This window comes from Sphaerodactylus townsendi, linkage group LG11 (genome assembly GCF_021028975.2).
Source record: "Sphaerodactylus townsendi isolate TG3544 linkage group LG11, MPM_Stown_v2.3, whole genome shotgun sequence".
Lineage (NCBI taxonomy): Eukaryota > Metazoa > Chordata > Lepidosauria > Squamata > Sphaerodactylidae > Sphaerodactylus > Sphaerodactylus townsendi.
In genome coordinates, this window is record NC_059435.1 from 50,042,461 (window position 1) to 50,320,337 (window position 277,877).

At 43.1% G+C, this 277,877-nt stretch overlaps 4 protein-coding genes and 1 pseudogene across 16 annotated transcripts; 3 read left to right on the forward strand and 2 right to left on the reverse strand.

The window, feature by feature from the left end:
- Positions 1–1,378: 1,378 nt before the first annotated feature.
- ASB4 (ankyrin repeat and SOCS box containing 4) lies at positions 1,379–12,713 on the reverse strand. Its single transcript, XM_048511464.1, has 5 exons — positions 12,514–12,713; positions 8,555–8,854; positions 4,660–5,150; positions 3,647–3,760; positions 1,379–3,032 (listed from the first exon to the last, which is right to left on the reverse strand). Exons 1-5 carry the CDS (start codon positions 12,710–12,712, stop codon positions 2,844–2,846), a joined length of 1,293 nt encoding a protein of 430 aa, XP_048367421.1. The 5' UTR covers position 12,713; the 3' UTR covers positions 1,379–2,843.
- An 11,838-nt stretch (positions 12,714–24,551) lies between these two features.
- LOC125441118 (serum paraoxonase/arylesterase 2-like) lies at positions 24,552–43,540 on the forward strand. The gene is made up of 9 exons (XM_048511458.1): positions 24,552–24,718; positions 30,755–30,825; positions 32,549–32,604; positions 35,014–35,179; positions 36,722–36,848; positions 37,139–37,339; positions 39,314–39,395; positions 42,341–42,469; positions 42,923–43,540. Exons 1-9 carry the CDS (start codon positions 24,645–24,647, stop codon positions 43,079–43,081), a joined length of 1,065 nt encoding a protein of 354 aa, XP_048367415.1. The 5' UTR covers positions 24,552–24,644; the 3' UTR covers positions 43,082–43,540.
- A 7,256-nt stretch (positions 43,541–50,796) lies between these two features.
- On the reverse strand, positions 50,797–200,822 carry PPP1R9A (protein phosphatase 1 regulatory subunit 9A). 7 transcript variants are annotated; one of them, XM_048510561.1, is made up of 21 exons: positions 200,388–200,822; positions 196,579–198,224; positions 126,533–126,665; positions 123,488–123,608; positions 110,151–110,255; positions 101,367–101,502; positions 99,845–99,913; positions 97,393–97,548; positions 91,993–92,046; positions 83,410–83,639; positions 81,461–81,557; positions 79,600–79,771; positions 78,598–78,755; positions 77,847–78,138; positions 74,653–74,734; positions 74,480–74,560; positions 70,264–70,465; positions 64,619–64,738; positions 61,357–61,380; positions 59,630–59,812; positions 50,797–57,382 (listed from the first exon to the last, which is right to left on the reverse strand). In XM_048510561.1, the coding sequence occupies exons 2-21, from the start codon at positions 198,013–198,015 to the stop codon at positions 57,170–57,172; spliced, it is 4,065 nt and encodes a 1,354-aa protein (XP_048366518.1). In that variant the 5' UTR covers positions 198,016–198,224; positions 200,388–200,822; the 3' UTR covers positions 50,797–57,169. The 7 variants fall into 7 exon arrangements, with proteins under 7 accessions (XP_048366518.1, XP_048366519.1, XP_048366521.1 ...); XM_048510562.1 differs by having other exon boundaries at positions 200,203–200,822; XM_048510564.1 differs by lacking the exon at positions 99,845–99,913.
- On the forward strand, positions 133,182–152,233 carry LOC125441014 (annotated as a pseudogene).
- Positions 200,823–235,988: 35,166 nt separating the features above from the next.
- SGCE (sarcoglycan epsilon) lies at positions 235,989–276,610 on the forward strand. Of its 7 annotated transcripts, none has more exons than XM_048511383.1 (12): positions 235,989–236,113; positions 250,104–250,226; positions 251,277–251,434; positions 254,056–254,128; positions 263,106–263,304; positions 264,596–264,758; positions 266,610–266,821; positions 267,681–267,707; positions 269,183–269,371; positions 275,187–275,230; positions 276,089–276,123; positions 276,323–276,610. In XM_048511383.1, the coding sequence occupies exons 1-12, from the start codon at positions 236,038–236,040 to the stop codon at positions 276,371–276,373; spliced, it is 1,350 nt and encodes a 449-aa protein (XP_048367340.1). In that variant the 5' UTR covers positions 235,989–236,037; the 3' UTR covers positions 276,374–276,610. The 7 variants fall into 7 exon arrangements, with proteins under 7 accessions (XP_048367340.1, XP_048367344.1, XP_048367343.1 ...); XM_048511389.1 differs by lacking the exon at positions 235,989–236,113 and adding an exon at positions 243,305–243,325; XM_048511387.1 differs by lacking the exon at positions 276,089–276,123 and having other exon boundaries at positions 275,180–275,230.
- The last annotated feature ends 1,267 nt before the right edge of the window (positions 276,611–277,877 follow it).

A 277,877-nucleotide genomic window follows, 5' to 3' on the forward strand; every position in this document is an offset into this window, starting at 1 on the left:
TGCCCGATTGGCTATGCATGATTGGCTACAGTTACAAGGCTTTCACGAAATCACGTATAAACTGGTTGGAACCTTTCCATGCAAGAAAGAGGTAACAACTGTAGGCTGTATACTTGCAATTGCCTTACTGCTCCGTACATCCAAGCTCTTGCTCAATTTCGCCAAACATGTGACCTAGGAAACTGTGAGCCCCAAATGAAATTAATCTGTGGCAAAGTCACAAGGTTTATTTCTCCTCTTGGCCTTTCAGCCAAACGGGGGGGGGGGGGGGCAGCAATTTAAAGGGCACGCAAGTCAGCGCTTCTCCACTATTGATGTTCACCCGCATTTTGAGCAGCTTGCAAAATCTTACCACTATAATCAGTGTGATCCTGCTGGGCACCCTGTCAGACGGCACAATGAGTATAATCTAGCACCTGCTTAGAACAAAACTTTGAAGTGAGGCTCGATGCCCATGGAATAAAAAAAAAGGAGGGTGGCTACAAGAGAGGGGAGGGCATCTGGGAACAGCAGTGACAAGCCTTTTTGTTCTCTCACAGCATGGGAGCCTCCGCTACATTGACAGATCCAAATGGCCTCATTGTTCTCCCCTTGACCTCCCTTTTCCAGAAGCACACTCTGGCAGTATCAATGAATAGAATTATACATTCAGTTTTTAAATATGACTCCTCCCTATCTTTTCCTGCTCTCCATAGGAGGCCCATCTCAGTTGCAGATGCCTTTCCTGGAGTCTCTTCTTTCAGGGGTGCATGGGTTTGTTGAAGCAAATGCACATTTACCATATTTTCATAGTGAACCTTATCAAATGATAGAGGAAAGCTGGCCCGTTTTAATGGTATGGACAGTAGGGAAAATGCAGTGGTGCTTGGATTCTCCCAGCAAACAGTGTAAACATGTGCCTTTTTAAAAAGCATGTTTTCGTTTCACATTGAAGGGTCCATAGCAAATAGACTTGGGCCCTTTCCGCACAGGCCAATAAACCCGGGCTAATCATGGAATAAAACCCATGTTGGGGGGGAAGGCATCAAACGAATCCTGCTCCTAATGCAAGTCCGTTCCGCATTTCCCCCCAACCCAGTTTTTTTAAGAATCGTGATTATTTATTTGTAATGCAGATTGCAGGTCCTACCTGCGGAGCTACGCAGCATGGGAGGTGAGATTTTTTTTAAAAAGACACACCTCTGTGCGAAGGCACAACAGCAGCCCACATTGCTTCTACAGGCTCCAGTTGCTGCCTGCACCAAGGCAGGCGAACAGGACAGGAGGGAGAGTGGGTTCCTTTATCCCACCCACAACCTGCTCTCCCGGTGCTGTGTGGGAAGGGCCATAATGACTTTGTTAAACCACAAGATTCAAGATGCACATGACCAATTTCTTATTAAAATGCTCACTCAATTTATATCTTCCAGAACTTCCTTACATATTTAGAAAGAAGCAGTTGACAATGCATCAGACTGTAAAATCTCCCACAAAGTAGTTTTATACCATCATTCAACATCCCGTTAATTTATTCTTCCCCACCCAACACCCTAGTTGAATCCAAGTTTAAACAGAAGATGGAACACCAGACAACATAGGCCTAGTTGTGGAGGGATGAAGTGGCAGAATGCTGAGATGTTCTGTACTTATACTTCAGGCTACGGGTGATAGATTCCAGCTTCGAATCTTCCTTTGTTATATAAAAATCAAAGCCATTAGAAAACTGCCACAGCAGGGAGAAAGTCTTTAGGGATGAATTCTGCCTTTGTATTTTCAAGTCACTTTTAACATAGGAAAACCTTCCACAATGTAATCTTCTGTGATCCTTCACTTGTGATCTGACATGGCATAGCCCATTCTGCTACCTTGGCATTGTACCACTTTACATTCCTGCACAACTGAGGAATTATTAGACAGCCTTGATGGAAAGCAAGTCCTCAAATATTTTTGAAGCAAACATCACCAAATGTGATTATTTTTGTACTTTTCCTTTGTTTCACTTTTTGTCTCCTGGATAGACAGCTGACATTAAATAGGACAAAATATTCCTCAATATGTCAAATACGGAATAAATGTATCTCCACTGTTTCAACACGGTGCATGACCACTGGATCCCAATGTGAGGAAAAGAAAACTGAAATAGGCCTTTGCAAGATCTTTAAGAAAAAGGAATGCAGAAAAGGACGGCTGCGTGAGTTTCTTGTGAAATTGGGGAGGTTTTTTCAGGAAGAGTTTGGAATCATTTGTGAAGCATTCACTGTCCTCCACTTTCTCTTGAAGCTGTCTGGTGGTTTGAGGCTGAAGTAGCCATGATAACTTGTCCTCAGTAGTAAAGGATGCAGCTTTATCGATGGAAACAGTTTTTTCAAGAAATCATCTGGTAGGATTGAAAGGCCACAAAAATATTACCGGTGTGCTCATCTCAGCAAATTCTTTTAAGGAATGGCTGGATTTTAGATGTCTGTACTGGTATTCGTTCTTAGTTCCAAAGGTTAATCAAATAAAATCATGGTCTCTAATCACACCTTTCTCTTCACATTATTTGCCTTGTATGAATCAATGAAAACTAGATTTTTGAAAGCACTGACACATGTAGCTCAGCCATTATACAAGTCTGAGAGCAGATGGAAAAGTTGACCTAATTCCTTTCCCCCCATTATTGCTTTGGATGTGCATGGTGAGTGAAATATATTTATGAAACAGCTCCAGCACCCGGCAGCTTTAAGCACTTCATTTGATTCACAACTCTGAGCCTTTGTATAAAGTTTTGCTTGGGCCTTGTCACTGAAACCTTGATTTTAACTCCTTCTATGTGAATATATCAGTATTACAAATTAGGTTATTGAAAATGTCTTTGACAAACATTAGTATATTATTCCTTCTGGTTCTAAAAGCAAATACTTCTTCAGACTTACTGGAATGCGAAGTAAGGGGATCCCCTTGTGGCATTTATTGAACATTGTTCTGCGAACAGCACATCTAGCTAAATGCTTGAGTGATCTTGGTGTATTTCCACACACCTCAAAAAGAGACTCGTAGAAATCCTTGTACAACTGGAAAGATAAAATGAAACATGACTAAAGTCAATATCATCTCTCTCCTAAACATATCCAAAGTCTGAAAAAATGTGGGTTTTGTTTTCAATACTATATTTTTTTCACAATCCCTTTATGAAATGCTCCATAGCCAGTACTAATACTTCTACATTCACAGCAGAGGTGATAGGGAAACAGAATCCTCATTCCATGGAAGCAGTTTTAGTGGCTGAGCCTTTTTGAGTAAGGTGACCAGATTGTCACCTTTTTGAACCGGGACCAGGGTGGGCGGGCGCCCTGTCACAGGCCGGGAAAAGGGGAGCACCCCAGAAGGCAGTGCGGCAACCTTCCAAAAATCGGGACAGTAAACAAAACCCGCGGGAGCCGGGCCAAATTGGTTTAAGGCGGGACTGTCCCACCAAAAACGGGACGTCTGGTCACCTTGTTTTTGAGACAGATAATATTTTCCTTGTAACCAGCACAAACTTTGGTTTTCTTTCTACTTACAGAAGCCCCAGAACAATCTGCATGATGTTAAATAGTTTTGAGCCTCATGGATTTCAGTACATGCTTTAATTTCTCCCACTGATCTCCATTTAGGTGGCTGGACCCAAGATTCCATTAATATTTACCTCATAGATATCATCAGGTATAGCTGCTCTCCATTTTGTTGTACGCTTAATGTGTTCATATGAATTCACAATGACTTCAACTACTTTGGGATAAGAGTAACAGCTCTGCAGAACCTGCAAATGGAAAAATATGCCACCCATTAAGATTTTAAAAGGTAAAGGCTCAGTGTGCAACCACGGGATCATTACTGGCCTATCAGGTAACATCACATCGCAGTGTTTACTAGATAGGCTGTGTTAATAGGGTGGTTTGCCATTGCTTCCCCAGTCATCTACACTTTATCCCCAGCAACCTGGGTACTCATTTTGCTGACTTTAGAAGGAAGGAAGGCTGAGTCAACCTTGAGCCGGCTACCTGAAAACCACTTCCGCTGGGATCGAACTCAGGTCATGAGCAGAGCAGTACTGCAACTTACTGATCAGCTCAACAGAGCAAGCTCACAGGGAGATCTTGGGCCTACAACACTCTCTCAAGCTAACCAGCCTCACAAGGATAAAATCAACGAGGGGGAAAGGATGTGACAAATTGCTTTGGGTACCGACTGGGGAGAAAAGTGGATATATATAGAAATGTGATTATAAATATTATTAGCCTCTCATATTAATGGCTTGTATTCAAGGAGAAAAGGGCATGTATTCAAATAGAAAAAGGGGTCCCATCCACCAGCAACTATTACAAATAAACCATATTTATTTCAAGAACTTCTATCCAACTACTCCAAAAACTTTACTTTCAGTGTGGGTTTTCCCCCAGCATGGAGATTACAACTTGAACTAGTCTTATGATGACCTATAAAGGATCATGCTGTAAGCCTTGATGTTATGGTATCAATACTAATACCCTGAGCCAATTGTCTTTAATGGAAGGGTTTAGGATTACCCTGCCAATCTCCAGACAGAATCAGCAGAAGTTCCACCTCTGTTCTGGGGCCATTAATATGAGCTCACCTCTGTCATACCATTCCCTATATCTTCACTTACAGACTGTACATACACCAAGATTGACATTTTACCTTATGGAATTGTGGAGGATATATCCTGGCAGCTCCATGATTGAGAAGTAGCTGGTAACAAATTTCATGCTGGGCACTTGCCCGAACCTGTGTAACTTTGAGGACATACTGCAAAGGCGCACACCCATTGTCATCCATCACATTGGGTTCAGCTCCTGCATCGAGCAGCATGTCTATCAGTACGTGATCACAGTTCCAGGCAGCCTTATGGAGTGGTGTTCTGAAATCCTCATCCCGCGAATTGACTTCAGCTTTGTAGTCAAGCAACATCCTACAGATCAGGTGGTGATCTGGACTGTATGTCTGTTCCTTACCATTAAGGGCCCAGTAGGTTGCATAGGCCAATGGTGTTTCTCTGTGGGCATTAACAGCATTAATTGCCGCTCCCTGCTCAATGTAGAATGCCACCATTTCAGGGATGCCAGAACGAACAACTGTGTGGAGGGGAGTTTCTTCATCTTGGTTGTTTGTTTTTATATTCACATCTGCGCCTGTTTAGATGATAAAGGTGGAAAGATAAACATTTAGCCTGTACTCAAATGTACTGATAGCCAGAATGTGCATAAATGTCGCTGTGTTAGGGAAAAGCTAAATTAAACCCTTTCTCCCAAGCAGAGTGGATGTTCACACACAGCGAATTTTGACGTGGGGTGGAATTCTGTCTGCCATCTCTAACACCCTGAGCTAGTACAATCCTGAGAGCAAAACATCAGGGGCTGTGGTCCTGTTTCTGAATGTCCACTTCAGAGCCTCAGCACTGTTTTTTTTAATGAAATCACTTCCATGGAACAGATGAAAAAAGCATGGAGATGTTCACATGCAGCGACTGCATCATCAGCATACATTTTTCTGCACTGTGCACAGCAACCAGTTTATCTCTTTATCATACATTATAGCCTTCACATGGGCTGCACATGGTTTTCCATAGAAATATGATTTCGGCACAGAAATCTTGCCAAGTCCATGGGCAGCCTTAGCAGCTGATTTAAGCGCCTACTTATATTTCAGTTGAAACAACAACCCCATCTAGTGGACCAGCAGCAATACACTCATAAAACCTCCTGTGCTCCAGCAGCAATACGCTCATAAAACCTCCTGTCAGTGTTTATTTGGATATTGCATTGCTAAATCTGAGCTGCCTTAGATATGTCTGTCAAAAATAAATAAAAAATAATGAGCCGTACAGTTCCAATTCTCTGGATAGCTATGTACGTAGACTGCAATACTCAGACACATAGTGTAGTGCAGGAGTTTATTTATTGATTGTGTAAATATTTATATCCTGCATTTCCTGAAGGCAGTCTACAAATTACAATAGAAAGCATACACAATAGGATAAAACACAGAATTTCTCACCTCGAAATGTCTGTTGTCTTTACCAAATTGAAAGGTCTAGTAAACACAAGGTCCCCTGCAGAGCCTTCTAAAACTTTCTAGATATGGCATTTCCCTCACCGCACAGGGAGTATTTTCCACAGAGTGGAAACTACAGTATAAAAGGCACAGGCTCTGGCTGCTAAATGTATACAACATATCACCATTTTGGCCAAATTTCCGCTGTTCCTTCTCCAAGAATAGACCATTTTTTCCTCTTTTAATATTGTCAAAATAACAAACTTAATTACTTTTTAGAGATTAGTTCTGAAATGGAGAATAGAATAAGATACCAAACCACACACTATAAAGGCTCAGACTCCTCTGATCCTTGAAGGAAGGATGTATTTCTTTCTTTTCCCTAACCACCCATTGGGAGGCATTGCTGTCTAAACTCTCAACTAAATACTTTTTGGGCTGAGGATCAGAGCCTGCAGAGTAAACATCCCAGGACAACCTTCAGTAAATAGTGCTGGGGAGGATCTCTTCATGTCAGGCACAAACTGTCAGGCACAAACTGAGGGTGAAACTCACTAGAGAGCAAAACGGTTGGGTGGGAGAAAGCCTTTTTTCCCCCCTAATGCCTTTGCAGTCTGGAAAGCATATCAGAAGCCACCTCTTTTTAAGACGTTCCTTTGGAGGTCTTATTTTGGGTGTGTGGGGTGAAAAAGAGGCAGTTGCCCACTTTTAAGACATTCCATGGACATATTTTTTGTGCTGTGCGGAACAGACCACTGTGTTCCATGAATTGTTAAGCCCTTCCTTCTAAATGGTGTCAACTTTGCTGTGTAGCTTGACCCTTGAGATAGCACAATATATTTCCCAGACTTTGCATCAGTGGATGAAAACCTGAATGGTCTCCGCAAATGCAGAAGATGACCATGTCCAATACACAGCAATTCCACTCTACTTGTTTAAAAACCTGCCGTCTGGGAGTCTCCTAACTATTCAGCTTTCCAAGAATGTCTAAATAATAACTTTAAGTCTACACCCTTTGTATGTCTATGGGTTTCTGTAAAATCTCTCCTTAGCTTCCATTGCAGCAGAGCAGGCCAATGTTCAAAAGCCTCCCCTTCAAGAAGAATCATGAATTGCTTTAGAAATACTTTTGCATTCTCTCTCACTCTGAAAGTGGGTCAGCTTTGAACATGTCATTTCATGTACGTTCAGCTTACGTGGCATTTTGCAAGAGTATTTCAGACTTCTCTAGGACTCTTCATGGTAGCAATCTTAGCCTTGCTGTCAACCTTATTAGCTTGGAGGGGGGGGGGGGGATGACACCATTAACTTACACTACCTGTGTAGTAATATGTATCATCCAGCAGGAAGAAACTGTTGACCGAACAGAGTTAATTCTCTTAAAGCCATGGTTACATTTGCCCTTCAAAGCCCATGTTCCCCTGCAAAATATGCTTAATTTTAAAATCATAAATGTATAATTTTATTTACATTAAGGAGGAGGAATTAAGTTGGTTTGTGCTCTGTGTATGCATCAGATCTTTTATACTTACTTGAGATTGTTGCACAAGGGCACCAGAATCTAGTAATTGTGTCTACTGGTTTGCCAATGTATGGCCGATTACCCATCGGTGTTCTGGCACATGATGGGACTGGAGGCATGTGTGGGCAAGAAATCTGGTCTTGACACACTTCCTTTTGCCTCATGTGTGCTTCTTGCTTTCCGCGGGGAAAGTGACAGCACTTCTGGAACAATTTTTTTGTGCCAGAGAGGGGCAAAGCCAGGCTGCAGTGTTTGTTTGTTTGTTTTAGCAGGGATTAAATTGAAACATTCTGGAGTGTGGGGGAGTTCTTGAAAGGACTATACCATTTCACACTGTGCAGGAGGGACAAATGAATTATTTGAATACAGTCCTATGTAGAGTCTCCTTGTATTTTAAAAGCTAACATTAGAGTAAGTAAAGACCAAATCCTCCTTTGTGTACTGCCTTGTGTGAAAGGAGAAGAATGTTCTGCCATTGTTTTAAGAGCTGTAGCTTCTATGTTGATGTTTAGAAGTTTGTCCCATTGGGAGACTGTAGTCTGTTGCTATGCAGATTAGACTCCTAGATATTGAATGGAAAGGGGCAGAGTAGGAGGTAGGAATGCCAGCCTCCAGGTAGGACCTGGAGATTCCCCATAATTACTGCTTACATCCAGACTACGGAGGTTCCCCTGGAGACAATAGATGCTTTAGGGTAGACTCTGTAGCATTGTATCCCACTGAGGTTGCTGTCCTTCCCAGGCTGTGTCCAAAACTCCAGGAGTTACCTAACCTGGATGTCCTTATCACCTACACCCACTGCAGCTGTTGGGGGAAATCTGAGAACCCTAGTCAGAGGGCAGAAGATGGAGGAAAAAGTAGAGCAGGAAGGAAGAAACCTGACTTGAATTATCTTCTTGCTTGCACCAAGCTACACACCACAAACACCACACCCCCAGTGGGGGAGATCATTCCAGGACAACCTCTCACCTCAGCAATCTGAAGAGGTGCGATGCAAAACAGATCAGTTGCTAAACTTACCTTTCCAGATCAACTGGTGGGCACAAGGCATAGACATCTTTGTAGAACAGAAGTGCAAAGGCGCAAGCCCACTCAGTGAATAGCAGTTAGGCTTTGCCCCATGGCTGCAGAGTATGTTGACACAATCCAGATTGGCTTGTTCGCATGCGATATGGATTGGTGCTTTCCCATTGGGTCTGCAGTTGACTGTTGCTTTGTACTTCAACAGCACCTTCAGGCTCTCCAGATGCCCATTCAGGACAGATATATGTAGCGCAGTTGCCCAAGAACGTTGCAGTTTATAACTAGGCATCCAATACCCTGGTTTAAAAAAAACAACAGATGATTTTACAACTAGCAATATGCCAGGGATTGCTGAGAAAATGCTGTTGTACTCTGAAGGGTGGTATATTGATTGAACAGAATGTAATCCCCTATATTTTAGTATACATGAATATTCACCCTCAGCCTTAGTACTCTCCATTAATTTCAGCTGAACACTCCTATAATAATGGAATGTTCTCCTGGTTTCTTTCTTTGGAATGGGGAAAGTATTTCAGGTATGGGACCTTCCCGCATGCAAGAAAGATAGTTTGATTAGGATACACAAATTTAAGTGAACTGTCAATTTTCTTATTAATTGCTTGTCCAACTGGTCCAACTAATTGCTTGTCCAACTTCCAACTTGTCCAACTAAAATAAATACAATGGAGAGGATACATGAATAGTTCTGCATTTGGAGGATGGGGGTCTTTCGCTCATAATTCACCTGTGTAAATAGAGAGAATAATTACATATTTTTTAAAATTTTAAATGATGCTGAAAAGTTCCAGCCCCTTCAATATTCTTGCTTTCTAACCCAGGTAGACGGTTACCACTTCCCTTTGTTTCAGCACCTTTCCAACTGATAGGGTATTTATTTCCCAATGCTTGCTTCTTCCTACAGTCTCTGCCTACCCAAGAACTAGGGCATTATAGCTACCACTTTCACATGATAAGAAGCCCACACTGCAGCAATAGTATCTGTAGGCAAGTATGACACAGATCAAATGAATGCCACAGTTACTTTTCATACTTCCATCTGCATGATTATTGTTGGCAGAGTTCGAGAAATATTCCAGTGCCACACTTTGGAGTTTGCTTTCAATAACTTTTATTACAACAGGATTTGCAAAAGGCAATAACTAACTGCAGGTCACTGATAACACCAGAGAGGCCTTCAGAGTATAAGCACTAACATACACTAACACACAATGGAGAAAGAAAAACAAAAGTCAGGCTGAGCTGAAAGAGAAAACATTCAATAAACCTGTAGAAAATGCACCACTGCTCCCCTAAGGTACAGGTGGACTAAACTTATATAGACTGACAATTTATGACTTACCAGTAGATCAAAATTTGTTTTCATTGCCCTAAAATTATAATTCCTAGATACAATCTTATGCTATCATATAAAATGTTAGCTGAGGTGGTGACGACATTCTTCCAGCCAATCGCCATGCACATACGACTTGGGGGGGGGGGGTGGTATACACAGAACGGGTAAAACACAACACAAACAGAACAGTGGAAAGTGGCAGTTACTTAGTCTTTCCTGTGCTTACCCTTCTTCCCCACTACTGAATAATCACAATCACTATACTGTCTGCAGCTGCCTGAGGAGTAGCAGGTGCAGGCATCAGTTGCTTCCCTTGGGAGGGTCACAACTGCTGGAGCCGCAACTGTGCCATTACCAGTTGAGTGGCAATACAGGTATCTGGGAAGATGAGCAGAAAATGAGGAAGGAGCTGGTGACACAGGGCCTAGGGAGGGAGGCAGGAAGGGTCTCTCTCACACACACACCCTTGGTAGCTGACATTAATGCTTGTGTGCTGATGTTGGCATCTGGGAAGAGGAGGAAAAAGAGAAAGGAGCGAGGAGAAAGGAGAAAGGAAAAGCAGGAGGGGTTGGCCCCGTTTGTGTGTGCCATTAACACACCAACAGTTTTCCAGAGTCTGCTGTATGTTTTGCACAATGGGCTTTACTGCTAGTTTTATCGTAATGTGATACAGGGGTGAGAGCAGTGGTGGGATTCAGCCGGTTCACACCACTTCGGCAGAACTGGTTGTTAAAATGGTGCTTGTAAACAACCAGTTGTTAAATTATTTGAATCCCACCACGGGGTGAGAGGCCATCAGACTAGGTTCGGGAAGACCCATAATTGAATTTCCACTCTGCCATGAGAGCTTGCTGGATGGCCTTAGGCCAGTCACAGAGACTCAGCTTACCTCACCTCCCAGGGTTTTTGTAAGAGTACAATTGAAGGAAGCAGAATGATATGACTTGCTTTGGGTCCCCAGTAGGCACAAAGTCTGGGTATAAATGAAATATATAAATAAATGATGTTTTCTGGGTTTGTTTTATGGTTAGCCGTGTAACATCCTATATCTAAACAATGACCATAGTGTCGTTTAGTGGCTTTACATGCCCAAATAATCAAACAATAGCTGAAACAAGTTACCACACGATAAATACAAAAATTTTAATCTAGTGGGAGAGGTATGTACAGCTGCAGTTACTAGGGATTTTTAAAGCATTATCTCTTCAACAGACAGGGCTGACATTTTTAAGGCAGTACAATATGTTTGTTTGGCTAACATGGATGTTTAACTTCAGCAGGTTCAACAGAGTAAAATCCTCATTCACTTCCTCATTCTATAGTCTCTTTTTGCTGTGACAACTATTGTAGCTAGGGTTGACTAGACTGGGACCTGGGGTTCTCCCAGAATTGCAACTGATCTCCAGGCTACCGATATCAGTGACCCTGGGGAAAGATGGTAGCTTCAGAAGTTGGGCACGTTGCCATCACATCCCAGCTGAACTCCTCCCACTCCCCAACACTCTGCCTCCATTTTCCAGGAATTTCCCAGACTGGAGATGGCAACCCTTGCACACGTGACTCAGCATATCATAGAGCAGGGGTGTGCAACTCTGGTGTCCCAGATGTTCATGGATTACAATTCCCATCAGTTCCTGATATCCTGGCCAATTGGCTATGCTGGCAGGGACTGATGGGAATCGTAGTCCATGAACATCTGGGGCACCAGAGTTGGATACCCATGACATAGTAAAAGGTAAAGTTTCCCCTTCAGTCGTTTTCAACCCTGGGGTACCACTGCGAGCAGTGATTTCAAAGGCAAGGCTCTTTTGTGGGGTAGTTTGCCATTGCTTTCCCCGGCTATTCTTTACCCCCTAGCTATGAGCTAGGTACTCATTTACCGACCAAGAAATGGATGGATGGCTGAGTTGACCATAAGCCAGCTGCCAGGATATCTGACCCACAGGGGGCTCGAACTCCTGACCGTGTGAGTGGCAGTGCAAGCACTTAACCACAACGCCACGCAGCTCCTCATGACATAGAGCTTGCTGTTAATCCAGGGCCACCTTCCATGCCAACCAGAATTTACTTTCTGAAAGAAACTATTATAGATGTGGCTTAAACTATAGCATTGTATTGAGTTCCTGGGGCCAATCTGGCCAAAGCTGAGCAAAGGCAGGCTAAACAAGCATGTCGTGTAAGGCCTTTTTAATTTTTTTGAGAGTTGGCAAGCAGATAATGCATTCTGTTATGCTTCTAATTCTACATACATTTCAAAGACATGGGGATTGAAAAATAATGAAATACATTTGGGACTCAGTTGGCAACATACTGGGTCCCAGCCTTACACTGACATTTATCACATATTACACATGCACATACCCACATGCACAAGGGTTTTCTGATTTTTATGTCAGCCTCACCTCCTCCGAGTTACATTTGCTGCAATCTTCCTTTCCATTTTCGCAGTGTTCAGTTATTTCTTCACTGTCCACTTAAAACTTGGGCCCATATTTTCGATCCACCAAAAGAATTGCATGGCAAAATAATTTAAACGGGCTTATAGAAGAGCCAGTTTGCTTCAAAACATTTCACCAACTGAAAACCTGGTGCTAGTTCTTACCTTGTTTGTAAGATGCCAACAACAAGTTCTCATCTTCCACTTCAAACACCGTATCCACATCTATTTGCTTTTGTATCAGAAACTCCTCCAGAGTTCTGTAGTCGTTTGATTCCAGAGCCTCCAAAAAAGCTTTTTTCACCAGCTTGGCAGCTGAGGCTCTTGTCATCCTTTCTGCCATGTTTCCCTCTACTATTTGCATTTATTTCAATTGCCGCAATGTGTATGTTGACAGTGTGGATGAAGGGGTGCTCTAATTTCTCTGAAGAGCATTAGCCTGCAAACCCAAAGATAATTTTAACACTATGTAATGCTGATCTGCTTGTTCTATTTATATAAAGGGAATTTCAGCCAGTCGCTTCAAGAGGGAAACCAGGAGGATCCCTGATCTCTGTATAAAGAAATATGCTCAGAGGAATCAGTCCGTACTATCAGCGCATTCATCAACATTTTAATCCTGTGCAAATGTTCTAAGATTAACTTGAAAATGTTGAGGGCCTTTCTCAATGAAAACGACAAGAGGAGCAAATCTGGAATCTTGGCCTACCTTGACCACAGAAAAGCTGTATCCTCAACTCTTCCATACTGATTAGCAAACTTTGTCTTTCGTTTCCCCCTCTCTTCTACTGCATTGTACCAGGACGTTTTGACTTAAAAAACGACATAAGAACATGGAAAGAGTTCTGCTGGCTCAGACTAGTGGTCCATCTAGTCCAGCACCCTATCCCATACAGTGGCCAATCAGTTCCTTTGGAGGTCCAACAACAAAGCATAGAGTCTGAGGTCTTTCCCTGATAAATCTAATTCTTTTTAAAGACGTCTATAAGAACATAAAAGGAATCTTATCTTTGCTATCCAGTTTCACTACCTGTATGTACAATATCTGTTCCTCGCGATATGCTATTTCTCTGCTCTTAAATGAGCGGCACTGGGCTGCTGAGAAAATGCAGTCTTCCTGTATAACTGTCGCCACTGTCCCTCAAGAGTGTCCTCAGGAAAGGGCAAGCAAGACCCACTTGGAATGTACTAGAATATTCTATGTATGAAACTTAGGAAGCTCTGGCATTCTCATTTGTCTGTGAAGTGATAGCTCAGAGGCCATGCTTAGTAAGAGACAATAGTTGCAGGCTTCTAGGCTTGGAGTTGTCATTCTTCAGGACTGCTGTCAAAAGCTTACTGTTCAGTCCATTTTCCTGAAAGAATCAGTTTAGGGGGGAAAATGACTTTATAAAAGTAAACACAGAGTGGAGAAAGTGAATAGAACGAACTTTCACATTCTCCCACAATACTAGAAATAAGGTGTTCTGAACACTTCTTTGTGGGGGGAAGCTGGGCAAAGTTCCTCCCCAAGACTCCTGTTTTTGTGCCCTCAGGGTGTCTTATTTGTGCTGGGCAGATTGGACCTTTGTCTTACCTAGTTTTGTGCCCCTATCCCTGTCCTATCCCTGTCTGAGGTTCTGTCTATCTCCATGACAGGTTATATTGAACAACTGCTGGTTCCTAGTTGTGAAACTAATGTCTTTTGCTAAAACTCCTGGATGCTTTTCTAAAAGAATATTTATACAACATAAAATATGAGTGTGCATACTGACTTTTGCAAGCAGACTTCCAGTGCAATCCTTAAGAGAATTACTCCAGTCTAAGTCTATTGAAATGAATGGGTTTAGGCTGGAGTAACTCTACATACAACTGCACTGTTAACCCTCTTGCTAGTAGGCTGGGGGTTATAAAATGATGACTGTGAGAAGTGAAAAACAATACAGTGTACCAATATACAACCAAAACAATGGAATCCTATCGAAATAAAAGCACTACAGGTTGTATATCCGACTGCACGTTATCAATTGATGTTAATTTAAAAAGTAATTTTCTATTCAATATCTCACATATAACGTACTATTACAATTATATACATTTTTCAACTGATTTCAAATATTTTTCTTGGTATTAATACCAAATCCTCTTCACATTCTGTAATCTCTTAAATTGTATTAAACAGCATACAATCTCATAGTATTGAAAAACATTCATCATATCATATAATATCCGTTGTTTTAAATGTCAATAATCATGTATTGTAATACAGTTGGATCTTACTACGTGGGAATCATCCCATCATCCATTACTCATGAAGTACCAACATTGGTGCTTTAGGAACATAAGAACAAGCCAGCTGGATCAGACCAGAGTCCATCTAGTAGTCCAGCTCTCTGCTACTCACAGTGGCCCACCAGGTGCCTTTGGGAGCTCACATGCAGGATGTGAAAGCAATGGTCTGTTGCTCCTGATCACCTGGTCTGTTAAGGTATTTGCAATCTCAGATCAAAGAGGATCAAGATTGGTAGCCATAAATCAACTTTTCCTCCATAAATCTGTCCAAGCCCCTTTTTCAATAGGATTCTGTGAGAAATGAAATCAGGAAATCAGACAGTTCAGTTAGTGGAATGATTTCACAAGTCCCACTTTTTAAAAGAAAATGTTAGCCGTGGAGATGCCCAGTCACTTCAGAAAAACAGAAAAACAGAAGACAGGCTATGACATTCACACACTGTCATAAACCACACTATGAACACCCAATACATCTGTCACAAGAAATATATAAAATATGTAAACACAGAAAGAGCATAAGAAGATATTAGCAGAAAATCCTGAGCAGTTCACAGATGATATCACTGGGCTTCATCTCATTACTCTTCCAGACCAGTCTGGGGCAGTAGTTTGCATGATATTAGACAGGTCAGGTGTTAGATTTCGTTTAGAGTCATGGATATGCCCAGTAGTGTGTGTGAATGCAGTTTATAGAAACTCCTCCAGAGACATAAATGTAAAAGTAAAACTGACATTTATTCAAGCATCTTCAGTTCACAACTTTGTTCCAAGAAAAGGTAGATAGAAAGAACCCTAGTCTAAAGAGATTACTTTCCCTACGACAAGTGGGCACAACTAACACGCCATCACGTGTGTGGAGGTGAGAGGATGCTGCAGTGGGAAAGGCCCCACTGAGCAGGCTGCCATTGACCATGCGCTCGGGTCAAAGGCTAGAGCAGAAGTGAGGCTAGCATGGTGAAGAAAGGAAGTTAGTGGGCGGTCTCCTGGCCCAGACAAGGAGGGCAAACAAGAGAGGCAACATCACAGTTAGAGATACACAGCACCCCCCAGTGTCCAGGCATGCAGAAGTCGCTTATTCCAACATCAGGTTCAAATTCCGTCTTCCTTGACAATTACACTTATTGGGTAATCATGGGCTAGTCTCTTTACCAACCTAGCCTAAATCACGGAATTGTTTTAAGAATAAAATGGAAGGGAGATAATTGTGTTTGCTGCCCTGATAACCATTTTATACACTATTTACATAGATCTAGTTTATATTTTTATAGCACTCTTTCTCCAAGTAGGTCAGATGTAATAGACATGGGGCAAAAATCAGGAGTCACTCATAGCGTTCATTAGAAGTATAAAGTCACTCATAGTCATTAGTGTTCATTAGAAGCGAGGAAAAGCCAGACATGAGGCATCTCAAAGAAATAACCTAAAAGATATTTTAAAGTACGAACTTGAGGCATGACAGTATTGCCCAAGGAGCATTTCACCATGCACGTCCTTTGTAATATTCTCCCTAGCTTGCTGCTGTTTTGAAAGAATCTGTACATTGCACTCCTCTTGCTGGAAAAATAAATGCTGTAACAAGGTTCATTTATTACCCAAGAATGTTTAAAGACTTCCAAAAAAAAGCATGTAAACAAGATCCTGTTTCTGACATTTCTATAGATTGTGGGAGGGGAAGAGTGTCAATTGAACAAGTTAATAAATCATACAGAAGAACTGTTGATAAAAGTCAGCTACTTCAACTGAGGACTTTTCTGCATGCACAGCTTACCACCAATTTTTTTCCAGTGGCCAAACATTGTGTCTTGAAAATATTTTGTGTTAAATTATTCCCCACCCCTCCTTTCCCCCTGTCATTTGGGTGTTTTTCATCTGGCCTCTTCAGTTGCATTTATCCCACATGCCACTTCTGAAAACATATTATTCCTGACAGTGGTGAGATGTCATCCATGACATAGAAGAAATGTGCATTACGTTGTGAAGCAGCAATTCAAAAATGTCTCAACCTCCATCTCAACAATTGAGAACTACCAACTGGAAGCTAAAACAACTCCTGAAGCAGGTACCATTATTTGAAGGAACAGAAACATATAGCCCACCCCCTTACCTTCCCACAAAGAATCACATTTTTGGCCAAACTTGATCTGCAGTAACACACAATCAGAGACGTAGCAAGGAGGGGAAGTGCCCGATGCACTGGTGCATCCTCCTGCCCCGGATTGCCCCTGCCCCGCCCCCGGATCACCCCTGCCCCACCCCCCAGAACACCCCTGCCCTGCCCCTGGAACACCCCTGAAATGCCCTCGCCATGCCCTCACAGGGGCGTGCACTGGTGCATCGCCCCCCCCCCAACCCCTTGGAGCTATGCCTCTGCACCAATCATTACTTCAGCAGTCCCCTTTTAAATACAAGTTGTCCCTCCCACATTGCGACTGTCCTTTTTTACAGACCATGCTGAGAGCAGAATAAAGGTGATGAAGCCGTCTTCAAAACTTTGATTTGTTGCAGGATTTAATATGAAGATTATTGTATTGAAGACAAAAAAATTATTGCCAACCTATTATTTTCTTACAGCAGCCCATAGAAATTTTGATAAAACATCAATTAAAAGGGGGGAGGGTTGAAGGTATCATAAAAAGGGGGCAGGGAAGAGGTAAGAATTCCCAATGTTTTGGTATGGTGACTCTCATGTCCAAATTTACTTGGTCTGGTGACCCATCCAGGGCTGACCCAAGGTTGTTGTTTTTTACTGCCCTAGGCAAACTATAACCTTAGCACCCATCTAGTTTAGCATTCCATTTTCTACAGTGGCTATAATCAGATGGTTTTGAGAAATCAACATACATTATAGAAAGGGCACAGCTGCTCCTACTGAAAACCCCAAGCAAGTAGCATTCTGGCATACAGAGCCTTTGTATATAGAGGTAAGATTGCCAATTCCAGGTTGGAAGATCCCTGGAGATTTTTAGGGGTGGAACCTGAAGAGGGCAGGGTTTGGGAAAGGAAGGGGTATCAATAGGGCCTAATGCCATAGAGCCCGCCTTGCAAAGCATCCATTTTCTGATCTCCATCTCCTGGACATGTGTTGCAATAGTGGGAGATCTCCAGCTGCCACATGGAGGCTGGCAACCCTATATGGTAGTCATATTCTAGCCCTTGACCACCTTTTCCTTCTCTATTACTTCCTCTAATCCCACCCCCAAGATTCTAAGCTTACTCATGTAATTAATTATAGAGACATATTTTATTTTATCAATATGTATATGTTGTAAAGAAAAAAAATTGGTTTCCAAAAATAAAAGAGCAATGGAAAGGGTGGTCATTGAGGAGGGCTGGCTGGGAGCTCACTTTCTGAAGCTTCCCAGCCCACAGGTTGGAAATGCTGGTGTAGAGGAGTAGGGATCAAACTACCAGCTAGACTATTTCTTGAAAGGGAAAGGACCTTCAGACCTTGGGCATAGTGCAACTCTCTGCTTTTAAACGAGATAAGAGAAATGTTACACCTTCATGTCACTTTAAATAACTCCTAAAATCAAGACCGTTTTGAATAAAAACTAACATTTGCCCTGTTGGGGCTTTTTTAGAGTTTGTGTCACTTTTCCATAGATGATAACAGTCCTAATTTTCTTCTTCAAATTCTTAAATGTTTAATCTTCTGCGGTACTTGAAACGAAGTTTCTGGACCTTTGCCATCATGGCCTCGATCTTTATCAGTTAATAAGAGCAGATCTGTTGCTCCTGACAACAATCTCATCACTTCAGGCCACAAGTTGCCACACCTGCGAAACCCTTCAGGGGAAAAAAAAACCTTGACAGTGTTCCTTTTGCTTTGATTTGGTTGCAGCCTGGTTTAAACTCTCGCAAGTTGGCTGAGGAGAAGGGTAATGCTAGGTCTTCTTTCAGCTGTTTCTTACAGTTATAATGATGAGAGATAGAAAAGCCCACTGGCTAAGGGTGAAATGTGAGGCAGGATGTTTCAGCGTCCAGAATCAAATTACACCTTTACATGTCCTGAAGCTGCCCACTCTTTTCCCAAAGACAGTGTCTCTCTCCCCATTTCTGAAATATCGTGCAAGTTTGTAGTAAAGATCCAACACCTCAGTGTCATCCAGGAACTTCTGTAGCTGTTCTGCCACCACACTTTCAATTACCTTGCCCAAAACGAAAGATTCAAAACCGAGTGGAAATTAGCCAGATCTGAAGGATCTAACTGTGGTCTTTTAAGGAACAGGTGGACCACTGCCTCTTTCAGCCCACTTGGAAAGACTCCTTGCTCAAGGGAGCCATTGATAATATTCAACAGGTGGCTGAACAACTCTTCCCTGATGACTTTCACCAACCAGGAAGGGCACAGGTCAAAAGTACAAGTGGTAGATCTTAAAGCTGCCAGAATCCTGTCCACTTCGGCAGGCTCAAGCAGGCAAAAATGGTCCAAATAAGAACCACAAGACGGGCAAGGGGGCTCCAGTTTCCTTACTGTATCAATAGAGGCTGGGAGGGCCTGGCGGAGCCAAAACTTTTCCTGCAAAATAGCTCGCAAATGCCTCACAGCTAAATCGCTGAGTTTTAAAACCAATAGATGAGGTAATCAAAGTCCAAATCACTGTAAACAATTGTGCCGGGTATGAGCTTGCAGTCGCAATGAAGAAAGCAAAGAAATCTCTCTTTGCTTCCTTCATGGCTTTCTCATAGGATTCAATAAGTATCCTATACGAGTGTCTTGTCTCCTCGTCACAAACTCTCTGCCATACTCGCTCAAGCCGCCTCAGCTCCAGCTTCATCCTTCTCAGTTCCTCAGTATACCAAGGAGCCAATTTCATGTGGGGACGGAGAGGGCAACTGGGAGAGACAGTCTCAATTGCTTCAGAGAATCTGGTCTCCCAGTTCCCTACCAGCTCATCAAGAGAGTCTTCAATGGGAGGGGCATCCCGCAAGATATTCTGGAACTGCTCAGGGTCCATTAGCCTCTGCAGGTAGGCCCAAATACACCAGTTGCCTAGAAAGGGGCATGGCAGTATTCAAATACGTCCGTTGCCTAGACAGCTATTAATCCAGTGAGATTATTACTGTGCTTGTTGGCAGCATGTTGAAATGTACCATTGTGTCTCCTTACATAACTTTCATTTCACAATGGATGTTTTGCAAATGTGTGACTCTGTATTTATGGAAACCTGAACTCACTCAGCTGTTCTTAGCACGGTCTTTAGTTGGTACATATTGTTGTATATACCAATAGCATATGCCATTCAAAAAACCACAGCCCCTTCATCCAAACTCCCTTATAATGTTTTCAGGGAGCAGCAGTGGCATAGGAGGTTAAGAGCTCATGTATCTAATTTGGAGGAACCGGGTTTGATTCCCTGCTCTGCCGCCTGAGCTGTGGAGGCTTATCTGGGGAATTCAGATTAGCCTGTACACTCCCACACATGCCAGCTGGGTGACCTTGGGCTAGTCACAGCTCTTCTGAACTCTCTCAGCCCCACCCACCTCACAGGGTGTTTGTTGTGAGGGGGGAAGGGCAAGGAGAGTGTAAGCCCCTTTGAGTGTCCTGTAGGAGAGAAAGGGGGGATATAAATCCAAACTCTTCTTCTTCTTCTTCTTTAAGGGCAACAAGTCTGTCTATCTGTCTATCCATCTCTCTCTCTCTCTCTTTCACACACACACACACACACACACACACACACACTAGTAGCCCATTAATCAGCAATATTACTCAAAATTCAGCAAGACACATTTGATTTTTGTGCCCTGCAACTGTGATATTACTCCACATATCCACTTGGTACAAATTCAAATACCCTGTTTGTCTCAAGCTTTTCGGTAATGAACCAAAATACAGGGAAGAAAGAGGCAAGAGGATGTAAATAAAAAAATAGTATTTTCAAGAAATAAAATACAGGACTAGGTATAAACAGAAACATCCATAAAAATATGGAATCATACTGCACAGAATCTCCTGAGGATATTTTTGTCCACTTGTAATGACCACAATGTGATCACTAAACTGAAATATTGTAGGAGATAATATAGATGTGAATCTCTCTCTTGTCTGTTGAACAAGAAAAATACTTCTTGTCAGCACCAAACTGCTTCAGATTTTAAGGAAACCAAACATGACTCTAACAGGTAGGCATTAAAATAAAACCTGTTCAGTGAGGCTATCTATTCTCCCATGTACCAAAGTAGACTATGCATTACTCTGCCTTTCAATCCATAACAGTAATTTGCATAATTCAATAAATTTCATCAACTTTTACTGAACAGTGGGTTGTTTCTCTGGATGAGCCATAAGTATTTTGATTCCAATTGCATTCCAATTGGTATAAAAAAAGCTATGGAGAACCAAATTTTGCCCAGGCTATGCACGCTATGGCTATAATCCCAACCCTTTCTTCTACATTTGCAACACTGCCCACTATGTTGTGCCGTGACACAGAAGGTGTACCTCTGGTACTAGACACTTTTGGCTAACTGTAGTCTTGCAATGAGCAGACAGAGTCTAGTTTCAGAGGAACACATTCTACATTCTGCAATGAAGGGCAGCTATGTGGAAATGGCAGAAAGTATTAGGATTCTACCCTTTGTTAGTAAATAGCTCTTACACTAGAGTAGTGTCTAAAGATGTCTGTTACAACTCCATAGAATCTGTACTGCCCTAAAAAAGATTGGCAGGAACTCTCTCTCTCCGGCCTGTTGGAAGAGGGATCAGAGTCCTTCAGACAGCTACATCGGAGGGGTAGGGGGAAGCAAAGAACAGCAACAACTTAGGCATACTTTTTTGGGGGGGAGAAGTGCCACTGAAACCAGTGAGTGTCCTTCATTATGAGACAGATGTGATCCAGTGTGCTGTCCTAGGTACACAGTTGAAATTGGGAGTCATTCTCAGCCAGATGTAGGCTAGATCTGAGTCAGGCCAGTTCGTGCTAGTTAGTAGAATGGCCGACTTGGAAGTGATCTATCATATTTTAACTTTCTTTCCTTATCACAGCATCTCTTTCTCTCTCTCACACACACACATAGACAACAATGCCCAACATACTTTTTGGATGACTGCCTTCTGCCACAAACTAAGAAGTCAGCTCTAAGCAAGCCAAGGCCAGCCCCAGTTTTGTACCTTATCACATTTTAAGGATATCTGCAAAAAGTTGTGACTATTGAATTCTCCTTCTTAGTGCTTTATCTTAAATTTTACCCTAAGGATAAAGGGGCTAGAACAATTCCCTTCCTAGGAAAGGCTAAATAGTATGGGGCCATTTTCTTTGGGGAGGGGGGAATAAAACAAAGGGGGAACATGACAGAGGTCGATAAAAATAATGATTTGAAGAAAGTAGATAGAGAAAATGTCTTCCTCCCCATAATACAAGAACTAATAACAAGAATTGCTTTATAGAATCAGTCTACTATCATAAGATATGATAATGGTCACCAGTTTAGATGGTAGTCAAACATGGCTAGTACAATCATGGGGAACACGGTGGTCCAGTCTGGAATTGCCATTGGTTGTCAGGATGGGTTTCTTTCAAAATCCAGCAGCTGCGCTACCAGAAGAGCAGGATTTTGTACAGAATTGCAAAATGGACCGAGAAATTATTTGCCAATGTTGGTTTACCCTACTATCCTGCTTTCAGCAATTTATTTACTTAACCCATGGTTGCCATTTGCCACAATTATTATGAAAGCAGTCTCTCACTGTTAGATAAAGGGAAATTACTCTACTCTGGATGGTTTTTGGGTACAGAAGTAGTATATATGCATCAACATTTAGAAATACCTTAAAGATATTTTCACAAATGGTATTAAAAAGTATATATTAAAGAGTCCATATGAACTTGCCAGAGCATTGGTGTCGAGTGGGGGCGGGCTCTCCTGGTGGTCCCTTCTACCAAGGTGCAGGTGGAGGGGGTATGTGGGAGGACTTTCTCCATGGCTGGCTCCAAACTATGGAACAGCCCCGGAAATTCATCATCAGGCTAGGGAGACCCTTTATGGAGTTTTGCTGCATCTGGCAAAGACCTTCCTATTCACCCAGGCCTTTGATCCCTTTGATACCCCCACAGGGAGCTGCTGGTCTAGAGTGGGAGAGGTTATGTAGGTGGGGAATATTTTGGAAGTTTGTTTTATGGTGTTTTAATTATTGTTTTATTTGATGTTTTTATTGTTGTTTTAATTTTGTAAGCTGAGACCTCTTATAGGGTGGGTATAAGAGCCATAAATAAATAAATAGATAAACCTTAATAATGGCTAGTGTTAGTTCTTTTAAGAATCATGAGAATACAACTTGAATGATGATTTCAGCTGTGATGTAACATGTGATGCCATGGAAAGGGCAGCTACGATGGGGGGAGGGGAAGGGGAGGGACAGCTGCAGTGATTGCTGAATTCCATTGGTGGGAAAAGTACAAATTAAACAAAAGTTCCAGATGCCTGTTCATGTAATTGGTCTCTTCTCTGCCTAAGTTGCATCACTGTTCTGTTCCACTGAAGCAGCACTCAATCTTTCACCCCCAAACATGCAAATATTGACCAATAGATATATCCGTGTGTTTCTTTGTTTGAAGGATAAGTCTATCTGCCTTGCTCTTGTTTGTTGGAAGGACTTATTCAAATGCTGATGAGTTAGACTGAACATGTGAACCAGAACCAAAGTTTTATTTCAATCACTGTAGACTTTATAATAAACTTTTCGATTTGAGACCATTACTGGGAATGTGGGGTTTAAAATAAATACCTATATAAATATTCTCTTGTGTAGCTCCCATTCATTTAAATGTAACTTGAGCGGGAGAGTATCCAAATATTTTGAGATTGTTACTCTTCCTCCCAGCACTTTGACTCTGTCTTTTCATAAAGGGACATTTTTAGATACACACACCAACAACAACATAGGAACAAAGGAATTTCAGTAAGGAATTTACATGCAGGCCAGTCCTATGTCCAGCCTAAAATGATTCAAAGTACAGAAAAAGAGATTTCACCTAAACATTAGGAAGAATTGGTTCTGGTGGGTTTTCCGGGCTGTGTGGATTTTGTTCCTGACATTTCGCCTGCATCTGTGGCTGGCATCTTCAGAGGTGTATCACAGAGAAAGTCTGTTTCACACTGTGTCTAAGTGAGAAGGGAAAGTTTAATGTGGTATATTGTCCATGTCCCAGGGTGGACATGAATTTCCTGGGGATATTGGCTGTTCCACAGTGGAAGACACTGCATGGGAGTGTGATGGAGTGTCCTTTGGAGGTTTTAAAACAGAGGCTGGATGGCCATCTGTCAAGGGTGCTTTGATTGGATACTCCAGCAATGGCAGAGGGTTGGACAGGATGGCCTTTATTTATGGTCTATGTTTCTATTAAAATGTTCTGCAAACCTGAGACTGTTTCACCTTTGTAGAAAGTAGTGCCTGTAGCCACGTTGAGAATAATATGTACTGAGGAATGAGGATACAACGGTTCATCTTCCAGGGGGAGTCCTGACCGGCAAGACAAAGCAACACCCCCTCCTCTGAAGCTCTCTATGATTGTCCCCAGAGACCCTGTAGCCACAGCGCCCTTATATAGCTCCCATTCATTCAAATGCAATTTGAGCTGAAGATTATCCAGACATTTTGAGATTTTTACTCTTCCTCCCAGCACTTTGACTCTCTGTGGCTCTGTGCAGGGGTGCCGAAGCTCCAGGCGGGACCCCAATGGCAGGCAGGCAGCCAGCTAGCCAGCGTAGCCAATACTGAGTTTGGCGACCAACAGCACTTTACGATCGGGGCTGATCTGCCTCTTTGCTCCGAAGCAACGGCAAGCTGCACGCCCGTCTGGCTCGTTCGCTCCGATGGCTCGGAGGTCCAAAGCACCTCTCCTGCTGCCAGTTTTGGCGACCGTATCTTCAGCGGTTCTCGCCGCGGGTGGAGCCAAAAGGGAGCGCTGCGCCTTCTGGCTGGGCTGCAAATGCGGGGAGGAGCTCCGAGTCCACCGCCTCTCCGCTGAAACGTTGGCCGAGGGAAGTCCGTCCGTCCCTTTGCTGCGAGAGTCTACGGCTGCCCCATGGGGAAGGTGCTGGCGCTGGCCCTCGTCGGCCTGGTGGCCGCTTTATTGGGAGAGAGGCTGCTCAGATTTCGGTAAGTGGCACCAGCAACGAATCCCCCTGCGCAGAGCCAAGCGCGGGGCGCGGCCAACTCTGCAAAACTGCGGGCTCCTTTGTGCTCAGGAAGGGGCTGGGAATGTGCGTGCAGCACCAGGGGCCCGCGTGGTGGAGGATGTTGGTGGCATTTGAGACCCTCAAGCCTCTTAAAAGGCAACTAAACCCGCACGCAGGGAGAGGAAGCGTCTCGGAAGCGTCTCTTCTAGCCAGGTCGCCCTCGAGACGCACCGAACTTTCTGTAAGACCTTGGTAAAACGGGGCTTCCCAATCTATGGACCTTTTCTTTTCTCTAGTCTAGGGCCCCTTCTGCCCAATCGGAACAATCCACTTTCAATTCACTTTCATTGCACTTTGCAGCTGGATTTTACTGTGCGGAATAGCAAGATCCACTTTGAAACAGTTATAAAAGTGGACTGAAAGTGCATTATTCTGCACGTGGGGTAGGGGCCTAGGAGGACAAAGTTCCCGAGGAGCTGCAATTTTTCTGGGTACCTCTGGCTGTGATGGACTGATTGGTTAGAGCTGAAAGACAACTTCTGTTGCAATGGCAGTATGAATCTTCCATTGAGCAATAGCATTTAGGTTCCTGCTGGCAATGCCTTTTTCAGGTTCCCACAATAGGCATGGTGAAAAGGATTTGTGTGCTCCCAGCTGGAATGAATCCCAGGTTTCTGGTTCTGTATTTAGGAGAGTGCTGTGTGATCACCCTGGAAAAGGAACTAAAGGAAAAGGAACACTACCCCCACCCCAGCTTTCCTAATTTATACATGTAGAGACCAGAGGTGTAGCTCCAAGGGGATGGGGGCACGCCCCTGTGGGAGCAGGGCGGGGCAGGGCGGAGGGCGCACCAGTGAACCGAGCGCTTTCCCCCCTTGCTACGCCTCTGTCTCCTACTTCCTAGATCACCTGTTGTGAAGAGAATAACCATTTTGCTTGCATGTTGTTTTATCTACAGAAGCTCCATTTTGGTTTTTTGGAAGAGTTTATAAAAAGGTTGTTTTCTGTGCCTCATGTTTTTCACATAGCCTAGTTGCCGGTATTTGTAGATAGAGGTAGACTGTCCCATGACCATGGGAAGATTCCTCATGAGGGGCATGGAGTCATCTCCAATTATTTTGAGCTGGATTCAACCAGTCAGCAAGAGCCCTAACTGGAAGTTTCGAGAAGATGGGGTGACTTGCTCATCTTTCAGAGAGTTCTCACCAACTTGATATTGTTTGGTTGATTGGTGATTCTCTGGTGTAAATTAATCTCATCCGTGTTAGCAGACAACTTTCCTTGGTCTTGAGTCTTCTTTCCCTTCTACTTTGCCTAAAGAACTCTGTCTATGCACTGAGGCTTTCTGTTGTATCTTCTCGCCTGTATTTATTTTAGTAAGTAAGTGTACTTTGTTGTTTTATTGAGTGTCTGTATATGCACTTGTATAATTTTATATTTACTGCCTATTTCTTAAATTATTATTTTACAGCCTTCTTAAATAGTTATTTTACAACCTTTCTTTTAAATAAAAATATAAAAAATTTTGCTTTGTGTTTGTGAGTACTGGTTCAGAAAGCAGGGCTTGGCATCAGTGGCGTAGTGCCTAGGGGGCCGGGGCACGCGATGCATCAGGCATGGGTGGGGGCATGGCAGGGGCATTCCGGGGTGTGGCAGGGGTGCAGGGCACATGCATCCCCAAGCGCCATTCCCCCTTGCTCCAGCCCAGTTTGGCATTGCTACCACCCAAAGGCTTTGACACTTGCCCAAATTCTTTTTTTTTTTTTTTTGCAGAACATTTTACAATATTATGTCCCAAAGAACTGGGAGTTTTTAACCCCAAAGAAGCCTTTATAATATCCATTTATGGCCATTCTTTCTTGCATGTAACACAGCCAACCTACCCAAGTTTCCCAGGAAGTCTCCTGCCCAAACGGTGAGCATAAGAAAGTTGCCCTCTCAACAATCTCAGTCACCTCTGCTAACAGAGACGGTTTGTTTTGAGATGAGCTACAAGCAGAATACAACCATTGCAAATAGGCCTATGCAAAGCTTCAGGCTCTTGTATAACTAATTGCATAAGCATATGAAAAGCTGATGTATCAGAGATGGGGCCCTGATACTTTGCTGCAGAAATACAGGGCCTGGCTTACAGCGTGCAACTGCTAAGCCGAGTGGCAGCATTTTTTGCATTCCTGTTTCTGCTGCAAAAAAGGGATGCCTGTAGGGTATTCACAATTGAAGACAAGCAGTTATCAAAAACAGTACACTCTCTAGGTGGAGTTGAGCAGTCTTGCAGATCTGCACAAAGGATCTGTTCAAACTTTTAAAACAGAGAACTGTTCCTGGGAATTTCAGAGATAGCAATAAAATTCAGCGGGGGCCTTTCCAGTTAAGCACAGTCAGTCACAGCCAGCAACTCCCTGAAGGTGTACTTCAAAGGGCTGTGCGCTCCCTTGTTCAGACTGTATCTTGCATCATAAGCCACCTATGTCACAATCCTCGCACAGCAGAAATGCCAGCCATATGCATTTAAAAGGCTGAACAAAGAACATAGCAACTAACAATCCCCTTCTTCCTACTGCGCAGTGGAGGAACGAAGCGAGGGATACGATGGGGAAGGGGAGAATTTTCTGAGCCACTTCAGGCTTCCATATGGGGAGAAAACAAATCTAGATGAAGTAAACAAATCTTCTGAATGGGCAGTAATGAAGAAATCCCTTACTATACTAATTGGAACTCTAGGGATGCTGCTTCAGTAATAAAAGACCATTCAGTTGACATGTGTATGCCTGAGTGTCTGTGATGGGGCAATTGGTAGCCGAGCTCAGCATGAGAAAGAATATGAGAATCTGAGCTCCATCTGGGGTGGGCTGGATAGCCCTTGAATTTGTGCTATCCCAGACAGCTTCCTGGAAGGTGTTTACGCTTGCCCTGCTTGCTAGATGAGGAAGGCAGAAGTGAAAGGAAGAGGCCATCTGTTGCCAAAGGTGAAGGGTGATGGAGATGTGGCATATATTATGGTGAATCTGAAGGCAAGGCAAGGCTCAAGAAGATTGGGCTTAAGGGATGGTTGTTGGGAGACAGACTATGAGGAGAGCCTCCTTAATGATAGCAGAAAGCTCAAAATTTGTTTTTTTCTGGGTGGAGGACAGGGAAGGGACATGGGAGTGCAGCGAGGATAAGCTAAGGCAACCAAGAAGAGAACTGATGATGTAACTGATCTCAGCTTGGCAGCATTCCAAGCTGCTAGCCAAATATGTTCGCTCACGTTGATTTGACTGCCCCAGAGACCTGCATGGGAGAATCTACGATGTCAGGCAGGAAGGAGCCTTTCCTGAGACCTGCCACTTGAGGACTGCAGATTCTGCCGGAGATTGAACCAAAGACTTTCTGCTTGTAGGGCAGGGGCTCCCCCACTGAACTATGGCTGACTCCCCAAATTGGTGTGGGTGTAGCCTAGTGGCCAAATGAGTTACAGGCGAGTAAATATGTTAGCTGTGCTTGACATGTGCAAGGGCAAACCTTTGAGCTGTCTTCTCTAAAGTCTCAGGCACGGAAAGGTGGGACTGTGGCTCAGCGGTTAGAGTGGTTGCTTTGCATGGTGGGTGCAGTGGCGGGGGGTGTCTCTGGAGTCCCCTGGTGGAATCCCCAGCACGTCCAGTTAAAAGGACCAGACAGGAGGTGATGTAAAAGAGCTCTGCCTGAGACTCTGGAGAGCAGGCAGTGCTGACTTTGATAGACCAATAATTTGCTTCAGTATAAAGCACTTCATGTGGTCCAGTTGGAAGGGTTGAAGACAGCAGAGGGAGGGTGGAACTTTTGAACAGGGCTTACTTCTGAGTCGTCTGTGAGGAAGTTGGGAGCAAACTTTTGAGTCCAGCAAGGATCATCCCAAATTGTTTTGAGGTGCAGAGATGAGCAGCCATAAATTAAAGCAGCTTATTGAAGCAATGTCTTGGTTTGATTAAGAAGACATTTGAGATGTTTTAAGTGAGTGGGTTTTTTAGGAAGGCAGTGAAGTTACTGAAGGCATTGTTTGGTGTTTCTTGTGACTGAAGAAACTAGTGTATAGTCTCATCTACTTTCCAGAACCATATAACTACACGAGAGCTTGCAGACCTTCTAGGCTATCCTTCTGTGAGCTCAGGATGCTCTAAACTGAACCATACTGATTTTGAAAGTATAGAATTGACTGTTGGGTCTGTTTCCACTTGAAGATCTTGTGCAAAAGCCTTGCTAAAATCAATGGAAGCCACACAAGAGCAGAACTGCCTAGCATTTCCTATGGCATTAATGAGGCCTTTGCAGGAGATCTTCCCAGTGGATTGTGCCATAAATAATCTTTGCAGTTATTTGAATCAGTTGCTCTGTGGTTTTCCATTAAGGTGAACTACTCAGTACTTTTAGTTCTGTGCTCATTTTGAGCAAAGCTTTTTTAAGCAGAATGCATCTGTGGTTTTACTGGAGAAAAGGGCCTTTCCCCCTGGAAAATTGCCACCTGGAAGCAAGGGGACATGAGTGTTAGTAAGCTTCCCCCAGTAAAACATCTTGAAGTATTTGAGGTGGGGAAAGGACACGAGATTAGAGTTAATCAGACCTCCCTTCCCCACCCATGTTGGGCTGTTCTTCAAAACTGGGTTCCACGAAAAACAAACCCCTTTGCATTTTTGAATAGTTCCACCTTAAGTGTTCTGGTAACCAATTCATTTGTCTGCCTGCTTTAGCAATCTCTTTAAATATTTGAGAAGTCTTTCGACTTTTGTGCAACACATCAGACATTGTCTCTGAAGGTCATGTGTTTGTAAATGTATCCAAGCCAGCCAGTCCTTCTATCACCGTGGTGGCGAACCTTTGGCACTCCAGATGTTATGGACTACAATTCCCATCAGCCCCTGCCAGCATGGCCAATGGGAATTGTAGTCCATAACATCTGGAGTGCCAAAGGTTCGCCACCACTGTTCTATCATGTTAGCTCAGAAGTGAGTTCTTTTTGGGTTCAGTGGGGACTCACCTGGATGGCCCCGACTACCCTGATCTCATCAGATCTTGGCTGCTAATCAGGGTCAGCTTTAGTTAGTAGTTGGATGGGAGACTGGCGAGGAAGGCTCAGGTCAGGTTGCCATGCAATGGCAAACCATCCCTCTGCAGTTCTTGCCTTAACGACCTTGTGGGATGGCTGTAAGTCAGCTGCACTTTGATGGCAGTTTATACATGCAAGTGCGTGCAATATTGGACTTTTAATCTCTCCCCCACCCACCCTTGTTCTCCTCTGAATGATCTGTGGCTAGCTGCTAACCATTTGCTAAACGGGATGGTAGAAAACTTTTAACAGGCCTACTCTAAAATGCAGTCCACACATCCAAATTGCCAGTGGCCTCCTGTCCTGGAGCAGCATCCTAGTACGAGTCACTTGTTACCTTTCATTTTCCAAGGTATGTTAAGTCCGATGCTTGGTGCTTCCTCAGCTGTTCACCCAGCTGAGACTTGTGGGGCAACAGCAGATGCAGAGAGGCAGAGACTTGTGGGGCAACTGCAGCAGACAACACTCCATCATCTGGGGCCCTGAAGCATCCCATTGCGGGAAAGTGGCAGAGCCATTTATCTCTGTCCCTGCTTGCATCTGCCATATTGGTACTAAAGCAAGCCCCCCCCCCCCCGGTGACCCTTAAGGTGCCACGCAAAGGGACAGTCTGTGACTTAATAAACTCCGTGTTCTTCCTGCTTCGAAAATAGTTTCCATATTCTGCTTCCTAATGGTTTATCTGGAGCAGTACTTTCACTAGTTCACTGAAAGGGTCAGAACAAGATATTTGCTTCTTTTATCTCCCACCCCCCACCCCCCACCCACCCCCCGAGACCCAAAGCTGATTACATCTTTTTCTTTTTCTCCGTTTCTGGATTAAAATTTACTATGTACATTATACATTTTCCTATTTGGCCAATAATTCTGTTGTTAAAAAGAAAATCATCCTATCCAATAATAAACACTGCAGAACTTTGACAGAATTCTCAATGCTGTCCTTTTCCCTTGCAGGGAACGAATGAGTGCCTCACATGAACTAAAACCAAAGCGGCTGCCCAATTGTCATCTTATTAAAGGAATCGGTAGGTATATTAGATATTTTGCTGGAATGGAGCCCAGGGTTTTTTTCATCTCTGGATCTATTTAGAAAACTGGTTATCCATGTTTCTGCTTCAACTTATTTTTGAAGGGCCTTTAATAAATTTGTGTGTGTGCTACAAACCCGTAGGGTTTTCAAGGCAAGAGATGTCAGAGGTGGTTTGCCATTGTCTGCCTCTGTGTGGGCTGACAGAGTTCTGAGAGAACTGTGACTGGCCCACGGACACCCAGCAGGCTTCATGTGGAGGAGTAGGGGATCGGGTTCTCCAAACTAGAGTCCACTGGTCTTAACCACTATACTACACTGGCTCTTAATAAGTACAGTCACTTTAAATGACAGATTTGGCGACTGTACATAAAAAAGAGCAGGCATTTAGTTTTTTGATCAACTAAGTGTTACAAATAAGGCCTTATTTCTTTTTTTTTTCCCCTTTCTTTCTTTTGTAGTTTGAAATCCAGGGGAATAAGAAAGCTGTAAACATTTGACCTTTTGTATCAGTTGAAATATCAGTACAAGCCCCATGCTGTTGAACTGTCACCATGGCTGGCCCTTTTTGTGAGCCACACCCTCTGCTGCGTATCTCCTGGTGACATACTTCATTCAGTGGTAGATTATGATGGGGTGGAGGCTATCATCAGGCAGAGTTCACTCGAAAAGTGAAATCTATCTGGAGATTAAAATGTCAACTGGGTTTGTTCCTGTATTTTATTCTAACAAAAGTGAGTGTTGAAGCAAAGAAGAGTTTTTGTGTGTCTGGATCAGGCTGTAGTTCTCTCTAAGCTGTTGTTGTGAGATAGTAGGTGTCCTCCGTTCGGTTCAGTCACTAGGAGAAAACCTCTTTGTACCAAGTTTGACCTTACAACGGTGACAAACGTTCTTTTGTGCAAATGGTTATATAGAGAATCATCCTTGCCGATAAGAAACACTGGAGTAATTTTTAAATGCTTTAACATCACTTATTTACGTGCTCTATTTTTTTTTGGCAAAAACAAAGCATTTGATTTCCCCCCCCCCTATAAAATTGTTTTTGAAAGCCTTTCAAAGGCTTGAGTCATGGCACACCAACTTGTTTTCTTCCTTAGGCGTGAAAGACAGAGTGCCAGAATGGAACAGAGATGGTGTTTCTTGGATACCAATAAGAAATGAGCATCTCAATAGCCTGAGCTTCAGAAGCACCTTGTGTGTTCCCTGTTTTCTAGCCAAAGATTTCTTCCCTTCATTGCATTTTGTTTAGGTGGACGGGGGAAGAGGAAGGTGTAGGGGAAAAGGATAATAGTAGAAGGCAAATGAAATGAAAGAGGAGACAGTCAGAAGGGAAAGGAAGGAAGGAAGGAAGGAAGGAAGGAAGGAAGAAAGAAAGAAAGAAAGAAAGAAAGAAAGAAAGAAAGAAAGAAAGAAAGAAAGAAAGAAAGAAAGAAAGAAAGAAAGAAAGAAAGAAAGAAAGAAAGAAAGAAAGAAAGAAAGAAAGAAAGAGGGATAGACGGTTATTGAAAATTAAGCATGCCAAATGCTTCAAGCTGGAATAAACCATGCCTGAAAGAACCTGAGCATTGCAGAATGTTTTTGTTTTCCAGAAAGGGTTTTGGAATTAATAGACTTTTTGCCACTGATTTTTTTAAGTACTGCATTTAAAAATGTAATCTTTAATTCCACTATGTTGAAATCTCTACCTTTGTCTCTGATTACAATTTTTCTTTTCTCTGCAGAGACTGGCTCGGAAGATATTGACATACTTCCTAACGGCCTGGCTTTCATTAGCTCTGTGAGTTCTGCTGCTCTTGAGTTTCCCTGCCCCCAGCCCTGCAGAAGGATTTGTACTAAGAAAGAGAAAGGCTGCCAATTGCAGCGTGTATCTGTCTCTAGTTTGTAATTTGATGGAACCCACTGCAGCACAGTTGCAGGCTGAGGGCTGAAAGGGGCAAGAATTGGGTCCTTGGGTCAGTTAAGTTGTTAAATTTTGTCTTTTGGGGAGTCAGTGCTGGGGTGGATTTAGCCGGTGGGCAACAGGTGAAGCTGCCCTGGGAAGGTCAGCCTATCACCCAGCCTGCCTCCCTGAAGAGGGCAAAAAGAAGAGCTGCTTCCACCCACCTGATCCGGCAGCAGCGATGGTTTCTTCCTACCTGACATAAGGCGAGGTTCAAACGTTGCTGGGCCAAAGCAGTGAGGTGATGGCAATGATTCTGGAACCCAACCTGGGACTTTTGCCCCAGGGCCCCAGAATCATTATGAAAGCACCCAAGTCAGTGCTGTGTATGCCTTTGTGACTCAAATTCATCAGATTGGACTGATGTTCTTCAAAGATCCCATGACGACTCATGCCTGTGCTTTTCTGTGGACTGTGGAATTCTCCACTCAATCATTTGTCCTCAGGGACAAAGTAGTTCTGTTGTGAAGGCAAATTATTTGTTTGTTGTGAATATCCAGCAGCAGAAGAGGCAAAGACCAGCAGAGTTCCAAAGAACTGCTAGAGTCTTGGGCTACCTAACTGACTGATATTAGAAGTCTGCGATACTATGGGAGGGGATTTTCATATCCCTAGAGACTTTTCCTCATTCTTTCCTTGAACATAAATGGCCTTATTAATGTGCTTACGCTAAAGGCATCAAGCGTGTTTGCATCATCCAGAGGCAAATTGTTGATCTCCTCAAACATGGTGGAATATAACTGCTGTGTGATAAGAGACCTAAAATCATAGAGGAGAATCATAGAGTTGGAAGAGACCACAACAGCCATCAAGTCCAACCCCCTCCCATGCAGGAATACACAAAGCACCCCTGACAGATGGCCATCCATCCAGCCTCTGTTTAAAAACCTCCAAAGAAACAGACTCCACCACACTCTGAGGCAGTGTATTCTACTGTTGAATAGCCCTTATTGTCAGGAAGTTCTTCCTAATGTTGAAGTGGAATCTCTTTTCCTGTACCTTGAATCCATTACTCCGTCCTTGTCCTAGCCGCAGAAGCAGCAGAAAACAAGCATTGTCTTCAACATGACATCCCTTCAAATATTTGAACATGACTATCATGTCACCCCTTAACCTTTCCTTCTCCAGACTAAATTTACCCAGCTCCCTAAGTCTCTCCCTAAGTAGGGAATGGATTCTAGACCTTTTACCATTTTGATCACCCTCCTCTGGACCTGTTCCAGCTTGTCAATATCTTTCTTGAATTGTGGTGCCCAGAACTGGACAACGTATTCCAGGTGAGGTCTGACCAGTGCAGACAGAGAGGTATGATTACATCCCTCGACCTAGACACTATACTGCTACTGATATAGCCCAGAATTGCATTGGCTCTTGGCTGCCGTATCACACTGCTGATTCACTTTGTGGTTTACTAAGACTCTCAAATCCTATTCACATGTACTGTTGTCAAGCCAGGTGTCACCCATCTTATATCTGTGCATTTCATTTTTTTCTACCTAAGTGTAATATCTTACATTTATCTTTTTTGTTAGTTTTGTTAGTTTTGGTCCAGCTCTCTAATCTGTCCAGATCATTTTGAATTTTGACCCTGTCCTCTGAGGTATTAGCTACTCCTCCTAATTTGGTGTCATCTGCAAATTTGATTAGTATGCCTTCTATTCCATCATCCAAGTCACTGATAAAAATATTGAATAGCACTAGGCCCAGGACAGAACCCTGTGGCATCCCACTAGTCGCTTCCCTCCAGGATGAAGATGAGCCATTAGTGAGCACCCTTTATGTTTGGTCAGTCAGCCAATTACAAATCTATCCAACAGTAGCATTGTCTAGCCCACATTTTGCTAGCTTGCATGCAAGAATATCTTGGGGCACCTGGTCAAACCCTTTACTAAAATCCTGGTATTCTATGTCCACAGCATTCCCTTTGTCTACCAAGCTTGTCACTCTGCCAAAAAAAGAGATAGGATTAGTCTGGCATGAATTGTTTTTGAGAAAACCATGTTGATTTTCAGTGATCACAGCATTCCCTTGTAAGTGCTTACAGACTGTTCGTTTAATGATCTGCTCTAGCATCTTTCCTGGTATTGATGTCAGACTGATGATTGTTTGGGACTTGTTTTTCCCCCCCTTTTTGAAGATGGGGACAATATTAGCCCTCTTCCAGTCTGCTGGGACTTCTGTTCTCCAAGAGTTCTCAAAGATGATAGCAAGTGGTTCTGAGATTTTCTCCTTTATTTGGTTTTAAAGGGTTTGAAATACCCTGGGTTACCGAGCTTTGCACCAGATAAAAGAGGACAAATACTGCTGATCGATTTAAATGAACAAAATCCTCGACCAGTAGAGGTCAGAATCAGCCGTGGATTCGATCTGGCATCTTTCAACCCTCATGGAATCAGCACCTACATTGGGGATGGTGAGTAGAATGTCAATTAGAAAAAAATTGCAGAATTGGAACACGTCACTTAATGTTCCTAGTCCTCCTGTGCTAAACTCTCCTGCTAGAATCAATGACACTTCAAAAGCTCTTAATGTTGGCTCCTAGGGTTGCCAGTGTCTATACATAAAACCTCTATTAATGCTTCTGTCTTTTTTAGGCCTGTTGGCAACACTGTTGTCTGGGAACCATGGTTTTAACACACACACACACACATACACACACACATTCTCATTCACTCACTCATTCCCCGTGTTGTCTGTGTGGAGAGCTGGCTGTCAGGTCATCTCTCTTGAGATTTCTCTGCCCATTTAAAAGACTGTAGTCCCAGGGATGTGTCTCAGTCCTATGCAGATTCTGAAGGTCCGCATTAGAGCAGACGAGAACAGGAACTGGTGAGACGAATGGGCAGGAGAAAGAATGGCTGTTTGTATCTTCGACTTGTTCATTAGACTTTAAGGAGCATGGCAGATCTCCAAGTTGTGGTCTAGAAACCTCACCTGTGTGGGATGTTCTCATAGCTTCTGATTATCATGAAAATAGAAGCACTGTTTGGATCTTTCTGCTGCCTGAGACACTGGTCCTGACCTTTCTCTCAGTTTGAATAGGGCTTCCCTAAAATATTGCTGCCCCAAATAGTGGCTTCTACATATTCTGATGTGTGCAAAGCCTTTGTGCTTTCAGAGGTAAAGCAACAATTTCACATTTTTGCACAGGATGTCTGGGGTTTTCTATAATAAGCACAGGGATTTGTTAGGGTAGATCCAAGGAAGATAGATCTGTAGATTTACCTTCTTTTATTTATGCATTTGTATGGTACTTTTCTCCCCAAAGGGACCAAGAGTTGATTACAGAACAATACCAAAATATAATTGAACAACTGATTAAAAAAACAACAGCCCATAATGGGTTACTCTGATCAGCCACTGAGTATCCTGACACTGGCCAAGAGAAGGAGGAGGAGGAGGGATTTATATCTCCCCTTTCTCTCCTGTAAGGAGGCTCAAAGGGGCTTACAAACTCCTTTCCCTTCCCCCCTCACAATAAATACCCTGCGAGGTAGGTGGAGCTGAGAGAGCTCTGAAGAATTGTGACTAGCCCATGGTCACTCAGCTGGCATGTGTTGGAGTGCACAAGCTAATCTGGTTCACCAGATTAGCTTCCACAGCTCAAGTGGCAGAGCGGGGAATCAAACCCAGTTCTCCAGTGCATTCTCTTAACCACCACACGACGCTGCTCAAATAACAGTTGCCATCTGACTCTTCCCCTTTGTGCCAATGACCCTGCTCCAGGCTAAGCACCTGCAAGCAGCAGAGGAACACACTCAGCCCACATCGTATCTGTTGCTAGGGTACCCTTATGGGATTGTGACAAGGGGAACTGTTTGTACTTCTCGGATACAGTAGGAGGTTGAAGGGATAATGTTGAGAACTGCTTTACTTTAAAAAAAAAACAAAGGTCATTCAGACTTTCTCATGGACTTTGTCATACTCACTTTATTTTTCCCCTCACTGTCCCTAGATGATTCCGTGTACCTCTTTGTTGTGAACCATCCACAGTACAAGTCAACAGTGGAGCTATTTAAATATGTGGAGGATGACAATTCTCTTGTGCATCTTAAAACCATCAAGCATGAACTTCTGCAAAGGTATATAATAGATCTGTTCTCTTTTCATTGGGGATTGCAGAATAATTGAGAACACATTTTGTAAATTGCACTGAGCATTTGCATAACCTCTCCATGCATTATTTCAAGTCCTGAAGCTGTTAAGCACCAAAACTGGAGCAGTTCCAGACAGCCAGACTATATCCAGTTGTCTGTCTGTTTTATTTATAGAACAGTCTGTGAACAAGTGTTTGTCACATTAGATCACTTCAGTGTACCCTCTGCTACCACTGATACACATCTCTGGATTTCTTCTTTCCCTTTTCCTGCAGTGTGAATGATATTGTGGCTCTGAGCCCTGACAGTTTCTATGCCACCAACGATCATTATTTCACAGGACAATACCTAATGATGTTAGAGATGTTTCTGGGTTTGACGTTGACAAACGTGATTTACTACAGCCCAAAAGAAGTCAAGGAAGTGGCATCAGGATTTTATTCTGCCAATGGAATTAATATTTCTCCAGATGGACAGTAAGTTTGCAACAGGCTGCTTTGCTTATGCTCTGCAAAGGCATGGATGTGCAAACTGTGGTTAAGAGTACAATCCCAAACAGAATTACATCATCCTAAATCCATGGGCTTAAAAGGATGTAACTCTGCTTAAGATGGTAGAGGACTGTAGAGGTCTTCCTGGGCATGTTTTGGTTCCAGGACTAAGCTCATTTTCTTTGTTGGTGGATTCTGACTCATCTTCACTCTCAAGAGTTTAAACATTTTCCCCTTCCATCATAACCTCCCAACTGAGATATGAAGTACAAGAAGGCAGAATGTTCTTCCATGTTCATTTGGATGTTTTATGATGGCAGGAAAAAAGTAATGCATTCAGTCTGCTTGTTTTCTTCTTGCCTCCATGAAGTCCTTTGGAGAGGCCTTCTCCAAAGTTTTGCATCAGTAGCTCTTGGGGGTAACTTGGCAAACCAGATTATTTTCTCCAGTTTAACACGAAAATGCCTGTAAAGTAGCTGCCACCACATATTTGGTTAATAAGCAGTGGGCCTCTCCAGTTCTATGGGAGAATTCCAAGTAGGATACCAGGTGACAAGTTTGTCTGCATCCCCATTCTAACCTCTCCACGCGCCCTTAAAATATTAGCATATGCTCCTTCATCAACTTGAATAATGAAGACTTTAGGCATAAAAGTGGAATGAGATAAAATTCCAACAAGGAGAAGAGTTGGATTTATATCCCCCCCTTTCTCTACTGTAGGAGACTCAAAGGGGCTTACAAACTCCTTTCCCTTCCCCCCTCACAACAAACACCCTGTGAGGTGGGTGGGGCTGAGAGAGCCCCAAAGAACTGTGGCTAGCTCAAGGTCACCCAGCTGGTGTGTGTTGGAGTGTACAAGCTAATCTGAATTCCCCAGATAAGCCTCCACAGCTCAAGCGGCAGAGCTGGGAATCAAACCCAGTTCCTCCAGATTAGAGTACACCTGCTTTTAACCACTATGCCACTGCTACTCCCTTTGGTAGAACCCTCACCAATATGAACACAGTTTTGCTTTGACAGCCAATTAACAGGATGAACAGAACACCAAGAACAGAATTTCAAATGAGAAAGTAACGTGATAATTTTAAAAAGAAAAACGGGAAGAGCTGATTTACTCGTTATCCAGAGCCACGTTTCAGCCTCTGGTCTTCCTTTCTGTGGGCTGCCACAGTTGAGCCTACGTGAGCCTCAACAGTTGCTGGACCACTAGATGAGGCATGCAGCTGCAGATAGGCAAAAGTGGAAAAATGGTTGAGGTAGAAATTAAGGAAAGAGATGCAGGGAACCATTGAATTCCTCTGGATCTTTTGCTAGTGTTATTTGCCTTCCTGTTGGGAGAAATAGAACATTAACATCCTAGGGATAAATCTGTAGAATCCACTTTTGTAAGTATGCCAACTCTCCTCTCAAAATTGTTCTGGAGTTTTCACATTTGAATTTTAGCAGATGTGCAAAAATGTGAGTGTATTTAACATGCTGATAAAAACCCAGAATCACAGTGTACAAAATAATTACACAAAGGCAATACACTATGAAAAATTCGCAATTTGTGGCCTGTTGCTATACATAAAACAATGTTTTTTTAAATATGCATTAATGTTTATAGTAACGATGATGTAATGTATATAATGAATAGGACAGGCACCCACTTTTAAATGCAGGCAGGAGCATCTGGAAAATGTATATCATAAATAAATAGCAAAATTGCTGAAAACATATTACAATTAAGCTAAAAAAGAAGGTACTCACAAATTACAGATTTAGAGGGTTTTTTCAAAAAACTCCAGTAGGCTTTTAAATTTCACCCTAAATCATCACAAGCTTGTTAAATATAATTCTTGACCTCTTCTAACTGCTGACTGAAAATATTACAAAATGTTCAAAGCATTTTTTTTTCAATCTGAAACTGGAAGGAAAACATCACAATTGCTTTTCACACCCCTTTTCTTTCCTTTCAAGGTATGTCTATGTTGCTGATGTACAGGGTCTGAACATTCATGTTTTCGAAAAACATGCCAATTTCAGCTTAACCCCTTTAAAGGTAAGCTTTGGCCAATGCAGAACAAAGTATTTTCCAGACATTCAGTATATGGGTTGGATCCAGTCAACTTTTTCAGTCAGTCTCACCCAATTCTCTTCTCCCTCCATTCCATGTGGCTGTTCTCCATTCAGGTCTCAAGTTCATCATAGTCTTCTAGTTAAGGTGACCAGATGGTCACCTTCGTGAACCGGGACGGGTGGGCGGACCCCCCCGCGCGCGTGCATGCACACACACACTTGCGCAGCCGCAGGAGCGCACTGCCTTCTGGGGCGCTGCCGTTTCCCGCCCTGTCACAGGGCGGGAAACGGCAGCACCCCAGAAGGCCATGCCCCTGCGGCCACGTGTGGCTCCTACCTATGACAGGGCGGGAACCGGCAGCGCCCCAGAAGGCAGTGTGTTCCTGCGGTCGCGCGGGAGGCTGCCGCACTGCCTTGCGCCCCAGAAGGCAGTGCGGCAGCCTTCCAAAACCCGGGACATTGGGGAAAACCCACGGGACGCAGGACAAGTTCTTTCAAGCCCTGAATGTCCCGCCAAAAGCGGGACGGATGGTCAGCTTACTTCTAGTGGGCAAAGGGGATCCCTCCCCCCTATATGTTTACTAGTGGAAAAAACTGGTTGGCTCTAGTCCTGTGCCTGAAACAAAAATGTGGATGTTGGGTGTTTTTCAAATTAGTTCACAAAGGTATCGGGATCAGAATATACCAATCATAGTACGGGTGTTTGTGTGCCTATTAGTCCATTCATGGCGAATGTTGTTGGAGGCTAGAGACTTTTATCATGTGTTGAAGGCAGCAGCATTTTCTTATTAAGCCACATCCGCTGTCACTAGTTGAGGAGTAAGGAAGATGTGAATGTATGGGGGTCACTGTACTGAGGGTGGAGGCAGGCACAGAAGAAAAGTGTGCAATGCCTGAAAGGATCCAGAGGAATGAGGGTCAAAGAGAATTAGGTCATTTTTAGACTTTGGCTCCTACCGCACATGCAGAATAATGCATTTTCAGTCCACTTTCACAACTGTTTGCAAGTGGATTTTGCTATTTCGCCCAGTTGCAAAGTGCACTTAAAGTGGATGGAAGGTGCATTATTCTGCATGTGCAGAAGGGGCCTTAGTCTGTTTACTGGTTCCTGCAATATTGCAAGCTTAGTGTTACCCAGAATTGACATGTGCGGTTGACCCAGGGCTGGGTCAGTCCCCTGCAAACTCCTGTTAAAGCGTGTGGGCAACCAGAAGGGGCTTCTTTCTGAATACTGAGTCATTGCAGAGTTACCCAAAAGAAAGGAAGCAGGAAGTAGGCTTCACTTTATAGATGTCTTTCTTGCTGAGACTGAAAGCAGGTTACACAGTATAAAAACCACTTCATATTAAATAAACAATACAATAGAACTTGGATCACACAATTAGAAAACAACGCAAACAGAAAACTGGCACACCGTAATGCATAAAATGGATTACAAAAGTGGAAGACAGTGCAGTAAAAGCAAGATGATACATTCAGTCAACAGTGCAACAGATTATTATCCTGTTCCCTGATAAAAGCATCTTTCACGACTGTTGCAATGTATTGAAATTCTCATATTTTTATTTACATGCCCTCCTGAACATTTCTGTTTTGCACTGTTCTCTGAAATGACAGAAGTGTGTGAGTATTGCAGACCACCTCATATAGGACTTTCCTCAAGATGAGAGCCACAACAGAGAATGCACAGATAATGGAAGCTGCCAATCTTGGACAGATTTATGGAGGAGAAGTCGATCTATTGCTACCAATCTTGAACCTCTTTGATCTGAGATTGCAAATTCCTTAGCAGACCAGGTGCTCGGGAGCAGCAGCCGCAGAAGGCCATTGCTTTCACATCCTGCATGTGAGCTCCCAAAGGCATCTGGTAGGCCACTGCGAGTAGCAGAGGGCTGGACTAGATGGACTCTGGTCTGATCCAGCAGGCTCTTTCTTATGTTCTTATGTCCTTAATCTTGCCTGATTGTAGGTTGTTGTTTTTGATAAAAGGGAAGCTAAGGTTAGGGCAATATTGGTGGTTTTTGTAGATTACAGTACAGTAGATTACAGAATACATGAAGCTGTCTTATATTGAATCAGACCATTTGTCCATCAAGGATGGGACTGTCTGCTCAGGCTGGCAGGTGCTCTCCAAGGACTCAGGCTGAGATCTTTCACATAACCTACTGCCTGATTCTTTCAGCAAGAGATGCGGGGAATTAAACCTGGGACCTTCCACGTGCTAAGCAGATGCTCTACCATTGGCCCTTTCTGCATGGGCGAAATACAGTGACCCAGGGACGTCAAAAACGCCATCCCTGGGCTGCTGTTGACACAGCACCGTCCTGGCCACCCCAGAGCGGCGTGAAGCCACCGCTGTAAACCTCGCTCGTTGAGCAAGGTTTTTGCAAAGCGGCGTCTTCCCGTCGGTGCGGTGTGAACTACACCACTGGGAAGATGACGCTTTCCCCATCCCCTCCACTGACCTCTTCTTCCAGCGTCGCTCAGGAGGGCTGCAGAGACTTGCCCACACTGCCCTCCGACCCCTGGAGGTCGGAGGGCAGCGTGGGCGGGTCCTTGCAGCCCTCCAGAGCGACGCTGGAAGAAGAGGTCTGTGGAGGGGACTGGAGGAGAGGCGACTCTGTGCGCCGGCGCCTCTCCAACTGGGGAGGAAGTTGGGACTGCCCGCACGCTACGGTGCGAACAGTCCCGGAGCCTCCACCGGCATAATTTATGCCAGTGGAGGTTCCTTTCCACTGCTGTACGGAAAGGGCCATTGAGTCACTGCCCCTCCCAAAATTGATCCAGCAAATGTCTTCCTTCCAGTATAGAAAGAAATGTATAGCAAGTAAACATGAATGCTCTGGTAAAAAAAGCAGTTGTGCTCAACATTGTGTATTTCAGTTAGAAGCTTTCCTTCATGTTGTTCCATCTCTTCTAACTGGTTAGGTCCTGCAATTGGACACACTAGTTGATAACATATCAGTCGATCCCTACACTGGAGATATATGGGTCGGATGTCATATCAATGGCTTCAAGGTATTCTTCTATGATCCAGAAGACCCTCCTGGATCTGAGGTTAGTAAGAATTTGCTTTTTCATGGGGGGGGGACGGGACCTGATAGTTTGTTTTGATGAGAGGTAGTGAGAAAACACCAAAATGTATTCATTTAACAAAGCTGAAACAAAGCATAAGTATTTAAACTTGACATATTTAACTTCTGAAATTTCACAATAGGAGCTTATGTTCAGCAACACAGTAATAAATTATACAGTCCATATCCCTTTACCAGAGCATCTTTTCTGAACTCTTTCTTTATAGTACAGCTCTATTCATGACTGTTTCTTTCTCTCTTTCTTTTTCCCTTTAAAGAAAGGACAACTTATGGCATTTTTTTAAAATTTCACTTCCTGAGGAGATCTTTGAGGACTATGACTTCCAAATCCAGGGAATCTTCCTAGTTATGAAACAGTAACACAGATTTTGTAGAAAGAGGGTGATAGCTAATGCTAATTGTTGCTTCCTTTAAGGTCCTTCGAATTCAGGACATCCTTTCCGAGAAGCCTGCAGTCAGCCAAGTGTATGTTGATGATGGATCGGTAATTCAGGGAAGCTCAGTTGCCACAGTGTATGGCAAGAAGCTCCTTATTGGCACTGTATTTCACAGAGCTCTGTCCTGTGAGCTGTGATTTGCCCATCATGAACTTTGCTACTGTGAAGAGGATCAGTATCATCCGCCATTGGCAGTTCTGAAATGGCTAAGTCCAACCTGCGCTGCAATTAAGATGAAATTGGGTGTTCCTGACTTTTTTCTCTTCAAAAGCAAGCAATGCAAGAACTACTACGACTTTAAGGAGGAAGCAGCCGTGCTTGGAAGAAATGTTGGAGTTGTGCAGTACAGTCGGATTGAGAGACTCAAATTATGTGTCCGTTTGATCAAGTAAAGACATGATATTCTAACTGGAAGACCATTTGTGACTTTCTGCCTTCAGGCCCATGGAATGAAAATAAAGACCACCTGTAACAACTCATTGATGCCCTAAGTATTATACAAACACTGTTGTTCTGTTAGGGTACTTAAATAGTCAATCAGCTTTGTTAAAAGTTTTCAAACATTTGACACCTTTAAAAAAAAAAATTGCATTGCTCTTTATGTTCTCCTTTGTGTTCATTCATACATATTCAATGCCCCTATATGGACCTTTCTAGCTAGAATGGCTGTTTCAAAGGAGGCCTTGATCCAGGCACATGTACCTGTAGCCGGTGGGGCTGTGTGAACAGAGCTTTCTTAAAGACTCTGCTTGCATTGCTAGTGGGTTGGGGAGAACCAGTTCTAAATCCCATTCCTGCTCCTAAACGACTGAGAGATGCAGTTACTGGATAGCACCAACTTGAGTACAGCATTCTTGTTTCAGCTAACAGAAGGGGATACTGTGCAGAGGGCATCAACTGTATTGGGGTGGCTGCAATCAAGCCCCTCCCTCTCTTCTCCAAAGACTTCCACACTACAGCTGGGCAGGGGGGGGAGTGAGGGAGTGTTACAGTGTCCGAAGCAGTTAGCAGTCCTAGACAAGTGGAGAGAAACAGGCAGAACAACACCATTACAACCCACAAGTAGAGCTCCCCTAACAAATCTTCCAGCATGGAATGTGGCAATCATTTGGCTGGTTGATGGTGGTGCTGGCTCGTTTTGATTTTAATCAGTGTCATTAAACTGTGGTAATAGCTGGATAATCTCTGTGTTAAAAGTTCTTAAAAGCAGATTACCTTACCAACTTTCCTGTCATTCTATACTCTGCAAAAGATTGTTGTCTCCCACTCCCCACCCCTTTCTGCCATTGCCTTTACACAGAATAGTAGTGACCTGGCAAAGAGCCTAGAACAGGCTTTGTCTTTTTATGCAAGGAGAATAGAGGTCAGTGCAATTCATCCTACTCTTATTTCAGTTAGTTCTACTACTAATAGTCCAATCCTAAACAGAATTAAAATCTTCCTAAATGCGTTAAAGTCAGTGTACTTTGAATAATCTAATTCAGTTCAGGATTGCCCTGTAAATTAAATAACAATAATGACATTTTATGTTCAGCAAGTGGCATTTCCTAAGAACCTGGTTTAGAGGAGGCACTTGAAATTATTTTGGAAGCATTTCTTTTTAGTGATATTTGCTAAAGCCATAATTTTAGCCATTTCAAAGATCAAATTTTCCTTATCCAATACTATGCCCCTTTCCTAGGTGTGCTTCTGGTTGTAAGGGGAAGAAATCAAACTCCTCACACAATGAAAAACAGCTTTCTACAATTGTTATAGGCCTGTAACTAGTGACCAAGCAGGGAGAGAATGAAGAGTTTGACATCCTTGTCTTTTACCTCACAAAACAGTTTTAACCCCTTGTGCCGTCTCTAGCAGCAGTGGCGTAGGGGGTTAAGAGCTCGTGTATCTAATCTGGAGGAACCGGGTTTGATTCCCAGCTCTGCCACCTGAGCTGTGGAGGCTTATCTGGGGAATTCAGATTAGCCTGTACACTCCCACACACACCAGCTGGGTGACCTTGGGCTAGTCACAGTTCTTCTGAGCACTCTCAGCCCCACCTACCTCACAGGGTGTTTGTTGTGAGGGGGGAAGGGCAAGGAGATTGTAAGCCCCTTTGAGTCTCCTGCAGGAGAGAAAGGGGGGATATAAATCCAAACTCTTCTTCTTCTCTTCTTCTTCTTCTATATATTTTAGTCCTCATAAGAAAAACCTTGGGCAAATTTTCCATTCACAAAGGCAGTTTTGTCAGCGGAACAGAATGTTTCAGCTCACAGATTGCCCTGAAATGCTGCCCTGGTTGGGATGGGACCTAGTATGAGAGGCACATCAGGGGTCTTCTTACAGGAAGAGGGAATTGGTAGAAATTACCCCACACCTTTAGTTACTGGAAGCCAATCCCTTGCACTGAGCTCTTTTGGCTGTAACATCAATATCCTCCATCATCAATAGATGATGCGGCAGCAGTTGTCTTATCTGTTGTGTCCCACATATCCATAATTAAAGTAGAGGCAGCAGTAGGCCTGCTTTTTGAAAATGGGTCCCAATTTTTGACCACAGGTCTCTTAGAAAGAAACAGCATGCTTTCCTTGCTCTGTCAGGCAGCAGTGCTCAGAATGGTGAGACAGGTAATCGGTGCTGGATTCTGTTTCTTAGTCATTCTCAAGAAGGGAAAGTATTTCAGGAGAATGGGATGGGATGCTGGACCCTGGCTTTACCATAAAAGAAGAAGAGTTGGATTTATATCCTCCCTTGCTCTCCTATAGGAGACTCAAAGGGGCTTACAAACTCCTTTCCCTCCCCCCCCCCCAACAAACACCGTGAGGTAGGTGGGGCTGAGAGAGCTCCAAAGAACTGTGACTAGCCCAGCTGGCATGCGTATAGGCTAATCTGAATTCCCCAGATAAGCCTCCACAGCTCAGGCGGTAGAGCAGGGAATCAAACTCAATTCCTCCAGATTAAAGTACACCTGCTCTTAACCACTACATCACTGCTGCTCCTTTAGTGATGGATATGTGGGACACAATGGATAAATTGAAGGAACTGGGCAGAATTGTCAAAAGGTTGGGGGAAATAAACAGGAAATCTTCCTCTCTAGGATCATATCAATCAACAGCATACTTTCTCATCTGGAGCATGCTCAGCCCTCCTGTGTTTTGTATTTGTGAGGAGCCCTACAAGATCCAGAATCCTTTTCTTTTTCTGACTTATACCTCTCAGGCTTGGTAAAACTGCTTTCTTTTTCCCCCCTGTTATGTACATGACTGCCAAATGGGCAGCCCAATCCAGGGACTGTGGTGGCTAGGGGTGCCGCTGTTGTATGCTGCTACGCCACCTCCAGAGAACTTTCAGGTAGTGCAGGGAAGTCCAAAGCCTTCCATAGGACAAAACCAGCTTCCACCCCCAACCTGGGATCACCCCTAACCTGCCCCCAGCTGCATGTGTGGCCAGTTTTAGGCTGGTGCAGCTCTTCAGAAGCCAGGCATTTCTGGGTTGGGCACCGTGAAGCTGTGCAGTGCCCACTCATTTTCCAGTTTGCCCTCCCTGCTGGGTAAGCTCCCCTTACACCGGTGGGGTTAACAAACATGCTGGCACGAGCTCACGCCAGCTCCATAGCCTAATTTGCTGTCCCCCTTTGGACTGGGCTGTAACAAAGAGTCTTGTGGCACAATCAAAACTATTATTTGTTGAGGTATAAGTTTTGGTGCCCTAAAGCCTGCTTTGTCAAATGCATGCATGACTCATGAAAGCTTATTTTGCAAGACATTTGTAGTTTTTAAGGAGACCTATGCATTTTTCTCATATTTTAGTTATAGCAGACTAACCCAGTTCCTACTCTGGAACTAATCATAGTCAGAGTTTAATTACATAATACTTACATGTTTCTGAGTTGGCCAGAGGATGTTCTATCAGTAAAGATCTGGTCATATGTAGTGTCGGTTTTTGTTTTGTTGTAAAAATCTTTCTTGAAGTGTCATTTGCAATCAAAACAAACTATGGCTAGAGAAAGCAGAGGCTAGTTCCTACAATAGAGTAGTGTGGTGTAGTGGGTTAAGAGCAGTGGACTCTAATTTGGAGAATTGTTCCATTCCCCACTCCTCCACATGAAACCTGCTGGGTGACCTTGGGCCTGTCACAGTTCTCTCAGAACTCTTTCAGCCCAAGTGGGAGCAGGCACTGGCAAACCACCTCTGAATGTCTTTTGCCTTGAAAACCATATTGGGTCACCATAAGTCAGCTGTGACTGGATGGCATGTGCGCACACACGCAGCGAGTTCCTACAGTGGCATGTTAAGTCTTTTTCTGTTTACCAAGAGACGCTAGATCTGCGGTGGCTTCAGGCATTTCCAGCAACAACATGACAACTTGAACATTCGACTAAAACAGACTTCTTTTTGTTCTCTCTATGAATTAATAAGCTTTTATTGTTCTTACTGCTAAAAAATACCCAAATGAATCAGCCAATTGTTCTCTTTAGTGCATAAGTAAAAAAGGCTGCTTGTAAATGGATTTGACATTATCCTTCCCTCAGCCTGTTAGGGCAAGCAAGTTTCTGGTTTGTTTTTTTTTCCTGTTTTCTCAAGTGGAACTTTGCAGCTCCAAGGGGGGTCACAACTGTTGCTTCACCAACTCCACAAAACGAAAACAGATGCTTTGTGTAACTGGGAGCCAAATGTTTTGCTGGAAAAGTAGTAAAAGGTGAGCTTTTGTAAAAAGCCTCAAATCACTGAAATAATTGTAAGAGATAGGTTGCTTCTCAAATCTCCATTGATTTTATTTATGGTTAGGCAAATGTTTGCTCATTCTTTGGTGTGTATATATGGTCAACAGTTGCAAATCTCAGCTTTTCACCTCAGGGTTTTTATTCATTAATTTATACTGGGTACGCATATTCTAAAATCCACTGTGCAAAACAGAAAGAGATTTTTTTTTCCAGGTCAAAGCAGCAGGACTCAGAAACTGAAAGCAACCCTTAATCTTAGAATTGCATATGGTTTGTTATAATTTTGCCAATGACCAGATGAAAGGTTAAATTCCCTTTGCCCTTCTTCACAAACAATAGATGGCAAAAGAAGTATCAGTGCATACATTGACCAAAAGATCACACAGTATGCTTCTGTGACAGCAAAAATGCATATCATGGTGAGGTGTGGGTATGTGGAAAGGACTTGAACGTGGGATGTTGCAGTGTAGTACTTCTGCATTCTGTACCCATTGCCAACCAGATGGCCAGTCTGGTCAGAAAGGTTTTCTCTTGGGGAGAGACTGAAAGCAAAGCAGGCTGCATCTGTCTCAGTGTTACATCTTGAGGTGGGCTTATATACTCCTGGGCAAGTTGTTCTTTTTCTTGATTTCTGTATCTGTTATATATTCTTACCACTACATGGTATGTTTCGTTATGCAGTTCAATTAAGTAGCAGAGGCAAATAATTAAGCATTTCCTAGGGCCTGAGAATGGATTGTTTAGTTTCAGCTCCCCTATGAACTCTGTGGCTGCCCTATTGATTTTTAACGGATAAGTATTTTCTGGTCACTTTATCATTAAGGATGTGTAATATGGTAGAGAACACACTTTTAATGATACAGTTGTATGTTGTTTTTCTGCCTCTGCCAACAGCTGATGTAAGGCTGTACAATCAGCTTATTAAATCTGGATTATTTGTCCGGAGGCTTACAAGCATTGGTTCTTTGGTAATCAAACTGGCAATCAAGTGCTTAACCACAATAAAAGTTTATGCCTAAAATGTAGTTTAGAAGGAGGTAGAATAAAGTTCAAGTTTGAGGCATTCTTATCATTTTGATCACGAACTTTCATGATTTTGCTCTGTGGAACTTTGGGAACTGTTTTGTGATATTGACACACATCAAGTGGCAACTGTTTTCAGAAGCTTACAACTCTCAGGATTCCTTGGGGATCCAGGGCAACTGCAGAATTTTGAATTCCAAGTGTGAACAGAAAAGCCTGGGAAGAACCCCATTTGTTTTGCTGAATGTTTGCTTTTCCCTTCTCTTTGAAGAAGAGTCGGATTTATATCCCCCCTTTCTCTCCTATAGGAGACTCAAAAGGGCTTAGAAACTCCTTACCCTTTCCCCCTCAGAACAAACACCCTGTGAGGTAGATGGGCCTGAGAGAGCTCAGAAGAACTGTGACTAGCTCAAGGTCACCCAGCTGTCATGTGTTGGGAGCGTACAGGCTAATCTGAATTCTCCAGATAAGCCTCCACAGCTCAGGCAGCAGAGCAGGGAATCAAACCCCGTTCCTCCAGATTAGAGTACACCTGCAGATATTATAAAGCTTCAGTATGACCAGAGGCTATTCTGGTCTCTGGCACTAAGGCCCTGCCTTTAAATGAATCAGCCAGTTGTTCCAGAACCAGCCCAAGATAGAATTTGTATGTATTGTTGAAGGCTTTCACGGCCGGATTCAACTGGTTCTGGTGGGTTTTCCAGGCTGTGTGGCCGTGGTCTGGTGGATCTTGTTCCCAACGTTTTGCCTGCATCTGTGGCTGGCATCTTCAGAGGTGTATCACAGAGGGAAGATCCACCAGACCACACCCACACAGCCTGGAAAACCCACCAGAACCAGTATAATTTGTATGTTTATCTGTTTGTTTATATTGTGTTCTTTGGGACCGTTTGGGGGAAAAAGTGAGATACAACTATTCAAATAAACATATTAAAATGTTCTGTCCCTTTTATCTGATCAGGGAAAATGAAACAGAATAGTGTGAGCTCTTTTTAATATCTCGAGGTCAACTCACCTCAGTTTTGAACCTCTTTTCTTTTTAAAGTCTTTTTGATTTCCTGAGAGGATAGGAAAGTACGAGGCCCAGCAAGACGACTTTTCTTACAAAATATAACTCATTAAATGTTTGCAGCCTGGCATTCTGACATGCATATACACTCTGCCCATTTCAAAGCAACTTTTAAAAATTGGCTTAATTATTATCTCAAGAAGGCTGCCACGTAAATGCCCTGATTTGTACTATTTAAAACTTAGGCAGTGGCTTGTATTAAAACAGGGCAAAGGGTGAGGGAACTAGGGTTCCAGAAGTGAAAGAGTCAAGGCAGCTAACGAAACTGGTTCAAAAAGGCTTTTAGTAAAGATTTTTATATCTTTGGTCCTTTCTACTGTATATTTGGTTAAGTGCCCAGAGTGAGTGCAATACTCATGAGGTTGGAGTGATTCTCACCTTTCTTTATGTTCAGCCACTGTCATCTCCTACCCTATCACACAAATATAACCTCTCTCCGACTCAGAGATGGTTAAGCAATCACATATTTACCTTTCTGGGAATTTGCCTGCAGCTTTGAAACTGGGTCTCATCAGTAAGCTGATGATAGATGATAAAACCATCTAAGTTCCAGGCCAGCATTTGTTCACCCTTGTCATGATTGAGAGTAAACTAGCTGAAGCTGAATGCAGATATGACCAAGGAGATCAGGTCAGCAAGGCTGACTTCTTGACTGGATCCGATTCTTCATTTTGAAGGAAATTTAATTATTTCTGAAGTTTTTTGACATTGCAATCTTACTACTGTTTTACGTTACCTGACCTTGTGGGCATGTTGATAAACCAACTTGGGCTGAAGGCAGGATATAAATACTTTACAAAACCAACAACTTCGCAGACACCTCGAATGGTTGCCCAGTAAACATCATGGCTTATTGGGGACGTGAATGGATCCCACCTCCGTCCTAGTCAGGCATCCCAACTGCCCAATCACTCCGCCCAACCTATTTTGAAAACCAAAGATGGTACTCCCAGCAATTCATTCTTGCCCTGGATGCCACTAGATCAGATCATGTTTGCAGCCTTTAATCATCCCCGTCATCGTCAAGAGAGAGTGAAACATTAAAAAAAAAATACCATTACTGAGTTTCAGTATTTCTTTTTATTGCATTCGTTGTCTAACAACAATACTCATTGGCAAGAAATTTATGTACACTAACAAATTAATCACAAGGTTTTTTTTTAATTTTAAAAATGATTTATAAGAATACAAAGGGTTACTGGCCTGTTGTTGTTTATTTTGAATGCCTCCAAATAATCAAACGTCAAGAGAGTTTTCCCCTCTCTTTTTTTAAAATTAGCCATTTAAAGAAGGGCAAATTAAGAAAGCACAAGCATACAGACTCAGACAGGGCAATGAGCATCTTCCATGCAGGTGATTTGACACCTAGATGTACAAACTTAAAGATATCAGAAACAACATGCAATTCATACATTAAAAATCCAAAACAACACAATTTCCCAACCCCTCCCCTTTTGACTAACAAGCCCATTTGTATACAGTTTCTACGCAGCAGATTACAGTGCACTTCCAGGAGGGTGGTAGTATTTGAGCAGCATTGGCTTAGCAGTATGTCAGACTGGGTTGTTATCAAACATTTGAATGACAACAGATGTGGGAAACCTCCACAGAAAAAGCAGGAGCCAAAGTGGTGAATCTGATGGGACATGTGCAGGACCATGTGCTGGGTCACTGCCATTTGTAGATTTTTTTTCATTTAAATTGTATTTGCTACTATTCAAATGATTTTGTATTCCTCTTGGGCCTCTTTTCAATAATCATTTGTTAGCAAAGATGAATGCAATGGGTATTACATTTGACCTTGCAGCTAGGGTTTTCTGAAGCCCTAACCATGAGCAGCACCGTGCTGGCACAGGCCTCCTGAAATTAAAGATCTGCCAAGGAACACCCAACCACCAAGCACTGTTAATACATATCTCATATTTATTTCATTGAAGGTTGTGACAAGTCTCTCCCCAAGCATTATATCACCTTTGTGGAATGGGGAGCCCTATAGCATTGGATGGCATTAAGAAGGTCTACCACATCAGATGGCTGAGGTGAGTGGGAGGAGGCCAGACTGTAGCTCCTCCCCATGACAGAGCTGCCCCAGCTTTGGGGATGAATGATGCTGGCACAGAGAAGAGCTAGGGACTCTACTTCCCTTCTGACGTTACCATTACAGCTCTGTAAAGATAACATGGAATGGTGCGTGGAAGCATAGTCACTGTGCTACAACATTGCTTAACGGATTATTTCCCAAAACATCCAAATGAAAAGATGCCAACCATACACCCTGTAAATCAATAGCCCTCAGAGATCTCCTTTCTTTCTCAGTTAAGAGACTGTACTCTCGTCCTGTGCCCAGGGTAACACTGGTTGGCTCATCTGAATGGCTGTGGCATCACAGCATTCCAAACAAGACACTTTTTCAAGTGTCAGAAAAATGCAATAAACTGAGAAAAAGAACATTAACCCAAAGGACCATGCAATATGCAAATGGACTACAATCATGTCTGGGGACTGGCCCAAGTTGTTTCTGAAGTCACAGTTCAGTTGGTAAAAGCTTCTCAAAGCTTTCCCGACAGAATTCAAGGGTTCAGTTTATTAAATACACCCAAAGTGGTTCTTTTCAATAGCAAATCTCTAGTAAGTCAATCCCACCAAACCCACCCCTCCCCAACTTCCCAACAACATGCAGAAAGACATCTAGAGAACACTGGGGAAACAAGTTTAAAGAAACCATTTTCTTTTAAAAATCTCATGGCCCTTTGTTTATATAAAAGGCAACACATGGTCCATACTGCCCACTAAACTTATACAAGAGGTTATGCCCAGAATAAATTATTTCATTGCCTTGTGGCTAAGGTCGAGTGTCCTTTCCTTGAGGTCTGAATAGTTCCCCCTTGTGAGCAGACTAGATCTCTAAGCTGTAGGGATTCTTACCTCTTTGGAAAACAGGTACATCTGTATTCAAATAAACATAAGCTCCTAGCAGTGAATATTTATAGCAGCTCACTTTTGAAAATGTTCCCATGACTAGAATACTGTGTTGTTTGGATTTAACCAAAATAATTAACAAAGGCAACATCGCTTCTATACTTTCATCCCACTGTTTTCCCCTCCCCCACACTGTTTGATTACACAAGAGCTACATAAATGCAAAGAGCCTTCATTTTTTCTTTCTGTGGTATTCTGAACAAAGAAGCAAGCTGATATGTTTAAGACGTAGAAAAGAGAGTTACAAACAGATCAGCATTTTTTTTCCTGATTAAAAGCACACAAGCTGTTTTCCCTACATTACAAATGTGAAGACACAGAGGACTTTGTTCCTGTGTCAGCAAATGCCTTGCTTGAATACCCAACAAATGGAATCAATTCTGAATTAGAAAACATGTATGAAGACTCCGGGACTGGCTCTCAATGTGCGTGGCTGACCTGGAACCGCCTTTACATCTATTACACATTTGGGCGATTTTCAGACATGGCAGAGAATTAAAGCAACTTGTCCAAGTATGGAAAGTACAGCAAAAAAAGAAGCATTTTTAAGCATTAGTTAAGAAGGAAGCAAGGTCGTTGTCCCCCGTTGTATAATAGAACGAATTAAAAGTTCCGAGACGAGAACAAAAACCTGAGCTTCCTCCAGGCGCTAAGTAAATTGGGAATCCAACCATCAGAGTCAAGTGGGAAGGATTCAACATGCATGAAAAACAGGGATGCCAAGGCACCAGGAAGAAATGTACTTGGCTACTTCAGCAAGTAGCCAACAGACAAGCAAGGACTTCGGTGGTCACCTTAGGCAGAGCAGGCTGCCGGCAGCTGTCAGCTCCAAAACCCTAACGTTTCCTTGATTTTCCTCCTATGTGCTCTTTAAGATCTTTCTGCTAGCCACAATATGATTGGTGTCACCAACTAGCTGTCAAGGAGAACTCTCACTTTGAGCAGGGCTTAGCCATTCAGGATTAGAGTGCATCACTTCTAACTTGTTTGGGCTCTACATAAAGTAAGAGTGCCTCCCCTGCAAAAATGGCTCTATTTCTGATGGATCCTTACATGGCTTTGGCCATGTGCCTGTCCTGAATTCAGCACTGGGGAACGATCTGTACATGCAAGTAATTAGTATCATGTGACACATCCAACTGAAATGAAAGTGCCCCTCACTAGCACACAGCAGGTAGAAACTGTCAACATGGGGATGGACCCTGGGAACGAGAATAAATTGGAAGGGGACAAGGTAAAAACCATCCTTGGGATTGAACATGTGGAGTTACAGGACTTAATGAGGGAAGGGACAAATGGAAGCCATTTATTCCCCTTCCTTCCTTTTTGGCTCCCTGTTTAACGCGTGGACCAACTCAAGCTGCCACAGAACAGAAAAAGGTGCTGGGCAGTCCACAGGCACTACAGAATTCCAGGCAGCTTGACCAACTGCCCTGTATAAGTTTGTGAACTCCTAACCCAATGCCTTTTCATAGCTTTGTAGCAATGCGGAGATCAGCAAGTGCCTTTTCTTCCAGTATAATGAAGCAGAGATGAGAGAAGCTCCGCTTTCGTGGACAGCTTGACCAACTGCCCTCCTAAAAGCAAGGCAGCACTCTTTGAGTGTTAGCAACACCCACGTCATCCATACTTTCCCTATCATATAGGAAATATATTTCCAATGCATTTTAAGTGGCTATTAAGTAATGGAGATAGACTTAAAATCTTTATGCTGTAAATACGATAGACAGCTTCACAAAACAGAAGGACTTGGAAAGAATTTTTTTTGTCATCTTCCAAAAGCAAAGAACAGCAGAATATAAAACATATCATGACACAACAAGGAAGAAAGGAACTGTGGCCTGGCTTCCACAGTTCTGTCTGTGCACGCTAGTCCATTTGCATTATATGCATTTCTTTCTTTTCTTTTTTTTTAAAGTAAATTTAGACCCAATTGAGAAACAGATCAGGCTAAAATTCACTGTTCAGCTCTAAAAATTACCATAAAGCAACAAACCAAAGAACAGAATAATTACAGGACATACATCAGAATTAGTTATCTGCAGAATAAAAACACAATTTATGCAGTTCTAAACAGCAGGAAATGCAAAAAAAAAATCAATATACAACACAATACGGTCCCCTGGGATCTTAGAAAAACAATTGGGGGGTGGGGGAGGACTCATAAATAATATAAAGCTGAGAGATGCACCCATAGACATTACTAGTATATACATCCACTTTAAATTACCAGTATATAAACATAACTTAAAAAGAGAAAATGAGCCTCTGATGCCTTCACTGACTTTATAGTTGAGATGTCTCCAGTGAAAGAAATAGCTTGATCAGGCCTCTGTTACATTTTCCTTTGCATTTGCCTCCTAGAGGAGTAACTATTTTCTATTCAGTGTCCTTTCTGAAAGAGCTCCACTGCCTGCCCACCTGTTTTTTTTGACAGCGCAACAAAGTGTTATGGCCACACTGGAGGTATTTCTTTAGGTAGAACAATGCCCTTGTCAGCACAGCATTGCTACTCTAGCCTGCTGAATGGAGCTCCTCCTCTCCATTCGACAGTGGCATATGAGGGGCAAGCTTATGCCCACCCAGTGATGTTGCCAGTCCTGCTGGAGGCGTGGCTTGCATCTGGCTTACCAGTAGATCTCCAGAGGACCTACGGGGGAACTTTCCCAATAAGGTAAGGGGCCAATCTGCCCAGGATTCTAGCAAGAGATTTCAGTCCAAATATTGCACCGAAGGACAGGAGTAGAGGATGCAGCCATTGTTCAGCCAGATGTGCCACATGCATGTCACAGAAGCAATCATTGCCGAATCAGACATGTGACCTTCCCCACTCTTTTTAAAAAAGATTCTGACACCCGAACCCAACTTCCTGTCTGTTGAAACGTCAGTTTCTTTGTAGTAAAAAAGCAGCATCAAAAACAAACTAACCACAGATCACTTGAATTGTAATTCTGTCCTTCTTTTAATGCGTGAAAAAAAAAAAGGACTTGAGACTATTGCCGTGTTTTTGGGGAATATGGCAGGGCATGATCCAGCCAGTGCCAAATACTTTTAAGTCCCAATTATTTACAAAAAGGGAGGGGAGATAGGTTAAGCGTGAAATAAATGAGACTGAAAAGTGCATCACTTTGGCTAGGCCGTGCATTTGCTGCTTGAGGTACCATCACAAAACTATATTGTACGCTGTTTACTAGTTCACATATTTTGAACTGACCATTTTGCTTAATAAAACAGTGGTTGCTTTTGAGGCGGTAACTTAGCTCCCCCCTCCCTCGGCATTATTCTAGTAACAGGGAACTACAATGTAAAATTCACATTTTCTTAATTGGTACCTTCCCCTTTTCCAAAGTGCATTTGCGAGAAATCAATTTTAAAAGTCATCTGAACAGAAAAAAAATCCAAGCTTTCTGTTAGCAGTCAGTTTCTTCCCGCCCTCCCCAAGTGCTACAAACAAGCCTAACAGTGGGGTATTTTCCTTACAAAAGACACAAAAAAGTAGTATTTAGATCACAATCGTTCAAGAAAAGAAGGCTCAGAGGATGCTACAAGAAAGTATATAGCCCCCAACTAGAGGACCACAATTTTTTAAAATATAAAACCCTGTACTCTAAAGTTCTACCACAAGCCATTCTAGTATTACAAATCCAGCTTCATCCAGAGGGTAAATGTTACTCTCCAGGCCCAGATAAACAAATTAAGGCTTTGCTTCCTTCTTGAGCTAAATTACTGTACAATTCGGGTGGCGGGGAACGCAGGGAAGCAGGAATTATTTTTCCTCCTGGTTAGGCAAGAAGAGGATATTGACATTACTCCTGCCTCTTATCGCCAGAGTACAATTTCACGTGTTGCAACTATGCCGCTGGTGGGGTAGCCTCTCCAAGAAATGCTGCAAACTGAATCCCATTCCAGAATGGCTTTTCAAAACAGTACAAAGAGGGCAGTTATTCCCTTGAAAATCAGTGGTAACTGATATGCAGTTAATTCCAGTTTAGTCATTTTCAAAGAAGTCTCTGGAAGCCTCCAGGGAATTACCCTTTGAGAGGGGCAGTTTCACGCATACAGTATAGTCAGCATGTAATACTGTGTCCTAACCGATTATCAAAGAGATTAGAAACAAACTAGCCTATTTACAAATTAATAGACCTCGGAAGAGGTAGGTGGGGAGGAGCTTCATGCTGGTCCCAGACTGGACATCTGGTTTGACTGTACAGTGATGAGAAAATAAACTGTTATAGTTTAGAACTGCTGAACAGATCAAACGTACCAGCATATTTTACAGCCGCAGGAATGTAGCTACACAATGTAGATTTCTCCCATTTATTCTACATAAAGTGTTCTTAGGAGGTCCAGAGCTCGGTATAATGAACACTAGCAAGATGAGAAGTCAGTTTTTGCAACACATTTCTCTCCTGAAAAATGTCTTCCGAATCCTAATGCAACAGTAACTCTTATGCATCACTGCTCGCTAGCGCCATCTGTTGGATCTGGAGAACGCTTATCAGGCTTTTTGGACTTCCGCTGAAGCTGCTCTTTTTCCTTCTTCCTCAACTTTTCCCTTTGCTTCTCCATTTTCTCTTGCGCTTTACGAGCTCTCTCTATGGAAGATTTCATTTCCTTAATTTTCTTTTTAATGACAGCTCGGTCCTGAGAAGGCGTCATACCAAGGGCCTAATGTTACAAGGGAGAAATTAACAACAGTTTATTTAACATGGAACTGAAGTGATTTAAAAAAACAAACAGCTCAGTGAAACAAGGACACAGTGGCTACAGTCAGCTGGGAAGAACCAATCTCAGCCAAACGCCTCAGGCAATTTTCATCCCCTCGTGTGAAGCACCAACATGGGAAACAAGGAAGTCTTTGACAAACTGTAGATTAGTTGCTTTACAAACTATGTTTCATTTCTTGCTCCCAGAACAGAATTCTGAACCAGAGGTGTCCAACTTTGGCGCTTCAGATGTTCATAGACTACAATTCTCATCAGCCAATTGGCCATGCCAGCAGAGGCTAATGGGAATTGTAGTCCATGAACATCTGAAGCGCCAGAGTTGGACACCCCGTTCAAAACCATGGTGTGTGCCTGAGAACTTGACATGCAATCAATCAAACCAAGGTTTGTCAGTGACCTCAGAATAAGCCAAAGACTGTACTTTCTACAACTGATGTCCTGCATGGGACGCGCTCTCATTATAATCTACTGGGTCATGGCATCAGTCCTTGAGTAAATAGCAGGCCAAAGAACAAGGAAAAAATCACTCCAGTTTCTTTGGTTTACCATTCACCCCAGGACTGGTGTCATGTCCCAATGTTGGACCACCTTCAAACTTTGCCAATTCATGGCCCTAAAGCAGTTGTATCTGCATATTCAACTCCTTTGTTCGTTGAACTGTATAAAAGTTCTTAAGAACAGCCTCCCACTTCTCATTTATCAGCAGTTCTGGTTTTAAATTAGTCTTACATACTGAGCACTAGATACTTTCAGAGCCTGCTTTCCCATGATGAAGGAGACTGGCAAGGAAGGAAGACAAAATCCTGCTTCCTTGCTGGTCCCCATTTTTCCTGTTCCTTCTCTAGTTTACCTACTCCATTCCAAGGGCTTCATTCCCCACCCCTGCTTTCTCATCTGCTTCCTTCATGTTCTTCTCTTTGCTGTGTTTCCCCTCCTCCAGCTCTGCTCTGCTTTCTTTCTCCATCCCCGCCCACTTCTTGCAGTCACTGGTCTTCCTGGTCATCTACTTTGCCCTTGCTGTTTCCTCCATTTTCACTGTCTGGCTCCTTGCTGTCTGGTGAGTTGACTGGCTGGGGATGAAGTATGTAGGTGCTGGAAGCAAATCATAGCCAGTGATAGCCCTCTCTTCTTAATGTGCTGGCCATGGTCGCCATGTTTTACAAACTATTGCTCCCAAACTTTAAAAAAATGTCAATGGCTGCAATTGTACTATTACAACTCTTTTTGTTGCAGTTTTTAGTTTAAAACTTTGATTTTTTAATTGCAAACTGCCTTGAGCAGGACTCTGAAAAGGTGGCATAGAAATACTGTAAATAAACAAACAGCGGTTGACAGCAGCATGCAGAGTAAGGCTGCAGCCCTAATGGAGAAATGCTCTGGGTAAATCTAACTTGACATACCCTAACTATATTGGAGTGGCTCGTGGTCAGATGATTATGCCAACTGTAGCTAGTTTAATTACACCACGGTTTGTTGCGATAGCCTAACAGAGACTGTGAGTGCAAGAGGAAAAGTGGGAATGAGCAATGGTTTTAGGTTATAAGATCCAAAATGATTTCTGTATGCATATATAAAATGCTCAGAAATTTATCCATATTTAACCATATTTTCTTCTTCACATTTTGCTTCAAATAACCCCTCAATTTTTTAAAACCCCTCATACTACACTTTGTTAGAGCTGCCTTTTCTGCATTCATATTGTCTGTTGGCACCTCAGTAAGGAATTTAATTACCTAAATGGGATAAAGAACCCATTTAATACTATAGAGTGAGGGAGTCAGCAATATAATGTAGAAAAGGGAAAAAATATAACCCCTCATTATATGACTAGAGATACCATATCCCTGGCCACATATTTCCATCTCTTTTATTCTCCAGTGCTTTCTTTTTTCAAGTTAGAAAACCCAGTGATAAACTTTGCGTATCAAAATTGTCCATTAAATGTTAACATTTAGCCAAGGCTTGATTTCAGAGATAATGATGTCTCGGACTTCCAACTGTTACATCATCACTCTCCAGCAATTTGCACTTTTTCTATTATCCGTTATTGGTACCGGGGGTGCCAATAATATGCCAAAGAGTTCGTGGGGATTTTTTCCCCCTCCCAGCTATGGAGTATTTTCCATAACAATGTATTCCCCCTGTGATAAAATTCTAAATTTTATTTCCACTAGCGCCAGGCAATTACCTTAAGCTTACTGCCATCCAGCTGAAGAAGACGCTCTCCGTTTACATTTTGGGCACTGAATTCCGGAACATACTGCTCTAAACTCAGGCTCATTAACCAATTGGAAACTTGCTGTACACTCCATTCTTGAACTGCGCGATTTGGGGTCTGGCTGTGCTTGGGAGACTGTCCGTCATCAAGGATCTGTAATAAAATGTTGCACAATGTAAATGACATGGGGGGAAAAACCCAGTATTACTGCTAAGCACCACCAGGGCACAACATTATTCAACATTACTGGGGATGAGAGAACACAAGAGTGGCCTTCTGGGCCAGAACAGCATCAGTCCAGCCCAATATTCCTTTTCAATGCTGTCCTAAACTGCCTCACAAGATTTTTGGAGGATAAAATGGAGGAGAGGTGAATGATTTGAGGCTACTTTGGGCCCCCACAGGGGACACTGGTCAGGTGCAAATACGGTAAATAAATAAATAAGTGTCCCCAGTTCTGCACAAGAGGGCATTCTAACCCGCTTTTCTTAATCTTAAAGGAGTCTCAAAGTGGCTTACAATCTCAAGCCTTACAGTCTCAAACTTCTCCTTCCCCTCCCCACTAAAGACAGATGGGGCTGAGAGAGTTCTGAGAGAACTATGAGTAGCCTAAGGTCACCCAGCAGGCTTCATGTGTAGGAGTGGGGAAACAAACGCAGTTCACCAGATTAGAGCCCACCAGTCTTAAACACTACACCATGCTGGCTCTCTGGTTGATATTCACTAGCATCTAGTACTCAGAAGCCTATGGCCTCTGTTCATTGCCAGTATACAGAACCATAAAAATGGGTGTGAGTTACAAAACACATTTGATGTGTTGCTTTCCTGTCTTGATTACCTTCCACAGTTCTAGGAGATTCAAAACTGATAAAAACAATCCCCAGTGGTTTAAAATACATCTAACAATACACCCCATATTAAAAAAGTCAAAAGCATCCAGCGCCTTTTTCTGATGGCTGCTGCCATTATTTGCATGAATAGCTTATTGCTGGACAACCAAGTTCATGAGTAGTTCATGAGTATTATTAACAGAGCCAATTAACAGAGAGAGTTGGCAAGCTCCCACACACTACAATAGAAAGATCTGCAAAGAGCATTTCTGAAAGGCATCCTCGCATTATGAGGAAATGTCTCACGGTTGGTCGCACTTTCTGCAAGTCAATAAAACATGCATTTCACTTTTAGACTATAACATTCAGAAGAACAGGTACAGAGTCTGAGAGGATCAGGCAGTGCAAGTCTTTACTGTGCTATCAACTTTTTAAGGGAATATTTCTTCTGCAAGGGATACAGATATACTATAATAGTAAAATACAAAACCATCTACATCTGTACGGGAAATTTCATGTATGTATGCTTGTGTGAGTGAGAGAGAGAGAGAGAGAGAGAAAGGAACCCGGTTATGCTAAACGCTGAGATTGGTAGTGGGTTTTTACTGGGTTTCAATAGGTTTCAATTGCTTGAGGAGAAATAAGGATTAGGAAATGCCCATTTGTGTTGAGCCTATACTTAAAAGTGGACCCTATTTTCAAAAACTCAAAAAACTGAGTCAATAGAAAGAAATGACTAGCAGTAGTGAGTCAGGCATAAATACGAACACAAGAATCTATTACACAAAAGCAAATCTGAAAATTGGGCGCGGGGGGAGAGGAGCTATGCCTCCGTGTAATGCAGCAAAACATGCATTATTGTCTCACCTCATCATCAATCATATCCAAGCTCTGACAGAGTCAGCAAAAAAGAAATGAGAAAGAAAACATTATGGACAGAAGTGACGAAAGCATGTAAAACAGGCTGGATAATTTAGGAATCCACCAGAATGACAATCATGGTTTAACAATCTGACAGTTAAAACTGTAACAGAGTTCGTTCTTTCCTATTACGGCCTGATTAGTATCTAGTTTTTTTAATGTTTAAATCCCACTCAACTGTATGATATTTATCGAAGTGTGAACGTTCAAGCATATGTCAGAAGGGCTATTAAGCTTCCAGTGGTATAGTGTTGTAGGGTCAATTGGAATAAATCGCTTTAGAATTTCTCACACTATTAGGCCACTGTTCCACATCTCGGTCAGAGATTGTTGCTGTTCTGTTTTAGCAATGAGACTGTGTGTGTGTGGAATAGGGAGACTATGATCACTACACCATTCTTAGAAGAGGGGAGACCCAACTAGTGATCTTCGGTCTTCTGCACTACGTTTTTGTTAAGAAAACAAAGCAAGGCTAAGAAAAACTTTGCTTCCATTTAGCAAGTTATTCAATGTTCAACCCCGTTTGTCTTAATGATCCTTAATTGCATTTCATTGTGTTCAGCTGAGATTCCAGCATAAGGGAAGAAAACATATTTAAATGCAAGAAGAAAAAAGCAAACTAAAGTAAAAATTTAAAATAAAAAGGTTGCTTTGTTAATTTGATATAGCAAGGCCAAAGAACAGCCTATTGGCATCTTAACAACTAACAGACTTATGGTATAAGTTCTCAAGAACTACAGCCCAATTTATCAGACAGGAATGATGAAGTGGACACTAGTCCATGAAAGTTAGTGTTTCTTTTGGGAAACTATGGGTAGGATCCATCCAATTTTTTTCTGCTGGCAAAAAAGAAGTGGAAACGGTCTTCAATGACTACCAAAAGTATTCTGTTAGGAGACGTGCGTTGGGGGCTGTAATAAACAGAGGAACTGTGTGAAACAATGAAAAAGTTGGCTGGGTCCACACCAGTATTTTCTCAAAAAAACAAACTTCAAAAATGTACACCAATCAACTGTCTATTTCAGTACAAACACTTGGTTCCACATTAGTATTTTCGTAGGTGCAGAAGGTGGAAGATAGATGAGGATTATCCACCCTATGCAAACTCACAAATCCAAAAAGGTACACAGGGAGTGGAAGGAGGAAATATAGGAAGGTGGAAGGGGGAGGGAAATAAAAAGGAAATGAAAAGGGAAGGGGAAGGGGAAGGGGAAGGGGAAGAAAAAAAAGGGGAGGCCAGGAATAAGGGAAGGGAAAGGGGAAGGGAGGTCAGCTGATCTATAGAACAATTGCTGTCCTCAACAATATGCTTGACAGAACATCTCTGTCTTACAGGCCCTGCAGAACTGAACAAAGTCCCGCTAGATAGACCAGAGCTGAAGAGGACAGCTGGAAGGTTTGGGGGCCAGGGATTACTAAAAGGGTTTATACCCCAGACTGTGCTCTCTGAGGAGTACATAGGGATAAATGGTTCTATAAAAATGATGTTCCCAGACTGTTTAAAGCTTTGAAGGTAAGTACCAAAACCCTGTACCTGATCTGATACTCAACTGCCAGTGCAGCTGGCAGGCTACAGGTGGCATGGGTGCTCCCCAAAAAGTCTCCAGCAAGGACCTGGAGCAACCTCAAGGGTGGCCCTGCATAGAGTGAGTCTCAAAAGAGGTGACCGTTGCCTGGATCACTGCACGTAGGTCGGGATGGCACCGGCAAGGAAGGAGTCAACTGCCAGGCTTGATAGAGATAGACAAATGCCATCCTTGCCATGTTTAGTTTGACCCTAGGGCCTCCCAAGTAGAAAAAGGGAGGGAAAAGCATCCTAGGAGAATCCCACACACAAAAAACTCTTGACAGAAGAGATGAAGAGCCTGGGTACCAACTGTACTCTAAAGAGCTTGTCCCCCTGTGAGGCTGTTCCCGAATGAGCTGGGCGCTTGGCTGCTTGGGGGTGCTGGTGAGGATGGGTGAGGTGATGGCTATGTGCTTTATCCTCCTGGCCGTCCTGCTGCTGGGTTCTGGTGAGAAGTTTGGAGAAGAGTCTCCCCCTCCCTCGCTGCTGCTGCTGGTGTTAATCAGGATGATGTGCGCCTTCTTTACGACTGCTACTTCTGGTGGTGCACCATCTGGAGGGGGCGGGGGTGGGTGGGCGGCCCCCCCCCAAGCGCTGGTTGGGAGTAAGGGCGACTCCCCGACTGCTGCTGCTGCTGCTGCTGCGACTGTTGGTGCCCTATCATCTTTGCGGGGAGGGGGCGGGGGTGGGTGGTTTGCGAGCCCCCCCCCCGAGCGCTTGTCCTCCACCCAGCCCAGCCACAGTACCTCCATCTTTGATGGGTTCAGTTTTGGGCAGCTCTGCTTCTACCACCCACCCCAACATCTGACCAGATCTTCTGGAACAGCATCCAGTTGGCTGTCCATCAACAGATATAGCTGGGTTTCAAGTGGATATTGATGGCAATCCAGCCTGAAACTCCTGACTAGCTGGGCAAGGGGGTACCTATAGATGTTAAAAGAGCATTGGGCAGAGGATCACCCCTTGTGGGGTTCTACCAGACAGTGTCATGTTGAGATCCTCTCCCCTACTGCTACCCTCTGTCACCGATGCTGGAGAAATGAGATGAGCCATCAGAGGACTGTCCCACACAATCCAGTGTTGACTAGTCTTGAACCTTCTCCCAGGCAAGCTTGTTTTTGTGTACATTGAGAATTTGCAAATTGGGGAACATCTCTCGTTTGCATTCTGCAGAAGTGCAGTCCAGAGATACAAGGTGCCCTTCTTCAAGCTCAACATTTATTAGCCAGACATTAGACTTCATTATTATTATGATTTGCAGCTTATATGCAATAACACTGTATTATATACTATATTTTACCACGATGTGTTATGCAGTTGATTTGAATTATCCTCTTCAATGAGTTACATATCAGGTTATAATTTCACAGCTGAAATTGTGTCTTATGTAGGTCTCACAATTGTTATTACTAAAGAGTCATTTTGATTCCAAACGCATTGATGCTCGTATCCTCCAAGGCCTTCCTTGTCTTTTTTCCCCACAGTCCACCCACAGATGTATTATGTCAGTCTGAAAGTGAGCAGCAGTTCTAAAAATCTATTGTTTTCAAAATCAAGTGAAGAGTTGTTCAGTCCATTAATAACAACTCCACAGGGAGCAACACATTCCCTACCATATGAATAAGCTCATGCGTAAGATACCTCATCAGATGACAGTGCTATAGAGTATGAGAATCCTGGGGTTTTCGGTTCCGTCCCTAATCCGCTGAGATCAGCTGAGCTGGTGCTGCTCGGACTGAAGTCATCATTGAAAGTAAAATTCTGCAGAGGACAAGATAAACAGCTGCCATTAGCTGAAGTGCAGAGAATGTGCCTACATTTCACAGGGTAACTGGGGCTTCCCTTCCCCCCTGCTTTGCTGAACAAGCCGAGCTCAAGATTGATTGTGACAAGTCAGAGTTGAGGTGGAGTATATGGAGGAAGTGAAAATGCTTTCATTTTTAACGATTTTTGAAAATGAGAAGCTGTGTTCTTATTGCATTCTGACTGTGAAGACAGCTCCAGAACACATCAGCTGTATAGACTACAGAACCTGTGGTGGGTCCCTGTGAACTGAAGCGCACTGGCAGGAGCCAAAACAGGTTATTCACTCAGATTTAATCAACAGTGTAAAAGTCACTGGGATCTGTCTGCTCTATGTAGCATACTTTGCAGCTCCATTTTAAGATACTCTCAGGAGGAATATGTGAAACCTCTATTTCTGTGAGTTTCTGCCCAGTGTTCTTGGATACTCTATGTAGAGTCCTGGATATTTCCACTTGTAGAAACAGCATATATAACTGGAACACTTATCAGAATGCATGTACACATATGCACCTCCATTCTCAAATCCCCTTAACAACTTGTGCAAGAGTTTGTGCATCCAGACCTCCAATAGTTTTTTTTTTCTTCCACTGAAGAGAAAATCAGATAGAACTGAATAGAAACTGGATTTAGGATAATTGACTACATCAGTAGAAATCCAGGATCTGGGCAGGAAATAAGATTTTCCAAATTACTATAGCAAACCTAGCATTCCAAGACAGCCTCGTCAGTTCTAATGACTCAGCAACTATTATACTGGTTCTCACAAGAGTGTAATTTCGTTAATGTATAGAATGTGCTATTACAAATACAATTTATTGCATCACAATATTAGTCTTGTGTAAGAATTTTAACCAGAAAACATGCCTGGTGTATCTGCAACCACAGAGTTCTTGTTTTTTTAACAGCATTTTGTACATTATTCATCTTGTATATTATGTTACAACTGCCTTGATAATGGAAAAGACATAAGCAGTCAAAACAAAGACATAGACTGGACATTCTCATTATAAATGTAATGAACAAAGCATCACACTTTATAGCAAAGACAAACAATAAAGGAGCAATTCCCAACAGAGGACACTGTAGTAGATACACTTGGTGAAATTCACCCAAGTAGCCCATTAGAAGAATTCTGAAATGACATAAATCAGATCGGGAAAAAGTGCAATTAAAACAACCTCAAAATCCAGATATTCAATGAAACTTTTGAGGTTAATGAAAACAAGCAAATCACATAAAATTTTAATCCAACAAAAACAACAACAGAGAAACTGAAGTTTGTTTTGAAAGTGAACTCAAAAATGACTTAGAAAAAAAAAGAATTAATGTATTCAATTAAGTTTGGGCTCCAGCACACTAGAAAATTGTCACAAGCAATATTTTGGGGAAAAAATGCAAAGGAAAATTTAAAAGTTAGTTTTCATCAGCAGTTATGACATTACAACTAGATCTTGTTGTGCATGTGCAATACTAAGAATATTGAATCATGACATATTTGATACTGTAGGAGGTCCATTTGAAGGCAGTTTTCTTAGAGCCTAACTAGAAGAGATGCTGGAAGATCCTATTTATTTATTTAGGACATTTCTATGCAGCCTCCTCAGAATCCTGCTTGAGGCAATTACTAAAAACAAGCCATTAGACACAAGCAGCATAAAACTATCTATAAAACAGAAGTAACCACTAAAATAGGTAAAGCAGACTATTAACAAGATAAAATTTTGGTAAGATAACTGCCCCCCCCCCCTAAAAGCCTGCATAAAAATGTGTTTGACATTGGCACCTGCAAGAAAGTAAAGTAGGCACTAGGTGAGCCTCGAGGAGGAAGGCTTTCCAAAGGCAAAGAGCCACCATAGAAAATGTTCTACCTCAAGTCACCAGCTGCCTCATCTCTGAAGATGCAGGCACAGAGAAGAGGGGCTTGAGGAGCAGATCTTAAATTGGTGGGTTGGATAGTATAGAAGGAGTTCGTCCTTCAGGTATCCTGACCAGAGAGGACTGGAGGAACAGATGGGCACAACCTGCTGATCCCTTACCTGGCTTGCCCTTCTCCTATCACCATCAGTGGCTCTTCTCAGTATACTTTCAAGTCATAGCCAAACAACAGTGGCAAAAGGCCTCAGTTTGGATGAGGGCCCCAAAGTACATGAGGAGGGGGTAAGAAAGTTAATTAGGTTTGCCAACTCTGGGTAAGGAAATTCCTGGAGATCTGGGAGGGTGGTGTTTGGGGAAGGAAGGGATTTGATATCATTGAGCCTACCCTCGAGGCAGTCATTTCCCTCCGGGAAAAACGGTTTGTGTTGTCTGGAGTTATAATTCCAGCAGAATTCCATATCCCACCTGGAGATTGGCAACCCTAATCTAACCTTTTCACCCTCGCATCATTTTGCCAGTTGACACCAGCTGCTTTGAACAGTGACAGGGAATAATAATTTCGAGAGGTTGGCAGTTTTTGGTTTGCTTTGATGAAACCATGGGATAGCAGAAGGTTTAAAGCCCCCAACAGCAGCCCTGGTCCAAAATAAAACCCCAAACAGATTTGGGGAAAAAAATGATGGCAAAACTGATCTTGGACCTCTGAGCATCCAGTTTTAGGTTCTCAGTCCATTCCGGTTTCCTGTAGTCCTCCAACCAAGGTCAGAAAACCCTAAATAGTTTTCTTTCCAAAACACTACCAGCCCCTGCACTTCTAGAAATATCTGTGAAATCTTTCCTTTTTCAGGGACAACGAATACCCTAAGAAAAGTAAAATTAGAGGATTTGAAGGCTTGTCTGAACTGCCATTTTCTTCAAGTCAGATCAATACAGTGCGGCCTTGCAGCCTTTGTATGTAACTGACAGAAACTCCTTTAACAGTTGCTGACTTGGAAGTAACCTCCAATGATGCTAGTCGGATGAAAGACTGGAGCACGTTTAACTGCTACATTTTGTCAGAAAACATTTAACAAAAAAAACAAAAAAAACCCAGGGGAAGAGGCAGACAGAGAAGAACAGACCAAGGTAGTCAACGCAGTTCATATCTGAACATCAGACTGTAATCGCATATCTACTGACGTGCAGCGAAATCTTAGTTATGGGGGTTGCTGGTTACTTAAATGTTCCGCATACGTTCACTGACTGCTCTGTCTGGCTTCCTACCCAGTGCCAGCTGCCAAAAGCTCTGCAATAGATGGGAGACTGGCCCGCTCAGAAGGCAGGAATAATGGGGCACACATCTTTAGAAGACATAAGGATATGGTGATTTAAGGGGAGGAGCTTGCTCTTTGGTCGATCCTGGTTAACTGAGCATTCTGGATAATCCGGCCAGATAACGGAACTTTAAGTGTAGTTTTCCTTCACTACAAATGTTATGATGTTTGTAGTCCAGCCTATGGCTAAATCAGTTTCAACTAAGCGCAGGCCTGTGATAAAACTATACATTTTGAACACCCTGAACTTCAGAAAGTCAAAAGTACTTAACATCTCCATACTACATGTGCTTTTCTCCCAATGTGTTCAGGTCTTTAGGTACCAGAAAGCTGAATCAGTGATGTCGAATTCTAAAAGCATACACAGAACAAAAGCACAACCCCTCTCATTACATTTTTTTCCAGTTTCACAAAACAAGGCATGTTCATTAGTTTAAATGTTACTTTATTCAAATGAGGTTCTACAAGCATACTGTTTTGCTTTAATTTTGGTGTCCTTGGAGCAACTGGCACCTGCTTGTTCTATGAGGTTGCTCCCAGAAAAATGTGGTTGTTTATGAACTCCAAAATGAAAGCCAAAATCAAAACAATAACAAATGTCCATGAAAATATGGACGCGGCGGGCTGAATCAACTGATAATCAATTTTTTTGCAAACTGCACTCATATAAAATGGAAGGTGTGCAACGAAGTTCTATTTCAGTGGGACGTAGCTCAAATTGTACCACATTTCATCATGGTATGGTTTTTGAACACAAGATTTGTCTGTTCCCTATCATATAGCTCATGAACTGCTCGAGAAACACTGCACAAAAATGATGCAAGGGTAGTACATACTTAGCTATATGTCATGAGATAACATGCTAAAAGATAATACGCATACATAAAAGGGGAACAACACACGTCGTAAATAATTCAATTTTCCTTAGTTCAAAGAACTTCAGAATGGAATTGAATGTAACAGTCAAGATGCATGACAGAAACATCTTGTCCAGAGGGAGAGGGAGAACTGTAAGAATGGAGGATGGAGAACAGTGACAATTTTCAGTTTGTCAATTTGGTCGTGTTAAATGTGCACTTGGAACCCAACAGGGCATTCTGTATTTTGTAAAAAATACTCACATTACACAGATGCAATACAGAGTTCCAGTATGGCTAGAAGTCTACCTGGAACCACTGGTGGTTATACCTTTGTCACTGATAACATTGGTTATCTTTCGTTGCTGAGGGAGGACTCTTATGCAAGCCCTTGGATACAAATAATTGAATCTCTGTGTGTGTCAAGTGCTGTCAAGTCATAGCTGATTTATGGCGCCCTGATAAGGTTTTCAAGGTAGGAGACGATCAGTGGTGGTTTGTCATTGCCTGCTTCTACCTTCTCTCCATGGAGTTCAGGGTGGCAGGAAGTAAGTTCCCATCTGGGCACTAACTGGACCCAAACCTGCTTACTTTCAGCAAGTTGGCTGCATCAGACTAGGCATATCACTTTTGGGGGAAAGGAGGGTCTCACAGGAGTTTTAAAAACAGTGGGGAGCAATAGTCTCTTCCTAGGAAAATTCTCCTGAGCCCTGTCTAATGGGCATGCTGCTGGAAAGGGCTTGTGAATTCTGGCTAACGGGCCAGATTTTTAAAAGGCAAAACACTGTACTGCCACCATCTCTTCAGGGTTCAGGAGTTCCTCAGTATTATTAAGGCTGGATTCCACTTACAGCAGGACTGTATCTTTCCCATATCCTGACTTCCTGCTGCTTCTGTACGCGATTCTCCCACCTGAAAATGGCTTCCCTCCCACACATTACAGCTGCAGCGGCTGCTCCCGCTCCCGTCTCACTTCTCCTGCGTTCCCTTTCCAAGTCTTGACTTGTGTGCTTCATCCTTTAGCATACCCACTAGTTCGCTTCAAGCAGACCCACTCGGAATTCTCACACGCTCATTTCAGTACAATGGAGCCCAGGCGTGCAGCAGCAGTTTTGGTCATTTTCTGCACACCTGCAAATTGTGTAATTTAAAATCTAAATGTGAGATCTTGAGAAAGACATTCACCACAAAGCCGACACTGAATTTGGCAGTTTGATAACATATACACCAAAAAAAGAAAAAGAAAAAAAAGACCCAGAAAACAAAGGAGGCACAGCCTGGAATGTTCATAACACATCGTGCTGGACAACTAACACGCTTTGCAGTATAATTGCTGCTTGAGATTACTACTGAACAGGCCTTTAGTTTCAGCCACCAGCAGCAACCCGATTATGCAACTCCATGCACAGGAGATAAGGCACTTTGTGTTTTCTACCTTGCACCCCTTTTTAGCTGGACTTAGATTGTCAGAGGAAAGATCGGTTGAGCTGGCAGGTGAAGGCAGATTGCTGGAAGAATTGGATCCCCTGCTGCTCTCTCCATACCAAATAAATGGCAAAGAGCTGTATGGAAGAGAGGAGGATCGCTTGGCTACTGATGTACTATGTGCTGAGCGCTCCAGGAGCTCCTGAGACGTCCTGTTTAAACACAAAGCAGCAAGAATGCAAATTAGTTTTTAAAGACAAAACCCCCAGCAAAAACACATTGTCTTGGATCTTAAGAAGCGTAAGTGGATCTGTGTTAGAGGAAGGCATTTTCCCTGCCTCCCTGCTCTCACTGAAACCTTCTGTGCTCCCCTGGAAACTGGGTTCCTGTAAAAAAAACAATGTGGGGAGGAAAGCGGAATTCTGGAACAGGAGGGTGGAAATTGGCAAAGAGAGACAGAGAGGTTTTGATGGAAGAGTTGATGCAGCCCCTTACAATCCAAGTCATAATCACAGTGAGGAAATTACACACAGTAGAACCAGGGCAATTTCTAAATTACTTGCAGCATTATTTTTTTCCTCTGTGTGAGCTATTTTGGAAGTGACGTCTGAACAAATTTCACTGCAAAATGAGGGTTCTGGAGAAAGAACACTGTGCCCAGAGCTGGATTTGTGAGGGTCAGCCGTGTTCTCTGCTACTTGACTGTTTAAGATATTTGGTTCCCCCCAGCTTGCTGTACACCCTGGGAGAGATGCACTAGTTTCCTGTCACTGTATTATAGTTTGGTGTTTTAAGACTGGGTTGACCAAACAGTCATTAGATCGGACTGAGACCCAGAAATCTGATTTATTTACCTGAGGAGCATCACACAAGTGTCTCTGAATTCTTCTGTCAACTGACTCATAACAAACCAGAAGGCACATGCATAACTCTAAATACCTTATTTTAAATTCTTGTGATTTCAAAGTCAGTTCTGAGATTGAATCATGACTGATTTGCCCAAGGAAATAGAATTTATTTAGTCTGCAGGATTTTAGCAGGACGGGGCCTGATGGGGAAGAAGCAGGAACGGTCTATAATTATAAGTGTGTAAGTGTGTGTGTGTGTGTGTGAGCGCGCGCACTGGAGAGGATATCAGAAGGGTCCAATAAACAGGGAACGAATCCATTTTTTGATTGGGCTGCCAAAGGTGCTAAGCGATTATTATCCAGCAGGAGCAACTATGCATCTGAGTGTTCCATATACATGTTAATCAGAAGCAATATTGCTAGTCTAAGATTTATATTGCTATTCAGTTAGTAGCTGTGATGAAAGGACTTCATCACACGATTCTGGATGAGATTTGTGGCTTTTAAATACATGTTTTAGTTTTAAAATATGCTTATTCCAAACTAATATTCAGTTCTGTTACTTGAAACAGTTATACAGGTCTAGTGGTAAAGCCTGTTGTGCTAAACAATGCAACCTTTTCAATCTGGCTTCAGGTCTCGCTGTGGCAGAGGTGTAGCTCCAAGGGGACGGGGGGAGGGGTGAATGACGCACTGGGCGCGCACCCCTGTGGAGGCGTGGGGAGGGCATTCCGATGTGTGACAGGGACGTTCCGGGGCAGGGGCGGAGGTGCTTTCCCCCCTTGCTACGCCTCTGTGCTGTGGTCAGAGACAGCATTAGATATCTCGGTAGATGATCTCTGTTTAAGCCTGGACAAGGGGTTTGCCTCCCTTTCCCTGTTACTACATTTATCAGAAGCCTTGGATGTGATAAATCACTTGATAATGATGAAGTGTTTTGAATTGGAGATAGGTCTGCGGGGAATGGTAGAGCAGTGGTTAAAAATCGTTTGTCAATTTTGTTTGGAGGATCCCAGTTGGGGAGTCAGAAATTGGGTAGGAACTTCCTTCTGGCATGCCACAGTATTATCCCCAGTGGGTTTTTAAAATATTTGTATGAAGACTTCGTGGGAAACTGTCCACAGCTTCAGAGTAGGATGTCAACAGTGTGCTGCTAATACCCAACTATACAACCACTTCTTTCTGAGGCTGGGGGAAATAAGAGAGAGAGAGAGAGAGAGAGATTCTCCATTCATAATTAGTACACATTAGGACAGAAAGTAGTTAGCAGCTAGCAAATGTCAGGAAAGAGAAAATGTTCCTAATGTATAGTTCACTTTTCATAATGTATAGTTCGTAATGTATAGTTCACTTACAGAATTTTCTGCCATAAGGCACACTCATGACCTACTAGCTTAGGTGGTTTTAAAAGGGGATTAGACAGATTCATGGAAGTTAAATTTATCAGTGGCTATCAGCCAAGGACCTTAATGGGACCTTACTGTGAAAAGGTAATGTGGTACTGATTAGCAGTTGCTAAAGGGCAACAGAGAGAGGAGGGGCCTCCTCTTTCATCTGCTTGATGGCTTCGCAAAGGCATGGGGTCAATCGTTGTGGGCAACAGGTTCCTGGTGTAACATATTCCTTGTGTTATTATGAAAACAAGTTCCCTTGACTGGGATCCATAGAAAAGGACCTTGACCAGGAGGTGGGCAGTGGTGTCCGTGAAGGACAAAAGATAAAACTAAAAAGTCAGAAGAGGCATTTCTAGAGCTGCTCAAAGCACTTTATATATTTTATCTTACTGACTTCCTTAAAATACCCCTGTAAAGCAGGTCAGTGATATTACCAGCATTGAAGACTGGGCTGCTGGTGCAGAGGAGCTAAGTGGCTTGTTTAAGACTACCTGGTGAAGCGTTGGTAGAGGTGAGAGTCAAACTAGCAGCATCTTGATTTGTAGCTCAAACCAGATCTCATTTGTACTATGGAAGAACAAAAATGTGTTTGGGTGTGTGAAATGATATGCTATGAGTCTTTTTATACTTGGTTTTGTTGTAGGAGCGGACAAATTTCTTGCAAAACAGATGCATTTCTGGTGATCTCACTGAAAGGGTTTCTGTGTGTGCACACAGAAAACAGTTTTCCTTCCAAGTCAGTGTGAATATGACTTCACAGCAAGGGCAAAAGGAACATGTAAGGCATCCAACTGACAACATGATTAATTCTACATCATTCAGTTGTGTTAATGGAATAATTCTTTGCCATGGGGCGCTGTAAAAGGATTGATGTTTTCCTACAGGTTATTTCAGCCTGATACTACTGTGAGGATATATTCACAGATTACCAGAAGAACATTCTCTAGAGTGCAAAGTGAAGAACAAACAAGAAGAGATTGAACAGTTGAAGCAGTAACTAAAGCCTTGCAATTAACAAGCCCGTTAAATTGGACTGAACTAAACAAGAGAGGATCTTATCCAAAGCAGACATCCTCACTGCTTACTGATAGGAAGCTGGAATGAATGCCAAGTTTCACACAATTTAATAATACTGGGGAAGTATACCAAGGAATTAGCCTTTGCCCCCTTTAACCCATTTGTTAGAGGAAACAGTTTTGTTCGGCAATCTATGGGAGGTCAGTCTTCTTTATTTTTTGACTCTTGGCCCACAGGTCCAAATATGAAATGGTAGCTCTGCTGCATGCCTCAGCACTGTTTTCAATTCTAATGCAAACTGAACAGGAAATCTTATGGCAGGCACAGCACTAGGTGAGGAAGGCAAGGGTGCAGACAGGAAACTGCAAGTCCGTCTCTTTTCTGCTGTAAACTGCAACCCCACACACAGTTACAGGGAAAGAAGGCCCCATTTGATTCATCATGTACAGGGAAATGTACATACTGAGCAGGGATCCCCAACCTTTTTGAGCCTATGGGAACATTTGGAATTCTGACAGGTATGGTGGCGCAGCAACAAAATGGCTGCCACAAAAAATGGCTGCCACAGGAGGTGGAGCTAGCCACAAAATTACTGCCACTGCTTAACAGCAGCAACACAGAGTAGATCTTGGGCTGTGGTGTCAGCTGTGGCCAAAGCAACATGTTAAAAATCTGCATAGCCAATCAAAACTCTAATACTTAATCAGGAGCCTTGCTGGGCAAAAACCCTACCTGCCCCAACCCACTTCCAAAAACTTGGCTGGCACCAGAAAAGGTGTAGGCAGTTGCCACAGCACCCATGAACACCATGTTGGGACCCCTGATCTTGAATATAGGGACTTATACTTCAAAGCAGGACCACTATTCATCTGCAACATGAACAAGATAATCAAAAGCATTTCATCCCATGGAAGATATCATATAAATTCATAATAATAAAGCATTCTGGCCTGAATCCGTTCCATACCTGCAGCCAACAGAGACCCTAACTGCTTCCTTATTATCTCTTCGTTTCTTCCCTTTGTTACCGCTCTTCCTCAACCGAGTCCTATAATATTGAGACATTCAATGTGCCGCATCATTCAAAAGGGATTTAACTGGGTAACTTATGAATATGAACGAAGGTTTTTAAGTACTTACCCCAGATTTTCAAGTGTTTGTTTTATTGGTCTTGAGTGGCCTGAGTTGGATGCTGTTGGTGACTGGATACCTGTGGCACAGTCTAGGACATATTTATACACGGAAAAACACAGTTTATAATTATTGTTCATATTGCAGTTGTGGAACCCACAATTTCATTTTGTCCCCAGAAAATATTTATTTTTGCCAAATCAGATGGTTTAATTGATCACAGTTCATAAGTTTTGAATTTAATGGAGACAACATTATGGAGACTGCAAAGTATGGTCTGGATGCAGAAAAAGACATTTGGGTAATGGAACTCTGCTAGTGGAACGGCTCCTTCCCCCTTCTCCCAACCTCTGCACCCTGCCATGCCATCAAAATGTGCTCCTGGGGATTGCAAGACCATTGGGAACAGTGCAGGTTGTAGTGGAGAGGGTGTGTGTACAAAAATAGCAGATCCCACCTAAAACTAATTGAAAGTCTTTTTTGGACAGAACTTCTGACCTGTGATCAAAAACACTGTATGAACAGCAGAGCCCAACACATCCAGATGAAACTTCCTTTGAACACATTTGTCACTATTCTTTTGGATGTTGAGAAAACAAGCAAACTGCTCCCCAATAGATGCTTGCCTCTTTGGCAGTAGCATCTCCTTTTCTTTAAAAAAAACATATTAAAGAACTCTAGCTAAGCAACAGATACTTCTTTCCACACATATTAAGCTTCCTTTGGGGCATTACTTGGTTATGGATTTTTCTGACAATCACTGTAACAGGTTCTGTCCCCATGTCAACTTCTTCATGTACTTCTCAATTTATACTCTGCCTACCATCACTGTTGGGCCTTCATAGTTCTCTAATTTGACATTTATTTTGATACACTGCATTATGTAGAATTAGGAAGTCCAGGGTAAACAGAAGAAAAAGAAATATACCATTACGCAGTGATTGCATGAGGCTATGTAGCAAAAAATATAGAGACTGAAATAATTATGAAACTTCAGTCATAGCTATTAAAATAGCAAACTGCATTGTTGCTCCTAGACCAATTTGAAATCATGTTCCTGGTTGTTGTTTTTTATGTACAGAGAATGAGTATTTTGGCATCGGGGATGTTACATCTCAGCAACTCTATGCAAAGGACCAAACAGTAATAGTTTCTGTTGCAATGATTTTAAGAGAACATAGGGACAAAATGCTATAAAAAACAGAGGAAGTAATGAAAGAATCTACATGGGCAAGGAAATAGCCCCAAATCATATAATGACTATTGCTTAATAAAACTGAGTAAGAGTTGCACCAGACATTCTAAAGATTTTATGGAGACGGAAAAGAGGATTAATTTTTGAATAGCCTTTCGATGGCCTCAGTACACATGGCTAAAGATTGGCTATTTATTCATTTTAGCTGTTGCTCTCAATCTCTATCTTCAGAAAATGCTGGTTATATCCACACATTTGGCTATTGCGCTCATTACACTATAATGATCACGTGTAACTATATTTTCCTGTGTGGACAAGAAAAACCATTGGCAAAGAGACAACAACGACTATGTGCAGATGAAACCACTATTTTTATCAGTATGCTCTGGATATTCCTTTCTACATCTATCTCTTTGAGAAATGGACAACCAGCTGTTCCTGTGAAAACTGACTTAAAAAAAAAGAAATCACACATTTTAAATCTTTCCCATCAGCCTGTCTCTTCTTTTTTTTAGAAAAGCCTGAAAACATTTATTATTTATTGCTGAAGTGCCTAAAGCATCCAAGCTTTGTTCCCATGGAAACCCAAAACACAGACCCTGACCACAGGCTAACAAGCTGACTAACCTCCAAAAGGGAGAGAAAACAACACAGGAAAATTATTGTCTTTCTATCATCATTGCAGAGCACAATACATACAGGTCGATTTGGCATTACTCATCACATCAGGGAAGTAAAGAGGAATTGTATGGATTGGGGTATAAACTTCCATCGTATGGGTGTATGGCTACACAGACTCTACTTGCTTTGAGACAAGTATGAAGAGGACCTATAGACACACATCCACCCCTAAAAAGAATACTGTACATTTTATGTAGGCGGGAGCCCCACTAGGACCTCTCCATGCAGATGAAGCTGATGATTTGGAATGAATGTGTGTCATACAAGTTTTAAAAAGACAAACTTTATGATGAGGATTATCAAGAAAGGGACTGAAAACAAGGTAGGCAAGTTTGTAATGCCCCAGTATGTATCTATGGAGCAGACTCATTTGGAATGCTGTGTGTAGTTCTGGTCATCATATCTCAAAAAGGACATCATCACAATGCTGGGAAAAGTACAGAATAGGGCAACCAAGATGATTCTGGGGGTCGGAGCACACTTCTCTGTGAGGAAAGGCTAAAAAGTCTGAGACTTTTCAGTTTAGAAAACAGATGACTGAGGGGGAACATGATAAGAGGTCTATACAATTATGCATGGGATGGAGAGCGTTGCCAAACAGAACTTTTTATCCCTCTCCCATAATGCTGGAACCCAAGAAGAAAATTAATTTTCCTTATAATTCTTAACTCTCCACTGCATGTCCACATATGCCTTCAGACATGCAAGCCATGATCCAAGGAACTGCATACTCAGCTCTTCCTCTGCCCTGGGGCTTTTTAAAAATCCTTTCCTCTTGACAGCACCTTGTTTGGATCACCTAATAAGCCATCTCTGAATGTCAAGAAAACTTGTTTGCAAACTTCCCTCACTGCTGCTTGAATGGCTGTCAGGAGGGTCAGTCCTGCTAACTTTTACATCAATCCAAAGGTTTCCTTTTGAGCCTGGCAGCCCGTTCAGTTTGTTCCATTTGTGCTGTTACAACTGTATGCTATTTTTGTAGCGTACCTGAAGCTTTCCCTAGGGTGAGAATACAGAAAGGTTTTTAAGACACTAAAGGGAAAAACCTTTCAGAGATAGCCATTAGTGGGGAACATGGTTGCTTCAAACCAGAGTTTCCAGTCTTATTTCAAACGCTTGTTGCAAACAAGATCTCTCTCTCTCTCTCTCTCTCTCTCTCTCTCTCTCTCTCTCTCTCTCAAACAAGGAAATATGAAAATTTTAAAAACATTTCAGTTTTCTGTTGGTTCCTTGAATAGGTTGACACTAATTAGACAAACGAAGTACCTACACATAAAAAGTGATGGACAGTCTGGTTCAGATCATATGCTCATATAAAGAGTTATACCTTTGTTGCCGATGATACTTCTGCAGGCTGGATGATGCACAGGCGAATACTCATAACTCTGGCAGGACTTTGAAGAGGAGGAGAGTGGAGTATCTCCATGGGAACAACCAACACTTATGTACTGTGGTTCTTCATCGTGAGTTCCAGCTACGTTGTCAAATGCAAAGGATGCCCTGCTAGCCACAGGCGAAAGGGAGGAAGCACCAGAATCTGATGCTGGTGAGGAGGCTCTCATACCCATGGGCAGAGGCGATTTTCTAGTGTGCAAAGGACTATCGTGACTATACGAAGGCTGTTGATAACAAGAGATTATGATGCAGGTTACGGTACACCAGAAACAAATTGGAACAAAGTTCCTTCCAACGCGCAAACCCATTTTAGCACCTGTCCCGAGGAATTCGCACTGTTTATCTTTCCTCATTTTCAATTTTCACATTCCCCATGGCAGAATTCAGACACAATCTCCCCGTAAACTTACTAGCCAAACACGACCTGCAGTTTTGCTGCTGTTTAACTAAGATTTAAAAACAGTACGGCCAGAACAACCACACAGAATAGCTACGTCATAAGGCACGTGAAATGAAACCAAAAACCTGGACACGGCAGCAAGGAAGGAGATGGTTACTTCCAAGTGAAAACTGCCTTTATAACGACTCCATCATCCTGTGCTGAAACACAAAGTTACTCTGGCAACCTGAACAATAGGCAAAGTGTAGTGAGTAAAAAAGAAAGAAAGAAATTACACTGTCACCTTTCTTTCAAGGCTGTCTTCTCCATCTGTAGAGCTGATGCTGTCATACAGTCTTGTTCTGGTTGGTCTCGACCTTTTGTTCTTCACTGAAAGCTGCACTCGAGTCTTCAGCGCTTTAGAGTCCAGTCTTTCTGTCTCAGGGACTGCTTCGTTAAAATCTGCAGGGGAAAAAATGGTTATGAAATCACTGTGTCCACTTAAAAATATTCTAATGTTCGGAGACGTGTCCGGCTCATTTGTATGCAAGACTGGTGAGATACCACACACTAATTTCAAGAAGCCAAATAGAGCGAATAATTGTCTAGACCAGCGGTTCTCAACCTATGGGTTGGGACCCCTTTGGGGGTCTAATGACCCTTCCTCAGGGGTCGCCTAAGACTCTCTGCAACAGTGTTCTCCATCTGTAAAATGGATAAATGTTAGGGTTGGGGGTCACCACAACATGAGGAACTGTATTAAAGGGGCGCGGCATTAGGAAGGTTGAGAACCACTGGTCTAGACCGCTACCAAGTTGGTATATGGGCTCTAAACAGCTTTGAGGAAATGCAAAATTCACTTCTTGGGTTTTAATCACTGTCGCTTGTTTCATTGGTGATGTTTAGAAGTTTAAGGCCATGTGCTTCCTGGCAGACCTAACACGTGCGTGCCAGCCTGGCAAAAGCACAGCCTGGTCCGTGGGGAGGCCAGCAGTCAGCACAGGAGGATGGCCCAGCCTCCCGCCTCTCCAGAGCAGCGGTGGTGGTCCTCGGTAAGTCATGTGCCGCTCTTTTTTTAAAAATCTAACTTTACAAATTTTATACCCTGATTTTCTGCCTCAGCAGGACCACCTCATTACAATTACAAAATTACCGTTCCCATCATTCTGGCGGTAGAATTAGGTATAGTAGGTGATATCCCATTTTGAATTGGATACCATATCAGGTATCATAATTACTGAAAACCACATCATCACTATGAGTACATCACACAGAGAAAGTTGCTTATCATCTGGTTCAGACAAACCTTGATTTAAGGCATCCAGGGCAGACACCTGCGTCACATCCAGGGTTTCCGTTTCATCTCCTCTTGAGACTTCTCCAACAGATGTTTGCCTTTCAAAAATGTTGTTGTTGTTGTTAACCTGGCTCCCATTTTGTTTCAGTAGCCTGAAAACCTCGGTTTCCAATTCTCTGATCTAGGAGTAACATGTTTCAATATTAGCAGAGGAAGGAAGGAAGGAAGGAAGGAAGGAAGGAAGGAAGGAAGGAAGGAAGGAAGGAAGGAAGGAAGGAAGGAAGGAAGGAAGGAAGGAAGGAAGGAAGGAAGGAAGGAAGGAAGGAAGGAAGGAAGGAAGGAAGGAAGGAAGGAAGGAAGGAAGGAAGGAAGGAAGGAAGGAAGAGCAACCATTCTCTTCCCCAGCCCTGGGTGACTGGGCAAAGTTATGAAGGCTCTCCTAATATGAATACTAATACATATCTGCTCAGGATATGTGGACTTTGCAGCAGGACAAACACCACCCCTTTCCCAACCATTTTGTCTGTGAAAGCAGCATAGGGTGGATGGGAGGCAAATCTGAAACCCCTCCCACTGCTGTGCTGTGCCCCAGAGCTCCCCCCGCCCCCGTTTTTAAAGTGAGTCCTGGATCAGATGTGAAGTACAAGAACACAGACAAATGCCTGACTTGAACAGCATATCACATATTGTGTAATGAGACCCTAAGAATACAAATGAACTGAATTGTCTACTGCATTTAGACCCTCCTTTCTTCCATCAAGGAACTTGAGGTGTCATATCTGGATTTTCAGGAGATCTCCCACTCAGGCACTGATCTGACCTGGACTTAATTAGGTTCAGCAAGGTGACTGTATCATGTGGCTGCCAACTGTACTATCCATCAGCTAATCACCTAGGGATGACTGTCTAACAGAGATAATCTCTATGCAGGATACAATGTACAGTCAGACAGCGAACATCCTTGTAATGTGGTGGCAGCTAGTGCTTTTCAAGAAGTCATGAAGAACAATTCAAACTCTACATGGAAGACACATATTGAGAGGTGATCTATTAAGAATAGGTGGTTTAGTCTGATATTTTAATTTTTGGGTTTGATATACGGGCTTTGAAATATGATATATGGGCTTGATGATGGCTAATTTACCAGTTTGATACCACTGTGGTATCCAAAAAGTTTACCGATGTTGCATCTATTGTGCTGGAAGATTTAAAGAGGATTCCGTTCCCTGGGGCTCTCATTCTGGTTGTGGGACCTGTCATTCCAGTCCCAGAGTACAGATTCTGTTTCCTAGGGATGTCGTTCTAGTGTGTGACCAGACACTGCAGTTTCATATCACAGATTCTATTCCCCGGGGCTGTCATGCCACTGTGAGGGCTGTCATTCCAACGTCAAGGTAATCTATATGGGCCCAGAGACCTCCGTTGAAATCCATTCCGCATTTTCTTTTCTACCCTTTCTGTGCTGTCAGGCATTCCAATAAAGCCCATGCAGGTCAACTGGCATCCTTGGTTTCTATTGGTTCAAATGGGCCTTCCAGCCTCCCCCCCCTCCCCCCCCCGGTTGTTTCCAATGGACGATCCTGTCATTCCTTTAGTACCTCACTGCTTTCCTTGCAAATAAAAGCTGTTGTTTTGGACCCGCTTGTCTCTGCTGAATGGACCTGAGAACCAGTGTCTGAGCGAGCCCTCCACCCCAATCTCTTGTGTAAACAGAAAACCACGGGGAAAACCCACTACGAAGCAAACAGCCTCAAGGCGAGCAGTAAGTGCAGAAAAGCCCAGAGTTTGTCTAAAATATTTATATTGTACATCGAGGCAGTTAGTTACAATTCAAAAATAAAGTACATGTGACTCGTCTAAAATGACTTACGCGAGCCTGTAAACCTTGGACTTCCACAAAATGAGCTTTCTCCAAATCTTCTATCTTCTTTCTTTCAATCTCCTGTCTCTTGATAAATTCAAGTTCTCTTCAGGGGAAAAACAAACATTTTTTCTGGTTAGCATAATTTTTTCTAATTTTTAAAACAGATTCCAAAATGATTTGCTCTTGCACTGGACAATAATAATGAGTAGATCTTTTGCTACTTTGATAATAATGGCTATACGGCAGCAGGGGAGAAGAAAGTGTGGAATGGATGTTTTTTATTTTTAAATAAGCATGTTAGAAGTGCGGCGTAAAACAGATCTGTCAGAATAATTTCTTGCTTGTTTTATGAAAACCTACAAATTACCACAGCTGACAATGGCGAAACAAAATAAATACTTGTAACCCAAGTGTGTCATGGTGGTAACGCAGGGGCTTCTCCGTTAACCTAGTGATGGCAGCTGCTGGTATGCTGGGCTTTACATCCTTTCCCACTAAACCCTTTTCCATTTAACTGGATTTTTTTTTTAAAACAAATACATATTTAGTATTTGAAAAGTTGTAAGCAAACCTGCTTTAGTTAGTTTCAGGCAGTAACCATGTTGGGTCTGCAGTAGAACAGCTAAGATTCAAGCCCAGTAGCACTTCAGAGAACAACAAGCTTCTCAGGGTATGAACTTTGACTTTTGAAAAGCATCCCTTCTATTCACTTCATCTGCTGCTCTCCCTTCTCTTAAGGTTGAAACGACTGTCCTCTATCATGTAAAAGTCCTGAACAACAATCTTGATAAATAGCTTGGTTGTTTGATAGTAGCAAAGTGAAAAATGGCATTTACTTTACAGGCCTTTCCAACATGTTTCAAAAGAGAAGCCGCTGTGTGATTTATTTATTTTTTAGACAGTATTTCCCAGCTGCTTGATAGTTGGGAGTGCATTTTTGTCTGGATAAAAACTGAACACAAACTTCATTTCTACACACTGAAAAAAACCCCTTCTAATTTATCAGCTCCTACGACAATAAAAAAAAGAGAAGTGGATCAATGCAGAACAGGACCTCATTGCTCCAATAGGCATATAGTGTCGGCAGGATCTAATGTGGCAACATGATTTTTCAAGAGTCACTTTCACACTTGAGCATGCTCTGGCACTTAAGCTGTACAAAAGAGTATGAACTAGAGACTCACACCACTATGAATGCACATTGAGATGTATTTTTAATGCATGCATGCCTCTAACATAAAAGTGAATCCGAAACAGTCACTGGACATTCACCTGCTGGTTTCTCAAGAAGGACTGCTTCATTCTCATGAGAGCAGCTGCCAGAAGCTCTCATTCCCAAAAGCAGAAGAAGGGAGAGGTGGTGAAAGAGCAGGTGAGTGAGCAGAGAAAGAAAGCACTGCCAGCCACCTACCCTTCTGCCACTGGTACCACCTCCTACAACTCCTATGAATGACAGCATCCCATAGCCAACTGTCTGATAGGGACACAGCCTCTAACAGGTGCCTCATTTTCCAAAGGAAGGACAGTGAAGAAAAGGAGGTCATACACTGGCTGAGATCACCATCCTCTTTCAAACATAAACAATCATGTTTGCGTTATGGGTTCATCTCAGTTCCCATATGTGTTCTGTGATGCCTGATTAGGATCAGGAACATGTGGAGAAAGGATGTCAGTCTTTCTTCTGGTATCATTTTCCAAGGGAAAACTACATATCCTCCCAGACTGCTGTTTCAGGCTAGGAAAATGGTACAGGAGGGAAGACTGAAAAATGATGTACTTCACAGGCTGATACAAACTGGGAACTGAACGTATAGGAACTGAGGAGAAACTACAACTTGTGTGTGATTGCATTACATGTGACCCAGCATGGGAACCTCAGACCCAACCTGAATACTGTAATGTGTGAAGATGCATGACCAGTAAGCAACCTAAGTCAAACCTTGGCTGCTGCTTACTTTTGCTGGAAGTCCTTAATCAGTTTCTTTGCTTTGTTGTATTTCTTCTCCAGGGCCTGGTACTGACTCTGAGTCTCTTTCAGGTGTTCATTGACAGTGTGACACAGGGATTGCGCCTCAATCCAGTAGCTCTCAAGTTTCATCATCCTGTCCTTGTTCTCCTCGATGTTCTGCTGAAGCTGGTTCTTCTCTAGCTCCCACCGTACTTTTTCATTCTCGGCAGCTTGTAGCTGGACAGAGCAATGAAGAAACTTTTAAATTCATCTTTGGCTAGAAATATTGTAGGTCCACAACAGCAGCATATTATTCATTGCTGTGATTAAGCATTAGGGTTGCCAGCACCAAGTTGGGAAATACCTGGCAATTTTGAAGATGCAGCCCAACTAGGGCAGGGTTTGGAGAGGGGAGGGACTTTGAAGGGGTATAATAATGCCACAGAGACCACCTTCCAAAGTGGCCGTCTTCTCCAGGTGAACAGATCTTTGTCACCTGTAGATCAGTTGCAATAGCAGGAGATCTCTAGCTACCATCTCAAGGTTGGTAACCCTATTAAGCATGCATGACATGACCAAACATGCGGATAATGGCAATTTAGAGCACTACAATATCATTCTATTCAACTCTGAGTAAGGTAAAATGAACAATCTTTAAAATGCACTTTTTTCGCCCAGTATTCATTGCCTCTTCCATGATCCTGTAATGTTTAGGACCATGCGCTTCAAACATTTCTTAGGGTTTTGTCACATGCATAGACTGAAAAACAATCACAGTGCAGTACAGAATGGATTTAATTTTATTATTCCTAGGGTGGCAAATCAAAAAGATGCAGATGCAACTATCAAAAAGGTGAAAATTTAAATATAAGAAGTAACAGCCTACTTCTGGTACTATGTTATATGTTTGAGGCAAGCCTGAGCCCCTGCCCTTGCCTTAACCCTAACTTACTATTTTTATTTAATTTATTCAGTCACAAATTGTTCCCAAAATTGAAACAAAAAATAAATTAAATAAAAATAATAGGTTGGGGTTAAGGCAAGGGTAGGGGCTCAGGCTTGCCTTAGTGTTACGTGGTGTTCTAGGGCGCAGTCCGAGAATAGGGCTATGATGAGTTTTAGGTTTTGGGTTTTTGTTACAAATTTGGGAACAATTTATGACTGAATAAATTAAATAAAAATAGTAAGTTAGGGTTAGGGTTCAGGCAAGGGCAAGGGTTAAGGCAAAACCTGAAACTGACCATAGCCCTATTCTTGGACTGCGCCCTAGGACTCAACGTAACACTAAGGTAAACCCGAGCCACTGCTCTTGCCTTAACCCTAACATATTATTTGTATTTAATTTTTAAGTCATAAATTGTTCCCAAAATTGTAACAAAAACCCAAAACCTGAAACACACCATAGACCTATTCTTGGACTGTGCTCTAGAACACAACATAACACTAAGGGAAACCCGAGCCTTTGCTCTTGCCTTAACCGTAACCCTAAATTGTTATTTTAATTTATTTTATTCAGTCTCAAATTGTTCCCAAAATTGTAATAGAAACCCGAAACCTGAAACTGACCATAGCTCTATTCTCGGACTGCGCCCTAGAACTCAACGTAACATTAAGGCAGCGGTTCTCAACCTGTGGGTCGCGATCCCTTTGGAGGTCGAATGACCCTTTCACAGGGGTAGCCTAAACCATAGGAAAGGGTCCATTGAATACTTACTGTGAAGGGCCTTTCTACTGGACGGCTAGGGGGGTATCTTGATTGGGTGTCTTCTTCATTACTTGCAAGGAGGCAGGAACCACTTAATAGAGTTGAAACTCCCCTCCTTCCCAGACGCGGTTCAAGGACCCCCCCAGTATTCGAACTGACAAAGTAGTGCTCACAAACAAACTAGACACAGGAAGGATAACACGCTAACAAGAAACTATCTACTCCCCGGGAACTAACTGAACTATGAAACTGACTAGAGAACTGACATTAACAAGATGACAACTAGGAGGGGGCCAAGATACCTAGTCAGTCCAGAAACAGGAAAGGCCCTTCACAGTAAGTATTCAATGGACTCCCTTCTCATCATGCATGGGGGTATCTTTGATTGGGGCTCCTAGAGCGTCCCCACAAAAATGGGTGGGTTGTATCAGTCCCCAATGATATTTTCTGGTGACCTTTTCCAAACGCCCTCTGGAGGCAGCTGCAGAGAGCTTCAGCCCAGTAGTGTCTTACAACTAAGAGGCTCGATGCCCACCGCCGCAGCCCTGTACATGTCCCTCCACTGAGGCGGTTCCTGGGGCTGCGCTGGTCGCTGCACTTCTTACTGGAGTGTTCGGGCTACCCAGTGTATCGGCAAAGCTTGAGCCTTGTAGGCCTCTAATATGGTAGCCCTTGAGCGTCAGACTAATGGCTGCTGATAAGTAAACCCCATTACGGGTGGGAGACGTTGATAAAGATTGACTCCCATCTTCTTGCTGGCTCAGATCTTATTAAGAACGCGCCTTGATTTCCCCAAGACGCCGACAATAGTGCCAGAGCCTCTCTTTGGGTGTGCAGGGTTAGGCATGAAGTCTGGAATCGCTATTTTTTGCTCATGTGGAACGCGGAGTGGATCTTGGGGTTGAAGGTGGGTCCAGCCACAGGCCTACCTGTCTGATGGAAGGTACAGAATTTTGTTGTTCGCCGAGAGGGCCCAGAGTCTTCAAACTCGCTTCTGCCGCATGTTAAGGCGCATCAAGAACAGGCTTTCATGCGAATCCACCGTAAAGGGATTGATTGAATAGGCTCAAACGGTGGCAGTGTTCGTAGAGCCGCTAGACCGCAGAAGGTTTACTTAATGGAACTCCGTGGATCCCCGGGTGGTTGGGATAGCCTGACCTCGGAGAAACCCTACGCCGGGTGTCTGAGAGTGGCCTGCCCCTGATGGCAGGGCAAACAGTGCGATCACGTCGGTGAGCTGTCTTTGCTTAGAGACGCCAGAGAGGCCCATCTCAACCCCTCTGAAGGGAAGTCTAGGACGCTCTCTGACTTTTGGCTTCTCTGGGTCGCATGTGCTTGCTTGGGCTCAGCGCACTAAGGTCCTCCATGACGCATTGTAAATATTAATTGTGGACTTCTGCGCATGGACAGAATAGTTGGTGACCCGTTTCTTGAATAACCTTTGGCTGCTAGTCTCCTCCTTCACACGCCACGGGTCAAGTTTAAATCCAGCTGGGTCCGGGTGGTATGGGGCCCTGTAGGAGGAGGTCCTCCGATGGGGTTAGGGGCCACTGGTTCTCTGCGGCCATTTCCTGTATGGTTGAGAACCATGGCCTCCCTGCCACCGGGGCCACCAGTATTACTCTGTCTGATTGATCCTTCCTTGTGAGTCATGGAATCATCGGAAAAAGTAGGCTTGGCCATTCTGGTCAGCCAGGGCTGCCTGTTGCTAGGCCGCCTGTGAAAATGTCTTGTCGCGAATTTTGGCACTTGGGTACTGTCCTGCGCTGTACCAGGGTTCACGAGAGGCTGCCTAGGGATTTTGCAGATTCTGTGGAACTCTCTTTGCTGAGCTGCTATCTGGCTTCCATTATTTGTTTCCCGCTGAGCCGTCTGCCTGGCTACTTAGCTTGCCCTTGATATGTTGGGCTCTTGCAGAGACTGTAGGTGTTTTTTCTTCTGCCGGTGATCTCGGCTTCCAGGAAGGTTCGGGATCTCTCGATCTGACGTTTATATAGATCTTGCTGCCACGCTGTCCGTAAGCACTAGTATGTGCTGCCGCTGTACCTGAGGGCTAAAATGTTTCTGCGCTAGAGAGTATGCCCCTTGTCTCTCAGCACATTGATTTGTGGTGGATAACTCCTCCTCTGACCATTGTCCCTGGGTAAATCTGTTGGTTGAGGGTTGCTCCTCAGCCTCCCGCAGGCTGGAAATCTGTAAATATCTGGCGGTCTGCCGTATGAGGAAGCATTTGCCTTGTGCTAGGTTGTGCTTGCTTAGCCACCAACTGAGGCTGGACTTCACTACAAAGCGGGAATGGAGATGGGTTTGTCCCTCTTCCTGATGATATCCCATTGGAAATTCATGTAGCATCTGTTGCAGAGGCCTCGCGGGAACCGCCCCACTGGTTTAGGTCCATGGACTGGAGATAAAGAGTCCCAGCAAGCTGGCTGCCTTGAGCAGCCATGGTCGCTGGGAGCCGGCAGGTAGTGCCTTGCAGCGAGCTGGATTTTGCTACCCTTTCTGGAGTGGATGAATACGCGCTTTTGTCGCGGTCCACCATTGCCCGGTGGTGTTCCAGTTCTTGTTTGGGGACCAGCGCAGCTTTTCTAGGTTGGACTAAGAACTGCGGCCTGCAGCACCTCCGACCTTGGCCACGCCCTCCTGCCTGGAGTTTGCTCCGGGACCTGATGAGGAGGTCGCCTAAGTAGGGATGGATGTGGATCCCCTGTTCCCCAGTTGGATGATGGGTCCCAGGAGGATCTTTGAGAATGTTCTGGAGCGTGGCCAGGCCAAGGGTAACGCCTCTGTACTGGAGTGCTGCTCGCCCCACTGCAACCTTAGGAACTTTCTGTGGCCGGTGGATCATGATGTGGAGGTAGGCCTCCTTTGTGGGTCTAATGAGGTGAGGAAATCGCTGTGCCTCAGGGCTACCGATATGGTTCTTAGAGTTTCCATGCAAACTTCTTTGGTATGGAGCTAATTTGTTGACCGTCCGGAGATTCAGCATCTGCTCTTGCAGTCCCCTGCGCTTTGGGGACTGTGTAAAAAAGTGTGAATACTGCGTTGGAGAACTCCTCCCGCGCCGGGACCCGGGGCTTCTATGGTTTTGCATTTCCAGCAGGTGGGGCCACTGTCTGAAGGGTTCGCCTTTCTTGTTTTGGGAGAGTTTTCCGCGATTGGGGATGGAACGAATTGCCTTTGAAACTGTAGGAATTCTATTACGAAGTCTCCTGGATGACCTCTCTGACCATCTGTCCACGTATTCTGCTGCTGGGTAAACCTATTGTATGCCCCCGGCCCTCACAGAAGTCACCGCTTCCCCTTAAAGTCCGGGCTTGAAGGGCTTCGCTTGTTGCCCGCTTTGTTGAAGTGTTTGTCACTTAAAGGAATTCTCGTTGCCAGCCCCGTTTGTTCCCTTCAGTGGGGAATCTGGGGAGTGCCCTGTTGATCTAAACGAGGGTCTGCCATAGTGGAGGTGTTGCTCTTTTCATGCTTGATAACTTTGGCATTGTTTTCTTTTTGTCCTTAGTTTCATTTAGACCCTGTCTGATCGGCACCAAATAGGGCTGACCTGGGTGATAGGAATATGCGGGTAACCACGCTTTTTTAGAGCGAAAGGCCAGCCGTAAGCCAGTGGTCGAGCCAGGTACGCCTGGCACCATGTTATCGCCATGGCTCTAGCAACCAGGGTACGCATTAGGTGGCATCTGCCATGAAGGCGCTAGAAGCCATGAGGACGCTACTCCACTCTCTGGTGGCGGTGTCCAGCTCTGAACAGCGCTTCCAGTACCCTTTTCAGCCACACCATACCAGTTCTGGCCACCGTGGGAGGCCGGGTGAGGGTCTTGCTGTACCGCCAGCCATTCATGCTCTTCTCAGGGCTGCTTCGACCTCCTATCTAGGGGGTCCCTGATGTTGTTCTCCCCTTGACTACCAGGTCTGCAGAGTGCAGAGCTGCCACTGGGGCTGCCCACCGGGGGCCTGGAAGCAAGGTGTGAAATCAGGAGGCATGAGGTAAGTTTTCTTGAAGGATGGAGGCAGGGTCTTGTGAGCTGGGCCGGGCTTAATCCACCTCTTCCTAATCAGTGACAAAATACTCGGACGGGAAGAACTTCTCTCCCCTCCTGATCCTTGGGAAAATAGTCCATATTGCTCTTTGGGTAGCCTCCTTCACGGGCTTGCCGGGGTGGGAGGGAGGTCTGGGTCTGCGGGGGGTCTTGCCCTCCTGGTCCCAGTAGGTCCAGGGGCTGAGATTGCCTTCTGCGGATCAGCAGTTGCAAGTTCTCCCAATTTGGAAGAACCTGGGCTTGTTCTGTTATTCCCACTGGTTTTCCTCTGTGTCTGAAAACTGGCTCTCTACCCCTCTCCTCTCTGGGAGGAGTCCTCCTCGCCTGGAAATCTCGATGGGGTTCCTGTAGGCCAGGGTCAACCCTTTCTCTGTGGAGCTCCAGCCGCTGGTGGCTGCTCTGAGCACTGGAAGCCTGGCGGGCTTCTGGCATCTGTGGGCTTTTTTTTCGGATTTGGTCCTATTGCCAAGAAGCGGCTTAAGTCTGCTGGTGGGCTGCTTGCCAGGCCGCTGGCAGAGGCTGCCACAATCTGGCTGGAGATTACGCCTTCAAGGCTCTCCCTCCCCCCTGGGTTTCTAGTGCCCGTGGCTCACAGCTGGGGAGGCCGGGACTCCAATCCCGCTGGGTGGGAGGACCCGGCTGTGGAGCCGCCCCTGTGGCTCGGCAGCTCTCAGAAGGCCGAAGCCCGAAGCCTCTTTCTGCTTTGGCGCTACAAGGCTTGGCGCTGAGCCAAGCACTGCCCGCCGCCGCTTTATCCCCTTCTTTGACGCCACTTTTGGCCGGTGGGTAGGGACTCGCCACTTTATTTCTGGCTGCCTGCCTCGGCCGCAGAACGGGCAAAAAGTCCTCCTGGGGGGTAAAGGATCCGGGTCGGCCATCTTGAGGCGGGATCCAAGGAAAATGGCGGAAGCTGTTTCGCCAATAATGGACTTCTACACTACATAGCTTCCCCTTCGGTTTGATCAAGCGTCCCCCTTCCCACCTACTAGCAGAGGCAGGGGGAGACAAACAGGGCAATAAAATACACAAAACACACTGACTTTAGAAGCATCCCTGGGAGTTGGCACAAACGCCTTGCACCTTTGCAGGCAGGAAAGAATACTGAGGGGAATAACCCCCGAGCACGGGCCATACAGGAAGGGGAGTTTCAACCTACAAGGGTTCTGCCTCCCTCAGGCAATGGGGCAAAGACACACCGTAATCAAGATACCCCCCGCCGCCAGTAGAAACACATATTTCCCATGGTCATAGCAATCGAGACACAAATAATTTCATGGTTGGGGGTCACCACAACATGAGGAACTGTATTAAAGGGTCGCGGCATTAGGAAGGTTGAGAACCACTGGTTTAAACGTTTAGAGAGCAAACCTAAGCATATCTACTCAGAAGCACGTTCCATTTTATTCATTAAGGTTTAGGATTATTGTCTTAAAATACTTAATATCCATGAGCCAGAAACGGAACTAAGCTACAGCCTTAAAAGTTTTAAATCTCTGACAATTTAACATTCATTTTGTTGCTATTGTCAAAGGCTTTTGTGGCTAAAATCAACTGGCTGTTGTGGGTTTTCTGCGCTGTGTGGCCGTGGTCTGGTAGTTTTTCCTCCTAACATTTTGCCTGCATCTATGGCCAGCATCTTCAAAGGCATGTCATGGTAACATGTGTTTCTTTATGCAGATAAAACATTAGGAGCAAAAACTACTAGACCATGGCCATCCACAGTGCAGAAAACCCACAACAGCCAGTATTTTATTGGTCTTCTCATAAAGTTGTCGGGGATAATCCAAAGCACTGCCTCACTTAAATCAGTACAACCAATCTGGTAACTGTGGGTTTATCTTCCAATGATTCCATCCTTCATTGATTAAGCATGAATAACATTATGTTCCACAGAATTCCGGGGGGGAAATAAAAACTTAGGAAAAATACAACCAAGACTTATATTTTACTAATCTCACACTGTTAGCCACATGCCAAAACCACTAAAAGTCTCTATGAATTTTAAGTGGCTACAGAAGTACACCCATATGGATTTTCACTCATATTAGGCATTAATCTGGCAAGGAGAAAGGGGTTTGGGTTTTTTAAAGGAGGGGAAAAATGCAAAAGAAAAAAATAAATTATGCTGCAGACTAATTTCATACACCAATGACAGGTCTGATCTTTAGAAAAATAAACATTCTGCTTTGCATTTTCAGTTCCAAAACACTTGCACTTAAAACTTTCTAAATAATTAAAAAAAAACCTCTCCAAACATACAATTTAATTTTAAAATACTGTATTATCAAAGGGTAACAAAATGAGGGCCTCCCTCAAGATACTAAGCAAGAAAGGCTCATTAAACAACTGTATTTACTAAAGCAATATAACAGCATTTACCAAAGCAATACAACGGCATTTCTAAGAATCAGTTCTGAGTTAACTGTCTCCTTTGTGAAAAGAAACCAAATAAAACTCCCATGCTTCCCAGAACTAAGTCAGTAAGCAGCAATCTCTCCCAGATGGCAGACGCAAATGCTTTACTATTTCCTTCCAAAGAACCTAAACCCCTTTCTCCTTGCCAGATTAATGCCTACTATGCCTACTATGTGCAAAAGTAGTAAAGATGTAATACACAATTGCAGCTACTTTCTTGCAGTCATAATCTCCCTGATCCCACTGACGCTGGGATAAAGCTGTCTGCACCAAAACAAAAACACAGGAGCCACAGCACCTCTTCTTCGGTGTGATTTCTTGATAAAGACTTACTTTTCCCCCTGCTTGCTTTTGGATTCTCAGCCTACATCAGCTGACAATAAGAACATCACCCATTTAGTACCCAGCGAGGGGTTCTTACCTTTGTCTTCAGCTTCTGAATCTCAGCTTCGGTGACTGCATGTTTGATTTGCAACTGAAAATCAAAACCACAAAGCAAATTAAGTGACCTGCAAGTGCGAAGGCTCTAATGTTTTTAAAAGAGACTTCTGCGCTGCCACCTGAATCCTGTAGCGCAGAGCAGAAGGCCCACAGAAGTGCTGCAGTGCAGTAGACTGTAAATTAAAATATCTAGCTTGGAAAATGACTCAGTCCATGCAAGTTAATTAAAGAAAGCACTGCTGGCTGGCCTCTCAGAATATCAGATCAGTATGCATCCCGTCTGCCAGGGCAACTCAAAATGTGTTGGAGGACGAAGAGGAAACATCAGTTGTTATATTCAATGTGGTGGTCAGCCTGGATGTGAATGTCCCAGAGCACACCAGTAGTCTTAGAAAGCCTCACTGGGTGGATTAAGCAGAGCTTGTCAGAGGGCAGCTAACTCAGAGAAGAGGCGATTACAAGGCTCTAATTCCAAACAGCAGATGACAAACACACCTACTGCAACCAAAAACTCATCCTACGCTTAACGAACAGGACAATAGGATTTGGGGACAGCAACTAGCTTTAAAAGGCAAAGAAACGACAACCCAAAACCATTCTTCCAGTTTAAGGCTCAATACTTGAGGCTCAGTCCAGACAAAACTTCACACTAGGGCTCATGGTGACTAATGGTCGAATCCCCACTACCGTCTTAGCCAGGTTTCAGAACACAAACTAACCAGGTTTGAGGTCGTTTGTGTTCTGAAACCTGGCTAAGACGGTAGTGGGGATTCGACCCATGATATGTTGTGAAACCAGGATTCAGAGAACACTTTCAAGTCCTGGTTCACCTTGACCAATGCTAGTTGAATCACTGTTGCTCAGGGCCGGCATCTCTGTAGCCAGGAAATGTACAAGGGCTGCACGGGATTAAGCCAGAATGCTTGTGTTTGTATATCACGCAAAAGCACATTGTGGCCAATAAATCAACATTAAACCATGGCTTCAGAGCCTGGCTTGATGGACCCCAACTAAATTATAGTTAACACAGCAGCTTGTATTCATATGATCGCACTAACCAAGATTAGTTTAACTAATGATGGTTTTGCTTAATGTCTGAACCTACACATATTGTCCAATCTATGATTTTGAACCTGCCTTTGAATCCTGATAGTCGAAGGTCGATTGTGCACGGTCCAAATATCCCGGGTTAAGCAAGGGAAATATCCTGGTTTGACCAAGAAGGTTGTACAGGTTCCCGGTCCTAAAGAGGGTTTGTCCTATGATATTTCCCTCCATCCCAGGTTATTCAAAAAACACTAAAATTGCGGTCTTTTCCTAAAATCCTGCGTTGAACCCACTTCCATGGGAACACCACGGGAGCAAAACCAAGCTATTTTTCCAGCCCTGCTGCCTGGTCTCCCTGCCTTACATTCATTTACAGCCTTTCTTGCTTAGTATCTTGAGGGAGGCCCTCATTTTGTTCCTGCTCGCTCTCACCAAGTACCACCACTAGCCGAGCCACAGCCCAGAGAGCCCAGCCCCGCAGCTCCAGGCTCACATTCCCAATAGGAATGCTAGAACCAGGGGGCATTCATTGAAAATGCTGGGGGGAAGAATTAGGACTAATAAAAGGAAACACTTCTTCACGCAACGTGTGATTGGTGTTTGGAATATGCTGCCACAGGAGGTGGTGATGGCCACTAACCTGGATAGCTTTAAAAGGGGCTTGGACAGATTTATGGAGGAGAAGTCGATTTATGGCTACCAATCTTGATCCTCTTTGATCTGAGATTGCAAATGCCTTAACAGACCAGGTGATCGGGAGCAACAGCCGCAGAAGGCCATTGCTTTCACATCCTGCATGTGAGCTCCCAAAGGCACCTGGTGGGCCACTGCGAGTAGCAGAGAGCTGGACTAGATGGACTCTGGTCTGATCCAACAGGCTAGTTCTTATGTTCTTAGGGTCCTAGAGGGGATGGGGAGGGAAGCGCCTGCCTGGCAGGATGCTCTCAAGCTGCCCCAAAGACTAGTCAAATGTTATTTGGTATACCATGGGGGGTGGGGGGTGAATGTTTCATGCTGTGGTTTCTTGCGCACCTTGAAATGTGGCTGGGACATAGTGCTCTGCCCAGCATTGGTCAAAAGTTTTTACTTTGTACAGCACAACTTGCTTCTGGTGTTGCTCACTGTACTGGCTCCTTTCCAAAGCTAGAGAAAAGGGTGAGGGTGGTACTGCTTGGTTTTCCTGTGGTTGCTGTGGATCCACCAATTAGAAGCATTGCCCTTGGGGGGGGGAGCTAATCAGAATGCAACACACCCAGGATGTTCGAGCATGCGAGGCTGCATCTGCGTTATAAAAACAAAAAAAAGCCGGGCTCGTGCGAAAGAAATCAGAATATTTCCTCCCAGTCTTAACTCGATTCCTTCACAGAAACAGGCACCCATGCGAAGGGAGAAACTGGGATAAAATAGACCTGGATGTTAAAATACTGAGTGTAACCCGGTATTATTATGTTGTGCAGGATCGACCCAAGGCTTCATTCACACAAAGAAACAGGTTGGTAGCTTTGTGAAATCCATGCCATTATAGCCTGACGCTATAATTCTGATCAACCCCTGTGCAAGAACGGATCTTGCACGTGGGGTGATGTTCAACATAACACCAAATCACAGATCTCTGTTTCACGATACTAATGTAAACAATGCAAGTAAATAGTCGACAGAAGCATGGTGAAATGGATGGAGATGTGTGGTGAACTGTGGCACAAAAACAGCCTCTAGCCTCTCTCCAACTATACCTGAATAAGTGTTACATTCAAGGAAAAACTTATTTAGAATAACAGAGCCATAAACATATTCCTAAAATAATTTTGTAATGTACAATCTGGCTCAGGAACAGAGAGTGTTTTCCAGTACTCAGACAAGGCTTCTTATTACAAATATGGGAAGCAAACACAGATCAATAGAGCCCAAAACTGCACAGAGGATCCCACCAAATCACAAGCATCAGCGAAGCTGTCTGTCGGCATCCCCCCCCCCCCCCAATAATCCTCTGACATTGAAAAGGCTTTTAAAATAAATTAAAAAACCATATGAAGTTGTTTTACAATATAAAGCCTATGCTGGCATGTCTATGGTGCTAACTGAATTGTTGAAAGATAGTTAATAACAAGAATCCTTTGCAGACCTGCTGTGGTAGTCAAGCTGTTCTGCTGTCAGAGCCATAATGCCAATTGTAGGGGCCAAAAGGGTTTTAAAGCCACTTGGCTTCACTAAGGACAGAAAACTTCACTATTCTACTGGTCCCAGGGCCATTTCTAGAACAGCAGGGAATAGATCAGGAATAGATGAGTCGGAAGGCAATAAAATATTACCGACTGCAAAGGATACCAGAGGAAAGGGAAAAGTTGAGAATGCACCACAGCAAACTGTTTTATTAGCACTGCCCCCTGCTCAGCCACGTATGGTACTTGTTTCCCAGCATTAGTGGGAGCAAGAATGTGGAGAAAACCAATATTAGGTGATAGAAGAAGAAGAGTTTGGATTTATATCCCCCCTTTCTCTCAGGAGACTCAAAGGGGCTTACAATCTCCTTGCCCTTCCCCGCTCACAACAAACACCTTGTGAGGTGGGTGGGGCTGAGAGAGCTCCGAAAAGCTGTGACTAGCCCAAGGTCACCCCGCTGTAGGAGTGCACAGGCTAATCTGAATTCCCCAGATAAGCCTCCACAGCTCAAGTGGCAGAGCGGGGAATCAAACCCAGTTCCTCCAGATTAGAATGCACCTGCTCTTAACCACTCTTAACCACAGCCAGCGTTCACAGTAAAGAGCCACTCAAGAGTCTTCTAAACTAATTTATTTATTTATATTCAGTAAGTTTCCACAACAGAACGGGGATTCGAACCTGAGTCTCTCAGATCTCAGTCCAAAACTCTAACCAGATCAGCACTTTGTCTTGCCGAGCAAGTTATATTATTGAGATCTGGAGTTTGCAATGTTTGATTCAATTGCTTTTTTTTTAAAGACATCATCTTTCAACTTATCCTGTACAGACCATATGGGAACCATCACCAATACCAAACTACTACGATTTGGGGGAAGTGGACATATCTACCAAAATTCAGGTACTGAAGACTGCTCTGCACAGCAAACTCTGTACTATGCATGCACACTTTCACTGGTCAGGGAAGGTGATTTTTGGCACATGTACTTGCCTTTTGTATATATAGGCACAGGAGTGCACTGATCACAGATAACAGGGAACACTGACAGTGAGGAAGGGGATTTTGTTTTGCAAGTATGTCTTGTGTGAAGTGAAGCTCACTATTCAATGGATTATGTGTCGTCCACATTTACATACACAGTGAAATGGGATTTCTTTTTATTTTTATATAAGAAGAAATATTTTTATGTGACTTGAGGATTGCTGGAGCCCCCATCTTACCATGATTCAGGGTCTTTTATCTCAGCTTGGCTTTCTTTCAGTTACAGAGCTTAGTTACAGAAAGGTGCTTTAAGCCACAGAGCACAGAAAGGAAGGAAGGGAGGGAGAAGACAGAGCTCCCCTCACCCACAATTCCATGCGAAAAATAGATTCTTGCACTCCTGGCTGTGTATGTGAATGAGGAAGATGTGGGAATAAATACATGCGGCTGCTCCACCACATTTAGTCTGGTGCCAAAATATAGGAGACACAATAGGTATTCCAGATAGGTATGACTTCACTGAGGAACAAATATCACCTTCCAATCTTGACCTATTTGGGATTCTAAAAACATCTGGTGCAAACGAGCAACATGCTTCTTTTTCCAGATAATGAGTGTTCTTAAGAAAATACTATCAAGTACACTGTCCTGCAATATTCATTTGTGAAGATGTCATGTTTAGCATATAAAATAAAGTCCAAAACATTCAATTTGAATGTAAAAGGGAAGACTGTACACATTTGAAATACATTCTTTACATTCTTGGATTCTGTGGTAAAAGCAAAATAACCAAATAGTTGCCAGCCAGCTAAAACAGGAAAAAGAAGCCGGATAAAATTAAACCTGATTTTTTTATACCAAGCCCTAGAGCATTTACTCATGAGTAACTCCACTGAAATCAATGCAGCCACCTCAGTAGTTTTGAAAATGCAGCTTGTGCTCTAATAAACAGCATTTTCACATTTGTAGATCACTGTCAAAACGGCAGCACATCATGACCCGTTCCTGCAACAAATGTTTAAAAGACCTGGCAAAATTTGTCTCACTTAGCTCAAGCCATTTGCATACATTGATTTTACAAGTCAGTAGGAAATCAATGCAGACCATTCAGAGACAGGAACCCAGATCACTGAACAAATGAGATGACGTGAATCGATACCGTCTGAATGTCAGCGCCAAGTTCTCCGGGCTCACCTCTTTGAATTTGTGAGCCAATTTGCTGGTGTCCAGTTCTGTCGGGGAAAACATGTCATCGTTTTCGGGAAGCTCAAACACTTCAATGGCCATATCGCCTCCTGGAAGGATGGGTCCCATGTTATCATCGTCTTCGTCTGTCGCATATTCCCCTGTCTTAGCAGTAGAGAATTAAAGAATTTATGGCCTTCTCTTTCATTAGTGACAGACCCAACATTACTGCATTACAATTTACAATATTTACAAATCCAATCTGTACTGTAAACCAGAAGAGAAAGTTAAATAAACAGACAGGAGCTAGTAACAAAGGATAGAATCTTTAGAGTAGAATGCCAAGTAGGTGAATGTACATCAGAAGATTAATAGCTTGAAAACAAGATTTTTTAAAAATTGTATCCTTTTCCCAAACAGCTTGGAGAGAAAAGACATGCTCCCGTGGCTTTTATTGCTTATCCCATTTACTGATAAGTGTGCCCCATTTTTCTTCTGAGTTTACCCTAATTTCTTTTCAAAACAACCTCATTAGGTGGAGGACCAATGAATGCACCTCATGTATAGAAACCTGCAGCAACCACTGGTTTGGACCCTCAGTATAGCTGGGCAACTTCTTTTGTGCCTAACTTTGGCTTGCAATCCCAGTAGGAAAAATGCCCAACTCTCCCTTTTCTTGCTGAAGAGACAAGGAACTTACTGCCCTGTTCATGGGTATGCTGACCTTTCCTCTTCTCCTCAGCACTGCTACACAAGAAGAGTAGTATGCACCCCTTTATTGGCTGCTCATAGAGAAATGGTCTCTGAAGTCTGCAAGGCAGGCTTATGACCTTCAGTGATGGATAAGAAATGACTTGAAGGCTTTTCACATGTGCAGGGTCCAGTTCTGACTGAGACTGTGGCATACGTGGAAAATAAGTTTTAGCCCCCTGCACCCACCATTTTCCCAATATGAACCATATTCCCTTTGACATATGAGGAGGTCCCTATGAACCAAAGGATGTCCCTATGAGCCAAAGATCATTTCAGGTTGAAAACAGTGCATGGGGAAGGGTGGGGGGGAACAGTGAAGCCCCTTCTCAAACAAAACGGGCTTCGAGGGGAATCCACAGTTCATATCTAACTGCTACAGAGGGTGGAGACTTCAGTCACTGTCAGAAGTGAACCAGGAACTCAAAAATTGTTTTTCCTCCTGAATTACTAAGTTATTCTTGTATGCCCCTACGAATGTATTTTAATTATCAATTTAGCCAGGACCTAGCCCAGGGGTAGGGAACCTGCGGCTCTCCAGATGTTCAGGAACTACAATTCCCATCAGCCCCTACCAGCATGGCCAATTGGCCATGCTGACAGAGGCTGATGGGAATTGTAGTTCCTGAACATCTGGAGAGCCGCAGGTTCCCTACCCCTGACCTAGCCTAACATAAGGTGGTACATGAGAACCTACTTATGATAATTCCAGGAGACAAGAACATAAAGGGTAGAAGAAAGAAAGCTGGAAAAACATCAAGACCTCTTTAATCTTCTGTTCATCAGACCTTATGGGTTCTACCTCTTGTTAAAACTTCACAGAAGTTAGCACAAAAATCAGTGCAGAAGTTTATTTTAGTATGGTGAGGCTAGAATGTCTATAGCCCTGTCTGTAATTTCTACTGGGTCAGAAAACGCAAAGCAATACATAGTTTCACGGAAGGATTCCCTTTGATAAGGTTCTACTAAAGAACTAACCAGGCATTAGAGCAGTGTTTCTCAACCTTCCTAATGCCGCGACCCTTTAATACAGTTCCTCATGTTATGGTGACCCCCAACCATAAAATTGGTATATATAAAATATAAAAAGACCATTTTCCAATGGTCTTAGGCAACCCCTGTGAAAGGGTCATTCGACCCCCAAAGGGAGGGTCACAGGTTGAGAACCGCTGCATTAGAGGAGGCATGGCTTCCACTGGCCCTCTCTGATAACATCTAATAAACAGATGTATTATATGAGGTCCTCACTTTAAGGGAATCTCCACACCTAGTCTAAGTCACTGACTTCCCTTTGTAGGGGGCCAAGGAAATAGCAAACATGATTATACCTACGCATGGTTTCTTTTACAAAAAGTTACTGAGGAGATGCATGGCAGATAAATTGATTGGTGGCAGCTATTTGTCTCTGCTCACAACAAATAAAACACATTTCGCAGGTTTCTTTCATAGTGTCTAACTTGCTTCAATGAAACTGTGCAGATTTCCAGCAATCTTCCCCTTTTTGGGTTAAACAAATGTAGTTAACACCAACCCAATTAATGTCAAACCCAGGAAATATTTCAACATGGGATCATCTTTTGGTCTCTTTGAGGGACTGAAGCGTCAGTAGCAGTTGAGAAATTATGCTGAATTAATAAGCCATTCATTAAATTGTATTTAGTACATAGTATAGGAAGTGACAAATCAGAGACAAATTTTTTTCTTCACAAACCTTTTCAAAGCAACAGTTGTTATTTTTACTGTAGTTGTCTAAGATTCCATGAAATTTTCTCTCAGTACTCTAAAAGATTTGACAACAAACATGCAATAACATTATGGTCAATAATGCCATTTATTCTGCTTACCCTTTACAATAACCTACGGGATCATTACACACACATCAAAGACTGCTGCTTGCTTTAACAACAGTTTTACATTTAGGACCAATGTTTGGATCCCAAATACCAACTAAGTAATAGTCATGTCACATTAGATGGGCTGCAGACACACATATGGTCAGAAATACAGGGAAACAATTGCTGGACTTGAGCAAAAAAAAATTACAAAAATTGCGAGTTTTAAGGAAATAAGAACTGAAGAAGCCAATATGTGGGGCAATAATTGAGATGTATATTGGCCAGCTCTGGCCAGCTCCTACCTGGCTGACGTTAGGGGATCCCCTGACGTCAGCCCCTCAGACCTCTGTGCATGTGCGCAGGGTCCTGTCTGGTCCTGTGGGTTTGGGAACAAGTCACGAGACCAGGAAGGGGAGCGGGGACACTGTATGCTCCCCTTTCCCATGACTGCAATGGCGGCCGCGGTAAATCGCAACTGCGTATTTCTGCAAAATGAAAAGGTAGGCAAATGAGATTTCAGTGTGGATAGTACACTAGTCCCCATTCATGTATACATCAAAGAGCATAGAACCCAGTTGAGAATTTGTAAATTAGCATGTTATATCATATGTTGTACCGAGTGTTTTGGGAGGCTGCAAAAATATGCATAATAATTAAATAAATGTTAAATAAAATAGGGGAGAGCAAGGCTCCCTGAGGAACCCCACAACTAAGTGGGGCTCTATGGGAAGCCTCATCCCTGCACCATACCTGCTGACCCCGACCCTGGAGAAACGAGGCAATCCATTGAAGGACAGTGCCCCGTATTCCAGAGGCAGCCAGGTGGTGGATCAAAAGGTCGTGATCGACCACATCAAACGCTGCTGTGAGATCGAGCAACACCAGCAGCGCCGATCCGCCTTGGTCTAGCTGCATGCGGAGCATATCTGTGATGGCGATGAGGACGGTCTCCATCCCATGCCCAACACGGAAGCCGGACTGGAAGGGATCGAGCATGAAAGTTGGGTCTCCCTTGTTTCTTGTTCATTAGTAATTTGGGCAACCACTTTCCAAATCTATGAAGACTGGAAAATTTCAAACATTCAAGTAGAGTTCATAGGATTGCTAATAAGAATCGGAGAACAGTACAATATATCTTGAGGATCACATACATACGGGACAATATGCATAATTAATTACTATTCAGGAGTTATGTTAATCTGCACAAATCTTGCATGTTTAAAATGCATTTTTTGTGCACAGCATGGCTGTGATAATGTTCACGCATGGGGGAATATGCTTCAATCACAAAAGGAACTGTGTGATTAGGCAAAACATCGCAGAGATTGAAATGTAAGTAGACACGGAAGGGGAACTTAATGAAGTAACAGCAGAAGGAATGCTAACAAAACACATTACCTCATCATCATCTGCATCATATTGTGCGTAGTGTTGTTCTAAGAGTTCACGTTGGCGACGCTCTTGCTCCAGAGTCTGGCTAATCAACTGAGCCACTTCGCTAACTTGTCCTGGCTTTTCTCGGCCAATTGTAAACCTGAGAAGAATAGCACCAAACACAAATCATTTCCTCTCTTCTACTTAACGCTAAATGCCAAAATGTTTCATCAAAAACAAAACACAAGTGTACAGTTATATTAGAATTGCTGTGAACTACACACAAGCTAAATTAGTCATGATTGGAAGTCTTTATCATTGCTCCTGTTGGAGATAGCTCATGATCCAGTACTATGGTGCAACACAAACACTACAATCATGGATGAAGCAACATCTGCAAAACTTAGGAACCAATTAGATTTTCTAGGGGCCATTCTGAGAGGACAGCTTGTGATATAAGTGAGAGCAGGGATTCTGTTCCCATTAGTATGTTCTGCTCTCCAAGCAAGGGAACAACCAAAGCTTTTGAGCTTGAATAATATTCTGTATTATTTTGGTTGACATTAATAAGCTATTACATGGACTTTGTTTCTTGTTGTGGATTATCTGAATTAAAGTCTGTTTGACACAGGGCAAAGGGAGCCTTGATGATCCTTTTGAGGCCTTTGATTGAATTACTGGCATTGTGAAGAAGATTCTGGGAATTTCGGTTATTGTCCTGCAAACTGGGGTTGTTACTTATGGCCATAAATGTGATGCCCTCCGGAGGGCCACACAAAAGAACTTTGATTAATGTCCTGCTAGAGAATTCAGGCCCTCAGGCAAATCCCTTTTGAGAGCACATAGGAAGTTCTTCCTACCTTAACAGCAGTAACCTGTTTTAATATCAAACTGCCTGACTTTTCCTCACACCTCTGGCACCTGAAGGCCAAGGAATATCGGGGTGCAAACAACATGGATCTCAAAGGCACGCTTAAGAGGCAAAACCTGTAAAAACTGACCAAACCACCAAACAAGCAGCTGAGACAAGATGTATTGCCTTTTGACGGACACTGCATGCAGGAAAACAGATCGATAAAGCTATCACATATTATACCTGAAGCTGTCACAATAATGTAATCTTATGAACTGGTTCTCAACGGATCCAGTCACAAGCAATTATATTTGGAGTTCATCTGAAAGCACAAATTGGGTTTCTAGGTATCACTCTTGGGAAAGGCAGGGGTTCTCAGAAAGGAAACCAGTTTTCCCTCTGTTGGAGTGGCACAAAATTTTTACTATATTTTAAATAATATTTTAGAACAGCTCATAATGCCATTATATGCTTCTGTAGTCTTATGCAAGGGGACCAAGAATTTCAAAACAGCAAGTTGTTTCATTACATATTTAAATTTGTCCCAGTTCTTATTACGCAGACAGGAGTCAGCATAAAAAGGGGGCACACTGCTCTGACTCATTACTTGAAAGTCTAACCACCAAAGATAAGAACATTTCAATAAACTAGCTAATTATATGTTTCTCATAACTGGTTCCACAGAACTAGACATGTACTTTAGAACCAGTCGGAGATCATTAAGAGCTGTACGGAATGATTACACAGAAAGTGTAATGAACTGTAAAAACACATTATAGAAATGAAAGGATGATAGGCAAACTCCACCAAAAAAATTGCTTACACCGGCCCAAATGAAAGGAACACATGACGTACAAGATTACTTTCTGGTAAATTAGGCATGCCCTTTAATAGTGGTGTCCTAAAATGTGACGTGACAACGAGAATTGTGCAGTGGTTAGAGTGTCAGTCTAATATCTGCAAGATCCCGGGCTGAATTCCGATTTTGTCATGGAAGCTTGCTGGGTGATGATGAGCCAGTCAGTCTCTCTCTGTTAGCTTAACCTTCTACACGGGATTATTGTTGTAAGGATAAGAGTGCCCAGAAAGGCCTAGACCCTCCCTGGGTGCAGAGTACAGTATTGTAAGTGGCTCTGGAGAGAAAAGCGGGGGACGCGTTGATGCAAAATGCTCTGTATGGAAATTTAAATAAACTGAATTGACAGGTGGATCTCCAGTCAAAAGGGAAAATCAAATCAGCAATGGAGAAACAATAATTAAAAATGGAAATGTAATAATTTAGCTGAAGTCCATCTGTACAGTCTAGCCCTAACATCAAAGTGGCTACCAGCTTTGCTCTAGGACATTTGCTGTAACTTTGTTATAAATGTTTGTATGACAATCATTTACAGTTCAGATTAAAGGTAATTTTATGCTCTAACATTTCCATACAAGTGTAAATTGATACAACAATAAGTTATAGTGGCATGTGCATGTACAACTGTGCATGTGTAACATTATCTCTAAGCATGCAATACTCTGATCCAGGGAAGAAAAGAATTCTGAACTCATAATTGGCTTGGCAACAAGGCCAACAATAATTATCATTTTATGGCAGACAGCAAGAGGACTGCTTCAGGGAACAGAAGATCTAGTGGTGTCAAATCTTTCATACGAAGAATATGCAGAACTCAATAATCGCAAATACACAGCAAAGTCAGTCTCAATGATCGCAAAGTCAGTCAAAAGGGGAGAGATTTAAGTCAGTTATGGGAAATACAATTAAACGCAAACCCCAGGAAGCATGACAAGTCTGACTGCCTTAAAATTAATATCAAAATCTGTACTGGTGCTGGTTCAATTTATACAAAGGAAGGTCATCTACATATTGATTCATAACCATGTAATAAATACTGTTGACTGATAAATATGTTGACCCATTACAGACAGATCGGATTGGGGGGGCGTGAGGAAACAAAAAATACTTTGTCAATTTGAGTGAATTCCAATACAGAATGTTTTCAGAAATACTTGAATGCAGCTAAGAGAAAGGGAAAAAACTGGTTTAGCAAAAAAAAGCATTTTTTGTATTTGAGCATTATTTGTTTGCAATAATATAGAAAGCAGAAGAATGATGAATCTATGCCTATAATCACGTAAGTCAATACCATGCAAAAGAATACCCAAGAACTATAATGCAAGGTGAATAATAGGGTCATGGTGTCCAGCTCTGTAAAATATATAGAGTATACATGATGGTTTTACCACTTCAAACCTAAGGTATATAAATACCTGGGTTAAAAGCAGGAGTCCATAAATCCAGTTAGATAGCAAGGAGGGGATGGGCCCTCGATAACAATGTGTTTCTGCCTCATTCATTTCCGTCTGCACAATGATTCGTGTAGAAGTTACACATAAATGAGAACTGATAAATGGTCCCACTGTACTGATGAAGGCTGAACACATTTATTATATATAATAACTGTTATAATTACTATTGTAGTGGATATCAGGGACAGCTGCAGTTAATGGGATTATCAGGTAGCACATTGCATCATCATCATCATCATCATCATCATCATCATCATCATCATCATCATCATCATCATCATCATCATTATTACTATTATTATACAAAATACACAGCAGCCAGGTATCACTGTCGGTGTTGGTCTACGTCACCATCGAGCCCCAGCCAGGGGCCTAGGATGTTGTGATGTATCGGCGAAGGATGGTTGCGGAGCCCAGCAGCACGGCTTTTTGAAGTTGACAGATGTTGATTTTGTTGATGTAAATTTGTTTCAAGTGCTGCCCCAGGTCTTTTGGGACAGCACCCAGCGTGCCGATGACCACTGGCACCACCGCTGCTGGTTTGTGCCAAAGACGCTGGATCTCGATCTTTAGATCCAGGTATTTCGTTGTTTATTATTATTATTATTATTATTATTATTATTATTATTATTATTATTATTATTATTATTATTATTATTATTATTATTATAATACTACTTCATAGACCGCTCAACCCCCTGAGAGCTCTGAGCAGTGTTCAGGGCCCATAAACAAGGCCGATAAAACAATAGATATAAATATAAACATTAACATTAAAACCCTTAAAATTTACACAGCCTACTAAGAAAGAAGTGCACTGCCCAATATTATAGTTTGGAGTTACACATCAGAACCACTGTCTTCTTACCACAGTAATTACTGACCGTGAAAAGTTGACCTCTTGTATTGAAAGTGATTTAAGGCTTCAGAATCTTGATCCACAACTGCTATTAAAACCAATATTACTGCCCAGGCTTATTGTATGTTTCCTAATGCTTAAATCCTGTGTTGATGTATTAAAATTCCATATGAAACAAGGTATTTTACATGACAGCTCGTCTGCAAGTTTTTCCAGGATTCAAGAATGCCCAATGTCACAGGCCACATGCTACCAAGAAGACCTTCAAAAGTGGGGTGAGAAGGTAGCATGGTTTCAAGAATTCAGTTCCACAGAACTGTCCTACCTTGTCCTAAATCCAAGTTTGTTTCCAGCTGTAATAGAACAGATTCCTCATGACAGTCTACTGAAATTTTAGAGCAAGTTTAGAAGTTCAGATATTCCCTGTTTATGTACTCCAGTGCTGGAACCTATGCCACCCAAGATGCAAGTTTAAGAGAAGAAACTGATAACTCAGCACCCCAGCTTATGATGTGAAAACCAGAACTGACTGAACCACATTAGTATGATGGAGTAGTGATGGGGTATGGAATAAAAGAAGCTGAAATGTAGGGTTTTGTATCCCCATAGAATGATAGATGCTTGAACCGACAAGGTAGTTTGCAACTTTAGTTAAATGGTAGCACTGCATATACTCTGAAATTTTAATTAATCCCTTCAGGAAAAAAAACTATCAAGGTGTGGGATTTGTAGTGGATACAGTAAACCAGAAATCTAAGAAAAACATTTCAATAGGCCTCAATATTTGCACAAGCAGACCCATCACTGGTTGCTATAGTACTCGTGTTAAAGCCCAGGAGGTATGCAATTATTTTTATCTTCCTCAAAGCACCAAATGCCATTGCAAGAGAAACCATTCCAAGTTAGACAAGCTAAGCATTCTAGGTTATTTTTATTAATTCACGCTAATGGGCAAAACGCTGAAAGAATATATTTCACTTGGATAATTCGCCACAGTTTCCTATGCCAAACTTAGAGTAGTCCAATGATAGAAGCTATATTTTTGTCCTCACAGTTCCTTCTCTGTGTCAGCTAAAGACAGTAGAGCAGAACTATATCCAGAAGCTACAATGAAAAATCTATTCTAGGTCAATGACTTCCGTTGTCACAACCATTAAACAAAATGCTCATGAAGTTTCTGGCAGGAAATGCAGTCACTGAACAGGAGTGCCCAGTAAGCTTTCTGAAATGATATCTAGTGAATTTTTCCAGAACAATCAAATACACAACTGTGATTTAACTCCTTTCAAAACATCTTCCATGCAATTTATCAAGTACAATTTATAGTGCATGGACTAAAGTGCCTTTGACCTTTGGGGTTTTTTTGTGTGTGGGTGGAGGGGGGGGGGAAGAATCCTTAAGGAAGAAATACCAAAGTTGCTGGAAACTATGTAAGTGTCTTTACTAATGAGATATATTCAGATTGAAAATTGGTAATGTTAATGAAAACAAATTACTTAAAATTCAGTCGGTGTTATTAGCTTATACAGTGACTAAATGGAAATGTAGCCATGGTACCAACACTGATACCAGCGTACCAGTCACACTAGATGTGAGAACTGATGCCTGATCACCTCTAGCTGCTGCTGAGATAAAAACCACCATGCTGCTGCTGGTCACAGCACTGAATGAACCATACAACATAAGGGCTGCAAGTACCATTTTACAATCAGATTTGCTCCTGTTCCTTGGAAAGGGACTCACACCTAGAGAATTTACAATGGGCATTACTGAGATTGCAACACTAGCCTAAAAAAGAAAAGAAACAGATCAACATAGCCAGCCTGCTATTCAAAGCAGCCTTCTACTACTCAGACACAGACACGATTAACAACCTAATGGCACCAGTTGTCACCGACAGCTCTTAACTCAAACCAGTCCAACGCATCATCAGTGATCTACAGCCTATCCTGGATATGATTTCTCTCTCAGATGCCTTGGGTGACAGGTCTTTCCTGGCTTACAGTCTCCTAATCAAAAACTACTTTCTACCACTAACAATTGGCCCCCAAAGGGACATAAACACAGGGACCAGACTCAGCAATGAAGAAAGATGCCATCTTTGTCCCCAAATATACTCAGGCAATATTCTTGTTATGGTTAAATTATGGGTGATTTTGTTCTGGTGAGAGTTTGCAGTATAACATGACATTCAAACTGGCTTGATGGTTGTTTAGCCATTTGGTATTGTTTTGTTGTACATGTTTGATCACTGCTCTATGCTTCATACTGAGTGGAAGAACAACTAAAATTCTTAGCTGGATTATCTCAGGAAGCTATCATCATATCTTGAATACTCCCTTCTGTTTGTCATATGCCTACTGTCAAGTAATGTCATACAAAGAATGTCCTACAATGGCTGACAGCACTAATGTTTTATGGGAAGTCTGAAGTTAATTCACCCTACCTACCTACCTACCTACCTACCTACCTACCTACCTGCCTGCCTGCCTGCCTGCCTGCCTGCCTGCCTACCTATTTATTATTATTTATTTAATTTGTATACTGCCCTCCCCCGAGGGGTTTAGAGCGGTATCCAACAATCATATATCTTAAAATCAGCTAAAAACAATCAATCTCCACTAATTAAGGAACCATAAATTGCATAAATTACATAAATTTCAGATGGCATCAGAAGTTCCCACGGGAGGCCAGATGTTTCTATATAGCAAATTTTTGATGTTATCCCGGCTGGCCGAATGCCTGGCGGAACATGTCCGTTCTACAGGCCCTGTGGAAACTCTGTTTGTCCCACAGGGCTCTGATCTCACCTGGAAGCCTGTTCCACCAGGTAGGGGCCAGCCGGATCGCTTTTGGGCCAGGGATCACCAGCAGGTCCATCTCCCAGAAGCATTGGCTCCCAGTGGAGTTCCGAATCATCTTCAAGGTGCTGGTGTTGACCTTTAAGGCCTTATGGGGCCTGGGACCTTCGTATCTTCGGGACCACATCACCCCACATGTCCCAATACGGCCTCTTCGTTCAGCAGAGGCCAATTTACTGGTGGTCCCTGGCCCCTCGATGATACGGCTGGCCTCCACGCGGGCCAGGGCCTTTACAGCCCTGGCCCCAGCCTGGTGGAACGCTCTTCCACCAGTTGTCCGGGCCCTGCGGGACCTTACAGAATTCGCAGGGCCTGTAAGACGGAGCTGTTCCGGCCGGGCCTTGGAGGTACCAGCCGCTGATGGTGCCCTCCCCGTGGCCTTTACATCTGTGCCTCTGCCATCTCGGGATTTGCTGCCCTTCCCTCTCTGAAAGAGGGTGAAATTAGATTGTCGGACGCCATCTTACAAATTAATTTAATTATTCTTTTTAGTCCTTTATCTACTGCTGCTTTTAAAGGTTTTAACTGTTTTTATCTGTATACAATGGTTATCGTGTTGTACACCGCCCAGAGCCCCTAGGGGATGGGGCGGTCTAAAAATCTGAAAAATAATTAAATAAATAAATAACGGGACAGTACAGAACTTTGCGGCAAGAGCTTCCATCTTCACATTCAAAATGGCTTCTCAGCACTAACACATACAACCAGTTTACAGCCAAAGAGCAACGTTCTTATGCTTATTTCTAGTAACAGTCTATATTATTTCCATACCAATTACAATTTTTTATGCCTGCCCATGTGATCCTCTTCTTGCAATAGTAATTTTTTTTCTTTAAGATTAAAAGGGTCAACTTCTAAACATTCATAAAGAAAATTCTCCTGTTTTGAATTTTTTTTGCCCCTTTATATACTTTTTCACTGTACAGTGGTAAACTAAAATTCATTCTGATTTATAGTTTTCAGAAACGTCTTGCAAGATGTAGCAGCACAGCTTTGACAAGCAGATTAAAGATTCTCAAATCTATTTATTTTATTGACTTACTTAATTTATATCCTGCCTTTCTCCTCAGTGACATCCCAAAGCTGCTTACATTGTTCTCTTCTCCTCCATTTTATCCCCTCAACAGGTTATGAGATAGGTTAGGCTGAGACAGAATGACTGATCCAAAGTCATCCAGCACATTTTATGGAGGGGGGAAGGGGAACTGAACTGGGTCTCCCAGATTCTAGTCAGACCCTCTTAACTACGCTAATTATTATACAACACCAACTCTCTATTAACAGGTCACGTTGTTTACCTCAATAAATTAATTTCTGGATTTTGCTAGGAGAAATGTCATTCATGCCCACAGTGCAAAAGGACTGAACTGCCCTGTGATTAAATGAAGAGTGTTCACACATCTAGCTACATATTGTGTAGTATCAGGATTCGTACAAGGTCATAAGGACCTCTGAGATAGGCTGTGCATTTATTTTATTCTGCGGCAAGAACTTCCGTCTCAACATTCAAAATGGCTTCTCAGCACTAACACATACAACCAGTTTACAGGCAAAGCTCAACGTTCTTAAGCTTATTTCTAGTAACAGTCTACAAGTTCATTTATACACAGAATCAGTGAAACCTGTTAGAAACTAGTGACCCTCTTATAACAGGCCACAATGACAACGTGACTATAGATGACATCATTCTGAATATAATAACAATGACCTAACAAAAGAGCTGTGGAAATCTCTTGTATATTCATTTTTCTCTCTTATACTTCCCCATTTCTTCATGGAAGAAAGTGCCCTAACAGAGTCTAGTCCTTTCTGGGCACATTTTCATTACATTATGGATCCAGCAGTTACGTTATCAGACTATTTTATTAGTATATTAGATAACATGTTTTCTGTAACACTTTCCCACCCCACTTCCCCAATATTACCTGACTTTTCCTTTGGTATTTCTGAGAACAGTTGCAGCAAAATTTTGCATGACACCAACCAGACTGATTCCATCTACATCTACTATTTGGTCGTTTACTTTGATCCTTTCAGGGAACACAAAAAACAAAAGAACAGAGAGCACGTAAGTGATGGATATTGAGCAAAATATATGCAAGCAATATTTTTCCAAGTGTTATTTTAAAATAATTAATTCAGCAGCACACACCTGATACCATGGGGTTTAATTAAAGAATGGTTTATTCATACTATCTCAGAATTAAGAAGCAAGAGGTCGCTCTGCATTGTTTCAGGAGCACAAAATTACCATCTGAACTAAAGGAAGCTATTTTAAAACTTAATTATTCACATTGATAGGGAAGAAATAAATAGAATAAATGACCAATGATTCAACATCACACACAGCGGCAGCACTGTGAATATGGCTGTGTAACCTTGAATTCCTGAATGTGAATTTTGCTTTGTCGTTCTGGCAATATCCAAGCAACAGGAGTTACAAGAAGGAGAAGCCAGACCTCCATCTTCGCTGAAAGACCTGCTCAGTTTCCTGAAGTTTGTCAAGAACTGTTTATATGCTTTCATTTTTTTCACAAGCGTTCAAGTGAAAACTGGAATTCTGAATGCATTCGATACTTTCGTTGAGGCCAGCATCTGCACTAGTGCAGCAATCCCATGGGCACTCAAGCGGCTAAAAATGACCTTTCTATTTTTTATGGTAGGGTTACACATAGGCTGCATTCAGATGACTGCCTGAAAAGACCAATGGCCTATTTAGTGCTGTTTTACACAGAGGACAACCAATTGCCCAAGGGACCAACAAACAAGGCAAACAGGCTATGGTCTTCTTCTTAAGTTGTGTCCTGGCACTAATATTCATTCAAAGGTTTGCTGCTTCTGTGTAGTCCTTTCAGTCACTATGGCTTGTAGCAACTGACTGACATAGCTTTAAAAGGGGCTTGGACAGATTTATGGAGGAGAAGTCGATTTATGGCTACCAATCTTGATCCTCCTTGATCTGAGATTGCAAATGCCTTAACAGACCAAGTGATCAGGAGCAACAGCCACAGAAGGCCATTGCGTTCACATCCTACATGTGAGCTCCCAAAGGCACCTGGTGGGCCACTGCGAGTAGCAGAGAGCTGGACTAGATGGACTTTGGTCTGATCCAGCTGGCTTGTTCTTATGTTCTTATGACATCTGTCTGCTTTCAAAGCCATTTGTCCTAGTGGTCATCACTATACCCACTGGCCACGAATCCCACAGCTTAATTTGCTCACTGAGTGAAGTATTTCACTTGTTACTGTATATACTGGCGTATAAGACTACTTTTGAACCCTGGGAAATCATCTGTAAAGTCTGGGGTCGTCTTATACGCCAGGTACTGAGTGGGTGGTACTGAGCAGGTGGTACTCTATATTTTAACTGGAAAAGTGGGGGGGTCGTCTTATACCCCCAGTCGTCTTATACGCCGGTATATATGGTAACTGTGGTTTGTGCATAATTCTTGATGCAGTCATAAATTTGGTTCTTATTCTTTTATGCATGAATAATGCAACAGACATGTCAACGGCATACAAACAAATTCCTTAAGGCACTTGATTCCCACACTGCTTTCCTCCTTTGCCTGTGTGACAGCGACATATTAGAGACTTCTAGGTTTGTTAAGAAAGCCATAATTGGTTATGATATTTAGACAGGGCAAAAGTACCAACTGTTGCTTGTTCTTCCTAGAAACCAAGAATGTAAACTGCAGTTTAATCTAGTTTGTAGCCAGAAAACATTTTTTTAATTTTATCCCTCTGTCTAATTTGAATATCAAGACAGAGGTGTGATTTGATGAAACCAGGAAACTCCATGCTTGAATGGGAAAGGAGACCATACAAGACAAGACTTTAGAGGCTCATTCTATTCACTGATAAGCCTAGGTTTATTCATTTAAGCAGCTATATATTCTGCTCTTATTATCTCATGAGTTGTTAATGCCAACGGACACATCAATAATGTGCAGAACAGAAGTAATGCAATCCCTGCCCAGGAGGCCTAAAATCCAAATAACATTGAGTTCCTATTATATGGCTGATGGCCATGATGCAGAAAGAATTATAAACAAACATGGCAACAGGACAAAGCAATCAGGACCCTGTTTGGATTTTTATTTTTGCCACAGCTCTGCAAAAGAATCATTCATCCCATATGAAATTATCTGTTCACTCAGGTCACCACAAGTCGACAAGCTTTCTTGTACTTCAAGCTTTCTTGTACTTCAAGCTTTCTTTTACTTCAAGCTATTTTTACTTAGCTTCAGCTACTGTGCTGTGGGTGTCAGGTCTACATAAGATTACAACTGCCTAGATTATTCAGCTCCATTAAGACAGACATTTGCTTGGCTTCTGCACTGTTAGACATTAACAGTGTACTATTCTTGGAGAGAGGGGTATTGTGGGGGCCAAGGACACCACCCCAGCACTGCCTCCAAACAGACAATCGCCGGCATGAGCGCTGTGGGAGAAGGAAAAATCCCTTTCTCTCCCGGGAAAGCCCATACAGGGGTATGACTTACACTACCCTTTTTGACGGTGTAAGTCTGTGCCGCTGAAAGGGGTGATCCTGGTCTGAAACTCATTGGAAACACCCCTGTGCCACACCTCCTGCGGCACAGAAGCAACCTGGAAACTTCTGGGTTCCAGTGCCACGGCACCTCGCTGCCAAGGTAAGTCCCTTTGTGCTGGCTTTTGTGCCAATTTGCATGGCTCTGGTGGACATGGAGCCAGCACAACCCTTCTGTCGCTTCAGCCCTTCCCCTTTGGATTGCACAGTAAATTAAGTCACTGCCAGAGCAGATTAATTATTTGGGATAACTATTATTCAGTTCTCATCCAGGCAAATTTCACTTTTTGCCAGGACGACAACTAAATAATAGTTAAAAATAAGAGCAGCAGTGGCGTAGTGGTTAAGAGCAAATGCACTCTAATCTGGAGAAGCAGGTTTGATTCCCCACTCTGCCACTTGATCTGTGGAGGCTTATCCGGGGAACTAGATTAGCCTGCGCACGCCAATAAATGCCAGTTGGGTGACTTTGGGCTAGTCACTGTTCTTCTGAGCTCTCTCAGCCCCACCCACCGCACAGGGTGTTTGTTGTGGGGAGGCGGGGAGGGAAAGGAAATTGTAAGCCCCTTTGAGTCTCCTTACAGGAAAGAAAGGGGGGATATAAATCCAAACTTCTTCCTCCTCAAACTCTTCTTTTGTTATAACTTTAGCATGTAGTTTCTTTTTCAATGCTTATGGATGTTTGATTCTGCCCTGTTTGTTTCATATTGTTATTAGCATTGTGGATCACGATGGAAGGAAAAGGAAGCGGTATAAACATTTTAAAATTGAAAATAATGAAGCGTGAAAAATCACCTGCCTTTTCAGTTCTTGAAACTGCTCCAGCAAAATTCTGAAAAGACTGCATACAACTCTCCAGTTCATATTGGAGAGTTACCCAATTAAATTCAGCACTGCAGACAGCAAACTTGGGAGTGTTCCAAATGAAAAAAATAACATTCATGAGCTAAAAAAAGAGACTAGAACATTGGTTACTCACCATGGAGGTTCCTTTTGTTTGGAAGTAGATGGCATCATTTTGAATATTGTGTTCAGTCTTCCCTGATCTGTCGACGACAAGAAGTCAGTTGCAGTAACCTCCATTCTCAGTTCCTTTTTTGTCTCCATGTTGAAAGCAAGACAGGTAGCATCACATGGAGTTGGGGAAAGGAGAAGTTCTACCTGGGGAGGTGTCAGTTCCTGCAACCAACTTCCTGCCTCCATAAAGATCAGGCAGAGTTGAATTCAACATTCAAAACAATATTCTCAATTCCCAATGAGAATTTTCAAAACGCATTACTGGGAACTATGTGTAGGTTTCAATGTGATCAAAGTTCTCAAAGAACACACCAACATTTCATGAACAAAACCACGTACGTGTGTATGTGGAACATATGATATATTGATTGTGCATATGAAAGGACTGTTGAATACCTTAAGTACCATGATTCTGAATATGAAATGTTGATGTATTCTTTGGGTAGTTCATTAGGTAGTATGAATGTGAATGTAATACACGTTATTCTGCTCCAACCATTAGTTCACATTATTGTTTGTATTTTTGGAAATAAATCTTGGAGTTTTTTTTAGAGATGGCTGACTAATGTGGATGGTTCTTTACATTTGCTTGGGCAGCCCCAAAAAGTATGTTTTATAGCACTGGCAAATGAGCCAACACGCTCCACGTACCATGAATTTTGATAAACAGAAAAGTTAAACAGCATTATTGCAATATCGTCATTGCTGCCCCTCCTTTTTGGAACTGTACATTATTTATCCAGGAGATTTTAAAATAGATGTAGCCATCACTTTTATATTTAACACGCTCCAGTAACAGCAAAATCACTGGCTTGAGCCCTCTGATATATTTGGTTATTTTTACCCCTGCCATGCTGTGCCTGATCCTCTTCATCAACTGCTTCCAGCACCCTATAATCTGGATAATGTTTGTTCATCTGTAAGAGAGCTAATTTGGGCTCTATTTTCCCTTAGGGCAATAAGAAATTGGGCTGCTTGCAACTTGTTAACATCTATTCACAGGATAAGTTTCTTATAGCTAACAGATACCTGAAGGGATCAGCTGGGAGCGGGCTTCTGATCTCCTCCAGGGAAAATTATGCTCTGTGCTCAGCAACATTTGTGGGGGAGAGATCAGAAAATGACTCTGAGCTGATTGTGGGGTCTTTGGATCTCCAACCTGAAAACTTTGCTGCATCCAAGGTTGTCAGAGGCATGGCAAATGAGTGGAGATGGTGATGGTGAGGAATTAGAAGCTAAGCTAAATTCTTCTTTCCACCATCCTTTTCCACTGATTTCTTCCTCCTCTTCCTCTTGACATCAGAAGATCACTTCTCCAACATCTCTGAAAAGCAGTTTTTCCCAGGGGCAGGGGGGCGGGGGTGTCTTCTGGTAATATCAAACTTGCTCTTCTACTTGCCTGATGAGAACCAACCATATCCTGGGTTGGCTAACGATCTGATCATGAGTGTCAAACAAGGTAATTTCGGCCACCAATCAAGGTCACTGTGAAATATGCCACATCTGTTACAAGTGATTGCAATCATGTTCTCTCATATGAATCCACCATCTCATCCAGAGACAAAGAACCTATCTTCATCTTTTATTTTAATCTCCAGTGTATTTCAGCTATATGGCTGCTACATATTGAGAGGTTATCATATTCAATTCCATATGCACATTCACTTCTATAGTCATCATAAATTATACAATTACATCACTTCCACCAGAGGTGTCGAACGAATTTCTTATGCGGGTTGGATGTGACATAAACGTGACTTCATTGGGCTGGTCCGGGGGCGGGGGGTGGCTGCTTCACCTGGTGAGCTTCTAGCATGCTCCCCAGCCCAGATTGGCACTGGGCGGGGGGGAGGGGATGTGCTAACTCAGCTCAAGATGTCTTAGCAGGCCCACAAGCCATCTGGGCAAACCCCCACCCATACCCCAGATTGGGAGCAAAGAGAGGGGTTGCCTCAGTAGGCTCACAGGCCTGATAATCCCTCTCAAGGGGCTGCATGTTTGACAACCCTGATTTCCAATACTTGTAGATATATGAGTAATCTCATTGAGGCAAAAAGGAGGGCTGGACAAGCTTAGAAGAGAAGCGTGCAGAGACCTCTAATTCTTCCTTTCATGGCACACACCTGTGCACAGGAGGTATATATGGGATCTATTCAGCCATACTGCAGTCCTCCTTGCATGGGTATCCCATTTATGGTAGACCATACTGGACATTTTTAATTCCTTTTGACTGCCTGTGAAGAGTTCAGGAACATTCTGAAAGTGTCAGTTGGAGGATGTGGCTCAGAACACAGGAAGGGCAGTTAGTGAGTGAGGGTTTAACTGAAGCTGAAGCCCAGTTGGTTTTTTTCCTGAAGTTTTCTTTTGTTAATTCGTTAGAGCAACTTGTAAGCTTGCCTGTTATATGTAATAAACTACAAAAAAGAAGAAGTTTCTATGAGTGTATTGAATCAATAAGCAATTCAAGTAGAAGGGGACTGTGGAGTCTTCCTTGACATGGTGGCAAGCGGAGGGATTTTGAAATACACTCAGTGAGCATTTTGTTGGCAAGCAAAGAGTGTAAATTTGCTCTAGTACAAACCACAGATTTCAGTTGAATGTGTGCAGATGGGATCGAACCGTAGTGAAACCTCGACATCTAAAAGGTGAATGGAAGTGCAGGTCACAATTGGAAGAGCTCCAGAATATGCACACCATTTTTCTCAGTTGAGCCAGAATCAAGCAGCAGAGTGGTAGCTCAAGAGTTGGGAGCCACGGGACAGCTGTTGAAATCGGCAAGGAGTTGAGAGACATGGATGAGAATGACCATCTCAAGAAAAGGTCTCAGTACACCCCTTGTGAGGACTACCCAGAGTTAATGCAAACCAGACGGGATAGTATAGATATGACGCATTCCCTCAGTACCAACCAGCACTGAGGGGATGGATGAGGATGCTGCAAACGCTTATGCATCGCACAAGAAAACTTCACTCATGAACTTGCTGGATGCAGGATACAGACAGAGGGAGCTTCAGGACTGCAGCTTGGCAGAAGAAGACAGTTCCCCAGGTAATTCAGCATGGGTGAGTCAGTGGAGTTTTTTTAGCTTTGTTTGAAGCTGCCTTGAGAGAAAAATGAAGTTCCCAGAAGAGAAGCAAGTGAGGGCGTTATGGTCTATGCTGCTGTGGAGATTTAGCTCAGCTATTGGCCAGTGAACTTACACTTGGGGAAGAAGCCACCTATGAGAATTCTTAAAAGGCAGGCCTTGTTTCTCAGATTTGGAAAATCCGAGATCCAGCTGAGAGAAGAACTTGAGGGGAGCTTTCCCTAAGAGGAAGGAGAGCTATGGCTCGATTGAAACTTATAGTTCAGTTAAAATGGTATAGAGCTGCAAAGGTTCAGTCCATAGAAGACTTTTGGGTAACTTGATAAAGCAAGAGAGCAATTTTTTCACACACTCTAAGAAAATCTCAAGCAGCTCTTGTTCAAGCTAAAGAGAACTTAGATTTATCTGGACTTGGCTGCTTTCGCGAGGACCAGATGGGTCGCCATAAAAGCAAGGAAAGAAAAACCAGCACGCTTTGTATCAGAGAGAAGAGAGAATTGTTTAAAACCAACCCAGAAATATTGAGTTTACTGGTAAAGATGGAGAAAAAAGTTTGCTTCAGAGAAAGGACTTCTTTCCAAGGGCCCAGTAAACCGGCTTGAGATCTATACACCAAGGGAATATAATCTGCTTTTTGTGTGGAGCAAGGGGTCACTTAAAATCACAAATGCGTAAGAAATCAAGAGAGAAACAAGAGTGCAACATGTTGGAAATAATCGGGTTTTGGTGCAAAATGAAGATTGGGAGGGAGATTAATGATTCACCGAGGTAGAATCTCTGCTTGTTCCAGTGAAGGAGAAGAGCCTGTCACCGTGGTGATGAAGAACTCCTTGCTAAGTCCTGGAGAAACTCTGGCGCTTCGACAACAAAGAGATATGTTGGTGATGAGGGAACTTGTTTAAAATCCACTCGAACAAGAACCTAAAAGAGTTGAGAATGGGAGAGTTACAGCTGGTCATTGATGTAAATAGTGTGGATATCTGAGGAACAGAGACAGTGGGTTGGAGATCTCAGTGGCTATGGAAAGTGTTACTTGGGGGAAGTTGTGGGTGGGAAGGTCTCTGCTGACACAGGGGCAGATATAAGTTCTATCAACAGAAAAGTTGTTAAAGCAAAATAAGCTTCATCAAGTTGGTGGGAAGGATGCAGGTTACCCCATACATGAAGGACCCCTATGTACTTTGATTGATTTAGTACTGATTCATATCCATAGACTCCCAGAATTGAAAAGGACATATATGCCATTGTACATGATGTTTCTGATATGCCTTTTATAATTGGAGCAGATGTGTTGTACCAATCTTAGACAAATGAACGCAGTGGTTACTTCAGGTCAAAGGCTACAAAACAAGCACTGGAGAAAAAGAGAGAAACAGAAGGCTCAAAGGGGGCAATCTAGAAGATGTACATGAAAAAGTTTCCAAACTAGGATTCCTAAAGCTGGGAAAAAAAAACTTGGGCTAAGTTAAATATAGGTGAGCAAAAAAAGAAAAAAAGTGGGGTGGAAGTGGAGTTGACAGCAAAAGCTGAGTTAACTAAGTCACAATTGAGTGGAAAAGAAAGATGAGTCATTAAGCACTCCTAGTCCAGCTATGGAAGTTGAAACTTTCCATTTTGAGGATAAAGAAAATGTATGTCATGAAAGGTCTGAGCAGTTTAAAACTGAACAAAGATCATGGCAATTACTCTTTTGGAAAAGGAAGTTATGTGAAAAGGCAGAGGTTGCTTCTGGAGAAGTATCTAAAGAAAATCCTGGAGAGATTTATATGGCAAATCTGGCTTATTGTATCGCCATAAAATGGAGTGCAGGGCTTTTCTGGAGAAGGGAAAAGTAACCTTACAGTTAGTAATTCCAAGAAAGTACAGGGAAGAAATTTTAGAACTGGCTCCATAGTGTCCCATTGGCTGGACACCTAGGGAATAAGAAGGACTATGGAAAGAATTCAAAGGCAGTTTTTTTTTGGCCAGGGTTGACCAAAGCAGTTAAGGGATTTCGGCAAGCATTACGTGATGTATGTCAACGGGTTAAGTAATTTCCAGCTTAATGGATAGAACTTAGGTGTGAGCTACCATTTATCTCTACCCAGTAATTGATGAACCCTGGTAAGGGTCAGTTTGACATTTTGTGGTCCCTACCTAAAAGTAGTTCGGGAAAACAGTATATTGTAGTTATAGCTGACCATGCAACCAGATTTTGTGCCTTTGTGTGAGAAACTGATTACATCTGGTGTCAGTAGCTAAGGCCTTAATGGAATTTGTGTCCACATATGGTGTGATGAAAGTACTAATGACTGATCAAGCCCCTAATTCTGATGCCGTCACAGGTGATGAAAAATTTTCTGTGAGTTGGCTGAGGTTCAGCATGCCCCTGTAGTGCGAGATGTGACAACCCTCAAGTCAAATGGTTTAGTGGAGAGGGCCATTCAGAACTAATGGACAATTGTTGAAGTCTTATGTACCTAAAGCATTCAAATTCATGGGATCAAGCTGCACCATATTTGACGCTTGCTCTCCTCGCGGATTCAGTCCAAGAAAGCCTAGGATTTGAAGTCCAAATCAGTTATTGTTTGCAGAGATATCAGAGGTCCTTTGGCTTAAGCTATAGAGCAAATTGGGAAGGCTTTACTGACAACTCTTTGGTCCCAAAGGATGTAAATGTGCATTATTTCTGTGAGCTGCAAAAGAACTCTGCAGGAAGTAAGGACAGCTGCAGCAGAGAATTTGAAGCAGGCTCAGCAAAAGCAAAAGACCTACTTTGGCTGTTAAGGCTAGACCACTTAGCTTTGCAGTGGGTACAAAGTTTTATTACTGTCAGTGGATAAGCCTCCGTTAAGTTGGATGTATTTGGAAGGGACCTTTATGTGATAATACAGGTTTTACCCAATGACAATTATGTAATTCAAGAAAAGATGATGGGTAGAGAACTGTGCATGTAATAGGTTGAAACCGTATTGACAGAGAGATCTGTAATGATCCTTTCCAGTAGCTGCTGACACTCAATCTAGATGAGTTTGTGGAATGGAATTTTGAGGAGTGTTCTGATGTGAGTAAAGTCTCTAATTTCAGGATGGTTTATCAGAAGGGCAAATGTGTAAGCAAGTTAGACATTTTGTTAAAGGACTCTTTGAATTGTTGTTTACTGAACAGCCCGGTTTGACTCCTGAATCTGATTTCCCACCACACTGACACTGGAAGTAAGTCGCGAACCTATTAAAACCACACCATACCCTATTAAATAACAATCGTATGAAAGAAGTTGTGGAGAAGGAGGTTAAAACAAATGTTGAAGTGGGATATTAGTTGAGCCTAGTAACAGTGCATGGGGAGCAACTCCATAGTACTAGTGAAGAAAAGTAAGTGTCTGAGTAAGTGACCTCTCCTGAATTCAGACTGTGTGTAGACTTTAGAAAAGGTTAATCTAATGACAACTCTTGATCCTTTATCCCACACCCCGCTTTGAGTGAATTCAGGAAAGATTAGCTAGTGCTAAGTTTATAAGCACCTTGGACTGTTCAAAGGGTATTGGCAAATTCCCCTAACTAAAGAAGCCTCTGAGAAAACAGCCTTTGTGGAAGGGTTTTGGGTGCATTTTCACCTAAGAGAATGCCTTTTGGGTTAAACGGATTCCCAAAACCTTCCAGAGGTTGATTGATAAGGTTCTTACTGGGTTAGATTATGCCTTCCTTTGGTTATCAGGGATGATATAGCCATCATGTCTGATTCCTGGGAGACCCATCGTCATATAACAATGCAATTTTGCAGAAGGTTCAGGAAGCTGGGTTAACTTTTGAGACCTGGATAAGTGTCAATTTGGATGGAAGGGAGGTGATAAGTACCTTTGAAGTCACTGTGTCGGCAGTCAAATTAAGCCTCTTGAAGCTAAGGCTGCCAGTATTAAGAATTGGCCTATTCCAAACTCTTCAATACAAAAAGCGATATTCAGTCCTTTTAGGATTAGTTGGGTCTTTATAGAAAGTTCATACCTCAACTAAGGAACTAGCTACACCATTATCGAGACTTATGTAAAAAGCGAGCCTCCATTTAAAGTTGTTTGGGAGCATAGATGTCAAACTGCTTTTGACGGGTAAAAAAGCATTGTTAAAATGCTCCAGTATTAGTTGCTCCTGGATTTTAACAAACCATTGCAAGTGTATACTGATGCTTCGAAATCGAGGCCTGAGGTGCTACATTAGTTCAGAAAGGCGTAAGACCACCATGCATCCAATAGTTTTCCTTAGTAGAAAGCTGTTACCTAGAGGAATGCATACTCAACGATCGAGAAGGAATGCGTTCTCGTCATTTTGTGGGCAATCAAAAAATTGTTCCTTACCTATTAGGGTCTAAGTTTATTGTAAGATCTGGACCATAATCCTTTGGCCTTTTGAGCAAGATGAAAAAAACAGCAATGCTCGCGATATTTTGAGTATGGTCCTTAGCCTCTACAAGATTAAGTGAATTTGAGGTCTCGGACATGTAAAGGGTAAGGACAATATTATTAGCTGATGCACTAAGTCGCCAGGGTAATGGCTATAATTATATATAATTGCTCTGTAAGGATAAGTGATTGGATCTAACTGAAATTTTGAGACATTTCTAGCCCCTCTAAATTTCAGCTGAAAAGGCATACGAAGAGTTCAGGAACATTCTGAAAGTGTCAGTTGGAGGATGTGGCTCAGAACACAGGAAGGGCAGTTAGTGAGTGAGGGTTTAACTGAAGCTGAAGCCCAGTTGGTTTTTTTCCTGAAGTTTTCTTTTGTTAATTCGTTAGAGCAACTTGTAAGCTTGCCTGTTATATGTAATAAACTACAAAAAAGAAGAAGTTTCTATGAGTGTATTGAATCAATAAGCAATTCAAGTAGAAGGGGACTGTGGAGTCTTCCTTGACACTGCCTTTTATCATTTCACTAGAAATGGGAAACCTACTGAATGCATAACTGAGGCCCCTTCCGCACATGCAGAATAATGAACTTTCAATCCACTTTGCAGATGGATTTTACTGTGGAGAATAGCAAGATCCACTTGCAAACAATTGTGAAAATGGATTGAAAGTGCATTATTCTGCCTGTGTGGAAGGGGCCTGGATTTTCTTGCCTGCTGTCTCCTAAGTCAGTTCTGTTCCACACTGGAGAAGTTACGTTGAGCAGCCTTACAATTCAGTTTGCCCATAGAGATCTATAGATAGATCAAGATAGATGATGCTTGAAATTCCACTACTCATGCACTGGTGAAATATTAAAATTGTTTGGGTGCTTTCTCACCATACCGAAAGCTGAAATTTTGTACCAAATGTATTATTAGAAAAGAAAAAAATATTCTAATAATTTTAATATCCTTGGGAACCAAGTCAGCAATTTTTCAAACACATTTATGCAGATGAACTCAGCTAACGATGAATCACCAATAAGTGAAAAATTAAATGCAGTCCCTCTCCCTTGCTTTCTTCTATAAAACATTGCCAAAAGGAGATATGCGCTTTTTGCAATTGAACCAGAACATTTTAAGGTACTGATTTGACTTTGTTTTATATGTCATCCTGTAAGAATCTCAGTTTCCTTTGGTAAAACATTTTCCTCCCAACATTCTGCATTCTGAAAATAAAGCAACACTGCAAGGCCATTAACAATGTCATCCTAAAACGATTTACATCTTTCTAAGACAGGGGTCTGCAACCTGCGGCTTTCCAGATGTTCATGGACTACAAATCCCATCAGCCAATTGGCCATACTGGCAGGGGCTGATGGGAATTGTAGTCATGAACATCTGGAGAGCCGCAGGTTGCAGACCCCTGTTCTAAGATCACTGACTTCAAAGGACTAAGAAGAGTATGTTACTTTGCTTAGGACTGCACTGTAAAACACATAAAGTCATACATTTTCTAATGTAATTGTTACTATTTTGTCTCAACCAGAATCTGTAGACTACAGACGTTTAAGGTAAACAAAATATTACTTGCATACAAAAAGCTACAACGCGCACACAAGTAATTCAGGAAACAGAGGGAGAAGCAATGGCTTAAATTATCCGTAAGATATTTGTTTTGCACAGTAACAAGAAAAGGCTGTAGCCGCACATGTGAAACAATATTAATATGGAAATGATAGCTGAAATTAAGGTTGCTTTAAGCCTTCATAATAATTTGTTTTTCATTTTCTTAGCTTTGCTGCATTAACTGGTCCTTAACTGACACCATCACACCAGACAAAACAAAAAATGTCAGCTGCCAGTCAAATGCACGATTGTGTCCAGTAGCTTTCTATTTGTTTTCAGAGTGGATATTTTCTGTTCCATTTCAATACAGTGTTACAATCTCTTCTTTGTCCTTTAGCCAGCCCATCGAATGATGTCACTGTGCCCAGCTGGACACAGCAAAAACCCCAGAGACCAGCACAATCTGAGCCTAGTGGTGAGTGACTGTTCCTAGGATCTGGTAAGATTTTACTATTGAGACATACACACTAGATTATACAGCCTTTAATACCCGAAAATTCCACAGGCAGAAGATGCTTAGCAAAACCTAATGGTAGGGATGATGCCAATTAGTATTTTAAGACAATCACAATTCATAATCAAAATTGCTGATGCAGTTTCTGCGCACTGAATCTCATTTACCTGCCATCTCTTTCTGCTGCCCCGCCTTCTGTCACTGTTTTGACGAATATGCCCAGTTTTTCAAGGCCTGCATCTGCTCCAACTCCCATTCCAATAATACTGATGCCAAGCCCATCTTCATCTGTGAATTAGATAAAGAAGGGCATATGTTCAATTTTCAAAGTAATTTTCCACCAAGGTTTGCATGCTTGAATCCTGCTCAACCAAGTAAACAAAATTTTATTTGAAATTTTAATTTCTGATTTTACAGCTGTGCATGGATACAAATCATTTGATAAGACGGTTTTCTCTAAACCTTAGATCACTAAATGTAAGCAAAGTCTACTGATTTCAGTTTTCTTATTTCAATGTACTTTATCATTGTGGCCAAGTAGCTCCAAAAAGGGGACTGTCCATTATTCTATTCATTTATATGTGTTTATTTTACACTCCCCAATATATGTGTTTATTTTACACTTCAAAGCAGCTTACAACATTACCTTGTCTTCAATATTATTATCTAAACAGCAAATGTGTGATGACTGAGAGAAAGGTACTGCTCCCCCTGAAAAACATCTAGGGCACACTGAGGATTTCAACCTGGGTCTCCTAGATCCTGACCCAGCACTCTAATCCCTGTCCTACACAGCCTAGGAAAAGAAGGAGGAGAAGGAAGCGGCATGTCATTTCTCGAATGCCCTTCCTCTTGAGGCTTGCCAGGTGCCCACGTTGCTCTCTTTTAGGTACCGGACCAAAATCAGTCAGGCTTTTAATCAAGGGATTAATCTTTTAATGCCATTCTAGTGTGTTTTTACAGCTGTGCAGTGCTTTAAGTTGCTCAGTGGCCCCTGTTTTTATGATGGGGGCGGGTTTTTAATTAATAACTTTGAATGTTTTTATTTTGTAAGCCATCTCAAGCATATACAGTGACTGCTGTTGCAACAGCAGAACCAAGCTGGTGCTTTTGGTAGCTACCAGGCATGAACAGAAATGGCTGATCAGCTGATGGGGGACATGGGATTATCCTCTACCTGCCTCTCCCAGTCTCTCAGTTTTCGTTGTGTACATAATTTCTTTCTTCCTAATTTTATGCTCACATGAATCCTATAATCAAGGGATTAATCTTTTAATGACACTCAGCTCATTTTAATGACACTCAGCGGATGACACTCAGCTCATTCTGTTGATGGAGGCGGGAACAGCCACCGCCCCTGCAGCTCTACAGCATTGTTTGGAGGCGGTTGCTAGTTGGTTGCGACAGAGCAGGTTAAAACTGAATCCATCGAAGACAGAGATCCTCTGGCTGGGCCGCGAAGGGGGAGAGGGGGATGTTTCAGCCGCCGGTGTGGGAGGGGGTAACATTGACACCGACCCCCTCCGTATGCAACCTGGGGGTCCACCTGGATTCGTCTCTATCAATGGAGACCCAGGTGGCCCATATAACCCGGGTTGCTTTTTTTTTTTTCCACCTGCTCGCCAGTGGCCTGGCGGTTGGCCCCTCTTCCTCTCCCAGACCGACCTGGCCACAGTGATCCATGCAACGGTCATCTCGAGATTAGACTATTGTAACTTTCGCTCTACGCGGGCCTTCCCTTGCGTTTGATTCGAAGGTTAAAACTGGTCCAAAATGCAGCTGCGCGCCTGCTCACAGGTAATGCCACCTGGGATCATATCCAACCTGTGCTACGCCAGCTGCACTGGCTCCCAGTGGAGTTCCGAATCATCTCTCATAAGGTGTTGGTTGTTGACCTTGCTAAGGCCCCACAGCTGCCTGGGACCTTCGTGATCTTCGGGGACCACACATCACCCCCACATGTCCCACACGGGCCTCTCTTCGGCTCAGCAGAGGCCAATTCTACTGGTGGGTCCCTGGCCCCTCGATGATGCAATGCGGCTGGTTCTCCACGCTGGCCAGAACTTTTACAGCGCTGGCCCCAGCCTGGTGGAACGCTTCTCCCACCAGCTGGTCCTGGTTCCCTGCTCAAGGGACTCCTACAGAAAAAAAATTCAATGCAGAGGGGCCTGTAAGACGGAGCTGTTCCGCCGGGCCTTTGGAGGTACCAGCCGTTGATAGTGCCCCCCCCCCTCGTGGCCTTCACATCTGTGCCTTTGTCATCTCGGGTTTTGCTGCCCTTCCCTCTTCGAAAGAGGGTTTGAAATTGAGATTGTTGGACGCCATCTTACAAATTAATTTAATTATTATATTTAGTCTCTTATTATTGCTGCTTTTAAAGGTTTTAGCTGTTTTTATCTGTATACAATGGTCATTATGTTGTAAACCGCCCAGAGCCCTTAGGGGATGGGGCGGTCTAAAAAGCTGAAAAATAAATAAACAAACAAACAAACAAACAAACAAACAAACAAACAAACAAATAAATAAGGAAGGAAGGAAGGAAGGAAGGAAGGAAGGAAGGAAGGAAGGAAGGAAGGAAGGAAGGAAGGAAGGAAGGAAGGAAGGAAGGAAGGAAGGAAGGAAGGAAGGAAGGAAGGAAGGAAGGAAGGAAGGAAGGAAGGAAGGAAGGAAGGTATATTAGGCTGAGAGACAATTGGATCAAGACCAAGCAGTGATGACCCTCTGAGATCCTAATCCAACAATCTAACCAGTATGCTATTCTGAGTTTATCCTAGCTGCCTACCTGGCTGATCATTGCCACAAGCCTGGAACCATCACTCCCACCCACTACAACAACAGCTGCTATCAGCTTAATTTACACTGGGAGGAGGATGAGGGCACCTACAGTAGCTCTTAGGATCTAGGCAATCTGCTACAATCCTGAACGCTAGGCTTTTTAAATCCTACAGAAGTCAATCAGACTTAGGCAGCTTAACAGTCCAAGCTGTTGAACATGAAAATTAATGTGTTACCTCATAAAAATGCAAAGCAGAACTTCCTGGAATTGCCAAAATTATTTAACGGCGCCCAAAGAGCAAAACTATCCCCAGGTGCTCCATGTCAACTCTTGTTCCATGTCAATCTTTAAAAAGGAAAGGAAGAACTCTCCCACACATCTGAAGAGTCTTTCTGAAAAAGGACCACCTTTAGATAGCCCTTTGTATTATGAATACCTTTTTTGAGTTCTACCGGGAAAAGATCCAGCTTCTCCACTCGTTTTTCTAACTCGTATTCAGCTGATGCAGCCACTGGATCAACTTCATCATTTCTCCTGTCATAGTCTTCATTAGAGTATGTGCTGAAAACCTGGAAAGACATTATAGTAAATGATTAACGAAGCTCCAGAAGTTCACTGCTAAGCCCCAAGGGTTTTCAGCTGCCTCAATTCGACTGGGTGACTTTAAGAACTTCATCCTCCGTCAAAAGTCTGGGTGTGATCATGGAATCCACCTTATTGATTGAGGCTCAGTTCACGCACACGGCTAAGATGGCGTTTTTCCACCTTCGCCAGGCAATTGGCCCCCTACCTCACCTGTACTGATCTAGCCACAGTGATGCATGAGAGCTAGACTACTGTAACATGTGTATTCAGACCAACTCTTGAGTCTGATTGGGAAGCTACATCTGGGCTCCTCACTGGAGTTTCAATGAGAGACCATATTACTCCCATCTTACATTGGCTGTGCTGGTTATCAGTCGAATGCCAAGTAAAGTTAACTTTAACTTTTAAGACTTGGTCTGGGATCCTCATATCTTAGCGACCACCATATTGCCCACGAAGGTCACTTTGTTTCTCAGATAAGAATTTACTTGTAGTCTCTGGCTCTAGGGGACATTAGGCTGCTCTTACTCATTGGTGTGACGTCAGTTGCTGGCCTCCCAAGCACTTACTACCAACTATCAGACCATTGCTATGAAGTCCACCTGATGAGCTGCCACCTGCTGCCCACAGGAAGGAGTGAGAGGCCTTCCCCACCCACCCTATTGGAAACACCTGCAGGGAGTGGGGTCTGGCAGCTATAACAGGAGTTCCAGCAGCAGCCTAAGGCAGCCAGCCTGTTCAGCCTTGCCTGGGACAGATCCTCCCTGTTGGTTTGCCTGCCTGCCAGCCAAGCAGAAGTCCGCCTGATGAGCTGCCACCTGCTGCCCACGGGAAGGAGTGAGAGTCCTTCCCCACCCACCCCATTGGAAACACCTGCAGGGAGTGGGGTCCTATGTTTATTGACGCTTTGTTTATTGATATTTTTTTTGCTTGATGCTATGATTACTGATGTTTGGTATTATACTGTTGTTGTTCACTGCCCTGAGGCCTTCAGGGAAGGGTGGTGTACAAATCGAATAATACAATACAATACAATGTCTACTGTTTAGTATACCCCCTTCTGATTATTTTGATGCCCTGGATAAATTTATAGGCTTAAGGTAATTATTGCCACCATCGGTATGTAAGGAGATAGGGACAGCTGTCCTAATTTTAAAGCTGATTTTATGTATTTGTTTTAAACTGAATGTAAACCGCCCTGAGTCTGGCTTTGGCCAGGGATGGATAGGGGGGTATAAGTTGAATAAGATCAACAAGCAAGCAAGCAAGCAAGCAAGCAAGCAAGCAAGCAAGCAAGCAAGCAAGCAAGCATGCACGCGCGCGCGCACACACACACACACATACATAAAGATGTTTTTGCAGCTTCATTATAAGTACACCGCCAAATCTGTTCTAGTCGTCTAAGCTCCTGTTTTCTTCTCTGAAGAGGTAGTTTGGATTTATTTATTAAATAATGAAGCTGTGATTTACTTAATTTACTTAAATTAAGTAAAAGCTGCATATAAATAAGTAGCATCATATAATACTGCAAGACAGAGCACAAGATTTGCCATATAAATTATTACCTAGGCATTGAGTACAAGATATTAAATATTTATTAAATCCATATGCTACTCTGTTCTACACAGTCCCAGTAATGCACACAAAAGCCAAAACCAACAAAAATGTAAACCACAAAATACAGAAAAGACATTTATTAAAGCCACGGATGCAGCAAAATTGTATAATCCCACTGAAGGTTGAGTGGACCAATTTTACAACATTGTCCTAAGGTCATTCTTGACTTCAGTGCAGATGGAGATTTTCTTAACTGGGAGCTAAACTGAATGATGACCGCCACTGAAAAAGGGTCACTTGCACACTGTCACAGATCTTACATAGTGCTAAGAAAGAATCTTTAGCCACAACAGACCTCAAAAGGCAGGGGAGGAATATGTGCTCTCCTTCATGAACGCAAGGCCAACAACAGATTCATAGGTCTACCATCAGCCCTGTAAACTGGGCCTGGAATGGATCCAAGAAAGTTTCATTTGTCTGAGCAAACCCTTGTGAAGAACCCAACAAGCTTTGGTAACCTTTGCTCCCAGACCTTTATCATTGCTATTTTGTGGTAGATGTTTTGGAAGAGGCCAGTTAAGAGGCTATGTGCCAGCATAATGCTCCTTCTGTGATAGTCCAGAATTATGTATTAATTTATTTTTATTTGCTTTTTTCAATTTATGAGTCACCCTCCCCCGAAGGGCTCAGGGCGCCAATGATTAATGAGCCTGGGTCCATTAATTAATCAGTATGATTAAAAATAAAGAAAGAATGACACCAGACACAGAAGCATTCTCCTTCTACTTCTGTACAAACATTTTAAACTACTTGTCTTAATCCAAAAATAAAAGAGTTAAAAGAGTTAAATAAGTAGGAATATACATAAATTGAAATTGTACACTCTTACAGGATGACCACTATTAACTGGATGACTCAAAACAGCCTGATCTCATCAGATTTCAGAAGCTAAGCAAGGTCAGCCCTGGTTAAGGAAAGACCACCAATGAATTAGGAGATGACTGAGGCTGAGACTGAGAACCAGGGGTACAATTACCAACAGACACACCAATGGAAGAGGAAGGCTGTAATGATTTTTGTTTCTCTGTGTGTGAAATTACAAAATGGCAGCCAGGAACTGTTTGGAGGGGGTGAGTACAGACATACACTGTGGTAAGAGCGGGATTTAAAAGGTTTTCAAACAAATATTTTCTACACCATCGATTATTAATATATTAAAATTAAACTCTGTAAACAGATTATAATTTCGAATGAATAATTCATGTTATGATTGACACTGAATATAAAAAGCAAATGCTGGAATTAATCATATATCGTTTGTAAGGCATGCTGACAAGAAAGAAACTTCAATAAGATTAACAAGACCTTACATTTATCAATGCTATGAATGACATGATATTCTATATTACCCAGGAAATGCCTGAGGCATATTTCATATCATGGAGTTTGTGCAAAGTATGTATTTCAACACATGTCCAGTGGGGAGTTTTCACCAGTATTACTCATTGCTTTTGAAATTATCATGGCTATTTAAGTTTAGATTCTTGGCTTGCAGCTCTTGTTCAGTATTACTGGAAAACTTGAGCCTATCATCTCAAAACATCTGGAAGAAGCAATAGCAGACAGAGACAATCAACAATACTATCAAAAGCCAAAATTAACATGATGTGCAGTGGAAAGCGTCTCGGCCACTGCCTTTAGCAGGCCTTGGTGTTGTCAAGGTAACAGATGAGTATGCCATATCATTTTATGTCTATCTCTAATCTCAAAGAGCATCAAAGTCATCAGGAAAAGGAAAGAGATTCTTGTATTAAGATGAACTCCTCAAAGCACTATGAAAGCATGAGCCACGTATATTTCAAAGAAAAGAAACTTGAGTTGTCATGAAAGTAGGGCTTGATGGATAAAACCTTATGGAAACTTCCAGTTTTAAACTACAAAAATGATAGCGGAGCCAGGAGAGAATCCCGCTCCTGGACTGTGTCTGAACTAAAAACGTTTGAAAGATTTATTCTGTTTTGTATTTATTAGGTAGAAACTAGTTTGTATTAAATGAGGTAGGATTTGCGGATTTCCCTGTATGCTTGTGACGTATGGAACCTCCTTGGCCCAAGGCAGAGAGCCATCTCTGCCTCACCCAGACCCATCCCATTCACGTGTAAAGTTTCTTGATGCACACGGACAAAGGGAAACCTCCGTCGAGGCGCCTTGCCTACCCTAATCCCATCAACAGGCAGATAAAGGGAGCAGCGTCCTTAAGCTCTGCCTCCTGACCCTGGACACCTGGGAGAAAGCATCAGTGAACACGTCATCGCCTTCGCCCTGCTCTGGCTGAGGCTTGAGAAGAGGGATGCCTATCCGGACATTGATTGGTTCCTGCATGTTGCAATGTATGATTGGTTGTTTTGAATTTTGTTAATGAATGGTGGTGGGCTGTCACAGACCTCCCAGTCCCAAGCCGGGTGAAAGTGTACTTAAGGGGTAGAAAAGCTGCTATTTGTGAGGAGCACTGTTGTCTTGAAGGGAGGTGCTGACACCTAGGTCAGCATCTCAATAAATCTCTTTTATTTATCTGAGCCTTGTCGGGTCTTGCTTGGGTTCCTGGGCGCTGCCGAGAGCGGGATACCTCTGAGTAAGGAAAGTGTTATCCTGAGCAGCGCGGTAACAAACTGAAAGCACGAACACACACATACACCAGAGGCATAGCTACAAGGGAGATGGCCGGGGGGGGGGGGGTGTGCGTTGCACCGGGGGGGGGGGGCCTGGGGGTGCAAAAATTTCAGGTTTGTTTTTTGTGTTTTTAGTGTTTTTTCAGTTTTTGGCTTGCAGGAGGTGCAGTTTTTAGGCTAGCAGCACCAACATTTCAGGGTATCTTTAGGAGACTCTCCTGATGATACCACCCAAGTTAGGTGAGGCTTGGTTGAGGGGGTCCAAAGTTATGGACTCCCAAAGAGGGTGCCCCATTCCGCATTGTTTCCAATGGGAGCTAATAGGAGATGGGAGCTACACATTTGAGGGTCCATAACTTTGGACCCCCTGAACCAAATGTCACCAAAGAGCCACGGTGCCAGAGTATCGAAATCAGGAGAATCCTCCTAAAAGATACCCTGGAATTTTTACCCCTGCTGCTACTTGCCTTACCCTAAATCAAACCCCTTCTGGGCCAAAAGCTGGCTTCACTAAAAATACAAAAAACACAAACCAACATGGGTGGGGGACTCCATTTTCCCTAGCTTAGTGTGACCATTCCGCGGGACGTTCACGCTTTTTAACAATTAGTCCCTCGTCCCGAGGGGTTTTAGAAAAGTCCCGATTTTTGAAGGCTGCAGCAACCATTTGTTGTTACATTTTCTTCAGTTCGGGGAACCGGTTGTTAAAGATTAACTTCAACACCTTTGATGACTCTCCCTTAGTTCTGCAAACTGCGGTTAATGATTAGCCTTCACCTTCAGCGGACCAAGCATGTCTGTTGTGATTGAAATCCCCCTCCCCACCATGGGAGGTAGTGTTGAGAAGGCTCTGTTTAAACAAAAGTATCCAAGGAAGTAGCAGCCCGGAGGGCCAGCACCACCCTCGCCCAACCAGCGAGGCGGGCAGGAGGCAAAGCCCCCATTAGCGCGTCCTTACAAGCGGGGCCCGAAGGCGAGGATCTTGCGCCCACCCTGCACTGCCCACAGGGAAGCGTGAGGCCCGAAGATGGATCGGGGGCTCAGCCTGGCCGACCACCCGAGGAAAGCGCCCCACCTGCGCCCAACCAAGCGAGGCGGGCAGGAAGGCAAAGCAGCGGCGCGGCCAGGCGGCCGGGCAAGGGATGCGCCTGCCCTGCTGCCGCACGCGGGGCCGAAGGCGGCTCAGCTCGGCCTGGCCGGACAACCGCGAGAAGCGCCCGCCCTGGCAACCAGCCCGAAGGCGGGCAGGAAACAAAAGCCTGCAGCACGACCAGGCGGCGCCAGCGGGCAAGAGATCGCCCGCCCTGCTGCTTGCAGGGTGCCCGGATGGCGCAGGTAAGCGGCACCGGCCTGGCTGGCCGGCCTGGCCGGCTGCCGCGCCGAGAAAACAGCCCGCCTACCGCCCAACTCAGCAGAGGCGGGCAGGAGAGAACTAGACCCAGCGGCATGGCCTGGCGACGCCCGCCCGGGCAAGGGATCACGCCAGCCCTGCTGCTTGCAGAGGCCCGGGCCGAAGATAAGGGCGGCGGCTCGGCCTGGCCGGCGCACGGGAAAGCGCCAGCCTGCGCCAGCCAGCGGGCGGGAAGGCAAGCCGGTGGCCGCGTATTACAAGCGGGCCCGGGCGAGGATCGCGCCCACCCTGCTGCTTACAGGGCGAGGCGAAGATGATCGGGGGGGCTCAGCCTGGCCGACCGCGGGGCGCCCTGCGCAACCAGCCCGAGGCGGGCAGGAGGCAAAACCAGCCAGTGCGGCCAGGCGGCCCAGAAGAGGGCGAGGGAATGCGCCCGCCCTGCTGCTTGCAGAGGCCCGAGGCGAAGATCGTCCAGCGGCTCTCGGCCTGGCGACGCCCGAGGAAACCGCCCGCCTACCGCCCAGCCAGCAAAGGCCCGGGCAGGGGAAATGAGCCCAGCGGCATAGCCTAGCCCGGCCGCCCGGGCAAGGGATGCGCCCGCCCTGCTGCTTGCAGAGCGGAGGGCGAAGATGAGGCAGCTGGCTTCGGCCTGGCCGACGACCGGGAGAAGCGCCATACCGCAACCAGCCAGCGAGGACGGGCAGGCAAACAAGCCGTGGCCTGGCGGGCCCAGCGGGCGAGATCGCCCACTCTGCTGCCCCTGGGGCCGGAATGGGTCGAGGCTCAGCCTGGCCGACCACGGGCATACCATGACCAGCCGAGGTGGGCGGAAGCCAGCCCAGTGCGGCCAGGCGGCCAGCGGACGAAAGTCACGCCAGCCGCAGGCCCGGTTGAATGGGGCCGGCTGACTGGCGGCTGACACCATGGCTCAGCGAAGCGGGCAGGAGGCGAAGCCCAGCCAGAGCGGCCCTTGGCGGGCAAGGATCACGCCTGCCCACCACTACTTACCCAGGCGGGGCGAAGCGGGTCAACCGGCCTGGCGGACCACCGGAAGCGCCCGCCCTGGCAACCAGCGAAGGCGGGCAGGAGAGGCAAAGCCTGCAACCGCGGCCAGAGCGGCCAGCGGGCAAAGGGATGCGCCAGCGGACGAAGGCCAGCGGCTCGGCCTGGCGGTACGCCCGAGAAACCGCCATACTTACAGCCAGCGAAGGCGGGCAGAGAAACGCATTAAGGCTGGCAGCGAACCCCAGGGATCGCCCGCCCTGCTGCCGCTGCAGAGCGAAGATGGTCAGTAACCGGCCACAACCCGGCCGCTGGCTTCGCCCGCTCGCAACCCAGCCGAAGGCGAGGGCAGGAGGCTAAGGAGCCCAGCGGCATGGCCTGGCCGGCCCGCCCGGGCAAGGAAGATCACGCCTGCCCTGCTGCTTGCAGAAAGCGGTGAAGATGGGGCAGCTGGCTTTCGGCCTGGCGGCCGCCCGGGAAAGCGCCCGCCTACCGCGCATAACCCAGCGAGGCGGGCAGAGGTAAAACAAGCCAGTGGCGGCCTTTATTACCTGGCAGCAGCCCATGAGCGAGGATCGCGCTCCAGCCCTGCTGCTTGCAGAGGCCCGAGAGGCGGGCACCGAGCTTCGAAGCCTGGCCGGCCGCCAGAGGAAAAGCGCCCACCTGCCAGTAGGAAAGGAGAGGGTCATGGCAGAAATACCAGGAGATTATTGAGCTTGTTCCTCCCTGGCTGGCTATTAAAGTAAGTGACTGAGTTTTGTTAAGCGTTCTGCCCTGATGGCATGGGGATGGAGAGGGCACAGTTTGCCCATGCCTGGTTTTCTGCTGGTAAAACCTTCTGCCCTGGTTGCCATGTGGGGATGGAGAGGGCATTTTAGGATTTTGCTTCCATGCCTGGTTTTCCTGCTGGCAAAACTTTCTGCCCTGGTGGCATGGGGATGGAGAGGGCACAGTTTGCCCATTCCTGGTTTCTGCCTGGCAAAACTTTCTGCACTAGTGCCATGGGGATGGGAGGGCAGGGGAGTTTGGCCAGTGCCTGGGTTCTGCTGGCAAAACTTTTCTGCCCCTGGTGGCATGGGGGGACGGAGAGGGGCACAGTTTGCCCATGCCTGGTTTCTGGTGGCAAAGGCTTTCTGCCCCTGGTGCCATGGGGATGGGAGGGGCAGGGGGGAGGCAGCCAGTGCCTGGTTTCTGCTGTGCTTTCTGCCCTGGTGGCAGGGACGGAGAGGGCACAGTTTGCCTTATGCGGTTTCTGCTGGCAAACTTTCTGCCCTGGTGGCATGGGAACGGAGAGGGGCACAGTGGTTTGCCCATGCAGTTTCTGCTGCTGGCAAAACTTTCTGCCCTGGTGCCATGGGGATGGGAGGGCAGGGGAAGTTTGGCCAGATGCCTGTGGTTTCTGCTGTGCAAAACTTTCTGCCCTGGTGCCATGTGGGGATGGGAGGGCAGAGTTTGGCCAGTGCCACAGGTTCTATTGCCAAAACTTTCTATCCTGGTGCCATGGGGAGGGGAGATTTTGCTATAATCTGGCAGAGAAAAAATAGTGAGGGAATCTGTAATTTGGAACTCCATTTTTTGTACTGTAGTGGCACCAAAAGCATAGGATCCATATTTGGGGTTGGGGGGGTGGGGAATTTAGTCTGTGCATATGAACATAATGTGTGATGTGAAGGTTGAATTTGGGGTTACCCAGTGCAAAAATCCTGAGGGGTCCTTGAGGATGTGACTTTGAACCTACCATGGATTTGCCATGGAGCATGGCATGCAGGATTATTATGTTCAGACAATGTGTCCTAGGGTATGAGCTGTGATGTTCTGGTGATTTTTGGGGTGACCAAGTGGAAGAATCATGAGGATCCATGATATTTTCAAGTAGGTTTTCGCACCACTTTCCGGCACCATGAAGCGTGGACTGTGTGATTGTTGTGTTTATACATGTGGCTAATGACTGGAGTTGTGATGTTCTGGTGATTTGGGATGATTTGAATTGCAAAAATCACTTGAGGATCCATGTTATTTTTCAACGCAGGTTTTTGTGCCACTGCAGCACCCTGGAAGCATGGGATCATCGGGCAATTGTTTTGGTGCTTCCTGCAAGAATAAGACATGTTCTATAATTTTATGGGTGATTTCACATTTTTTTCATTTCCAGTGTAAAAATCATATGAATTCATGATGATCTGTTTAAAATCATCTGCATCTGGTTTTTACCCAGATTTGTGAGTTTGGGCATGTTCTATAATGTGATGGCCACTTTGAGATGACCTGCTGCAAAAAAACTTTTTTTGTCATGGTGGAGGAGGAGGCCGGATTTGCAGTGAGGCGGGACACTTATATTTTGCCCCAGGCTCAATTTTCCCCAACTACGCCTCTGGCAGTGCGGCAGCCTCCTGCGCTGCGGCACTGCCTTCTGGGGCACTCCCGTTTCCCGCCCTGTGCTCTTTCGCCAACAGCCCCGGTCAATGGCGTCCCACTTTACCAATGTTAAAATCTGGTCACCTTACCCTAGCTAGAATAGAATCTTTATTGGCCAAGTGTGATTGGACACACAAGGAATTTGTCTCCAGTGCATATGCTCTCAGTGTACATAAAAGAAAATACATTTGTCAAGAATCATAAGGTACAGCACTTAATGATTGTCATATAGGTCTAGTAAGCAATCAGGAAACAATCAATAGTAATAAAAACATAAAATGTAAAATCATAAAATAAAATGTCTCTAACATACACAATAAGTATAGCTATGCACATACAGAAGTAGTAGTCATGTTACCGCGCTGGGCCAAGGAGGTTCCATACAAGCACAAATACAGGGAAACTTACAAATCCTATTTCTACCTAATACAAATCAGTTCCTACCTAAACAAATACAAGACAGAAATAAATTTTCCAATCGTTTTTAGTTCAGACATAGTCCAGGAGCGGGATTCTCTCCTGGCTCCGCTATCAGTCATGCAATTTACGACACAAAACATTTACATTACTTTAGCACAGTGTCTTCTGCCACACTCATGGCTATCCATGTTATCACTGAAAAACGTATAAACTTTCCCAGCTGCATAGTTAGTGCTCAGTGCCATCTCTCTTCTTTTACATACAAATGGTCTCATATGGAGGAAGCAGGGGAGCTAAAAAGATTCTTTTCAATGGATCCTTGATCACAAAAGGCGAAACAGTCAAACTGTAAAGCATATACAGCATTTGCATGTGCTTTCAACCACCTGACCCCCAGTAACCATTTTTTTAAAAAAAATACAAAACAAGTGAATTAAACCACAGATTGTCACTTGAGGTGTTGCATCTGCCTTGATGCTATCAATGTCCATTTAGATAAGACAGGGGTGCCCACACTTTAAACATAAAAATGCAGCATTACGGTTTATTGCACAGGCAATCCTTTCGAATTAAGTTCTTAGGATCCATTTAAGCTTTCAAAATTGAGGAATTGAGCATGCACAGACTTTATTAACTCTTGCCATAACCAGAATAACTGAACAGACTACCTGTAAACTGACCCTGCTTATTTCCTGCATCTCCATGAGCATATTTATACAGAAAGAGCATAAAATGTACAGTTCCCTACAGTCACTGAATGTTAACGAGGTACAACCCATAAAGTTAGTTTAACAGCAGTAAAAATCCCCCTGTAAATTTCTATAAGCAAGCCCCATTGACAAAGGGCACCTTCACAAAAACGCAGATGTATTCCTCTCAGCTAAAATAGGGGCTGCACAACACAGTACCTTAATGGAACATATGAACACTGGTATTCATGCAGCCACAAGTCTGTATTCCACATATTGTTATCACATGGGTGCACTTGTGTGCATAAATGGCTATAGTAAACAGAGTTAAAGGAGAAAAAAAGCTTTAGTAACAGTTGCTTTTTTCCATTCTTTGGAAAAGAAATACGCTCTAACAGAATACACGCTGCAGATCTCCCAGCGCTACCCCAGAGCTTGCTTATTTTTACAATGTGGATTTAACTCAATTGCACCTGCAGGCAGAATTCGTTTTGGCTGACAGAGCTTTTTTTCTCCTCTGATGATAGTTTTGTATTCTTGCTCCCTTTCTTGTTGGCACAATGAACAGCATCCGAGCAAGATGTAAAGCAACCCACACATTCAGCGAAGGAATGTTTTATCCTTTAAGTGCTCATACCAAGTGTATTATATTGCATTTAATCACATCAATGCCTCAAACAAAATCACACCGTTTTCTGTTTCCAGAAGAGGTTAGTCCATTAATCCCCACCCCCACCCCCCAATATAGGATTCAGGGCAAAAGAGGATGTGATACAAGCCAAAGGCAGAGATTTATCTGGGATATTTCCCTAACTGGAATGGAAGGACCTGCTGTAAACATGATTTAGGAAAATAATGATGATTAGATTAGCAAGCAGAAGGTCACAGATGAACACAGAACCATCAGCTGTGTAAACAAGCCAACATTTATACAGAGCTCAAAACAATGTTTTTTTTTTAAATCATGCTTTGAACAGATAAATGCGCAGAGAGCAGGCTGAGGGAAATAGGCCACCAGCAACTACAAAACACAGGATGTACACATTCTTTCATACAATATAATTTTCATTGTTTTCAGGAAAAGGAGGGAGACAGACAGACAGACAGACGTATCTGTCATGTCTATGAGCACAAGCAACTTGTGTTGACAAGACAACCTCAGTCAGTATTTTACGTCTCTTCCAGGTATCTGTGCTGGAAGAACCAAAAAATGAATACACACTGAGTTGGATTTAGACTAACTAAATTGCTGATTTCCTCAGATTGCTCAGGGTCCCCTAGCCCCCAGTAGTAGCATTTTGTGGGATCAGTGGACTGGAGTACAAGTCGAGAGGCAGAAGAGTTTGGTTCTGTCACTGGAAAATGTAGTCTGAATCTAACATTATTAATACATTCCAGAAAGAAATATATATATTTAGATGAGGCCTTCCATGAGCCCGTGATCCATCTATAAGATGGCTGCCTGGCACATTAACCACTGGCGCGCTGCCTTCTAGCGCACTTCTCCCCTTTCCCCACCATGATAAACAGAAATTGATCTATGGTGAGAAGAGGAGGGAGTGAATTTTTAGGCTGGGATTTTATTGTACAGGAGCTATCAGAAATGATAGGTTTGAAATGTTAGATTTGGTTATAACGTTATATGCTTTGATGGTTTTAATCTTATTGTAAACTGCCTTAAGCCCGGCCTCAGCCAGGAATGGAAAGGATAGAAATAAAATTACACACACACACCCCTTGGGGTTCCTAAAATGGCTTACAACATTCTTCATTCCTCCATTTTATCCTCACAACAAATGTGTGAGGTAGTGAGGTAGGCTGGGCTAAGAGTCTGTGACTGGCCCAAGGTAACCCAGCAAGTTTTCATGGCAGTGTGGGAAATCGAATCTATCCCAGTCCAACAGTCCACTACACTATACTGGAAAACATGAGTAACTTTCTAAGCTAAGGAGCCTGCCTTATAGTTAACAGCTGCTAGGTGTCAAACTCGCAGCCCTCCAGATGTTATGGACTACAGTTCCTATCATCCCTTGCCAGCATGATGCTGGTGGGGGATGATGGGAACTGTAGTCAATAACACCTGGAGGGCTGCGAGTTTGACACCTATGTGAGAAAGGAAGAGAAGTATTGTGGTGTTCCCTTTTTTTGAAGCCCTTGCTCAGTCCAGTGCTGTGGTGGGAGTTGTGTTTACTCCTGCTGAGCCATCTTGCAGATTTGCATGGGACAGTACATCATGATGCGGCACATGCTTCCAAAACTGTATGCTATTATCTTGGCCATTCACTCATGCGCTCACAGTGCCTTTTTTTTGTAATAAAGAAAAACATACATATACCTTTGTGCTGAAAACACCATTACCCGTCTGCAACCTTGTCCAGTCAATTTTATTGCTGAATTTATTTACATGAAGTGTTGGATAAGGCTGTGATTAGCACAAATGGTGCTAATAGGCTTCCAGTAAACAATATAAAATGCAGGATGGCTTAGGTCTGCTGAGTGGGATTACTACATAGGCCCCTAATGCCTACACATTCCAGAAAGTCCTTTTAAAATATATCAGAGATGACATCACATGCACGGTTCCTACGTAGCTCTCAGCTAGAAGCAACTTCAACCGGAATACATGTCAGCAAAATAAAGACCAAAGAATACTCCTAATTTTCACTTTGAAAATATAACTCTTCATGTGGTGGCAAAAAGATGACCAACCACTCTGGTAATGCAAACCAATAGCTATCTTATCAGTGAGAGATGGATTGTCAAAGAACTGGGTTTTAGTTAAAAACCGATTAGAGAAATTTAAAATATTAAGAACTTTTAGTTTTCAAGCTAATGAATGGGGAAGGTCATTTGTAGTTCAACCGAGCCAGAAATTGGTACGGTCCTTTACAGCAACTCAAAGATACTTAAGACTAATGGAATAATGGCTGGGAAACATTGGACAGCTGCGCTGCTGCTACTGTTGTGGTGACAGATCTGAAATACTTAAGGATGTCTCGATGGAGTTTTATCCTTTTGAAATTTACACCATCAATGGCAAAGAAGCCAATGTAAATCAAGTCTATCACACCTGAGCACTTGCAGATATCTTGAGAACAGTGCTGGTAAATGAAGCAGTCCCAGGCATCAAAATCTGGTCACCCTGAAGCAAGCATTCAAACTGATACCCAGATGCAAATGCAAGAACATCAGCATCCATAATCCCCACACCCAGACATAAATTTATCATCCCCTATGCTGTGCCTCTGCTTCCTTCAATCTGTAATCAATAAACAAGCTCTGGCCAAGTTTATCATCATAACTAAATGCCCTGTGTCTTCACTGACAGGCCAATGGCTGTTCTCCCCTCCTTGGTCAGCAACTGCTGCTACCTCTTTATCCAACAGGAGGCTACAAGCTATAAACCAACTCCATTAGGGGAAATGCAACCCAGTTCTAAGGTCAAATCTTCACCTAACCAGTAGCACCTTCATTTTGTAGGGATCATTTGTTTGGTTACCCTCATTCATTCCAAAACTGCCACCAGGCAGCCATTCACAGCTTCCACAACCCCTATGGGTTTCCTGGAAGCACGAGATAGAATTGGGTGTCATCCACATACTGGTGGCAACTCATCACTGGCTGATCTCTTTACATGTGCAGTATATGCCTATTTCAGTGCAAATTCACTGCAGAGAGCTATGGTTCCCACTATGGGAGTTCATTGCAAACAGTGATATAAAACGGAGTCCAAAGAGGGAACAGTCTACCACATATAAATCCAGTGTGTTGTTATTCCTTAATTTATGAGATCGTCCTCGAACAATAAGGAAACTTGACAAGAGGAAAATAAATTCAGCAGGAAGCAAATATTGCAAATGGATGAACATGCCTTAGCACTTAATCTGTTAGAAATTCATAAACTAAAGAGGAATTTTTGAAATTACAGAAATGTTGGACTTCTTAGGATCCAACTATAATTTCTTCTTGTACTGAGAAAAAACATTATGTAAAACTGTACACATAGCATTGGCAGTTAGCAAAACAAAATAGTAGTTCAGTGGCGTAGGGGGCAAAATGGTACCCGGGGCAAAATGGCTGAATTCCAGGCTGCTCCGGGCTTCTGTCAGGCCTGGTGGGGCAGGGGAAGGGAAAGGGGTGTGGGGGCAATTTTCCACCCCTCATGTGACTCCAATGGCAAATGTCTGAGGTGTGGAGCCCCCTCCCCACCCTGCGGCAGCTACGCCACTGTAATAGTTAAATAGCAAAAGCAGTATCATGAAGAAGGAGGATTGTCTACTATTTCAACACATAGAAAGATTGGATTTCACAAATGAATGCAGTTTATTAGTATTTTCAAACTTAATGTTGTTCCTTAATGAAGGAAGATCTTAGCCAAATGGAATTAGAAACACGAAACTCAGACAGTAATTCATTTCTATATTTTAAAATATTATTTACATGCATTGTCTTACCCTGCAATGGGGAAAAAAATAAAGAAAATTACCATTATTTTACATAGTTTCTGCTTCTCGGCAAAAACACAAAGAGGAGACACCTCACTGATTATGATTAACATCAAATGAAAACTGCACACAGAAGCCAATTAGATCTCAGCAGTTAAGAGTGCTAAGATGTAAACAAACTCTACTTATACAGCACATGAATATTAAGAAGGTTATTCTTCAAGCATACTCCAGAAGCTATATCAATCCAAAGCTAGTATTTTTGATTTGTGAGATTTGTGCTAGATCTCAATTGGACTTTGCATGTTTATCATCAAATTAAGAATTGTTATGTTGTTCTGATGTATGATGTTGATTATGTTTTGTTATGAGGGTTGTTATGTTATTATGTTGATGTGGAGTATTGCTAATATTGAAATACTGTCCGTGGTTTATTGATTGTTGTTTATTACTGATGTTGCCGATGTCATGACTATTGTATACATACTGTATTATTATCCTGTTGTGTACCGCCCTGAGCCCTATGGGGGAGGGCAGTATAGAAATTAAACGTAACATAACATAACATTTACTAATGGAGTTTACTTAAGATTGTATCTGTCACATGATAAAAGTCCCACTAAACATCCATAATACTCCAAAACCACTCCGGATACATGGTAAAAAACTAACCCTGCAGTTGTCTGGACTGCAACCAAAATAACAACTGAAGAGCCAGTGTAGTATAGTGGTTAGAGTGCTGGACTAGGATCTATGTGGCCTAAATTTGAATGCTACAAAAGCTTGCTTGGAGACCTTGGGCCCATCACACAGGCTCAACCTGACTTATCTCACGGGTTTATTAAGAGGATAAAATGGAGGAGAGGAGAACAATGTAAGCTACTCTGAGTCCCCACCTGGTGTAAAAAATGAAGCAAATAATGTTAATAACAAAATAGACTATGGTTAGTAACTGAAGGAAGTGTGCTTCCACTACTAAAGTTCCCAAGACATGACGAGTATAGTTGGATATCTCAGTAAAATGTGAGGAGGAGGAGGAGGAGGAGGAGGAGGAGGAGGAGGAGGAGGAGGAGGAGGAGGAGGAAGAAGAAGAAGAAGAAGAAGAAGAAGAAGAAGAAGAAGAAGAAGAAGAAGAAGAAGAAGAAGAAGAAGAAGAAGAAGAGGAGGAGGAGGAGGAGGAGTAGTTTGGATTTATATCCCCCCTTTCTCTCCTGCAGGAGACTCAAAGGGGCTTACAATCTCCTTGCCCTTCCCCCTCACAACAAACACCCTGTGAGGTAGGTGGGGCTGAGAGAGCTCCGAGAAGCTGTGACTAGCCCAAGGCCACCCAGCTGGCGTGTGTGGGAGTGTACAGGCTCATCTGAATTCCCCAGATAAGCCTCCACAGCTCAGGCGGCAGAGCTAGGAATCAAACCCGGTTCCTCCAGATTAGATACACGAGCTCTTAACCTCCTACGCCACTGAAGAAGAAGAAGAGGAGGAGGAGGAGGAGGAGGAGGAGTTTGGATTTATATCCCCCTTTTCTCTCCTGCAGGAGACTCAAAGGGGCTTACAATCTCCTTGCCCTTCCCCCTCACAACAAACACCCTGTGAGGTAGGTGGGGCTGAGAGAGCTCCGAGAAGCTGTGACTAGCCCAAGGCCACCCAGCTGGCGTGTGTGGGAGTGTACAGGCTAATCTGAACTCCCCAGACAAGCCTCCACAGCTCAGGCTTACGGACATTTCAGTTTGTGTTACAAATTCTAGTTAATCTACTATGGTTTGTTTTTAAATTCCACTTAATCTGCTGTTTGTCTCCTTTCCCACCTGCAAGCAGAATCCCTGGGTGCGATCCCAAGCTCCCTTGAATTGCCAGTACGCTGTGAAAGCCTCACTTTGCATGCAGCTTGCTTGCTATTGGTGTGTTGCAATAAATGCAAGAGAAACTGGGGAAGGATAATCAGTCTTCTTCACCTCTGTCTTTCATCCAGCTACTTCACTACATTCCTTGACACTGATTTAAACTTTTACAGCTCCACCATCACTCTTTCCGATTCTCAGCCTTCTCTCTCCACCTCTCTGTACAGCCACTTTAATCCATAAAGAATACTCAGAAACAAAACTGAGGCCCCTTCCACACACACAGAATAAGGCGTTTTCAAACCACTTTCACAACTGTTTGCAAGTGGATTTTGCTATTCCGCATAGCTTCAAAAAGCACTGAAAGCAGTTTGAAAGTGCATTATTCTGCTTGTGCGGAAGGAGCCTGATATTTTACAGCCATGTCGTTTCCAGAGAGGCTGAAATCTCTGTAGAACAGTCTCTTCGGTAAGAGAAAGCAGTGGAAAGGAGAAAGCAGTGGAAATGGATGACTGCAGCTGGAAAGTTGTTTGTATGTTGTTCTGTGCTTCTTCCTCTGGGTGCAGGAGGCTAAAAGGGGAAGAACTATTAAATAAACTGGGGCTTCTTCATTCAGAAATCACCACAAATCACAGTTAATAAGCCAGGTACAAACCACGGTTTACAATGCCAATTTGTTCAGATGCCCACACTCTGACTTTGCACTAAACTAGTTTATAAACTGCAGATTGTAACAAAGTCTGAATGCAGCTGTTTTTGAAATAGAAGGTTGGCTTGTTCCTGAGAAATTCTGGAGTGGAAAACAGTGACTGTACATGTGCTTCTCTTCTGTGCAAGAATGTCCCTGCTTTGTATCCTTAGCTAGAAATGCACTGTCTATTTTTAGCGAGGTATTGCTTTGAAGTTAATGCTCTAGGAATTCTGTGACAATTCCCTTAATGAGCAAATTTGGAAGAACTGCGATGAACTACCTTGCCTTCTGAATATTTATGCAGTAAAACAATCTTGAGAGAGCAGTCCTCAGTGGCACATTTACAAGTATCTATGCCCTAAAATATTCAAGTTCCTTCTAACGGAATAAATGACTACATTACACGATTTATTTGGCTGCCCAAAGCACTGGAATAATCTTACAAACAGTTTCCCCACGTGAACTAGAGGAGGTATAGATGTACTTTTCAGTCATGCTGCACTCTGCGCATGAAAGAAACATGGGCATCATAGCATGTGTCTGCACTGCACATTCATGGTTCCTTTGTTGCTACAGAAGGAATGGTAATGCAGCAGATAAATAGGAAAGGGAATTGCTAATACTGCTCCTTATTGCTCCAAAGTATACACACCAGCCTAAGTCTTTTTGCATGGCAGAGTGAACATTTCATAAATCAAGAGCACGCTGGAACTATGTAAATATTTTGGGATAGATACAGCCATAGATTAATGAGGGCACAGCATATCTATAACAGGAAACCTTTGTCTTAAAACACAGTTTGTTTGTTTATTTATTTGATTTATATCCTATTTTTCCTGATGAGTTGGGCTCAGGATGCCTTACAACATTTCAGGCTGTGAGCGGTCTTGGACCTATACACCTACGGGACCGGCTCTCCCCATATTGCCCCTCTAGACCCATCTGTTCATCGGGGGGGGGGGGGTTACTGGAGGTTCCCGGCCCTAGACAGGTTCGGCTGACTACTACTAGGGTCAGGGCTTTTTCGGCCCGGACCCCTACCTGGTGGAATGAGCTCCCACCTAAGATCAGGGCCCTGTGGGACATTGGTGAGTTCCGCAGGGCCTGTAAGACTGAGCTCTTCTGCCAGTCTGTTATATCTTGCCAGCCGGCCTGATGGAATATCATGATCTCACTATTGCCATCTGTTTATTTATTGTTCTATTGGTTGAAGTTTTAATTGATATTGTTGTTGTTTTACTGCTTTTATATTGTATTGTTTTATTCCATTATACTGATGTTCACCGCCCTGAGCCCTACTGAGGAAAGGCGGGATATAAATCTAAAAAAAATTAATAAACAAACATTATATATAGCAATTAAAACCTTCATTAAAAATTAGACATAAAAACATAACACATAACACATAAAAACATAACACATAACAATTACAAAAATGATGCACTGAACTCAAGCACGAACATGCTGACCTTGATAAAGACTGAGGACCTCACAGTGTATCACAACTTGTTTCCAAAGGACCTTGTGACACTAAGCAAGCAAACTGACATACAGCAAAAATGGAAAAAAAGCACCCAGAAGGGAGCACAAAGAACTCACTGGAGAGTATATAGCTTTCAGTCTAATGATGCGTGCTCACATGAGGTCAACATGTACACTTGTGCTTTATCAAAACCTTATTCTCCAGAAATTCATTCTTTTTACAATACTCCAAGAAATAGCTCTTGTGACTCAAAGGCAGGCACATATGTGTATGCACCAAACTAGACCAATAAAAATCTTGGCATGAGCAAACGATCATTGTATGCATAGGGTGCTGTGTGGTTTCTGGGCTGTATGGCCGTGTACTAGCAGCATTCTGTCCTGACGTTTCGCCTGCATCTGTGGCTGGCATCTTCAGAAGATCTGATAGTAGGAAAGCAAGTGGAGTATGTATACCTGTTGGAGTATCCACTTTGTTCAAAGGGAACAAAGGCAAGGTTACTTCTATTCAGATGTCCTGACCTATTGACCTTGCTATCTTCATTGATACTCACATGCTAATGTGTGGCTCCCACTCAACACATGTAAATCTAGCTTGCTAATTGCACCCTTTACTTGTTAACAGACAATGGTTCTTTCCCCCACCCTGGATACTCCAACAGGTATATATTCTCCACTTGCTTTCCTACTATCAGATCCTCTGAAGATGCCAGCCACAGATGCAGGCGAAACGTCAGGACAGAATGCGGCTAGAACACGGCCATACAGCCCGGAACCACACAGCACACCAGTGATTCCGGCCGTGAAAGCCTTCGACAATACATTGTATGCATAGCCCTAGACAGTGAGTGCCCTTGGCAGCTCAAGCTGCTGAAAAAAAATATCACTTCACAAGACACAGACATGCTGAGAAAAGGATAAAAGAAACATATATAGTTATAATTAGATAATCAGACAATATGTCAGCTATGATTTTAGGCCTCAAATTTACAAAAAAAACCCCACTGTTTTGTTTCAGGTATCAAAATGTTCCTACCATGGTTATTTCACCATCTGCTTGCAAACAGACATGTAGAAAAGTGATGTCTAAAAGTGAAGTAAGAACACACTACAAATTGTTAAGTGCTTGATGGCGTATTAATTATAAACTGTAATTACAGCCACATAGTGAAACTTCAGTCATTTGAACATTTTGTTCCATTGTTTTGCACGAAACCATCAAAGCATTCTCAAGTCATACCTGTCCTTCCAAAGTCATCAGATGAAGAAGAAGAAGAACGAAGAAAGAAGAAGAAAGAAGAAGAAAGAAGAGGAGGAGGAGAGGAGGAGGAGTTTGGATTTATATCCCCCCTTTCTCTCCTGCAGGAGACTAAAAGGGGCTTACAATCTCCTTGCTCTTCCCCCCTCACAACAAACACCCTGTGAGGTAGGTGGGGCTGAGAGAGCTCCAAGAAGCTGTGACTAGACCAAGGTCACCCAGTTGGTGTGTGTGGGAGTGTACAGGCTAATCTGAATTCCCCAGATAAGCCTCCACAGCTCAGGCGGCAGAGCTGGAAATCAAACACGGTTTCTCCAGATTAGATACACAAGCTCTTAACCTCCTACGCCACTGCTGATACACCACTATAATATATTATTATAGAAATAATAAACTATGTGGACTGGGCTTGCATTGGACTATCTTAATTTACTTCATTTTAACTAACATGCTTGAGCATCTCTGCAAAAGAAACTGTCAAAATCTGTTTCACAATTCAGTTTTCAATAAGCCATTTTTTTTCTCTTATGTTAAGGACGTTAAAATATCTAAGGACAAAAAGTGAGAAGCTGGTATGACACTCTTGTAGCAGGAAACAATTTACTTTCATTTCAGAGTCAACCTCATGGAGCAGACAAATTTTTATCTAAATTATGTCCTTATGAGATTTCTAGACCATATTTTAAAAACATTTTTTAAAAACACTGGAAAGCAAATTACCATAATTATGTTTGTAAACTATGCATTTTGAAAATTTGCCGCCTTGAGTGCCAGGTAAAAGACTATTTCATTTACATGGGATTTTTAAACTGAGTTTTATTATCTGTTTCACACCTCTTCATATTTTATCAGTTTTAAGGATTTTATGCTTCATTTGTTTGCCTTTTTTCTTCTTTAATTAGTCAGCTACTGGGTTATTGCATTATCTTGTTCACAATAGTGTTGGGTTATTTTTATGATTAAATGATGCTGTCTGGTTATCTTAAACAGACTGACTGCTTTTACTGTCTTACGCTGTTGTAAATATGTCTGTTAGCCACCTCAAACAGTTTCCTGGAGATACAGCTAAGAACAAATAATGTACCTGATAGTGGTGCCTAGTAGGATGTTGATGGTGACAAATCTGAAGCTGGATATTGATGCCCTGGTGGCAAATCTGGTATCCGGGGGAATGGGTTGGGCTGGCAACACCTGATACCACTGCTGACTTCCCAACACGACTTCCAACCTAACTTTATCACTCCTGATAACTTTGGATTTAAGGAGGAAAGGAGCAGCTGGGAGCACCCTGCAGCTGTTTGTTGGCACCTGGGTTCCTCTAAATTTTAGTTATTTTCAATGGGAACACCCCAGAGGGCAGGTCTATCCCCTATGTAAACCAGCAGCTTAGTCTACCACCTGTAGAAAAGTTACAGGGCGGAGACCAGGTTCACCAACCATCAGCTGTTTTCAGCATCTAAATTCATTTAAATTTTAAAAGGCAATTATATTCTGTGGAGGTAGACCTGGTCATCAGAGTTTGGGTATTTCCATAAAAAAGATATGGCATTTCATATTTCACAGGGCTTCAGGTAGCAACAAACATTATCACTTGGTTGGTTGGTTGGTTGGTTGCGTTGAGCACAGAATTCCCACCCTCCATAACCATTTTTCAATTTTATTTACAAATTGCAAGTCATTTGTCAGATCAGTTTTTGTTAGAACAACTGTTTCTCATTTGAATTCTTCAAGAACTTCAAGAACTTTTGGCCGTATGTGATCCAGACCCAGTGGTTTGTTAATTTTTAATTTACCAAGTAAACCTACAAAGTTTCTCTTGTATTTCTATTTTTGTCCATTCTGTCATAGGCCTTAGGAATAATGGATTTAAATGTACATATAAATGTAGGCACAGTGTTAATAACACCTGCTTGCAGAAAAAGAAATGGGAGAGCATCATTGCTTCCCTTTCTGAACCTGGCAGCATCTGCAGATAGGATTCTGTACCGGTGCCAGTATAACACATGGGTGGCTAAGGAACAGAACTATAATGGCTCCTTCAGAACAATGCAAAGCATGCATGACTGCACAGCTTGGGGGCCTAATGTCAAGAACAGCTGCAAAATCTAATTTTGGCTGCAGAAGTCTCCTGGTTGCAGCAGTTATGATATTGCTAAGCAGAATTGCCTTCTCTAAAAGCAAAACCACAGCTTCAAGAGCAGAACAGCAGATCCCTTAAACTGAATTAACAGGAGGCACGGGAAAAGGGAGAAAAAAGGCAGTTAGGATTAAAATATGTTTAAAAAGCTCAGATGAGGACAATTAATGTAGGCTTGAATACAATATTGTTTACATATCATGTCTAAGTATTAAAGCTTATAGTCTGTTGGATCAGAAAAAGACAGTAATGAAGCAAAATTTTAATGTTGTTGGTTGTGGTGGGCTTTCCGGGCTGTGTGGCCGTGGTCTGGTGGATCTTGTTCCTAAAGTTTCGCCTGCATCTGTGGCTGGCATCTTCAGAGGTGTATCACAGAAAGACTTCCCAGATGGGAACCATAATCCAAATTAAGTGCATTCAATTTATATGTGGGCAAACAGACCCATCTGTGTTTGGAAATCTCTGTTACTTACACAGAAAGTAGCATTTCCTTGCTCCCTAGACTGATTGCAAACCAATATTTAATGACTTGTTACCCAGGCTAAAAGAGAAATTGACTTCTGGCCAGTTTTTATTAACAAAGATGAAGCAATACATCTAAGACATGCTAAAACCAATCTCAGGAAATTAGCCTGGACAGTATCACGGTACGTACCTATACCACCAATCCACCAAGGGTATAGCATGTAAGCACAATGAAATAATTTTTGCCCCAAAGTCATACAAGGCTGCAGGGGCAAACTGAGGAGCGTGGTAAAAAAACCCCACAAAGTTAAAGCTGTGCTCTTTGTTTTCATTGATGAAAGTCCAAGAGAGTGAACACGGAAATATAAATCCCCACGTGTTGCAGCAATGAAAAGGGCAAACTATGTTAGAGATTACTGGGAAAGGGACTTAAAACAGTCAACATTATAATGTCCCTGTATACATCAATGGTATGGCCTCATTTGGAATGCTGTATACAGTTCCGGTCATCATATCTGAAAAAGGGCATTGCAGAGCTAGAAAAAGTACACAAGAAGGAATCCAAGGTAATTTGTGGGATGGAGCACCTTCCCTATGAGGAAAGGCTGAAGAGTTTGGGACTTCTCAGTTTAGAAGCGACAACTAAGGGGGCACATGGCAGAGGTTCATAAAATCATGCAACGGGTAGTCAAAGTTGACAAAGAACTTTTTCTTCCTCTCAAAATACTAGAGCTCAAGGGCATCCAATGAAGCAGATGGACAACAGGTTCAGGACAGACAAAAGGAAATACTTCTTTACACAGAGGGTGATTAAAATGTAGAATCTGTTGCCAGAGGACGTAGTGATGGCTACAGGCATAGGCAGCTTTAAAGGGGGATTTAGATAGACTAATGGAGTATAGATCAATCATGGCTACTAGCCATGGTGACTGAGGAGAGCCTCCACATTCAGAGGCAGTAACCTCTGCATCCCAGTGCCAGGAGGAAACATCAGGGGAAAACCTTAGCCTCTAAGTCCTATTGCCATGATGGCGAACCTATGGCACGCGTGCCGGAGGTGGCACGCCAAGGCCTCCCTCCCGGCACGCGAGGGCCGCATCTCCTCCCTCCCCCTTCCCCCCTCGCCCTGAAGGAGGTGGCTGCTGGGGCCATCAGAGGCGCCCACAACTCCTCTTTCCCCTTCCCGGCTTTTCTCTCTTCCGCAACCTCCCTTCCCTCGACGCTCCCGCCTCCTTTCTTCCTCCTCAGCCCGGCTTCTCCACCCCTTATTTCCCTTTGGCCACCCTCTTCCCCGCCCACCTCCCGCGCTCTCCCTGCTCAGTTCCCGAATGGCAGCAGCTGAGTACTGATCCGGCTCTTCTGCTGCTGCGGCGCTGGTGGCGGCTGGGGCATGGGCCTCAGCGTAGTGGCCATGGTCCCCCACCCTGCCCCTGCCGGCGCCTTCAGCTGTTGGGCCAGCTTCAGATCCTGCCGCGCCCGGCTTCTCCCCGGCTCCTGCGGGGCCGGCCCCAGATCGGCCCCGTTCTTCGGCCCCCTCCCATCTCGGGCAGGGTGAGGCTGTCTTGTGTCATTGTTGGGCCGAAGAGCGGGGCTGATCTGGAGCCGGCCCCGCAGGAGCCGGGGAGAAGCCAGGCAGCGGCAGGACAAAGCTGGACCGACTGGATTAAAGGTGCTAGCAGGGGCAGACTGAAGCGAACGTGTCTTCTACAGCTAGAGGCCCACAGCCAACCCTTGCATGCAAGCTCCTGTGATGGAAGGAGCCAAGATCGGCAATGTGACCACAGTCCCCCGCCCTGCTCCTGCCGGCGCCTTTAACTGTCGGTCCAGCTTCAGGTCCCGCCGCGCCCGGCTTCTCCCCGGCTCCTGCGGGGCCGGCTCCAGATCAGCTCAATTATTTGGCCCCCCTCTCATCTCGAGCAGGGTGAGGCTGTCTTGTGGCATCCTTGGCCCGAAGAGGCCCACGGCCCAGCCGCCACAGCGGCAGAAGAGCTGGATCGACGTAGCGGCCGCGGTCCCCCGCCCTGCTCCTGCCGGCGCCTTTAACTGTCAGGCTGGCTTCAGGTCCCGCCGCGCCCGGCTTCTCCCCGGCTCCTGCGGGGCCGGCTCCAGATCAGCTCAATTATTTGGCCCCCCTCCCATCTCAGGCAGGGCAAGGCTTTCGTGTGGCGTTGAATCCGGCCGTGAAAGCCTTCAACAATACAAGGTAATTGTAACATTACAATACTCAAAATCCCCTTGCTTTCTTGCTCCTCCATAATATCAAAGTTACTACAGAAGGATGTTGAGCAGGAATCACAGGTGAGGTCTGAAATTCAGAACATGAAGCAAGAAGTTGCAACCATTAGTATGATGGATGAATTTGCCAGATATGCCGGACTAGAAAGGAAGATTAACAAAATGACTGACAAACTTAAGACTCATTAACTGAAAACACGAACAGCTAAACTTGCCAAAATAAAGTGGGTAATAAATGTTGTGTTCTACATTTTGCAAAGCTGCCTTAATGATCTGTTTGGAAGTGTTATTTAGAGACCTGTTACTGTGGCAGAAGCGAATCGGCTGGCCCCATTAGTAGCTTTTCCAACAGGCGTGGCAGGTGGTGTTGGCATTACATGTTGGTTGGTGGTTTGCAATAAAGTAGTGGCCATTATGCTTCACCCTTTCAGCTGAGAAAGAATTGCAATTTCTGTCCATTAGCACAATTTTAAAAATTACTCTTCTGTTTCTTATGTTTGCGTTCTTATGACATGCTTTGCACCAACTGCATTTTATGCAATATCCTGTGAAAGAAGCTACAAGGCATAGGATACTCCAATCAGAGTGCATAAAATTAGATTAAAAAATTAAATCAGATTTTAAAATTTAAATAGGATTTTAAAGTTTAAATCATATTTTTATTTAAATTGGGTTTTTAAGGAAAATCTATTTAAAAGATAGTTTTCTATTTAAGATACATTATAGTCCAAAAATTATTCATCATGAAATAATAATTAGTTTTTAATTATATAACATGAGGATGTATATTAATGCAATATTTAAGTTTTTAGTAAATGAAAGTCCATTAATCCATCCACAATGTCATGGTCTTCCAGAGGTTTCTGTAAATTTGTTTTGAGCAGTTTTTCTGTCTGTCTGTCTGTCTGTCTGTCTGTCTACATACATTTGTAACCTGCCCTCCCCTGAAGGACTCAGGGCCTTCTAGAAGATATTATCACAGATGCTTGGTTTTGCAATTCTCAAAACTGTGCATTTGTGACTGAAGATAGCATGCTTCACAGCAAAAAACTGTTCCTTTGCATTCCAAGATGTTAATTTTTTTCTAAACTAAAACCTCAGTATTCAGGTTAAATTGTCATATTGGCACTTTGCGATAAATAAGTGGGTTTTGAGTTGTAGTTTGGGCACTCGGTCTCGAAAAGGTTCGCCATCACTGTCCTATTGTGTGAGATAGGATGTTGGACCAGGTAGACTACTGGTCTGATCCAGCAGGGCACTTCTTATATTCTTAAAGGTGATATCCCTAAAAGCAATGCTATACACTAAACATATAGTTCTCTGTAAAGAGCAGGCTCTTGTATAATCAAGTCTCATTTCACTTTGTTATACGTGCAATACAGAAAACAAAGGACCCAAAATATAAGAATACATTAGCAAACTGAATATAGTTCCCATTGAAGACAATTGGATGAATAACTCAGTAGTGGATAGCTTTCATTAAACAGCTCATTTACTAAAGTTAATAGAATTTAGGCTTGCTGTTTCTTAGTTCAATAACTACTGGTAGAATCAGATGATCAATCACTCTGTCGTGGAAAATCATTTTCTGAACACCGCACTAACAGAAACTACCCTTCAATATCAGTGTAGACACAATGGAATTATATTGTTCAGGAACTGAACTCCCAAATTACCTGATCCTTCACTTTCCTATGTGAATCCAAAGGTACCTTCTACCAGCTTCAGCTGGTAAAGCTGGATGGTGCCCTTCCCATATGGGAACAGTCTGGTCACTGACACAGATGTCCTAGTCACATCTCGATTAGATTACTTCAGTGTGCTACATATGGGGCTGCCCTTCAAGACTGTCCCCAAGCTACAGAGGCCAGAATGTTGACTGGAGAGGGTCTTAATGACCATAACATTTCAATTTTGCTCCATCTACACTGGCTCCTACTTTGCTTTTGGGACCAATTCAAGGTGCTAGTATTGACCATTAAAGCCCTGCTTAACTTGGGGCCAGCATATCTTAAGGACTGACCTTGGGCTAGTCACAGCTTTTCGGAGTTCTCTCAGCCCCACCCACCTCACAGGGTGTTTGTTGTGAGGGGGGAAGGGCAAGGAGTTTGTAAGCCCCTTTGAGTCTCCTACAGGAGGGGAAGGGGATATATAAATCCAAACTCCTCCTCCTCCTCCTCCTCCTCCTCCTCCTCCTCCTCCTCCTCTTCTTCTTCTTCTTCTTCTTCTCTTATATGAACCTACTTATCCATGCCAGTCACCAAAGAACCTTCTCTTTTGTTGTACTGAAACTATAGAATTCCCTCTCCAGGGATATTTGTCTGTATCCCTCTATCTGTCTACTAGTGGAGTCTCCTTCTTTGGAGGTTTTTAAACCGAGGCTGGATGATCATATATCAAAAGTGCTTTGATTGAGTGTTCCTGCATGGCTGGGGGTTGGACTTGATGACCCTTGGAATCTCTTCCAACTCTATAATTCCATTTGCTTTTTTGTTTAATTTGTCGTTCCCCTAATTGTTATTTGCCCTCCTCCCTCGTTTTGATGTTACTTGTGCTTAAAAAGTTAAACAATTCAATGATATACCCATACGTATGTATATTTTCAATGTTGCTCTAATGTCTTTATGTTTTAATGTTGAAAATGTTTTACTGTTTTGATGTTTACTGCCTTGGGGACCCTATTTGGGTTGAAAGACAGCACAGAAACGTTTAGAATAAATAAAACGTTAGTAAATATCAGATTCAAAGCATTTATCCTCTTTTAAAAATAAATTAATCTATTGTAATTGAAGTGCTCAGTCTTTTGCGTACAGAAATACAGTGAAATCCAATAGCAAGCTCACAACATTCAAAAAAGTGTGCTAATAGCCAAGAATGTAATATCAAGATGCTACAGAGAGGTTTTACTGCCTTTAATTGTGCCAACTAATCCTACAGCACATTTACACAGATGTTAAAGTTATAGAAGATAATTGAAGATCACGTTTGCCAACTTTTCTTTATAGAAATTAAAACCATATGTTTAGAAACCATTATCGAATGCTATTGTTTTTAAGTGCTCTAAGGGATTCAAGAGTTACACACCATGATTTGTAAACTCAAGAGATATACACCTGTAGATATATGCATTTGTATATCTACATTATATAAACATTCTTCCTTTTCAGATTGACAACAACAAAAAACAAATGGAGGGAATATTTCTAGGTGAAGAAAATTGTTCTCATAAATGTTGCTCAAGCTGGAATAAAAAATTGACCGATTATTTTTCTCTCGAGAATTTAGGATTTAAAATGGCCAATTACTGGAACAAAAATCCTCTGCTGGGGTTGGTGGAGTTTTATTCTAGGAAACTAGAGGAGAATGGCGGGGGGGGTGGGGGGTGGGTGGGTGTTATTTTTTTCTGTGAAGCGGATTGATCAGAATGGTTTCCTCATGCATATAAGTACTGACTCACATGGACTTTTGAGAATAAAAACTCAATGTAATGAAACTGATATGTTTTGCCCATATTGAAGCGTAAGCTTCTTGGAATATTGTATGCAACAGCAAGACATTTATATGTATCACAAAAGGAAGTACACTATGAGTGCAAATCTAATAGTTGGTGAAGTTGTTTAGATTGGTAGACTCTCATCTAGAGAAATGGGTTTGATTCCCCACTCCTCCACATGAGCAGTAGACTCTAATCTGGAGAATCAGATTTGTTTCCCCACTCCTCCACATGGAGACTGCTGGGTGACCATGAGCTAGTTACAATTCTCTTAGAACTCTCTCAAACTCACCTCTACCTCTGTTGTGGAGAAAGGAAAGGAAGGAGTTTGTTGCTTCTCACCTTTTCCAGATTCCTTCTCTTTTCCCCACCCACCAGCCAACATACTTTTGCTCTGACACCTGTATCCAACCTTTCTGGGAAAACTTGAGTGGATCCAGTTCCTGGGTCAGGAGAACTTGCATTGGCCTGGCCACTGGGCTGGGTCCAGTTGTGCAGTGGGAAATCCACAAGGTCTTGCAGAGGACACCTCACTTTCCCCAGTATCTCCCTCTCCACACTATTTCCTCTTATTCTACTCCAGGGAACCCCTATATCTTCACCTGTCCGTGCTTCTTTTTCCCCTTCCAACTCACCATTTTATCTATCCCCCCCATCTTCAATTGTATTTATTATTTACTTCATTTATACTCTACCTGTCTTCACAATGGGGATGCAAAGCAGTTTTCAGCATTCACCTCTCCTCCTTTTTTAGCCTCCCAACAACTCTGTGAGGTAGGATAGACTGAAAAAATGTGACTGGCTCAGTATCAACCAGTGACCTTCCATAGCAAACTGGGGGTTCAACCTGGGTCTCCCAGATCTGAGTCTGAAACTCTAACCACTATAACAGATAGTCTTTTGTGGGGTGGTTGCTGTTCATCAGTAGCAAGCAGCCAGGCGTGGAGGAGTCATGCAAGCCACATGGTAGCAAGTTGCCAAATTTTCCTTAGCAGCTTTGTAAATTTTGACTTGTGAAACGAACCTACTATAATGGTTGATAAAATCTCATCTTTTTCCATTGGTGCCCTCACCACACCCAAGATCCTCCCTAAAGCAATTTTATAAAAACTTTTCAAATCCCCCCCCTTTTTGTTTCACACTCACTCCCTTCAACAAATTCCCACAGATCCATCCCATGTTGTGATTTTTCCCCTTTTGTTGTTAGTTGAATCAATGCTTTACAACCTTGCGCTGCATTCTCTACTCCTTGCTTGGAATACTCGATGCTTGGAAGATTGCCTCCCCTCCCCAAATAAAACATCAAAAAGCTAAATGTTGCAAATAAACAAAGGGGAAACTGGGTGAGCTCAGAAAATGGTGCCAAGGAAGAAGTTCAGGGAAGCAGAGAAGCGTGGAAACATAGTCAATAGATCGCACTGAAGATGTTTTCAAAACACTTCAGGAAGTGAATCACTTTAAAAGGGGGGTCATTTAAAACATTGTGAGGTTGCAATTAAATGTTTGGGGTAAAAACAATGTGGAACTCCATGGAGGAAAGGTTTTATTTTCCACTGAGAGGGGTCCATGAGAGGGATCCCTTATCAGACACAATTTTTTTCATGTGCCCGATGCTTGAATGGTAAAGCAACAATAGTCATAACCACACAGAGACTTAAAAATGCCTCACTTCAATTATTTAAAAAGCCACCATTCCTATCAAAGCTGGAATTGAGAAACAATTGAAATCCACAGTACATTATATCATCTCTCCACGTCTTTTTATGTAATCCTTATGGATTTGCTTAGGAACACAAATATCAGATTGTTGTCATTGTTGAGGGTAGGATCTTCTGATTTTTCTGTTATGAGAGGAATCATTTCTTGCATCTATTCAGCACAGGCTTTTCTTCCTTATGACATATTTTCACAAACAGATGCATGAAAAAGAAAATTTAGAAGCTTTCTGCAGGATTAGAACATGATTCCAACATGAAACGATAATGTGTGTAAATATCTAGAGTATCTATAGTGGCTAATCTTATTATCCTCTAGTGTGCCGATTAATGGACTTGGTATGTTAAAAATGCCACCAGATCTCTCTTAGCAAAAGAAGGAGCAACGCTTCTAGTTTGAAAGGGGTTCTAGTTTGAAAGGGCTGCAAGTGTATAGATAAGGAATGACAGCGATTTTATTTAAAGTATTCTATCTGACATCACCTTGAGATAGGTATTTAAAAAAAACAGTTCAAGCAGAACACTGCACATTAAGAATAAATTAATCACTGTGGCAGGTTTTTTTTTCCCTTGGCAGAGCAAGGTCCTATCACCCAGGGGGAAAACCCCTATAAGGACAGAAGGGGAGAGTCCTTTTTCTTGTCGCACAATATGATTGCTTTTGAAGTACAGATGAGAGGAACCAGCAAATTAAGGCTTTTCTGGATAGAGCAGAACTTTTAAGATTGAGGGATTCCAGAATTATAGAATACATTTTCTTGAACATCTGTCACAAAACTGCACAAATCTGCATGCTTAAATTTTACTTTAATTGTAAAATTGTTATTTTTCCCATTAAATTGTTCCAGTAAAAAAGGAATTCTAATTTACATATATTCTTAAATTCTGTGCCAGAGAAAAGCAATGTCCTTCGCAGATATGTGAGAGATGGCTATTTTACTATTGTCTTTTAAAGTCTAGATATGATTGTTATTTGTAAAAAACACAAGAGGGGACCTGCGAAGAGCAAGCATGGTTAAGGGCAGGTGGATTCTAATCTGGAGAACCAGTTTGATTCCCCACTCCACCTGAGTGGCAGACTTTTATCTGGTGAACTGGATTTGTTTCCCCACTCCTACACATGAAGCCTTCTGGGTGACCTTGGACTACTCACAGTTCTCAGCCCCACCTACCTCACAAGATGTCTGTTTTGGGAAAAGGAAGGGAAGGAGTTTGTGAGCTGTAACTTCTTACACAAGAGAAAGGCAGAGTATAAATCCAACCTCTTTTTCTCCTTCCAAGGGGCATCTCATTTTCCTTGCATCCCCCTTCTCACAGGTACAGGTACGTATTCTCAGATACCATATAGTATAATTCTTCCAAGTGAGTAGATTAGGCAAAGAGTACAACAGGCCCAGGATCATCCAGTGGCAAAATGGGGAAATAAACCTAGGCTTCCCAAATCCTAGTAGGACACTCTAACTACTACACCACAACAACTCTCCATCCTCTCTCTTACAGTGGTACCACTAAACAGTAAACTCTTTATTTGCTAAGTGCTCTGGCCTGTCGGACTTCCATAAGATACTTTTCCTTTTAAATAATGAGGATTCTGCACATTGTGCACTAGTTGCAAATTTATTATTAGATATTATAGAGACTCAGTGAATTGCTTCAAGATGCAAATTGTATTTTGACTTCTTGTTATTATTTTTGACTTCTAATATGTAACTTTTTTCTTTCTTTTCCTGATGCCAATAAAGGCTTACTTGACTTAACTCATTAAATAGTAACCAACATAACAGTATCTCTGTTGTTCATAGAAGAATCACAGTAGCTTAGCAGTAAACTCTGCTTTCGTGTAAAAAAGGTTTTGTTTGGAAGAGAAAAACATCAAAAAGACAAGACAATAATTACACTTATGACACTTATGAATGTTTACATCTCTTCCCCCAACTGCAAGGCAATTATACCCAGCAGTATTACAGAAACAGCTGATGTCTCCGTCTAGACTGCCTGCACTCATTTCACCATGCAGCAAAAAGAAACAGAAAGAAGAGCTGGTTTTTATACTCCAGTTTTTTCAACCAATAGGCACCTTGTGAGGTAGATAAGACTGAGAGAGTTCTGAGAGAACTGAGATTAGCACAACCCAGCAGGTTGCATGTGGGGGAACAGGGGATCTCAGTCAGTCAATCAATCAATGAATCAATCAAACAATGAATCAATCAATCAATCAGTGCCTTTACTGGCATAAAATAAATACCGGTAATAAAAATCTTAGGGTGGAAGGCAAAGATCATAAGATTAAAATCTTACTACAATAAATGTATAACCATTAAATTATAACAATATTAACCCCCCCCCCCCTCAAGAATACTACTAGCTGACTGAGCAAAAGGTCTTAGAGGGTTTCATTTTAAGTGCTCCACAAGATAAGTAGCAACCGTGGTAGAAGAAATTTCAACATTCCTGTTCCTCTAATAGTAAATGTGTCAGATGAAAATCAGAATGAACTGAAAGATTTGTATCGTTGAAAGTAAGGTATGAAGACTGTTTGCAAATTACTGAGTAGTTCGCGATCCAAAAGAATATGTGGAAGCACGTCAGGCTTATTTGAGTGGGGGATCTAATCTGGTTCTCCAGATTAGAGTCTGCCGCTCATGTGGAGGAATGAGAATCAAACTGGGGTCTCCAGATTAGAGTCTGCTGTTCTTAACCACTATATCACACTGGTTGCTATCTTTAGCGCAATCTGCAATTGGTCCGAGAACAGTGTATCGTGGAAGGATTAATCTACCTTCCCCCAAATTGTTAAGCATCTAACTGGTTTAGCAATATGGGTTTTTTTAAATGTAATATTCCTTCTGCTATCTGCGATCACTCCTTTTACGGAACATTGCAATTTATGGATCACAGCAGCACAGAATGATTTGCTAATCCAACCACAAAATAACAAATAAAGAGGAAGTGGATAATCTCTTTGTGCAGCACTCTGCAAAAGATTTAGCAGATGGCCAGACTGCAAGAAGGCTCAACAAAGGAAGTGGCCACAGGATGTATCTGTGTTGCTTTCAGGAAATGATGTTTTGGCGTCATTTAAAATTCTGCAGCCGGCAAATTATCAAAATGTAGTTGCGCTCTCAGAGTTAAACTACCAGGTATACAGAATAACGTGTAAAGCAGCATGTCTTTGCATTCTATTTCCTGTATTGCTCAGATATGGCTGTGTTCATTTGTGTTTTGTTACAAAATGCTATGTGACCATTGGAACAAAAACTGGGAGATTGGATCTCTTCATGCCTGGTTGTTCTCTTGGTACATAAGGTTTCAAACTGAATAGGAAAACGAGCCAACAAATCCTGGCCTGGCCTGTTCTCCTGACCTGAACACGGTTGTATTCAGGAATCAACAAATGAAGCTTTTTGCCAACATGATATTTTGATCAGCATGTTACGCTTCTAATTGCTGCTAATTCTGTTCAAAATGTTTGTGGACCTATTGGTAGAGATGGGTCTCCACCTAGAAACTGATAAGGAAATTGTCACTAGCAGTGCAATTCTAAACAGAATGATACCTTTTTAAATTCATAGCCTTCAGTGGATTTAGAAGAATGTATTCCTCTTTTCTCCCTTCTCCCCTTAGTTTTGTACTGAACATCAATCTTGATGAAGAGTTCATGAGCATAAGATTACTGGTAGTGCACCAAAAATCTTTATAGGGCATTGTGGCTCAAATAAGGTAAGTAGGTTCCCTAGGACAGTGGTGGTGAACCTTTGGCTCTCCAGATGTTCATGGACTTGCCAATTGGCCATGCTGGCAGGGGTTGATGGGAATTGTAGTCCATGAACATCTGGAGTGCCATAGGTTCACCACCACGGCCCTAGGAGGAGGTGCCTGTATCAATGCCTATTAATTTGGCTACAATCAATGAGAGACAGCTTTTGGACTCAAGGCAAGGTTTAGACGTAGAATGTGGAAAGGGGCGCTGAGACAGAAATACCTAACATTTGAGCTTTGGTTTCTAGTTAAATTTGGGAAATCCACTGAACTCCCAGCAAGGAAAAAAAAGTAGCACAATATGACGGATGGAGCCATAGATGTGGAGAATAAAATTTCCCATAATTAAAGCTGCACTGCTTCATAAAACTAAATAACAACAAAGGGATGGCTTTCCTAATGCAAGATTATTACAAAGTTGTAACTAATGTTTTGTCAGGTGATTATCCCTAGGAACTATGTGAGAGAATACATATATCTGTGATTGATCTGAAAAATGGAACTGGGAAACACAGACACATTTAACAACATACATTTTTTAAAAACCAAGTGATCAATTCATGACTGCTTGTGCAGGTCAAATAAAAAACAAAGTTAAAATTTCTCACCTCGCCCTGTGGAAGAGGTATTGTAATTGCCAATCTGATTTGGAACTGACAAGTTAACGCAAGTGATGCTATGCAGAGTAACAGCGAAACTGCGGTGCCCCAATAATCTCCATGGAAGTGACTTAAACTCTACTGAAATAGATGAGCTGCGTGATGTCTGAGGCATGTCATACACAGCTCTTCATGTGCACTAAAATTAGTACGACAATTTTCAGCGCCTTTTGTCTTTTTTCTTAAATTGAAACACTGTAAGCGAAGTAAATGTCACAACGTCTTCAATTTTTTTCAAGTATTATTCCATGAAAATATTCTCTATACAAAGCTCTGGATTTAATTGTAATAATTTAAAGTGCACTTGATTTGTTTTCCTAATTAAATATTTCAAGTTCAGATACTTGCTGGTTTTGGAGCACAAAATTAACACGGGATACTTTTAATACTTTGTATATGACATATAAGTCCAAAATAAACACACTAAATCACAGTGTGAAACAGACTTTCCTCTGTGATACACTTCTGAAGATGCCAGCCACAGATGCAGGCGAAATGTTAGGAACAAGATCCACCAGACCACGGCCACACAGCCCAGAAAACCCACCAGAACCAGTTGAATCTGGCCATGAAAGCCTTTGACAATACACTAAATCAGATGGTGCATTATTTAGGGCACTAGTCGTTTTTCTGAAAAGTTTTCTAATTCAATTTTTTTCAGAAAATGCACATCACTGAGTACAGCCAGGCACTGCATGGGCACTGCTAACCGTTATTTGTGCCACTCCTGGCGAGAGACTTGAAAACTTGCTGGCTTGTAATGTTTGGGTTGATAATCATTAGGGAATCTTTCTACAGAGGAATACAGCTACCTACAAACCTTGTATATTACTGCAGAAACCTGTACTGAATGCTAAATATAGAATCCCTCTGGAGTGGATTCTCCTTCCCACAAAACACAAAGTTATACAGAGAAGCTAGAAATTTTAGACGCCAGCCCCAGGGAAGGGGAGGAAAGCTTCCCCAGGCAAAATGACAAATCAGTGCTCCTTCAGTAAGCTCTTAATAGTGTGATTCGGCTTTCTCATAAAATGGAGCAAGATTTCAAGTAGTCAGGAGACATGAAGGTTTGGGTCGCTCCTTCCCTGTAGTTAGCCGAGTGCCAAGGCACACTTATGCTAAATGCAGTGGACTAGTTTTCCAGAAGCATTGAGTACAAGGACCCCAGGATTTACTCTGGCCTTATTCTGTCTTTTTAAAGACAAATCAAGTTCCTGGGCTTGCTCTCCAAAATAGACAGAGAAGAGTTTTAGTATGCCACAGAGAACAGCTTTGATCTCATTTTGACCTATGTATCTACCGGTAGTAGCATGTTCTGACCTGGATATCCCAGACTAGCCTGAAGTCATGGCCTATTGGAAACTAAGCAGGGTCAGCCCTGGTCTTCGGTTGCAAGCTCCAAGTTGGCAAATTGTCTGGTCAGTATTTGGATGACAAACCCCCAAGGAATACCATGGTTGCTACACATAGGCAGACAATGGCTTAGTACCTCTGAATGTCTTTCACCTTGAAAATTTTACGGGATTGCTATAAATCAGCTGCCACTTAATGCTGATAAATAAAAAAATTAGTAGCCCAGATCCCAGGATTTTTTAAATTAAAGTATTCAATATATCTTTACCCTCTGCACAGGCCGGCCTCTTAATACTTTTAATTAAGTTTTAATACTTTTTGTGGTCCAAACAGGAACTTTTGTAACAATGCTCACCTTTGCTTTTACATATAATAAAATATTAGTCCAGTCAAAGGGCCAGGTTTCTAAACAAAATCCCTGCACCATTCCCTCTCTAGGACATGTGCTCCAAATTACATTTAATTGTTTCACGTGGCCCTGAAACCATCGTTGCAGCAGAGGCTTGAGGAACCCTGCTGCAAGCAGCATGCCTTGTCGCCTCAGCAGCCGAGATGGAAAAAAAACTTCCTTCTGGGGAGAGAAGCGTTGGTCCGCCATTTTTCCTAACTACAAAAGGCGGGAAAATCAAAAAACTGCTAGCTTGGGTCCCTCTAGATCTGAGAAACTCACCTAAACTAATTTAGGGAGAAAGAAGGAAGACTAGTAAAATAGCCAGAAAAGACAGGACAGGAAAGCAAAAGAAATACCAAACTGCTGGAGGAGTCAAAGAATCCAGGCGCTCCCTGTAGAGGCAGGAAAAATAACTGACAAAACGGAATCCTGAGCCTCTACAGGAAGTGGCGAATTCTTTTTCCTGCCTCCCTGAGCAAAGGCAAGAAACACCCAGCAAGATGCTCTATGTCTCCTGGAGAATTACATTCTTCTTCCTGAAACACTATTCTTCTTGCAAGTTGAAACCAAATTAGGTCTGCTGTTTTATGAAGCGGCTTTGTTCCTGTTACTCTACTGTTACTCTATCATACCACCTTTTGACATGACATGGGCGAGAACCTATGCAAATGATTCCACTGAATATTCACACAGGAACAATTAGTGAGCCACTGACACTGTGGCATTTAGCTTAATAATTTAAGGGGATCATAAAGGCAAGTGTAGCAGCAGCATTTGAAAGAAACCTCCTTGTGGATTTAAATATTCACACTCAGGCTAAAACAATGTGTAGAAGAACCTAATCTCTGAATAAAAGCAAGCCCAAGAGGTTTTCCTGTTGGCAGCAAAGATGCTTTCAGAGATTACATTTTCACATTAAATGGCAAATAATCAGGTCAGCCAAAAGTCAGTAAAAGGAAAGAAAAGGGGCAGGGGGAAGTGTGAGAAAAATATTTAATTGCTGAAACACTGCATTTATCAAATATAAAATGAGTTGTGCATTCTTATTTTGAAGCCATGTTATAAATCTCCAGTATCCACACATAAACTGTGCTTCTGCGTGTGGCCATTAGTTCTGAAAGGACATCTACCACTTGCTGGTAAATCAAAGGATAAAGTGCCAAACTGGCTTCATTAAAGTATTGCTTTCCCACTCTAGTTCTTAGAAGCTACTGATTTCAACCTACAGAGCGCTAAACTAAGGGGACGGACCTCTGCCAGTCAGGCCACGCTAAAGAGAATTAAATTGTTTTCCAAGCAACGTTGATTTGAAGGCGATGAATGAGCTAATTTACACTTTAACAAGCAAAAACTGAACGAATCTCCTAACAAAGGCCACCTCCTGCACACAGTAATGTCAAGATTGGAAGGCCGGGCTCATTAGAAGAGATGTGTGGTATACATTTTCATTGCCTCCTGTTTCCTCGAAGTAACAGCAGTATACATAGTTTCCCTCACTGTTTATTCTTCACAATAACTCTGACAGGTAGGCAGAAAGTCACTCAATGAGTTTTATGGCACGGCAGTGACTTGAACCCAGTCCTAGTCTGATATTCTAATCATTATACTACTAGCTATAGTGTGCATAACTCTCTAAGATGTTCAAATTCCTTCCCAATCTAGAGATTGATTGGTTTGTTTGTTTGTTTGTTTATTGTTGAGTTATATATACTGCCCTACCCCTGAAGGGCTCTGGGCGGTGAACAACATAAATATATAACATATACAATTAAAAACCCATTTAAAATAAACACAGTGGTCAATATATTAAAACAGCATAAGCAATAAAACCCTTATTAAAAAACCCTCCCAAAGAGGGGGGGGAGGTCCCATAGATGGTAAGGGATCCCAAACACAGGAGAGTAAAATGGGGGCACTTATCAGCGACTGGACACTCCAAAAGCCCGGTGGAACAGCTCCGTCTTACAGGCCCTGCGGAACTCGCCAAGATCCCGCAGGGCCCGGACAGCTGGAGGAAGAGTGTTCCACCAGGCAGGGGCCAGGGCTGTGAAGGTTCTGGCCCGAGTGGAGGCCAGCTGCATCATTGAGGGGCCAGGAACCACCAGTAAATTGGCCTCTGCTGAACGCAGAGGCCTACCAGGGACATATGGGGTAATGCGGTCCCGAAAGTACGAGGGTCCCAGGCCACATAAGGCCTTATAGGTCAGCACCCATACCTTGAAGATGATCCGGAACTCAACTGGGAGCCAATGCAGGCAACGCAACACAGGTTGAATATGATCATGAAAGGTGCCCCCCGTAAGCAGACAGGCCGCCGCATGTTGGACCAGCTGTAACTTCTGGATCAAACGCAAGGGTAGGCCCGCGTAGAGTGAGTTACAATAGTTCAACCTGGAGGTGACTGTTGCATGGATCACCGTGGCCACGTCTGTGTGGGAGAGGAAGGGAGCCAGTCGCTGGGCCTGATGAAGATGGAAAAATGCAACCTGGGTTGTATGGGCCATCTGCGTCTCCATTGAAAGAGACGAATCCAGGTGGACCCCCAGGCTGCGAACGAAGGAGGTCGGCGCCAATGAGACCCCCTCCCACACCGGCAGCTGGAAATTCCCAGCCTCACCCCCATGACCAAGCCAAAGGATCTCCGTCTTCGACTGATTAAGGTTTAACCTGATCTGCTGCAACCAACCAGCAACCGCCTCCAAACAATGCTGCAGAGCTGCAGGGGCAGCAACCATTCCCCCCTCCATCAACAGAATGAGCTGAGTGTCATCAGCATACTGATGACAGATCAGCCCAAAGCTCCATACCAACTGAGCAAGGGGTCGCAAATAGATAGCAACAATAGCGGGGACAATAGCGCCCCCTGGGGCACTCCCGCACGAAGCGTGGCACTTCCAGGAGGCTTGCATCCTGCATTCACAATTCTGCTGACTCCGATCCTGGAGGAATTAGACAATCCATTGAAGGACAGTACCCTGCACCCCGGAAATGGCCAGGCAGTGGGTCAAAAGGTCGTGGTCGACCACATCAAACACTGCGGTCAGATCTAACAATACCAGCAGCGCCGATCCGCCTCGGTCAAGCTGCATACAGAGCGTACCTGTGAAGGCGACGAGAACCATCTCCGTCCCATGCCCAGCACGGAAGCCAGACTGGAAGGGATCGAAGGCCGATGTGTCATCCAGGAAACCATGAAGCTGCTCCAACACCACTCTCTCAATTACCTTCCCCAGGAACGAAAGATTCGAAACAGGGCGATAATTGGCCAGATCTCTGGGATCTAACAATGGTCTTTTCAAGAGTGGGCGGACCACTGCCTCCTTCAACCCACCTGGAAAGACTCCTTGCTCAAGAGAGCCATTGATGATGTTCAACAGGTGGGGTCGTAACACCTCCCGGCAGGTTTTAATAAGCCAGGAGGGGCACGGATTCAGAGGACAGGTAGTAGGCATATGAAGGAACTACCGTGTTTCCCCAAAAATAATTATATTAATTTTATTAATTTTTGCACCAAAAGATGCGTTAGGACTTATTTTCGGGGTAGGGCTTATATTCGGGGAAATGCGGTTACCTTCACAATTCATTGCTTCCCCCTTCACATGCGACACAAGGTGCATCCTCATTGGCAGGGAGCACAAGGCACTGTCCGCAATTGTGATCTGAAACTACCGGTAGGGCTTATTTTTGAAGGAGGGCTTATATTTTAAGCATCCTCCAAAAATCATGAAAAATCATGATAGGGCTTATTTTCAACGTAGGGCTTATTTTCAGGGAAACACGGTAAAAAATTACTCCAAGCTTATTCTAATGTTCAAAACATCAGCAGGTAGGGTGGGGAACAGCTTCATTCAGACATGTTGCATTTTAATTTGCAGCATGAAGAGATATTCTGAGTATGGAATCCCAACTGAGCACTGTCAACAAAATAAAAGCCATGGTTTCCTGAAGATGATTAAAAGCTTGCAAAGCCTCTGAAGGCCTCTGTTTTCTTCCCACAAAAGGCTACTGTAAATTGTCACATGGTAATCAGATCTGTTGAGTGTGCAGGAACGAGCCTCTTTGCAAAATATCATGCTGCTTACAAAGCTTCTTACTCATTAGACAGATTAACAAGCTATTCTTTGAATACTCTGGCATCTACACAATGCACACCTAGAACGTATCCATCCTTCTCAATAAAATAATGCAAAAGAATGCTTCTCATATCTATGTGCATGTGTGCATAAAAACATTTAGGGAGCAACTGGGCGGGAGAAATGAGTCCAAGAAAAATTTCTTGCAACGCCAGAGATTGCGCATGACATCATAGCACAACTAGGTCTGTACATGTTAATAGAACTCATAACTTCTAAAATGACATAAGGAGAAATTTGAATCCCCTCCATCCACACATTGCATTATTCTCTATGCAGGTAAAAGATCTTATATATACAATACAGCTATTATTGATAGCTATCCCCATGCAAAGGGGGAGAAATAGAAACACCGGCAATTCCCCCAAAAATTGTAATCATAAACATTCAAAAACTATCTTAAATCCATGCTACTTAAAAAAAAAAAATAAGGCATGAAGTCTATTTCAACTTGAAATTTCTATTGATTTTACTGCGACCGTAGAAAAATCAAACATAGGCTGCCATCGCACAGGGATTATTTTCTCTGTTCTTCCCATTAACACCATGAACGCAGAGCATGGTTGCCTGAACTGAGCTCCCGTATCCCACTGACGGTGGTGAAGGAAAAATAAAATAATGGCCAATGCCATGATGTCAAATCTGGGAACTACCTGGAAGTGACATGTATAATCTCATCTAGGATATCCAAAAGCTCTATGGATGGAGCCCTGTATGCACTGAAGGCACCCTGAAGACAAAATCTCTCTGTCGGTCTACCTGATAAGAGAGAAAAATTCTGTAGGGAGGGCGAAGGGCTCCTGGGTGACTGCATTACTATTCTATCATCCGGATTTAATTTCCAATTGTTTGGGGGTTTGAATGGGGGTGGGTGGGTGAGTTCCTGGTCCTTCTCACAAGGCTGTAGAAACGGTGGGAACTTCATCACAGTCTTGGTCCATGTGTTGAAAATGGCCGATGCTATTTGGAGAGAGCTTTCTGCAAGCGGCATTTTTGGCATGTTTTTCCAGCACCTGCTGGAGCATATTGCAGGCCATGGCTAGAGCAGCCATGTTTGGGACAATATTTGCCTAGTTTAGAGGTTCTAATTACATCTCTGAGAGGATCCACTGCTTTCCTCTCACTCTACAGCTTGATAAGCTGAAAAAAGGCACACCTGGCAAGTTGAGAAACTGCACTCAAGTCATCCCTCCTCCAGAAGCCCAACTATGCATGCAGGTTTTTACGGTGAAAAGGAGTGAGACAGAGATAAGATGAGAGTTGTAATGTATTGTATTGATGTGAGGTACTGTATTGTTTTAAGAGTCTGCAGCTGCTGCACTGGTAATTGGTAATTGGTAATTAGTATTTGTGTTATATTGAGCACAGCTGCAGAGTGATTTTATGCAATGTGTGAGTAGCATCCATGGAATAAAGTGTTGTATTTTGTTCCTCCGACTCCTGATTCCTGAGACATTACAAGAGTTAAGTAAGAGTAGTAAGATAAAGGAGTGAAAGTTAAATGAACAGAATCAGAAACAGAAAGCAGACTAGGACAGGTTATTTTCTAGCTGGTCTCCCTGATAAGGCAGGAAAAAACTGAAGGATGTGTGACTCCCACAATGGAGACAGGAAGGAGGGGGGAAAAATCATTCCTGCCTCCCTAAGAGGATAGTGGGAACCACCCATTAAGAAAGAGAAATACTAATAACAACAGCTGTTGTGCGGTTGGTCCTCTTGTACACTGCCCTGAGCCCCTTGTGTTGTTTCTGGATGAAGTTTAGCCCTGTTGAAATGTTTTGTAGCTTATGGAACTCTAGGCAGACGATCAATATCCAGAAGGGTCATCATCTTAATCACGAAAGTGGGTCTCATTGCTTACAAACCACCTCTGTACCCTGCTCGGAATGTGGGCATAGTATCCTGTGCATGCAGACCTATACCAATGGTGTATGAAAAGCATGAGAGATAACTGGAGGTTGTACCAATCATGTGATTCCCAGCCACTTGCAGAGGCCTCCACCAAGAACATATTCCAAATAACATGTGGGGTTTGGGCACCCGGGGATAGTGGGTTAGTGATGGCCACAATCCTTCACAAATCAGGAACAGATGCACAAAGTTCATGAAATCAATCTTGAAGTAAAAAAGAATTCCTCCTCCCTGGATCCCAGATCATAACATTAAAAACAGATCCTTTACATCCTCCTGCTCACTTTGTGCAGAACCATGCAGGATGAGGATCAAAGAAGCTATGGTAACTTTCTATTAACACCAGGTTTAAGAAGGATTATGTCACAATCTTGCTTTTTGCCTTTATGCTCTTGTTTCCTTAAATCAAAAGCAAAAATGTTGCTTGGAAAATCCAAAGAAAAACACAAAAAAACCCCTCAGCTACAGAAACAGATGCACTTGCTCCCCTTGGAATAAAGAAATGTAGAACATATTATGCTTGCAATCTTTTGGCACTGCCTTTGGTTACACTAATTTTTTTTAAATCTGAACTGTACTTTTTCAGATTCCCTGAAGAAAAACAACGTGTTTGCAAAAGGATGTGTAAAGGGGAGAAAAACAAAAACAAAGAAATGAAATAGAGAACTTTTGGAGATATGAAGAAGTGGTTTAGAAATGTAGCGCTTTTTTGTACTGCATTAAAATAAAAAATACCATGACCATGTTCAACTTTTGACCCTTGAGTTGTCTGCAAATCTGTTACCGCCACTGCAGGATGTTTTATGACTCTGTCCTCAGGGTGTCTGAAGCAATAAACTCCTGACCCATTTAAAGATAAGTTTTTGTTTTGACTGTAAACTGATACACATGCACACGTTCTCAAAGAAACTCAGACACATTTGACAGGGACCAGAGGACAAAAAAAAATTATACATTTCAAAAGACAGTGGCATATTTTTTTCTATTTTCATAACAGGCTTGCCATCCAGAGAGCTTTAAAAATCACCTAATATCTGTGTCACACAACAAGAAAATGATGTAGTTTATGTGTTGGAACTTTGTCCATATCTTCCTTATTTAATATTATTCTTCACATTCTCAACCAAAGAGACTTAAACAATCCTGGACAGAGTAATCCTAACCACAAACTGACAAATTTTAAGCAGCAGAAACAGCAAGGAACAAATTTACATATGTTATTCCCAACTTTGATCATCCTGTCTACATCAGTCAAGGAAAGAAAAGAAAAAGAACTCGATCAAGTATGATAAGCAAATGCTTCCTGATTTTTTTTCATGCAGAGACACATTTAATCTAGCATCCAGGTCTCAACGAACGTGAGTGACTTTGCCTGCTCTCTTATCAATTTGCCAATTCTTGGTTTACAGATGAATGACCTCCCTGTGGGAATGCTCTAGCGGCCAAGGACCCAAGTGGTGGTGTGCTGGAAAGTGCTGTCAAGTCACAGCTGACTTATGGCGACCCCACAGGGTTTTCAAGGTAAGAGACGTTCAGATCTGGTTTGCAATTGTCTGCTTCTGTGTGGGATGAAAGAGTTCTGAGAGAACTAAGACTGGCTCGTGGTCACCCATCCAGCTTCATGCAGAGGAGTGGGGAATCACACCTGGTTTTCCAGATTAGAGTCTGCCACTCTTAACCACTACACCACACTGGCTCTGTACCACTTTAAAAGGACTGCTCGATAAGGTTCAGCTGCCGCAATGGAGACGGAAACCTCCAACTTCTCTATCAATCCACCAACTTGAATATGAACTCAACAGGATGACATGAGACATTCATAAATCCATCTCTCTGCGCATTTCAGATCAACCAAAGATCCACAGTATCCCAGGGAGAAGCCAATTGAGAGAGGACACTAGGGGAAAAAAAATCCATCTACAAGCCAAGCCAGAACAGCATTCCAAGTCAACAACAGGATATCAATAGACACTTCATTGTAGAGATCTCCCAAATTCCTGAAAACATTCTAGAAATCAGGAGACTCCGTGAAGGTTCTGTAGTTTAACTAATCACCTCTCTTGCCAGAAGAAAACGGTTCGAAGCCAAATGTGTCATAAGCAAGTAATGATCAGTTCATGACATTGGCCTCAACCCAGTCTCCTCAATTAGATACCTAGAGAGGGACAGGAAAGCAGATGTATTGAGACCAAAACAATCCAGCCACTCTAGTAGTTGCCATGGTAACTGCAAAGCTCTGAGTTCTGAGAGACAAGGAAGACTCAGCATGAAGGTTGAAGGGTCTTCAATATCAGGCCTCAGACAATCTTAACCAAACTCAGTCAAAACACTGATGGTGAGCTAGGCTGACAGTACACAAGTAAGATCCCTAACCTGTCCCTGGATCCCCAGGACAGGTACATATAAACAAATTTCACTACTGTTTTATCTGCAAATGAAAAAAGACACAAGGAGGATTATCACCACATGGCTTCTGTCACCCTAGTAGCATTAATGAAGGACTAAACACATAGATGGAATGGAACTAACTGAAAAAGAATAGGGGCACTTAATCAGTCTTTTACTTTTGACACAACACTGCAAATTATAATACAGCTTCCACTACATACATATGGAAATATTTGAACCAACGTGCATAAAGATTAATACATGTCAATATATCTATTATTTCATTGCAAGAGTCACTAAAATATTATTTGACTGTGTCATTTTGAGGTTTTATCTTCAGTGAAGGCCTGAATTCAGAAATTATTCTTTTTTGTTGCATATAAATAACATTACTTCCCTGTGTGGGCTGCAAATCCGGTGGGAGAATAGACATATTTCAGAAATGCTGAGTCCAGTCCTATTATTATTTGATAGAAAGTATTCCACATACATTAAAACCCACTGGCACTGAGAAATCAAAGAGAGCTATATTAATACATCAGCTTGAGTTCAAGGAAATACAGCTAGTCCTTTTTTTTTGTCCTCCTCAATATCTTTTATATATCATTCCAAGTTTTTTACAATCAAAGCTAGATTACCTTTCAAATTTAAAGTCTATAGAGAATGAAAGAATAGTTTTAACACTACAACATCAGCCTGTACAGGGGACAGTTAGAATCACTTTTAACATTTAGAAAAGCAGATATCAGATTGCAAGAGTCACAAAAACAACTTCGTTATTGGTAGTTGTCCATTACCACCCACAACTAACTACACCTCATGCTGCCAACGCAATGCTGGCTTTCACACATAACAAATAGGACCAGAGATTATGCCCTTTATTGGAATAATTTTAGGTCAGATGTGTAATGTACATAGTTGGCCATTACATACTACACTGATATCCACTTTTTGACTATAAAGTTCTCACACAGGCTGACAACCCTGCCCCCCAAAATACATTAACTGTATCTTCCTACCCATTTCTCAATAGATTATTTCCTGTTTCTGAGGGAATACTTGAGACCCTTCATTTGGACAAATGTCCAGAGGGCAAAGAAAAGAGCCAAGTGCTACTCTGCCTTGGATTTAATTTCATTTCATTATTAGATTTATATACCGCCCTCCCCCGAAGGGCTCAGGGTGGTGATTTCAGAGCAGCAGCTGCTTTGATGTACAGCTGCCATCTTTTAAACTGGTTCCTGTATCCCACCCCCTTCATTTGTGTGAACTGCAGCAATGATCAAGTGATAATATTTCGCTCCAGGCCATGAAAAGCTTCAACTGCAAATTTCTACATATTAAATATCTATTAAACAGACAGGACATTTCCCCACTGGCGGGTTGGCTGCCTAGTTTGCATGTTATACTGTGCTATAAAATTAATAAAATGTAGCATTGTATAGAAAAGTAAAGTAATATTTTCTGCTGTTTAACAGAATTACTACTGGTATTACTTTTTTCACTTAACTTAATCAAGACTTCCAAAATAAAGATGATTTCCTCACCCGCCCACCCAATGGTTTTGCCAACAAGATTACTGCATGTCAACAGTCTGACATAGGAGCAACAGGATATTTACCAAGGTCACAATCTTATACAGCTGCGGCACAGACAGAAGAAAGCACTCGAAAGTAGCTTTTAAAGCTTTTCCTACAGCTGCACACCCAGGTGAACAGGCAAGCTGCTTTTCTATTTGAAACAGGAACTCCCACGTTCAGCCAGGTGATCACCTGCATTAAAAATGTTCAGAAAACAAGCTAAGGGAAAGGGGAGTATTGAGCAGGAAAAAAAGCCAGAGGTGATTGGGTAGACGCAGTCCAGACGTTCTAGTAAAACTGTTTCTTCCCACAGCTGATTACACAGCTATCACTGGAAACATACAGTTAACTATGTGTCATTTCAATCAGAAGAATAAATTAGCTGGCCATCAGAAGCCAGTCTTCTATATTCTATCATGGTTTTCCATCATCAACTCTGTTTCCCCTGCTGGCAGGGGGAGCTCTCACAGGTGCTCTGCACAGTTCCTTGTCGTGGGTAGATGGATTATCAGCTGTAAGTTTAGTTGCTGAAAACTGAAAAATATCCAACATCTCTACTTCTTTTGCACCAAGGGGGAAAACAATAACACAACTACGACTGTGAAAGGGACTGTTTCCATAAAATTATCTATTAGGATGGCAGTCAATTATTTTATTTCAAGTGAGATATATATTTGCTTACATCTCATATGTTTCTAAATTTAGTCAGCAATAATGAAGCTGGATATTTTCGAACAAGCTAAGCCAGTGAAGTGAAGTGTTGGACTGCATTTCTGTCTGGTATAGAGAGCAACACAAGCTGCCCAAGGTAATGCTTTCAGTCAGTAAGTCTGAAGTCAGTCAATAAATGTTGACTTGATTTGACTTGAACTGGCATTTAAATCAAAGTCAGGAACAGCGCTGAGAGAGCTCACATTCAAACAATTACATGCACTAAGCACAATATAAGTGCCCCCATTTTTATTTTGTTCCTCTTTCCAAAACACTTTAAAATGTTAAAAAAAAACTTCACAAGCATATGGCCTTGCATGAACAAAGGCTCAGAAAAATTCCTCTGATGGAAAAATTATGATGGAAAATCTACAGCACTGACTGCTTTACTGACAGCAAATTACAAAATGGTATCTGTACATGCAATGCTTTGTTTGTATTGACTTAAATAAGTTCTAGTACCCATGAAACCTTAATCTTTCTTATGATACAAAAATGGTTTGTATACTATGAAGAGTAGTGCGATTAAGATGGAGACATGCTGGAAAGACAGAAGTGCCCCATAAGACAAGGTCTCGGAAAGGAGCCACCAAAGCAAAGTTAAAAATGTAAATAGAAGATTAACTAGTAAAGTGAACATTAAAAGGATAGAAGATAAGCAGGAATAGGAGATTTTGATCAAGTATTGGTGAGGATGAAGAAACAGGAACTAAAAACAACAATACATAGTAAGTTAAGGGTAAGGAACCGATTAGGTTCAGGAGATAGAAAAGGAAAGAAGACAGAATAGACAGCTTTGACTGCATCTGTGTACTGCTGGATACTGTACTTCATTCACAACTGGAATAGTCTTGCTTGGCAGTTGCAAATAACTGCCATAGTGCAACATCTATTCATACATAGGTCCAGTCAATGAGACTTAAAATGCAGATCCTCCTCCAATAACCAAACAGGAAGAAGATTTAAAAATCTATTTCTGTGTCACAAGAGTGCTAGAATGGCATTCTTACATCCTGACAGAGACAGAATTGAAGAGCCAGAGACTTTGCTAAGTACTTATCAACCAAGTACAGGCTTTTAAAAATGTATCACAATTGCATTTCTGTAAGAAAAACAAGCAAGCATACTGAAATGAGAAACAACTATTTCTTAGCCAGTGCAGTTAAGCTCTGCATATCTGCCACGTTTATTAAACCCATTTGTTTGGTATCCAGTTCTTTGCCCCTGAATTTCCAACTGTAAAGAAAACAGCAAGATTAAGCAACTACCTAATTAATGAAGTACTGCTCTAATGTTTTTCTGGGATAATCTTTAAAACCCTTTTTAATGTATTCCAGTCTTTAAAATTACTTGATTTGCATCGCATCACTGTTAGTATGATAGAAAAATCAGACAAATAGACTACACAAAAGTAATCTCTGGCCAATTATGTAGGGAATGCTTACTTTGGGACTCTTCTCTGCACAGTGGGCTTTCAGAGGGCTCTCCTTGCATTTCTCTGTTTACACGTGAGAAGCCAGCTCAGTGCTTGCCCCACAGAAGTCTCAACAGGTCTCTCCTTTAGTTGCTTCTCTTAACTCTGCCAATTAAAAGGCTTTAAGGCACAGATCTTGCTTATATTCTCTTCCTCCCTTCCCCCTCCCCCCACACACATACAGAGAGACTCCACTCACACTTTCAAACTCATTGCTGCTGCGAGAGGCTTGTTTTTAAAATAGAAGCTTGTCTGAAAGTAAGTTTTAAAAATGCCCTCCCGATCATCGCAGAGGGCAGAAGCAGAAAGGGAAAGCAGGATGGAGCCAGAAAGAGATGCTTCTGCTGTTTCTCTGCAAATGCCAATTCTCTGTTATGACTATGTTGATCTATTGATAGAAGCATTCAGAGAAGCAGGAAGGAGTCTGCAACAGTGAGCAGGGCCAAGGGGAAACATGAAAAGCAGCACAAGGGAGAGGGGGGGTGAGAGTAGGTGGGCTGGCTGTGGGCAGAGGGAACAGGTCCAGGGCAAAGATGGCGACTAGCACATCTGCCCACTCTAGCTGCAAAGCAAAAAATAAATTTGTGCTAATAGTAGTCTTGCTTGCTGCAGGGAGAATAGAAAGTGAGAGTGGGGCTTGAGGAAATACGTCTATACAAGAAATCTTGTGGTGACGCACATTTGCCCCCATCGCGCAGCAGATGCCGTGTGCGTAATCCGCCTCTGAAATACTGATATCATAAGCACGCATCTACAGTTTAATACTGCAACATCCTAAAGCTTTCAATAGAGAACCGGATATTTCCACCTCAATCCTACATGTCCCCCCCCCAAAAAAAAGATAGACAGACCGCTGTTCTCACACACACTCCTTGTGTCCCATTCAGTACCACTTAGGAAATTAGTTCACAGTGGCTGCTTTGCAACAGAGGGGAGGTGGGTCAGGGGAACCCCAACCAAACTCCATAAATAACATGATCCCTGGTTTGGCTCCTAAAGACCACAATATACCAATATTTATATACAATTCCATCAAGTTAATTCAGTCTTCATTATTCAGAATGAAAACAGTAATAAATCCTAGTGTCTTGGATCTGCCTGAAGAAACCTCCTCAGATAAAGAAGAGATGGAAGAAGCCAGTGGCAGCCCCCAAAAGCTGCAGGAAGATCTGCCAGACTCTATCAGGTGCAAAGGGGGCATCTCAAACCAAAGTCATCATGTTACGCCCTCAGTCCTGCAGCCTAGGATCCAAAACTGAAGTAGAAGCGCTGCAGCCGCCAACCTCACCCCTGAGATTGCCAGAACCTTTGGTACGCCAGGGAATGTGGGCCCAGAAGAAAGCACAGGACTGGCACATATATAATCTGCTTTTTTTGAACCACCACAATTTCTAGGTGGACAGTTTTGTGGGGAGGGATCCATAGGTAGCACCACTGCACAAGGAGGGGCAGGTGCTGACACACTGCACTAGAAAGACAGAAATGGCTTGACTTGAAATCAGTACAATATTTAGGAGCGGTCTTGGAGGACCTAAGAGTTCTAGTCTATCAGGGTCAAACCAGAAAGGTCTGATGCCTGGCCAGAAAAGATACAGATGCCAAACTGATGATATCCTAAAAGCACTGTTTACAGACCTTGCAGACAATTTTACGACAGTGTCTAAATTGCTTCCAGGCCCATCCACATCATTAAATTGTTACTAGGTAGTTGAAAACAAAAACCAAGGACACCCCAAACCAAAGCCCTTTTCTTCCAGTATGGTCCTCCACGTTTGATTTACTTAATGACTGTTTTCTCTTAAATCCCAGAAAAGTCTACAGAAAAACTCACTGAATTTTGTAGGTTAATACTTCTCTGTGCTTTCAAGTCCTATTTAATGAAAGCTTTCCACATTTCTCAATGATCTATCCATAATTTAGTATGCAGTGCACTTGCATTTTTAAAAAAGAAAGAAATGAAGCCTAAAATTGGAAATGATCTCTTTTGGAAAGGTGCTTCTCTAGTTGAAGCTTAGCAAATGCTACTAAAACATTATAAAGGAAACCTCTACATATATTACTTTTCTAATTACACATTACAAAGATGTGAATACCAACAAAAATCACACAAGGCATTGGGTTTTGGTTGTTGTTTGTTTTAAAAGAAGGCTTCTAATGGTACTGGTCAGGTAGCATGCATGGTTGATGGGGCTTGCAAAAGGAGACATCTGTTCATTATTTCTTTTTATCTTCAGCATGCAGCACATTCCCTTAATCAGTGCATCCCATCCAACCCCTTAGCTGAATGTGAATTCATTTTTCCCAACAGCTTTTTAATGGCCATCCACGCTACGAATTAGAAAGGCTGCTCATGAGCATCTCTTGATCAAATATTTCTTAGATAGGTTATCATTTGCACAGACAAAGTATTCAAGAAAAAAGAGACAGGCCAACCCAGCTGGTCCATCAGCAGACCTTCCTAACAGAACAATGGAAATAAGGCATTGCAAGCTTAACATTTCAATGCACATGGTGTTAATTATATACAGAGGCTCACTAGCTGCAACAAATTATTAATCCCAATTCTGTCATTCTCTCCCCACCTCCACCATTTAAAAAAAAAATCCAAATTGTAAAATGAAATTATGAAAGTGCTTCCAGGTTCAGAGAATGTCACCGGGGGGGTGGGGGGGGGTGGGGGGGTGGTTATACAAAACAGTGCTTTGCTTGGTACGGTATCTTGCAGCTTTGCCGCACAAAGGCACACGTAGATTCACAGGAAACATCACTTTCATGTTAACTCTAGTTAAGCAATTACCAGCAATACATTTCCCAGCTTATCTTTGTAAACCATGAGTACCAGGAGCTTTCCTTTTCCAAAGAGAACTTCTGGACCGCGTCCTCTTTTTGTGCTATGACTCAGTCCCTTCTGATGCTGCACAAAGTTTCACAATGCCCGGAAGCAGGGCAGCTTCGTAGCTGAGATGTCTCAGAAATGTTTCTGCACACGTATGCCCAGGTTCAGAATTGTTTGGCCGATGGTTTGAATGTCCCCATCTCCTTTTCTATATATGTCTGTTCTCTCTCCCCCTCTGGTTTCCACTTTTTTTCATAAAGCTTTTCTGAATTGAATTCTCTGCTAGTGTTTTTGAAAATGAAAATCTAATCGTATGGTGCCCTTGCTACAAATTTATGAGCAAGTTATTCTACTGAGTGCAATTGAAATATGGAATTCAGAATCCAGCTTTTGACCACTTGGTGCATTTGGGATGGTGTCAAACTGCTAAAGGAGTTGCCTGGCTCTCGGCTTAATGCTCCATGTGCAAGCATTTGGATTATGGAGTGAGTAGGTTGTTGATAGATTGGTTATTACCATGCAGAGTATTTTATTGATTTCTCTACAATCAGTGATCATGTTTAGAAAAAGGCCTGTGAAGTGCCCCTTTAAGAACTGTTGGTTGCACACAGTGAGTGGGGGAAACTAACCAGTCATAGGTGGCTGACCTTGAACAGCTTCCCTTCTGTGGAGGTTCTGCCGGGGGGGGTGGGGGGGTGGTACCCTGCCATCCAGCAAGCATGGGCCATCATGTGGCCTGGTGTCCCCATCACAACACTACTTGCCTCATTCCCCTGCCTTGTCTCCCTAGAGAAGTGCTAGGGTCCCTCCATGGCATCAGAAACAAGGAGGGACAAGCACTTAGCACTACAATGTTGTGGAGCATGGCACAGTGAACAGTTTGGCCACAGGCTCCAACCACATGGCTCAAAGGCCACTGGTATGGTGAAGGCAACAGAAGTGTACCTTCAGTAGACCAAATGCTCACTCAATGATCATGTGTGTTGTGTGGTAGGCCTGGTTATAGATAGGGTTGTAGACAACCCTGTCATCTAGCTTGTCATAGCTGTAGGAGATCAAGCAGGTATGGCAGGAGCAGAGAACCATGATCACCTGTGAAAGAAGAGATGTCAGTGAGGCCCTGGGTCCTGTGGGAGCATCCCACCTCCCCAACTTACCTAGCAAGCCACCCAGTTTGAGGCTAGAGGCTGCAAAGGTCTAGGCATCATGGAAACACCTGGGAAATTTGGCCACAAAGTCTGTGAAAATGCCACACTGGAAAATACCACATCTGGACAATGCTGCAAAAGTGGTGGTGGTGGTTCTGATTTCTCTACAATCAGTGTGGTTCATTGTGAGTGACTGTCAGTGATGTGGGTGCAGTTCATAGTGTCCAAAACACTGGGGAAGCAGCTGATGGCCTCAGCCCAAGGTTTGCCTTTTCCATTGGGAACCACACATGGCTACAGAGGTTGGCTAGTATCATATCTAGAAACCCATGAAGGCAGTGCCAGGCAGAGGACTGGGAGAGCTCCAGGACATCCACCCCAATCCACTGGAATTCCCCCATTGCCATAAAGTGCAAGGATAGAAGAACCGTCTGTAGCACAGGGATGGAGCAAGGGGGCAGCACCTGTAGGTCCTAGAAGCAGCTGCTGACCTCTTCGCACATCCCCTGTGTGACGTTCCTGATCAGTCAAAACTGGTCCAGGCAGATGCTGTCCAAGAGGTAAAGAGTGCTGATGCTTTCCCTGTACCACCATGCACACTGTCCTCTTCTTCATCAGACTGTGAACTAGGGCTGGGAGGAAGTGGATATGCTGGAGAGCCAAGGAAAACAGGAGGGACTGAAGGGAGCATCATGTTGCCAGGATGGATGCCAAGCACATGTGGAGAGGGAGGGAGATGTCTGACTGGGTGCAAGGGAGACACTAGACCCCCTCGGGTATCCTGTTGCCTCATCTGAAACCCTCATTGTAAAAGAAATGGGGTAAGTGCACTAAATGTTATCAATCCAAACCACCCTGCACCTTAGGCTAAAATGCTTGTGAGTCAACAGAAGTTCCTTCTTAATCAGAATGGCTTGAAAGATATTTGAATTAATGAACAAAAAGACTCAATGGCTTGCAACAAATACAGATTCCTTAACATTTTTGGCTACAGCAAAATATATAGCTTCATGCTTACATACAAACTTAGAAATATAGTAAAACTGCTTTCAAACATACCAACACAGTCACGCTCTCAAGTAATTAAACTTAAAGTTACAGCTCCAATGCTCCACCTCTAGCCAGTCCCCCTCCTGCTATAACTGGTGACATTCCTAGCCCTCAGGGGCAGGACCCTTGGCCAGTCCCAAGCAACTCATCCCACCCATGCTGTGAGTGCCGAGTATGCTTCCCAGGCAGATCACTCAATGAACTGTCTGCAACCATCTCAAGAGCCTCACACCACCTTGGGGCATTTCTTGGCTTGATATGGGGCAAGGTCTTGGACACACTGTACCTCTCTTCAGGCTTCTGCAGTAACAGCCTCTACAACAGTCTCTACCACCCCCATCAGCACCTCAAGGACCTGCCCAGAGGGGCTGGCCTCGCCAGCATGGCTGGCTCCTGGGGCATTGGGGAGACCATTGACCCCATCGCCCATCCTGCACCACTGCCGAACCCTGGTGCTTCACTGGGACCTGCCTGCCCCTCTTGGGTTCCTCCACTCCACCCTCCAGTGGTGCACTTTGGGGGCACACTGGTGCTACCCCTCTCCCCCTCCTTTGTCTGATCTCGCCTCTTTCCTGCCCTTTAGCTGCCTTCTGTATTTTGCTTCTCCTCTGATCCTACATACCCCCTGCTGACTGTCAGCCAACCTGTCGGTCAAGGTCCTTTCCCCATACCCTCCACTGCATGCCTTTCTTCCACCACTGCCTTTTTTGCTCCATTCCAGAAAAGGCCAAGATGCAGCTACCCACTTAGGATGTGTCAGTCCCCAGCCACAGCGCAACGTTCCCCCTTTCTGTATGGAACTTGTAGCCATCTTACCTAGCTTGATCAGAGCCTGAGAAGAACTATTAACAACCTGTTGTGAGACAGTCTGGAATCATACTAGGCCACAGAATCAGATCTATTTTTTTTCCGTCCATTTCAGTCTTTTGTGTTCACTTAATTCTATTCAGTGTTTCTCCTACACTCTGCTTGAATAAACGCATGTCAGGACAGGAACTTAAAACAATTAATTGCACGCAGATTTGCGAGTGAGCTATGCTGACAGACAAACAGATAGCAAGGCAGATTGCTTTACTTTTAATTTGTGACACTGCACAGCTGGTGCACATTTTTGTCACTTCTATCTGTAACATATGCTAAAAAAATGTAGAACATTTGTGTAATTATCTGCCAAAACTGAGGTGGGAGACTATCCATCTTCAACTGCTGAGAATCTTCCTCCTGGGGAGACTTGTCCTTTTCTGATGGCGAGGTACAGATGAGCAGTAACAAAGCCGGTATCTCCACTGCAGTGCTATGAAACATATTAAATGCTCAGAACATCTAATATTATTTTTATCCTAGAAGGGAATGTGTTTATGTTCTATACACAGTTTATTGTTACGCCAATATCCTCTCCTCCTCCTCTTCTATTTTTTTGGCCAGAGAAACTGGCACATCTTCACTCATGGATGTGGCAGTGCCAGCACACGCCATCTGGCCTTTAGAAGACACAGCATTATTTTACAGCTTAATGTGAGCATAGAGATACTAAAAACAATTTTCTACATCTCATTATAATTGTAATACATAGTTCAAAGGGCTGAAATAAGGACATCACTCATCAAACCGTGGGGTTTTTTTAAAAAGAAAACTCAAATCATACATGAAACCAAATGGCAGAAGTTAAGTTTCATTTCATAAAAAGGAGTTTTTATTTTAAAGGAAAACCTACTTCACATATACTTTCTCCTTTCATTAAACTCCCGGTGGCCTTCCTCAAAGACAGCATCAGGGCCATTCCCACTTAGCAACAGCAATTGTTCAGCATCCGAGTTTCTGTCTGACTATTTACCAGGCCCCTTAAGGAAGAATGGTTAAGCACAACAAAAATACTGTGAAATCAGTAGAATATCCTATTTTATACATTCCCACATCAATCCAAATGTTGATCCCAGCAAAGAATTTAATTATACCAAAGCACTTGGACTGAATACGATTTACAGCGCAGTCCTAAATAGGCATGCACCCTTCTAACCCAACTGACTTCAGTGGACTGAGCAGGTTGCAGTTCAGCATAGAACTGCACTGTTAGTGCCACAGACTTTCTCCAGGCTGAAAGCAGCTTAAATTAAGCTATTTCAGTTGAACAAGGCTGGAAAACTAGGCTGAATTTTTTTGATAGGATCTGACTCTACCATTTGTATACTAATACTCAAGTAATTCTGCAAGAGAGACTTACTGGGCAGAATAGTCAACAGTTTTTACTCAAAATAATGTTCCACTCTTAAGTATAACAATATCTACAGTTTTATTTATTTACAAGCTTTCCCCCACTTTGCTTGAAAACAGAAAAAGGGAAGTACCGAGCCTTCAGAAAAATGCCCGACCCTACCGCCCTCAGACCAGGACATTGGAATGTATGTTCTAACAATTCCTGACATCTTTGGGCCACCAGAAGCAACATCTCCAGTGGCATGAAGAGAAGCCAAAATCTTGGGATGAGGGGGAAGTGTGGACTGACAACTGTTGAGACAGCAACTCTGACTACAAACCAAACAAACAGTAAAATTTGCAATGCAATCCTCAGCAGTTACATCTTTCTAAATCCATTGAACTCAGTAAGCTTAGAAGAGTGTAACTTTTTAGAGGATTCCACTGTAATTTTCTTAACCTAAAAGGGAATACACAACACTTGCACATTGTGGCATGGGAATGTTCCCAACAGAACAGAAATAATTGAAGTCAGGGTTCCTCTACATGGTGCCCATGAGTGCTTCCTGTGGTACCTGAGATGTTCAGAAAATGGGTGAAGCTATTGTAAAGTACTGGTTTTTATTGGTTGCCCCCATTCAAATGAAAGGGGTTTCAACTGGAGGATCAGGAAGACTAGTAAGCACCTGGACTTTTCTTAGTCAATGTGTGGTTCCATTCCCCTTCAGGATTTCCTTTCCATGAACTATGAGGAGGGAGATATCCTATTTGCTTTGCCTTCTGAGGCAGCCATTTTGGGATGGCAATCACCACACTCTCTCAAAATTCCAAAGGTACCCATAACCTCAAATAGGTTTTGAGAATTCTAACCTAAATCAGAATGCTACAACCTCATCATGTTTTGCCTTCAGAGCTGCTGGGCATTCCTTTTTTGTAACAGCCCAATTCCAATAAAGAGCAAAAACTTACAGTTGGGTTTGTTTTCAGAAAGCCAAGGCCCTGATCCAAAGAAATGCAATTGCAGCATCAGATGTACACTTGGCTACCAATTTTACCAAGCTTGTGGCCGAGATGTGTGTGATGGTGTGAGCTGTCATCCATCCCATTTCTAATGTTTAATATATTTTAGATAATAAGGCTGCAAGCAGATCTTTACAGTCTTTAATTATTGCTGTACTATGGCTCTTGTCTTCAATATTATCGAAAATAAATAAGGTGATGACCACTTGAGAGCAGGATGGACTTCCTTGAGGCGTTTGTCAGAGATGGTCAGGACTATCTGTGTTTCAGCTTTATGGAAAAATCAAACAGTATTTAATGCATTACGAGGCTCAGCAGATGTTCTGTATTCTATAGGATTTCTGCTTTGTGAAAAGGAACACCACATCTTTTCAATTAGTGCTAACCAGGTGGTCAATATAACTGACAACACTTTTTTTTTTACTAGTCTGACTTATTCAATCAGTATTTCTGAATTGGTTCTGATGGGTTTTCCGGGCTGTGTGGCCGTGATCTGGTGGATCTTGTTCCTAACGTTTTGCCTGCATCTGTGGCTGGCATCTTCAGAGGTGCATCACAGAGGGAAGTCTGTTACACACTTTGTCCAAAGAGAAGGGAATGTTTGGGGTATATATTGTCCATGTCCCAGGGTGGAGAACCAATCAGTAAGTGTTTGGGTGGAACTTGTTATGCAAAGATGTGGTTGATAGTATTGTATTGCGGGTGGGGCTTATCAGTCCAGGGATGCAAGCGAAACGTTAGGAACAAGATCCACCAGACCACGGTCACACAGCCCAGAAAACCCACCAGAACCAGTTGAATCCGGCCGTGAAAGCCTTCGACAGTATCTCTGAAGTTTATAATCTGATGCTACCTTACATTCCAGGTACACACAGCAAAGCACTAGGACTTTGGTTCTTCCCAAAGTCCATGTAACAGCAAATATGACTGAAGAACATAAATGGCATTGCAAGGTCAAAGAGATGCTATATGCAATAATATTGCAAAAACCAGTACATTTAGCATCAGTACATTAGCAATCATAAACAGGCCTCTGAACGCAACAGATTTATCCTCATTCGTGCCAGAACTTATCCGCAATTGGAACCTAATTGTCCAAGATCCTAAGCCTTTGTTTATTTAATTTATTTATTTCATTAAATTTATAAACCACCCTTCCCCAGCAGGAAACTGGGTTGGATCCCTTGAGCTGCAGATACAAGGATTGTGGATCCTTCCCATATTCGTCTCCTTCCAGCAGTTTCCTCTGACCCTGGGAAAGCTTATAGTTATTGATAACTAAATCTATTTATGCAGTGCTCAGTTTACTTTACCAACTCAACTGCTCCCAATTTTCTATGACACCCCTCATTTGAATCTATTTTTTCAATATACCATAATTAGCCTTGCAAAGTAACCAAATCTTACTACCCAAGTCTGCCTAAACTTTTCTTAACATGTTTGCTTGCTTGCAGCTGTTTCTAATCCCACAGATTCATTCCACTAGTGGAGGTGCCTCCCACCCACCCCCATTAGAAGGCTCCTTTTGCCACCAAAGAATCCATTCCATATGGTCAATTCAAAGTCAACAAAACATGACTGTATAGTAGACAGCCTGGACTGATTAATTTCTGGAAATTGTGCCTCTCTCGCTGAGTCCAGCAACTACACCTCAGGGAGAGACTAGTTAATCATCAGTTGAAGATCATAAATTTGTCTAAAATAGTGACCTAACTTTTTATCTGTTGAAATATCAGCAAGAAAAGTAGGTGTTTCAACAGTGTGATCCTATGAAGAGTTATATGGACTTAGAAAGGGGTAACTGCACAATATTGCTTCCTCTTCTATTCAGTGATCTTGTACAATAAAACAAAAATAAAGCCACACAATATTGTTTCAGACACCACCAATTCAAATTAAATTAAGTGTTCCAGTTTGAACTCCCTTCTTTTACTTGTTTTGAAGAACCCAATTCAGCTTCTGTGCACCATCCAGATATAAGGGAAGAATTCAGCATGTCTATCTATAGATTCACTCCTGCACACTACCAGATTGTGATTTAAAAATAAAAAAGCTATTTAGGTAGAAAAAGCAGCCTGATCAAATGGCAAGCAATAAAGTGCATCATGTGCAAATTAAAATATATTTTAGAACTTTAGATCTGGCACCCCCAAGCTACTTCAGTAAATCTACACACTGAAGTTTGTTTTGTTTTTGTTACAGACACAGAAGCATTTATTTTACAATACATTTGGCATGCTACAAATGTATGCTACAGAGACTTGATGGAAAAGACAGGGACTAAAATTCAAATTCAGAATACTATCATGGGTTATTACTGGAAACAGAAATTGACTTGTACCCAGAAACTGGGTGGGTTGTCTGTGTGAAGGATAGAGATTAGCCAAGTCCTTGAGGAATCTATTACAAAAAAGGGTGATAACCAAAATTGCTTCCTCTTCTATTTAGTGATCTCATACAATAAAACAAAAATATAGCAACAAATATTGTTTCAGACAATTCTATCCACAATTTTCTTTCTATACTTATCCTATATTCTGCTTAATGCAAATCTTACAATATGATATCCAAATTGATCGTTTATCTTTTCTTTCCCATACCAAATACGGGCAGGGCATGCCATCCATATATCATTCCTCCTCCCTCCGAGTTGAAAAGTCTCCAATTTTGAAAGAGAATCCAAAGCCAGGTTAATGCACCCGCTTCACAATAAATTCTCAAACGAGGTAACTGAAGGTCTCCCCTTTCTTTAGCATCACAGATTTTTTGGAATGATTCAACTGGATACAAGGATTAATCTAAGACAGAATGGGCAACTGATATGTTAGTTACTTCATGAACAGTCCCCTTGTTCTGAAGATAAATGCATGGGCCTGCTTCTTCAGGTAGTTAACCTCAGGGTTCCTCACTGTGAATTCTTCCAAGTATTTACATGGTAAATTGGCAAACTAATGCAAAACTGAACAGCAGTAGGTCTGAAGAGGGAACACTTTGCTCCTGAATTTAACTGTTATAAGAATAGTCACAAAAGATCTATTTTTTGCCACAGCAAGCCCTGGAATAGCATCTTTTTGCCTCCCCTGCTTTTTAAATTGTGTGTTGTCCCTTGTCTGAACCCTTTTAAGCAAAGTGCTATTAAAAGCCTTGTGACTTGTCTAATAGCAATTCCTAACTCACTTGAGATTATTGAAACTTTAGAAAACTTAAACTTATTCTTCCTTCAGCTTTCTTTGTGTGAGATTAACTGCCACCCTCGTCTGAATCATTATGGTAATCTGCAAGGAGAAAAACAAAATGAAATTGCTACCAGGAAGTATGGAATTTTTTTTTAAAATCAGGGAAACTCAATATGTTATACCAAGTAGCACAATATACAAAAAGGTCAGCAGAGGTGGTTTGTCATCGCCTTCCTTCCATTGCATAGCAGTCCTAGTATTCCTTGGTGGTCTCCCATTCAAGTAGTAGCCAGGGTCAACTTACTTAACTTCTAAATCTGATGAGATCAGTCTCAGGGAGGGAGCAGAAAATTTTGCATTCCAGGATGTTATGGGACTCACGATTTCATCAGTAGCCCCTGCCAGCATGGTCAATTGGCCGTGCTGGCAGGGGCTGATGGGAATTGTAGTCCATAACATCTGGAGTGCCAAAGGTTCGCCACCACTGGTCTAGCCTAACCCATCCAAATTAGGGAAAGCAAGCATGTATGAGCATGCATGCGTGCATGCATGCCTACTACAAATGGCTCTTTTATTATTGTTCGATTCCCCACTGAGAAATCATAACGAGATACAACCAGGTTTTGGAAAAAACTGCACCTTTTTATCAGGGTTTCATCCTCCGCACCGCAGCATGTATTCAGTAAAGACACGTGGCCCTATTTCGGTTTCCGGAAACACAGCAATTCCCACTGCCGCACGATCTCCGTTGAGTTTCTGTCCCAATTGGCTGTCATGCCGTGTTGGGGCAGGACCTCCCCCCCCTCCCCCCCAGCAAAGTCTGGCAGAGATTTTTCTTGCAGCGGCATCCAGACCCTGCACATTTTTTTAAAGAAGTATTTCCTTACAGAGGAGAAGGTGGAAGGTGGAAGAAATGCAATTTACCCGTTCCTTCTCCAGCGGGGAACTCGGCCCCAAATGGTTCTGCCGACTGCGTAGGAAAGAAACCCAGGCCAGCTTGTGGGGTCGCCCCCTCCGCTCCCCAAAAGCGCCCCCTCCTCTCTCCTTTGCTGGCAGCAGCAAGGCACCTCCAGCCCAGCCTTCAAAGTTCAGGGCAGAGCAGCCAGCTGGGATTTAATCACTGGAGTTGCAGAGGAGGGGGGATCCATCAGTGGGGGGAGGGGGGAAGGCAAAAAGATCCCTTCGTTTGCCCTCTGTAGATTCCTTGGGGAGAGGAAGCCAAGCGCACGCCCACCCCCCACCCACCCCGGCCTGGTGCTTGCTTCATTTCCGCCTCCCCAAAATATATAAATCAGGCTGGAGATGGATTTAAGCTCCAGCTCCCGCTTGATGGATGCGCACAGGGGCAGGCACACACCATCCCATAATTTGCCAGTTTAAAGGCTTTGTGCTCCATTGATCTGTTGCAAAGAGCCCGAACAAACCGGCCAGAAGAAGAAGAGGTTGCGCGCGCAGCGCTCAGTGCCCGCCAGGTTAATGCGCCTGCTTTACATCACAATTCACGCAGGAAGTTTAAAGAAAGATTACACCCCCATTCCTCCCCAAGGAGGAAACGCGCTAGAGAAAAAGTTGTACTTTGAAGCAGGTTCTGCCAGGACGCAGGATAAGGGGTAGAACGGGTGCCAGAAACAGAATGAAACCTTCTTCATCGCTCAAGCAGTGGGGAGGTGTTCATGAAACCCGGCCTCTTTCGCGTTAGTAACACACAATTAATCGCCCGTGGGGAATCGACCATTGTGTACAAATGTGATAAAATTTGCAAATTAATCTTGTGCTGCTCAATGAACTTACAGGTTAATTCACATTTTTCCAGAGTTTTCTGAATTGCTTTGCTGAGTATTTTTCCAGCCATTCTAATATAACCAATAAAAGGTACTCACTCTAGTTTTAAACAAAAACGCTAACATGTTTGTGGATCTAATTAAATACAATATACTTACATTTGATTTCCTGAACATAAAAGCAAGCAAAAAATACACCAAATTAAAAATAAGTTGTGGTCTTCAATTGTACTATATTTATACCAAAATGCTGTTTACTGATATGGACTGAAATGCTAGTCTTTTAAAAATAGTTGTTTAATTTTAAACAACAGTTGAAAATAGTAGCTTAACAAAGACAGTAAAACAGGAAGTCTATCAAGGCTGGTAGTCCTAAAAATAATGTCACTTGCCAGCATCTCACAAGTACACACATGTGCATGAAAATCCCAGTTATTCTTTTTTTATCCTTTGCAAGAGAAATCAAACAAGGAAATGAAGGGCTCTACAGCTTGACAATTCCAAGATTATTTTATTTTCCTAGATAAACAGGATCAGGATAGGCAACATCTTTGTTTACACTGGGCAGTCACAAAATCAGCTTTAATCACAGATCAGCCATTGGGGCACAATCCACCAGGAAGCTTTCACGTGTAAACAACACCAAAGTAAGTGGGAATAACATAAGGCTTTGGAGGGAGAAAAAGATTAATACGAGTAAGGTCTTAATTTGTAACTTTTAAAATTTTTGTAAGCTGCAACCAACTTGATGAAAAGAGGAGGGCCTCGTTAACGTGGTTTACAAAAAAGCCCTGTAAAATACGAAAAGATTACATAACTAAGGACTCAAGACCGTCTAAGTCCACTGTCACGTCAACAACATTCTGTGCGTGGCCAACCACACTCTGACCCAAAATACCACCCTCCAATCCTGGTCCAGGTGGACAGGGAACTCTTGGGAATAGGATTTCCCTGGGCATTTTGGCTGCTGTGGGAGGGGATCGGCAGAAAAAACTGCACTCTGCAGGTGGAAGCCCTTGAATCTGTGGAAAAGTTAGTCCAGATTCTAGCCTATAAATGCTTGACAGTAGCTGCAGCAAAACCATTAACATAGTTGTCAAGTGCTCATCCATAAACAGTAGCTATAACTTTTAATGCTCTGGGGCATCCTCTCTGCTCTAACATCCTTCCCACATACTTTTCTTCCCTGTAGAGGGCCAGATTCCAGTCATGCCACACAGCTAAGCAAAGGGATCCTGTGGAGAAATTGGTTGGGGGGGATAGGAAATACAGAGGCTGTGTCCTTCTGTACTGTCTTACATTATTTAATGATATTGTCACAGATGTTGCGTTAAGAACTGCATGATCATAACACCAGTATAGTAAAACAGCAGGAATGATGCATTTATCCCCTATCCCACCGTCATTTTATTTTAGTCACTTGGACTATCTGGAATGGTACAATTACATTTTAATTCCAGGAGTTTTTGCGGCACGGTGGCTGAGATTTCAACCTCCGCACAGTTACTTGAGAGCATGTCTCTAGCCCTGAGTCAGTAAAACCTGATTAGTCAAGGATGAATCATGGCTCACGGAGATGAGATGTTCGGGAACTAACCATGGCTGGATCGCCCCAAATCTTTCATATTATTAAAAAGGAGCTACAGAGGTAGGGTGGATCAGGGTTGTACTGCTGCTGAATAGCTTAGCCCTTCTTCTGAGTGGCTTCTAATTTAAGCCACACATACAGACATCTTATACTGCTGTTTGCCCTGCTGCAGAAAAAATACAGGTTATAAGTGACAGGTGACAAACTCGCGGCCCTCCAGATATTATGGGCTACTGGCAGGGGATGATGGGAACTGTAGTCCATAACATCTGGAGGGCTGTGAGTTGGACACCTATGTTATAAGTGTTTTCTCTCCCCACAGAGAACAAGAAAACAAACAGAGGAGAGGAGAGGAGAGTCGATCCATTTTTCCCTTAGTACCATGGCTCTGATCCAATTCTGTTTTTTAAATAAATGAAAGATGTTCAGAGGTCCAATGACAGACCTACCACATTTCTAGTACTAACATTTCCAGCAAGGGAAATGGGAACTGAGGAGATCTGTATAATCTTGCTCCTTCCCTTGTACAAATTATGCACAAAAATGATGAACAATTTTCACAGAGAAACTGCCTTTTCTTAATGCAGAAACTGGGCGTCTTTTCTATCTTTGAGATATACATAAAGCCTCAAAAACTCTCCGCATCCATCAGAGCAATCAGGGAAACAGCAAATGCCAAGCTGATGGCAACATGAAGTTACAGATGCGCTGCTGGTACCGTGGCCAGGAAAAAAAAGATTGTTATTCTTCATCTTCTTTCCCCCCCTTTGTGCGATTCTTCCCCTTCCGCTAGTATCCTTTGCTGTTTTAAAAAGGTAGCAATTAAGCTACATAGGAGTTGCAAGTCAATCCCCCCCTGCCCTGGTATAACTCCTGCCACTTTTCCTCTCTGCAGCACTGCAAGGTAGAGGAAGCTGTGAGATTAAAATAGTTAAAGCAACTTTCTTTCAAGTGAAAGCAGCTTAGCACAGAATTTTCCACTGGTGACTGCAGCATTAGCAACACGAGTTTAAATTCTGGATCAAAAGAGGAAGGACAATAGACTGACTCACTTCAATTCCTGCTGAAGTCAAGAGAAGGTGTTGTTTTTGTTAGATCTAGCAAAAGACCCATTCCCTATATTAATTCAAAAGATATAATTTCAGGGATGGATCAAGCTGGTCTTCCACTCGATCCTGCCCAGTTCTCCTCCTTATATAGCCTAGATAACGCGTGGCTTTTTGGCCATGCAGGTCCCATGATCCCCAGTACGACTTTTGGGGAGGGGGTAGTTGGAGGATTGCCTTCTTCACCACTAGAAAAACTGGCTCAATCCCATCGGTATAGTAAATTCAGGGAAGTCCCACCATTTTGCCCTCCCCCCTCCCTCCAACGCATGCTGACTTTATAAGTCACTTTATGGTAAAAATAACGCTGAACTGGCTTGTCTGAAGGCGCTCAGTGTCCAATGGGGCCCAGGTCATTGCAAAAAACTGCAATATGCGGAACAGCACAGCAAATCCTTTCCTTTGCCACCAGAATACAATGCACAGGGTTAGGATCAAGGAAACCAGCACAATAAGCGTCGCCAATAATCTTGTTGGTTCAAACATCTTTTTCAGCTGCTTCACAAGACCCATCAAGAAGCAAGTACCGGACAAGGCAGAAATGTTTCCTAAGGTGTAGAATACAGCCACTACGAGGGATCCAAAGAATTACTGTTCCAAGAGCAGAGCACAAAATACCAAAAGCAAAGAATATTGCAAACCATTTCACTCGAGTACTAAAACTGAGAGATGAAGAATCCAGCACTTGGGCCATCAGCCTCTGTTCCTCGTCATCCTACCTGCTCAGCACCCACTGGAGATTATCCATGGCTGCTTCCAAGGGCCTCCAACTGCCACACCACCTCTCAAAACCGTTCAGCCGCTCACCCACCCTGCAGCTCACCTGCTTAGCCTCCAATGGGGCCAATAGCTGTTGGCTGAGCTAGAGTCGTGTGTGTCTTTGCATCTTACTCTGGAATTTGCTTGTTAATGACTTAGAATGCAGATATATTGCCGTTCACACGCCCAGATGTTGCATGCAATGCACACATAATATCTACTTTGAATAAAAAAATAATGTTTTACAATAGAAAACTTGGCATTATTTAACAAAGTAGTAGTTTCTGAAAAATGGCAATTTTGCTTAATTTGTTTCCAGTTATAACAACCATCAACTCAGCTTTTGAATTTTGTGAATGTTTCTTAGGGTACGAATAATTACTTCAGTTGAAGTAGACAAAACAGATCCACTTATTGTTTAAGGGTATTTATATAGCCCATATTTAACGCAAGTCCCCAAAGCAGTACAAATAGACATGCAATGTAATATTCCATTTTCAAATTTAGCATTAAAACTATACTAGAAAGATATATTTGAAATATAAATAAATTGAACAAGTAAACGAATGAATAAATATTTAAACATACTAACATTATGTATGCAGATATTCTTTTTAATAACCTGGTTTCTTAAGTTCATATAGGTTTGACCATGTTTTGTTATCCTGTGAGGAACCTTTAGTTCATAACAAGTGAAGGGAAATGGTTGTGTTTTTTAAATTGTTTTCTGCTCAACCAGAGACACTTATAATTCTGGTTCTCTGAACTGAAATATTAGCATCTTAGTATAGTGTATATTACAACCAAGAAGACTCGCACCTAATTCCTGCCATTCTATCCACACACTCATCCATACAGGACCTAGCAGTTAACATTGTGCAAGGGTTCAGCCAATTCTTTGCCAGGGATTCTGGTCAACAAAAGCACAGAAACAGAATAATTCTCTTTCAAGCATCTTGCCCAGTCGAGGCCCTTTCCTTCTTACATCTTACGCTAGGGGTCTGTAACCCGCGGCTCTGGAGCCGCATGAGGTTCTTTTAGCCTTATACTGCGGCTCCGTGTGGCCCAGAGGTCGGAGGTTAGCGTGGGCGTGTCCCTCCAGCCTGCCAGAGCAGTGCTGGAAGGAAAGGTGAGTGGAGGGGCTGAACCGGTAGATCCGGCTCAGTAGATCTTCGGGGCCGTGGAAAACAGGTCCAAATGGTTCTTTGGGTGGTAAGGGTTGCTGACCCCTGTCTTATGCCATTCCAGGGATACTTTACTGCACCCTTCATCTCACAGCTTCAACAGAAAATCCAGCATTTCAGATGAGCCTAACTCCCGCCACTCTTCGCCCCCCCCCACCCCAACACTCTGCTACCCCAACTTGGTTTCAGATATGCTTATCCAGTTTACATGCTGCATTTAAAACTTATCTGATATTCAAGACTGTGTCTAACATCTGAGAAAAAACTGGCTTATAGTTATCTCTTGACTTAATTTCCTTTCTTGGACAAGTTGGGACCACAGATTCTTCAGCCAAATTTGCACCTACACACCAATTCTGGAATTGTATCTGGCAGCACAGAGCAGAGGTCCCAATCTTGACCTCCACGTGTATTTACTATAGCAGATTTTCAATTTGTGTATGTAGTAGTATAAGTGAGGAGAGGGGAACTAGGAACCACAATCAGAGTTTTATTGGTAAAAAGGTGTTTTGTTTTGCTTTCTCTTTACTGATGTAGCAACCTACAAATGAAATGGTGCTCCTGAAGGCAAGACACCCTCAGGAAAAACATGGAAAGTGGTATAGGAACTGAGCTGGAAGAGGAAAAGAATCAACAGAAATTCTGCATCTCCCATTGTACAAGCACAAGAGCCTTCCTGCAGGCAACAGTTTGTACCCTGTTTACGATGCATTGCACAACAAATGAAAAATTTAAACTAATAGATAAAAGCAATTGAAGCTATCTAGACATCTTTTTAACAATTGTTATTTTAAATATAAAGAGTCAAATGCAGAAACAAAATAAATTCCCACTTTCTGAATTTCATTTGCCACAAGAAAAATCATATCTAGAGATAATATTGATTCACTAGAATAAGATTAATAACTCAGTAACAGCCTGCACAATACAACAAAGCAATCATATTTTAGCATTTCTAAATATTCAAACTTCACATCCATTACTTGGGGTGGGGGGATACATGAGGATTGCTATTTTATTTCTGGTTTTAACTGAAATTGGTTTTCAACTCTTATTGTAAACTGTCTTGAACCACAAGGAAAGGTGAAATATAAATATATTAATAAATAACATTTGCACAACACTGGAAAAAGAGATGCTACTCGGAATGGTCAGTGGTAAACAGAAACAGGATAGGCCAATGACTCGTTGGTTGGAAACCATTAAGAGGGACATGGGCATGAACATCAACCAACTGAAAGAAGTTGTGGCAAACAGGGAAGCATGGAGGGGACTGGTTTACAGAATATCCAAGAGTCGGACAAGACAAGAAGAAGAAGAAGAAGAAGAAGAAGAAGAAGAAGAAGAAGAAGAAGAAGAAGAAGAAGAAGAAGAAGAAGAAGAAGAAGAAGAAGAAGAAGAAGAAGAAGAAGAAGAAGAGGAGGAGGAGGAGGAGGAGGAGGAGGAGGAGGAGGAGGAGGAGGAGGCGGCGGCGGCGGCGGCGGCAGGAGGAGGAGGAGGAGACAACAATCTTTCAGGAACTGCAACATTGTTAACCTCAGATTACAGAGAGAGGTGGAAATACAGCATATCTAAATACATATAATTTTAGTAGTTTGCTTTCCGCAGAAACGTCTTTATTATGATTTAGTCAAATGTACATCATATGGATCAAACTTAGAGGAAACCCATCCTTCCATTGCACAATACTAACTGGCTAGAAACAAATAACATAACTAGCCCATTTGTACCCCCCTCTCCAAAAAACCTTTGTATACAATAGGACAATGTAATAAATTGAGATTTATACATGTGTGTTGTTGTTTTTTAAAGGAGACAGCCCACTTGATGTATGCAGGGAAAGGGGATAACAGAGACTACTGAATTTGTGATTGATCTTTTGTTCGGTACATCTATCAAATGGATTGCAAAAGTAGTCTTAATGTGTGATCAAGAAAGAAAAAAGTTGCACTGCAAATCCTACTCTGTATGAAAGTCCACAGCACCCAGATATGCTGGGTTTTCCTAACCCCAGTATGGAAGATGAGATTTAAATGTTGACTGTTCTTGGTTCAAAGCACTGTCCTCATTCAAAACCCTGCACTACTTTACAATCCTCCACATGAAAGAGAGCTTTTGAAGGGGGGGGGGGTGTCTTTCCTGGTTCACAGTTCTGCCACCTGCATTACTCCGCTTGCAATCCAACTGACAACAAACAGAAACCGAAAGGGTCCACGTGTGCCACTGGTGCAGTGCCTCTCATTTATACAGTCAACACTGTTTTAAAGACAGCTAGTTTGGGATGGGATGTTCACACATGAGAACACAGCATTTTAGCCACATATCCTTTCTCTTCTATTCTGGGTCACTCTCAAGCTGGTTTTTTACACAGTCCTCTTGGCTAGTTCAGGCCCTGGGTTGTTCAGTAATTCACAGGTAAAGCACTGTGTGTGTCAAGTGCCATCAAGTTGCTTCTGACTTACAGTGACTCTATGAATTAATAACCTCCCAAATGTCCTACTGTTAACAGCCTTCAAAATGACCTCCAAAATGTCTTATCATTCACAGCCTTGCTGAGGTTGCGGAACTGATGGCTGGGATGCTATGGTGATCCCATCAGCCCACAAACAGAAAGGGTCTCTATGGGATAAAGCGAAAACAACCTGGAAGGTAAAAACAAAACTGTATGACTTCTTATTCACAGACATATAAACATGCAAGGTTCAGGATTTCTCAAAGTGTGGGTTGTGATGCCAGAGGGGGTACTGAAAAACAAGAACGATGTAGCACAGGCCATAGTTCTCCCATACCAGACAATGAGTCAAGAGGAGAGAGGCTCTGTAGGAAACAACACATAAAAGGAGGGTGCCAAATCTGAGAATCATTTGCCCAATCTCTGTATATCTGCACAATGCTTAACGTCTTACTGGATATCTGGGGCAATGGGAGTAGGAGTTATTCTCTCTGCTGTGTCCATTCTCTTCAAATCAAAGATCTATGGGCAATTCAGTTCCTCTCTCGTATGCGTCCTCATATGCCAGCCCACTGTCCTATATCCCCCTTTTCACCATAGCATGATGTCTGCAATATACAATAGTTATGGATCAGCAACTGGAAACCAAGGGCCGAGGCTGGGAAATACAGGCTACCTAAACCCCCACAGCAAATTCAGAGTCAGGAAAAAGTGTGAGGAGGAAGGGAACACTGACTGTGTCCGTGGGAACTGCAGCCATTCCAAACAGCAGGACTTGGTTGCAGCCCTTCAACTTCTACCATTTCCCTGCTAACTTACAAGAGGCCTTGCTACCTGGGGCACAGTACCACCACCAGCTGCTTCGAATCTAGCTTTCTTCAACCCCCTGCTCTTACCTAAGCCATCATGGTCTTATTAAATGTCTCTGTTCCAGTCTTCCACATGGCTGTATTAGACATTTAGCCCCCAAAATAGCCCAGGTTTATCATCTTGCCATTTCAGTTATCTGGATTCCTATGAATCACCTGAGCGATGGCAGGGAGCCAGCCACCCACTCTCCTTCACAGGAAATAAAAATCAAGCAGCAAAAGGATGTTTTATAGCTACAAACTGGATGGAGGACAATTTCGATCCTCCACAGACAGCCAAGAAGAAGAGGCCATCTGAGCGTAGAACCTTTTTCAACCGCTTGAATCAATCCTCACGTTCCAACGAGAATGAAACACGTATTGTAAAAGCCTGCAAATTATTCAACACTTGCCAAAAATCACCATGGACAATACCAGGGTAAATCACTTTAGAAACCTAAATATCAGAAAAAGCAAAGAGTGAGAGTACGCATGTCAGGTATACATATAAATACACAAAGCAGGCCAAACTTACCTTAATTGGAGCAGTACTAAAGTTGATTTTTCTAGTTGCTGGGATTTCATCTTCTTCTGGCAATCCGGTAATTTCAGAATATTCCATGTCAGGTTCGTAATAATTGTTCTCATCGCTGTCTTCTTGATCATCCTGTTCCGTCCCTGTCTCTCCCCAGTCAGAATTATATCTTGATCGTACCCTGTAGACATTGTAATCAGAGTGCATGTACACATGAGAACTCTGAAAGTTATTCAAGTCTTCCTGTACTTCCTTACCATTTGTATCTTCGCAGTGGGAGCCAACAGAATGTGATGCTTCAATGGCTGAAAGGTCATCACTGGCTATTAGGTTTCCTGATATTTCTGGAGTCTCAGCTCCATGTGGAATCTTTTTCTGTTGCAAAGGTAGTACTTCAGGCGCTGTTTCTGCTTGATTTTTGACAGGGTGCTCATCAAAACACAGACTACCAATTCGGTCCACTGATTCTTGCCGAGTTGCTACACTGGTATCAACAGAATTGTAATGGCTGTCCTTACTCTGTGTCCCACTTGTTTCTGAAAAAGAAGATTTTTCATTAACTGATGGTGACCTACAGATTGGCTGAGAATTCTCAACCGATACTGAAGTGGTATTTTGTTTGGCTGCCAAAGGCCAAGTGTTGGCTTCTTGAATAGGACTAAAACCATCAAGGTTGGACACACTGGAAGACAGATTTGTATCCACATTAGACAAATTTAGCGGATAGTGACCAGTTACAGAATACCCTTCGTTGTTTTCTGCCTTCTCTAAAACAATCACACTTTGTGAGTCAGTATTTTCGAACACCGCACTAAGTTGACTCACAGTTGGAGAAACAGCCTCAGTCCTTGAGCTAAGACTGTCCAGTGAGTCTGAACTGCCTCTGTTAGACTTAGAGCTACACCACTCGTCTTGAAGTTCTGCATTAGACACATGTATCTCTTTCTTTGGGGAATATCGATTGGAATGTCCTGTTTCATTAATGTTTCTTTCAAACAACTTCCGTGTTTCAGTAAACTTGGAATAAGAAGGGCCATCATGTATAGCATCAAATCTACTAATCCTTTCTGAAACAGATGACTCTAGCTTCACAATCGATCCATCTCCTTTCTCCACAAATTCTTTAGGTCTTCTTCTTCTCTGAGGCGACAGAGGACCACCTTTGGTTCTGGTCTTTACTGCTCCACCCCCGCTCTCATTGGGTTCCATACCCATTTGCATAAATAAGTTTTTAATCCTGTTGACATTGGAACCATATTTCCTTCCCCTGGTTTGCTGAGAGATCTCTCCTTCTTCTTTTGCTGACTTCTGTTCGCCATCTGACTTAGGTTTGTCAAAGGTGCTTTTGAGTGCTTGGAACTCAGTCCTATAAGCATTCCTGTGAGGAGAGGCACTTCGCAGGTTCGATCTTTCCCCCGAACACTCAGTTTTCATCATGTTTATTTTTGGAATGTTAAACCAATATACATAGCGGCTAGTTGAACCCACTCAATTCCAGATGGGATTGTGATGAGGTACTTAAAGGACGTAAGATTTTGCTGAATCCATACTCAAAGGCACCAAAAAACAATCCTCCGGTTTGAATATATATTTACTGGACTGTGAATGAGACTGTGAAGACCTTCAACACAAAACGCTGGCATAACCTGCAATACAAAGGAGGGTTACAATTCACATCATGACTTTGAATTTCTTCCTACTTTTTACTGCAATTTTAACATTTTGTCCCTAAAAGGGAAGAACTTAATCTAAAGGGGTTTCCATCTCTGAAATAAAGTACATTTAAGCCTGTTGGCTGTTGGGACTTACACTAGGCCCCTTAAGAGGGAGGATAAAAACAAAATAAGTAACTGGATTATTTCAAAATGACAAAAAAACAGAAGGTTAACCCAAGACATTCTCTGCCCTTAATGTAAACAATAGGTAGCAGGGTTTAGCGCTGCTGCCCCCAAACCCATTCTAAATACCAATGCCTAGACCTGAGATGTATACAGAATGAAATGGGCATAAAGGGACCATCGCGCCCTGTTCCCACACGTATGAAATTAAAGGGCATAGCAGGTGGGTAGGGTTGACTCCCCCAACTGCTCCTTTTTTTAGAACAGTGGTTCTCAACCTTCCTAATGCAGCGACCCTTTCATACAGTTCCTCATATTGTGGTGACCCCCCAACCCTAACATTTATCCATTTTACAAATGGAGAACACTGATGCAGAGAGTCTTAGGCGACCCCTGTGAAAGGGTCGTTCAACCCCCAAAGTGGTCCAGACCCCCAGGCTGAGAACCACTGTTTTAGAAGTTAGTCATTATAGGTTGTGACCAGTTACAGAATCCTAACACAGATTCAATTTACAAGGCAATCGAACAGTTACAATTTGCTGGTTGCCGTCATTGGCATTTCCAGCAAAAAGACATGAGTAGAGAATGGCCATTTTGTACCTTGGGAAAGTTGTTCCACCACACAACAGTACTGCACCTTACCAACAACTGTCACTCAAGTTTCCTTCAAAAGGTGATTAAGGATCAGGTCCTGATTCTCTCCACTATTGGGGACTGAAACTGAGAAATCGCTTCAGCGATAGTGGGGAAGCAAGCTTTGAAAAGACAACACTTTGCTGCCAGGCTGTGTTCGGCTTCAGCCCACAATCGATGAACTAAATGAACACGCTCGCTCAATCCCATGCAAACCAAACCTCCAACTTGCTGTGTGCAAATAATCCTGTCGGACTTGCCTGTCTCCTTGTGGTATAGACAGCACTGACAAAGAACCGGGGAAAGGGTAGAATAAATTAAGGGTGGCAGGCGGGGAAGAAGGGGGAGGAATGCAATTCAGGCCAAATTGTCCATTTCCCAGGTTGAATGTCAATGAAATCCTGCCGACAAAGGAACGCACATCATCCCAGGCTTCTGGAAAGTGGGAAGTGAGGATTGGATGAACGCCTTAAGGTGAAGGAGAAGGAAATGGGCTCCAGCCAGTGCGCAAGTAACCCTCCAAAGCAGCAACATGACTAATAATAGAGAGCAAAATCTCTCATTAGCGCCCTTCTGTTCCTGTCTCCTCAGCGGTCTCAGCGGTCCCAACTTCTCCGAGTGACAGAGACTTAGAGCTACACCCCTCTTCTTGCATTGAATTGCCAGCTTTTCATCCCGGGGGTTTGGAATAGGAGGAGATTTAGCCACAGGGGCACCCCCCTGGCTAAATCTCCTCCTTTATATTCCGAAAAGCTGGCAATTCAATACAAGAAGAATGGGAAGCCGTGCCCTCCCAAAAAAGCCCAGTGGGGTCATTTGCAAACGGGGGAGCTCTACCAACCGCCAAGCGCAGAAAGCCTATCCCCACCACCTTGCATGCCTGCCTGCCTACGGCCGCCGCTGCTGTTGCTGCTGCTCCAGCGTCGTTTGCAAATCACAGGAAACAAATCCACACCAGCTGGAAGAAGGGGGAAGGGGACAGCTTGCTGGTTAGTTAGTAATAAGTCGGGATAAACCCCCGCCGCCCCCCCCTCCCATCTCACCTCCCTCCCTCCACCCGAGCAGGTGCTGGTGCAGAAAGCAACCCTGGTCAGCCCGTCCGGAAAGCGACCCCACTGCTAAGCCTGCCTGCAAGCGGGCATCGCTGAAGCACCTTGCAACAGGAGCTGTGGAAGAATGCGGGCGACGGAGGAGCGGGGAAGGTGCAGGCGGAGCTCCGGAGCCTCCCCGGGAAGCGAGTCCGCTTCTATGGGCCGAACAAAAGCTTCTCCCGCCGCCGCAGAACTCAACGCACCGGAGACTTCTCGTGCAGAGGCGCTGCTCGGCCCGCCGCCTTACCCGGGAAGAGGGTGGGTGGGTGAGAGTTTCGAAGCCCAACTGCCTTCTTGCTTCTGCTCCCGGCGGCTTGCAGGAGCAACAGCAACTACTGCCTCCGTCCCGTGCCCCGTCTCCCGCGGCCCGCCGACTCTCGCCCCCAGCCTGCCTGGCGGCGGCAGCAGCACCAGCAGCCTCCGAGCCCGCGACTCAACGCCATTGCAGGCAGCGGCAGCCCAGACGTCGCGCGCCGGGCGGGGGGAGGAGGACGGTTCCCGCGCTCGGTTGCAGCGTGGCGCCCCGCCGCCCGCTCGGCCTCGAGTGCAAGCTCGGGCCGGCCGCGGGGCCCTCCGGAGGGCGCTCGCGGGAGCCTCCGCCACGCTAGGGCCGCCCTCGGCCGCGAGCGCCTGACAGGTGCCTCACCTCCCCGGCAAGCTGCAATGGTTCGCCCCGCTGGGAGGGAAGGATGGAGGCAAGGCGCCAAAGCCACGCTGCCGCCGCAACCCGGCGACAGGGAAGCCCGGCCGGAGCGGGGAAGAGCGGGTGGGCCGGGCTTCGAGCGCCGCCGGCCTCCCCGGAGCGCCCGACCCGCCTCCCAGCAGACCTCTAGGTCTGCCCTGCTCAGCCAGGCGGGGAAGAGATGGATACGAGCCTCCGGCGGACGTGTTTCCACCCTATTCTACTCGAGCCCTGAGGGTATTCAGTGCCTCACACCTGACTCTTTGTCGCCCCGGGGCCATAATTCTCGCGTCTGCTTCCACTCTGTTTTCTTTCGCCTTTAAAACACACACACACACACACACAGAGAGACAAGGCGGGTGAACACAAATTCCCTTCAGAAATAGCCCTGGTGGTCTTTCAGGACTTGTATGAATGCCAACTCTTCACCTTTCATTACAAGACAAGGGGATCTGGGCCCTGTCCCCTTCCACACATGCAGGATAATGTACATTCAGTCCACTTTCACAATTGTTTGAAAGTGGATTTTGCTATTACGCACAGCAAAATCCAGCTTCAAAGTGCACTGAAAGTGCATTATTCTGCATGTGTAAAGGGGCCTCTGTGTTGCTCTGAGGATATCCACTACTGAATGTAGTTTCGAGGTGGGTTAACCCTGTTCTTCCAGAGTGGCAAAATAAAATGAGTCTGCTGGCACCCTAAAGCAAGGTGTGGTTAGTGTTTAAGGGACCACTGGACTTGTGTTTTATTTTACCCATTAATGTGACAAGCCTTTGGGGAGAGCTAGAGGTCTTCTTTAAATCTTCTGAAGGGCACAGACTGGCTGAAGTTTATGCTGAAAAGGAAGAAATTTACAGCTTTTATGCAAGTGACAAGGAAGAAATTGATCACACGCCTCAACAAGATGTGCTGAAAATCTTAAGTGACTGGAAAGCAAAAGTGGGAAACTGGCCACATTGCACCATGCCACAGTGACATCTGTGGAAATTCAGCCTCAGATTCCTAACTCTGAAACCTGGATGAACTGGCATCAGGCACTGACTGTGTTGTTGATTTCTCAAGATTACCATTTCGAGGTCACCTAAAAGACAAGTTGTGGATAAAATTGATCGCACCGTTCTGCTTGTGCACTCCAACACATGCCAGCTGGGTGACCTTTGGCTAGTCACAGTTTTTTGAAGCTCTCTCAGCCCTACCTACCTCACTGGGTATTTGTTGTGAGCGGGGAAGGAAAGGAGTTTGTAAGCCCCTTTGAGTCTCCTTACAGGAGAGAAAGTGGGGATATAAATCCAACTCTTAGGACAACCAACCTGATCCTTGCACCTGCTCTCAAAAGAGTCAGGAAATATAAAAAGTGATATTTCCCTTAAACCACGAGGCTACATTCCAGTGTATCGTTATTTGGGAGAATTCTCAGTGTTCTCCAGGAAACTTTTGAGTAAGCATGAGTAGGATCAGGCTGCACAAGATCTAGGTGTATCTCAGTTCATCACAACCTTCATTCAACTGGACCCCAATCAAGCCATGACAAACGGCATTATTTGATGTTCAGTCTAGCCAGAGGCTTCAGCTGTCGTTTGTGACACACATGATGTTTGGGCTTGGTCAATAGATAGCAGTGACATTTGGGATACAGAGAACTGTAGGGTCAACCAAATCGTGTTTGAAGTTCCAAACAGTGGTAGGATTCAGCAGGTTTGCACCACTTTGGCAAAACTGGTTGTTAAAATGATCTTGTAAATAATCAGTTGTTAAAGTATTTGAATCCCACCACCGGAACCAGTTGTTAAATTATTTGAATCTCAACACTGGTTCCAAGGGGCACCCTACATTAGCATTTCAGTAACCCACTATTTAAACAAAAATTGTTAATAAATCTAAACATGAATATATGTTGCAATCTGTATATTAAAATATTTTCAAAATCAAATTTGCAGTGCAGAAAACATTCAGTTGTTACTTCATTCTTTCTAACCTTCATAGCACTTTATTTTTCACTTCTCTTTATTCTCCAGCTCATTGCTCAGTCATTATTATTAACAGTCAATATTGCTCAACTCTTTGTTAGTTAAATGTATTCCTATGTCTAAAGCCTTGCATTACAGGCACTGTTATGTTTTTCTTTCACAGGGCAAATAGCAGCTTTGTGTATGTGATTTTAAATCAGAAAATAATGCATGGAAAAAGGTCATACACAAGTTCCTACTGCAGAGCATTCTGCTTTGGACCCCACCGCTAGGGCTTTAAAAAAAAAAACCCCACCAAGGTCCAAAATCGATCTCCCAGCATCTAATCTAGTGATGCCCTCATAGTCTGTTCCACACTTTCATCTGAAGAAGAAGAAATTTAAAGTTTTTATGCAAGTGACCAGGAAGAACACACACCTAAACAAGATATGCTGAAAATCATAGGTGACTGGAAAGCAAAAGCTTCTGTTCAGTGTATTGTCGAAGGCTTTCACGGCCAGAATCAACTGGTTGTGGTGGGTTTTCCGGGCTGTGTGGCCGTGGTCTGGTGGATCTTGTTCCTAACAGTGTGTAACAGACTTCCCTCTGTGATACATCTCTGAAGATGCGAGCCACAGATTCAGGCAAAACGTTAGGAACAAGATCCACCAGACCACAGCCACAAAGCTTGGAAAACCCACCACAACCAACTTCTGTTCAATGTTCATGGATTCTAACAAAATAGAATCAAGCTTTGTAAAAAAAATATATTAGGGCCAATGGCATGAAACAAAGCAGGAGACCAACTCACAGAATTCTGTGAAGACAACAAGTTGATTACTGCAGACACATTTTAGACACAAAACATGAATAAACAATTGTATATGTGGACATCATTGGGTGGCCAGCATGAAAATCAATAGGTTACATAGTTGGAAGCAGAAGATGGAGAAGCTCTGTTTTCTCTGGTAAAACTAGACCAGGAGCTGATTTTGATTCAGACCACAAGCTGCTAATATTTCAAAGTATAATAAAGCTGAAGAAAACAACAAAAAGTTCACAGAGCCAAAAAAAAAACCCTGAACAACATTCCTGAAGAGTTTAAGCACCATGTAAAGAATAGATTTGCAGATTCTAGATCAAATCAAGCCAGACCCTCCCCTAGACCCAACGGAGCCCAATGTACCATGATCACATTATGAGAAGACAAGACTCCCTGGAAAAGACAATAACGCTAGGAAAAGTTGAAAGCAGGAACAGAGGAAAATCCAACAGGAGATGGATTGATTTGGTCAAGGAAGCCATAGTCTTCAGTTTGTTAGACCTAAGCAAGGCTGTTAACAATAGGACATTTGAAGAAGGGTAGAAGAAGAGCTGGATTTATATTTGGGAGGTTATTAATTCATATGGTCAGCCACATAAATAGGAAAACACTTAGTAGCACTGAATGCACTCATACATTCAAATCACAGCAATCCCAGGCCATGAAAAAGTCACCATGTTAAACTAGAAAACTTTGATTTAGAGATTTAAGGTGTAATATACATATTTTCAGCTTTTCTAAATGACAAGTTGCAACATAAGAAACCCACCCTAAATTGCAATTTAGCAATCTGCATTGCATAATTTGAACCAAAAGAATCTTAGTTTAATGTATTATATAAGGTTTTTGTCGCATTAGTGTAATACTTATGCTTGCTTTAATTACTGACAATTCACCACACACTTTTGATTTGTAAATACGAGTGACACTTAGTGAATTGTACATTTCATTTCCAGCATAACAGATGAGCTGAGTAGGTATACATTCACAGTTAGAAATGTTAAGATTCTAATTAAGGTTTATGATTAATTTTGAAGAGTTCCTTGGTTTTAGTTAGAAATAATCAGCCAGCTTGGCAACATGGGGACAGCATCAGAACAGTCTTTGCCCTGCAACTATGCCAGAAAAGAAATCCTGTTAATTATAATAAAACTATATAATTGAGAATTTTTCAAAGAAGGGTCTATAATATTTGGCCAGCTAACAAGCACATTAACTGTAGGATTGCAGTGGAGACCTTGTTGCATTAATTCATAAGTGTTTTGATTAATTAATAAGGAAAGACCATTGTTAGTAGTAGCAAAAAGGAACGATGTTGGGCATATGCCTACCAGCAAAGGCTACTATTCCTGAGCTTTTACTGCTGCCCCCTAAAATCTTACTATTGCTGAGAACCTTTGACACATCCAGCCTCTACTACGTTCACTTTCCTTGTTCAACAGTCCCACATAATCTGGGTGCTATTATTTATCCTTCTTTCCTTTCCCTGAAGGCACTTTACAATGGAAACCAAACCATAACAATCAGGCATTCATGTAGCTGGCAGAGGTCAGTTCAACTCTCCATTGTCGCCTGCATACTCTTGTCTACTTTGCTTTCCCTTTGCTTCTGTTGATAAAGCCAGTGCAGCATGCAAACATGCTGAATTCCAATTGAGCCCTAGGAGAGACCAGGAGGATGTTACTGTTTAACTAGAGCGGCCTGAGCTATGTAGGAAAATCTTGGACTTTTAGATTGTCCAGCCCATATGCGTGATAACTCAGCTGCTAAGAGGCTAAAGGCAAGCGAGCAGAAGTCCAGCTGATCCTTGCCCTTGAGGAGAGGACTGTTTCACATTTATTATTGTTAATTCTATGCTTTCCCACCTACTCAATATCCGCAAGGGGGTGAACATTTAAAAAAATTAAACATTAAACAAACATACAGTTAAAAATTATAAAATAATTCAATTAAAACACGTTAAAAACAACAAGGAGAGCCAGTAACTGCTATTGGAGGTGTGCCACATGAAAAAAAAGTATTGACCTTTTGCTGAAAGATACTGATAGAGAGACAGGCCAATCTCGCCAGGGCAGGAGTATCCAAACTGAAAAGGCCCTTTCTCAGGTAGCCACGTGTCTGACTTCAGAAGATAGGGCAGTCAAGCAGGGCCTTCAAAGATTACTAGAGTACACTGATAGGTTTGTCTAGGAAGAGGCAATCTTTAAGGTATGTTGGCCTTATGGAGCTTTCAGGGTCAATAACCATGCCTTGGATTGAGCCCAGAAGCGAATTGGAAGCCAATGTGGATGGAACAAGACTGGAGTGATAGGGTCCCTATGACCCACTCCATTCAACAGTCTGACTGTAGCATTCTATACACATTGTAGCTTCTGTGCAGTGTTCATGGACAACCCCGTTTAGAGTGTATTGTGGTAATCTACATGTTACCTGAGCATGCACCACAGTGGCAAGATCCATTTGATGGCAATGGTAATTAGTATAGAAGTTCTGTCTTCTGAGCCTGGTTCTCCCTCTTGCCCACCCCACCGCAACCTTGATCTGAAACCAGCGGCAGCCACTTTGTTCCATCAGGGTATTTCATAACTGTAGCAAGAAGCTGTGCTTTGTATCTCTGCACAGAGGTATCGAGAGTCTCTCAATTCCATGTTCCATGTACCTAAATCAGAAAACTTTTTATATTTCTGCTCAAAAACATAACATTGATAGAACTTTTACAGAAGAACTATTATAAGAATTATATTTAATGCTAACAATAAGCAAAGAATCAAAAGGGAACAAAGGGCCATCCAATGCGCCCCTCTGTCAAGTGGTAGGGTCTGTCATTCATATGCTCTTTTTGTAGAGCGGTTTTTACAATCTGGACCACTTTGCAGACAAATGGGTGCTCTACAGAAAGCTGTCTAAAAAATAAATAGCTCTGGACTGTGCAAGCATAGGAACTAATTAAGCCACATGTTATAAGGGAAGACAAGTTGCATTAGTGGAAGTTGCATTCTGCAGTTAAGTGAAACTGGTCTTTTGTTAACACTAACCCTAACTTATTATTCTTATTTAATGTATTCAATCTTAAATTGATTGAAGTGTATTAAAGTTAGTTAGCTTAGAGTTCAGTTCAAGTGCTTGATCTTTACAGCCTATAAAGGGCTGTCATTCCCCTGAATATGTGAGAACTATGTACTGTCTTCAGTTTGCAACCATCTGGATATTTCCTCACTAGCAGTGGCCTCCTGGCATTAACAAGAGACATTCAGAGGTGGCTTACCATTAAGTGTGAGCACTTTTTTTTCCTTTTGTAAATTTCAGGTTTGGGTTTTAAAAACCAGGAAACTTTGGGTACCCATTGGTTTTATTCAGCTTTATCAAATTTTCCCTGGTTTTTAAAACCCAAACCCAAAATTTACTGGTATTCCTCACCACAGTCTCCCAAGTCCACATGGTGGGGAGAACTTCAGCAGTGCTTCTTCTCCCGCCACTTTCCAAGTCCATGAGGACTTGAGAAGCAGCAGCATCCGGGAGATCAGTTCTCCAGCATTCAGTTCAAGTGGTCCTCCAGCCTGCTGCTGTTTCCCAAGTCCATCTGGACTTGGAAAGCTGCGGCGAGAGAGGGGGCTGCTCCAAGAGCTGAAAAGCCAAATCTTATTCGGCTTTTGGCACCAAGTTTATTCGGCTCTGCTGAATAGTCTGGTCTTTTTCAATAAACATGGAAAAAGTTGACATGGCTTGGGGGCAGGGGGTTGGTGAGTCAATTTTACTGAATAACCACTCCTGTTTGCTACTGCCTGTTTCTGCGACATGCCCCTAATATTCCTTGGAGGTCTCCCATCCAAATACTTGCCAGGGTCAAGGCTCAGAGTGTGTGACTGCCTAGCAAGTTGCTATGACAGAGTGGGGATTCTAACCTGGGTTTCCCACATTCTAGTAGTCTGACCACTATGTTACGTTGACATATAACATAAGATATTTCAGGACCAAACCACATACTTCACATTGTCAACATCCCCTGACAATCTAGTTTAGCTTTTAAAAAGGAATTTCAGGAATCTGAGTGGGATTGAAGCCACAGTGCCATACCTTCCATGCTCTCCCCTGATCAAAACCACACACACACTCTGGCTGGCAAAAAGAGAGGCAAAGAGAGGCTGCCTGTCATTTCTCCTAATACCAGTCTTGATTAAAGATGGATCAAGGCCATGGTTCTGGGGAAGAGGAGGTTTTGCTCTTTCACTCAGTACATTTCTGCTATCAAAACTGCCCACTACGGCTGGTTTTAATTGCTAAACTACCCGTTCTGGGATCTAATCACAGATCCCCAGTGTAATGTGCAGATTGATCCTTGGTTTCATACTGTGACTGAAATTGGTAATTACTTGTTCAGAATAAAGATTTATGCAGTATACTGTCTGTGCTTTCTTGGTGATTACTCCAACTTTATGGCAAGGGCCCCAGCGTGGCACCTGTGGGTACCATGGCACCTGCTAACACCTTTTCTGGTGCCTGCCACATGTTTTTAGAAAGTGGATGGGACCAGGTAGGATTTTTACCCAGCAAAGCTTCTAATTGACTTGGAAATTGGATTGACTGTGCAGTTTTTTAAAAAATGTTGCTTTGGCAGCAGTTGCTACCACACCATAAGGATTTACACTGTGTTTCTGCAATTAAGATGCAGCAATCATATTGTGGTTGGCTCTACCTTCAGCACCACCAACCATTTTGTGGCAGCCATTTTGTTGCTGTGCCCACCATGCCAAGTCAGAATTCCAAATGTGCCTGCAGGCTGAAAAAGTTTAGGGACCCCTGGTTTTTGTAATCAAATCCCCAAAGAGATAAGGGGAGCATTGTCCGTGGGAACTTTTAGGAGGTACTCTAAGGGTGTTTTACTCACCAGGAGTGAGTAGGTTAACAGGCTTTTAGCTGCATTTTATTAAGTTTGATTAAGCCTTAATGTTTTAGTTATTATTTTAAACCATCTTAAGCCGGGGGGAAAGTGGAACATAAATAACATTATTAACAAATAAATAAAATAAATGCATAACCAGAATCTTCCACACGCAAGCAGAAGATGCTGGTTATGTTATGTGCATGGTGGCTTATAAATGCCTTCAGAGAATAGTAAAAGAAGGAAGTTAAGATTAAACAGCTAAGAGCTCTTTTAGCACATATAGCCTCTAAGGGGTATTCTGTATATACCGCCCTAAACTGTAAGCAGACACCTTCCCTTCTTGACTACTAATGCTTTAGCAGTGCCATTGACCCTGTAGTCTGCCTTCTGTTTTTAATTATGATCATTTTTCACTGTGCTCCACACACGTCTGCAGAACTGTCAGGTCTCAGCTCCATGCCTCTGGAGAGATCTGAAACAGTGCAGAAAGGAAGGTTGTGTCTTCTGTGTTTTCTTTCCCCGTTGCAAATCTGCCTTTTTCATTTCTTGATAACTCTTCAATTCTGACACTGTTCTTTGCCAGGCTCTCTTTCAGTCAACCAAGACACATAAAAGGTAGTACAGGACCCTATCAGTTGGAAGTAGATGTACTGTCACACTACAGAAGACTCTTTCATAAAGCTCTTGAGCACATACTATTTCAGGAGGGGTCAATTAGTCTCATATGCAAAGTTGGTCATAGATATCTTGGACTGAAACTCGTTCCATTGGTCTAAGAATCTGTAAGTTTTTGAGTTACCAAAATTGTTCAGCGGGCAAAAGGGAAAGGTGGCTCATTTACACCTGTTCTGAGGACAATTAATAATGCAAATACTTTTATTTTACTGTAAGTTGATAGTCACAATAACTGCACTCAGATGCACATACAATATATTAGTCTACCTCAAAAATTCCAGCCAATCTCAAAAATTCATATCTCAAAAATTCCAGCCAATATGAGCTCTTGTATTGTGATGAGAAGTGAGAAGCTTCAACTGATCCATAATGTAACAGCTTTTTTTTAAAAAAAATCAGAAGTTCAATAGTGCTGATTCTCTTAGATCTTCGGGTCCAGTTTGATCGTGAGCCAAGTGCAAGATGCTAGGTTTTTTTATCTTTCAAGGTCTAAAAAGCCTGCATCTAAGTCAAAACACCTTTGTTGTTTACACCAGTCCTTGCCGTGCCGAGTTAGCTCGATCTCATTAGAACTTGGAAGCAGGATTTAGTACCTGGATGGGTGACCACCTCTGATCAACTCTTGCCTTGAAAAATCCATGGGGTCGCCAGAAGTCCATTGCAACTTGATGGCACTTTCCACCAACTTCCCTTCCCTGGCTCCTGAACTGGATGGCAGGATATTGCTGCAGATGCCCTCAAGCTGTAGAGACATTGTCCTCTAGAGACGTTATCCTCTGCTAAAAGAGCTTCTTCAGTGGTTGCACCTACTATGTGAAACTCCAAGGAAGGTCATCTGGGCCACTTTCCTGAGATTGTTAAAGGGTTAGTTAAAATATACGTACCATTTTGATCATGCTTTCTGTGGACAGTGAGCTTGTTTTATTTTTCCACTACAACCAATGCAGCAGTACAGTTGGCAGAAATATGTCACCCAGCAACCTTACTGGCAAGCACTGCAAAAAGTTGGAATGGTATGATGCACACAGACAACTGCTGACTGGCCAGCAATGCCCAGTAAGCATGTGAATTGGTGGACATCACTGTCTCACAGCTACATTAAACAGTGTTTGCCAGTTAGTAGCTGTATGTCTGCATGGTAATAACTGAACCATCTCTCATACCCATTGACAAAAGTGTTGGATCTTCCTTGCCCCTGGTTACCACTTGATGCCAATGACCAGTTATTGCCTACAACATCACTATGCCCCCTTCCACACATGTAGAATAATACACTTTCAATCCACTTTCAACGCACTTTGCAGCTTGCAGAATAGCAAAATCTACTTGCAAACAACTGTGAAAGTGCATTGAAAGTGCATTATTCTGCATGTGTGGAAGGGGGTCTTTGCCAGCAGCTAAGTTTTTTTTAAATCTGCTTTTAATTTTAATGTTCTAATTTTAAGAAATTGTAAATAATGAGTTACTTAAAATGTGTTTTATGATATTACTGTTAAGTTTTTAACTGTAAACTGATTTGAGGCCCTTTGTGGCATAAAAGCAATATTCCTGTAAACAAATCAATGTTTGATGGAAGCATGTTTAATAAGAGGCAATGCTCCACCAGGGTAAAAGTTTGAAAGGTTAAAAAGTAGTTTATTTCTGTTTGCTCCAGGACCAAGTAATGGTATTTTGGTACACTGAGAAAGCTGTTTAAGGGGCAACTTCCAGCCCATTTTACACACTTACCACTGCTTGGGCTGCCATGGGAAGAAAGCTGCTCTAATAAGCACAGTCACAGGAAGTCACGCCTTAGCCCTATGCAAAGTCACAGCATCAGTACCCCCTCTGCCCCATGTCTCCACCCCCAGGTCTTTTGCTGATTGCCAGGCTGTGCCAGGCAGCCCAGTCTTCTACCTAGGCAGAATTTGCAGGCACTTATCTACATATTTCTCATAACTGCTCTTGTGGAGCTGATAAATTGAGTGGTTATTATAATAATTATAAGGACCATGTAGACTTCCATTTGAAAACAGATGTACATCTCAAGCACTTAAAGGAATTCTGAGTACTCTAAAGGGCGATAAAGAAGTGGAGAAGGCAAAAATCATAGTGAAAACAGCAGTACTACGCCACTCACAGAACTGCTTTCGCTGTGGCATTTGGATACATCTGAATTGCAAAATTAATCAGTAATAGATCAATCTTTAAAAAATGATGGGCACTCATCCTTCCCAAGGGTGATAACTTTCTACTATGCACAAAGAGAGAGAGAAAGACAATGAAACAGAATACAGACTATTACTATCCTATTTTGCAGGCCAGAAAACACTTAAGTTGTCTAAAGTTGGCTAGTGCGAGCATCATATTACTGAAATTATTCCTGTCATTCATTTGCAATAGATCACCTTTAAGCCCAACATGAAGGGGGAGAGTTTCTGCTTCTCATACAGATGCTAAAAACACAATTGCTGTGCCAGAAAAAAAACACAAAATTCTTCTTGACAAAGAAAACCAGCTGTACTTTAGTACTGTTTAGATAATGAAAATGCCCTTTACATAAAACATCTTAGACGTTTCCAGGTGACAGAAGAAACCTGAAAGTTTTCTCTAACAGGGAGCATAATTTTGCAAGATAGTTATAAACTTCTTGGAAACCAGCGTATTAAGGTGGTGGTTCTCAACATTAGTCCAACTATCAATAGCTATTAAACCCATCTTGGTCATACCATTGCATAAACTAGACTTTGCATACCATTGCATAAACTAGACTTTGGCTTCGCTTCCATGGTGCAAGGCCAATCAAAGGAGGGGCCATGAGGGCTGTTTGGCCTGCGCCTCAGCCTCAAAGGGGCCTCAACTTTATACAAATATATTTAAGTGCATCTCCTTCTTTTGCGGGGGGGGGGCATATTTTGTTTCTGTCAATGGTCATTTTTTATTTATGGCCCAGGGTATCAAAAGCTGAAAGAAGCCCAGGTGACCTCTGAGATATTTGTTTATTGAAACATTTATATCCTGCCTTTCCTTATGGTTCAAGGCAGCTTATAATAATAATAATAATTACATCCTCTGACAAAAATAAAGATAAAATAGCAACCTATCATTCCTCCCTTTAAAAATGCCTGCCGATTAGATCCCCTCAAAAGCCTTGACAAATAGGCAGGCCTTGTAGCACCTCCTGAATATCTCCAGAGAGGACGCCCTCTTTAGGGAGTCCATGTAATAGGGAGCCATGACTAAAAGGCACAGGCTCAGTTCAAAGCCAGACAGGCCACCCTAACTGGTGGGATAGCCAACAGATTGTTGCCTGATGACCATAACTGGCACACTTGGACATATGGAAGGAGATGGTGATTCAGATATGTGGGCTCCTGGTAAGGTTACCAGATACCCCCTGGCAATTGGCAGGGGAAGGGAATACAGGCCTTACCAGATGTTAACTGATACTGCCCAATCAATGGCATCATATTGATGTCACTTCCAGAAATGATGTCATCATGTTGCTGATGATGTGGGAGACACTCCAGTTGTTACCACAGAGTTTTGCCCAAAGATCAGAGCATCTCCCATTATTGTTAGCAATGTGATGATGACATTTCTGGAAATTATGTCAATACACTGATGCTGTACAGACTGACGTCTCAATTTAGGGCAACGTATATTCCCTCCCTGTGGCTGTTCCCTGACAATAGTGTGGCTGCAGCTATTGTGTTAACCTTCTGAACACATAATGTGTCTTTTCCTTATGGTCTCACAAAGGCATTCCGGTGAAAACCCTGGCTTTGCGCCACCTGAGCTTTTCTGGGAGTGGAAGGATTCCTGCCCACTGATTGTGACTTCATTGTCTTTCTCTTCTGTGACAGCTCAGTTTGGGGAGTGGAGCATCTGGGTTCCAATTTCATGGGGCTGCAGCAGGAGTGGGGAGATAAGGAAGTCATGTTCTACTAGTCAAAATCCTTCCATGCTTGGAAAAGCTTTAGTGGATCTAAGTAGAACAGACTTCCATAAAACTATATTAGACATTACAACTAAACGATATGCTCAGGAGGCAAGTTCCTGCAGTGGCAAAGCCACCAGGGGACGGGGGGGTGCACAACGCACCGGCGCACTGATTCTGGTCACGTGGGCGGTGGAAAAATCCCCGTGGCCCCCCCCCCGCAGCCCCCTGCCCCCCTTCTGTGGCACCCCCCACAGTGCACCCCCGACTTACTTTTAGGAATGGAACATCCCAGAGAAGAAACCTGCCTGCGTTGCCTGGGCCTGGTGAGAACTACATTTCCCAGGGGCTCCTGGGCCTGGTGGGAAATGTAGTTCCCACCAGGCCCAGGCAACATAGGTAGGCTTCTTCGGCCTGCTCCTTTCCTAAAAGTAAGTGGAATGGGGTGCCGTGGTGGGGGGGGGGTGCCGCGGGGGGGGACGGGGGGAAAGCCAGAGTGTGCACCGGCCTCTGTACAATTCCCATCAGCCCCTGCCATCATGGTGAAAAAGCCAGAGTGTGCACCGGGCGCACACTGGCCTAGCTACGCCTCTGAGTTCCTGTGAGACTCCAGTGCATTTCAAGCAATACAGAACATGATCCATGAAAATTACTTATTTTGCTGGAACTATTTTCTGTGTTCAGTTTAAGAAGCAAGCTGTGCAGATATCACATTCCCTGCTGGCCCCATGGACTTTCTCACTTATATGAACTGACTGGGTGCCAGCAACATGTACTGCAAGGCTTGTATTTTTCTGAAATAGCACGTCAAATTCCCCAAATTAGTGTTTCCAGAATGTGCCGCAACATAAGAACATAAGAACAAGCCAGCTGGATCAGACCAGAGTCCATTCTAGTCCAGCTTTTTGCTACTCGCAGTGACCCACCAGGTGCCTTTGGGAGTTCACATGCAGAAAGCAATGGCCTTCTGCAGCTGTTGCTCCTGAGCACCTGGTCTGTTAAGGCGTTTGCAATCTCAGATCAAGGAGGATCAAAATTGGTAGCCATAGATCGACTTCTCCACCATAAATCTGTCCAAGCCCTTTTTAAAGCCATTCAGGTTAGTGGCCATCACCACCTCTTGTGGCAGCATATTCCAAACACCAATCACACGTTGTGTGAAAAAATGCTTCCTTTTATTAGTCCTTATTCTTCCCCCACAGCATTTTCAATGAATGCCCCCTGGTTCTAGTATTGTGAGAAAGAGAGAAAAAATTCTCTCTGTCAACATTTTCTACCCCATGCATAATTTTATAGACTTCAATCATATCCCCCCTCAGATGTCTCCTCTCCAAACTAAAGAGTCCTAAATGCTGCAGTCTCTCCTCATAAGGAAGGTGCTCCAATCCCTGAATCATCCTCATTGCCCTTCTCTGCACTTTTTCTATCTCTTCGATATCCTTTTTGTGATGCTTAGTGACCAGGGCAGCTGAACACGAGGTACTCCAAGTGCGGTGCCTGCAGTGCTTTATATAAGGGCATGACAATCTTTGCAGTTTTATTATCAATTCCTTTCCTAATTATCCCCAGCATAGAGTTTGCCTTTTTCACAGCTGCCATGCACTGAGTTGACATTCCCATGGAACTATCAACTAAGACGCCCAAATCCCTTTCCTGGTCTGTGACTGATAGCACTGACCCCTGTAGAGTCTATGTGAAGTTTGGATTTTTTGCCCCTAAATGCATCACTTTACATTTTGCTACATTGAACTGCAATGTATGTCAGTGTCCCAGATCACTTGCTTCTGTTCTTTTCCTAGCTTGTAAATGCTTCACTTGACAGCTTTGGAATGCTTGAAGTAGACGACTAGATGAATAGAGTAACTGCTAAGACTATGTGTACTGAAAAACATGATGCACCTTTATAATGGATAACTTTTATGAGCCTTTTAGATTCAAAACAAGGGGACTGGGGAGGCAGATAAAGTGATACACAGCAAATTTCAAGCAAAAATAACAAGTTAGCTGCTTGAGAGTAAACCCATACTGTGCAGTGCATCACAGAACATGGGCCATGTGTCTTCTGTCTCTCTTTCTGTATTGTGAGTTCTACAGAGTAGAAAGAAAAATGCCTGTATACTTTCCTGGAAAAAGTTGCTATAGTTTTGTACTGCCATGTGTGCACTGGATTATGCAGTCACAGTGCAATTCTAAATTTCATTATACCCTTCTAAGCCCATTTTCAATTGATTTTGAAAGGTGTAACTGCTTAGCGTAACTTTAAGCAGAGTTAGATTTTTTTAAGTCCATTGAAGTCCACAACCTTAAAAGGTTATGATCCTATTTAGGATTGACTGGGATGGCCCCGGCTAGCCTGATCTCATCAGATCTTCAAAGTTAAGCAGGACTGACCATGGTTAGTACCTGGATGGGAGATCACCAAGTACTTGGATTGGAGACCACAGAGGTCACTACGCAGAGGCAGGCAATGGCAAACCACCTCTGTTAATCTCTTGCCTTGAAAACCCAAACAGCCCCATCCAAGATGGGTGTGAGGGGAATCGCCGTCGGGAGGCAGTGTGGGCCAATGCTGACAGATTTACCATCCCCAGGGCACTTACCAACCAGCATAGTAAGTGGTTTCTGGAGGCATGGCCACTTCCTTCTCGGCTTTGCTTCCTGATACGGGGAGGCCTGGGGTTTTGACTTACACCACCCTTTTGGGTAATGTAAATCCACTGAGCCCAATAGAGGGCTTTTCAGCAGTAGGGAAGTCTTTACATTTTGCCTCCCTTTGCTGCAGAAAAGGCTTCTGGAAGTGGTGGGGTGGCACTGCAGTGGCGCTGGTCCTGGCCACCAAGTGATCTGAATTGCTCTGCAAGTCATTTACAATTTGATTGCACTTTCCTCTACCATTACAGTGCAATCCTAAAAACACTTTCCTGGGAGTAAACCCCACTGAGTGCACTTCAGTAGATTCTGCGTAGCTAGTTAAGTACTTTTTATTTAACTTACTGAAAGCTTACTCAAACATTACTTAGTATTCGTTATGTTTCTAATCTATGAGAAGATAATGAGTGAATAATACCTGACTAGATTAAGAGTTTGTAAACATCAGTGCTAGAACACTAAATGGTAGTCTGTATTAGTCTAAATTTTCAAATGACATAAACCTAGACCAGGGGTAGGGAACCTGCGGCTCTCCAGATGTTCAGGAACTACAATTCCCATCAGCCCCTACCAGCATGGCCAATTATTGCATGCTGACAAACTGATAGAGTCTCAGTTCTCTATTCAATCACTGAGGAAACTATCTGTGGATTCCCCTCCCCACTTTTGTATATTCTTTATAAGTGAAAGTAACAGCAAAAGCTCCCACTGATGGAAGCAGCAAATAAACGGGTACTTGTCCACCAATCCCTGCCATCTTTCCAGTCTATAGATTCACTACATTTGGTCCATTGGTTTGTTCAAACTCACCAGTGCTCCGTTCTGCTGCTTGTGCCATCTCCCTGGCCAACTGCTCTGCTAACTGTCCTGGAATTTTCTGACACAACGTTCTTTTCGTTTCCTTCTGTAAAAGAGGAGGTTCCACTTCAGATCTCTAAACTGATCCACAGGAGGAATAAAAAGCTCACCCACCTTGAGTTCCTAAAATTTTTGAAGGTAAACCTACCAACTTCAGGATGGAGGAAAACCCCACCCATCTCACTGTGATACGTAGGTCTTACCATTCAAACCTTTTAATGACACAAAACCTTTCTAGACTTCATATGAACACAGTTCTGAAGAGGTCTGCAGCTTAATAAAGATGTAAAAAAAAACCCTGCGGGATGAAACAGGAATTTCTTTTCATTGCTTTGATACGATCTCATCACTGTGTGATCCACCCTGTAAAGTGGGAAATCTGGAGCCTGGAATGATATAGTAAGGCTCAATCCTGTCAGATCTCAGAAGTTAAGCTGGAGTTGGTTCTTAGATTGATAGGAAGGCAATGGCAAACCATCTCTGCTTAATCACATGCCTTGACAACCCAATGGGGTTGCCAGAAATAGGTTGCAGCTTGATGGCACTTTACGCACACCTAAAGTGGTAACTCTTTGAAGAAATGTATATATTCTACACACATGGCATGTGTAATTCTATGAGCAGGAATGTGTAAATTACTACATTTATTGCATGTGTATGCTGATCCTATGGAAAAGGAGTAAGCAAGGAGCTAAATGATTTAGGATGACAAGAACATTTGACTGCAGAATGTTGAATGAATTGAATGGGTAATATTATATCGTACGATAATCCAGGCTGAACCTTGTCAGCAAATGCTATTCTCTGTTACTAAAAAGAATACTGACTTCTTTTGAGGTCAACAATCCTCAAACAGCCTCCCCACCACTGAGGAGCCTCTCTGGGCTGCAGTGGCCTTAGGTCAGCCCAAAGGCTGGCTTAAGTCTTAACTGTGGCCTACCAGCATAATGCCAGCAAAGGCTGGGAGAGAGAGTCGACTAATGATGGCTGCTCCCCTGGCCACGCCCCCAGTTTGCCCCCACTACGCTGCTGCTGCTGGCAGAGTATCACGAGTGGAAAGAGTTTATGTAGGAGTGAGAGGAAATGGGAAGAAAGAGATTCTTTCTGAATTAACAAGACCACCACTTGTTCAATTTCCTTTGAGACTGACATGTTGGATACAACCTTCTGATTGTATTTTTACCTGTCACCCTACTATTACCAAACATACAGTTACTTCTGTTTTTGATTTTAAAATTGTTACAATTATTATTATGTACACCTTTTTCTTCTGAGTTACCTCACAAACCAGACATTTTAAAGCTAGGAAAATATATAACAATTCCCTTTGAAAGAGAGTTGGGATTGTGGGAATGTTATCATTCTTGGTAATAACAGCCTCCAGCATCTCCCTGATGGAGTTATCTTGCATTAGATCTGCTGTCAGAGATAAAGAATGAAGTTCACAAAAGCAATGAAGAAAAGAGCTTGACTATAATAGCTCAGAGATATCAGCCATCCCTGATTTACTTTCATGTAGGTTTGTGAACACTGGATCAGAGATCTCTCTGGGATATTTTCTTTAATGTCTTCCCCATGCGCTAGACCGCACAGATGCTATCTGGTTGGTGATAAGTAATTTTGTTATACCACTGTGCTGGAGAGCCAGGGTGGTGCAGTGGTTAAGAGTGGTGAACTCTAATCTGAAAAATGGGGTTCTATTCCCCACTTCTTCACATGAAGTCTGCTGGGTGACTTGAGTTAGTCACAGTTCTCTCAGAACTTTCTCAGTCCACATGGAGAAGAGCAATGGCCTCTGAATGTGTGTTGCCTTGAAAACCCTACAGAGTTGCCACAAGTCAGCTGTGACTTGACATCACTTTCCGTCATCACCAGTCCCATAGAGGCCCAGTTCATTCCATATTCACTAGAGAAACTAGGAACCATTTTTGTCAATTGTGGTACTTTACTGAAATCAGCACAAAAAGTGTCTCAAAGAATCCCTGCCCCCAGTTTACAGAACCAAAAAATTGTAGCTTTCTTTGTGGCCCACATGCAGAATAATACACTTTCAATCCACTTTCACAATAGTTTGCAAGTGGATTTTGCTATTCCACACAATAAAATCCAGCTGCAAGGTACATTGAAAAGTGGATTGAAAGTGGATTATTCTGCATGTGTGGAAGCCAAGAGGCCTCCGGATAATTCCTGGGATCATTCTATGACAACGAGCCATGTCCCCATGTAGTCAGATGTTGGGTGGAAGCTGCAGTTAAGGTTGATTTAATGGGTTAATCAAGAACTGAAACAGCTTCATGCAATGCAAAAATAACAAGCTGGACAATTGTGGAGACATGCTTATAGCAGAAGAACTAGGAGAAAAAACAATAGTCCAGTGACCTGAAACTGGCCATAAATTGTGTATCAAGGTAAAGTCCCTGAGAGAAATGAATAATCTTTGGCTGTTTCCGCACGGGCAGAAAATGACGGCCTGGAGACGGTAAAAACGCCGTCTCCAGGCCGCCATTCGCACGGGGGGCGCAGCTGCAGCGCAGCCTTGCCGCCCTCGCGCCGCCCGGATGGCCCGCAGCCGGCGTATTCCCAGAACGCTGGGAAGCGTTCTTTTCGGGAATACGCCACCGTGAAGCCGCTGCCGAGCGAACCGCAGCGGCTTCATGACCCCTCCCCCGCCCGGCACTTACCTTGTCCCTGGGCCTCCGGCGCGTCGCCGAGGCCTGGGGACACGCCCCCCTGGCCTGTGCCACTGGAGCAGGTGCACAGGGCCAGGGGGGCGTGTCCCCAGGCCTCGGCGATGCACCGGAGGCCCAGGGACACGCCGGGTCGGCCGGGCACCGGCGCTTCGCGGCGCCGGCGTCCCTCCACTTCCCGGGACCGTCCGTGCGGACGGTCCCAGCGTCTTCGGGTCGGCACGAAATGCGCCGACCCAGCCGTTTCCGCCGCCGTGCGGAAACGGCCTTTGTTAGGGTATCATGGGCAGGGTAGAAGTAATTCTCTGGGAACTGAGAATACAAGAAGGAGATTCTATCAAAATTAGCATATCAGAATCACCAGAATTATTACATTCCTATACTTATACATTCCGTAAGAACAATTATACATTATCGAAGGCTTTCACATCCGGATTCAACTGGTTGTGGTGGGTTTTCCAGGCTGTGTGGCCTTGGTCTGGTGGATCTTTTTCCTAACGTTTCGCCTGCATCTGTGAAACGTTAGGAACAAGATCCACCAGACCACGGCCACACAGCCCGGAAAACCCACCACAACCAATTATACATTATTTGCATACTATAGAACTCTGTCCTAGGGACTCCTGGCTTTGTTCTGTTTGTGTCCCCTTTCAGAATTCTGAGAAAGCATAGTGGACACTGTTGCAAAATGACTGTTCGTTGTAGGACAAAAGTCTTGATTAGGTTTTTTTTGCCATGAAGAAGAGACACTGTTTAATTTTAGTTTCCAATAAAAATGGAAGAGAATTTACCCGCTGAACAAGCTTAGGAGGTTGCTGCCAGCTCAGATACATCAAGAAGTCTGTGTTTATGGCCCAGCCAAAGCCACGCAGCTGTGATGTGCTAATGATGGGACCAACGCTTTGCTAGTCAGTAACCTGGTAGCAGAGGCGTAGCTCCAAGGGGGCTATTGGAAGCTAGAAAGCTAGATTGGAAGCTAGAAAGCTAGATTGGAAGCTAGATTGGAAGCTAGAAAGAATGTTTGAGGCCTCTCAACTTAAGGAATGGTGAATGAACACACCTGCTCAGGAGTCTGTGGAGGGGGGAAGCCTATGGCTGTGACTTAGTTTGTTTATATCATTTCAGAAATAAACTCTAGCAAAATATCAAGTTTGTTTTATTTAAATTCTGGCACTGTATTTCATGCATGTTAGGAAGAAAAGAATGGGGCACATGAAGCCAAAATGAAGGCAAGGAAACAAATTAAAGAATTCATTTCCCTCTGCTCTACTGGTTTCTTAGCCATTGTCATGCACGGCAGAACGCCATTTCTGTGATGGCATATGTCTTTCCATTTACATTGGTATTATTCTAGGTAAAAATATCAAGTCAAAGTTTGTTTTGAGATTTTGTTTGGGACCTCACATGACATTATAAATTGTCCACTGCCATAAGCCACCTGTCAAGCTTCCATAGCAGAGCAGGGAAATGAAACTGGTTGTCCTGGGTCTTGACCCAACACTCTAACCACTATCTAATGCCACCCATAGGTTGTTGTAGTGTCAACAAAATAATGTACAACACATTTAAAAATAGAAAGGATAGTGTGGAGGTAGCATCTAAAATTTAAAAGTGCAATGATATAAAACAGTAAACTTTTAATATTTACCTAGGAAGATTCAAAGTCCAGAAAGTAGTTCTTTTTTCCTAGGTGAATAGGTGTCATTACTTGTTGGAGAGCAGTATATGAAAGTGTAGCTTTGGGTTGTTTATTATGACATCAACTATTGCATCATAATCAGAATTCTTTAAGATAATCTTGTAGCCTAAGTCAGCATTCCTTTTCTCTTGCAAATGGAATGGAAGTTTTCTTGCAGATATTAAAGGAGGGGCGGTGCTCAGACAGGTGTGTCCTACTTGGTCCATTCCATACCTCAGATTGGAAGCTAGAAAGAATGTTTGAGGCCTCTCAACTTAAGGGATGGTGAATGAACACACCTGCTCAGGAGTCTGTGGAGGGGGGAAGCCTATGGCTGTGACTTAGTTTGTTTATATCATTTCAGAAATAAAGCAGCAAATTCTATTGCATAATTTATGCAATTGTATCTACAGGACAGGAAATTGTATGCACATGTGGAGGAGGGAAGTGAAGGGAGGATGTGTTACTAGTCTATATCAGGCCCAGAGAAATGATATCTGGTCCTCTCCTTTTCCGCACATAGGCAACAGAGGGCAGATTAATGGTAACCAATGTATACAGTACTGGAGACTAGGATTGCCATTTCCAGGTTGGAAAAATTCCTGGAAATTTGAGGGTGGAGCCTGAGGGGGTGGAATTTTGGGGAAGAGTGTTTTCTGTGGGTATAATGCCAGAGGGTCCATCCTCCAAAGTAACCACTGTCTTAAGGGAAATCAATCTATGTCTGGGGTGGCCAACCTATGGTGCTCCAGATGTTCACAGACTACAATTCCCATCAGCCCAATTGGCCATGCTGGCAGGGGCTAATGGGAATTGCAATCTGTGAACATCTGGAGCACCATAGGTTGGCCACCACTGAATTGAACTCCAAGGCCCACTGGAGGCTGGCAACCCTACTTGAGTCTATCTATATAAAAAGCTAACAGTTACATTGTTAGTCATGTCCTAACGCCGAAACGGTTGGACGGAACACTCCCAAATTTTCACATGACATCCCTCCCTGTTGCGGGCAGGTAATTGGACCTTCAAATCGCCGAAAGTCTATACCTGAGCCAGGTAAAACGTCTTTTTCCTGGCGCACCAGGCCAAGAAGCTGGCTGTGTTTAACTGTCACCCTTAGAATGTTCGTGCAGATGGCCAGAGATGAGCAGTGAAAACAGTAAATAGGTAATACTGTTAGGTAATACAAGTGGAAGTGAAACACATACACACTTTGCGGTGTGAGATGTCAGGTGGGGTCCCCCCCCCCACACAGGTAACTTTCACTCTCTGTGCCTCACCCACTGCTACCACACAACACACATACTCTCATACACATCCAGCTCATCCTCACACACCTCACTCTGCCCTCCCTCGCATCCAACCACCACTTACCCACTTCCTCACCCATATTCACCACAGCGCTCTTTTACTAAAAGCGAGCTGGAGTTTGCCTTTTTCTTCTAAGAAAACCCAAGCCAGGACTGTGCATGTCAACCAGCCTCATGGACAGCGGGATCCACACTCTGGACAGTTCCGTTGTGGAATGGAAAGGGTTACCTTATACTAAAAAAAAAAAGACACCACCATATAACAATGTGAATTGAAAAGGGAAAGAGGGATTCAATTTGACCACTCCAAAAGGCTATGCTGCAGATCATTGGACCTGCATGGACATCTGTGTGGGTTGCGGACTGTAATGAGAATGACAATTGCCACAGCAACGCGTGGCCGGGCCCCGCTAGTTGTTAATATATTTACTTTAACTTTGGTCCACTGAGGACTCTTTCTTTCACTTCCTGCCAATAACACTTCCTTGGCAATCGTCCGTGCTAAAGGTTTGCTGATGTTTGTAAAGCTTTAACAAAGCTGCAAAGCTTTAACAAAAAAAGGGGGTTAGCAGCGATGTTCACAAATATGACATTATCTGATTGCCACTCATTCTGTCTTCTCGCCTGTTCTTCATCAGCTGGTTGAGCAAATTCCACAGAAATTAAGAGAGGTGATTCAGTCGTAGTGTTTACTAGTTTCTGTCAATTGACCCTTCAGTTTTATCTTGATTTTTCATAATCATCAATCACATCCTACAACTGGGATTTCAATAATTTCAAGTATCTCCCATTGTGCACCCAGGGTTCCTGATTGTGTCTTTTCACTTCCTCTTTCTATGGAGAATAGCTTTGCAAACAAACCCCTTTGTAAATTTAGAACTTCTCTTTGAGTTAACAGAATACAAAAACTCTTGCAAGCAGGAACTGAGAACCCTTAGTCAGAGTAATTACTTTCTCCTGGATAAACATATTTCAGATATATCGCAGAAGGTATGGTATCCTTTCAAACATCTATTGAAGCCTTATTATATTGCAGGATCTTCCCCTAAACATGCGTAACATGTTTGGTCAGGAGCAAAACCCAGATATTCTTATTTGTCCATTTCAAGGATGCATGTAGCTGAATCTTTAGTTTCCATGGAAACCATCTCTAGTCTTTTGTGGAACTAAAATGTCGCCAATAATAGCAAGAATGAAGTTGTTGCGAGGGAGAGATTTCTGATGATTTTGGCATTTTCAATTCCCGACTGCTGTTAACAAAGCTTGAGATGTCTAATTAGCTATTATTTACAAACATCTCCAATCAAATTAAGGATTCAAATGAAAAGCAAATTGCTGTGATTCAGAAAATTGGAGAGCAATCATTAACAGGGCTTTTACATGCATGTGATCTCCTTTGCTTTGAGTGTACATTCCCTCCAGATTTGATTCTTGGTTATGCACACATTTCCCCCCTCTTTGGCAGTCACCCCATCCTAACATCAGAGAATCCTCATGGCTTCTGAAATCTCTGAAAGTACAACTTTTTCTCTCCCTTCGCAGAAAAAGTGAAGGAGATTGGCATGTGTTAAGCTTTCTTCAGGCTTTCTCACTCTTCCCTGCCTTTTCCCGTCCATACCACAGTAGTTCTTTCCTAACATTTCAGAATAATCAAAAGGGCTTTTTTTTATTTTAATGATGGTCTATCACTGTAACAATGGTCCCGTGGTGAAATTGACATGAACTAGCATTACTTCTGCAGACCTAAGATAGTAGAAGAAGTAAAAAAAAAGCAGCAGCAACCTCCCCAAATGGAGGTTGCATGGAAACAAGGAAGTGGTGGGCAGGCAAAATGGTGGATCACCTGGGGGCAAGGAGGTAGGTAAGGGGGGACTTCTCAGGTTCAGCCCCCCCATTGCATGTCCGAAGCTCTGCCCCCCGTTTGTGGTTTTTTTGTATTTTAAAGGGTTTTTTGTTTTTGGCCTGCAGGGAGCGCAGTTTTTAGGCTAGTGCCACCAAAATTTCAAGCTATTATCAGGTGACACTCCTGATGGTACCACCCAGGTTTTGTGAAGTTTGGTTCAGGGGGTCCAAAGTTATGGACCCCTAAAGGGAGTTCCCCATCCCCCATTGTTTCCAATGGGAGCTAATAACAGATGGGGGTAATCTTTTGAGGGTCTATATCTTTGGATTCCCTGAATCAAACTTCACTAAACCTAGGTCATATCATCAGGATAGTTTCCTGCTGATACCACCCAGGTTTGGTGAAGATTGGTTCAGGGGGTCCAAAGTTATGGACTCCCAAAGGGGGTGCCCCATCCCCCATTGTTTCCAATGAGAGCTAATAGAAGATGGGGGCTACACGTTTGAAGGTCCATAACTTTGGACCCCCTGAACCAAACTTCACCAAACCTGGGTGGTAACATCAGGTGAGTCTCCTAAAGATACCCTGAAAGTTTGGTGCTTCTAGCTGAACAATTACACCCCTGACAGCAGGCACCCCCAAATTTCCCCAGATTCTTCTTTTAAATCCACCCCTTTGGCATGGCTTTAAAGGGAGAATCTGAGGTCTCCAGATTAAACATTGAAAGTGATGCTGTTTCAGGGTGGGGGATAATCAACCCCAAAACAGCATCACTTGTTTTAACTGGGGACCCCAGATTCTCCCTTTAAGGTGGATTTAAAAGGAGAATCTGGGCTCCCTAATTTAAACACCATTGAAAGTGATGCTTTTTGGGGGTGGATTCCAGCATCACAGCAGCTGCCCATGGGGGGGGGGGACCTCAGATTTTGCATTGGGCTCTATTTTCCCTAGCTACACCTCTGCCTGGAGGGGAGGGAGAAGGGACTGCCAGCTATCAGCTGGGAGCACAGCCGATGAAGGGATGGGATGGGCAGGGCAGGGCAGGGCAGGGCAGGCAGGGCAGGGCAGGGGAGTCTGCCGTCTCTGGCCTCGGAGAGCTGCTTTTATAAGCACTGAGGCCAGGGGCAGGGCTTGGAGAAGTGTGGCCATGCCCCCAGGGGCGGGTGGCGGCGTGGCCTCACCCTCAAACCCCCCATAACAAATCTATATTTATGTCACTGCCTGGGGAGTTTCCTCACCTTTTAAGAAAACTTCCTCCAGGCCCACAGACGAACTCGGAAGGGGGGATGGGAGCTTGTAAGCCTGAGGCAACACCCCTATTGCTCCTAGCAAGCCAGCCCCCAATACCATCGGACACCCCGGGTGCCTCACTGTCAGCGCTCAGACTAGCAAATGTGTGAAAGATGAACAGGAACTAGGGTAGCACATTCCACTGTGAGTCCCCCTTGGCCAGCTACTACAAGTTTCAAATGTCAGCTTCCTGACTGCCATTCGCCAGATTTGTGAATGTTCCTGTGTCCTGCTGTTTCTTCCAGCTTCTAGGAGCTGTATTTATACCATGTATGTCATAACAAGTGGACTCTTCACAAGAGGGTAATCTGGTGTAAACAAAAAAACCACTGGAAACCCTCCTGAGGAGCAAAATAGGGTAAGTAGTGTATACATAAATGTCTTTAGTTTTTCACATACATATGTTTATTTTCTGTTGTTTTGTGCTTTCTCCGCTTTCTTCGTTGCCCTTGAACCTTCTATATCATATGTCCCTTCCGTTCCTTAAATTTTACAGGTCACCTGAGAAAGATCTCTTCGTTATTCCATTTGTGTTAAATTTGGAAAACATGAGGACATGAAATACAGGAATGGTGGTAGACCACTTTCATAGAGACTTGCTAAAGCCCAAGGCTGAAGTCAAATTAAATCATTATGACCTCAGCATGGAGGCTGCTGGGAAAAAATGTTGTAGGGTTCCTCCTAGAAGCGGCATTATTTTGGCAGCTGGCTATCAAATGATACTTGATTTACAGTGTCATCACATCAGTATATCTTAGTGTCTCTGGTGTAGCGGATGGACATTGGAACCTGTAAAATAGCTGCTCTTAGAAGTGTGGTAATGGTTCTATTTGATTATCTGCCATAACTGGTGAGCTCTGGCTATGAAACTATTGTTTTCTTTTATATTTGCTTTCTTTAGTTGCTATTCAATTGAATAAGTTATTCAAAACCCCATTTTGAAGCTAGGCGCAAAATACCTTTCTGTCCTTTGTTAGAAACCTGTTTTCTGACATTCAAAAATTTAAATTTCCTTTACTTCTGACATCTGCTGTGCAACCTATAATACCTTTTCTGATTCTGTTGGTAGGCTTATTGCTGTGGTGGGATTCAAATAATTTAACAACTGGTTCTGGTGGTGGGGTTCAAATAATTTAACAATTGGTTGTTTACAAGCACCATTTTAACAACCGTTTCTGCCAAAGTGGTGCGAACCTGCTGAATCCCACCACTGACTTATTGCATATGTGCTAAAATTTGCTTGGATAAGATACCTTTCTTTCCTGCCAGATCTTTCCAAGGTGCAGAAGGGCAGTCACTTCTACCCATGAAACTGATGCTTCATCATTCACTAACACACAGTGTGAGGTTACCTTTGTGTGCCTTACTTCCTGTGATCATGTGCCTTCTCAACCTGTCTCATCTGTCTTCCTCTCATTACCAAAAAAGACAAGCTGTCCAGTCAATCCATATATAAGATTTTGATCTGCATCACATACAGATTTGGCTCTTTTCAGTTAGAGAGCAGAAGAAAATAGCCTGGAAGAAGCCTGGAATACTTCGTGATTTATGACAGATATGCTTGAAATATTCTATATGTTGTGGCATATTTGGACTATATGTTTCAAACCATGCCTGCAATTTTATGTGGCATCAGAACATATATTTTATAGTTCTGTCATTATTATAAATCTTTACTTTCTCACATTGTAAATGTCATGTCATTAAATACATTTTACTTTTTTGAATTAAAAAAAATCCTATGTTTAACCCTTTCCCTACCTGCACTGTAATCAGTGACAAAGTGGTAGGAGATTGGATATGATCCAGGATCGAACTCCTACTCAGTTGTGAAGTTCATTGGGTACCCTTTGGCCAGCCACTCTCAACATAATCTACCTCCAAATCACCAATTAAGATACTGATGGATGGATGGATGGATGGATGGATGGATGGATGGATGGATGGATGGATGGATGGATGGATGGATGGATGGATGGATGGATGGATGGATGGATGGATGGATGGATGGATGGATGGATGGATGGATGGATGGGTAGATAGATAGGGTAGATAGATAGATAGATAGATAGATAGATAGATAGATAGATAGATAGATAGATAGATAGATAGATAGATAGATAGATAGATAGATAGATAGATAGATAGATAGATAGATAGATAGATAGATAGATAGATAGATAGATAGATAGATAGATAGATAGATAGATAGATAGATAGATAGATAGATAGATAGATAGATAGATAGATGACCTTGGACCAGTCTGGTTGACCTTGGGCAATAATTAGCAATCAGTAACTGAACACATGGGAATAATTGCTGGGGAGGGTGAACAAAATGTGAGGTTGTGTGGTACTCATTCTAATTGGCCAACGCTGCTTCAGGAATGTGTTTCTTCTCAGTCCTTTGACAAAAAGGGAAATATTAGCTTTAAAAATAACTCCAGAGGAAATGGGAAGGCAGGTGACTGGATGGGAACCTCAACACAGTGCAGGATGTGTGTCTAAAGAAACAAAGATTCTGAGAATAAATGAACATGATCCCGAAATATTTGTGCTAGATAGCATTGGAAGATTGTCATCTTATTATAACTATCCTGATTTTTAGTTAGCGGCAAGGCTCGCTCAGGTGATTGCCACACACTCAAATATAACGGGCTGAGGAAGCTATTTATCCTGTTTTGGCGAAGAACTTTGCACTGAGCTCTTCCCCAAAACAGGCTCAGCCCACTATATTTCCCTCAACCTGGGTTTTACAAAAATAGAATTTGCGATCTTTTTGGAGAAACCAAAAGAGGCACAATAACCCAGACCATTTGCAATCACTTCCTGGATGGGTGAAATCTTCAGCGCGAAGGCAAACAGAGGAAACCAAGTTCATTGATAATGTGTTACACATGTAATTAGTGTACTGTGCAGAAACCACTTAGTAAGACTTCACTTAGTGAGACTTTTCTCCCTTGCGAACAGGCTGAGGAGCCAGAAGTGTATTCTTATGCTGCTAAACATAAGAATGTTATAGGATGATTAAGGTACATCTCAGCATACAAAGGCAGGTGCCACCATGGTTTGCTTCTAGCAAATGATAACATTTCCTTCACATCCATCCCTTAGGAAGAGATTCCTAATTAAAATAGATGACAGGAAGTCACAGACTGGAATCCCAGGGGTGTATAATCCTGCAAATAAAAAATACATCTTTCTGTGCCTTCATTATGTGAACTTAGTTGTATGATGTTCTCAGAGACAGTAATGAGACAGGGCATGAAGCAGCCTCTTATTCATGTAGACCCTGATTTTATAAGTTTTTTTAAAAAAAACCCTTCCCTTTTTCCTCACGTGGATTCAAAACACCTCATAAAGGGGGTCTCCTGATTGGTGAAATACAAGCAGGAACAAGACCTCCACCTTCAGTTCAAAAATAAACTGCTGAAGGGACCCCCTTCAACATCCAGGATCTGAAATGCACTGTCTAAAAAATGATCAGCACTGTCAGTTCAGATGATCTGCCCACAAACAAGGGCTCTGAACTGTCATTGCCTGGGGCTCATTGAGAGGGAGGGAAAGGAGGCTGAAGGACTCAACTGCAATGCCAGGCTGACTGCTGAGAGAATGAAGTATAAGAATAGTCCCACTTGGGACTGACTGCCACTAAGCCTTGAAGCCAAATATGGAGCAGGTGAGAAGAGGCTCATACCCTTTGCAGGGTGATTTGCAGTAATTATGTGTGTGATGGGCAGGTAAAGCTCTACCTTAAAAATACAACTGTGTCTCCTACAGAAAGTAGGAGTTGCTGTAGCATCCTCAACTCCTGCAAAGATTTATGGGTAATGGCCTTCACAGACTGGTAGCAAGGACTTGATCTACCCTGAGGTGGAATTAGTCATTCCTATCTTCACAAAATGAGTTTAAATGAGACTGTTCTTGTTCCTCAGGGACGCCAACTTGGCAACTGTTAGTGAACTGTATTGCCACAGAAATTACTTTAAAAGTGGACTAGGCCTTTTTAAAGCGCCACGTGTCACAGGAGGTCACATCCCAAAACTCTGCATAATGTGGGATCACCTCTGGCATCATGCTTGTTCACCTCCTTCTCCTAATAAGTGGATAAAAACAGTCTATTTGCATTGTGGATGGGTACCATAATGCCCGCAATGCAAAAGAAAACACCCTAAAAGAATCTCTAACATGGTTGAATGATCAAATAGTAGCTGTACTTATTTGTACTGACTGCTTCCTGCAATATCTATAACAAAATGACATCTATCCAGACCTTCAGGCGATTCAGTGCTGAGATATACTTCAAAAAAATAATTAATATTTCATATCTTTCATAAGTATTATAATACTTATATTTGGGCTTTGTGGTCCCTGCGCCAGCAGCAATATGATCAGTTTTGTTACCAACTGTCTTTTTTTGCTGTGAAAAAAAAATAGAGCTGTCAGCACAACTAGATTTATTTCCTTTCAGTCTCTTCTAATTGGCTTAACAGCCATAATTAACAGAAAACACCACTGGTTTGTTCTCCTAGAGATTGCTACACTGTTGCAAAACAACAACAACAACAACAACAAAACAAAGGATGGCCCATTATTTTGCCCACAAACATATTCTTCTCCAACCATGTAGCAGCAGCAGAATGACAGCCCCCCCCCCCCCCTTCACTACAGAGCATTTTATTTTTACTGATTTGGGTACATAAAGCGAGTATTTTTCTCTCTGCTTCCCATCTTGTTTTATATTGCCTGTCTGTCTTGCTCTAAATTAAAATGTAAACTCCTCTGGGCAGGCTCTTTTAAAGTATCCTACTAGTTTATAGATCCGGGGAAGTCTTAAATTCATGACTCCAGTGAGATGACTTGACAGGAAGCTTTTCATACAAGGATGGAAACTGAGGGCTTCTTTTTCAATTGCGACTATTGACCTATAGAGGGCTTCAAAGCTGCAGTTAAGCAACATAAGAATATGTTACAACTGTGAACAAAAACAGGCAGACTAGAGCCTGCAGGGAAAGATGCGGAAGAAACAAACAAAGAGGGGGGAAACAAAGACACAAGCAAGGGGTGGGAATTGATAGTAAGTTGTACCTGTCAGAGAGAGTGGGAAATGAATACAAGGCCATGAAACAGACTCGTTAACAAGACAAGACTATGAATAATATTGATGTTTAATTTTTAGACATCAGGCTACACACCTTTAGATGTCATTTGCAGCGGATGGAATTTGAAAACTGTCCAGTCCAGAATGGCGGTGAAAAGTGCTGTCAAATCACAGCCAATTTATAAAGACCCTTCAGGGTTTTCAAGGCGACAAACAGAGGCGGTGTGTCAATGTCTCCCTCTGCATAGCAACCCTGAATTTCTTTAGGGGTCTTCCATATGAACACTAACCAGGGTTGACTTTGCTTAGCTTCTGAGATCTGACAAATTTGGGCTAGCCGGAGCTGTTTAAGCCCAGTCCAGAATACTCCATGGCAAAATGTTTTTCAGTTTCTCAAATCTGCTGTATGTGTGTTGTCAAGTTGTCATCTGCTATCAAGTTTCTTCTGACTTATGGCAATCCTATGAATTAATGACCTCCTAAACATCCTATCGTTAATAGGTGTTGCAAACTGAAGGTGGTGGCTCTCTTTATTTGAATCAGTTTATCTTATGTTGGATCTTCCTCTTTTCCTGCTGCCTTCAACTTTTCCTTGCACTATTACCGGTATCTTTTCCAGTGAATCTTGTATTCTCATATTAACTGTTAGATATATGATTCTGGTTTATCCAGCAAAAAACTGGTTGGTGTCCTGATAAATTATACCATCTTGGACTTAGTAAAAACGATGTCTGTTGGCATTGCTATGAACCTAATGCTAGTTTGGCTCATGTGCTTTGGTGAGTTCCCTACAAATGTGTGGTTCTGGCAAGATCTAGGATTATTGGTGCCTTGACCTGGGTAGGCCAGACTAGCCTGATGATCATAGCTGATAAGCAGAGTTGGCTTGGTTAGCATTTGTATGGGAGACCACTACGGAAGTCCAGGGTCATGGTGCAGAGTTGGCCAGGGCAAATTGCCTCTGAACATCTCTTGCCTTGAAAATGCTACGAGGTCCTCATAAACTGGCTGCAAATCTTGATGGCACTTTCCACCACAGGATTAATGATGCTTTGACTTGTATTCTAAATCTTACTTTTAATTCTGGGATCCATAAGGGATATTGGGATACTCCAAAATATTGAAAGCTTTGAATGAACTTTGATGGCCAAAGTTCACTCAAGGATAAGGATCATTTCCCTTTCTTTCTAGTTCATTTGAGGCACTTGTATTGGAAGGAAGGCCTAGCCATACTCTAGATAAATATTATCTGATATGTCCAAAGGTGTGGGGTTGATGATAGAATTCTGTATTAGAACACGTGGCCTTTTCTTCCTCCCCTTTTCCTGTGGTTTGGTGTCCATATGGGAGGCTGTATTTGATGTGCTATCTTTCAGATTTTAGAAAGGCATTGAGATATGATAGAAATATATTATTGGCTTTATTGATTTTCACTATGGCAATATCTGTTGTAAGCCGCCCTGAGTCCTTCCGAGGAAGGGTGGCCTATAAAACTATTAAACAAACAAACAAATAAATGATGCATTAGTGTGCAACACTCTTCAACGGCTCTTGCACAAACTGCACGTTATGCATATCTTGGGCGGTAATGTCCTTATAGTGGGAGTCACATGATCATTTGACTGTGCAGCTAGTTGCTTTTAATTTGTAAAACTACAAGTGTCAAAGCTAAGTTTGCCTGAGTTTGTGTCTTCCAGGAAGACCTGATGTTATTCACTGAGATTTGCCGAGCTGTAATGTTTCTTCATGTTTACAAATGTCTTTGAATTGCCAGTACAATCTATGCACTTTATAAATAAAAAGAATGCTGCTAAAGATTTTTTTATGCAACATGACAAACTGTTTGGAACTTGTAAAGGCAGATCAAGTGATGACCACTTTCATGTTGTTAGCATCAAAAAGATGCATGGGATTCTGCCTACAGAAACGCTGCTTCAGCAACTTGCCTGTGAAGTTATTTTTCCATTTTTTAAAAAAATGTTTTTTACTGCTTCCATTTTAGGTTATGTTCGGGCACTCTCACTGAACATGTGATAAATTTTCCAAAGAATGCCACGCTGTGGCAAATAATACTTCCTCCCATAATTCAGTTCTTTGTGCCATATAAATGCAAAGATTACACTTTAAAAAAAGATGTACAGTGTTGCTGAATTTAAAACACATGTAAATAAAATAGCATTTTTAATTAAAATAAAAAATGACACTGGCTATGTAAAATGGCCAAGGGTTTTTTTTTTTTGTTATATTGCTTTAGTAAAACAGAAACATGTCAATGAAGGCCTTTAAAAACACAAGAAAACAGTTTTTAATTCATATGGCCTCCAATTTAAGAAGTTAAAAAACTGTTCACTGATGGAGTGGTGTATCAGAAGTAGCATTCAAAGAATGCCTTTTTGATTATTTCAGTCTGTTAGGAGGGTTTGAAGGTCAGCTGTTGGCACTAGACAACACAAAAGAAGTCCTAAGAATATTATGAAAGCTGCATTATACTTTTGACTTGTTTATTCACAGCACTGAGTGCAATAAAAGGGTTCTGGTTGTTCTCTGTTATATTACGCTTTCTGGATATCACAAGGCCATCCAATGAACTGCACAAACAAGCCATAATGGGATCTTTCTATACTCCAGAATATTTCACCAAGAAATATGCCCATAACTACTTGATTAGCCTACCATCAGTATCTTTTTATGTGGGGGATGGAGAGTTGACCACTTACTGTAGTGTTTACTTAGATCTTTGCTATAATAAAAGTTTTATTTATAGAACAAGCAATCCATGTTTAAATAAAATCCTTGTCTAGTTCCTGGAGTCAATCTCTTACACATCTCCTCAGCTTCCACCCTCCTACTTACTCCCACACACAAATAGGTTTCCTCCCAAAAGTAGCAATGCTTCTTAAAGAAGGATTCACATGATTTCTGTTTTGCTGCAGAAGTACAGCCAAACTCTCCTTATCACTTGGCAAGAGATAGTAAACGACTGGATTACCATAGCATACTACATTTTTATTTTAAACAAATTTTAAAAAGAAAAAACTTTTTAAAAGATATACGTAAAGTGAAGACAACAATATAACAACAGTGGTGGCCAATATACACATAAATTTCTGTAAATTATTTCTAAATATCTAAAATGTCCATGCACAATTGATGTCTATATGCCAGGCATTCAAATATTCATTGAGTTCTAAGTTCCTCAATCTATTGATTTATTAGAGGTGTGTTTTTTATTTTTCCAATGTTATGATATGTCTTTCAGCTGTAACAAGGGCACGGAGGGTCCATTTTTGTGGTCTATCAGTTAGCCTCCAAAAGATAGGCAAATATTTCAAAAGGACACAGACATCCTCAAAAGTCAGTGAACAGTCTAATACAAAATTTATATAAGTAATAATTTCTTCCTAGAAAAACCAAATGTCTGGACATACCCAAATTTTACATTTTTATTCTACATTTTATTGTACATTTTTATACTATATATGAGATTGTGTTTAAATCAAGATTTTGTAGTATACTTGTTTTCTTGTATGGTATTCATCCGTAGCTTCCAAAGTGGTGGGATATATTAATTTACACAGAGTTTCTTGTCTGCTGGAATTGATACATTCAGCACCTTTTGAGAACATGTCTCATATTTTGCGGTCTATAAGCTATAGTGCCAATGTATGAGGGAACAACACACTATGTCACTTTGAACTCAAATGCCAACACTGTAATCCTAAAGAGAGTTATGCCCTTCTTTAGTCCAGTGATTTCAATGGACTGAGAACAGTACAACAGTTTATGATTCACACTGTAAATGTCACCGTTTTTCTACTAAATGTAGTTTACACAGCATCAATTCATTACATTTCACTTTTATATCCAACTCCATCCACTGCAAAGGTATTACAAGATACAAAACAGAAAATAAGTTACAAAGGATAGATGCGAATGTAATTTCCTGATTTGTTCATAACATAAATGAAAACTTTTCATCTATTGTGGGAAATTGATATTTAAAGCACAATAGCTGAGATCTATAGCTTGACAGCACAGTGGGAGAAGTTAAATAATCACTGGACCCATCATATGCTAGACTTCCCCAGTTTCAGACACTTTGGGAAAGGTGCCTTCATTTAATCTGGACATGCAGGCTGAGCATTTCTGCATGCTGCCTCCAACCTGCTGTGTGCAAAATGAGAATGATAGCACAATTGGGATAGTAAGTCCTTTGCTGTTCTTGGGCAAATGACAACTGTGCCACTGTCTAGAGCTGAGCCTGCACTTTTTATATCCTCACTACAGCTTGATTCAAATGACTTTTTAAAGCCTCAAAGACAGCGTGGTAGCACCATAGCTGTCCGCAGGACAGACATTATTTTTCTTTCATATTGTAGTGGTGTTTTGAAACCCGGTTAAAGGGGTTTACTTTCATGTGTCTGAAGAAAGTCACCTGTTCAAAGTTTAAGCCTCAAGTAACAGTCATTAGATGGTGTACTCTGTTTATCATCCCTTTTGCTTGTGATGAATCTATCTCCCAAAGGGAGGGTACTTTGTCTGGAAGGAAGCAAAAAGCAAAATACTGAATACTGAAGGTATACTGAAGGTCCTTTATTTTAGAGTTATTTTGGGGTTGTCAAGTCTCTCCTTGGCCATGACAGGGCAAGGGGGGGGGGGGCCCACAGAGTTGCCAGTTCCAGGTTGAGAAATTCCTGGAGATTTGGGGATGGAGCCTGAGGAGGACAGGGACTTCAATGCCATACAATCCACCTTCCAAAGAATCCATTGGCCATTGTCCAATGATGTCTGTAACCTGGAAACGAGATGCAATTCCAGGGAACCTCCAGGTCCCACCTGGAGGCTGGCACCCCAACTTTATTTATTTTCAGTTGCATGTGAGGGATTCTGGAGAAGGAATAAAACCGTTATGATGCCGATGGCCTTCTGTTTTCCATTTTTAACCACAGGAATGGGACTGGCTGTCGATCAAAAAACCCCGAACAAACAAAAAAAGGGGGGGGGGGGTGGAAACTAAAAGGGAAGCTGAAGTGCTGCCTCTAGCGAAGCTAAGGAGTGGGGAATCAAACCCTGTTCTCCAGATTAGAGTCCACCTACTCTTAATCACTACATCATGCTGTCTCTCCAGCAGATACTATTCTATGCTATACTACTATTATGCATATACTATTCAGATGCTTGTACTCTTTACATGCATATACTAGTTATATGCATATACTATTGCATATGCATATACTCTTTACATGCATATACAAGTTATATGCATATGCTTGAGTGAATTGAATTATATTTATTCCAAAAGGTGAGACGAAAACTACCTCGCCCTCCCTCTCACTCCCCTCTCTGGAGCGGGCAGGCCGAGCCGAGCCAGGCCTGTTCCCGCGCGCCCGCAGCAGCCCTTCCCTTCATGCTGCCATGGAGACGGGCTCTACGGGCGGGAGGAGGGAAGGAGGCCGCTGGTATGTCGGGTGGGGAGCGAGCGAGCGAGCGAGCGGGCGGGGGGATGCTCCGCCGGCCGGAGGAGGAGCCGCGGCGGCGGCTGCAGCGGGGAGCCATGCCGCGCTGTGGAGCGGGCTTTGGGTCCCAGAGCAGGCGCAGCGGAGCCGCCCTCACCACCCTCCTGCTGACAGGTCGGTCTCTCCGCCGAGCCCCCTCCCCAGCTGGGCGCGGCCACAGCGCGCTTGCACGCACTGCGCATCCTCCGGCTACGGCCTGGGAGAGCCCCTTCCTCGCAGTCGCGGTCTCCTCCTGTGCAGCGGGATAGTGTCCGCTTCCCCCTCCTGCACATCGGCCTTCCTCTGCCTGCAGCCTCAAGCTGTGGGCTTCCCATTCCCCAAGCCAGAGAGGTTTGCCAGGGGAGATTCTGAACCTTGGCAGGGGAGAGGGAGAGAGGGCGGGCGGGAGAGAGGACCTTAACATCGGTCCATGACGGCATCGCCTTCCCTGGCTGGCTGGCTGGCTGGCTGGCTGCAGCGGGGTTTCCGTGTTTTCTGGTGACTCTCCAATGATGGGCAAGGCCGGGATCTTTGCATTGTTCATTGGCCACCCACTGGCCACACGAGTTGCTTCCCCCACCTGGGAATGGACAGGGATCTTTGGTTATTATGGGGGCATCTGTCAGTTGAAGAGCACATAGCTTCTAATTTCCATGCCTGGTGGGGTAAACAACTGCTCCAAAACGTTTGGACAGCAAAGAAAGCGCAGACGAAGTTTCGAAAATGCACAGATTTCAGAGGGCAGCACGTTAGAAAAAAGAAGCAGCACAGTGGAGATTTACCTTCTGTTTTCCCAGTAGTCTGGGAATATATTATTGGCATTTTCACTTGGCTGTACAGATAGATGGTGTTTGCACATGCTCGTGTTTTATATTGCATATTTGTTCAGTAACCCTTGCAGGGTCAAATAAAGAAGACCTCTACATCTTTACATCTTCATGATTAAATACCTATTTCTTCCTGTCCTGTTTTTAATGATCTGTGATCCATAAGAAGGCTTTTTGCATTTGGTGATTTAATTGCAACTGCAGATATTACAGTTAGGATGAATTATAAAGCAGAAACTGATATGCATTCAGTGTGGCTTGTACCTAATAACATTTTCTAGGGTCTGGAGAATCTGCCAAGGGGAACAACGGACGGACTGCCGTTGCAAGTTGGAAGGATTTACCCTTCGAAGTCTAATTGTTGCTTCTGTTCAGGAGCTGTAGGGAATGGAGAGGTAGGGGTTTGAGGGGGGGAAGGGGGTGGAGGGAACAGGGAAGTTCAGTTCTTTAGAGGGGCATGAAAAAACCCTAACAGCTAATACAAGAGGAGGTAAGGCTACCTTTCCTAGAGTTCCTGGCAGTATTGCTGTATATACTGAGAATTCAGAGAATTTTCCATACAATTCAGGTAAAGAAAAATCACTGAACTTTGAGAGCATCTTCTGTAATCTCTAGACCTATCACAGTGAGGAGATTTAGATTAATGCAGATGAGGGTCATTAATAGCTGTGACTGTATTTTCAGTAGATAATGACAAGTAAGCTGGGTACATGGACCATGGAACAACAGCTGTTGTTGTTCCAGCTGTTGTTGTCTTCCATACATGTGGAAGAATATCTGTGAACAATGCATCATTGAAGCATGGCAATTTTGGTGGGATGGTGTTGTATCCTAAGGGCACTTTAATGTGAGATTTTCATAAGTTTTGTTAAGGCTTGTTAATTGTGCAGCCCTAAACCTAATGGTATATGTGTGTGCTGTCATGTCACAGCTGACTTATGGCAGTCCCACAGTGTTTCCGAGGCAAGAGAAGTTCTGATGTGGTTTGCCATTGCTTGTGTCTGCATCATGACCCTTGCAGATTGCTCAACCAAATTCCTACCAGGGGCAACCCTGCGTAGCTTCTGAGATCTGATGAGAGCAAGCTAGCCTGGGGCTATCCAGGTCTGGACAAACCCAGATACATCCCTCTAAAATTGTTGAGGTGAATGATCTGAGAAGAGTGCATGGGATTAGAATTACACTGTGAGTTACATTTTGAATGTTACTGAGCTATGTTCCCTGTACTTTAGCATGCTGTTTGTCATTTTAAAAGTTTATACTTAGTATGGGTCTGTAATAATGCAGAGGTTCTCATAAACATCACTGCCCTCAGTCCTTTCCTGTACAGTTATCCTACATATTGAATTTAAAAACAAGATCCAGACATTTATTCTTATTCTGTAAACAATTTTATTTGAAAAACTCCACCCTTCTTAGCTTTATTATTGTATCTCATGGAACATTGCAGATTCTTAAATTGCTAGTATCCTAATAGTATCCTGAATGGCAACAAATCAGCCTGCTGTAATAAAAACAAGGCTAACTTTGAAGCCTGTAAAAATCTTGTGGAAGCTCTTTGTAGGAGATGGAGTCTTTGCAAAGACTTATGGATAGTTTACGTATGGGTCTTCAGTACTATCAACACATGCTTAGTTGGAAAGTCTGATCCTGATGTTTGTGATTGCGATGTAGCTGTGGTACCAGAGCTAGAGAATTAGTGGCCATTTACACACGCGTGTTTGCTTCACTTTCAGCATACATTCCTGATGGTCTTTTTTCTTTTTTGAACACATGCATGCATTTCACCTGCTTCAGCACTGCTGTTTTACTTCTGCAGTTCCCTGCTACTTTTTTCCATCACAGAGAAAGCAAAGGCAATCCCAATGCTTGAGACATTTGCCTTAGGTTTCTTGTATCCACCCTCCCTAGCTCCCCCCAAACCCACACCAGAGTAATTGCTTCCTCTCTACTGCCCACTGTCCTCCGCCGCTCCATTCCCATCTCCATGCCACCTCCATTTTCTGACAGTGGAAAGTTTTGGAAGCTTTCCCTGGTAGTCTGTTTCTTCTTGTTTAAATTTCAGCTGCAAAAGTCTATCAGTGGAACAGTGAACCAGAGTGAAATGGACAAGGCTGGATTCTCACATTGTCCATATTTAGCTTTTTCTGGGCTGCTGCTTCTCCTGGGATCTTGCCAAACCCCGGGGGGGGGGGGGATTATTTGCCTGTGAACATCATGGAGAGAAGCTAGTCTCTCATATAACCTGTGCCTTGGAGAACCCTGGTAAAGCTTCCTGTGAGAAAGTACCAAGGGCAGAACTTCCAGTTAAAGCTCCCCATTTGTGCATGCGTATCCTTAGCATGTATGGGCAGTCGTCAATGCGTAGGTAGGATCTGAGTAACAGTCTGCTGTCTTAAATCAGAAAAGAAGCTTTATTACAAAAGATTAAACTAGAGCACATACATGGATAAGGGCAGTCCTGCTTAGTAAATACAGATCTAAGGAAAGAAAATGAAACATAAGCAGAGGTGGGATCCAACCAGTTCTCATCATTTCTCTAGAAGTGGTTACTAATTTTTTCTGAGTGCCGAGAAGGGGTTACTAAAGCAACCTCCCTGCCCAATAGGGACTGGAGGTGCGTGTGTGCGGCGGCGCCACCATCATCAGAACCTGTTTTTAAAATTTTGGGATCCCACCACTGAACATAAGTCAAAGTGAAGTTCCATTATAAGGCAGTTATCTTAGGGGTAGCAAACACAACCCCAAACTCCCTACTGCCCTTTTGCAGTGGAGAGTGGTTTCCAGCTTAGATCACAGGATCTGGGCAAAGTATTTCAACTAAGAACAAAAGGAGATTCCATTTTTTAAAACCTCTGTTTGTTTTGGTGAAAACCTCCCCGCCCCCCAATCCAGAGTTAGGAATCCTGTCCCTTATGGGATATACTTCAAGTTCTTCCAATCAGGTCACTTGGCACATAGCCCTCATCTCAGGGTTTTTATGATTGGCATTCATCTCCTCTGTTTGGCCTGTAGGCCAAGTGGGGCTTTTCCCAGCTGAAATCAATTCCTGTTTTTCCTGACCCTCCCTCTCTTGTGGAACCAGATAGTTTCCCCACTCATAACATTGTCCTCCCTAGTGTTAAAAAAAGCAAACAATTTTTCTGGCTGTCCACCAGAATACTGTTTATGTTCCATTCAAAGCAGTAATCTGCACCCTGGGAAGTCAGTTTATTTTCCTGCTGCTGTTCCGCAAGGCTACTTTGTTCCCTCCAGCCCCTCATGAACTGTGTGTGGGGAGCGGGGAGTTACAGCCAACGTAGGGCAACCCAGTAGGGTTTTCAAGACAAGAGGCTTACCAGAGGTGGTTTGCCGCCTTCTGCATAACAAGCCTAGTATTCCTTGCTGGTTTCCCACCCAAGTACTAGCCAGGGCCAACCCTGCTTACCTTTTGAGATATGAAGGGATCAGGCCAGCCTGGATCATCCAGATCAGGGACCCCACATAAACTAGTAAATAGATTTATCTAAATTTGGGAAGGGGGCATCCAGAGGAACCTTAAAGACTAACAACATTTATTTCAATATGAACTTTCCTGAGTCAGAGATCACTTCTTCACATATGAAAAGAAAAATTCTTTTGGAAATGCTTTTATGGAAAATTATAGGGTGGGAGAGATAGAGTTGAGGTAGAGAACGGTTTGGTATTATGACTCCCTTAATAAATTGTTCAAGTATAACTTTCTGTGCAAATGACTGGGATGAAATTAGTCATTACACATGATTTATGTCAGCCTACCTTCCAAATCTCATTGTGAATTATTCATCATAAATTTTAAAAAAAGATTTAAGAGGTAATGTTAATTTTCTCATATTGTGATGCTTATATCTGGATTATGCATGTCAAATATGTTTTTTAAAAAAATCTATACACATACAAAAAAATTACATGTGGCAAAAAGTAGTGGTTAGAGTGTAGAAATAGAATCTAGGAGACCCACGTTTGTTGTCTCAGAGGCCCTTTCCACACTGCCGAAAGGGCGCCCCTGCACCGGCAGGAATTCTGCCGGTGGAGGGGTGGGGGCCGTTCGCACGGGAGCATGCGAGCGGCCCCCGCAGAGGCCAGCGCGGGAGAGGCAGGGGTCGGAGGACAGCGAGGGAGGGTCTCAGCAGTCCAGTAGAGCGGCCCTTGGGACAGCACGAGGTGAGTGGGAGGAGGGACGGGGAGAAACAAGGCATGTTCCCAGAGTGGTGCCCGTTCGCACTGCCACGGGCGGGAACGCAGCTAGTTTTCCAAAAAAAAACCTCCCTCCAGGAGGGAGGTTTTGGAAGGCGGCCTAATGGCTGCCCTGGGGTGGTGGAGGTGGAGGGCCAGGTCAAGCTTGCCATGGATGTTTAGCAAGCAGCTACCCTATGTGAACGGCTCCCTGGGGACGGCGTTTTTGCCATCCCCAGGGCGCCGTATATGGCCCGTGCGGAAAGGACCAGAGTCACACACTCAAGTAGTGCGATCCTGGGTAGGTGGGAAATAGTCACGCTGTGGCCAGTGATGGGCCAGGTCATGATCCAGCTATGCTGCCTCCAAAGAAAATTTCTGCACTGTGGACAATATACAGCTGTCCCTTCCCCTGTGAAAGTGGCCTGTGTAACTCAATCTTGCATCACTGATTTTGCTGACACTGATTTGCAGCAGCAAATGGGAGCTTTTCCGGGCCAGAAGGGCTCAGGAAGCCGGATAAAGTTGGTCCCATCCCTGGTAATGTCCTCTTCAGCACCCAATCAGGCTTCTGCTGGCACTATAGGAGGAGTGTTTAGGAATGCACCATAGGAGAGAATCTTTTCCAGAGCTTTTTGGTCTCCATTAAAGCACTGTTAGATAACTCATTCTAACATCCCATGTTTTGCAAGGAAGTGGCAGGTTTTCAGTTTCTCAGCTTCATTCATCTGTGAGAGCTTAGGTAGTGCTGGTGCACACAGCTCTAGTGGGGGAGAGATACCAACATGTGAAGGTTTTGAAAAGGTATCTAGTGAGTTCTTTATTTTTGAAGAAATGCAAAAATAAAGTGCATGTGGCATTCTTTACAGTAAACCAGATATCCTTCAGGATACTGCATGGAGTAGTGGTTACGAATAGCAAACTCTAATTTGGAGAACCGGGTTTGATTCTCCATTTCCACTTCTCCATATGAGAGATGGACTCTTATCTGGTGAATTGGATTTGTTTCCCCGCTCCTACACATGAAGCCTGCTGGGTAATCTTGGGCTAGGCACAGTCCTCTCAGAACTTTCTCAGCCCCACCTACCTCATAAGGTGTCTGTTGTGGGGAGAGGAAGTAAAGAAATTTGTAAGCAGCTTTGAGACTCCCTACAGGAGCAAAAGGGGGAGGGGAGTTTAAATTCAAACTCTTCTCCTAATGATAGAACAGCCAAATTTTGCCAGCAAAATTTAAATATTAAATATTATGTTTCATGCCATAAATCAGTTCTGGTTTACATTACAAAGATTTTAACATGTGATTTTTATTTACTCGTTTTATACTATTCGCATCTCTTGAAAACACATGATTTTTCCTGTTCAATCAAAAGGTTTTTTAAAGTATTTTTTTCATTTGTAGTATTTAGGACTAGCAATGTTGATAACATGAATGATAAGATCAATTTTAAAAGCATGAATGGTAGTCCTAGTTGAGGAAAATAATTCAAATGTGAATTGACTTGGAAAATTGAAATCAGAATATTCTTTGATTAGGAGAATTTTCACTTTCTACTCTGATTACTATAAGATGTCAGGAACAAAGTTGCCTCAGGCAGGTTCTCTGGAGAAGCAACGTAGCAAATTGCGAAATAAATAAGTAAAAACAATAATCACATCATAGGATGCTTCATTTATGAATCCTCTTGCATTTATAGCTCATCCTGTCTCCAGACCTTTGAAGTGAAATATAGCTATTCTACATAATCATATCCTTCCATAAAACATGGTTTAAAAATAAATAGTCTGTGGAAATGTTAAACAGGAGAGGAAGCAATGAAAAACTCTTTATTTTAGTAATATAAAGGTTCGGAAGCTAAATCACTTCCATTCCTCCCTCATGTTTTTATGCCTATTTTTTTTTAAATGTGGAAGTGTTATCCATATTTTTCCTAAGTTGCTTATTGAAGTTTAGAAATTCCATCAATATTCCATTTCTTCCAATTAAGAAAAAAGAGAAAAAATGAAAGAGAAATCCTTTATCAAGGAGATGTTTTTGAATCTGAGTTGGTTATACACCTTCAATTGAAAATTTTATGTAAGTGATTTTTAAAAAAATGTATATTCTTTATATGGTATATTCTGAAGCTGAAAAGCTGTCAGTCTCGTTAATAGCCTTTGATTTCTACAAAACTGTTAATATGATGTTAATTCCTTTGTCTTGCGTCTGTCTTATTTTGGAAAGCTTTTTTGTTACATTCTACTGATGGCATAAATGGAACAGTTAAATGGAAGACTAAGCAAGTCAAGAGTTATGTTAGCAGCAGCATAAAGGCTGCTGAGAAGAATGGTGAGTTTAGGTTGCAAATGTTTGGGATTAATCAAACTCTGCTTTGAATATTACACATTAATGCACCAGCTATATTTATCTTACTAATAATGGGGTGAATCCTCCCCTTATCCTACCACCACACAGAGTGATGCTTGCTTGCTTGCTTGCTTGCTTGCTTGCTTATCTATCTATCTATCTATCTATCTATCTATCTATCTATCTATCTATCTATCACTCACAATATTTTTACACCCCGCCTTTCCTTTTGGCTCAAGTTTGAAGCCTTCGTCCAGTCTAAGGAGACTTTCTCTGAATTAAGTGGTGTTTCCATAAGAGGAAGAGCTACTCAGATTGGAGAAAGGCTCCTTAGGCTGAAGGAAGCCTACTTGGGGGATGGTAGGATACACCCCAGTGTAACATGGAGGTAAGTGAGCATTGTATATTTTTCTAATCTTCTAAGTTTAAAATATTGTCCCTGTTCTAATATTTCCCAGTTACAGCTTGTGAATTCCATTGCCCCAAATAATGGCTGTGTTTGTGTGAAGGACTGCATGTTTCCGATTATTGGTATCTACTTAAAACACCTTGCGATCTGCTGGGTGCAATAACTTGTTAATAACAATAAATGTATTACATTTGTAGCAATTGGCACAATGTAGTGCAGATGATTATTTAAATGTTGGGATCTGTTGGTAGAAAGGTAGCAAAATCCCACTGTTTACAAGGCTTTTAGGTGCCCAGGGTCACATCAGGGTCTTTTTAAAGCCATTTGTTTGGGGCCAATTTGCTACTAGCTGCAGTATGACTTATGGCCCAATCTAGATGGGGGCAGGGGGGGCAAATGCATTTTGGTAGCAGTGGAGAGCCCAGTAGGTGCTTTTGCCCCCTCTGTAAGGAGCACCCACACTGTGGAGAGAGCAAAGGTGCAGGCATCCAAGTGCCACACAGGTCTGTGGTGACCAAATTTTAAAGTGGGCGTCTCTGGGGAGTTATGCTGGTGTCTAAGCAGACACAGTCATAGGGTGTAGAGCTGAGTTTAGTCTTCTTCCACCTGTGTTCTAGCCTGGGAATGCCATCCTCCGCAGTCTCAGGCTTTCACCACCAAACAGTGTGGTGTAAACCTATGGGGTGATTTGGCCAGCAGGAAGCTTTTAAAATTTCTCTCCTTTCCACTCTGCTCGAAGCCCTTTGGAGGTGGTGTGGCACCACCTTCGGCCACTACACTCCCCCCTCCCCCAAATCTGGATTGTTCTGCCCGTGTTTCTGGTGCTGAAAGTCACAGTAACTATTAGAAAGGTATACATTCCTCCGTAATGTTGAAAAGGCCATATGTTCCCTTTTTTCACATTGGTAAATATTGCAAGATTTGTTACAGATCATAGCCATCTGTGCCATCTGAGTTATTTAATGGCAGGCAAAGTGGAATAACACGCTCTGTCTGGTGCTAGATCTCTTGATATCGTGCTGTCATAGCAGGAGGAAAATGTTCCATTAGAAGCTGTTATCCCTCACAATGATGCTATTGATGATGGCAGCGGGATGATGCTGGTAACTGAGCAGCAGCATTGTTAATGACCTAATTGTCTCGATGCTTTAGAAATGAAGGGCTAATTAAAATTATAAGGAAGGAGAGACAGCCTGCAGGCTCAAAAAAGTTGGGAACCTGTATGTTAGAGTATTGAAGGCCTCACCGGGCCCTTCAGTAGGCATGTACAATCTATATATTTTTTTCAGATTCAGGTATCGTACCTGAAAAATATCAACATTTCTGATATTCCTGAATTCCAATGCCGATATGGTAAACAGATTTGGGTTTTTCCAGAAATCTGAATTTTTTTGGTCCCCTATGGAGAAGCTTTCCAAGTAGGGTCATTGAGGGAATCCCAAAAGAAACAAAAAGTCTTCACTTGATGGCTGAGGATGGCAAGAGAAAGGGACAGACGAGGCTCCCTCAGGAGAGGGTACCAGAGCTTCCGGGGTCCTTTAGGTGTATTGGTCCCAAACCTGATCTCTGAGCAGGGCAAAGACCAGGGATAGGACATTTTTTAATGGTGGCACCTCGCCTATGAAATGCTCTTCTGCTTGAGGCTTTGCTTTTTGTTAGATGCCAGGCCAAAACATGTCTTTATACCTGGGTTTTTATTTAGGGGTTTTGACATTATTAGCTTTTTAATTGTCTGCTTCTATTTTATGGATAGCTTTATGCCGCTTACGTCTGCTGGCTTGTTTTTAATGGTTTGTTTTTATGAATTTTTTAATGTTGTGGTGATTTTGATTGTAAGCCACCTCGAGCAGGACTCTGAAGAGATGGCGTAGGAATATCCTAAATAAATAAAAACCAAAGGTAAAATAATAAACCATTCTCAAGTGAGCTAGAAGACTACTGTTCCAGAGTATTCCTTTCTCTGGATTTAAATAACTATCTCACAGGCTCTATCTGGATTTAAATAACTGTCTCAGATGGTGAAGCAAATGGTAATCTGTGGAGTGGCTTGAGAAGGACATTAAAAGGGGACTAAGCAAAAATGCTCTGAACTCCACTTTCAGCTTTCAGGAGAAGAACAAATATTGGTTAGTTTCTAAGAGCCATAAAGACCAAACCTTTGTTCATGCAGGGTATCGGAGAACCTTCTTTGTAGTTCTACAGTTGGCAAAGCGTTTAGCCTAGCCGAAAAGAAACATCAGTGATAATCTAGAATGGTAAGAAAATTGAGGTTACTTCTGCAAGGTAAAAATCCCAGTGCAAGAGATGAACAAATATGCTTAGCATCAGAAGTGAAAGAGAGCCCATGTTGCATCTCAGGACCATTTTTATTAGAGCAAAGACTGTTAAACCCCAGAGCAAGTTAACTGGGGAGTGGAAAATTAAAGAGCCATAATTTTTGTATCTGCCTTCTGGTTACAGTTACTCACAAAATGATTCAATCCGAGATGGTCAAGTAGAGGAGGCACAGAATTTGAAAAAGACAAACTTAAATTGCACTTTTTAGGGACAGTCCAGGCCAAAATAGCTAGCAACTTTAAGCTGTTTTTGAGTTGGAGAGCTGAAGAGGACATATGCAATATGGGGCCCCAACAGTTGCTTGGAGAAAAGAAGCCTGGATTAGGACTCAGATTCAGTTTTGGGACTCATATTGTATTCAAATGGGAGCTCCATACAACAGCTTCTCAGCTTTTTGGCTGAGATGAAGTGTAAACCTCCAGGCTGCAAATGTGAACCTATTTCTCTAGTCCAAGCCCTGGCTGTGACCGACCTATTCTGGAGTGGTTTCAGCTGCTTATGGACCACTACAGTTTTTCCCCCCTTGGGTGCCTTTACAGTATTCTACTCCAGCAGGATAAGAAGTAGGTGATTGAGAAGGCTTGCAATCCTAGGAACCGCACTGGAGTCTGTGTGAGTTTGCGTATACTTTTACAAACTTCTTCACTGACCCTGTGAAGAAAGTTGTACTATAGTAGTAGTGAATCCTGCTTTTACCAGTGCTGGCTGAGATCTCCTTAAAACAATCCTGCAAACAGAACGCTAGGGTGATCATTCTTGTCAGGTGATGTGGGGACTTTAGTGGGCCTGCCTCATATTTGCATACAGGTATGCTTGTTAATTGTGCATGTTGTTGGCCAGCATGCTGAAGAACTGAACTGTCTCCGGTGTACACAATGTTTAACCAGTCATACACTTAAAGCATTCTTAGATGCTTTCCTTTGACATGATCACGAGTAGCTCTGCAGCAGTGATACTCCTGTATTATCTTGGAGAGTCACATGCCCTTTTTGATTGTTCTGAGTGTGGTTTCCCAAATGTAGCATCTGCCCCATATTTCAGGACAATGGGCAAGTTAAGAAACATAAGAACATGAGTTCCTTGCTTGATGGGGCATATCGTTGGCATATGGTTTCCATGTTGAAAAAGCCACCATCAGGGGAAGTGGTGTGGGACCTCCCTTCAATGCAGGCCTCATGGCAGGGTAGTAAACATGGCTGTTTTTGTTTGATGGTAATTTCAAATGTGGCTCTCTGCACGCAGTGGAGCAGATACTACTGTTCTACAAGCTGTTGCCTTTAAAATTGAATTTTGGCTTTTAGGAGAATGATGGGGATTAGGTAATTATCTACATGGACCCAGTATTTAAAAATATGTGCCTAATTATATCGGCTGCATTTGTCAGTGCACCAAATGGTAAGTAAATTATATGTTATGGTAGATGTGTAAAGTGCGGTCAAGTCACATCCAACATATGGTGACCCCATTGAATTTTCAAGGCAAGAGATTAAGCAGAAGTGGTTTGCCTTTGCTTTCCTCTGCAAAGTTGTTTTTGGAGATCCCCCATCCAAGTAGCAGCCCTGCTTAGCTTCTGAGATCAAATGAGATAGGGTGATGCTACACCATTCCACATCCCATTATGGTGGATACCAGTGGCGTTCCAGCCGAATCTGCTGTTTGTTTCATCTGAATCTCCAACCCTCAAAAGTGATGCTGTTTCAGGGTGGGGAAGAATCCGCCCCCAAACAGCATCACTTTCAATTTTGTTTTAACCGGAGACCCCAGATTCTCCCTTTAAGGTAGATTTAAAAGAAGAATCTGAGCTCCCTAGTTTAAACACCATTGAAAGTGATGTTGTTTGGGGGTGGATTCCACTGGAGGTGATTTGTGAGAGATGATGCTGACATTTGTTTGGTAAATGTTTTGCTGGGGGTGATTTGTGAGAGATTTACATGCTTAATACCCACTTGCACTGGCTTGGAGTTGTTTCTCAGGCTAACAACCTACCTCATAGGGTTGTTGTGATTAGGAAATTAGGAAAAGAGTTGGTGGGGAGAGAGCCATGTATGTTTTGCTGGGAGTGAGAGGTGTTTTGTGAGGTGGTACAAAAAATCATTGTTTGGTCATGGTGGGGGAGGGTGGCTGCCGATACACCGGCGGGGGGGGGGGGGGCGCCAAACTCAGGTTTTGTCCCCGGGCACCAGTTTGCCTAGGTACACCCCTGGTGGATACAGAAGGATATATGAGAGCCCCCAGCTCCACTGAAAAGTATGAATATCGCTTTAAATGAATAATGAATCTTGTTTTACTTAGGGATCACACATTTTCTCTTGAGCCCAATCAGTGCACTAAGTGGAACAATAATTGTAGGAACTCAGTTGGATATCTCTAAGGCACAAGGAAGACGAAGTTTGTTTCCTGTTGCAAAAGATTTGTTGAAACAACCTAATCGTACTTGTACTTGTGAAACACTGCTCACTAATACTTGACAACAGCTTTCTGTGGGGAACTTTTAAAAGGCAATTGATTCTTTGCTTCTCTTTGATCTCGTTTGGTTTGCAGTTTGCCCTTCTGAAACATGAAATCGTAATATTATATAGCTGGAGGCAACATCAAAGATTAACAGAGGTATCCTAATAATTGAAGTCAACTGGCTTAAAAGTTGTATCTTTGCTTAGGATAGTGCAAAGGGGTTTGAATTCTAGGTAATTCCCATTGATTACTGGGATGTGAGCAAAGAATGCCATTTTAAAACTGTGCCTGTCTTGATTTGCAGATTTATTCATGTGAAAAATAATATGCAGCAGCTCTTGGTCTATGGTACTACCTGACTTCAATCTCTTTGAAAATGCATTGTACAACTTGTTTCTTTGATTCAGAAAAAAATTAAATGTTATTTCAGACATTGGTTACTAAATGGTGATACAACACAGTTGGTGAATATGAGATGTAATTCAGAATAGATATATTCTTGCTTACTTTGTTTTTGTTGTTGTTGTTCTGAGCTGCCCTGTTCAGGATAAAGATGACAGGAGATTGGTGAATTCATTTGCCATTTCCTGGACCGTTGTTGTTCTTGAATGCTCTGTTTGGGTCCTAGTGCCTACCTAGTTCTGTCCCCAAGGCACTAGGACCCAAGTGAAACATTCTAAAACAAAGGTGGTCCAGGAAATAGTAGATGGATTCACAGAACTCCTGTCATCTTTATCCTGAACAGGTTATAGAGGCAGGCAGGCAGGCAGGCAATTCAACAAAGTGGATGGGTGATCCTGTGTGCACCTACCTTCTCAGCCTTGTTTTCAACAATGAAGGGGGATGGGGACATGGATTTAGGTCACACAGTTTCTGAACTGATGATTTCCATTGTCAGTTGATGACTACAGCAACTATGCTTGCAGCTCTTCCCTGCGAGCAGTCAACAAACATTCTTGCTGAATTGCGGTGTTCCTGTTCCCACTTTGTGTGCCATGCCAGGGTCTTACTTGCAAAACATGCAGAGAAACTGGGTGCATACAGAACAACTGAGAGCAGAGAGAGCATTTATATCAACACTCAGATGCCTTCTAAAAGATCTCCTGTCCAAGCAAAAGCCTTTTTTTGTCCTAGGTCTGTATGTTAACTATAACAAATTCAAGCTCCAATCCAAAGCATATTTACTTGGAAATAAATCCTGTTGAAAATAATAGGATGCCTCTGAGTAAGTATGGTTAGGCTATCCTGCAGTGTTGAAATATCTTTCTCCTTTTTGTCAAAATATGCCAATAATAATAAATTGTTTATATTCATTTATATCCATTATGATTTTACAATATACAAAATAGATATTTTGTCTTCAATGGTCATATCTTTGAAATGCTAAAGATAAGTTTGCATAAATAAAAAGGAGAAACATTTTATCCCCTTTTGCCCACCTGTCTCCTATTATTAAGAGCAATCAATGTTCTGTTTGCTCTTTCCTGGAAATGACACCCCTATGGCAGTATTTACTTTGAATGTATCTTCCTTTTTAATTTTGCCTCTCCTTCTGCTTTTTAGTGTACACAATTCTTTCTAAGGTACACTCTGATCGGAATGTATATCCTTCTGCTGGAGTTCTTTTTGTACATGTTTTGGAGAGAGAATATTTCAAGGGGGAGTTTCCTCCTTATCCAAAGCCCGGTAAGGGATGTTGATAAATTTTACAACATGTCATTTTTGATCAGGTGTAATAACCCAAATTTACTTGTGTTAAAGAGTACGCATCTATGAAGGTAAAGCTGGTATAGCAGTGAGATTTACAATGAAATCTTGGATTGCATTTTTGTGAGCCCACTGACATCAGTTCACTTATAGTACAGTCCAGTTGGGGTGGGGAGTACTGTGTTGGCCAGAGGCTGCATGGCGAAGGCTGCATCACCTCCAAAGGAACTTTGGGTGGTGCAGAAGGGAGGGAAAACAAAAAACCCTCCACCACCCAAACTGCCCCTTAGGCTACACAGGCATACACCGCACAAAGGTCTGGGGAATAGCATTCCTAGCCTGGAACACTGGTGGAAGCTGAATAGCGTAGGCTCTACCCTGGGAATGCCCTACCCACACCCCCTGTGTCAAAGTCCAAGTGGACGCCAATGGTGCTCCATAGTGGCCTCAACTTCTGGATTTTGCTGCCACAGAGCTGAGAGGTGGCCACCCTGTGCACCAGCAAAGGGATCAAATGTTTTGCACATTCCCTTTGCCTCCCCCCCCACCCCCCCGGATTGGACGGTTAGAAAGGTACAACTTATTTAGCAGTGCATTGTGAAAAACTGAGCTATGCATTATATACCTGTATATCCATATTTGTAGAATAACCAATTGTCTGGCTTGTGAAGCAATACAGCAAATTATTGCATAACTCCCTTTAATTGTACTGGAGTGTGTACAGGAAAGGTATATAGTTCAGAAATTTGTAGCTGATTGGTGTGGGTTAGTACATCTCCAAGGGGACAGGGTCACATCACTTTTGCTGTTGGCTAAAATTGTCAGTGATTGCTGCCTTTTTTTACTTGCTGAGCATATATTCAGAATGATTATTTGTTTATGAGCATATTGGTGTGCTGTGCATAGGAACGGACAGCTGGCGCTTCTCTTATTTTACCACTGGCAGTACCTTAGCAATAAAAAAAATACTGTCCTGTTGATATTGCAAAAAACAACAACAACTCTAAATTGGATGTCCTGTTTATCCAGGTGAGGTAAACAATGATCCTATAACGTTTAACACAAACCTAATGGGTTACCCTGACAGACCTGGTTGGCTACGATATATCCAGAGATCACCATACAGTGATGGAGTGCTATATGGATCACCGACTATAGAAAACACAGGCAAACCAACTATTATTGAGGTACGTTCTCTGAAATACCAATTGTTCATGTAGAAATGGCATCAAACATTTGAACACAAACTTGCCAGTCTATAATGATGTACTCTATGGTAGCAGTCTTCAGTTTTAGGTGTAAATAGTTACTACGGTGGTATTCTGGTATTTTTAGCAGCCAATACATGAAATGTCAACCATGAAAATGTAACCACCTGTGCATATTGTCTTTAATTAATTTCAGTAGAGAGGCTAGTCAACCATTATATGCATTTCTTTGCACATATTGATCAGTGTGCATCATTCAAATAAATGGGAGACACATGTGCATAAAAGTTTCCTATGCATAGATTAGGCGATTAACAATGCTGTCCTAAAGAGAGTTACACTTTTACAAATCCGCTGAGGTCAATGGATTTAGAAGGGTTTAACAGTGTTCAGAGGTGTAGCAAGGGGGAAAAGTGCCCAGTCCACCGCCCCCGCCCCGAAATACCCCCACCCTGGAACGCCCCTGCCTCACCCCCACAGGGGCGCGTGCCCAGTGCTTTGCACACCGGTCCCCTTGGAGCTACGCCTCTGACAGTACTTAAGATTGCACTGTAAGAAACTTCTTTATATTGAGACTTTGGTTCATCCAGCTCTATATCATCTATGCTAACTGGCACTGTCTTTGTAGGGTCTTGAGCAGGGGTCTTTCCCAGCCCTGCTATCTGAGATAGTTTTAATTGGAATGCTCAGAAGGAGCTCAGAAGAAGTCTCTGGATTTAGAGACTTCCGGAGAGGCTTTTCCTAGGCCTGAGACCCAACTGGATATGAATATGGGAGTGTATGCCTGTACATTAATGAGACAGTCCTACCTTCAGTTATATATGTCTCCACTTCAGTAATCCAGTGAAATAAGCTATTGCTTATGAAAGCTCATGCTGTAATAAATTAGTTGTTGACTTCTTCATTGTGATGGGCTGCTCCTCTGGGATTTTGAAATGTTTATTGGTTTAAACATAATGGAGAAAGCAGCCTTTACATTCCCTGATCTACAAGCCAAATAGATGGGAAGGGAAACAATGTAGGGAATAAGAGAGTGTATTTATTTGTATACTGTATTTATTAATCATCTTTTGAATCATGACGGTTTCTTAGACAGTTAAGAAATGTTACATCTCAGCCAATTCAAGAAACTCTGCAGTTCACCTTCAGATTTACAAAAGACCAAAGTGCACATTGAGCCCGCTAGGTTTATTATGACAATAGGTTTCACAAGCAGCCAGTGGCATATTTACCTAGGGATGAGGGGTACCCTCTTTCCCCGGGCACCACTAATCTGGTCATGTGGGGGGTGCAAAATCGCCCCCCATGTGGCCAGGAATCACCCCCCCCACGTGACCACAAAGACCAGGAAGGACTTCCTGCTGCCTTGTTGTCTTTGAGCGCCTTCGGCCCCACTCATGTCATCATCAACATGGGCGGGACCAAGGGCACACTGGGACACTGCCTCCCCAGCCTTGCTTCCCCTGGCTCCCAGCCAGCAGCTGGCAGTCCCTCCTGTCCTCCCCTCTGAGGAAATGACTGCTGTCCCCCATCCGAGAGCTGCTATTATAAGCCCTGAGGCTGGAGGCCTTTAAAAATCTACCTAGAGGTTGAAGCATAAAAATCTACCTAGGGGATTGAAAGCAATGGACATCCCATTGAAAACAATAGACATCAGCTGTACTCATATGTGCAATCATATGAGGTTCTAGAAAGTATGGATATTAAACGTGTTCCATAGAGTTGCTGCAGACAACCAAAACCATGGGCTGGAAAAACACACATTTAGGAACAGATAAATAAGGGAATAGATTTCACAGATCCCTAAAGTTATCCATTCATTGGGGTGTTGTGTGGTTTCCGGGCTGTATGGCTGTGTTCTAGTAGCATTTTCTACTACGGACATACAGCCGGGAAACCACACAACACCCCAGTGATTCTGGCCATGAAAGCCTTCGACAATACAATATCCATTCACTTTTTAAGATATTCTTTGTATGTTTGTGGTGACTGTGACATATAAAAAAAACCTTTCTGGATAGGACTAGAGCTTTATCTAATTCAGAGGTTCTCAACCATCCTAATGCCGCGACCCTTTAATACAGTTTCTCATGTTGTGGTGACCCCCATCCCTAACATTTATCCATTTTACAGATGGAGAACACTGATGCAGAGAGTCTTAGGCGACCCCTGTGAAAGGGTCATTCGACCCCCAAAGGGGTCCCAACCCCCAGGTTGAGAACCACTGATCTAGTTCTACATTTTCTTCCCTACAATAGGGTGCTTAGAAGTACAGCAAGAAGGCTACAACTCAGATATACTCATTCTTTTAGAAATGGATGTGTATCTTAAGATGTATGGTAGCAAATGTAATATGGATGTGACTCTATTCTCAGTTTAGTTACAATAAATACTAAACTTGCTACTGAACTTCTTTAGAGGTGATTGCTGACTTTATCCTTAAGGCACTGGTTAACTTGCTCATGGTGAATTCTGTGTTTCATTTTTTCCCCTTCCTCTTCATTGCAAAAAGGCAAGTGCCTCCCCACAGCACCGTTACATGGCATTCTGAAATTATCAAAACTGTAGTAATACATTATTGTTATATCCTTTTTCTGTAGATCACTGCTTATAACAGACGTACTTTCGAAACTGCAAGACATAATTTGGTTATTAATATAATGTCAGCAGAAGGTATGTCTATTGGAATTTTTGTGACAGATTATATGAATACAAGTGGGGAACCATCTCATTTTCCATGGATTATCCGCCTCACTATTTCCTCTTTTCTCTCTCTGGCAGCCCCATAGTCTCTCTCCTTTTCTTTCTCCTCTCCTGCCAACTTTACCAGTCAATCTACCTTATCTGCCCCCCCCCCTTCAACTTTCCCTCCTTCCCTCTACTGTCAGTCTCTCCCCAGCAAAAGTTTGACCAAGTTAAATGGTAGCCACCACCTTCAGGACAGGCTGAGTTGTGTGGCTAGTGAGTCTCTGGTGGTTTCTGCTGGACCTCCCCCTGGTGTTTGGACCTCCAAGTCCATGCCTTTTCCCTCCCCAACCCCCAATTTTGCTTTACAGAAACTAAGGTCCCTTCTGCACTGGCCAATAAAGCCAGGTTGGGGGCAGTATAAACACCATTTGGGGTGACAACTTCGCATGGTTCCCGCCCTGCAAATGACCGCCCCTAAACCGCCCCTAAACTGCTCCAGCATCCTCGGAGTGGCTTATACAAGAATTGCTCAATGAGCAATTATTTTGTTTTACAGTGGAGTATAGTCACGGTGGAGTGAATGGCCGTGACTGTCAGCCGCTGTAAACAGACAAATCGCACAACCCCCTCCCCGGCTCCCATTCACAGAGCCACCAGGGGAAAGGGCTGTCCCATGGCCCAGGGGGTTGACTCTGCCTGCCTGCAAAGCTGTGCTTCGCAGGCAAGCAGGGACGAGCAGGAAGGCAGTGGAGAAGGGAACCACAGACGCACCTCCATGTGAATGCACGTCCGTGGTCCCCGGCAGCCATGAGGCTGTTCGCACAAGTGTGTGCGAATGGTCCCAGGACTCCACCGGAGTCAAGTACACCGGTGAGAGCCCACCTCCCCGGCCTGTGCAAAACGGGCCCAAGACTTGGAGGGCTGGACAATATTGTTGTAGTTGCCATCAACCTTCAAGATGGGCCTGAGATCTCAGTGGGCATCCTCTTCTTAAAGCTATAGGTGTTTCTATTATTTTGAGAAGTTTTTCTCCTCTGGTTTATTTTTTTAGATTCCAGATTTTTTGGCAAACCTTGGACTTCCTTGAGATTTGTAGAGAAATCTTCCTTGTCTGTTCATGGTTCCATTTTGCATATTTTTTTGATCCGTACTCTGTGATCTGGCTCAGTATTAGATATACGATTAACAATTTCCTCAGAGTAAGTGCTTTTACAGTATTTAAACTATGAAAAACCTTTTGTATTGAGGAAGCTGTGCACAACTTTATTCAGTCTCGTTATTTTCTTCTTATTGTTCTGTTTGTGACAATTTTTATTATTTGTTGAATGTAGGGGTGAGCCCGCGAACCCAGCAGAACCGTAGAAAGAGCGCCTGGAATGCCGGTGCCAGCTACGGCCTTCTGGGCGCACACGCTCCCCCAACCCCCGTTCCCCCGTGAGTCACAGGTCATGAACTACCTGACTCGCAGTCACCAGGTGTCCCAGACAAAGGGACAAAAGGGCTCTCGCCCTCAGGTGGGGATTAGACCCAGACGCGGACACTTCCTCCTGCACGTAGCAGCCCGATGAGATCATGCATCACATGATGATCTCCCGCTCTCCCGCTCTCCCGCTCTCCCATCCATCCGACCCCTTTGCACGCCCACAATGAAACCCTAATAAAAGGTGTCGGGGACTAGCGCACAGGAGAGTTGCTAGGATCACGGATCCCGCTTCCTGCTGCTGGCTCTCTCCACCAGATGATATCTCCGCGTCTCGCCTCTTCCTTGCGACCCCGCGGGCACGACTTCAAGCTGGTGCCGAAAGCCGGGAATCTCCAACCTCCGCCCGCTTACCGTCGCCTGGGAAAGGGCCTCTTGGTACTGACCGTCCGCTGGATCGGCGCATCCTCGGACCCACGTTCTCGGTACCGACCGTCTGCTGGATCGGCGCATCCTCGGACCCGCGTTCTAGGACACTCTCTCGTCTGACGAACCACCGGTAAGTATGGGAGCTTGCAAAAGCACGGCTTATGACAAGCATGTTGGCGAACTGAAAACGCTGACGAAAAGCGCCAGAGTCTCAGTAAAGAAAAGGGATCTGCGCGAATTGGTTGGGGAGATTGATAGGCAATGTCCATGGTACCCAGAGAGCGGGACATTGAATCTTAAGGACTGGGAAAACATCGGGCGCACTCTGCACAGAGAGCCTCGCACGCCGATGTCGCTGCTACTGACGTGGAGGCAATGTTATGTCGCCATCAGCCTGCAGGTCCATGGTTTCTCTGCCATGGATCTCCCTCCTTTCGATCCTTCACCTACAATTTCAACTCCGGAATTTTCTCTATCCACTAAACCGGACGCCTGTCCTCCTCTTGTTTCACTTGCTTCCTTGCCTCATTCAAACTCTCCCACTCGCACTCTTGCGGCTCTACCGCCTCCTCCTTTCGCTCCGCCTTCTGCTCCGCTTCCCCCTTCCATTTCCGAAGCCACCACACCTCCGTCAATGCCACGTAATGGCGTGAGTTTCAAAACTCTAGCAGAGCGTATTAACCACGATCTGCGGAGGAAGGAAACCCTGACGGAAGATGATGCCAACCTCCTCGCTATGTGCCCCGTCCACTTCACTGACCACGTGGGGGAAGATGGCGTCATCCAGCGAGTTGTCGAGTATCGCCCCATAGGTTACAACGTTCTCACCGAGCTCTGCAAGGCAATACGGGACGTGGGAATTACCAGCCCCTATGTGAGAGGCATGTTGGAGGCAGTCATGCGGAATCACGTAATGGTTCCGGAGGACTGGAAAACTACTTTCTACATGCTCTTGAACCCTGCGCAATATGTTGTCTGGGAAAGCGAGTACCGCCAGCAATGCATAAGCAGAGGAGCAGCCTCTGGCGGTGCCTATACTGCCGCGCAGCTCTATGGCTGCGAAGCTTTCGCCCTTCCCAATGCGCAGATCGTCCTGCCGGAGGCCACCCTTACGGTCGCCTCTGACTGCACCTACAAGGCGTTTCTGAAAGTGCCCACTGCCGGACAGCCAACTCAAAGCTACTCCAACGTCTGGCAGAAGCCTCAGGAGCCTTATGCTGAATTCCTGAACAGGCTCCAGGAGGCCCTGCGGAGACAGGTCGACAACGACGTAGCTCAGCACGAGCTCCTCATGCGCCTCGCCAAGGAGAACGCCTCCGCCGAGTGCCGCAGAGCAATCACGGGCTTAGGGAGGAACCCCGAACTGGCCGACATGCTTAAGGCTTGCCAGGATAGCGGTTCTTCTGCCCATCAGGCCAGCCTCTTGGCCGCAGCACTCTCCACCGCCAGGGGACAGCCCCATGGCGAGTGTTTCAACTGCGGCAAGCCAGGACACTTCCGGAGGGATTGTAGGTTGCCCGGTGGGGGGGCTTACAACCCTGACGGAGGAGGGTCCTCCCCCAGGAGGCAGAGGCCCCTGGGGAAGCCAAAAACCGTGCCCCCGATGCCAGAAAGGCCTCCACTGGAGAAGCAACTGCCAGCCGGGAAACTCTCACCCGGGCCTCTCCCCAGCCCAGGACCAAGGAGGAGAGTACTGAGGCGATCCCAAGAGCCGAGGCCCGCGCTCAAACCACCCCCCCCTCTATGAGGTCCTCGTTTCTCCGACGCAGTAGGCGATCCCACTCCCCCAGAGGCCGTCGGGTTGGCTTTGCCCGGGGTCTCCACCATTGAGCAGGGGTTGTTTGTTATTCCAGGGGTCGCTGACTCCACACCCCAGGGAGTCACTCACAGCCAGGTGTGGACAAACATCCCACAGGAATTGCCCAGCGGAACCAGTTGCTGATCCTCCTGTCCCACACGCTGCCTGCCGCCGATCCAATAAAAACCACGAGCCCAGGTAACCATTGAGGCCCCGTCGGCCCAACCGTAGCGGCGGTGGGAACGCCCATTGGTGGCTCCCGCCCATACCTGGAGCTCACCATAGAAGGGGGGCCGTCCAAAGGGCTTGTGGACACCGGCGCCGACGCAATTGTCATCAGAGCAGCCGAGGGGCCTGATCAGTGGCCAACAGAGGCTTGCCCACGCATCTGGAGGGTGGGGGGGAAGCAAACTGCGAGACGGAGCACCCGCACACTCACGGTCTGCAGCCCAGGACTCGAGCGACAACTCACAGCCCGCCCTATCATCTTGGACATCCACATTGACTCGTGGGGAGGGGATCTCAAGAGCCAGGTCGAAACGACCTTAATTGGGATGGATAAGCCCGTTCCCACCGCTCTCCCCCTCACATGGATCACCGAGACCCCCGTTTGGGTAGAACAGTGGCCGCTGCCCAGAGAAAAGCTGGCCGCCATGCACCAGCTAGTAGAAGAACAGCTGGCAGCTGGCCACATTGAGATCTCCACCTCCCCATGGAACACGCCTGTGTTCGTGATCAAAAAAAAGAACGGCCGATGGCGGCTGCTCCAGGACTTGAGAATGGTAAATGCGTGCATCCAGCCCATGGGCCCCCTTCAGTGCGGTCTTCCTAACCCCAATCTCATTCCCTCCGAGTATTAGGTCTTAGTTATCGATCTTAAGGACTGCTTTTTCTGCATCCCTCTTTCCCCTGGAGACCGGACGTGCTTCGCTTTCACCGTGCCGGTTCTCAACCATCAGCAGCCCACTGCCAGGTACCAGTGGAAGGTCCTGCCTCAAGGGATGCTCAACAGCCCCACCTTGTGCCAGTACTTTGTTCACCACGCTCTGGCCCCATTTCGCGCCAGAACCCCTGAAGCCCTAATCATCCATTACATGGACGACATCCTGGTCGCTGCACCAACAGTCCCTCCACAGTGGGTGGCGCTGCTAGCGGACACATTGCAACAATCCGGTCTGCACATTGCCCCCGAGAAGGTGCAGAGAAAAGAGCCGTTCCTGTACTTAGGACATAAGCTCCTTCATTCTTACTCTGCTCCCATCCTGCCAGAATTGCAGATCCCGGATGCGCCCACACTTCTTCAGCTACAGCAGCTTCTCGGGACCCTTAACTGGGTCCGTCCCTTCTTCGCCCTCACTACCCCTCTGCTCAGCCCCCTTTTCTCATTGCTTCCGCTTGCTAAGGGTCCTGGGGACAAAATCCAGCTCACCCAGAAGCACAAGGACGCCTTTCAGGCAGTAAAGGAGGTCCTGGCTCGCCGATGGGTGCATCAGGTCCCCCTCAGGGACCAGCCTCTCTCTCTCTTTCTTCTAGGCACGCCTCCTCTTCCAACCGGGGTCTTGGGATACACCAAACCCCCACAAACCTTCTTAGTGGAATGGCTCTATCTGCCTCATGCCCCCACCAGGAACATTTCCACCCCAGGCCAGCTCTACGCTGACCTCATCAACCAAGGGCGCCAACGCACCATGGTGATGGTCGGGTGGGACCCCGAAAAAATCATCATGCCTCTTAACAGGATGGATTTCCAGCACCTTTGGAATGCTTCCTTACCTTTACAACTGGCCTTGGAGGGTTTCGTAGGGGAGATCCTCTTTCACCTCCCCCCAGATCCACGCTTTACCCTCCTTCATTCTAACCCCTGTCCCGTCCGACCCCTGGCGGCCTCTACGCCGCTCCAGAACGCTCTCACAGTCTTTGCCGACGGCAGTAAGTGCATCGGCGCCATCGCCTTTCAGCAAGACGGGCAATGGCAGACTGCTTACACGCCACCTCAAGCTTCGGCTCAACGGAGCGAGCTCGCCGCAGCCATCCTAGCCTTCCAAACTTTCCCTCAACCTTTCAACCTCTTGGTCGATTCACAATACGTAGCGCACGTAATCACCCACCTACCTGGAGCTTACGTCGCCCCCCGGATCGACCCAAATCTCATGAGTCTTTTTCTAACGTTACAGAACTTGCTAGCATCCAGGACTTCTCGGTACTTCGTGGGCCATATGCTCAGCCACACGCTGCTTCCGGGCCCCCTCAGCGAGGGGAACCAGCGCGCGGACGACGTTACCCACATCTCTACTCTTTTCTCTGACCCCTTTCAGTCCCACGACTTCTTTCACCAGGGAGCAAAAGCTCTTGCTCGTTCTTGTCGCATTCCCCTCAATCAGGCACAGTCCATCGTGAAATCATGCGCCCAGTGCTCACGCCTCGGCCCCTCCTCAGATCCTGGAGTAAATCCAAGGGGAATCCTGGCAAATGAGCTGTGGCAAATGGACGTAACAATGGTCCCGGCCCTAGCCCCATGGAAACATCTGCACGTGACCATAGACACATACTCTGGATACATTTGGGCCACACCACTTCGTGGAAAAACTATCAACCATGTCCTCCAACACCTCTTCGCATGCATCACAGTTATGGGGAGTCCCCTCCGCCTCAAAACAGACAATGCACCCGCATATTCCTCCGCCGCCATGCTCCAGTTTTGCACCAACTGGGGGATCGTGTTAACACACGGAATCCCCTATAACAGCACCGGCCAGGCGATCGTTGAGCGGGCCAACCGCACCTTCAAGGAAATTCTAGCCAAACAAACTAAAGAAAGGGGAATAGGTGGCCCCCCCAACTTAGGGCTCATCCAGCAGACTGTATCAAAAGTGCTATTCACCATTAATCATTTAAACTTGCTCGCTTTACCCTCTGGGCAACAAAGCACCCCCGTGGAGAGGCACTTCAGACAATCAGAGCCCCTCCCCCATGCCCAGGTCTACTACCGCCAGCTCCCAGCCCGAGCTTGGCGGGGCCCGGCCCCCCTCATAACCTGGGGAAGGGGGTATGCTTCAGTCCTTCTCCCTACAGGTCCCCTGTGGATCCCAGCTCGCCATGTCCGGCCAGCCCATGGAGCGGCACCAGAAGGAAACCAACCCCATCCTGGGGATGGAGCGGACCTCCCTGAAGGACCCTGCCCCGCTGCTTCGATGGAGCCGCCACCAGCACCAGAGCGGTCCGAAGACCCGGACGACCTAGGGGGACGTCAGGACCACGACCAGCCAGGCTCGGGAGCTGCCACAACAACGTGGCCGCCCCGAGACACTCGAGGATCTCTACGTTGCCATCTTTGCGGCTATTACTGCAAATTCCGCAGTCACAATCAGCTGCTTGCTTTGCTGCCTCCTGCCGGTGACGCTCGGTCACCCCCTCATGGATCTTAATCAAATCAACATCAGGGAGCGGCTCGCTGCCGCTGCCAACACCTCGTCTTTCCGCCTGGATCAGTATCGGGGGGTGGGGAATCTGCTGAGTTCCTGCCTGTTTGCCCACCCACAAAGCCTCTGGAGACTCCTCCGCCCGAACTCTTTGCTATCTTAGCCGTCGCACCGCTGTTCTACCCCAGGCTCCACCCCGGGAGCCCAAGCGCCGCCGCCGCTCCACCCTCCCTCTCGACCCCTTTTGCCGGAGTGACGCGGTTGCCCTCTCCGAAGCGGAGTTTGTCTCCCTCGCGACTTCTCTAGTGGGAGTCCCTGAACTTGCTTCCCACAATGCCAAGACTATTGGCTGGCTGGCCTGTGCCCTTGCGAAGTCCATCAACTCCACTTCAATTGCCATGGATGCTCTGGCCTCCGAGCAACAAGAACTTCGCCAAGCGACCTTAGATAATCGCGCCGCTATTCGATTACTTGTTGTTGCTGCATCACCAAGTTTGTGAGAATGTAAATAGTATGCGTTGTTTTAACTTCTCTGATAATTCCCATTTGATTCATATGAAAGTGCATGAGTTGCAAGATATTGTATCTAATCTGAAGTATGATGTGTTGCCCCATTGGTGGTCAGCCCTTTGGAGCTGGTTGCCAGGGGGATGGTTGAGTGCTATTGTACAATTCTTCATTGGTCTGATTGTGTGCTTTGTTGTTGGATCCTGCCTTGTCCAATGTGTCTCTGTCTTTGCTTGTAATATGTGTAAGAAACCCTTTGACTTTCCCCTACGTCGCAACCAGGTTCTCATGTTGCACAAACAGCTCAGCCAGCTCGAGCAAGTTCCTGGGGAGGCAAGCGTTCCCCTAAATTGCCCCAATTAATTTGGCTCCCTTTCTAAAACGTTAGAAACGGGGAGATGTAGGGGTGAGCCCGCGAACTCAGCAGAACCGTAGAAAGAGCGCCTGGAATGCCGGTGCCAGCTACGGCCTTCTGGGCGCACACGCTCCCCCAACCCCCGTTCCCCCGTGAGTCACAGGTCATGAACTACCCAACTCACAGTCACCAGGTGTCCCAGACAAAGGGACAAAAGGGCTCTCGCCCTCAGGTGGGGATTAGACCCAGACGCGGACGCTTCCTCCTGCACGTAGCAGCCCGATGAGATTATGCATCACATGATGATCTCCCGCTCTCCCGCTCTCCCATCCATCCGACCCCTTTGCACGCCCACAATGAAACCCTAATAAAAGGTGTCGGGGACTAGTGCACAGGAGAGTTACTAGGATCACGGATCCCGCTTCCTGCTGCTGGCTCTCTCCACCAGATGATATCTCCGCGTCTCGCCTCTTCCTTGCGACCCCGCGGGCACGACTTCAGTTGAATATTTTTTTCTTTCTCTTAAATATACTTCTGAAATCCTATAGTTGATAAGAACAGCTTGTGTTTGAACAGTGCACCTGGATCACTGCATTGGTTGCCAAATGCTTGGTTGGATCCAAATGAGTCTTCCGTTCATGGAAGGACTTCTGCTGTGAGAAGAAGGGATCTTCTCACAAAAGACTCTTTCAGTAAGAAAAAGATGGTTTTCTAATTGGAAGAGCACCTATGGTCCAAGCCCAATAGTTAAATTGCCCCTGAGCAGTTGAAGTGAAATAAAATTAAAAGAAAGCCTCTGGCTTTAAGATGTTTGAATAACACATTTTCTTTGTGTGTGTTTAAGAGCCCATGAACAGAGTTCAGATTTCTCTATAAACGAATAGTTCTCTAGAAACCAATATTAAAAGATTGTAGACAGTTTTCACACTCAATCGTTTTAGTACATGGACAATTACTGCATTGGTAAGCCATTATTTGGCTAGTTTGTTAATTAAAAAGAAACTAAGACACAATTCACTTTCTTTTTCAATCAGATTTTCCTTTACCATATCAAGCAGAGTTCTTTATTAAAAACATGAATGTAGAGGAAATGTTGGCAAGTGAGGTTCTTGGAGACTTTCTTGGAGCAGTGAAAAATGTGTGGCAACCAGAGCGTCTGAATGCCATAAACATCACCTCCGCTCTTGATAGAGGAGGCCGAGTTCCACTTCCTATTAATGATATGAAAGAAGGGTAAGTAAAATTTGGTTGCATTTCTTTTAGCATTCAAATCATTTATCATTTATCATTTATCCCTGAAATATTTTTATGTCCATTAAAATTACACATTGGAAAGATTTTCCTCCTCAACTGTGACAGGGATTCTTAACAACTTATTTACATCTTCGTCACATGTATACTCTACTCTTCATTCATACAGTCAAATAGTCTAGGGCCTAATTTTGTGTTCCATTTTCTTCACGTCTTTCCCCCAGGCTACATTTGGCCTATTTATATGCTTTCTTTCCATTACAAAAAGCTCGATGTAGCTTTCCCACACAAAAACCTATAATACCAATGTAAAAATCCATTAACATCTGAATGATCTGGGAAATTCAAATGATCCTTGGGTCAGTGGTTGATTTATGTTGCATTTCGGGGCTTCATTGATGTGGTCCTTGCATGCTTTTAGTATCCAGGAAGGGTATGGATCCAATATGGATCCATTACTCTTCACTGATCCTAAGGTCTTGTCAACATCCATTGCCGTTGGTGGATCAAAATGATCCATAAATGATGCACTGAATGTTTTTCAAGTGTTACCACTGTATTACAACCAGAATCAAAATCTGAAAAGTATTTAAAGGATTTTGTCAGCAAAGAACTTTGCAAAACCATCACAACTAATTAGTTCCTGAAGTTCCGACTTCAGGGTCAGCAGGTGCCCAGCTACTTTGAACAGCTGAGTTGGGCATGAATTAGCTGATGCAATGACTGTAGCGAAGTAGGATTATTTTGCAGCGTTCACGTTTCCAGGAGCTGTTAAATCAGTCAGAGAGATCCTATCATTTTAATCCAACAAGATTTCAGTCACACAAGCCAGGTCAATTTTCTTCCCCCCAAGCTACAACCAGCGTGCAGTTGGATGTCTCAGTGCTCTGGTGTTGCACAATATTAATGAAGATGCTCTTACACCCTCCTCTCTTGGGATGGGGCAGAATTCAGATAAGCACTACCCTGATGTGATTCCCACCTTACATCTCTCAAGATCCTCAGTTCAATATCTTCCAGCTCCATCTGCACAGGGATTTCCTGCATATGTGTTATTTGATATGGACACTGTTCATTCCAGCCAGAATATTCCCTTTCCCAGACTGTCTTCTACTTCCACCACTCATCAGAAAAGAGGATGGGGTGAGGTAGAAGAGAGTATTAATTAGCTATTTTATGAGTGAATGATGCATCTTATTAGAAAGCAGAGGTCAGAACAGCACTGATAAAAAATGTTAATTACTTTCCTAAAACTGTCAAAATTTCTTTGTAGTGTCTATGTTATGGTCGGTGCAGATGTTACATTCTCTTCCTGCTTACGGGAAGTTGAAGCTCCACAAAATCAACTGAGATGCAGTCAAGAGATGGAACCTATGATAACTTGTGATAAAAAGTTTCGCACTCAGTTTCACATAGACTGGTGTAAAATCTCTTTGGTGAGTTACTTGGATATTTTGATGATAAAATGAAAGGTATTTTGGGTTGTTTTCCAAGGCACCAATGAAGAGATCTTCCTTTTATGAAAGGAGCCCTTCCACAAGTGGATTATATCTCTGTGTACTGAAGGGCAACCTTGAATCAAACCATCTGTAAGCTTCCACGTACAATTCCTGTTGTCTGATTATAGGACCTTTAAATCTTAAACTAGGTTCAGAAATTCTTTGAGAGCTTGCCAGATTTTTTAGATCTGCCTATGAGAATGTGTGGCTAATACAGGGGTCTGCAACCTGCTGCTCTCCAGATGTTCATGGACTACAATTCCCATCAGCCCCTGCTACCATGGCCAATTGGGGCTGATGGGAATTGGAATCCATGAACATCTAGAGAGCCGCAGGTTGCAGACCCCTGGGCTAGTATCTCAGGTGCATACAAGACTACGCTAGCAGAGGCTGTGTAGTAGTTACCTCAACTCGGGTTTCCCCTGGAAATTTGCCTTTTCTCCTCATCTGCCTCTTTTCAAAAGCCTTTCCTGTGTCAATTGTTCATGATGCGTCTGGCCTCTACCCGGGCCAGGGCCTTTATGGCCCCTGCTCTGGCCCCTGCCTGGTGGAACGTTCTTCCTCCAGCTGTCCGGGCCCTGCGGGATCTTAGTGAGTTCCGCAGGGCCTGTAAGACCGAGCTGTTCCACCAGGCTTTTGGTGAGGCCGGCCACAGATTGGCTGCCCCCTTGTGAGGCTGTGTCATAGTGTCATCTCTGGGAGTGCCCTATATCAGTTCCATCTGGGGCTCTGCCAGTCCCTCCCAGCCTTAAGACCGGGTGCCGCTAATATGGGATGTTATGCTGCATGCTGATTTTAATGTTTTTAGAGGTAATTTAAGTTATTTATTGACTGCTCTTTGGTTTTATGTTGTGAACTGCCTAGAGCCCTCTGGGGATGAGGCGGTCTACGAAATCGAATGAATGAATGAACGAATGAACAAACAAACACACAAACAAATAAATAAATAAATGTTTACAGTAGTTTTATGTTTCAGATGCTTGTAATTGACTGGTTGTGACTGCAATAAAAAGTATTTGATTTGATGTTTGTAACTGTAGTTATGGTTATTTTTTTAATTTTGTTGTTTGATTATAATCTGTAGCTCAGACTTTTGACTGAAAGGTGGTATAAGATTTTGTAAATAAATCAGATGTAAATAATTCAATTTTGTGATTTTTTAAAAATACTTAAATAACAATTAGATTTGAATCTAGTAGCTCCTTAGAGACCAACAAGATTTAAGAGTGTTTGCTTTTGAGAGTCGATGTTCCATTTGTCAGCTATCTGATGAAGAGAATATTGACTCTCCAAAGCATATACCCTGAAAAACGGTTTTGTTGCAGACCAATATGGATACTCTCTGAAACTGTATTAAAATCTTGCCGCTTAAGCTTGTGCTTGCTTTTGCAGAAAAGTTTTTAAAACATTTTAAATGCAACAGTTGAACACTTATATCTTGAGCAATTTTCTGCAACTGGTTAATAACTATTTAAATGAAGTGGATTGGTGATGGTCAGCTTCATAATGTTAAAAAAACTCTGTCCTTTTGAGGCACTGAATGAGGCCCTACATTGTATTATATAGTTGTTATTTTTTTTAAAGAAGTACATTTTAACTTTGTGAACTGATTTCCAGAGAGAATGTACACAGTAGAAGAGGTACATTAAAAAAAATGTGGTTGTAAAAATTACCGTTCAGGTTTTGCTGGAATAAATTGAGATTGTACATCTATATTATTTGATTGACTTTGATTGACTTTTTAAAAGCTTTGTTGCTAAGGGTTTTTTTTTCTCATTTTGGTATCAGGTTGATAAAACACAGCACGTTTCTACCTATCAGGAAGTGGTTCGTGGAGAAGGGATCTTGCCTGATGGTGGCGAATACAAGCCACCTTCTGAATCATTGAAAAGCAGAGATTATTACTCCGATTTCCTCATTACCCTGGCAGTCCCTTCTGCAGTAGCACTGGTGCTTTTTCTAATACTTGCTTATATTATGTGCTGCCGAAGGGAAGGCGTGTGAGTACTCTGAAATGTTCATAAGTGATTGTGTGATTTTTTTTAAGACATGTGGAAAATTCAGCAGATGAGCTTAATTCTGATCATAAACATACAATTAACTTAATACGTCCTAAAACGTGTAATAAAATCAAATGACTACGACCAGTCAACTTTGGAGCTAGAAATTTAGTAAGAAATTGCATAAGTGGGGAACCCATTCACAAAATTATTTTTACACGACAATAATTTGAAGCTAATCACAGATAGCAGATAGTCAGTGATAAAAAATAAGCCTTATAGAGATGGTGGACTGAATTTAGGGATATAAAAGCCAGCAATAAAAGAAAAAGCAGCAAGTAACACAATTTCTTCCATTTTACCCTCACATTTTCTAGGAATCTTTTAGTCCAGCATCTGTCCTTTCTAACCTGCATATTCACTTTTCTGTGTTGTGTCTTTCATATTTTCACTTCTTTATGTGTTTTCATCCATGCCTTTTCATCAGTTTTGTGGCAAATGCTTCCAGGTTGCATTTAATAGCCATGACCCAAAGAGGCTGTATGTGCAGAGACAAGAACCCTATGCAAAGCTGAGCCTTCCTTTCAATCTCACTGTAGCTATTTCTGCTGCTGAAGAGGCAAGCCTCGGTTACAATACTGTCTTGCCTGTTTGGCTAACAGAGCTGCTGTGCTAAACCTTAAAAAGGAGCTGCAAACGTGCGTGCTGTTTTCACCTGCACACACGTAGAGCTTCAGTGGATCATGGCTTAGTTGTAACAGGGTCAGCATTTCCACCCATGTACTATTTCCATCATCAGTTATTAATGTTCCAAGTATCAATGCTATTATTTAATTCATAAATTTTGTTTTATTTTTAGGGAAAAGAGAAACATGCAAACACCAGAGTAAGTGTCTTCTTTCCTATTATTTTCTCCCATCGTTTAATTTTCATTTCCTGGTAGCTTGTCATGCTTCATACATGTATCCCATCTTCATCCTCCTTAACTTGTTCTTCATCTCTGTGACGGCTGCTTTGAAAAAAAGGTAGAGTCTGAAGGAAGTGGGCAGGATCAGCATAAAAAGGGTTTAAAGGTCCCCAATAAAACAGATTAGAAACCAAATGTTAATGTTCGCTTTAGGTTGGCAGCTTGTGGTTTTGCAGTTTGTCTTTCCACAATGAAATCAGTAAACAAAAGTTTTATGAAATGAGTTCTGTATTTTGTGAATAATTAACCAGCTACCTGAAGGCACACTATAATGCTTACTGAATTAAAAGCAGCGAAATACAATACTTGCACTTACTTGTACAGAGTCTCATCTATTTTACAGAGTGCTGAAACGCACATCCTCTTGATCACAAATAGGGAATTCAAGGCTAATTGGTTCCATCCAGATTGGCAGAGGTTTCCCCTGTGCCCAAAGACCTACAGAATTGCAGTGAAAGCATGCGGTAAGGGAAAGCTTTGATGAACTGGATGGAGCTCATTTGTATGCCTTATTTCCTCTCTAGGGCTCCTTCTGCACATGCAGAATAATGCACTTTCAATCCACTTTCACAATTGTTTGCAAGCAGAGGCGTAGCTGGGCCAAACTGCGCCCGGTGCGCAGTCTATATTTTCTTCCCCCCATGCCCTGCCGTGGCACCCTGCCCCCCCACGGCTTCCCTCACGGCACCTCACCCCCCCGCGGCGCTTCCCCTTCCCCTCTTCCCACACTTACCTTAGTTCCTTTCCTTTTCCTATAACTTTTTCAGACTGAAAAAAAAGCCTATTCGCAGTTCAGGCTTAAAAATGGCCTGATGGGAACTATACTTCCCAGGAGACCTTGTGAGCCCCAAGGTCTCCTGAGAACTATAGTTCCTCAGGCCGTTTTTAGCTTGTACTGTGAGCAGGCCTTTTTTCAGCCTGAAAAAGTTATAGGGAAAGGAAAGGAACTAATAAGGTAAGTGTGGGAGGCGGGTGGGGGGCGCTGCAAGGGGGCATACAGGGAGGGTTCCACGGGGGAAGGGGAGGGGCCTGGGGGCGATTTTCTGCACCCTCAGGCGTGCACCTGGTGCATGGCGCCCCCCTCTCCCTTGTAGCTCCGCCACTGTTTGCAAGTGGATTTTGCTATTCCACACAGTAAAATCCAGCTGCAAAGTGCATTGAAAGTGGATTGAAAATGCATTATTCTGCATGTGCGGAAGGAGCCTAAAAGGAAAAAAATCCCCCTCCTGAGTAAATCTAAATGTAGTTTTAATAATATATAGTTCTTGTAGCTTGAAGCTGTATTATGGTAATCTATCAAACAAATTCTTGTTTGTTTTAAATTACCCTTTTTTTCACAAGATGAACCACTCTAATAAATATGGGAACAAATCTGTTGTTTCCTTCTGATGTAGCATCCAGCTGGTTCACCACAGTGCAATTCAGAAATCTGCAAAAGAACTTCGGGAAATGTCCAAAAACAGAGAGATAGCGTGGCCTCTCTCGACTGTTCCCGTATTTCATCCAGTCACTGGTGAGATTGTACCACCCATTCATCCGGACAGTTATGATAACACAAGCATGCCACTGATGCAAACACAGCAGTAAGTATTAATATGCATAATACAGATAAGGTACTGTAGATTTTAGCTGTGGATCTACTACCTGTTTTTCCTGTACAGGTGGTATTACCAAATGTATATTGGGGACAGTCTAGTTCTTTTATTTAATGTAATAAATATCCTGTTATAATGCTGATGATTTATCTTTTAATATGTTTCTAGTAGCATTTTTATACAGTCTTAACAGATATTCAAACTGTTATGGGCATACATATCACATGCAACTGATAATTAATACAAATGACAAAATAGATTAGAAACTAGCAAAATGCAGGCTTCTGGTTTGCTTCCTGACAGTCACTGCAACTATAGGCCCTCCCTGGAGGGAACCCAGTCCCTAGTTTGTTGGAGTTGAGTTCTTTGAGGTTGATGCGTGAGGACTGGAGGAGAAACTTGTAGCAGGGTTGAGTGAAACCTGGCCCAGAGAACTGTCTCCATGAAAGACATTATTTTCCCTATATGCTTGGCCAGGAATGTTAATGCCATCCTAAGAACACTTTCTTTTAAAGTCTGAGTAGTAGGATTCTGATAAGACCTGCTTAGGATTGCCCCATGCATGTGCCAACTGGTGAGTTTACATGTGCATTGCCGCTGTGATTATTGCATTGCTGACTATGTATTGTTGGTTCACATGGAAGTTGAGATTAGCAGGAAGTGTGGAAACATGATAGATCAGGCAAGTTGGCTCTTCTCATCAAACATTTTACTAGTTCTTCTAACAGTATAATTTCCACACAGCCCTTAAAGTTTCATTAGTTATAGACTGATAAGCCATAGTTTGTAATAACACTTGGGCCAGATTATGGCTCATTCCGCACATGCAGAATAATACACTTTCAAACTGCTTTCTCTGCTCTTTGAAGCTGTGCGGAATAGCAAAATCCACTTGCAAACAGTTGTGAAAGTGGTTTGAAAACGCATTATTTTGCATGTGCGGAAGGTGCCTATGAGAGCTAGTCCATTTGAGTTGAAGAAATGCTGAATTAAATCTTGTTCTGCAAGCAACCAAAACCACAGCTTCTACCATGTTATGCTCCTGCACTCCCTCTGCTGGCTTTTGGGACACATTTAATTGCCAGTGTGCCAGATACAGTATATTGTTAATGAAAATTATAAATTGACAGATGCATATACCTTTTGTCCTAAAATGTGCTCCTGTCTAAAACTGGAAATGTGGTCAGAAATAATTAAGCAATTCAAACATTTTAATATGCAGTCAGTTTGGTGTCATCTGACCTTGCTGGTGTATGCAATGACTTTCTGTTGGCAGTAACAATAGAAAGTCCTGCATTGCTCGTAGGACCTGGATTTTTGTTGTGGAAGGAACTTCCATGGACTAGGTGTTACTTCATCAGATGCATGACATGCAAGCCAATATGATGTAGTGATTACTGAGTTGAGCCAGAATCTGGGAGTCTTAAGTCCAAATTCCTGTGCCAGAATGCTGCTCAAGTAACTGATTGTCTCAGTGTAACCTACCTCACAGAGTTTTGGGGAGAATCATGCACTCTTCTTTAAACTCATTAGAAGAACGATTGGATCAAAATGTGCTAGCACACTGCTAGAACTTTGCACAAAACTTTGAAACCAAGAAAAACACCAAACAGTCAAGGTCATAGAAAGTGAGGGACGGGTAATTTAGTCACGTTTTGTAAGTTCTAAAAGAGAAATCCGTTTGTATTCATTGATTAAAGATGGGTAAGAAAAATCTAATGTTGCTGAATCAAAGCAAACCATACCATGCTTGTTTTTTAAAACACACTGGAAGATCCATAATTGTGATGATAAAAATGCATTTGTGCATTTAAATGCACAGAGACAAACGCTAAGAAGACGGAACAAGAAACAACATGCTTTAGAAAGAAGATACCTTTTTCAGATGTTTATTTTATTCTGTTTTGCTATAAGTACAGATGAGAAAACCTGCAACAGTATAATGTCTTGTCTTTTATTGTGATTACATATGGTTTGATTTTTATTGGATACACTGGATTCTTATTTTGAAACTCATCCCTTTGAGTTCCTTTTCATTTTTAGACCATCCTTCATTTTCTGGCTGTCATCAAACATAACAAGATGCATATGCAGACTTAAGATAGGAAAGAGCCAGCTGCATTGGCTCCCAGTAGAGTTCCAAATCATCTTCAAGGTGCTGGTGTTGACCTTTAAGGCCTTGCACGGCCTGGGACCCTCGTATCTTCGAGACCGCATCACCCCATATGTCCCTGCATGGCCTCTTCATTCAGTGGAGGCCAATCTATTAGTGGTCCCTGGCCCCAATGATCCGGCTGGCCTCCACGCGGGCCAGGGCCTTTACGGCTCTGGCCCCAGCCTGGTGAAACACCCTTCCTCCGGCTGTTAGGGCCCTGTGGGACCTCAATGAGTTCTGCAGGGCCTGTAAGACGTAGTTGTTCCGCCGGGCCTTTGGAGGGACCAGCCGCTGAAATGGTGCCCCCCCCCCCCAGTTGGCTCTCTACATCTGGGCCTATCATCTATCGGGACTCGCCCCCCCCTCCCCCGGGGAGAATTTTTTAAAAACGGGGTTGGCCGGACGCCTCTATTATTATTATTATTATTGTTATTATTATTATTATTATTATTATTATTATTATTATTATTATTATTATTATTATTATTATTATTATTATTATTATCGCTGTTTTAAAGGTTTTAGTAATCTATTTATAATTATATTTTATGCTGTACACCGCCCAGAGCCCTTCGGGGATGGGGCGGTATAAAAGTCCAATCAATCAATCAATCAATCAATCAATCAATCAATCAATCAATCAAGAAAGAAAGAAAGAAAGAAAGAAAGAAAGAAAGAAAGAAAGAAAGAAAGAAAGAAAGAAAGAAAGAAAGAAAGATAACCCATAACCTGCACTGCAAGAGTAAACCCTTGTTCTATACTGGGAATAGAAAATTTAGCTGCTCTTACAAATATCAGTTTCTTCATGACTTATCTTGTGTTTACACTTCTAATCTTCGCTCAGGAATTATAAAAGGTTTGGGAATAATCTTGTTTGTTATTTTTAAGATTTTTCCCTTTAAGGGTTCATTGTTTGGCAATGATTACATGCATATCTAACGGAACTACATTAAAGCAGTACTTTAAAATCAAGGAAATTAAAAGTTGGATTTAATGTGAAGGTTCCTTTCAACAAATGGGAGCATATCCATGTGACGGCTGTTCATAGAATTTGTTCCACAGGTAGAACTGCTTAAATTAAGCAGGAGTTTTCATCCCCCTTTGCAGACAATCTCTCCCTCATTTCAGGACATACTGCGGCGGAGATCCAAAAACAGTCAAAATGAATTCTACAGTAGGGAATAACCTTGATAAAAAATAGAGAAACCCTGGATTCCAGTCCTGAGTTATAAAGTCTTCACTTTATGCTGAATAGGAACCTGCTTGGTTTATTGTTAATGAGGGAATCAAAGGCTCATTCCGCACATGAAGAATAATGCACTTTCAAACTGCTTTCAGTGCTCTTTGAAGCTGTGCGGAATGGCAAAATCCACTTGCAAACAGTTATGAAAGTGGTTTGAAAACGCATTATTTTGCGTGTGCGGAAGGGGCCAAAGAGATCAAGAATGGGAAGTCTAAAGCACCTTCCAGTCACTTGGAAGGCTGGTATATTTAGGCTTCATTTCCAAAGATCCAGCTCCGAATGCCAGTTTGCTTTTGAGCTATGTATTCTTTGAAGATGCTAGGCTGTGCCCTAAAGAATACGACCTTCTGCCCACTGTAGGAGGAGGGATGCCTCCTGAAACAGAGCTAAAGATCTAGTTCCTTTTTGGAGTTTTAAGCCTTGACTATCACATTGTCCATCATAAAAGAGAAGGAAAAAGAAAACTATAACTTTTTTCTTCTGTTTTATGATAGATGATTTTTGACCTAGAACCCTTTGTGGTGTTTGTATACTACATTGTCAAGACACAGACTTCTTGAAGTATAAGCTGAAATGTGGACTTCACCCTGCGAATGACATGGTGCTCAGAACAATTATTTTGTTCTGGCTTCCAACTTTATCCATTTTCCTTGGATGAGGCTTAGCTGTGAGGTTTGCTTCCATGGTGCCCTGTATGTGAGTTATTTCCTTCACTGCTATTCCTGTCAAAAGATTGCATGTTAGCAACCAGCAATGGAGAAAAGTTGATATCTCTGAAGGAAAAGGGATATGTAGGTGATGCTAGCAGCTGGCGACCTTTTGATAGTGAAGAAGCAGGCACTATTGTACATGTGAGTGAAAACAGGAACATGGAACTTTATGCTGTAATGTGATTACTAGGTTTTGGATGTGGGTTAGAGTCATTTTCGCTAAAAACCTCTTGATGAACTGGGAGATCGAATCCAGTAGGCTTGTCCTCCTGCCCTGGAGGAGAGATTCAGCATTGAATTTGTCAGTGTGACCCTCTCGCCTTCCCATTGCAAGGGAAATGGATCCCTTTTCTTCTATTTTGCTAGAAATCCAGCGTGAATGCTGTTCTGTACATCAATGGACCCTGTTCCAGAGCAGAACAGAGAATCTCATTATCTAGACAGGAATAAACAAAGATGGCTCAGATAGTCAAATGGGCTATCATAAGTTCATGAACACTCGTGGTACTGAGGAGAGATTGAACAAAAGGGCCTTATACTGGTCGTTGTAGGTTAACAGGTTATTTTCTGTACTGTGGATGAATAGACACATGGAAGAATGCTTCTGCAAGGTTTTCAAAAAGATGTTTCCCCATTGCATTACCTCTAGTATGATTTGTAATGTTTCTGCATGCGTGTGTAAAGTGCCGTCAAATCACAGCTGACTTATGGTGACCTCCGTAAGGGGCTTTCAATACAAATGATTAAGCAGAGGTGGTTTGCCATTGCCTTCCTCTTCAAAGTCTTCCTTGAAGGTCTCCTTTCTATGTACCGACCCAGCTTAGCTTCCAGGATCTGACAAGATATGGCTATACCATGCCACTTTCTCTCTCCCAATATTTCGGTATAGAGTCTAATTTTTTCTCGCAAATCTGTGAGATAACATATCTCAACAGTTTTGAAAGAGCTACACTGGGTGCTAGTTTGTTTCTGTGCCCAATTCAAGGTGTTGGTCATTACTTTTATATAACCTAATGACAGACCATTTAGGGCTTTAATAAACTTATTCCTGTATGATTCTGCTTACCATTTAAGAGGTCCAGGGTCTCTGCAGAGAGATCCCAGAAGGATGGGATCTAGGCAGTTTTTTCCCCTCAGTCTCACCCAATGCTACTACATACTATAGCTGTTGTCCCATATGACTTTTGTACACACAGGTCCCATGATTCTCAACCTAATCCTTTTTAGGTTGTCAAGAGGACCATCCTTTCTTTTTCACTAACAGAAAAATTGGTTGGGTCCAACCTGCAGCCTAATTTAATGGCCTTTATGAAGCTAGTTGAAAAAAGAGTAACTTCAACCAGCATATCCTCCTCCATGCAATACATGGAAATATTTTGTTTTATTAAATTTATGCCCAGCCATCCCTGGCCACAGCCAGTCTCAGGGCAGCTTACATTCAATTTAAAATGGTATCATTTAAAATGATACCTAAAGCCAACGTAAGATAAAATACAATTCCATTCCCCTTCCTATCATAGGTGGCAATGAATACCCTTCTGCTCAAAACAGATGACCTAGAAGGGGAATCCTATATGTCGCTGTCATTCATTCTTTTTGAGTATTCTTTTGAGTATTCTGCAAAACAGAATTGATGGATTGGTTTTTTATATTTAAACTTAATAATCATTTATCATATATATGTACATGTTATAGGAACCTGCCACATCAGACTCAAATTCCACAGCAGCAAACAGGAGGTGAGCTTGGTTTTGTTTTTGGAATCAGAATGTACCTAATCAGATTATAATAAGTGCTCATGGACTCATTTGTATTCATGTAAATATTCCTGGGACCAGAGAAAAAATATCGGGAGAACGATGGGAGGATTATCTATAGCAGAGAGGACAGAAGAGAAACTGTTACAAAATTGAGAAGAGAGTTGTAAGGTTCCTGGAAATCATATAGAAGTCAAATAGAATGAAGAGTCCAATTGACATTTATGTCTTAGAAATCAACAGAAAAGCTCTAATTGGGATTGCTGTTGATTTCTTTTCAAGGTTCAGATAGGCTTTTCTCAATATCCTAATTAAATATACTGGTTCTTCTCCCCACCCCCTTAGCAAGAGATACTTCTTGCTCCTTTCTATGTTACAGATGGTTTGTTTCCATGATAGATTATGTAGAATTTGCCAGTGTGGAATAAGACCTTCCTCAGCCATCCAATATCCATTAGTTTAGGCAGCCTAACAGTGTATGAGATGAGATGAATGCTCTCTTTGTTGTGCAAACGATTAAGGTAATAGATGTTGATAAAAACTTTACCAGAGATTTACAGTGGCCTTCATTATCACAATATGTCAGGTTTTATAATGGCTAGCAGCATGCTTGTTTCTACAAGCCTATCTGATAAATATTTATACGTTAAAAATGCAACAGAATAAAAGGTGCAAAAACTAGGTTAATCACAGGTTAAATTCAAGAAACAATGAGTTTTCGCAGTCAAGGGCAGAACTGGTCAGCATTCTCGAGATGATGCTGATGACATACACGAAACTGCTTTGGAGAGCTCTGTATTCAAAACTGTTGTTTTTTATTATTGCTTTCGGGGATTAAAGGAGAATATCGTATGACAACATTTCAAAGATTTGAGGCAAGTATACTGGTGCCATATTGTGTTATCACTGTTCAAGAAAACATTAGCGTGACTACGTATTAACTCTAGATTCCATCTACATGGTCACTCTGGAAGCTTAAATTGTAGATGAGCTCTGAAGGATTGTTATATAACGCTGAATCTGCCTCTACCTGCCTGCCTGACTTTTGATTCTTTTGTGAATTGTCCTTTACAGGTAAATGGTATCCCTGAGGAAAGAAAACTTACAGAAGCAATCAATTTGTAACTAAATAATATATCCGAGAGCAGTCTTTTATTTACTTATTTGATGCATGCCTTTTTTCCAATGGAGTGTGCATGCCCACAAGTATTAAATATCCAAGTGTCAGACCGTTATCATTTCCATATTACCAATGTACTGTATCTTTTTGTACTTCGAACATTTTCAACAATTTGTAAAAAAAAACACTAACTTTTATATTTGTTATATTAAAATATTTAAAATAAAATAAACTTCAAACCATTTGCTATTTTGGATATAGACGCTTATGTTACATTTTCATATGTAAAGACGCACTGCTGACAGGGAATAACTGGTACACCCTCAGTGATTTCCTGAACAGTCTTCAGCATAAAACTAAATCCTGCTGGTCAATTGTCACAAAACTGTAACTTCATCACATCAACTAACTGGTGTGCTTGCTGCCTTCTTTTGTTATATGCTGTGCAGGCCTTAGTACATGCAGTGCTGACATCCCTTGATTTATTATTAATAGAAATGCTGGGGAGGATAGCATTATATCTGATATGCTGCAATTTAATTTGGTAAAAGTGATTTTTGGAAGATCTTGGATAGTTGCCTAATTTTTTCATGTCTCCTTGGTTATGCAGAAGACTGGGCATAATAGACAAAGTAGACTTCTTCAGAGTTGCATGCATTTGTTCAATGGTAACAGCAGTCATGACGAACACATATTTATTTAATAGAGGCCAAAATCAGCTACTCATCCCCTAAGTTTAATAGAATGCTTGAATGGACATACCGTTGTTTAAGAGGCTAGCCACTCAGAATCAGAAATCACGATTTGAATGGGGATTCCAAACCAACTTCAGTTTGTTAAGATCTTTCAAACCATAATTAAAACAGTTACTGCATATCCAGAGGAAATGTATATCCAGACAAAAAATTGAAATCCATTTCTAAGGATTTATAGCTAAGCCCTTTCAAAAGAACAAAAATGACCAAACGTGCAAATGTTTTGCAGTGTACTCTTAAAACACCGTTAAGATCACAGAATCAAGATGTTATGCCAAACTGTGGTTTGTGCAAAACATAGCTTGCTAGGATGTATGAACAAAGTTTAAAAATTAAACAGCAAACCCCTTGCAGATTTAGCCTTTTAGATGTGTTTTTTCTTTCTATAGGCTTAGATCAGAAGTCCCCAACCTTTTTGAGCCTGTGGGCACCTTTGCAATTCAGGTGCAGTGATGGGGGCACAGCCACAAAATGGCTGCTGCAGCTTATCTTCAGTAACACAATGCAGATTCTTGTGCTGTGGTGACAGACACCAATCTGATGGAGTGAGCTTTGACTCACAGAAGCTTATGCCCTTGAAAATTCTGTTGATCTTTTGAGTACTACTGGACTTTGTTCTACATCAAGGGCTGATGGGAATTGTAGTCCAAGAACACCTGGAGGGCCAGAGTTGGACATCCTGTTCTACATTTTTTTTTTTACTTCTGGTGCTTCACATCAGTCTCTTTTCTTTTATAACGAAATGGCAAACATG

Bases quoted from the DNA above. Each gene is read 5' to 3' on its own strand.
- ASB4 (XM_048511464.1), bottom strand. From the start codon at position 12,712: ATGCAAATAGTAGAGGGAAACATGGCAGAAAGGATGACAAGAGCCTCA. The intron at 8,855-12,513 runs GTAAGAACTAGC...TTTTTAAACCAG, and splicing joins GTTGGCATCTTACAAACAAG to GGTATTGGATGCCTAGTTAT. The intron at 3,033-3,646 runs GTAAATATTAAT...TTATCTTTCCAG, and splicing joins TACCTGATGATATCTATGAG to TTGTACAAGGATTTCTACGA.
- LOC125441118 (XM_048511458.1), top strand. From the start codon at position 24,645: ATGGGGAAGGTGCTGGCGCTGGCCCTCGTCGGCCTGGTGGCCGCTTTA. The intron at 35,180-36,721 runs GTGAGTAGAATG...CACTGTCCCTAG, and splicing joins CAGCACCTACATTGGGGATG to ATGATTCCGTGTACCTCTTT. The intron at 39,396-42,340 runs GTAAGCTTTGGC...CTAACTGGTTAG, and splicing joins TCAGCTTAACCCCTTTAAAG to GTCCTGCAATTGGACACACT.
- PPP1R9A (XM_048510561.1), bottom strand. From the start codon at position 198,015: ATGATGAAAACTGAGTGTTCGGGGGAAAGATCGAACCTGCGAAGTGCC. The intron at 126,666-196,578 runs GTAAGTTTGGCC...ATGTCTTTCCAG, and splicing joins TTAGTACTGCTCCAATTAAG to GTTTTCAGCACATACTCTAA. The intron at 70,466-74,479 runs GTATGGAACGGA...GTGTTTAAACAG, and splicing joins AGGGTCTCTGTTGGCTGCAG to GACGTCTCAGGAGCTCCTGG.
- SGCE (XM_048511383.1), top strand. From the start codon at position 236,038: ATGCCGCGCTGTGGAGCGGGCTTTGGGTCCCAGAGCAGGCGCAGCGGA. The intron at 269,372-275,186 runs GTAAGTATTAAT...TACATGTTATAG, and splicing joins CCACTGATGCAAACACAGCA to GAACCTGCCACATCAGACTC. The intron at 275,231-276,088 runs GTGAGCTTGGTT...CGGGGATTAAAG, and splicing joins TCCACAGCAGCAAACAGGAG to GAGAATATCGTATGACAACA.